The sequence below is a fragment of the Panthera pardus genome, unplaced genomic scaffold, assembly GCF_024362965.1.
Source record: "Panthera pardus isolate Hobbes unplaced genomic scaffold, ASM2436296v1 HiC_scaffold_8, whole genome shotgun sequence".
Lineage (NCBI taxonomy): Eukaryota > Metazoa > Chordata > Mammalia > Carnivora > Felidae > Panthera > Panthera pardus.
In genome coordinates this window covers 40,271,377-40,500,756 of record NW_026527013.1, presented here as the reverse complement: position 1 = coordinate 40,500,756, position 229,380 = coordinate 40,271,377, and the positions used below count along the sequence as shown (strand labels likewise).

General features: G+C 42.4%; 2 protein-coding genes and 1 long non-coding RNA gene across 3 annotated transcripts; 2 read left to right on the top strand and 1 right to left on the bottom strand.

Moving 5' to 3' along the window:
• Positions 1-27,471: 27,471 nt before the first annotated feature.
• Positions 27,472-29,241, top strand: LOC109254518 (RNA-binding protein FXR1-like). Its single transcript, XM_053897578.1, has one exon. The coding sequence runs from the start codon at positions 27,493-27,495 to the stop codon at positions 28,642-28,644; it is 1,152 nt and encodes a 383-aa protein (XP_053753553.1). The 5' UTR covers positions 27,472-27,492; the 3' UTR covers positions 28,645-29,241.
• Positions 29,242-30,283: 1,042 nt separating this feature from the next.
• Positions 30,284-131,145, top strand: SHQ1 (SHQ1, H/ACA ribonucleoprotein assembly factor). The gene is made up of 11 exons (XM_019428446.2): positions 30,284-30,543; positions 35,253-35,317; positions 37,534-37,656; positions 38,875-39,035; positions 47,782-47,894; positions 54,469-54,596; positions 63,719-63,873; positions 65,677-65,730; positions 68,470-68,593; positions 88,171-88,291; positions 129,983-131,145. Exons 1-11 carry the CDS (start codon positions 30,401-30,403, stop codon positions 130,524-130,526), a joined length of 1,731 nt encoding a protein of 576 aa, XP_019283991.2. The 5' UTR covers positions 30,284-30,400; the 3' UTR covers positions 130,527-131,145.
• A 12,678-nt stretch (positions 131,146-143,823) lies between these two features.
• Positions 143,824-204,254, bottom strand: LOC109254495 (uncharacterized). The gene is made up of 5 exons (XR_002074828.2): positions 203,960-204,254; positions 156,556-156,619; positions 149,504-149,678; positions 146,719-146,802; positions 143,824-144,291 (listed from the first exon to the last, which is right to left on the bottom strand). It is a non-coding gene; the product is annotated as an uncharacterized LOC109254495 (long non-coding RNA).
• Between the last annotated feature and the right edge of the window lie 25,126 nt (positions 204,255-229,380).

Below are 229,380 nucleotides of genomic sequence, written 5' to 3'. Positions count from 1 at the left end.
TCTCTCTGACACAGATTTGAGATAGAGTAATAACTTTACCCCCAACGTACAAATAGAGTCTTGTGAGACCTTCACAGCTATAGTCACCAGATTAAGTTTTAGAACTTTCAAACTATTCTTTCAGGGCATCTCCAGTCACAAATCTGAAGCATTAGGACACAAAGTGTTATTCACTATGAACTGCCAGCCAATGTTCTATTAACTCTCTTTTCAGCATGGCCAAAGAAGATCAGTTATAACAATGTCTCTGAGTTTCTACCAGATTCCATGTTGACTTATAGATCATTAATTTTTTTAAAAAAATTTTTAACGTTTATTTATTTTTGAGAGAGAGAGACAGAGACAGAGCCTGAGTCGGGGAGGGACAGAGAGGGGGAGAGACAGAATCTGAATCAGGATCCAGGCTTCGAACTGTCAGCACAGAGCCTTATATGGGGCTCGAGCTCACGAGCTGTGAGATCATGACCCGAGCCGAAGTCGGCCGCCCAACCAACTGAGTCACTCAGGCACCCCATAAATCATTTCAAAGTCAATTATATTCCTGGGTAGCCTGGGTTGCTCAGTTAGTTTAACTCCCCACTTTAGCTCAGGTCATGATCTCACGGTTCGTGGGTTCAAGCCCTGCATCGGACTCTGTGCTGACAACTCAGAGCCTGGAGCCTGCTTCAGATTCTGTGTCTCCTTCTCACTCTCTGCCCCTCCCCCACTCACTCTCTGTCTCTCTCAAAAATAAACATTAAGGGGTGCCTGGGTGGCGCAGTCGGTTAAGCATCCGACTTCAGCCAGGTCACGATCTCGCGGTCCGTGAGTTCGAGCCCCGCGTCAGGCTCTGGGCTGATGGCTCGGAGCCTGGAGCCTGTTTCCGATTCTGTGTCTCCCTCTCTCTCTGCCCCTCCCCCGTTCATGCTCTGTCTCTCTCTGTCCCAAAAATAAAAAAAAAATAAATAAATAAAAATAAAAAATTAAAAAAAAAATAAATAAACATTAAATTTTTTTTCTTAAATTCAATTATATTCTGAATCATTCTTATATTAACATTATATTTTAATTATTTGGGATCCCATTGTATTTAAAATTTTAGGAATGAGAAGTTTTACTAACCTGGAAACTCTTCAAAGCAGGCACCACGGAAATGGCAGAGTGCAAGGTCAAGCGTAGGCTACCATTGGTTCTCAATGAGGGTGAGGTACCATTCCAATAGGAGGCATCTGGAAATGTGAAAAGGATGTTTTGGGTTGTCACAATGATTGGCTGGTTCTACTGTCATATGCTAACCCTCTTACAATGCTCAGGACACAATAGCACAACAAGAATTGTCCTGGGCCAAGTGCCGACATGGACGCCTTGCAGAGAAATGCTGAGCTATGCTAAAGCTTGGTGTATAGGCCTTTCAGATTTAGAAATGGCCACCGTCATGTTGCTATGTGGCCCAGTGAAGCAAAAACTCCCATACTCTGTCTTACCGCCTCTCTTCTTCCTCAAGGAGGACACATACAACAAGGATAAAATTAGGCATAGGGACAATGAAGTAGCACCTGGGGTTTTAGCCTCAAACACCAAAATGGAACTTGGGATAATTATGCTTGACCAAACAGAGGACTTAATTTTCTTAAACTCTACTGACTTACCTCCTTCTTCTAAATCCATACTCAACTTTTGGATTTCACTGCTCTGATTGGCGGAGAAGTACAACTTCTGACATGAAAAAGGGGTTCCAGACTCCATATCTATCTATGGCTCACACAACTTCTCGCTTGGATGTTTAATGCACAAAATGCTTGTTTATTTGACCCCCACCCTCACTCCTGAAATCTGTTTCTCCTCCTGGAGTTTTGATATCTCTAGACACTTAGTTGCTCAAGCCAGAAATTAGGTGGCAGTCATCCTTGATTTCTCTGTTTCCCTCACCTCCTGCATTAGTTACCTATCTATTATTAGTTATTATTATCTGTTGTTCATAACAAACTGCTCCCAAATTTGGTAGCATAAGATAATGCACATACTATCTCATCATTTCTGTGTGTGAAGAATCCAGAACACCTTAGGTAGGTCCTCTGCTTCACAAACTCTCACAGGGCTGCAATAAAGTGTTGGCTCAGAACTGTGGTCTCATCTGAAGGTTCAACTGGGGAAGGATCCACTTCTAAGCTCCCGTACATGGTTGCTGGAAGAATCCAGTTTCTTTCTGGCCAATGAACTGAGAGTCTCTGTTCCTTGCTATCTTTTGGCCAGAAGATGCTCTCTGTTCCTTGTCGGGTGACCCTCTCTATCAGCAAAAGCCTAAGCCTGTAAGAAGAGTCAGAGGAAGGATGCGGCAATACAAAAGTCACAGTCTTTTATAACCTAATTTCAGAAGTGACATTCTGTCACTCTGTCTTGTTCTTCTTGCTAGAAGCAAGTCATTAAATCTCATTCATACTCAAGAGGAGAAGATTACACAAGGGCTTGAATATCAGGCGGCCAGGATTATTGGGAGTCATTTTAGAAGGCTGCCTTTCTCACCTCCCATATCCAGAGAACGAGCAAATTCTGTCAAAGCTACTTCTAAAATATGATTGCCATCTGTCCAGCTCTCTCCTTCTGAATTGCCAATCATGATTGCCTGACAAGACCAAATGTTGATAAATTCTTAATAGCCTCATTCCTACCATATTCCATATAAATTGTGACAACTCCACTCCCCACCCCCCAGTCTCCACCCCTGTTACATGATGTGGCTATTTTACAGCCTACATGCAATAGCAATTACCTTCTAATTATTCTCCTTGTTTCTTCCCATGCCTTCTTCCAAGTTTTAAGACAGGAAGACTTTTTTTAAGAAACATAAATTGAATCTTATCTGTCCCCTGTTTAAAACTCTGCAGTGATTCTTCATGGTTCTTTGAATAAGTCTGAACTCCTTACCATAGCATCTAAATCCAGCATGATCTGGCCCCTGACTGCAGCTCCAACTACATCCATCCTGGGGCTCCTTCCAGCTCCAGTGGCTTTCCATCAGGGCCTCTACCATTCCTGGCTTTTCCTTGCTTCAGTGTCTTTGTGCTTGCAGTTCCTTTTGCTGAATCCAGGCTCTGGAAGGCACTTCAATATTTAGATCTTGGCCTAAAGCCACCTCCTTAGCAAGACTATTGCGGACTTCCTTTTTTAAGGAGATAGTGTTCCTCCTATTACTATTTGCCCATTTTGTTTCCTATACAACACTTACTACCAATTGTATGTGTGTGTATACATACATAGACACACACACATACACATATATGAACACACACAGATACACATTACACATACATATATATATGTTTATATGTTTTCAAGTGATTATTTATGGACAGTAATATATATATATATACACATATATGTGTATATATATATATATATATACATATATATATGTGTATATATATATATATATATATATATACATGCATATATTTTAAGAGAAGGAGAGAGAGAGATTGAGCAGGGGAGGGGGCAGAGGGAGAAAGAGAGAGAGAGAGAGAGAGAGAGAGAGAGAGAATCTTAAGCAGGCTCCACACTCAATGCAGAGACCAACATAAAGCTCAATCCTACTACCCTCACATCATGACTTGAGCTGAAATCAAAAGTTGAACACTCAACCGACTGAGCCACCCAGGCACCCCTAGCATATATAGTTCTTAATTGTATAACTGGATATACCACAAAAACCAAGATATAGAACTTTTCTAACATCTCGGAAGACTCTTTATGCCCTCTCCCAGGGGTTACATTCAAGGATAATAATTACTCTAGCTTCTATAATCCTAGATTAATTTTGTCTTCTCTTTGAAACATTATATAAATAGAACTATATGATATGTATGCTCATTCAACATATTGTCTGTGAGGTCAATTCATTTTTTCCATGTATCAGTTGGTTTGCTTGTATATATGTTGGTTTGTTTGATGGGTAATATTCCATTATATGAATATACCATAACTTATTATTTTTTATTCATTTTATTATTTTTATTTTATTCATTTTTACTATTGAGAAATTATTTCCAGCTATTATGAACATTTTGTACAAATCTACTGCTGGACATAAACACACATCTCTTTTGAGGATGTGTCCTAAAGTGGAATTTCTGGGTCATACGGTGGGCATTTATTTAGTTTTAGATGCTGCCAAATGGTTTCTGAAAATGGTTGTACCAATCTGCCCTCCCAATAGCACTCCAATTTACTCCACATACCCACCTATACTTGATCTTATGTGCTAATCCAGTTTTAGCCATGCTGGTGAGTGTGTAAAATCTTGTGTTACAGTTTGAATTCTCATTTCCCTTGAGCACCTTTTACATATTTGTTGACGATTTGGGTATCTTCTTTTGTGAAGTGCCTCTTTGGGTCTTTTGCTTATTTGGGGGTGGGGGTTAGGGCATTTGTCTCTTTCTTATTAATTTGTGGGAGTCCTTTACATATTATTACTATATTACTATATTACTTTTGTCAGATATACATTTTGCAAATAACTTGTCTCTATGTGGCTTTTCCCTCTTTTAATGGTATCTTTTGATAAAGAGAAGTTCTCAATTTAGTGAAGTCCAATTTTTCAATCTTTTCTTTTATGTTTGGTATACTTGGTGTTTTGTCTAACAAATGTTTGCCTTAGTCACAAAGAAATTATTTTATTTCATTCTAGTATATAGTTATATGATCGTACTTTCTCTGATGATGGAAATGTTTTATGTCTACACTAAATGTTGTATATCTACACTATATTAATATGGTAGCCATTGGCCTCATGTGGCTATTGAACACTTAAAATGTAGCTACTATGATTGGGGAACTGAAATTTTGATAATTTTATATAAATAGTCATATTGGGCTAGTGGCTGGTATATTGCATACTACAGTTCTAGACACTTTATTGTTCTAGTTTCCACAAGTAGGTATACAACTCATTGTGGGTTATTTTTGTGTATGTGTGTTTGTGTAAAGTATAAGGTAAAGATCAGGATTATATTTTTCTATATGGATACTTAATTGGCCCGCTTGTTGAAAAACCCATCTTCTCTCCCAGTGCATTCCCAATAACTTTTCATAAATCAGGTGAACAGACTGTAACAGAAATGAAGAATGCCTTTGATGGGCCCATCAGCAGACTAGATGCAGCTGAGGAAAGCATCTCTGAGCTTACAAACATGTCAATAGAGACTCCTAAAACTGAAAATAAGACTGAAGGAACAGACAACCAAGACATGTGGGATATCTACAAAAGGTGTAACACACATGTAGTGGGAATACCAGAAAGAGAACAAAAGAAAGAAAGAAGCAGAAGAAATTTTATAAGCAAAAATGACTGAGAATTTTCTCCAAATTCATGTCATAAAGCTAACCACAGGTCAAGGAAGCTCGGAGAACACCAAGCAAATAAATGTCTGAAAGACTACACCTAGGAATATCATATTCAAGCTGCATAAAATCAAAGATAAAGAAAAAATTTTGAAAGAGGCCAGATATAAAGAAATGTTCTAACTATAGAAGAGCAAAGATAAGAATTATGTCCAACTTCTCCAAAACCTTGCAGGCAAAAAAAGAGTAAGTGTAATACATAAAGATTTATAAGAAAAATTTACCAACCTAGAATTCTGTATCCTCATAAATTATCTTTCAAAGGTGAAGGAGAAACACTTTCTCAGAAAAACAAAAATTGGTAGAATTTGTTGCCAGATCTGTCATACAAGAAATGTTAAAAGAGTTTCTTCAAAAAGAAGGAAAGTGTGGGCCCCTGGGTAGCTCAGTCAGTTAAGCTTCTCACGTTGACTCAAGTTATGACCTCGTGGTTTGTGAGTTCCAGCCCCGTGTTTGGATCTGTGCTGACAGCTCAGAGCCTGGAGCCTGCTTGGGATTCTGTGTCTTCCTCTCTCTTTGCCCCTCCCCCGTTCACACTCTGTCTCTCAATATAAATAAACGTTAAAAAAAAAATAAAAAAAATAAAGAAGAAAGAAAGAAGGAAAATGATATAGGTAAGAAAAAAAATCAGATCTACATAAAGAAAGGAAGAGCATCTTTGATGCTTAAAGAGGGAATAAGGTAAAATAAAAACTTTTTTTTCTTATTCTTTATTGATCTTAAAAAGGCCAGTTTGTTTAAAATAATAATAGCAATAATGTGTCTGATGCTTAGAGGTATGTATAAGTGACATGAATGGCAGCGATAATAAAAGGAATGGAAGGAGGGCATTAGAAATATTTTTTTACTGTAAGGTACTTACACTACTTGTGAGGCAGTATAGTGCTGTTTAAGAGCAGACTTGGATTAGTTGTAAATGTATATTGCAAATCCTATTTTTAGAAAGAAGTATAATTGATATGCTAAGGGAGGAGGGAAAATTTAATTATGTAATACACTTGACTAAAATCACAAAAAGCAGAAAGGGAAGAGAAAAAAAACAAGAATAAATGAAAAGTGCAATGAATCAAAAACAGTAACAAATAGAATACATTTTAATCAAACTATATCAATAACTGCTCTAAATATCAATTGTCTAAATACACTAAATAAAAGAGATTTTCAGTGTGAATCAAAAAACAAGACCCAACTGTATATTATATGTAAGAAACCCACTTTAAATACAAAGACATATAAAGATTAAAAGTTAAAGGATGGAAAAGCAAAGGGGTGGAGAAAGTTATACCATGCTAACACTCATCAAAAGAAAGCTGGAGTAGCTACATTAATTTCAAAAGAAGCAGATTTCAGAGGAAGAAAATTATCAGGGGTAAAGAAGGAAATTACATATTGATATACGGGTCAATTTTTTAAGAAGACATAACAATCCTTAATGTGTATTCATCTAAGAAAAGAGCATCAAAATACTCGAGGCAAAAACTGATAGCAATGCCACAAGTAGGTGAATCCGCTGCTATAGTTAGAGACTTGACTTTACCAGCAGTCTGTCAGATATGGACACATTCATCAGGCAAGAAATCATTAAAGACATAGCACTTTTGATCCATCTATAATTGACATCTATAAACTACTTCCTCCAACAAAAACAGAATACACACTGTTTTCAAGCTCACATGGAAGATTCACCAAGATAGACCACAGTCTGAGCTATCAAATGCACCTTAACAAAATTAAAAGAATATAAATTATTCAATGCCTGTTCTCAGAACGCAATGGAATTAAGCTAAAAATCAATACAAGAGGTAACTGAAAAACTCTAAAATACATGGAAATTAAACAACACACTTTTCCAAAACACACGGATGAAAGTAGAAATCTCAAGAGAAACTTTAAAATATTTTGAACTAGGGGCATGTAGGTGGCTCAGTCACTTGAACATCTGACTCTTGAGTTTGGCTTAGTCATGATCTCAGTGTCATGGGATTGAGCCCCGCATTCAGTTCTGCACTGAACATGGAGCCTACTTGAGATTCTGTCTCTCTCTCCCCATCTGCCCATCTCCCCTGCTCACAATACTCTCTAAAATTAAAACAAACTATATATATTTATATATATATAAATATATACAGTTCAAATATATATATATTCAAATATATTCAAATATATATATATATATATTTGAACTAAGTGAAAATGGAAATACAACTTATCAAAATTTGTGGGATTCAGGGAAAGCAGGGCTTCGAGGGAAATTTATAGCATTTGATGCATATATTAGAAAAGAGAAAGGTGGAAAACCAATAACCTAAGATTCCACCTTAGGAATCTAAAAAAAGAAGAACAAATTATATCTAAAGTAAGATAAAAGAAATAATAAAAATTGGACCAAAAATCAATGAAATTAAAAGGTGCAAATCAACAGAGAAAATAAAACCAAAAGCTGTATCTTTGAAAAGACCAACAAAATAGATAAACTGCTAGCCAGACTAAGAAAAAGAAAAGACATAGATGACTCATATCAAAAATGAAAGATAAGGTATCACTACAATTTCCATGGATGGTTTAAAAGATAATGAAAGAATACTGTGAACAACTTTATGCCTGCAATTTGATAAACCAATTCCTTGTAAATAACAATCTAACACAACAACCACCAGAAGAAATACATGAACTGAAAAGGCCTATAGCTACTAAAGAAATCGAATCAATAATTAATAAACTTCCCCACTCCTAAACCCGATATTGCACTATAAACTAAGTAAAATATAAATTAAAAAATAATGATAATTAGTAAACTTCCAAAATTGAAAACACAAGGCCCAGGTGGATTCATGGATGAATTCTAACAAACACTGAAGGAAGAAAGTATGCCAGTTGTCTCTAAAATTCTTTCAGAAAATAGAAGCAGAGAGAATGCTTCCTTATTCTATCAGGCTAGCATTACCCTAATACCAGAATCAGAAAAAGACATGCAAGAAAACTATAGTCCAGTATCTCTCATGAACATAGATACAAAAATCCTCAAAAAAATTAGCAAATCGAATCCAACAGTGTATAGGAAGATTTATACACTATGAACAAGTGAGATTTATTCCAGGTATAAAAGGGTGGGTTCAACATTAAAAAATCAATTAATGTAATTCATCATGTCAACAGGATTTAAAGAAAAAAATCACATCAAATGTCAATGGGTGCAGAAAAAATTCGACACCCATTCTTGAGAAAAACTCTCAGAAAACTAGAAATAAAGAGACTTTCCTCAACTTGATAAAGAACATTAACAGTAAACTACAGGTTACATTGTACTTAATGATGAGAACTTTTCCCACTAAGATCAGGAACAAGGCAAAGTTTTTCCCTCTTACCATTCTTTTCAACATCATACTGGAAGTCCTAGCTATTTCAATAAAACAAGAAAAGAAAATACAGGTATGCGGATTTGGAAAGAAGAAATGAAACTACTTTGTTTAAAGATTACATAATTGTCTATGCAGGAAATTCAAACGAATAGACAAAAACTCCTGAAATTAATAAGCAGTTATAGCAGGAATGCGAGATACAAGGTTAACATACAGAAGTCAGTCACTTTCCTACATACTAGCGTTGAACAAGTGGAATTTGAAATCTGTAAACACAATACCATGTATAATAAATAGCACCCTCCAAAGTGAAATACGTAAGTATAAATCTAACAAAATATGTGTCAGATCTGTATAAGGAAAGCTACAGAATTTGATGAAAAAATTCAGAGAACTAAATAAATGGAAAGATTCCATGTTCATGTGTAGGAAGCCTCAATGTTGTCAAGATATCAGATCTTCCCAATTTGATCTATAGATTAAATGCAATTCCAATCAGAATACCAGCAAGTTATTTTGTGGATACTGACAAACTGATTCAAAAGTTTATATGGAGAGGCAAAAGACTTACAATAACTTGTATAACATTGAAGGAGAAGAACCGAATTGGAAGACTGGTGCTACCTGACTTCAAGACTTACTATAAAGCTACAGTAATCAAGACATTGTGGTATTGGTAAAAGAATAGACAATAGACCAGTGGAACAGACTAGAGAGCCCAGAAATAGACCCCCATAAGTATAGTCAACTGATCTTCGACAAAGGAGCAAAGACAATACAATGAAGCAAGGATAGTCCCTTCAACAAATGTGCTGGAACAATAGGACATCCACATACAAAAAAAAAAAAAAAAAAAAAAAAAAAAAATCTATACCTAAACCTTACAGTCTTCACAAAAGTTAACTCAAAATGGATCTTAGACCTAAATGTAAAATGCCAAACTATCAAACTCCTAGAACATAACATAGGAGAAAACCTAGATGACCTTGTATGTGAGAACACCAAAGGCACAATCTATGAAAGAAATAATTGATAAACTAGACTTCATTATAATAAAAAACTTCTGCTCTGCGAAAGACAATCTCAAGAGAACTGGAAGACAAACTACAGACTGGAAGAAAATAATCGCAATAGACAAAATAGATCATGGACTGTTATCCAAAATATACAAAGAACCTTTAAAACTCAACAATTTAAAAAAAAAATCCCATTAAAAAATGTCATCCCAGAGCCTTGCATGGGGCTCAAACTCACAAATCTTGAAATCATGACCTGAGCCAAAACCAAGAGTGGGACACTTGACTGACTGAACCACCCAGGTGCCCCTAGAAGGTATTCTGTTAAGTGAAACAAGTCAGACAGAAAAAGACAAATACCACGTGGTTTCACTTATAGATGGAATCTAAAACTTAAAAGAAACAGACAAATAAACAAAGAAACAAACTGAAAACAGAAATAGACTCATAAATATGGAGAATAAACTAGTGGTTGCCAGAGGGGAGGAGGTGACGGGGATAGATGAAATAGGTGAAGATGATTAAGAGATACAAACTTCCAGTTATAACATAAGTAAGTAATGGTGAGGAAAAGTACAGCATACAGGATATAGTCAATATTGTGATAACTTTGTATGGTGACAGATGGTAACTACACTTATTGTGGTGAACATTGTGTAAAGCACAGAATTGTGAAAACACTATGTTGTACACCTGAAAGTAATATAATATTGTATGTCAACTATACTACAATTAATAAGTAAAATTAAAAAAAAAGAATACCATAAAAATAAACCAAGTCCCCTCAAAGAGTGGCACCCTGATAGAAATCTAGAAAACAATCCATCTCACAGAAGATGGGGAAGATATAGCCTGTGTTGACTGTGTTCCTCAGATGAGGAAAATAATATGAGAATTTTTAACAACCCACTTTCACATAGGCTTCTGTGAGGCAAAATAATAATAATAATAATAATAATAACAACAACAATAATAATAACTAAGAATAAATTTAAAAAAGAAGAAAAAGAAAACATCCAAGGAGAAATTTTAGGTTAAAACAACCAAAAAGTGGTAGATAGTCCAAGTTCCAAAAGCAAAAGCAAACTTTAATTGGCAAAACACACTTAAATCTTAGGTATGGTGGGCTGAAGAGTGATTCCTTAAAATTTATGTCTAGTCATAACCTCAGACTATGACTTATTTGGGAATAGGATCTTTGCAGATGTGATTAAGGATCCCAAGATGAATCACCTTGAATGTAGGGCGGGCCCGCAATCCAATGATTGGCAGACTTATCCTGGTAAGAAGAAGAGATGACACAGGGAAACACAGATACATGAAAGAAGAAGCCATGAAAATATGGAGGCAGAGATTGAAGTCATACTGACACAGCTAAGAGACGCTGTGAGCCACCAGAAATTGGAAGAGGCTAGGAAGGACTCTCCTCTGCACTTCCGAGAGAGCATGGCCCTGGTCACACCTTGATTTCAAATTCTCGACATCCTGAAGCCTCAGACAGTAAATTTCTGTTCCATAAGCCACCCAGTTTGTGGTAATTTGCTATGGTCACCCTAAGAAACGAATACACTAGGTTTCAGAAAATTCACACACATAAAATTCCAAGGAACTTGATTTCATCATCCCAAACTATAAAACACGCATATAAAATAAATTATGATAGGGGCGCCTGGGTGGCTCAGTCAGTTAAGCGTCCGACTTCGGCTCAGGTCATGATCTCATGGCTTGTGAGTTGTGAGTTCGAGCCCTGCTTCGGGCTCTGTGCTGACAGCTCAGAGCCTGGAGCCTCTTCAGATTCTGTGTCTTTCTCTCTTTCTCTGCCCCTCCCCACCTCACACTCTGTCTCTGTCTCTCAAAAATAAATAAACATTAAAAAATTTAAAAAAAATAAATTATGATAGAAAAAAAAGAATCAACATAAAGAACAAAATGTGGAGAACAATCTGTAAAAAGGACAGACATTGGAATGGTCACTGTGCAAAAGAACATAAGTATGTGCAATACCTTTTTTACAAGAGAGGTTATGGAAACTACATGTAGGTATAAGAGACTACCAAAAGGGAGAGGGAAGATTTGAAAATAAAAAAGTATAACTTCTAGTAATACAAAATTTTTAATAATAAAATTAGAAGCCCAACTTAAAAGTTAAATTGCATTTAAAATCTAACTGAAAAGAAAACTCAAAAAAAAGGAAGATGAATAAAAAAAGATAAGGAACTTACGAAAATGTAGTACAAAGAGATAAATAAATATAAAAACTTAAGTGTTTTTAAACTAAAGGAAGATAGATTTTAAAAAATGAAGATAAGGAACTGATGAAAATGTAGTATGAAGAGATAGATAAATATAAAAACTTAATAGGTTAAAAGACAAAAAGGATAGAGTGAGAATATTTACTATCCTTTTTTTTTTTTTTTTTTTTAAGTAGACTTCACACCCAGCGAGAAGCCCGTGGTGGGGCTTGAACTCATGACCCTGAGATCAAGACCTGAGCTGAGATCAGGAGTCAGATGCTTAACTGACTGAACCACCCAGGCACCCCAATTTATACTTCTAATTAAACTTCCAGAAGCTAAGAATGGGGCAAAAGGGGGCAATGTTAAAAATGAAAGTGGCTGAGAATTTTATAGAACTGTAAAAAGGTACAAATCCTTAAATTGATAGAGCATAGTGAGTTGCAAACAGGATAAATGAAAAGAAACACAGGCCTATATATATTTCAACAAATACACAGAACATAAAGGAAAAACAAGGAAACTTCAATTTGCAGAAAGAAAAATCTGTGTACCTGCAAGGGAACGAAAGCCAGATTTCTCATCAGCCATAACATAGACAGAATATAATGACGTGATATTTTCAATGTGCTGAAGAAATATGTATGAACCTGGACTTCTATGCCCTGAAGAATAGTCATTCAACTTAGAGGGCGTAAACGTAAAAAATATTAAAAATATTAAATCAGTTGGGGAATTGGTTAATGGACTGAGGCTGGAAGAATTTTGAGGCACATGATAGAAAAATCTTAGATTTCTTTCAAGAGATTATTGGTAGAAATATGGATGTTTGAAATGTTGCTGGTAAGCGTTCACAAGGAAGTGAAAAGAGAAGGTGTATATCGTCTCAGGGAATACTTAAATCGTCATAAACAGAATGTTGATACAAATAAAAATGCTAAACAAACTGTTGATGAGGGCTCATGGGGAAATGAGAAACACATTACGGAAAAGTGGAGGAAAGGAGATCCTTAGACATAGTGTTAGAAGCTTAGGTGAATTGCGTCCCACAGTGACATGCAAAGTAGAATTTGTACTCGACGAACTCTGATACTTAGTGGAATGTTGAAGGTACGGACTGGTTTCTTCTGGCTGCATTTAGTAAAATGTGAGAGGTAAGAAATAAATTTAGGGAAGAACTGTTTGAAAAAAGGTGGAGGGGAACCAGGACTTTTGGGAAATTCTCAGCCTATCCACTTTGCAAGAAATGGAAAAATTTAGAAGATTCAGTGTAAGGAAACTATACTCGGGAGAGAAAGTCATGGATGTGGCTGGACAACATGTTGCTAGTACCTGGAAAGGAGCATATGTATTTGGATATTCAACCGCACAGAGGGCTCTTCAAAGAGATTAGGTGTGTGACTCATGGATATCCTCAGTTGTCTCTGCAGAAGCCAAACATGGAGATGATATTGTCCAGCAAAGACCTGTGTTTAATAGGATGAATTCTCACAACTCACATGAGAGACCCACATGGTTTTTGAGAACGTATCATCAGTAGAAACACTGCCAGCTCAGGCAGAAAGAGAAGACTAAAGGAAAGAAGGCCATGGGACCCCCAACATTCTACAGGCAGTAAACGGGTTACTAAAATAACTCCACTGCAAACATGTGCTCTCATTTCAGAAAAAGAAAAGGATAACTCAGAAGGCAAAGCTGTGGGCTCAGAAGGCAGAGCCAAGAGCCACAGAGGATTCTTCTCAGGCATCGCAACTAATGGAGTTTGTCTAGCTGGATCAAAATTGCTCGGGACCTAGAATCTCCAGAAGGAACCAGCATTTCTGACACGTTGGCTTTAGCCCACTGAAACAAATTTTAAATTTCTGGCTTCCAGAACTTTAAGTGAGTTCATTTCTGTTGTTTCAAGCCAATAACTTTGTGATAATTTGTTATAGTAGCAATAGCAATCTAATACAGAGGGTACAATGCAGTGCACAAAGTCTGGAAGTGTACCGCCCAGAGAGTATTCAGTGAATGAATAATAAGCATATACTTTGAGACTAAGGAAACTGAACTCAAGAAGGAATAGAATGTAAGAAGCAGAGGTGGGTTAAGAAATATGTAAAACAGGAGTGGCCGGGCGGCTCAGTCGGTTGAGCGTTTGACTTGGGCTCAGGTCATGATCTCACAGTTCATGAGTTCGAGCCCTGCATCAGGTTCTGTACTGACAGCTTGGAGCCTGCTTTGGATTCTGTGTTTCCCTCTCTCTCTCTGCCCCTCCCCACTCATGCTCTGTCTCTATCTCTCAAAAATAAGTAAAAAGTTTAAAAGAAAAGAAATAGGTAAAACATATTGACAAATATTTTAAAAAGTAATATTTTGGAGGAGTTTTATAATCAGGGTGCGACTAACATCTATAAACAAAAACATGAAAGATTGATTGAGATAGTTCAGAAGAAAGTTAAAAGGTTAAGATCCCTGCTCTGCCCAGAAAAAGGATAGAAATACTGATTATATTTTTCCTAATAAAACCTAGATTCTTTATGTTCTTTATGTATAGAATCTAAAGCTAACTTTAAAAATGTACATATTAAAATTGAGGGTACAGGTGAACATAAAATATTCACTGTAACATTTCTTTTGACTCTTTTGTTTGCTTGAAAAATTTTGTAATAAAATATTGAGAGGTGAAAACCCACAGTGAGATTTCTACCAGAATAACTAAAATTAAAAAGTCCGATAATATTGGGGCACCTGGGTGGCTCAGTCGGTTAAGCGTCAGACTCTTGGTTTTGGCTCAGGTCATTATCTCAAGGCTGGGGGTTTGAGCCCCCCTGTTGGGCTCTGCACGGGCATCATGTAGACTGCTTGGGATTCTCTCTCTCCCTGTCTCTCTGTACCTTCCTCACTCTCTCTCTCTCAAAAATAAATTTAAAAAACTTAAAAAAAAAAAGTCTGATACTATCTAGCATTGGTGAGATTGTGAAGCAACCAAAACTCATACCTCAGTGGTAGGAGGATAAATTGGTCCAAATACTTTGGAAAAATTACAGAATCTACTAACAAAACGTGTGCATAATCTATGCCCCAGAAATCCCACTTGCAGGTATAACGTATATTTAGTAGAAATCATATCTATGTGCACCCAAAGCTATGTAAAAGAAAGTTCATGGCGGTTTCATTTATAATTGCTAAAAGCTAGAAATAATCCAAATGCTCAACAAAAGGAGAATGGATACATAGTGGTACATATTCATTTGATGGAATACTATACGGTAATGAGATTAAATAAGCTACTACTACATGCAACTATATGAGTAAATCTGATTAACCTAATATTGAGTGAAAGAAGCCACACACAAAAGAATCTAAACTGATTGTGTTTGTATGAAGTTCAAAAACAAGCCAAACTACTCTTGTTCCACATTAGGATACTGGTTTCCTCTGGGGAGGAGAGAGAGGTAGTGATTGGAAAGGGGATAGAGAGGGAGTTTGGGGGGTGGTGGTCATGTTCTGTTTACTGATCTGGGTGGTAGGCATGGGCATGCTTGCTTTGTGATCATTCATCAAGCTGTGCACCTGATATGCTTTCTAAACTAAAAAAAAAAAAAGTATCGTTTTAAAAATTTCAAGGTAATTGCCGGTGATTTCAAAAGAGACACTAGGATCAATACTCAAGGCAGGATGAAAGATCTTCCAGTTATTTGGAGGGAATTGAGTTGAGAGGACACTGGAAAAGAGCCTTGGGAGTGGCCATGTCATAGGTATTCCCTAGGCTCTGCAGAGTGAGAACACTAAGGAGGAACCCATGGCTGAGATCTTCAGAGCAGACAAGAAGAGGTAAGCTTCCTTGGCCCTGGAGTGGGTCACAGCATGGCTGAAAGTTCTATGTCCTGAGAAGGGCACTAAGTTGAGCAATAGAGACCTATTAGGCCCATCCCCTAGAATTCACAGGGTCTGAGGCAAGAGTATAAATGGAGACCTACCTACCACCTGCTAAAATATTGAGCAGTCATAAGCCAAAGTAACCACTGTCAAATAACATGTGCTCTATGCTCATGCCTGACACATATGCTTTTATAACAACCTAGAAGGTCAGAATGAACTTTAAGAGTTCTATACTTATACATGGAGGTGGTGAGAGCGAATCCCAAGCCTCAGCCTCTGGCCTACCCCCTTCTCCCTCCACCCCTGACACATACAGGGACACCCCACCCACATATCAAAGTTTCGTCCATGGCCCTGCCAACAGCTGACCCTTGGTCACCCTCAGGCGTGAGGCTGTGTACACCAGAGAGAGTTAGACTTTAGAAGGGTCACTTGGAAAAGAAGCCTACATCAACCTTGCAAGTGGACTCGGGAGCATTTAGATAGGGACTTATTGTGTCACAGCTATCCAGAGGGTGTGCTACAAAGGGGAGGGGCTAGAGCTCTGGATGGGCACTGCCTGATGAGGGCCAGAGTAGGGCCTCTAAAACATGCTAAGGTATACAGACAGGACAGGTCCTTGTGCCAATGAGGGGGTGACTCAGCAGAAGTTGACGTGTACTGCATGGCTATGAGATAGAACTTGGATGCCTTCATAGTTTCATGCGTCTGTGCAAGAGCAATGACTCCAAGGGTCAGCAGTCTCCTCAGCTCACCCTGTTCTACTCAATGCCATGATTCTTTGAAAACTTTCTTAGAAATGAGATGAATTAGGGAGGAAGAGAAGAACATTGACCTCTTGAAATGGAGGTCTCTTCCTCCAAAGAGATGGAGGAAAAACTCTCAAGTGACTGGGTTTACCATGAACTGACTGGCAAATTACAGCTGGAAAGAGAAGTTCAGATACAGAAAGTCAAAGTTCCTTTTTTTTGGCACACCAGAATTTTGTGCATTGAAAATTCCTATCTAATACAGATCATAGCAATGCTGTGTAGGGATGCTATGGTTTCAAGATGCATTTATTTTTTAGAACACTATGATTCACAGCTCACACTCATCTCATCACAGGGACAGGGAAGGAAGTTCAGAGCTCAGGTCTGAATAAAAGATGGTGGTCAGGTGGGGGAATGGACAAAGATGGAGAAAGACGGGGTAAGAGGGAACCATGACTGTATGTGTTACAAATAACTTACCCTAAGGTTGCCTTCAACCCAGGAGTTCTCTTGGTGAACTCAGAAGATGATTTTGCTATTAAAATGTGTAAATTGTTTCAAAATTCCCAGGCCATAGATATTAACAAAAATTGGACTTTCCAGGACAACATGAAACAAGACAATGTTCACAAAAGAGGTGTTAACCTCTATGTATCATGATGCATTAGTCAGGTATAATTAAGACAAGCTGGTATGGGCACGTAGAAGTTGCTTGATGAAATAGAATATAGACCTAGAAAAATATTCAGGGTGATATTTACCTGTGCTGTGCAACGAAGAATGTTTTTTAAGTCAACGTGGAAGGATGGCTTTGGAGTACACACCAAACCACATTCAGGATGAAATAAAAAGTTATGTAAACAATAAACCAGAAAAGATCTGAAAGAAAACAGAAGTAAGTAGTGTTATGAATTGAGTCTGTAGATAGCTGTTGTGAGCATAGCAACAATTAATGCTATTTATAATGACAAACAAATGGATAGATCTGAGTTATCTAATCATTGGGATAAATTATTAGCTAGTAATTGGGATCAAATTATGGTATATCAATTCAACAGAATGTTACTGATGTAGAAAAATTATTCACAAAAACATTAATTTTAAAATAAGCACATACTGGGGCACCTGGCTAAGCATCTGACTCTTGATTTTGGTTCAGGTCATGATCCCAGGATTGTGGGATTAAGCCCTGTGTTTAATTCTGTGCTGAGCATGGAGCCTGCTTGGGATTCTCTCTCTCTCTCTCTCTCTCTCTCTCTCTCTCTCTCTCTCTCTTTCTGTCTCTCTCATTCTCCCCCTTTGCCCCTCTCCCCTGCTTGCATGCTCTCTCTTTCAAATAAAAAAATTAATAAAAAATAACAATTTTTAAAAAGTACGTACCATTTAGTATTATAAAGAAAAGAATCATATATATGGTTAGAAAAAAGGTGTAGAATACTAATAGCATAAGTGTATATGAATGAATTTATTTTCCTCTTCATGGTTTTCTGTGTTTTCTTATTTTAGTAAGCAATCCCCTCAAAACCCCCAAAACTTCTGTAAGTAATGTCTCTATACTTAGCAATCCTTACTACGATTAAGACTTAACGGAAGCAGCCTTATTCACAATAGCAAAAAAAGTGGGAACAACTCAAATATCTGTTAACTGATAAATGGATAGATAAGATGGGGTACATCTGTATAGTGGAATACTATTCATCCGTAAAAGGGAATGAAATACGGACGCATGTCACAGCATGGAGGAACCTCCAAAACGTGCTGCACAAAAGAAGACAGACATGAGACAACCTATTGCCTGGTCCCATTGATCGCAAATGTTCACAAAAGACAAATAGTGGGATGAAGTAAATTATTTCTCGTCTGCAGCTCCCGAAGGGAACAAAGATTAACTGCAAATGGGCAGAGAGATTTTACTGGGGCCGTGGAAATATTCTGGAACTGGACAATGGTGAGGCTTGCACCAATCAATACTAAAAAATCACCGAAGAGCATACTGAAAATGGAATGAATTTTATGAAATGTAAATTATACCTCTGTGAAGTTGTTTAAAAAAAACCTAGTGAAGAATGTGGTGAAAGCTCAGAGACTGAAAGGTATTGAGATTCCATTTGGTTTGGTTTCTAGCATGAAGGAAGAGAATGAGGTACGAGTGTTAGAGAAGACACTAACGCCTGGGGGTCAGTCAGTTAAGCATCTGACTTTTGATTTTGGCTCAGGTCATGATCTCATGGTTCACACTGACGGGCACGGAGCTTCCTTGGGATTCTCACTTTCCCTCTCTCTGCCTCTGCCTCGCTCAGTCTCTAAATAAATAAATAAATAAATAAATAAATAAATAAATAAATATTAAAAAAACATGTTCGAGACTTTACAACTACAAATTACAGCAACTGGCTTTATATGTGCAGTGGCTATCCAGATATATTAGGGTGGGTATACTGTGGTACTTTTGATGCCCAGGGAGACAGCTTATCTAGATTTAGATGCAAAAGAGTGATCCCATTTCCCTAACCAACTGTGGGTTCCTAGAGGAAAGAGATCATACTCTAGCCTTGAGTATTAATGTCTGCGCCAAACAGCTATGTGACCTTGCCTAAATCACTTCTTTCCCTAGGTTTAAGTTTCCTCATTTGTTAAGAAAGAAAGAAAGAAAGAAAGAAAAAAAAAAGAAAAGAAAAAAGAAATTGAGTTGTACTAGATTGTTTTCATAGTCCTGTTCAGCTGGAACATTATTTTCCTTGGCATTCACCACCCTCACCACTTTGCCCCAGACTCTTTTCCAACCTGACTTATTGCTTCCATTCTTGCAGTCTTCACATCAGATAAGGTGACCTGGTTCTACACTGTTTATCTGTATTTTGTCTCCCTGGAGCCTTTGCTGGGGCCCCAGACATTCTTATCAGAAATGGGATTTTTCTAATTGTTCCATCCCCAAGCATTTCCCTATCTCTGGATCTCCCTGACTTAATCTGTACACCCTTTGTGGTCTTTCACTGCTGTTCCATTTGTCAATTGCTATATTGCAAACCTCTCCAAAACCTAATGACTTAAGATAACAACCATTTTATTATGCTGACCATTGTGTGAATTAGGAATTATGCACAGCAGGGATGGCTTATCTTTCCTCTCACATGGCTGGGGCGTTAGCTGGAGTTACTCAAAGGATTGGAGGTGGCTGGGATGGGGCCATAAGCCGTGTGCCTTGTTTCTGGCAGATGGCTAGGCTCCTCTCTTCTCTGTGTGGAGTCTGCTGGGGCTTGAATGTCCAAGATGGCATTTTTACTCCTGTGAACGGTGCCTGGTCTAGGACAGCTGAGGTAGCTGGAGCTGGTTATACACCCTCTCCACATGGCTAGGTTGGGCTTCCCCACAGCATGGAGGTCTCAGGGTAGTTGGATTTCTTACACTGTGGCTAGCTTCCATCAGAGCATCTGTTCCAAGAGTGTAAGGTGGATGTGGCAAGGCCTTTTACCACCTGGCCTTCAGAAGTCATGTAGTGTCACCTCTGCTGCATTCTCCTGGCCACAGGGGCTCAACCTCAATTCACTGTGGGAAGGGACCAAACAAAGTGTGATCATTGGGAGTAGTGGCTCATTGTGAGAGGAGGTGTCTTTGGAAATTGGCCACCGCAGTTCCTAATCCTTCTGTGTTTTATTTTCTCAACTGAAGTCCAAATTACTTGAAGTTAAGAGTCACGTCTTTCATCTTTTATTATCTCCATTCACTTCTCCTCTCTTCCCAGAGCATCAAGAACAGAAACATGTGTTTTATAGACAGTGGGGATAGACATAGGATAAGTTTATGGATCCCAATCCTGGCTGTGTCACTTATAAGCCATGGGACTCGGGCGATTGCTCAACCTCTCCAAGTCCAAGTTTCCTCATCTACAAAATAATGTTGGAGGTGATGTAATAGCTTTTTCCTCATAGAGTTTATACAGAGATCAAGTAATGATATTGTTTGAAAGTCACTTGGGAAAATAATAAGCAACCAATAAATACCAGCTATTATTGTTGACTAAATGTATACCAGAAATTTATGATAATTGGGAGCAGTTTTGCCTAGGGGAAAAGTGGAGAACTCAAGCATTATTCTCCAGAATGAAAAAAAAAGTTATATAAACTATGATAATGGAAGTAACTGGCTCTATAGTATCTATTCAAATTCTATCCCATTTGCTGGAAACTTATGAAGACATAGTTGAAGTTTTCTTGTTTCTTTTTGTTTCTTAAAGTCTTGTCTAAAGAGAGGATAAGTCTAATTGGCTATAAATTATGATTTAAAGAGTCACAATAAAGTGGTTGTTAAGTACTGACCTGATCAAGAAAAACAAATATAAATAAACAAAACCCATAAAGGAAAAAAATAGATGTGAAATGAAGAAAATGTCAGTGCAGGAAAAGAATCAATCGAGGGGTGTAGATCAATTGAAGGGTGAAGGAACACTTAACAGAGAATATACACAACCCGAGGGCAGAATGGAGCAAAGCGAAAGGAGAAGATTGGAAGAAGGATCCAAGGCTATGTCTTGATTATGTACAATTGACAATAACATAATTACTACCCACATGTTAAACACTAGGGCATCTTGTTGAAAGGGTTTATCTTTATTCAGGAAAAAAGTGACTAATGTGAACTCTTCTGGGAAAACAATATAAAACAATCCAGTTATGCCATTTTAACTTTATAGAGGAGTGCCTGCAATGAGTTTACAATACATATAATCAACAGAAATTGTTTCAAATTGCAGGGGAAACTATTTTTCTCCTGCTTAGAGCTCATAGTTTTATTGACTATTTTCTTCACAAGATTGGTTTTCTTCTGAGTGGCTGCACTATTCAAAAGGCATTCAGGAAAATAGAGAGCCCTAGCAATAGTTTTTTTTGCAATACAGTCAAAATCATGGCTATAAGACCCCCTTAGTGAGGAAATGTCGGGAAATGACCTTGCAGAAAAATCAAGAAAAAGGTCATAGAGTTAATTTTGGGAATTTCAGTATTGAGAGGAAAGTGGGTCTGTAGCACATACAACATCTTAGATTGGGGCTCTAGGAAACACAGTTTTCAGAAGGACAGTTGAATGCAGATGGTTTTGGGGTGATGCTCTTGGGAACTACACCTGTAAGAAGGGGAGGGTGGGACTGGACAGAGGCCTAAGATGCAATACAACCAAGGCCTCTGCCAATTCTACAGGAAGTTCTGGAGTGGGGATGGCTTTCAAAGTTGTCCCACATGAGATAGGACACCAGGCCTTTGTATATGGCATCCGCTTTCTGGAGAGGGTTAACTCTGTACAGGGCACTTCTCTGCAGTCAAGGGCAATCCCGTGTGAGGGACACAGATGTGAGCTATCTGCTGGTAGCATCCAGGAGTGACCCAAATCTCTGATTGGTTTCTATTCATGCACAGAACCTCATTTTAATTGAGATATTACATACAATAAACGTTCCATACAACATACAATATGTAATAAATACTACATTCAATAAAGTGCACAAATCTCAAATATACAGCTCCATGAATTTTTATCTATGTGTATATTCGTGTAATCCCCACTAAAATCAAGACATTGACTAAATTTTCACCACCCAGCTGGTTTTCTCATCTCTCCTCCCAGTCAATAACCACCTTCACAAAGGTACTCGCTATTCTCACATCTATGACTGTACATTAGTTTTTCCCCTTTTGAACTTCATATAAATAGAAACATAGTATATGAACTCTTTTGGTGTTGTATAGAAGTTCATTCTTTCTTACTGCTTTGTTGCAGTACAGAGTGAATATATTACAATCTGTCTCTTGCACTCTTGATAGGCCCTTGAATCCAGTTTGGGCTATTATGAATGATGCATCTATGAACATTCTCATTCATACCTCTTGATGGGATGATTACCACTCATTTCTGTTATATATCAAAGAGAGAAATTGCAGGATGTTAGGGCATACACATGTCTAACTTTATTAGTATATACTGCCAAACAATTTTTAAAGGTGTTTGTATCAATGTACAATCTACCACAATCTTTGATGCCAGAAGAGGTACATTTAAATAATTTCTGCATAAAGAATGAAAAACATGTTCACTCTGAATCGAAGACAACATTAGTTAGGTTAATGATAACTAGATTATGAGACCTTAAAAAAAAGTAACATAAAATCTCATCAGGTAGTCTCTGTAGATATTGCAGATACTTTTCTCCATTCATTTTGCAGAAGTGTAAAGAATGTGAAGGAAGGAGTTTTTTAAGATGAGCTCATGGGTCAGGTGCCCTAGATCTATTCCCCAGAAGCAGATCCTGAGGCAAGGATTTGGCTGCCTGTGATTTATCCAAGAGGTGTTTGCAGGAGAAACCAGTAAGGGAGAAGTGAAGAAAGACAAAGATAGGGAAAGAACTGAATGAGCATGTGGACTCAGGAAAAATCTACTCTTGGCCACAAGGAACTCTGAAGCATAAGCCACACTGGAGTCATCTGCTCCTTTAAGGCAGTCTCAGGACCCCAGATCAGTTTTCATGGTTGTGGGCCTGATGGCAGAGTGGTAGTGGTGTTGGTGGTAATTATTTCCTGGAGCCTCCAATCAATCTATGGCAGTCATTTTCAACTGTGGGCAATTTTGTCCCCTAAGAAACATTTGGCAAAGTCTGGAGATATTTGTGGTTGTCACAACCGCAGGGCTGGGACTGGTATTGGGAAGCTAGAGGCCAGGATGCTGTTAAACATCTTACAATGCACAGGACAGCCCCCCACAACAAAGACTTGTCTTCCAGAAATACTTGGGGTGGAGAAACACTGGACTAAGGCAATTCTTTGAAGAAGCGGTCAAGGGCAAGCCACTAACAACACTCCTTACTAGTGACGGATGGGTTCCCTGTTTTCCTAAAGGGCACCTGGGCAGGGCATCAAAACCGCACCTTATGTAGATGTCTTTTAGAAATATGATGTTACACAATGAAGGAAGCTTGAGACGCTGTTTGGTTAGCATTCTTATGTGATCTGCGTTTCATCTAATGGGATGAGACTAGCATCTTGAAATATGTGGTGCTAAACCCTTGGCTACACACTGCACAAAAATGTTGCAAAAAGCTTACTGGTGTCAGCTGCAGCCATGTTAGATCTTCTTCAGAACTTTCCTGAGTTTGTATGAAATTTAAATTGCACTAAATCCTACCTGAAATACCCATTACTGTGCTATTGTTATTGCCAGTACTGTGCTCTTTTAACAACGTAACTTGAATTTGCTGAAGGATTGGTGCAAGGATCAGAAAAAGTGCTTAACTACAAAGGGTTTAAAAAACAGTGGAGACTCATGGGCTGCTCTATTTCCTGTTGGGACCATCCCTTAAGCCTCTTTTACGATCCAGTATTTATCTGTAAGTTATCTAAGAATTCATCCAAGCCCTCTGGGAATCGCAAAGCTTAGGATATCTAGTCTTACTGTATTTACTACTGTTATATAGAAGGATAATTTTATTTCATACTTCAAAATGTTTTTATTGAGTTTGTATTCTAACTTTCGTATTTTTTTGACATTTATTTATTTTTGAGGGAGAGAGAGATAAAGAGAGAGCACGTGGGGGAGGTCCAGAAAGAGAAGGAGACACAGAATCAGAAGCAGGTTCCAGGCTCCAAGCTGTCAGCACAGAGCCTGATGCGGGGCTCAAACCCACAAACTGTGAGATCATGACCTGAGCCGAAGTCGGATGCTTAACTAAGCCACCCAAGCGCCTCCTAACTTCTGTATTTTTATCCTAGGGTTATGATCTATGTTTATGATTCTACTGTTGGTTTCATTTTTTTCATCTCTCAAAAACAATCACCACTTTGTTCATTTCTTAAGTCTTATGATACTAACACAGGTAAATAAGGAGTGTATGGTTATGATACAATATTCTTGGCAAAAAAGTGGCCAAATGGAAACATTTCAATGCTATGTTAGGTGGAAAAAATTCAAAATATAGAGTATGATACCATTTTTGTTTAAATGTCTTTCTATACTTCCATGGAGTCTGAAAGGAGGTATGCCAAAATAATAACAATTTAAGGTGTCGTTTGCAAATTCTGAATAAGATCCCACCGCTTCCCAAAATGGCTCAGAGAATCAACTAGAGTTATAAATAGCTTTTAGAGGAAGCTACTTCTAACATAAGTTAAAATTCTGTTCTTTGTAATAACATTGTCTTAATCTACTGTACGAATGCCACCTTCTGGAAACAAGGAGTATTTCACCCTAAAAGACTGCTAGAACAATAGCATTTTGTCATAAGGCTGAAATTGGAAATGTTTATAGAAAAAATATTTTTAAATTTAATACTTAATTTTGAACCTTGAAGATCACAATCAAGTTTTGTTAGAAGAGGGGCTGAATCAAAATAATCAAATATGTAGATTATATACATATGCTCAATAAAGTGGCCAAGCAAAAGATTATTTTTAAAACACTGGAAGGGCATCCAAAAGTAAGCCTTAAGGAGAAGGAAAAATGTAAACAAATACTGTAGCCATTGAATAGCTCAAAAAATGATGAAAAGCTTCATTCCTGTTTGATTTTCCTCTAGAGTTAACACAAAAAAATGAAATATTGTCTTTCTTTTGAAATAATGTCTATATCTAGACATGAACTCAACTGGATCTATGAGTCAATGTAGATATGTCTAAAAAATTACCAAAGTAAAAAATTAAAATAATGTTGTAGATTTACATCTGTAGTGTGATAACATACCTATGCACAGACAAACAAAGTAACACGGTACCTAGAAATGTATACAGAAATGTAGAATGTTTACAAGTGTATCTAGGATGATTAACTTTGGGGAAGTGGGAGAGAGAACCAGTTAGGTGGCAAAGACTTACATGTAAGTTTATATAGGAAACTTATGTGTATGTAATATTCTATTTTTTAAAAAGAGAATGTATTTAACTTGTATAATTTACTGCTAATTGGAAATACAAAATAAAATGAACTCTTGCTTAGAAGTAAAACAACAGAATCCTGTTATATAGGTACAGCTGTCAATATTTTGTGCTATAGCAGATGCAATGTATGTTTCTTACATATATTGTATGTGAACCATACAGTCTAACTGTATTGCAATCCTGTGTGTGTGTGTGTGTGTGTGTGTGTGTGTGTGTGTGGTCAAACACAGAATAAAATATCTAGGAAGTGCACAGCTCTAATTTGTAAGGTGCTTTCACTTACAGTGTCCTCATGGATAACATAGATTCAGTCTCAGTTAATTCTTTGGCATTAATAATTTAAAAATATTAATGCTTGTGACCTATAGAAATGAGGTCCCCTGGTAGAAGTAAAGATTCTAGAGCAGCCAAAGGCCTATCTCAAGGGACCTTTTGAGAGTTTTGCTGATTCCATGTTTGCACCAATTCATTTTCAATATTGAGTGCCTATGATAATACCTGTGGTCTAAATGTGGAACAATTGGGTACATGGTAATATTGGAGGGATTGGTAACATAGAGTCAATTCTATAGTATATGAGAGCTGGGCCCAGGAATCAGACTCATTTGGGTTTCAATTCCCATTGCACCATTCACAGCTGTGAGATACTGTGTCTGCCATGGGAATATAGAATGCCTACTTTAAAGAGCTGTCAAGGGGTGCCTGGGTGGTTCAGTTGGTTAAGCGTCCGACTTCGGCTCAGGTCATGATCTCATGGTTCGTGGGTTCGAGCCCTGCGTCGGGCTCTGTGCTGACAGCTCAGAGACTGGACCCTGCTTTGGATTCTGTGTCTCCCTCTCTCTCTGCTCTGCCCCCCCGCCCCCACTCATGCTTTGTCTCTCTCTCTCTCTGTCAGAAATAAACATTAAAAAATTTAAAAAAAAATAAAGAGCTGTCAGGAGGGAAAAGGGAGATCATTATAAAGGATTTGGCACAGTGCTGGCACATACTAAGTATTCAGTTAATTCAATGAATCCTTCTGCTATCCAGGAAATAGATCAATGTTTAAAGAGTACTGTTTCGGGGGCCTGGATGGCTCAGTTGGTTAAGTGGCCGGGTTTTGATTTTGGCTCAAGTCATGATTTTATGGTTCTTGAGATTAAGCCCCCAGCCCGGATCTGTGCTGACAGCACGGAGCCTGCTTGGGCTTCTCTCTCCCTCTCTCTCTGTCCCTACCCCGCTTGCACTCTCTGTCTCTCAAAATAAATAAAATAAACTTAAAAAAGATAAAAGGTACTCTTTCAAGTGTTTCACACACAACCTCTTATTTTGTGTTTATTAAAACTCCCAGAGTTAGGGCGACTAGGTGGCTCAGTCGGTTGAGCATCCGACTTCGGCTCAGGTCACGATCTCATGGTTGGTGAGTTTGAGCCCTGCATCCAACTCACTGCTGTTAGGTCAGAGCCTGCTTTGGATCCTCTGTCCCCTTCTCTCTGCCCCTCCGCTCCCCTTTCTCTCTCTCAGAAGTAAACTATTTTTTAAAAAAATTCCCAGGGTTATGGGGTGCCTGGGTGGCTCAGTCGGTTAAGCGTCTGACTTTAGCTCAGGTCATGATCTCACGGTCTGTGAGTTCCAGCCCCCTGTCGGCCTGTTTGGCTCTGTTTGGTCAGTTTGGAACCTGGACCCTTCTTCGGATTCTGTCTCCCTCGCTCTCTGCCCCTCCCCCGCTCACACTCTGTCTCTCAAAATATGGATAAACATTAAAAAAAAAAAACAAAAAACAAAACTCCCAGAGTTAAACAGAGTGGTTTTTATTTTGTAATTTTTATTTTATTTGCTCCTACTATTGTTTTCCGGGGTCCTAATTAATTTTTAAGATTCATAAAAATTGGAGGTTGAAAAGTCTTTTGAAGTTATCTGGTCCACTACCACAGGGATGACTCTTACCCCTTTTCCATTGACATTTAAAACCAGGAGGTAGCTTTTGCGGTTCCAACATGGCGGAGCTGACGGTGGAGGTTCGTGGCTCCAACGGGGCTTTCTACAAGGGATTTATCAAAGATGTTCATGAAGACTCCCTCACAGTTGTTTTTGAGAACAACTGGCAGCCAGAACGCCAGGTTCCATTTAATGAAGTTAGATTACCACCACCGCCTGATATAAAAAAAGAAATTAGTGAAGGAGACGAAGTAGAGGTGTATTCAAGAGCAAATGACCAAGAACCATGTGGATGGTGGTTGGCTAAAGTTCGAATGATGAAAGGAGAGTTTTATGTCATTGAATATGCTGCTTGTGATGCCATTTACAATGAAATAGTCACATTTGAACGACTTCGGCCTGTCAATCAAAATAAAACTGTCAAAAAAAATACCATCTTTAAATGCACAGTGGATGTTCCTGAGGATTTGAGAGAGGCGTGTGCTAATGAAAATGCACATAAAGATTTTAAGAAAGCAGTAGGAGCATGCAGAATTTTTTACCATCCAGAAACCACACAGCTAATGATACTGTCTGCCAGTGAAGCAACTGTGAAGAGAGTAAACATTTTAAGTGACATGCATTTGCGAAGTATTCGTACGAAGTTGATGCTTATGTCCAGAAATGAAGAGGCCACTAAGCATTTAGAATGCACAAAACAACTTGCGGCAGCTTTTCATGAGGAATTTGTTGTGAGAGAAGATCTAATGGGCCTGGCAATAGGAACACATGGTAGTAACATACAGCAAGCTAGGAAGGTTCCTGGAGTTACAGCTATTGAGCTAGATGAAGATACTGGCACATTCAGAATCTATGGAGAGAGTGCTGATGCTGTAAAAAAGGCTAGAGGTTTCTTGGAATTTGTGGAGGATTTTATTCAGGTTCCTAGGAATCTTGTTGCAGGGTCAAGGATGGAGTTGCTGCTTGAGCTTCACTGTGTTAACAATGAAGGTTGCTTTTATATACTGCTGCTAGGGCTGCTCAGAGAAGATCTACATCATGTGAATCCCTTGTCCTACTGTATTTTTTTCTTTTTTACCTGTTCAGTTGCTGCTGCTTTTAAATTTAGGGTTATTAATGGGGAAGGAGGGTTGAGAATAGGGATAGAAAAATCCTGTAATGGTGTCTTTGCTGTATTGACCCACTTGCTGTTGTTCCCATTTATTCTTTAATGGAAACTGTTCTCAAGCATGCAATAGGAAAATTTTCTATTTTAACTCTTTTCAACCAAAATGAATTTATTGTAGAAATAGATTGCTTGATTTAGTTAAAAAAAAAAAACTGGGGGGATTTGGACTTAGTAACTTTTATAAGGAGTGTACACATCTGTTTCATACAGGGAAGGTTACCTGGATATTTACTTCTGTTACCAGGTAACACTGTCCAGTATTGCTTTGGCATTTTGACTTTGCTGTCTTTGTAACTAGCAATTTCCTAAGGGGAAGAGAATCTTCCTTCCCCCCTTTTAGTTTCTGTTTTCGTTATTGGATACTCAATAACTGCTGTTTGACACATTACATGTTAAGTGTGGAGAAGGTAAATAATTTGGAATTTGTGTCTGTATACAGTATTTCATACCTAGGAAGATAGCATACCATGTACATGCTATGTGTATTTGTATAGCTGTGAAATACTTAAAAACTTGGTGAAAAATGTTACAGACATTTCATTGAAGAGAATATTCATTTTAAAAGTATGTTCAAATTATAGGCGTGTTTTGGATGAGTAGCAACTTGAATATGAAAGCAAGATTGAATTTGTTAACTTAATATATAATAAACAAATTGTTATGATTAATGCCAAAAAAAAAAAAAAAAATAAAACCAGGAGGTAAATACTATTTCCTGGACTAATCTAGTTTCTGGTGGAATAACAGCAAATACAACAAGCAGCAGCAAGGCCAAGGGACTAAGTAGGGAAAGATGGACATCAGTGGGACGGGTACTGGGAGAGTATGAGGAGCATAGACTAAAGTGTGCAGAGAAAACTGAGAAAAGGAAAGAAGGGATATGGAGGTACAGCAATTTGTCAGTTCAGGCACTAACAGGGTTTACGAGTCAACGTTCTGGGTTCTGGTAATTGTAAGATGCATGATTATAAGACACAGTGCTTAACCTCTCTTGACTCGTGTTCTTTGAAACTCATAGTAGAGATTAAACGAGGTTAGGGAGATGGACGATCTGTATACGAGAAAACTACTCAAGGAAATCGGAAGAGAAAAGAAAGTAACAGATAAAGAGAGGGAGAGGGAAAGGGAGGGGAAGAGAAATGGGCAGTGAAACACGGAGGGGGGCTGGAGAAAGGGGGAATTGCGGACAAGGCAGGTGAGAACTAAGGAAACCACAGTAACGACGCTGCTGTGGCTTCTGCGGTGACTGCTTCCACACAAGGAGCGTTGACAACTTGCCAGGTACCTTGTTAGAGCTTTACTTACATAATTTCATGTTATCTTCACATCTCTGCGGGGTTAGTGTTAGTGCCATTTTATCGAAAAGTTATCCGAAGCATGGGGACGTTTTGTAACTTCCCTAAGGTCTTAAGCTGAGAGGTAGCCGAGAAGGGATTCGAACGCAGGTCTGTATACCTCCAAGGCCAGTGAGGTTAAAATTAATCTCTTAGGATTTCTAAACAGGGTTGGTGGGTCTAAGGAGGATTCTAGTCCCGGTTTTTCCAAGTTTTGACCTTAGTTCCATTTCTGCGGTCAAATCCCCACGCTCCCCGCCCTTTCGCCACTAACAGCGTCCAGTCTCCATGGAGATCGGCGTGGGGCGGGACTTCCTGCCTCACGCGCAAACACTTCCGTCTCGAGCCGGAAGCGCCTTGGCTACGAGACCCAGTCTCCCGCGTGGGTACTTACTGGGTGTTTGAGTGGCGGGACTGCGGCGGCCGTGAGTGTAAGTGGCTGGGACACCTGAGTCCGGCGCGGCCATGCTGACCCCCGCGTTCGACCTCAGCCAGGACCCCGACTTCCTTACCGTCGCCATCCGCGTGCCCTACGCCCGGGTCTCCGAGTTTGACGTCTACTTCGAGGGGGTCGACTTTAAGTTCTACGCCAAGCCGTACTTTCTCAGGCGAGTTCTCTGTGTCTGGCCCTGGAAAGAATGTATGTAGGGGATTGATTCATTGATTGATCTTTCATCTCTCAGTTACTCTTGAGATAACTGTTTACCGAGGAAAGAAGAAAGAGCGAGGGATTTAATGATTGCCTTTTCCCGAGATTTCCGCGGCTTCTTTCCGTGCTGAGGAAATGACCTCGTCAGAAGTGCATTCCACGTGTTGTACAAGCTCATTCCGTTCTTAAACTTTGTTAAATCCCACCGTAAAAAAGATTTCGAGCCATTATAAGACCTGGCGTTTGGGATCTTGTAACGTCTGCAGTTTCTGTCCTATCGCCCTAGTTCTCGTACCTTTTTACTGTGGTTATCGCCCTGCGTTGGTCCTCCTACCCTATCCCCTGCTCCAGGACGGTGCGCGCTGACTTCCCAACTGACCAGTCCTTTTGACTTTTATCAGTCGACCTTCTGCTTAAGAGTTGTGTCGACGCTTGGCGAGCCGCTCCCTACTTCCTGATATTCTCTCCTTTCTTTGCCCCCTTGACACCAAATTAACCTCGTTTTCCTACCTCCTCCTAACTTGTCTGATTTTGCCCTTTAGTTGCGGTTGTCGTCCGTTCGCAGTGAGGGCCCTTCATCACAACCTGTTTGCATTTTTTCCTTACAGAACCATAACAAAAGTAGCAACAGCTCCGTGGGCTCACTTTAACGCATAAAGTAAGGCGTATTATGTGTATTTGTGTGTATTATCCCATTTGACCTGGGCAGCGAGCGCTCCTTGGAAATAGGCCTTGATTGATATTAGCTTCTTTTTACAGAAGACACTGCGGATTTTTCTTCCTAAAACATTGTCAACCCCTTTCCCTTTCCTGCTACATAAAATCCATTCTCCTAATCTTTCTAATTCAAGTGTAGCTGTAGCCTACCTTTTCTGCCCAAGTACTTTCCTAATAAACCTTGCTCTTGAGTCAAACTGGTTCCTTCACTGGGTGGGAAACCGTTTTGCTCAGATTCCCATTAAGCCCTGACTTAACTTGCATATACTGCACTTTTCCTGTTTCTTTATTCATTTGTTCCTTTGATTTATTTATACCAGGCTGGGTTTTAGGTATTGGAGGTGTAGTAGTGTCTCATATAGTTTACATTCTAATGGGGAGAGAACAGCAATAAATGAACAAGTAAAGGTATGACTCCAAATTGTGATAAGTGCTCTGAAGGGAAGTGCACAGAAAGAAAATAAAGGGGATCCTGTTGAAATGTAAAGTGGCCCCGGGAAAGACTTTGAAGAAGTGATATTTAAGGCAGGACATGAAGAATGGGAAGTAGATGGTGATGGTGGTAGCAAACATTTAGTGAATTTTCACTTCAGGTTAATACTTTATGTGGATTATCTCATTTGATTTTAAGACAGTCCTACAACATAGTTTCTGTTGTTAACTCATGTCACAGATGAGGTGTCAGAGGCTCAGAGAAAAGATGTTAAATGTGATAGGAATGTAAAATTAAACAAATATAATAACAGGAGTTTCAAGGTAAAAACCATTTTGCCTAAGTTTGGGAGTCTTGATGAAGCCCAAATAAGAGGTTATTTGTGAAATACTTTAAAGAGTATTCTTTACACCAATTCATCCATTCCTTGAGTAGCAGGGACTGGGGAGTTGGGCACACCTGGGTCTCAGCACGCTTAACAGTTCTGGCCCTTAGGGCAAATTATGCCGTCTCAGTTTCCTAATCTTTACAATGGGACTAATATTAGTGATCGTCCAGAGCTGATGTGAGGATTGAGATAATGGATGCATAGTTTTTATTGCCGTGTCCATATGTTCAGTAAACAGTAGATATTTATTATAAGGGCCTATTGTTCTAGTTATCTTTTGGTGCATAACCAATCAAATAGTGTTTTAAAACAACAGTTATCTAACTCTCTTGCCCTGGTTGTACCTCAGGAATTTGGTAAGAGCCTGGCTGAGCTGTTCTGACTTGAGATCTTTAATTCAGTTGTAGTTATATATTGGCTGGACCTGGAACAGTGAGGGCCAAAGCAGCTGGGGACTGGTGGAGTGGCTGGGGCACAGCCTCTCTCTTTGTGTACTCTCAGGACTCCCTGTGTGGTGTGTTTGCATGGTCTAGTTTGATTCCTTTGTTGGGGGTGGGGGGGTGGAGCTGAAAGTTTCAAAAGCCAAGTATTCCAGGGGACAAGGCAGGTTCATATCATTGATGACCTAACCTCAGAAATCACACTGTCATTTCTGTTCCATTTCATTGGCCCCAAGGCCACTCAGTTTAAACAACAACAACAAAAAAACCTAGTTAGTTAATTTTTATTTTAATTCCAGTATATTTAATATACATTGTTATATTAGTTTCAGGTATACAGTATAGTGATTGAGCAATTTTGCATGTTACTTAGTGCTCATCATGATAAATGTGCTCTTAATCCCTTTCAACTATTTATTTATTTATTTATTTATTTAAAAAAATTTTTTTTAACGTTTATTTATTTTTGAGACAGAGAGAGACAGAGCATGAATGGGGGAAGGTCAGAGAATCCGAAACAGGCTCCAGGCTCCGAGCTGTCAGCACAGAGCCCGACGCGGGGCTTGAACTCACGGACCGTGAGATCATGACCTGAGCCGAAGTTGGCCGCTCAACCGACTGAGCCACCCAGGCGCCCCTATCCCTTTCAACTATTTAATCCAGTCCCCGTCCCCCCCCCCCCCCCCCCCCCGTAACCATCAGTTTGTTCTCTTTGGTTAAGAGTCTGTTTTTTGGTTTGTCTCTTTTTTGTTTTCCCTTTGTTTTGTTTGTTAAATTACACATATGAGTGGAATATGGGATTTGTCTTTCTCTGACTTAGCATTATATTCTAGATGCATCCATGTTGTTGGACATGGCAAGATTTCATTCTTTTCTATGGCTGCGTAATATTCCATTCTAATATGGCTGAGCAAATATATATGTGTGTGTGTGTGTTTTATATATATGTATATACATATGTATATGTGTATACACGTACACACACACGCTGCAACTTATTCATTCATTTATCCATGGACATTTGCAAGCTCACTCAGTTTTAGGGGGAGGGGACATAGACCCCACAGTTGGGAGGAATGATGTGAGATGGGCCATCTTTGAAAATACAGTTGGCTACAGTACAGCATAGGTGAATAAAACCTCCTCGCTCCTCTGCTTGGGAAACCGAGAGTCTATCAGGGGTGGCAGATCTGTGAACAAATAGGATTTCACTCTTATGCAGTAAGAATTTAACTCTATACTTACAAAGAATTTAGGAGAAGAACATTGGTATTAATAACTTACATTTTTGGAATGCTTACCTACTTCAGAGTAATAACCTCTTCTTGCAGTAACTCTGGGGGAGATCTGTTATTTCTCACTTTTACAGATGAAGTGTATGAGCTTCGAAGTTGATTAACTTATACAAAAAAAGTTGGAGAGGTGGCGAATGGCAGAGCTGGAACTCAGTTCAGATTCTGAAAGTGAAGTTAGTGTTTGTAACCATTAAAACAAGGTAGTTTATCCATAAACGGACTTCTTATGTTGGACTTAGAAAGGATTTTGGTTTGGAAACTGCATTGTAGCTCCAGGAAGCGTTAAGATCAAAGTTAACTAGGTTGTGAAGCCCTGGGCCTTTGGGACCTGCCAAGTTTTGTTGTTGTTGTTGTTGTTATTATAATGTTAGAATAGGAAGCATATGAATAGGAGATATGGGAGGAAAGGAGCCTCACATTTTAAGTTTGGAATGGAATGGAGCTGGTCTCATATGTGGTACTCATGAGTGTAAATTATTGAGTTGATGTCAGGCAGCCATGAAAACTTTTTCACTAGAAAAGTGACACTCTGATTTCTGTTTAATTTTTTAAAGTCTGTTTCAATGTTTATTTATTTTTGAGAGAGAGAGAGAGAGAGAGCGCGCGCCCAAGTTGGGGAGTGGCAGAGAGAGGGAGACACAGAATCCGTAGCAGGCTCTGGGCTTTGAGCTGTCAACACAGAATTTGATGCGGAGCTTGAACCCACAAACCCTGAGATCATGACCTGAGCTGAAGTTGGGCACTTAAACCCACTGAGCCACCCAGGCGCCCCTGATTTCTATTTTAGAAAAATTCTTTTGGGACCTCTGTGGAAGACGCGACTGAACCAGAGTAAAACTGGAAACAGGGAAATCAGTTCATTTCCTTTACAGTGAAAGGGGGAAAATCCCTGTATAGTAATAATGAGAGTTGAGAAAAACTTTTGTTTTTTGCTTTTTTTTTTTTTAAAGTATTAATTTGCCCCAAATAAACAATTGGTTTTGTTGTTTCTTTATTGTTTTCCATTTTAAAAATGCTTTTGGGAGGGAGGGGAGCCATTTAGTATACCTTTTGGGAGCCCCTGCTGTATCAGGCACCAGGTATATTAATAACTCCCTTACTCATTAGGAAGACGAAAGTACTGTAGAAATAGTGATGACTAATATTTATTGTGGTTTTTCTTTTCAAGCGTCGCTTTTATTGGTGACTAGGGAGTATTCAGACAGAAAGATGAGGCAGCTGTGATTTCTTTTAGCTAGGGAAGAAATGTAAGTTATTTAGTTTGCAAGATGTTAAAGAAATGCTGAAGAATTGCCTTTTAAAATGGTTGATAGATTTCAGTGGTAAACGTACTATCATTGATGGTCACTTATACTCTGTAATTTAAGGACTTGATGTAACCTATTAAATCTGCAGATTAACCCTTCCTGGAAGAGTTGTAGAAAACGGAAGTGAACAGGGATCCTATGATGCGGATAAAGGTATTGCCTTTGGAATTTTGTTACTTTTTTTCTTTGGATTCTTCATGTTAGAATAAGTACATCATAATCTTTCAAGATACTATGGGGACCTTTAGATGTATTGCAAATGCACACTTTATTGTTTCTTAACGCCGCGTGCCTATTGTTCATGGATTTCTTGACAATTACAATTTCCTCAGTCCTGTAAAGTACTTCACAGTATTCTTTAAAGTTACTTAAATACCCTGTTTCTGTTTCCTAGGTGTTTTATTTTCTACTTCTTCTACTTTGAATAAGAGTTTAAAAGTTAGATTATGTGGGGGGTGCCTGGGGGGCTCAGTTGGTTAAGCGACTGACTCTTGATTTCAGCTCAGATCACGATCTCATGGTTGGAGAGTTTGAGCCTCACGCCGGACTCTGTGCTAACAGAGCAGAGCATGCTTGGCATTCTCTTTTTCTCCCTCTCTCTCTGCCCCTCCCCCGCCCAATAATAAATAAACTTTTTAAAAAAGTTAGATTATATGAGAAAAGATGTGGATGATTTTTGGAAGCTGCAAATCAAATTTTTCTTTTAAACTTTAAAAAAAGTTAAAACTTAATAACAGGTAAGTGAGAAACTGTTCAAAGGTGGCAATTAAAGGCCGACTGCATTTTCTTCTCAAGATTGATAAGCCCTTCAGTTTAGCTAGTGTCGAAACCATTTATTTTCCTTTTGTAGATGCCTCTGGATTTTTCTTTATCAGTGGATCTGGAATAAGAATACCCTGTATAGTCTTGTGTAATTTATTAAGTGAATATTTCTTGACCTCAGTAAACTAGGGTAAGAGAGGAAGGATGGCATGAAAGTTAAATGACAAAGTTATAACCCATAATACAATGTAATTAATGTGATAATGAAATATGAAACTGCCTTTCTAGGTAGTAAATGTGCTTTTAATTGCAGGGAAGCTGCATACTGAAACAAATTTATTAAATTTCAAAAGTACCCAGGGATTTAGGAAGCTGTACCTGTGGGTTTGGATTGAGTTGTTTTTGATGTATACTTGACTTTCATACAGCATGGGTTTGAACTGTGCAGATCCACTTATATGCGGATTTTTTTTGATACGGTATTGTGTTGTAAATGTATTTTCCATACGATTTTTTTAAACAACAATTTCTTTTCTCTTTAGTGTAAGGGCACAGCATTTAATACATACAATCTACAGAATATGTGTTAATCAACAGTTTATGTTATTGATACGGCTTCTAATCAACAGTAGACTATTCATAGTTAGCTTTTGGGGGAGTCAAAAGTTAAACAGATTTTTGACTGGGTGGGGGTTCACATCCCTAAGCTCCATTTTGTTCAAGGGTCAACTGCATTGAAATATGTTTCAGTGCAATGAAAAAGGTAAAAAATATTTTAAATTCACAGTAGTAAATAATGTAAGAAGTCTATGGGGTAGCCTCGATGAAGTGATAAACCTAGTCAGGGAAAGGAAAGAAGTGCATAGGTAGAATTTGAGTCTGTCTTAGACTTTGGGGATATGTCTCTTGAGATCTCAGATAACTTTTTAAGCTATAATTGCTTTAAGATTTTGTGAATTTTTGAAATTGCTGCTATTCATTGGATTAGATATCTTGATTTTTCTTTCCTAGTTCAGAAATAAATCTTATAAGTAGCTATGGGCTAATTCTAAGCTACTGCCTTCTCAGGTCATTGAGTTTTAGAGGTTTTGGCTTGGACTTTTAATATTATCAGTAGGTTAAGGGGATACTGTGTAAGACTAAAGCATTCTGCAGCTTTAGCAGATTAATTTCTGATACAGGTGACAGCTGAATCAGTGATTCTGAAAAACCCTATTTGAGCCTTTTTCTTTTTTTTTCCAAGGTTTTTTTTTTTTAAATATTTATTTTATTTTTGAGTGAGAAACAGAGCGGGAGCAGGGGAGGGGCAGAGAGAGAGGGAGACACAGAACCTGAAGTAGGCTCCAGGTTCTGAACTGTCAGCACAGAGCCAAATGTGGGGCTTGAACTCACGAACCGCGAGATCATGACCTGAGCTGAAGTCAGACACTTAACCTACTGAGCCACCCAGGGGCCCAAGCCTTTTTCTATCCTGATTTTTATTCACTATATAACAAGGGCATAATTTTGGAGCCCTATGAAATAGGAACACATATTTCTTGGATGTATTTGTGTGAAGTCTTTGATTTTTTTAATAGAGCTAAGTATAAAACAAATTTATCTTTAAGGAATTTTTACCATTCGATTGCCGAAAGAAACCCCTGGCCAGCATTTTGAGGGACTGAACATGTTAACTGCTCTTCTGGCACCAAGAAAATCCAGGACTGCCAAACCACTTGTGGAAGAAATAGGTATGTTTATTGTAGTTAAGAAGAAATAAAGATAAACAGAAAATTTGGAGTGCTTTGTGTTTCTGGGGGAAGAGGGATATAGCAAATAGGAAATGGGAGAAAATCCTTCAGGTGACAAGATAAGGACATCACATGAAAATAAAACTAGCTCATTTGGTGACATATAATTTTATTTATTATTTATTTATTAAACATTTATTTATCTTTGAGAGAGAGAGAGAGAGAGAGAACATGAGTGGGGTTCGGGCAGAGAGAGAGAGGGAGACACAGAATTCGAAGCAAGCTCCAGGCTTCAAGTTGTCAGCCAGAGCCCAACACAAAGTTCAAACTTGTGAACTGCAAGATCAATCATGACCTTAGCGGAAGTTGGACGCTTTACCAACTGAGTCACCCAGGTGCCCCGGTGACATATAATTTAAAGACAAAAAACACATTACTGACTCAGTGTGTCGGTCACATTTTTGGACCAGTTAAAACAGCATCTCTGTCTTTTGCAAAGTAATGGCCTCTTGAGCTTTGATCAAAAGTTTATAAATCCAATGAGTTACATAAAATGAATACCGCCTAGGTCAAGAAATGGAATGTTTCCAATACCCTGGAATCCTACCCTGTGCCTCCTCCTGGTCCCTTCTTCCTCCCTCTGCGGTGTTACTGCTACCTTCAGTTTTGCCTGTTTTTGAATTGTGTATATAACTCAGGCAGTATGTGTTCTTTTTTGTATGGCTTCTTTCACTTAATATTTTTCTGAGGTTTTTCCATCTATAGCTGAGGTTTGTTTGCTTTCATTGCATTTACTATTTATACATCTGACCCTTGAGGGCCTTCGGATTGGTTCCTTTTTTGGGGGGGAAGCTATGAAAAATAGTCGGGTTGGGGCACCTAAGTGGCTCATTTGGTTAAACATCTGATGATGGCTCAGGTCATGATCTCATGATTTGTGGGTTGGAGCCCCATGTTGGGTTCTGTGCTGACAACGGGGAGCATGGAGCTTGCTTCAGATTCTGTGTCTCCTCCCTCTCTGCTCCTCCCCCACTTGTTCCCGTGCCCTCTCCCTCTGTCTTTCAAAATTAAACGTTAAAACTTTACAAATAATGAGGTTATGTATATTCTTTTACATACCTTTCAGTGCATGTGGGCAGGCATTTTGTATACTTTTTCCCCTCCAAGTTGTACCTAGGAAACCCCGTACTTGAATAAATTAATATTTAACACATTCAGGTGCTTCTGAAGTTTCTGAGGGAGGAGTAGAAGCTGAGGATGAAGAGTTTGACTGGGAAATTGAACAGGTCCCCTATGAAGAGGTATCAGAAAGTGCTCTGAATCCACAGTACCACTATGGATTTGGAAATTTACGATCCGGAGTGTTTCAGCGGTTACAGGTACGGTTTCTTTCTAAAAGACCTTGTTGTATAGGGTTTTACCATTTTGATATTTTAATTTCAGTTCTGCTCCTACTTGGAGATCTTTAATGAAGATTATAGGAGGTGATGTATTCAGAGCACAAGTCACAGCTGCTTCTCTGTAGTGATTACACACGTTTGTTCCTTTCCATTGCATTGGTGGTTCTGCCCAGTCACACTGTGCTTACAGATGTCAGATGTCCTGTTACTTTCTTTTTTCTCCACTTCATTCAGTATTCTAGACATGAAGTTTCCAAAACACAAAACGGAACTCCTCTTTCCTCATACTTAACTGCAAATCTTTGTGTTACACTTCTGAAAGATGAAAATGATTACACGATGTTTTATAAATATAAATGAGAGAGAATGTTCCCGGTGAGAATGAATTTGTGTCTTTTGCTCGAATTGTTTAGTTCTTGGTGTACAGTAGGCACTTGTGTCTGTTTACTCTTGGTGGGGGTTGAATGTAATCTCTTGTTAGAACCCAATCGTTTGTCACTTAGGCTAAAAAGGAATGACATCAGTCTCTCTTCCTCAAAAAACATAGGGAATTCTGCTTTATTTTAGTTTATGGGGGGAGAATGAAATGGAGAGGAGAGATTTTGAACTATTTTGTACCTGTGTTGTTTTATAGAAAATGCCTCCCTAGATTGTTATATGATGGAAAGTATTTCTGAACCATTAGCTTGGAGTTTTGTTTCGTTTTGTTTTGTTTGAATTTTAAATGAAAGAAATCGTAACAGACAACTTTTTTTTTTTTTTTTTCTTTTCAATCCCTATCTGGGCAGAGGACATGAAATCTCTTTAGACTGTAGTTTATTATAGTAAGACATATTTGAATTTACTAAAGAAGGGTTTACCTATGTTTTAGTCCCACTTCTGCTGCTTAGATTTGGGGTGATAGGCCAGTTATTTGATCATAAACAAGTTTTGTCTCCTCTTTATCAAATAGGGATAAATTTACTCATCTACTTTGTAATAGCATTTAGAAAACTTAGGAGATGCTGCATTATAAAAACTCTTTGAAAAAGAATAGGATGCTAGAAAGACTTCTGCCCATGAAAAATATAAAATGCTCTCCAGACTCTTTGAAGAGAACAAAATTGGGATTTACTTGAGCAAATAATGCTGATTAGATACTCCCTTCAAAACCCTTATATGCTTTTTTCCCTGAATTACGGTCTCTCCATAGTCTCTCTCCCTAACCACATTTTCTGGTCATCTCTGAGGTAGTTAGAGTCCATTTTGTCTACAGCGCTAACTACAGTGAATGGACCTCACCTGTTTAGCTGAGAGCTACTTTGTGGTCCATCACTTGGGGTTTACCTGTGTGAAGCTCTAAATGAATGCTAATACAAGTCAAGCAGGCCAAGTACAGATTGTACATTTAGATGGATCATCATTTCTGAGGCGACGGAACTTGGTTTCTTGCTGCTGCCGTTGAGGGGAGAGCATTTCAAGGGATTTCTGCCAGGTTGGTGAGAAGATGCTGGAATGCCATAATGTAAGCCTAGGCCAAGTCCTTTAGGTCCCAAGTCCTTGTATCTGTTGGAAATGTTCAATAAGTAATTTAGATTTATTTTAAAAAATGTTATGAAATAGTCTCTGTGTCTTTCTGAATGTCTTAACTAAGGCACCAAATCTTTGGGCACCTATCACCCAGCTTTAAAAATAAATGTCAGCATAGTTAGAGCCCCTGATTACATCATTCTGTTTCCCCTCAGAAATGAAACACTGAATTTGATGTTCATGATTCTCGAGCCTTTAGCTTGATGATCTAAAATCATTAAAATGTTCAAATTTTAACTGAATGAGCATTGCTGTTCTAAGCTGTTTGAATGCATATTTTCTTCGACAGAGGAAAAAAAGAGAGCCACGGATGTGAACCAACCCTGAGGGGTGATGTAACTGGTAACTAGTGGTGCAGGCTTATAACCCTTGTCTGTAGTAACGGGGTAACAGAAAGTTCTCAAAGTAAACATTTTTGTGTGTTTAGTATTGTGACAAAACCTGATCTGAATCGATGTCTTTATTATTATTTTTTTTAACATTTATTTTTGAGTGGAGAGGGGGAACAGGAGGGGCAGAAAGAGGGAGACAGAGGATTGGAAGCAGAGTCTGCACCGTAAGCGCAGAGTCTGATGCGGGGGCTTGAACCCACGAGTTGTGAGATGATGAGCTGAGCCAAAGTCAAGTCGGCCCCTTAACCCACTGAGCCACCCAGGAGCCCCACCGATGTGAGTCTTTTATTAGTTTCTTAAATCCCGCTTAGTGTGCATATTGACAGATTTTGCCAGAGAAATAGTAATACATTTGAATACAGGGTGCTGCCCCAGATTTAGAGGGGGTTAAATAAAATATGTAATGGGTGTGTACCAGTTAACTTTTCTAAATTCTTTAAAAAGTCTGAATGCTGAAGTTCACTCCTCTCTAGGGGGACTTGAGTAACAGGTACTGGACTTCCCTGTCTGTGCATCAACAGCCAACAGCTACTGACTATGTCCCTGTGCCAGGCACTGTGCGGGGCTCTCGTGTCTATCTGTTCCATCCTGGCATCGTTGCTGTTACTTGTGCACCTTTTACCAGTGGACAAACCAGTAGATGTAGGTACTGGTTTTTCAAAATGATATACATATATTTTTTTATTGAATGATTTTTTTTTTTTTAAATATAACTTATTGTCAAATTGGCTAACATACACTGCGTAAAGTGTGCTCTTGGTTTTGGGGGTAGATTCCCGTGACTCATCGCTTACGTACGACGCCCATTGCTCATCCCAACAAGTGCCCTCCTCAACGCCCATCACCCATTTTCTCCTCTCCTCCACCCTCCCCTCAAGATTATATGTTCTAATGAATAAAACTAGAAGTTTGTGGTATTCTTCATGACCATTAAGGAATGAAAACTTTCAAAAATCCTCTGTGAACCAAAGGACACCCTCTCTGGGGTATTAACGTAGGTGTGTTTTGTGCGATAGTGGCCCCCAAATCTCACATAATTGGTGTTCCTTGCAGAGTTGTTCTGCATTCATGACTGCTCTGTGTATGACACCACTACCCTGTGCTTAAAAACTGAGTGATCATTTGACTAAGGTTAGTGGTGTGGGTGTCTTTCTGCTAGTGAAGCAATGAGAAGAAGCTGGAATGATTACTGCCTAAATACCTTTGAGAACATCTCTTCTGTTTTCAAGTGATGGACTTAAGAAACATCAGCATTTTCTCAAAGAATGTTTTCTCACAAGTTTAGACTTTCTCTCATTCTGCCTTTGGATGAGAAAATATCCATGAAGTTTTGTTGATGGCTCGTATTTTACTAGTTTTTCCACAGTCTCTTTTTTCCCCCCCTTAAGTGAAAAATAGGTTTATTTTCTTTGATGATAAAAGCGATATATATTCATTATAAAAATATAACAAAGAAAGGAAACATCATTCGTAATTCCAAGACCCAGGTATCTGCTCTTAATCGAATAATTTAATCCTTCATGGGGGGGGGGGGATTTATAGTCGATGTTTTTTTTCCCCTCCAACCATGTACACGGCATATGCTTAGAAACTTCCATATTTCATACTGATAATGAGAAGAAAAAAGAAGTGCTATTTGCTGAAACATTCTTTTTAACGTATCTCTCCCCTCCCCATCCCTTTTTTTTTTTCCTTTTAAAACCGCTGCCAGCCGCCAGGGCGCCTTTGGAAAACTGCCCCGGCTGCTCAAAGTCAGGGCCTCACAACCGGCGTCAGGCAGTGGGGGCTGCCAGGAGCAACCATCCCAGAGTCTCTGGGCACCAACCCAGCAAGCTCCCGGCACCACCGCTGCCAGCAGCCACAGGACGCTGGCTCGCCGGCCCTTTTCCTTCCCGCAGCTGCACCAGGGACCCGAGGCTGTTGTCTCCAGGAGGCCTACTGGCCAGATGTGCACACAGTTCATTTTCTCCCTGGAGGGTCTCTGCCATAGCGATGCCAAAATTTAACATAAGCCTGATTTTCATCCTGCATGACCTTTTCTTGGCAATACCCACTTTAAATGGTTCGACTGACAGTGACCGTAGCAGAATCACCGCTGTTCTGGTATGGCCGAACATTTCCCATCTTCCTATCTTTCTACCTTTGGTTGGTTGATGCCCTAGATGGATTTCTCTTCCCCCACGCTAACTTGGCTTTGTAGTTCCTTTTGGTTCCTCTTGAGAGTCCGGTTTGAACAGGGCCACTGTGTATGACCGTGTGTAGGACGAGCCTGGTGGGACTTGTACTGCTGGGGATGTTCTTGTTCTTTGAGGTACAGACTGCATAGCTACATGTGGAGGCCCTGAGTCTGGAAGCAAGAGGGGAGAGGAGGGAGAGAGGAAGGACAGCTGCATTCTTACTGTCTAATTCTTACTCTCATGAGAGCAGAGACCTGGTGTGTATATTTATTTCTGGATCTCTAGCACCCCAGGCAGCCCCTCATACAGTATTTGCTGAATGAATGATTTAATACTGAAGGCCAGGAACAGTGCCAGGGATACAGTGAGGAAAAATATTGACCGGACTCCTGTCCTCATGGAATCTTCTAGTGGGAAGCTAGTCCGTAATCCTGTAAACAACAAATAAACTAGAGAATTTCAGATAGTGACAAGTGAAGGAACGGTTGGGGTAATGTGGGAGACTGTGGGGTACTCCTTTGGTGAGGATGCCCAGAGAAGGCCCCTTTGAGGAGCGACATTTGCAGTGAGTCTTGAATGGTGAGAAGTGTATTGTAAATGCAAAGTCTCAGGGTTTTAGAAAGGGAAGGAAGCCTGATATGTGGCTTGGGGGATTTGAGCCAGAAGAGGAAGGTAGGAGGTGGGCGTGAAGTATAGGACAGGGGCTAGATTGTGCAGAGCTGTGGGGAAAGTCTGGGTTTATTCTCAGTGCAATTAGTATTTTGAAATGCCTGTGGTTCCCTTAGTCCGTTTATCCTCTGAAATGTAGTTACCTACAGAAATTCCCAGATTCTACCCCATTTGTGACCTTATATCTGGTTCAGGTGAAGTAATGAAGCAGCACATTTTAATCCCTATTTTTCTCTTTTTATTGCTACTGGCAAGTGAGGACGTGGAAGGGGAAGGAGGACAGGTATTCCCAGTAGGAAGTTGGACAGTGAGTGCAGGGAACAGCATGGAATAGGGAGACACAGAGGAAAGAAGCTAATTATTGAATGTATTAAGCCTTGTACTTGATGCTTTACTCGTATTATTTCATTTAATCCTCATAACAGCCTGTGGTAGACAGAATGATGCTCCTTCCCTCCCCATTCCCTGGCATGTCTGTGTGTGCCAGTCCCTGGAACATGTGAACATATTGCATTATGTGGCAGAAGGGACTTTGCACGTACAATTAAGTTAAGGATCTTGTGATGGGGAGATTATCCGGCATTATCCAGGTGAGTCCTATCTAATCACAGGGCCTTTATAAGAAGGAGGTAAGACAGTCAAAGTGAAAAGAGAGAAGGCCACATGATGATGGAAGCCGAGGGAGGAAGGGCATTGTCATGGGACATTTTTTTAATACACCTGCCAAGAAATGAGGAAGCTACCCTCCAAGATGAAAGAGGCAAAGCAACCGATTCTCCCTTAGAACCTTGAGAAGGAACCAGCTTTGCCTTTCCTTCATTTTAGCCCAGTGAGACTGACTCTGGACTTGGGAGCTCCACACCTATAAGAGAATATATTTGTGTTGTGTTAAGGCACTAAGTTTGTAGTAATTTGTTATAGCAGCAAGGGGAAACTAGTCCCCAGCCTCACGGTGGAGGTGTCACTAGACTCGTTCACAGAAGGGAGGGTAAGATTCAGGGAGGATGCACAGTTAGACTGGAGCTGAGGTGTTTATTTTTTTTTTAATTTTTTAATGTTTATTTTTAGTTTTGAGAGAGAGAGACAGAGCGTGAGTGGAGGAGGGGCAGAGAAAGAGGGAGACGCAGAATCTGAAGCAGACTCCGGGGTCTGACCCCGACACAGGGCTCAAACTGAAGAACTGCAAGACCATGACCTCAGCTGAAATTGGACGCTTAACCGACTGAGCCACCCAGGCGCCCCTGGAGCTGGGTTTTAATTTCAGTTTGTCTGACTACAGATTCACATTTTTTCTGCTTCATTGGGCTGCTTTCAGAAGTGAGTGAGTGAGTGAGTGAATGAGTACATGTATGTATGTGCAAGGAACTCCTTGGGGCTAGTAGGGAACCAAATGTGTGACTTAAGGGTGCTGGGAAGAAGGACTTGGGGTCTATGGGCAGGAAACGGCTCTCATGGTAGCCATCTGGCTGACATGAGTCCAGTGGGCCCAGTACAACTCGACCTCTCCTCCCAAGGCCTACGGTCAGCACCTTTTCTGGCTATGTGCCTGGAGGACTTCATTTCAGGCAGGTGAGGAAGAGGGGAAGAGTCCAGATTGTCCTGCTTGGGGGAAGAGATGTTTGTGGTGGGTTGCAATGGAACTCTGAAAGCATTTTTTCATGGAAACATTGCCACAGGGTTGTATGCCCTTTGAATGGAGAGTACTCTATTTAAAGTTTATTATAAGTGGAATAAACTTGTGGGTTACCATGAGCACATAAATACTGGTTTTAATAGTATTTCTATAGGGAAATATATTCTTAATCTCCCAAAAGTGAATTGTAAGGGAACTTTTGGAATGCAAAATTTTATTTGGGGACAGCCAAGAATCTGGTTTTTGCCTGGAATGTTTGTAGTTAGAAGTATTAACGTATTCTGGACGTGACATCCAAAAAGTTTTCTGGGCCCTTTCATTGTATTAGAATGTGCTTAGGTTAAATGTTGTTGATATTACTTGAGCTAAGTGGATTGTGATAGGAATGAGAGAATTTTTTTTTTTTCAATGCAAAAATTTGGATTGTGTGGGGAGTGTTTATCTTAGTGTCTCCTTGGCTCCTTTAGCTTATTGTAGCTCATTTCTTTGTGGTGAGGTTGCCTCACGGCTCTCGACTTTAAGCTCGATTATTAGGCACTAACCTGTCATTCCATTTGCCAGTCTGTTTTCAGTTTCCCTCCATGACTCTCTCGAGTAATTTCCCTGGATTTCTTTTTAGTTAAGGTTCTTTAAGTTTCTATACTTCTCATTTGTGGTCAGTAATTGGAATGAGGAGGTTGAAAAAAAGATGTCGCTATAGGGATATTTTGCATTGTATGAGGTTTTTTGGCTTCATAATTCTAATAATAATAAAAGATTATATGGTTTCCTAGACAGTTTTCCTACTATACCTATTTTCTGTAGGATTTGACCTAAGAAACATGCTCTGTATCAGTGTGTGTATACATCAGTGAAGACTTTTATGGTAAAATTGAATATCAATTAGGATTAGATTTTTAAGTTTGCAGATAGAAAGTCATGTGCATCAAAATTGCCCTTAAAAATTCTTAAATATGCTCATAAAGTAGAACACACACAGTTTTATATGTAAGTTTTATTTGGAAATCCTTATTTGAGACCAGCTGAGTTAGTCCTTAGGAAGAAACAAAAGGAAAGTCTGCATGTAGATGTTCAAAAGTGATTAAAGAAGACAGTTTTCAGTGATACAAACAGACTTTATTTAACGCTTTAGGAAGTGAACAGTCTTCACTGGGAGACTTGGAAAAATGGGTGAAAGGCAGAAAATTTTAATGGGATAAAGAATAACAAGGAAGAAAGATAGGAAATGTCTGATTGGCCAAGGCCACACAGTCAACCCTGTTTGGGGTAAGAGGGAACCAGGAAGTAAGCATAGCACCCAGGGTTGGCCTGGCTTCTGGAGACTGGCTGACTGGGTCTAGTGGATTTCTGGTCGAGCAGAGATTTATGGGCACACAAAAGTTATCTAAGGTTCTGTTTGCTAACATGGCAGGAGCATCTCCATCTTCCAGTCTAGAAATGTATTTAGGGGCGCCTGGGTGGCTCAGTCAGTTAAGGGTGCGACTACAGCTCAGGTCATGATCTCACGGTCTGTGGGTTCGAGCCCTGCTTTGGGCTCTGTGCTGACAGCTCAGAGCCTGGAGCTTGTTTCAGATTCTGTGTCTCCCTCTCTCTCTGCCCCTTTCCCACTCCCGCTCTGTCTCCCTCTGTCTCAAAAATAAATAAACATTAAAAGAAAAATTTAGAAATGTATTTAAACATGCTGTTAATAACTTTAAAATCTCTAGGAGTAAATGGGGAAGAGATGGAGAATTGAATGTTCCTGTTGCTTGCAGGGAGTTATTCTGTTTTTTGCTTTTTGTTTTTTGTTTTTTGTTTTTTTAATGATGAATGTTCAGGGGTGCCTGAGTGGCTCAGTCAGTTAAGTGTCCAACTTCGGCTCAGGTTGTGATCTCATGGTTCGTGCGTTTGAGCCCTACATCGGGCTCTGTGCTGACAGTTCGGAGCCTGGAGCCTCCTGTGGGTTCTGTGTCTCTCTCTCTCTGCCTCTCCTCCGCTCGTGCTCTGTCTCTGTCTCTCTCTCAAGATTAAATATACATTAAAAAAATTCATGATGAACGTTTATGTCTCTGATATATATTGATCACTTGTTGTACGAATTAAATGAGATAACTTATGTGAAAACTTCTAACAGGGAAGCAGTAGGTGTTTAACAAACATTTGCTGGATTTGAATCTACATGTCACAGGTAGTATTACGGCCTGCTGATCAGATTGTTCCTTTGTTTTGGCCTGTCGTGCAAAATTAGATTTTTCGATGACAAAATAGGAGATAGCAATTATTCTTTCTTTTCTGGGTGTTCTTAGGATGAATTGAGTGATGTTATTGATATTAAGGATCCAGATTTCACTCCTGCACCTGAACGAAGGCAGAAACGCCTGGATGCTGAGCTGGCCAAGTTTGATCCTGATCATTATCTGTGAGTATTGAGTTTTTTGAGCGTTTAATTGACCTGACGTTGATTTGAAAATTTTTAGAGTGCCTTTTTAACTATGCTAGGCCTGTGGTTTTGGGATTCTTGAAATTAGTGATGGCTCAGAACCTTAATTGACTTTTGAATTAACCTACAAAGTGTTAAGCCTCTGTGATCTTTCTAAGATATCATTCCAGCATCGGAGAACTCTTAATGTACTTCTTTAAGTTTTTCCTTGCCAGGCTTAAAAGTAGAACACTGCATTCGTGAGAATATTTATAGTTCTTCTCAGTAGACTTTTTGTTGTAATTAATGGTCTATGTAAATGAAAAGATGTTTCAGTTTTTTTTTAAGAATTTGAATCTACATTTACTACATTTCTTGGCTGATCCAGGGTTTTACCAACACTTCATCTCCGAGCACCTGTAATTGAAGATCTGAGTCTAATTAACAAATAATTGTTCATTGCAGTAGGGTATAAATAAGATCTAATTTTAAGTTTTGTTGTATTTCCCATCTGCCTTAATTGTGTCTTTTGCCATAATGTGTCACTTGCAGGCTTGTATTTGCCTAACAAACTTACCTAGTTGATGCATAGGTAAATAATCACTTGAGCATTGTGATGTCTCTCATTGGCCACAAAAGCAGTACTTCTTCCAAGTAAGGGATTGTCACCTGGCTTCTGTGGATACTCAGTTCTCTTAGGATGTGAGTCCTAGGTTGATGTAGGCCTCAATTATTATTCTTCCCAAGCTCTGGGCCAACAATTTCTAAACCGTTATACATGCAGCTGTAATCATCGTATTCCCTTATATTTGTATAGTGCTTTCAGCTTATCAAGTGCTCTCAAGTGATTATTTAAATCCGTTTTCACAACAGTTGGGTAAAGAAGGTTAAGGGACTTGCCCAAGGTCATACCACTACTAAGTGGCTCCGTCAGGACTTGAAAAGAGTCTTTCCATTTGTCATTTTGTATTTCCTTTTCATGTACACTATTTCAGTTTAACTGCTGTTACTCTTGTGATTAACATTCTATCTCCTGTGACACAGTGGGAGACTAATTGGAATGGCAGAAATATATCTTGTGATGTGCAAATGCATTGAGTGATGTGTAGTGATAAATGGTCAGAACTGTTCAACATCCTAGGGGGAACTGGGTAAGAGCAGGGTATGTTATATTTTGGAGGACATCTGAGAGATTCAGCTCCATTTATATTGCCATTTCTAATTACCTTTATCTCTCCAATTGTGGCTTTAAAGGTCCACTGAAGAGTAATTTGAAGAAACCTATTTAAAATCATGCTGAATATTTAAAGTGGGAAATTTCATTGTCAGCAAATTTCTCGGGCCAGCATGAAAACAGAATGAGCTTTACAAGAGTAAAATTTCAAGTGGGAGGGAGCTTAATTAGAAGAACTGCCTATCTCTTCTCTTCTAAAACTGGAAGAATAACGACATGGCCTGAGAGAATTAGGAAATTGGAATTTATAGTTAGCAGTGTGATATTATATGCAGCCCTTATTTTTCTCCATCTTCTGTGTTTCTTTATCCAGAAGCTCATTTTCTTTAATAGTATGCATGAGCTATTCTTTCCATTATTTAAAGAAGAGTTCTTACACGAGTGGTTTAAATTTAGTCATGGGCAGGTCAGAGAGTGGGAGCTGTGCGGTAAAGGTTCTTTGTGACTCCTCCAGTAACAGTAAGACTTTGGCTAATTGTAGTTTTTGTGTTACTTCTTACCCATTATTTATATTGGCTGACTGACTCACCCAGATGTGTTAATGCTAGTGAAGTCCAAGTAAAATTCTTTTAAATTTTCAATTAAAAAAATTTTTTTTTAGCTCAGTGCTTTTTAAATTGTTCTTAATGGTTAATACAGTGGAGGAAAAGGTTTGCTTCAATTTTTACCTACCATGCAGATAATACATTGCGTGTATCATGTTAGACATTTATGTACGTGAATGTAATGTACATGCATAATACATAATATACGTCATTGTGAAGTATATGAGACTTTCAAGTTGTGTGACTTCTTACTGGTCGTGATGTCTCGTCACGGTGTCTGATATTTTACAGGCTTAAGGAAAACTAATTTTAATTCTATCCTAAGCAGAACACAGTGAGGTAAATTCAGTATATAGAAAAATTCATACCTTTCAAAGGCACATATAAATGACTTAGGATAATAATTATTTTTTAGGTCTTGTGTTGTAAAATCTAGAGGCCATTCTGTGATGTTATTCCTTGCTCTGTGTTTTGCAGCCCAGCAGAATACTGGGCATATAACAGATGATCCATAAACATGCATTGTTTTTGATTGTCTATTTTTTGCTATTTGTAACTCCTTTTGGGCATTATTTTTACACTACAGTTTGTTGAAGGTATCTGGAAACATTCTTTAATAGGCCTTCCTGTTTTGCCTATCATAGCCAAGTTTTCATTTTTCTCTTGCCGAGAGTGGTTTTTCTTTCCTTCCCTAGGCATATTGTTTTTTTTAATTGTCAGCATATCTTTTACCTGAACCAATTCATAAATCTGCCTATGTCCTTCTTTGGGAGAAAATAGAAGAATTGAGCATATTTAGCATATTTGAGCATATTTAGCATTCTAAATATCTGTGAGATGAGAAGAGGTACAAAAATGATCCCTAGCATTTGGGGTGCCATTTTAAATTGTAACTTTTCAGTGCTGTAAATTTGTTTAAGAGTTTGATACACTCATGTGGCTTTTGGATTAATTGAGGAATGTCAAGGCTCTGAGTACTAATGATGAGGCTGGGAAGAAGATCACTTGCTTCCAGCATGGCTCTTTATTCAAAATGGCAAGCTTAGGAAAAAGCATTAGAGGAAAATCTCATCGATTTCTTCTTTCACATATGCACTAATTTGTTCAACAAATCCCAGTTTGAATGAACTGCATGCCAGGCAGAGTCACACATACTGAGGATTCGTGTGAATACCACAAGGTCACTGCATTCATGGGGCTTACTTTCTAGTGGGGAAGGAGACAAGATTTGGATTGTGATAAGTGCTCTGAAGAAAAGTCATGTTGTTAAGGGTTTGGAGAGCGACTGGGTATTTGCTGACCTCCTCTGCTGAGTGTCCAAAATTGAACTCATCATTTTTACCTGGAAAGTCTTCCTGCATTTTCTGTTCGGGGGAGTGTACCATTTTTCACCCCAGTCACTCAGGGTAGAAACCTGGGATTTATCTTCGACTCCTTTCTTTCTCCACACTTCTAATCCATCCAGAAGTGGTACCATTTATCTCTTTGCTGTTTCCTTCACTCAGTCTCTTTCTGGTCCTCCTGTATGTCTGGCTTAGTGCAGCAGTCTCATGACTTCGTATTTGGTGTATCCACCTCCAGCCTGGACTCCTGCAAATCTATCAACCATAAAACCACCAGTATCATGTCTTAAGTACTGAAAGTGAACATCTGCTTTAAATCTTCACTGGGTTCTCTATCAATTAAAGTATATAAACTTCTGCCTCCTTAGCATGGTGTAGAAAGTTCTCTGTGATCTGGACTGTGCTTACGTCTGGAGCTTCTCTTTTGCCTGTCCCTGTCTACCCTGTACGCTGCAGCAGTAATGAATTTTAGTTATTTCTCTGCTTGTACCACGCCACTTCTTGCACACTTTGTATTCATGATACTCCTGTGACAGCTGTTTTCTCCCTTGCTCCACCTGGCTTGGATAACTTTTATCTTTTAAGACTGGGCTCCGGTGTCACCCCTGGCACACCCCCTCTCAGACTGGCAGAGGAAGCCCTGATCCTCAGGGCTTCCAAGTGACAGATCATCTTGATGTTACAATATTCTCTCTTTGTATCCATTCCCATTTCATTGTGGAGCCCTGAAGGGTCAGGAGTGTCTTACTGATCCTCATCTCCCTGATGCTGCATTTTCATGGGGCACTCGGTAAATGCTCATTGAGTGAATGACATTTAGAAACTTGAAAATAAATTCATTTTGGAAAGTAGAACATTGGTCAACTTCAGATCTTGTTCACAAAACTCTTGAACCATGGGCAGTGTAAAGGATAAGCCATTACATTTTCAACTATTGGGACTATATCAGTGAGATTTTACTCAAAAGAGTCATTTAAACATTTTGAAATTTTTAGAGGGAGGGCGTGGAAGTGGTAGATTTTACAAGGTCTTGTTTTGTTTTTTTTTCCCATCACTTCTTCTAGGGAGACCCAGAATCATTTTAGATGGGCTCTTCAACTCTTGACTTAAGTGTCGTCAGCCCTCCAGTACGTGGAGTCCTTTTTTCTCATTCTCCCAAGTTCTCTCTGGGTGATTGTGTGTTCTCCCTTGGCCTCCGTCACTGTCTAAATGCCCACGATTCCATGTGTCTCTCCTGAGCATCAGATTTGTGTGGCTAACTGCCTATTGCACCAGTCTCTGTATGTCCTGCAAGGATGTCTCAAACTCAGCCTGTTCCAAGCGGAAGTCTCCAGCTATTCTGTTTCGTGTCCCTGTGTTCCTGTCTCGTCAGAGGGCACTGTTGTCCACTGAACTGTCTCAGCTGGAATGCTGGATATAGACCTTGACTCCTGGCCCCCTTTATGTCTACATCCTAAGGATTCTAGCCTCTGACTGTAGCTCAGATCCACTTTGCTCCATGTCCGTTGCTACTACCCCCTTCCGGGCCTCCATGATTTCTGTGCTCTGGGGCTTGCTCCTAGACCATGTTCCAGACCAGTGAGAGCAGTGGGCCAAAGCACACTGATATGAGACCCATATGTAAAAGGTTTTAAGTGTCTAGCTGGTTTTAGTGACAAAAATCCACTAGATTTTTTGGACACGGCTTACAGTGTTGTTGTCACTACAGCGTATTGTTTTCAGCTATCCTCAACTCCCCTTTGCCCCCTTAAACGTGCCTTCTTGTTTCCTGGCCTTTGCTACCTATTCTTGGAGCCAGAATACTCTCTCCCACCTGTCTTAGTCTAGTTAACTGTTAATTGTCATTCAGCTGTTGGCTTCAGAGACCTTCCCTGTCATCCCAGTTTGACTTTGCCATAGATGCTCGTACTGTTAGGTCATAGTAGTTACACAGCACTTATATTGTGACTGCTGGGCCCTCCTATGACACTGTAAGTTCCGTAAGGACCCTGACTGCATGTCTCTTATCAGCCGTGTAACTCCAGTGCCCAAAATGGAGTCAGTACTACTGTTGGCACAGGGCAGAGTCAGTACTTCCTGTTGACTTTTATTAAAGCATTTTAGCTGTTTACTTGTAGTACTTATCTTTTTGAAATATCTGTCATGTACCTGACAAAAATTGATAATTGACAATTACTATTTCAAGATCATTGCTATTCAGTTTTGTCCCATATGTACTTTTATTTCCTCAAGCATAAAAATGGAATGTTTATATTGGTTAATGGCTTGGATTCTGGAGTAAGACTTAATTGGGTCCAGATCCTGGCCACACTTCTTACTGGTTCTCTGACCTTGGCCACGATATACAAGTTTTCTGACCCTCAGTTTCCACCCATGTAAAATGGGAGTATTAGTAGTACCCCCTGCCTATGGGGATGGTGTGAAGATTTAAGAAAGTGATGGGTGAAAAGTATTTAGTGTAGTGCTTGGCATGTATGAAGAATTCAGTAAGTTATCTGATTTTCTAATCAGAAATTAACTCAGTTAATAACTCAGTTATCTCAGTTTCTAATTTTAGAAAGATTTCATTATCTCAGTTGAAAGAAAAAATATTTCAGGTCATAAAACTATCAGCTAGAAAATCAACCTGTGAAAACAACCAATTCCTTGAGTTTCTAATTAACTGACATATAAATGAATTTTTCACCATGAGTTCTACTTTTTTGTTGTTCTGTTCCCACGAATACCAGTTTTCAGCCTTGAATGCAAGGTGGTAGAATTTCTGAATAAATGTCCTCCAGGAACCTATTTTGAAGGTAGCAGTTATTTTGCAAGTTAAAACCCAGAAAGTGAAGTACACGCAAATTAATTTTCTCTCCTTTACAAATGTTGCTTTGTTCTTTTCCAATAGTTTTAAGCCAAGGGACTATTAGGACTAGCAGAGCTAAGTAAGAGAAATTGCATCTTGGTAGAAAGTATGAGGGCGCATGCTAATAAATGGTGTGTGTGGGGGGGTGGGTGGGTGTGCAGTATCTCGTATTTCCTTTTGATTATTTTTTTTTCCTTTGGTAGAATTAAAAGATTCTTTCCTTTATTGTAACCTTACCAGAACAGGTGGTACTTAAAAACCTAGCCCAAGTTCAGTGCTTCAGTCCATTTTGTGTTCAGATTTGCCTCATTCCATGCCAGTGCAGTACGGGGGTGGGCCTTCAAGGGAAGGACTGGTCCTTTCTCCACTTTGTTTCTGAGGAGAGCAGAAATGTCATATATCCCTTTAGTCTGACCCCAGCTTTCGTTTTATGGTGATTAGTGACCACTCAGAAAGTGAACACAGTGCTCATTTCCTTGATCTGTACTTTGAATTAACAATCTCTGTTTCTAATACCAAACGTAAGGAGTTAAGATAAAATTAAAAGAAAAATGAAACTCAGCTCAATTCTATGTAACAAGCTCGTTGACTGTTTTCTTTCCAGAGCTGACTTTTTTGAAGATGAGGCTGTTGAACAGATTTTGAAGTATAATCCTTGGTGGACTGACATATATTCAAAAATGATGGCCTCTTTGGGAAAGAGTCAGGAGCAAGAAAATCATGCTGCATTAGGTAAGCAACTCAAAATTAGGCTCATTTATTTCCCGTCTTCCCTGTTACTAAGCACACAGTTGTAATTCTTTCATGGAGGGAAGATATTCTTTTGGTTTGCTAATTTTGGAAATGGAGTCTTCACCCCAGACTGGAAAATGCTACTCGATAATTAGACTGGTCTTGGAACAGTGTTTTGAAGTATAGTTGAATCATTGGGATCCTTTTAAAAATTTTTATTTTTTAAGTAAATTTAGGGACATGAACACACAGGACATCTGTAATAGTTGAATAATCTGCTTAAAAGATCTGAACATTCCACTGTAGTAAGGGCATTTGAGTATTAGCAACGGTGGGAAAAGACCTAGTTTTCATTCCCTTTGTCTGTTGATTGAATTGGATATGTCCTCTCCAAGTTTTTCATGATATTACGTCTGTATGTTAGAATTATAACAGTTTCAGATAGATCAAGAGTAGAAGGCCCATGTTTTGCGGTATACTGATTTGGCTTTTATTTCTGTATTAAAAAACAGTAATCACTCTTAACAGTTTTAGGGTTTTTTCAGTGCATATACCAACATCTGAATATTAGCTGTAAGAAATTTATAAACAGACTCACACGCACTCTGTTCTTTCTTGACTTTCTCCAGCGTGTAGCACATGTTGTACCTCTTCCATGTCGGGCACTTAGGGTTCTTCCTGAGCTTTTAATAGCTGCCTGGTATTCTGTTGTATATTTTTATCATGATCAATGGACATTTGGGCTATTTATTACTGATGGGACATTTGGGTTGTCTACAGTTTTTTGCAGTACCTTCTTTGGCCACTCAGTCTGAAGTAGCTGCAAGTCTATTGCCTAACAGTACTTTGATTCTCTACATAGTAACGCGGTCGTCTGTCGTTTGCTGTATTTCTGTTGTCTAGCAGAGTGCCTGTTGTATACTAAGTTCTTGGTAAATATTTATGGAAGAGATAAATACTGTACAAAGTATTTTTGTAGTTCGGTTTTGTTAGAGTTTAGGTGATTTCTACCAGATGGAAAAACTGCTGCTTTAATCTTTTATAATTGACTACTGCAGTAGAGAAACTCATTTATAAATAATGGCTCTTGTTACATTCTTTTCAACAAATCCTTGGTTTTATATTTGATTTGAGTTTAAGAATCTTTCAGAGACCTCCCACATTATATTGACACATTTTCAGGTAGAGGATTGCTAACACAGTTGAGATAGGTAATTGTATATGCCACGTAGGTCTGCTTAAAATGTCTGCTCACTCTGAAATCATCAAGGCTGTCTGCTGGTCTCAATCAGTTTCCCCAAATTTGGTGCAGTGTTTTGATAAGGTGGTGCAGGTGGAAATTGGTGGTTGTGTAGTTAAGTTTTCTGTCCACAAGGGTGAGCTAGTTGCCCTAAAAATCAAGAAAAGGCATTACCTTTCTTTGATTTAAATTCGAACTTGCTTCACTTGGATCCTTTGTAGCTTGCTCTAGGTCCTGTTTTCTGTGAGAGCCAGCCTTTGAGTTAGTTCTCTGTGTGTAATTGTAACAGAAGATTAGACTAGTTCTTCCCTTTAACCACTGCCTCTCCTGTCCCTTCATCTTCATTCCACCTGTGACATGTATCCCGACTGGTGCTTAGAGAACAATTGTAGCCTGCTAAGCTAGTATGGTGATTCATTTTAAAAATCACCTTTAAAAATAGCAAGGACTTGTGATCTAAGGTAGAAGAACTTGAGCTCTGTGTTGTTGTACAGAAAGTACTTTTCGTAATGTGCCAAGTAGGGTTAAGGGTGGAATATAAGCTAAAGATGGGGTTCGGGCTTTAACACCTTGCTCCATCACAGGCTAGTTGTGTGATCTTGCAACTTGGCAGGGTTGCTGTGGAAATCTTATACCTACCACATAGAGTTGTCTTGATGACTGCATGAGATGATGTACTTGAAATCCCTAGCATGTTGTAAATGTTAGAGGTTATTTTTGTAGACTAACATCAATGGTGGGAGTGCCAGAAATTGAATGGCCTCTCTGTGAAATTAAAATTTTTGTACATTTATGAAGCTTTAGGGGGAAGTTTTTTGTTAATGAGATCTTTCTTTCTTTTTTTAAAAAAATGTTTATTTTTTTATTTTTGAGAGAGAGAGAGAGAGAGCACGTGCATGTGAATGGGGGAGGGGCAGAGAGCGAGCCAGAGGGAGAGAGAATCCCAAGCGGGCCCTGTGCTATCAATACAGACCCTGATGGGGGGCTCCATCCCACAAACCATGAGATCATGACTTGAGCCGATACCAAGAGTCAGACATTTAACTGACCGAGCCACCCAGGTGCCCCTGTCTTTCTTTCTTTTTTTCTTGGTCAAGTATTGGAGGTCCCCAGAATTGTGAAAATGTTTTGAAGTGTGTTCACCCAGATGATAATATGGACAAAAAAAAAAAAAATAAACCAAGAAATAAACTTTCAAGTCCTTAGCCTACTCAAGGAGCATGCTCGTGCTGTATTTTCCCTTCCACTTCCTCTTTGTTCTTTGCCTCCCTGGCCTCCTTCCTTTCTGTGTTACTGCAGTGGGGTGTTGCCAGGCAGATACAGCAGTGCGAGTGAGGGCTCTACCTTTGATTCAGTCTCATCATAAAATAGTAAGCTAGATTGTTTAGAATTCCAGATAAGCCTTAGATGGTGAACTTTGCTCCCTGTCTTTGCCTCAGTTATGATTCCTTTGATTTTATGATTCCTATGATTTTCATTCAAGGCCTGAGTTACAACATGGAGACTTTTATTAATGATCCCAGTCTTCCTCCCCAAAGGCTTGTAAATGGAAGTGTTAAATGCTGTGCTCCTGCTGAGTTCTGGTTTCATGAGGATGGACTTACCACATTTCCCATGTTGTCTCTCCGTGGTTAATCTCAGCCCAAGAATCTTGGCACATGGTTGCATGGTGTGACACCACATAACATTTTTAGTCAATGAACTTCCTAGCGGGGACATCCTGTTTGGCACCAGTGAGTTCTCCAGTGTTTGTAGAGCTAACTGTCAGTGTCAGCTTTGAAAGTTGTAGCGCTGCGGGACTACCCATTTAGGCTAAAGGTTTGAATGCAGCACATTTTCTTCTGGTTCCCTTGATCTGTTTCCAGAAAGTATACAATATAATAGACAGATTTGCATTCCTCCGAGAGGAGCCGGATCAGGGATTATTTAATTGTTGCCCCACAGAAGACAGATATTTGGGAGGGGGATTTAGAGAGAAGGGACGATTTCAAAGTAACACAACTAGAGAATGTTCAAAGTGAAGTTAAGAAGGTCACTTTCCATTTTGATGGGAGCCCCTTTGCAGTCTTCACATGTACCGATTGGGTTTTTTTTTTAACATTGGGAGGTGGTCCCGGGCCATTTGCATCATGCTAGTGCACCAGTGTCTTCCCCAAATGAATTGAGCTTTCCGCTGCCTTTGTTTGACTGTAGATTATTTATAGAAGTATAATTAACCGAAATGTTGTGAACTGTATAGCAAGGCTGCTTTGTAGTGTAGCTTAGTCATACAAATGCTTGACAAATGTTACTCATGGTGGCAATCATCCAAGTATTGTTGGCACCGCATCTGTAGTCATTTCCATTGCCGCTGCTTAGTTAGACCTGATTGTGTGCAAACCTCCCCAAGTTCCCCTTTGGGTGATGTGATTTACAGTTCTAATCAAAAAGGCCTTGGGGAGCTCAGACTTTTGGTTTCTCTAGTGATTTCCTACTTTGTTAATATTGTTATTTATCATCTCTGGTTCCTTTGCTTGAATTTCAGAATTTAAATGCATTTGTGTATTATTAATGAGCTATTTAAGCCAAAATGGACTTGAAAACGTTCAGAAAAAGGTGGTGGTGTGTTTTAAGGAAAGGTTGGGGCACCTGGCATCCAAGAATTCGTGAGTACATTCAAGTAGGCTTTTCTTGCATACACGGTCTTGGAAAGTGACTTACGTTATGCAGAAGCCCTTACTTGTGGGTAATGGAACATCAGAACCTATAGTTCCTAGGTCAGTCTTTACAAACGATTAAGTGTATATACAGGTGTGATTACTTGAGAATGAAGGTATAAACATTTAGATGAGTAAATGTATTATTAAATGGTTCTGGGAATGCTTACCTTATGATTTAGAATTATCTGGAAGCAGAAGTCCTTATTAGTCAACTAGGATAAAGGCTTTTCTCAAGTGAGATAATATCATCATGAACACCTGGCACTTTGCTATTAGCTGAAGTAATGAACATCTCAAAACTATACCTATGAGAATACTGTCTCAAACCTTCTTATGAATTACTAGGGGACTAAAATACTTTGTTAGGTATACGTTCTTCATGCAGTGAATATGTGCTTTCTTATATTTTCCTTAAATCTGATTGCTTTAATTGAACTGAGAGCTTCTATTTAAATTAAGGGATCCTCACATTAGCCCTTCAATGAGACATTCTGCACCCAGTTTATCTGTCTTATTAATACTATTTCCAAATCCCAGTCTTTAAAGAATGCTTCACCTGACACCTACCTGCATTAAGTTTAAAAGTATACACATATCTTTATGTTGCTGCCAGCAAATTAAGCAAATGCATTCCCATCGTTGTCATTTATGTAAGCAGCACTTGTGCAAATATATTTCCTGTTTCTTCTCATACTTTTTAAACATAGAATTTCTAACATCATTAAAAAATGGTTACATAAATATATTTCAAGATCTGGTTTTTTGCACTAAGTAAATTTTAATGAGTATAGGGGTATTGCTTCTAGTAATTTCCAATAACTGCGCTTAAGATTTTTTTCCCCCAGAGGATAGAGTGTAAAATGGCTGGAAGGAAGCCTTTAAACAAAAAGAAGCCATGTTAAAGTTAAGGCTCCTAAGAGAGGACAGAAGTGGGTTTGGGAAACTATGTGAAAAGGGCCCAGCATGTGTGAGGAAATCTCTCTCTTCTGGCCTTGTCCAGTTGTGATGAGCAGAAGGGCAGTTTTTTTGTTTTTTTTTTTTAACGTTTATTTATTTTTGACACAGAGGGAGATAGAGCATGAATGGGGGAGGGGCAGAGAGAGAGGGAGACACAGAATCGGAAGCAGGCTCCAGGCTATGAGCCGTCAGCACAGAGCCCGACGCGGGGCTCGAACTCACGGACCGCGAGATTGTGACCTGAGCCAAAGTCGGACGCTCAACCAACTGAGCCACCCAGGCGCCCCGCAAAAGGGCAGTTTTTGTTGAACAGAGATAGAAGGGATGGGGTAACTGGCTAGTAAGAGAGTGATTTGGGAATACTAAAAAGCAACTTAATTTTTGGGCTCCTAAAAGCATCACGGTCACCTGGTGTCTGTTTTAGTCTTCCTCCCCTCAGGGGCTTCCTGAGTTGGAGCTAGACATGTGAGCATGCAGCTAGTGACTGCCCCGTTGACTCCCTTTGCTTTCCTTCTTCGCCCTCAGCGTGGTCCTGTGCCTAAGTCCTGGGTGATGGGAAGTGACGGAAGTGGTGTGTGCCCTGGCCCCGGTGTTTAGAAAGAAGGAGCTTGCCGTCTTAGGCTGCTTGCCCATTGGTTAGGAAATGGTAAAAACCTGGAACAGCTTTCTTAGATGCATAGTTGGAAGTCATATGATGGAGATGCTGATGCCTCACCAGTCCTGGATCATTCACTCAGAATAGTAGTGTGGGAGACAAACTTCTGTTTCAGAGAAGCCACTGTATTTTGGGGTCTCTTGGTTAGCAGTTTAGCCTGTCCTTACCTAAATGTGACAGGCAATTCTAAAACCTGAAGAGAGAGCCTTTTAAAGTTTTGTTTTGTTTTGCTTTGTTTTGAACTACGTTAGTATGAACCGCTGGAACTGGAAGCAAAATATTCCTCTTTATTGAGCCTAACTTTTTAAGTGAATTTGAAACTAATGGTCTGATAGGGCATGGAACGAGAATTAAAGATTACTTTGCAAGGTAAAAGGTTGACAACCTTTTTTTTTAGAGGTAGCTTAAAATATCTAGATGCTTAAGTTTCTTTAGAAATTGCTCTAAGGTCTGAGAACAAACTGAGGGCTGATATGGGGTGGGAGGGAGGGGAGGGTGGTGATGGGTATTGAAGAGGGCATCTTTTGGGATGAGCACTGGGTGTTGTATGGAAACCAATTTGACAATAAATTTCATATATTAAAAAAAAAAGAAATCGCTCTAAGGTAAGTAGCAGGCCATGTTTTACTTACACTAGCTAGGAACTGAGTACACTTATGTTGTTACTTCTTACTCTTTCTGTAAATCTTGCTTTAAGGTAAGATGCATTTTACTTTGTATATATGATAATAACCGATAATGCTCATATTGTTTTAAAAAAAAACTTTTTTTAACGTTTATTCATATTTGAGAGACAGAAGGGAGTGTGAACTGGGGAGGGGCAGAGAGAGAGGGAGACAGAATCCAAAGCAGGTTCCAGGCTCTGAGCTGTCAGCACAGAGCCTGATGCGTGGCTTGAACTTACTGCCTACAAGACCATCACCTGAGCTGAAATTGGATGCTTAACCTACTGAGCCACCCAGGAGCCCCAGAAAATGCTCATGTTTTAAATGTGAGAAAATAGATCCTTGACGATAGCTTGTCTATATTGTAAACATCAGAGGAAAGTTAGAAAGAACTTCAGCCTTATATACTTGCTTACCTTACCAATGTAGACATAAAGGTTTTTTTTTTTTTTTTTTTAACTATTAGCATTCATTAAGTACTTCGCTTTTTTTTAGTCAAGGCAGCCAAATATTGGGTAAGGTGGTTTGTGAAAAGAAATAGCTTTTCTCTGTCCTATCAAAAATTACTGGAAATGGGGGGGGGGGAGAATATTGTATTTACAAGTCACTAAAGCTGAAAATGCTTGGAAGTAATTGTTAGTAAGAAAACAACAGATCTATTTGACAAAGCTAATAGTTCTGTACAGTGGGGAAAAGATGGATTACTGACCAAACTGTGCTGGTGCAATTAACTGTTTACCTGGAATTAACCAGAATCCTTAAACATGAAAAAATTGCTTCCAGATGGATTAAAAACTTAAGATTTTAGAAAGGAAACTGTAAATCTTACAGAAAAGATGAGAGGTTTCATGTACATTTCAGGAGTTGGGGAAACTTATCAGAGACTGTCGATCCAGAATCTGGTTTTGTTTTTTTTTTGTTTTTTTTTTTAAAGATGGACGTATTTGGCTACACGCAAAAAAATAGATAAATCAGTGGCAAAGGATCCCATAAACAAAGTCAGTAGAGATACAGTCGATTTGGAGATATGACTAGGGTTCATATCTATAACAGCAAGTTCTTAAAAATTTGATAAGACAAGCCATCCAATAGAAAAAAGTGGGTGAAACACATTGAATGGTTCATTCAGAGGTTGCCAGCAAACCTATAAAATAATGCTTAAAGTTTAGCAGTTAGAAAAATACTAACCGCAGTAAACAGTGGTATATCATTGTATTAGGTTTCTTTTGCTGTGTAACCAATTACCACAAATTAGAAAGAGTTCAAATTTGACTCATTTTCCATGGCTTAGGACTCGAGTTTGCTAGCTGGGTTCTCTGCTCAGGGTCTTATCAGGGTGTACATAAATATGGCCATCTTCTCTTTTCTTTTTTCATATGTGTTGGTAGCTATGTTCTTTTCTGGACCTCAGGGCTCTTTTCCAGGCTCATTTGATGGTTGGCAGAATTCTGTTCTTGCGTCTGTAGAACTAAGGTCCCAGTGCCCTTACTGGCTGTCAGCTGGAGGCTACTCTCACATCTCACAGCCCCCCACACTCTCCTGCCAAACAGCCTTCTAACAACATGGCATCTTATTTCTTCAAAACCAGCGGTGAGTCTCTGGCTCCAGTCTGTTCTTTAAAGCGACATAATCATGACAGTGACTGTCTGATCACCATTGCCATATTCTTTTGGATAGAAGCAAGTCACAGATTCTGCCCACATTCACTGTGTCTCCTCTTAGAATTCTTCATACTACAGTCACTTCCTATCTGTTAAAATGGAAATGAGTAGGAAAAGCTATGATATTTATCGCTGGGTGGGAGGGATGGGTGTAGAAGGAGAACTTGTATCCAGGGCCATTAAAAAGGAGAGTTGTAGCCTTTAAATAAAGTATTCTTAAAAAACAGATGCACTTTTTAACCCAGTGAATTTACTCTCGGGAATCTCTTTTATAGAAATAAAACCTCCCAGTATCCAAGGATGTGTGGTAAGGACATTTATGCAGTCTTACTAGCAGTGGCAGAAAACTGGAAGCATAGTGGATGCCCATCAGTAGGGGGAGTGGTTGGATAGAGCATACCACACCATGGAATATTCTGCGCCTTTACAAAAATTAGCTAAGTACCAGTTGACTTGGAGAGATTTGCCAGAGTTATTCAGTGAGGTAGGCTAGGTGGAAAAAAAGGATCGAATTCTATGGGTGGGGGAGGGAGGATCATATAAATTCCTTTGTATATGTTTATGTGTCTGTATAGCATTACATGATTATAGAGAAAAATATGAAATGATATATACTAGATTTTTAATGTGGGGGAGGCTGTTGTTGAAGATGTAGACAGGGTGAAAGCCAGAGAAGAAAAGACACACTGTTGAAAAGAACCACTGCCTTCCCACAAGTCAAATATGTGTGATGTGGTCCCATTTGTGTGTTATGTAGGTAATACTTTGTGTCTAAAAGATATTAATAGATACTTTGCCCTTAACATTGCCTATTATATGGGAATATTCCTATTCTTTTGTATAGAACTTTCAAAATGGATAATGAATATTTACAGAGTGCTTTATTTAGCCATTATGTTTTCTGTTCTCAAACTGTGTTATCTGAATTTTAAAGTCAATAGCTCTGGCATTTAGATGCCTTGAATACAGGACAGTGTAGCAAAAAGAGGGGGCATCCCGGAAGTAAGGAATAAATACTGTTTAGACATTTCTCCTTTATTTAGCTCTACTAGGGTTTGAGCAGATGCACAGCCCTTAATAAAACTGTGAAGCCTAGTTTAAAAGTTCCTTCTATATTCAGAGTTAAATTACTCTTATTTCAGTTTCTATAATCGAAGTTCTAATTTTGACAAATCCTCCGCACTGGGTTTTTTTTTTTGCAAAACTGAATGGAGTGTTTCATTTTTAAATGCATTTTTTTCCTAGTGTCTTTTTCTGAAGAAGAGAAATATCAGCTGCGAAAATTTGTCAATAAATCTTACCTACTGGACAAGAGAGCTCTTCGCCAAGTGTACTACAGTTTGATTGATATCCTTCTGGCATATTGCTATGAAACTCGTGTCACTGAAGGAGAGAAGAACGTAAGTGCACACGTGTCTGTGCATGTTGGCATACGTGAGCAGACTAAATCAACTGTAAGGCATCACTCCTGTGGAGAGTAAGCCCTGTTGGGATGATTTATTTGGGGGATGCTCCTGGCAGAGCTGCACGTGCGTGTTAGTGGTGGGTACCGATGTGAGCACATATTGCTGGCTTGTTCTTTTTTCCTTCTCTCTCTGCGCATCAGTGTCTATCACATGGTGGAGTGGGGCAGTCAAGCTGAGGGTAGAGAAAGGATATCCTGAACGCTCATCTCTTTAGGAGAGGACTTGTTCAAAGAGGGCTGTTTCCATGTGACACTTGACATTGGCAAGAGGTGAACTTTACCATACCCGTTTATATTCTCTGGCCAAGCTGTCCATGAGCAGATGTGAGGTATATCTATTTTACAAAAAAGGGAATCTGAGCATTTTTCTGCGGGTGTCCCTCAATTTATATAGTATGTATGCTTCTGAAAAAATTACATGTAAATTACATTTTGAAAAACCTGAATCCTATCTTTTTTGCTATTTAAAGAAATCTTGTAAAAGTAAAACCTTTTGTAAAGAACATTATTTCTTAAATGGTCTTGTTTTAATAATATAAACATTTTTTGTATCTCTTCTTGATCCACATTTGATTGTATAAATGAAGAGTTTAACGTCTTTCTCACCTATTTCAGTGATCATACATTTAAAAAAGGCTGAAGACTGAAAAAGTCTTTCCAGTCCATGTGCCCCTGCAGCTGTTTATATTTGTACTTGCTCAAGAGTTGTTTTCAAGCTGAGCATATGCTCTCCTTTTTTTTAAAATTATGCAGATAATTCCTATCAGTATAAAAGGAAAATATAGGTATGAAAAAAATGATTAAAATTTCCCATAATCTCAGCCATTAGAAATAGCTACTGTTATAAGGAGATACATCTCTTCATTCAGTTTTTCATTGTGTACGTGTGTATGTGTATTTAAATTGGGTCACGATGTATATTACTTAATCTGCTTTTCTCACCATCACAGCATTAGCATAGTATTAAGATCAGAATTTGATATGTGCCAAATTTTCTGTTGTTAGGATTCTGAAAATTTCAAAGGTGACTCTTGGGATTTGCATTTGACTCCCAAATGAATATTAATGAGTATGTCACGGGCCCACTATAGCTGGAAATGGTTTTTGTTTCCGTTCATCGTTTAAGGATACTGTACTTGGAGAAAATATTTTCTTTTACGAAAAAAGTACTTCACATTATTGCTTAAGGAAATGAGTGAGTGTGTTCAGTCATGCCTGATAAAATTGACCATTTTTGATTCTTTTATTTGCATGTTTGATGCCGCGAAGTCTTGCAACTTCAAGACCTTCTCTAGAATGCACTTACTCTCACAAGCCTTCTCTGAAAGGCCGTATTCCGAGCATCTTTTTAAGTGCCACAGTCAGCCCTTCAGCATTATCTTTGAGTCCTTTGGCAGATTACTTACAGAATGTTTGGGTAAGTTAGTTGAGAAGGACAGTAATTGAGCAAACATCACTTTGCTTTAAGTTTTAGTTTCAAAGCCCCTGCTTGTTTGCTCTTATGTTCTGGTACTCTTATCAGTGGAAAAGCTTTACTTTGTGAAATCCCAAGGAAAGTAGGCAGAAACTTGCCTTTGATAGCTTCTGCAAAGCAATTATTTTTCCTCAGCCACAGACGCTTCTTAGTTCTTATGTATGTACTACTGAGACACTGGTTGAGTGAATGGATATATTTACTTTATTTTTGAATGACTTTACCTCGAAAATGACACTGCTCTTTTCTCCAAAACAAATGAAGGTTGAGTCTGCATGGAACATTAGAAAACTGAGTCCCACACTGTGCTGGTTTGAGGTATGATTTTCATTTGCAGTTCTTGCCATTTTGTTTGTTTAGAAAGTTCTTTTTTCTGTCGCCATTAGTTTGTTGTGGGTAATTCAAGCAATTCCTTAACTTTTTTAAAGTGGAAACTTGATTATACAAGTTTTTTCCCCCCATCTTTTTAAATAAAATTTTGATTGCGTTTGTAACTCTTCTAATGAAGCTAGATAGGGTATTGTAGCATTTGGGAGAAGGAGAACAGCGTTTGTAAGTTGGTGAGTATTGGGGCTCAGAGCTCAAAGTTGGGAAGCAAACCTAGGTGATAATTCTACTAGGGGCCATTTCCTGACCATCAAAAGCTGTGCTAATAATAGCCTTTTACATGTATTACCTCTCCTGTTCATTCCAGTCAGTCTGTGAGATAAGTATTACTGCTATGTTACAGATGATGAAGCTTAGATCATAGAGTTTAAATAACTTGTCCAAGGTCCTACAAGTAGTATGGTCAGATCTGATAACTCTTCTAGTATAGTAATCATTGCTTTTATAAATACTTCCCAGTAAATCGTTTTGTAGATCTTATCAAAAATATCAGAGGATGCCATTTTAAAATTTACTGGCTCCGAACAAATTGTTGAATGTAAAAACAGCAGTTCAAAGTAGAAGGGCACCTCATGGCTCAGTCAGTTGAGTGTCCGACTCTTGATTTCAGTTGAGGTCATGATCTCAAAATTCATGAGATCGAGCCCCACGTCGGGCTCTGCGCTGTCAGCGTGCTCCTCCTCACTCACACACACGCTTTCTTTCTCAAAAGAAAGAAACATTTAAAAAAGTTTTTAGGGGTGCCTGTCTGGCTCAGTTGGTAGAGCATGTGACTCTTGAACTTGGGGGGCTGGCATGTAAAATAATAAAAGCTAGCATGTAAAAAAGAAAAAAAGTGTCATTTTACACAACTAACAGTTGCATCATCAATTAAGTCAATTAGTTTTTTGCTTTTCCAGTTTAGGCCCCCTTAGTGGCTCAGTCAGTTGAACATTGGCTCAGGTCTTGATCTCACCATTTGTGGGTTCTAGCCCCAAGTTGGGCTTTGTCCTGACAGTGTGGAGCCCACTTGAGATTCTCTGTCTCCCTTTCTTTCTCTGTTGTTTCCTGCTCTCTCTCAAAAATAAACATTAAAAAAAATCCTAGATACAGTACATTGTAAGTTATAAAATCAAGGTTGTTTCATGGCATCACTTTTTTTACAGTTTATTTGTTTTGAGAGAGAAAAAGCATGGGTGCACGGGGCGGGGTGGTGGGGACGGGCAGAGAGAAGAGAGGGAACATCCCAAGGAGGATCCATTCTGTCAGCTCAGATCCTGACAACGACACGGGGCTCAATCTCACGAACCAAAAGATCATGAGCTGAGCCAAACACTCAACTGACTGAGCCACCCAGGCGCCCTTCATGGCATCACTTTGTTTAAATAATAGATAAGATGGGAACAGGAACTGAAACATTCAGCTTTGTTAGAGAATTTTGCTACTCCAGAGAATGTTCCATGGACTAATGGCTTGACCAGCATCTCAGCTGGGAGCTTGTTAGAGAATCTCAGTCCAGACCCACTGAAGCAGAACCTGTAGCAAGATCCCCAGGGATTCGTATCCATGTTAAAGATGGAGGAGCACTGCTCCCTAGACTTCATTTGAGTTCTACTTATTGCCGTGATCAGCATATAACGGAGAAACTGGATTTGGTAATAATGGCATCGATTACTGATGTTGAAAACAAAGTAGTCAGTAACTGCAGAGTTTCATAGTTCTTTTATTAAAATCTACATGAATAAATTCACCTATATATGATTTCATTTTGAAATTTTTATTGATTTTGAGATAACTTAGAATTGCCAGAGCTATTGAGAGCTATGTGAAATTTTTATTAGTTTTTGGTAGAATTTTTTAAGTTTATAGTTCTTTTTAGGTATAAACTGTTCTTTGTGAGATACTCAATATTCTTAATCAGATCTCTCATTTGTTAAGGATTAATATACATGGAAATTTTTCTGCTCCCTTAGTTTTACTTTTATATTTTAAGTTTTATATATGGGTTACATTTTTCATACAGTTTTAATCAAAATCCAATTAAAAAACAATTTTGTGCAAAATTGCCTTCGTCTAGTGTTTTCAGTAAGTTGAATTGCTGATGGTTTCAGTTTGATACTATTCAAGATAAAATACTTTTTTCAAGAAAGCACTTTTCTCTTTGATAAGTGAAAGCAAATTACTGAAATAAATACCATGTTTTTCTCATGCCCTAAACACTAAAAAAGAAGAAAAAGAAAAAGTAGAAGAGGGAGACTGTGAACACACTTCACTAAAGAGTTCTCCATCTTTCATCTACACCATCTTGAGTGGTCCTAAAGGACAAAAACATGAAACATATATCATTTAACAGTGTCTTTTATGTGCATCTGTATTTTGTTAGTACCATGTGTTTTAGATTCATATTTGTAATTCTTAAAGGACTTTTTGAAACTTTCCTGCTGCATATGTGATTTTTAAGGAGCATTTGTGATACCTTGATGAAGTATGAGAAATTACAAGGACTGCAATTAAATATTTTATTGTAAGGTGTACAAAAAGAATCTCATTTCATGGTTTTATATTTCTCTCTTGCATGGCTTTGTGATGATCCGAACTTATAGTTTTTAATTGAGAGTAGTTTCATATTTCGTTGTGTCCTTTTATTTATGTAATATGGAAATGATTACTTATTTAAACTATACTTCACAGACTTGGACTAATGTTCATGAAATCCTGGTGTCTTTTGGAAGAAGAGTTTTATGCTACCCACTTTATCGCCACTTCAAGCTGGTGATGAAAGCTTACAGAGACACTATAAAGATCTTGCAACTAGGTAAGATACTCCTGTGCTTGCAGATTTGAGAGGGAAAAAGTTATGTTTTTAGTCTGTGAGGATGTAGTCATGATTTTTGCTTCTCTATGCATAAATCAGTAATGAAGATCATCAAATCCAATCACTTCTCCCTGCCAAGTATAAAAAGCAATAGTTCGTCTCTGTAGATACACTCTTTTCTGAGAGCTGCTGGGAGGGGCAGTGGAGAAGGTACACAGGATTCCAGACCAGTTCGTATTAAAGTAGAGTGCATCATTTAGTATTTCTTGGAAGCCTGCAGTTTTCTAGGCACTATGCTAGGATTGTGGGTATAATAATAATAAGATCTGTTCCCTGTTTCTATGCAGTTTACAGTTTTGCCAGGGCGACAGATGACAAGTAAACAATTCCATTATAGAGTGAGAAGTGCTCTGCTGGGGGATGTAGTGATCACGGGGAGGGGGCACAGAACCTGGACTTGGGAGGTCAAGAAAGACTTTCCAAACAACAGCACAGCTACTCTGAGGACCTTTGACTATTGCAAATCTAACCTGAAGAGACAAACATTTCCTGGTTTTAAGGATGTGGAAAATTTTGAGCTCTGAAACAAATTCCGAAGTGACTATAACAGTATCGTTGGATTAAGTATGTAATTTCCAAAGTAATGAATTTGAAGGTGGCAGCATCCGTTTGTATGGATTAGTTCTGGCACATTTATTTAAAAGTCACTGTCCATCCTTTATGGTCATTTCTTCTATTCTTCCCTGGGGAGTCTCGTTGTTCCTTGGTCCTTAGGTAAAATACTTCTAGGTGTAGGTTTTCAGACTTGAGGATAAGAAGGAGAAAGTAAGGAAGCTCTTCCCTTTACAGCCACTTGACGTCATTGGCTTGAAAGGAAGAGTCCCATCTCCAACGTTTGTCCCTCCTAGAGGTATTCCTAGGTTTTTCTTTGACTTCTGTGTGACATATCACCTTCTATCCTGGAAGCAGAAAATCAGTTTTGAAGTAGATTCTTTTAAGGTAGACAATAATTATCAAAATGAATTATGGTTAAATGAAAGATACCTTTTTATTAATCCAGTTGGCTTAGGCCATCTGTATTTTATTTCGAAGGATTGTTGCTTGTAAAATTGCAGAGCTACTACCTTTGAAAAAAATCAGTCTTTCTTAACTCATAGGTAGAAAAGAAGCTGCTTTGTCTTTTATGTTATTTCTTCTTGCCCTTTTTTTTTTTTAGACGTTTATTAATTTATTTTTGAGAGACAGAGACAGGGTGAGAGTGGGGAGGGTAGAAAGAGAGGGAGACACAGAATCCAAAGCAGGCTCCAGGCCCTGAGCTGTCAGCACAGAGCCCGACGTGGGGCTCAGACTCACAAACGGTGAGAACACGACTTGAGCCAAAGTCAGATGCTTAACCAGCTGAGCCACCCAGGCACCCCTCTTCTTGACTTTTAAGAGGTTTCTTGAATTGTAAAAAATTACCTTGAAAGATCAACCTACTATAAGTGACTTGAACTTGAGTTACATGTCACAATTAATTTCTTGTTTGTATTAGATGATCTGTGCGTTATTCATAGATTTAAACAATGAGAGTAAATTTGCGATTATCCTGTTACATCATGGTTTCCAGATGGAAAACTGGCAAAAAAACCCATGTGTGTGTGTGGGCGTGCCCTCAGGCACATAGTTGCTACTCTTTATTCTGGGGAGTAATCTAGTTCTCTGAATTTTTATTTGAAAAGTAATCAGTTCTGTGATTGCATAACCAGAAATAAATTTGCTTGTGTCGACTTACATGGTAATCGATTACTCTAATAGTTTTAGTAGGTGAGAAGTGAAATTTAGACTTAACTTTACATCTTTATCCATCTGACAAGAAATAGTCTTATCAGCTGTGTCTTGATAGCAACAGAAACCTTAGGTAACACTCTTGAGGTCTGTCTGCTGAAAATGAGTGGGAAGCCTCTATAAACTGTACACAACATGTTCTGTGGCTGATTTGGGTTGTGGTTAGTTAGTTAGTTCTGAGACAGAGCTGGGTTGTCTAGAATTCCCACCATAAGCTATGGGGAACACAAGCTCCGGATGAGGGTTGTAACCTGTGTTTATCCAGGTGGATGGCACAGGGACGCCATTATTGCCATTGAAGAGTCTTGTGTGTTTGGATACCCCGTGATTTCAATGGGGATAGCTCTTCTGTGGCATTGAATGTTTTCCAAAAATGAATTTGTGTCTACTTATAATTCAAAATGCAATCACACTTTTTATTAGAAAGGTCTGTTGAGTGCCTCCATAGTTTGAAAGTAATGAATAACTCTCCAAATAACTCTCCCCCAAAGAAATATTGATCTTAACTGGAATGAGCTTTCAAAACCAATGTAGCAAGGCTTCAGAATCTACAGAAAGTTTCATTATAATGGAATGACTACAATCTGAATTTTTATTTTGTTTTTGTAAGATCTGAATCATGAATTTGCCTTGAGTGACTTCATAGTAGCCTTCCAAGGGATTCTTTACTGGGCCTTTGGCTGTTTTCAAGTTTGTGTTCTTTCTCTTACCCCTTCCCCACCTCTGAAAGACTGTGTACGCTGCTCTCTTGCTGTTGCTGTATGTCTAATCCAAATTCCTTTAAGGGCAGAAAACCTATGTTGTCCTTTTAAGTATTGTTTTAGCGCTTAACGCAGGACCTTGCACATGGAGTTTCTTTCCCTGGATCAGTACCCTTTGGGCCACATGATCATCCCCCCTTTTTGTTTCTGTCCTGTTTTAAGCAACTTTTACTTCCTCCTCCCTGTTTCATTCTCTAGGATTAAGTAGGTCGAATCCTTGATGGAAGCATTGCTTGGCTGCTGTTACTCACCAGAATTAAATGAAAAAAGAGATGAAAAGAGAACAGCTTTTCTAATATGCCTTGAAATTTTATTCTGTTTAGAAGTGGTATGGTTTAAGTTGATTATATACTTGTTACTATTTATTATTTGTGCTAATATCTACATTTCATTAATCTGTATGATGGCGCTCATCATCTTCTCTGCTCTTGCTGGGCTTTTGAACATATAATGTAACTATTATATGGAAGATGCTGAACACCATGGGAAACAGCTTAGTTTTTTCTCTCAGTTCCCCCTTTGAACTCATTCTGTCTGTTCTTTTATTGTTTCTGGATGGAATATATAACCTATAAATATCATATCACATACACACCTATCTTATATAATAGGTATTCTTTAAATTTTTATGTCACTTTAAATTACAAGAATCTCTTTTAAGTACCTAAAACGTCCTCTTTGAACTTGATTAAAAAAGTAAATCTTCCCTTCCCCATCCCCGGCCTGCCTCAGGTTGGGAAGCCAGCACTGGGGGTGGAAGGGGTGGGGGTCCTCTTTGCTGTTCCAGAGCAAAGTTCCACACAGCTACCACAGGCTGCTCCTTCCTGCCTCTCGCTGGTGGGCTTTTATCAGGTATGAGTCAGTCACCAGTCTTTGTACCCCACAATTTCTAAGGGTGATAGGTTACACTCTCTAGGGGACTCTCTTAAAATTCCCTTTCTCTTGGTTTATGGTGACCAGAAGGTAGTTCCTCCCCTCCGCCATGGAGAGTGGTTGAAACCCCATAACACTGCAGTTTTATCCAAAGAGATTTTCTGGACTTGTTTTCCTTAAACTCCTGGAGGTCACTGTTGGGCTGAGGGGGGTCATAAATCACCAGTTTTTGTTCGTCCCTCTGTAACTTTAGCATAGAGAGGTTAGTATCTCTTTTTAAAATATGGGAATACTTGCTATTTGTTTTGTCCTTTGTGGGGCTCATTGGAAATGAGTCAGAAAGAGTCCTGCCTTTCTATGCTCGTATAGTAATAAAAACCGCAGCTGCCATATTAACTATTTTCTGTGGGCCAGTGCTAGGCTTCATTCTTCAGGTACCTTATCTCATTTCGTCCATTTTGCAGATAGAAGACAAGCTCAGAGAAGTTCAGTCACTTGCCCAGGGTCACACAGCTATTAGTTGGTAGAGCCTAGACTTGACACCGGGTCTATCTGCCTCAAAGTCTATGGCTTTTGATGTGTTGAAATAGTTATAAATGAAATGGTATGAAGCCTGGGATTTGCTTCAGAATAATCCACAAGGGGTTGGGGGAAAGTGGGCCAGGTGCAGGTGAAACAAGGTTGGCCCTCAGTTGGTAGCTGCTTAAAGTTGAGTGATGTAGTTCACTATCCTGTAGTCTCCATTTGCATGTGATTTTCCTTTATAAAAGATTTTTGTTTTTGTTTTTTAAGTGTGGGTTCTTAACCACTGTGCTTAAATTTATTCACCATTTTATGGAAAACATTGTAATTCTTGATCAGACAGTTGTATACATATTTTTTTTGGCTAATGAAAACATATGTGTGAAATAATCTTTTTTGGTTCTGTGGGTTTTTTTGTTTTTTAAAGACTTTATTTAAAAAAAAAAAATTTTTTTTTTTTTTTGAAAGAGTGCACATATGCAAGTAGGGGAGGGACAGAGAGAGAGGGAGAGAGTACCTTAAGCCGGCTCCATGCTCAGGGTGGAGCCCAACGCCGGGCTCTCTCAGGACAGTGAGATCATGACCTGAGCCCAAATCAAGATTTGGATGCTTAACTGACTGAGCCACCCAGATGCCCCAAAAGATTTTATTTTTAAGTAATCTTTCCACCCAGCGTGGGATTTGAACTCACAGGCCAGAGATCAACAGTCGCATGCTCTACCAACTGAGCCAGCCAGGTGCCCTGGTTCTGTTTTGTTTTTAAGACTATCAGAAACCTACCTTTCTATAAATGTTTGACTTCTGAGGACTCGTAGCCACATGTCAGGCTATAACCCAAGAAACAGCCTTCAGGAGATTAGTTATTGTTGCCACCCAAAAGCTGATTTTGCTTCATATAATCAATAGGCCTATGTATGAGTCATTGTCGGGCTTAATCATCATTTTTTCAGAAATGACTGCCTTGCTTAGCCCTTCTGTAAATAGATATAATAGTACATTCTATGTGAAAGATAAGAAGAACCATAGCACGGGGCTTGGGGCTATTCTTTTTCTTTAAGGAAAGCAATTGTCCAAGAAATTGGGGTATGACAAGTATATTGTGTGAATCCGAGTTCTGATGCAACCTTGAAGATAAATGAGTTTTTAGCATTTGAATTCTCTTTAGCCCAAAGTCTTCTTTTTATTGAGTTGTAACAGTTACCCCCAACTTGAAAACTAAAAGATGAAATCACAAGGATTTTCCCATGTTGACATTTATCTGTATTTAATTTTTATGAGTTCTGTATTACGAAAATTTTATTTTATTACTTTTTTATTTTGAAAGGGAGAGCAAGAGAGTGTGAGTGGGAGAGAGGGGCAGGGGGAGAGAGAGAACGAATTTTAAGCAGACTCCCTGCTCAGCACAGAGTCTGACAGGTGGCTCGATCCCACGACCCTGGGATCATTGCCTGAGCCAAAATCAAGAGTTGGACATTCAACCAACTGAGCCACTCAGGCACCTGTGTTACGGACATTTTAAAGAATTGTTAGACCTTCTAATGTCACTCCTTGAATACCTGATGTAAAACTAGTTTGCAAGTTATTCAACTATTTGTTGAGCCTTCGCTGTGTCAGGGTGCTCAGCTGAGTCTGGAGGTATGCTTGTGAACAGGGGACATGCAAGTCATGAACTCAGGGAGCTTAAGATTCTCATGGGGGGGGGGCGTGGAATTATACAACTATCAGGTTTTTAAAAAATTGCATTTGTAATAAGTAGTTCAGAGGAGAAATACATTAGGTGAAAATAATAAAGCCAGGGAAACAGACTTGCCTTTAAGTTGTCATTTAAGACATGTAACCTCCCGAAGAAGGGAGCCTCTACCTTATTTGACTTTTGATTCTCAGTTCTTACTCCATTTTCCTGTCATTTTTTTTTTTAATTTTTTTTTTAACGTTTATTTATTTTTGAGACAGAGAGAGACAGAGCATGAATGGGGGAGGGTCAGAGAGAGGGAGACACAGAATCTGAAGCAGGCTCCAGGCTCTGAGCTGTCAGCACAGAGCCTGACGCAGGGCTCAAACTCACAGACCGCGAGATCATGACCTGAGCCGAAGTCGGCCGCTTAACCAACTGAGCCACCCAGGCGCCCCTCCTGTCATTTTAAAGCACTTGTTAATTGGTTGATGAGTTCATCTATTAATTTATTCATTCAACAGTTACTTTGTCAGTACCCACTAAAATGCAATTTATTATGTGTAGAGTAGAGTAACCTGTAAATATAAAGAGCTGCAGAAAGATGAATTAGAACCGTGTACTGTATTTGGGGAGTGTATGCACTCATCAGGGAGCTAAGAAGTCCATCACAACCACAATACATAGTAGATGGTGGTAAGTATGTTATGTGAGGCACAGACGAAATAGTTCAAAAAAGGAGAGGTGACGTTTCACTAGGAATCAGAGAAAGATTCACTTAAGGCATGAGATTTGAATTGGGACTTGAAGGGTGAGTGGTACTTAGACATAGCAGGATGGAGGGGAGTGTTCTAAATGCTGTGAGTGAACAGCATCAAGTGTATAGAATAGCGTTTCCTCAGTGACAATTCCGAGTTGATATCTGAGAGTTGGCCTACAGCCTGCGAAATAGTTCCCTTTCCTGGATGAGTTAACTGGCTCACCAGGATGGATTTCTCTAGTTCTTCGTGGTTATCACCTAATTCCCTGCTCCCTATCCAGGAGGAACTTAACTTTTTGTTTTCTTTCTCTCTTGAGTTGTTGTTGAACTTTTCATTTTCTAGCCAGTTCCCCACTGCAGTTAAAATGTTTCTAAGAGTGGAACAGTCCTAGAGCTTTCAGGAAATTTAAATAGCATGGAACTCGAATAAAATATTGAAGTACCATCTGTGCCTGTTTGTGCTGTCCACTTCCATGGCAAAGAAGGAGGGCCTCAGAGCCCTAGGGCACAGGCCCTGCAGCCCGAGTGTGTGAGAGGGAGGACAGGGCTCTGCTGTGCGGTCACGACTCAGCCAGTCCTTGTCCCCTTTCTCTCCTTGGCTTGTCCTGCCATGTGGCAAAGCAGATTCCTTTTCCTCTCTTCCTTAGAGCTGAAATCTGTGTTCCCAGTCTCTTAAATTGGCACATTCTTTCTGTTTATCCTTACTGTTTGTCCTTAGAGTATTTGTGGGTTTATACACACGCTCCTATATAGAAGGATATTGTATGTGTGCATAAACATTAAGGTGAAGAAAATAAAATTCCAGTCATCTCCATCGGATTCCTTTTTCCTCTAATAATCCTGTCACTCATTAAGTATTGGTATCACTAGAATTTTAAAAAGTTGCTCTCATGGTAATTTATGGGTTACATTTATATAAAACATTCTTTGTTCTTATAAAATACTCTGTAGAGGGCAGCATTTCCTGTATGGTTTACAAAGATAATTTGCCTTTTAATTGCCATAGATGATTAAGAGTTTATAGTGATTCTGCTACAAAAAAAAAAAATCACTTGAAATCTTTGTGTCAGGGTTCTTTGGAAATTTGATTTATATAGTAATGCTTGCTGGTAACTATAGCTCACAATCAGCTATCTCTTAAATATTACTCATATCTAGTCAATTGAAATTTGCATTATATTTCCTATACTATTTAAGGTAAGTTTTGTTTATTTCTGCAGTTTTAGAGCTCAACAGTGTCAAGAACTAGGTTAGTTACATGGTTTGATATTATGGCTTAAAATTTTTTTCTATAATTAGTGCCTTTTTAAAATAAATCTAAAGTCAATTTTGAGGGATGCCTGGGTGGCTCAGTTGGTTGAGTGTCCTGATTTTGGTTCAGGTCATGATACCAGCGTTATGGGATCGAGCCCTATGTCGGGCTTCGTGCTGAGCATGGAGACTGGTTGAGATTCTCTCTCTCCCCCACTATGCCTCTCCCCCACTCATGGTCTCTCTCTGTCTCTAAAGTAAAATATAATAAAATAAGTCAGTTTTGAGATTTTTTTATTGATCTGAATTTTTTTTTAATATGACTTTATTGTCAAATTGGTTTCCATACAACACCCAGTTCTCCTCCCAACAGGTGCCCTCCTCAATGCCCATCATCCACTTTCTCCTCCCTCCCACCCCGCCATCAACCCTCAGTTTATTCTCAGTTTTTAAGAGTTTCTTATGGTTTGGCTCCCTCCCTCTCTAACTCTTTTTCCCCTTCCCTCCCCCATGATCTTCTGTTAAGTTTCTCAGGATCCACATAAGAGTGAAAACGTATGGCATCTGTCTTTGTATGACTTATTTCACTTAGCATAACACTCTCCAGTTCCATCCACATTGCTACAGAAGGCCGTATTTCATTCTTTCTCATTGCCAAGTAGTATTCCGTTGTATATATAAACCACAACTTCTTTATCCATTCATCAGTGGATGGACATTTAGGCTCTTTCCATAATTTGGCTATTGTTGAAAGTGCTGCTGTAAACATTGGGGTACAAGTGCCCCTATGCATCAGCACTCCTGTATCCCTTGGGTAAATTCTTAGCAGTGCTATTGCTGGGTCATAGGATAGATATTGATCTGAATTTTTAAGGAGGTAACTTTAATTTCTTTAAGAGGACAAAGGCAGAAAATTGTATATATTTAAAGACAAATTTGGGAGAACAAAGAAGAAACATTTTATTTGATCCTAATGAATCAAGGTCCTGTTGCACAGTAATAGCTACAGGCCTAGATGAGGTTAGTTGAAAAGTACTTCACATGTTGTCTGTAAAACATGGAAGATTTGTATTCTTGCAATTTAGAGTTCTTTAAATAGGAATTAATACTGAAAAATAACGAGCAGGAGACATTTATGCAACATAAATAAATCAAACCCCTTCTCTGTGCAAGGCATCATAACAGAATCAGCTAAGAGTTATAGGAATATATATCACTTGGCCTTAGCTTTTAAGGAGTTTATTATGTAATAGGAATGATAAGACAAAGGTAAGATACAAAATACAAGGATTTACAAGATACAAAAGAGAAAATCCACTAGGAAGATACCTTAAATGAACTCATAGGCCAAATCCAAATCCGTACTGTATATGACCTATGAGCCGAAAATGCTTTTTACATCTTTAGATGTTGAACACAAAATCAAAATAGTGTTTCATGACACACGTAAATTATATGGAATTCAGATTTTAGTGCTCATAAATAAAGCTTTATTGGAATACGTTCGTGCTCATTCACTTTATATTGTTTATGGCTACTTTTGGGATATAATGGCATTGTTGAGCAGTTGAAACATATTATGTGACCTGCTGAGCCAAAATATTTACTCTTCGGCTCTTTACAGAAAAAATGTGCCTACCCTTGCTCTAGATATACATACATACACAGTTGGAGGAGAGCCTTTCTGAGTGAGTGGAAATCTTTGGCTGTCTTCCATCCTAAACAGTGGCCAGTGTTGAAGGCAATCATTTCAGCTTTTTCTTGTCCTCCCCAGAGGGTGAGAAGTAGCTGATCTTGCTTGTTCCCATGAGAGTAAGGCCCTCAACACTAGGAGAAGCGAATTGAGATGCCTACTTGTCCAGACAGGTAAGTGAATGACAATGGTGGAACTTAAGACAGTCTGGAGTAATGAGGCCTGTGTGAGCCTGGGACATACATGCTCCATTTGTAGCCTGTTGTTGCCATGTGGAAAGGTAACATTACCAATTTGGGGACTTGAAAAAAAGAATTGGAAAGCAGTGATCTTTAAGATAAAATTTTTCAAAAGTCTAAGTGTTAGCAATGAAGTAGAGGTTGTCAACAATACTCTAAGAGCCATAGCATGTCTCAGTGCCCAAGTCAGCCTGTGTGGGTCCCAGGTTTTTCATTTGGACTCCCAGGCATTCCAAGTGCCAGCCTGTTTTTCTCACACCCTCCTGCATCTGCCAGTTTCCAGCTGTGTTGAGGGCTTGTGCCAGATCTCTGCTCTTTCAGTCCCAGCTTGAAGCTGAGTCTCATCCCTGTGGGTTCCAGGAGTAGATTGGAGAAGGATGTGGGAGATAATCTTCATTACCTAAATAGCTATGCCCAGAAACCTTAACAAAAACAAAAACAAAAAAGGCAGATCCCTTACCTGTCTTTCCACTTACTTTGTGTTACTCTTGAGAGCCAGAGCCTCATCAGGATGAAGGGGATGGGTCACAGGATTCTAGTACCACACCTCCCTGAGACCCCCATAGGGTGGGTGCTTTTGAGTAGAAGTGAGGGGAGGGCTTGATAAGGAAGAAGCAAACGGCACAGGCCTAATGAGGGAGGCTTAGGTAGTTATTACTTAAAGAATGTGTAGAATTTAGAAAAGAAGTGTGACGACAGGTATTCCCCGAGAAAATAGAAGATAGAGAAAAGCAGGGAGAGGAAGATAAGTTACGTGCAAGAAACGGCCAGCACTCTAGTTTGTCTGGAGGTTTGGGATGTGAAGGGGAATTGTGGGAAAAGGGTACAAACGGTGTGCTGCCAGGAGTGTGGAGGGTCTGCGGTGGCTTGCTGAGGAGACTGGGTCTTACTCACCAAGGGACCGTGGAGAGTGTGGTGTTGGTCTTTGACGGGCTCATAAAGTCAGGTTCATCCAGCAGTCACACAGAGGATAGAGTCATAGAAGGGGGTGAGGTGAGCAGCACAGACGAGAGAGGAGAATACTGTTCTTTCCTGAAGCCAAGTAGTTTAGGGGCAGGGAATACGGTCCGAACTGGAGCGCTGGCTCTGGTGTGGAGAAGGAAGGACGTGGGGCAGATGCTTCATAGGTAGCGGAGTAGATGCAAGGGAAGGGAGTCCTGGGGCACTTGATCCTGGATGACCTGTTGTCTTCCTTCCCTTGTCATCTGTAAAGTATTCACACGGTCATTGTCTCATTTCCTTCCCTTAGCAGTTCTCAAGAATGTCCCCCTCTGTTGACACATGTGGAAACAGATTCAGATTAAGTACCAAACAACTAAGAAATGACACCAGGAGCAAGCAGACCGGGGTCTGCATAACTGTTCCACACGGAACAGGTGAAATTGTTACATCATTTTTACATCAGAGGGAAATTAGCTAAGACTGCACAAAGATTATTTATGTGTAGCTTTTTTTTTTTTTTTTAAGTTTATTTCTATTTGAGAGGGACAGAGACAGCGCAATTGGGGGAGGGGCAGAGAGCTATAGAGAGAGGATCCCAAGCAGGCTCCAAGCTGCCAGTGCATGAGAGAGATCTTGACCTCAGCTGAAGCCAAGAGTGGGACACTTAACCGACTAAGCCACCTAGGTGCCCCTATGTGTAGCTTTTTAGTGATCTTTCTTTAGCCTTTTATAGCTTGGGACCAGAATTCTAAGATCTAAATTTCATTATCAAAGCTCTATGTAACCTTTTAATGTGCATTAAACTTACATGTAGATACAGATACCTAGCCATTTTTACTAAATTATATTTGTTATACTTGATTAAAATGTAAAGAAGTGTAACTCAGTTCTACCAGCGTGCACCTCATTTAGCAGTAAGCATGCTGTCACTGTAGCACATTGCTGTCTTCCTGAGGTTTGGGAATTCCTCTCTTGAGGTACTCCTCCCTAGGTCATATCCCCAGAAGGGACTCAGAAGGCTTTTCAGGCTGGGTTTGTTTTTTCTTCCTATGAGCCATTTGCGGAATCCACTTGTCTTTCGTCCTATATGTTCTTTTTGACTTTATGCACAGTTTTAGCTTTCCCAGTTCTAAACTAAATTAAATCCATAGAATGAGTCAGAACTGTGACTATTAGGTAGTATCTATTGGAAAAATAAAGTCTCATAGTGTGAATAGTCAACAATAAAAATTTATTTGAAATTGAACTAACAGGCATTGAGATACATGCTGTACTCATAAGGTGCAACAGTTGACGTTTTGCCCACAGAATTACAAAATTTTAGATTCTTCTTATTTTTTTTAAAGGTTTAGATTTAAAAGCAACTGTTTCCAGGGGCGCCTGGGTGGCTCAGTCAGTTAAGCGTCCGACTTCAGCTCAGGTCACGATCTCGCGGTCAGTGAGTTCGAGCCCTGCGTCGGGCTCTGGGGTGATGGCTCAGAGCCTGGAGCCTGCTTCCAATTCTGTGTCTCCCTCTCTCTCTGCCCCTCCCCCGTTCATGCTCTGTCTCTCTCTGTCTCAAAAATAAATAAACGTTAAAAAAAAAATTAAAAAAAAAAATAATAAAAGCAACTGTTTCCAGAGCTTTTTTCCACGAATCTTCAGCTTTTTAACCTTTTCTATCTTTGTAGAAAGGTTTTTTTTTTTTTAATGTTCTATCTTAAATTTGGATGCCCAGTTCTTAATTTCAGAAGAAATTAGAAATTAGTCATGCCTCCATTATGCAATTTTGATGACATCCTGCTATGTATTTCTAGACTGAAGCAACCACTACTTTGACAGGTGACTTGAAGGAAAATGGAGTTAATGTCAAGGCTGTCCTTTCAAACCAGCAAACCTTGTAGGAATTGTTAGAGCAGAAAAGGCAAAAGGCAGCCTTGGGTTAAATCTATTACTTGAACTTTTGATGGTACAGTGATACGAGGAAGTTGGCACAGCTGCGTTCTTTCTTGTCAGGGAATAGACGTAATAAGGGAAGGCACAGATAAACTGTGTATCTCACATTTGTTGTGACTTAATGACATAAATCCATAGATCACATACAGGTTTGACAACTAGACACTAACTGAGCAGTTTGGCCAGATGTTTCTAAACTTGGGCTTTATGTACTCCAGACCACATTAACAACTAGCCTTATTGAACAGACTCCTGCAGTTTGTCAGACACTGTGCTAGCCCAGGGAAGAAAGGTGAGGAGGTGCCATGTTTCTTTTGCTGTCCAGGAGTTCACCACACCAGGTGATAAATACTGACACGGTATTTATTGCATATGGTGGCTGGGAGGCAGAAGTACTTATTTTCAACTCCTGCCTTACTTTCAAATCCTACAGTTGCTTCCTAACTGTCATCTTGGCCAGCTCCATGTCCTTGAGCCTCACTTTTCTTTATGAAGTGAGGAAGGAAGTACCTAATTGGAAGGGTTAAATGATGTAATGTGTGGAAAGTACTCGGTGTAGAGCAGGTAGGTAGCTACTAACTCCCATATTAGATGTGCCAGCCATCTGACACCAACCTGAGGGAGTGTTGGAATCCTCTTCCTAGAAGAGGTACTGCCTGATTTGAGACTTGATGGTGAATTGGGGTCGCACTTGGGGTTGTTTTCCCCAGGCAAAAGAAGTATCTACAAAGTGTTTGTTTGCTTTGTGTCAATTTTGTTTGTAGCTATAATAACAATACATGTAATTCTAAGAACTAACAATGTTTAAAAAACTGGCACAGGATTATAAATTGTGCTCAAAATAGTAACTCTTATTGCTTCATACGTGTTTCTTACTACAACTCCCAAATCCAAGAGCCTAAATAGCTATATGCGGAATTTGAGAATAAAAAAAAAACCCCGATAAAATGGATTGAAAAGCTTTCTTAAAGCTGAATTTAATGTATGTTTGTGTTAATTGTTAGGGACTTGACTTTAAGCTACTTCCTAACAGGGCCTGGTATTGAAGCAAATTACCACACTTTGATTCTCTTAATTTTGATTAATTTGACACCATTACCCTATCATCCCTTTTTATGGTTAATAATCTATGAAAATTAATGTTAGAAGTAATTCATAAGTTATCCCTCCTGATAATGTGGTCTCATCAAAATCCCAGCAATCTAACTGATATCTACTAAGTTGTGCATTTTAAGATGATAGCATTGTTGGCTTTTATTTTGAGATGATTTTATAAATAAATACCAAGCAGTGTTTCCCTTCAAGTATTCCCAGTAACTACCTCTTTTTCCTTTACTCTGATTGGCCTCTTGTCTTGTGTAGCTCAAAACTCTAAAGGGTAGAACTAGATACTCAGAAAACAACAGCCATATAGTAGCTGTAATGTATCAGTAGTTGAAAAGAAATTTAGGTCTTACTATATAGAGTTAGCAATTGATAGTTTTTTCTTTTGCTGACTTTTAGCCAGCAAAAAAAAAAAAAAAAAAAAAAAAAAAAAAAAATCCACTATTCTGATAATCTCTTAGTGATGGGAGCCCTGTCTTTTAAGTGCTTACAACCATGAGCTGGTCTGTCAGTAAGACATTATTGCCAAACCTGATCTATTAATAGGGAGATTTCAAGTAGCCAGTGTCTTCTAGTTTAGAATAGCTTAGTCTTGTTTCTCTTTTAAGATCTATAAACCTGAAATGCCACATATGTCAGAACAGGAAAACACTGCTCTTAGTTTACCTACTGTTTAAAGGAAAGCTGGAGAATGAGTAGCCAGAGAATGTGTTAAATACTGTTCACTGCCCACCTGCTTGTTGACTGGCATCCCTGTTTTCTTTATGTTTCTCTTTGTTGCTATTGTGCATTTTTCCTGAGGTAAAACGTTCATGGCCCTTGTCATTTATAATACCAGGATACTGATTTTAAACTGCCTTCACAAATGAACAAGAGATCTTGGTCCCAGAAGCCTTTCTTCCATGGTTACTGTTGGCTTAAGGAAAGACCACGTCTATCTGGAGAATCCCTAACTCTCTGGAGATACAACATCTTGGAGAGGCCTGTTAGGGCATTGCTGTAGTGACAGTAGTTACTGTGGTTACTGTGCAAAGCACCTTCTTTTTTTTTCCTGCTTTGGAACAGGCAGCGAACTAGCTGAAAATGGTCAATTTTCTCCAGTCCCGTTCAGCAGAAAAAATGTTCTCAGACTGAGGCCTGAGAAGTTTTTTCATACCTGTATGCTCTGTGATGAGCCCACAACTGGGTGAAGCCCCTCAAGAGCCAGGTACTTTGAGTCCCCAAAGGCTTCTGGCCACTGGTCCTGTCACAGCTTGGAGCAAGGCCAGTTTTTTTCTTTGCTGATATCTGTTAGATAAGTGGTTGACAACCTGAGAGAAAGAGCAGTCAATACAACAGAGACAGAAAAAACCTGCAAGCTTCCTGAATCTCTTGGCTGTGTGGCTGTAGTCTGTGGTGGTTTAGTGGGAACAAAAGAGATCAAGTATGACCTTGGGGTAACAATACACATTGTTGGGGAGAGGATAATTTAAATGTGCTTATTGTTCTAGATTGTCAACTGCCAGTAGCCCAGTTCTCTTTTACCTTTTTTTGTCACACAGCTTACCGTGAAAATACTTTGAATGAGACCTGCAGTGACAACACGGCTTTTGGGGAACGCACAACTTTTCTTTTCAAAACTGCCTTGCATGTGATTTTCTAAAATTACCTGATCTAAATGTTGCCTCTCTGTGGTTCAAAGCTACAACTTAAAGAAAATTTAAATATGAATTAAAACTTTTTAGCATTCTTGCCACTATTTCAAGGGTTGGCTGTGTGGCTAAGTGTGTCTAACTTTTTGTTAAATAAATGTTTATTGTGGAGAAGCTTGAAAACGGGAGAGTTTAAAGCAGCAGCAACAACTGTAATCCCACATGTAAAACAGTGGTGGGCACACACAGGCACTTAGATATGTTCAGTGAATGTAGAGACAAACTGTAATATGATTCAAGTGTATATATGTTTAAGGTTTTTTTTCTATGTGTATTTGCCTTTGTTTTTTTTAAAGAAAGTAGGGATTAAAACATGCAGGTACAATGTAACTTCTCTTTAAAAAAAAAAAGATTATTGGGGCGCCTGGGTGGCGCAGTCGGTTAAGCGTCCGACTTCAGCCAGGTCACGATCTCGCGGTCCGTGAGTTCGAGCCCTGCGTCAGGCTCTGGGCTGATGGCTCGGAGCCTGGAGCCTGTTTCCGATTCTGTGTCTCCCTCTCTCTGACCCTCCCCCGTTCATGCTCTGTCTCTCTCTGTCCCAAAAATAAATAAAAAACGTTGGAAAAAAAAAAAAAGATTATTTTTGACATTTCTTGTATTATTATTCTTCTGTGATAATGAAGATGTGAATTTGCCCATGGCCCTTAGCAGGGGGGCAACCTTACTTTAGGCATCTCTCCTAACGGAAGCTATAGAATTTCATTAGGGGAGTGGTTGCTATGGATTTTCATTAAATACATGACCTTAGTAAAATCTTAGTAAAAATCCTTGGAGTCAGGCCTCTTATCCTTGCACAGCTGTGTCTAGGCCTGCGCACCTCATCCTTAGGACACCTGTCTCCCCATCCCTGGTTGCACTCTTCTTCCCAACTCACCTGCCTACTCTCCCCATTTCCCATCTGCTCCAGTCTAATGATCTTTTCTTGTTGTTCCCTGAATCTACCCCATTTTATGTCTCCTTTCTGCTCCATTTCACACCGTCCTTCAAGCCAGTGCATCTCCCATTTTTCCCATTTTACTTCACTTGCTGAATTATTTACTGTGAGGTCTTGCTCCAAATCCTGCATTTTTTTTTAAGTTTACTTATTTTCAGAGAGAGAGAACACAAGGGGGGAAGAAACGGGGGAGGGGTGGTAGAGAGAGAATCTCAATAAGGCTCTGCACTGTCAGCACAGAGCCTGATGCGGGGCTCCAACTCCCAAACCATGAGATCATGACTTGAGCCAAAATCAAGAGTTGGTCTCTTAACCTGCTGAGCCACCCAGGCGCTGTCTCCGCCTCCCCCCCCCCCCCCAATCCTGCACTTTCTATTAATCGGCTTGACAGTATTCTGGGGTGTCACACTGTAGAAGGGCTTTTGTAAGTTTAAAGTAAATACTTTTTCGTTTCTGATTTCGGGGTGTGTGTGTGTCTGTTTTTGGTAAAGATACATGGTTAACTTTTTAAAACTTTCAGTTGGTAGTTATAAAAGTAAACTCCTTCTCCCTGGACCCCTGCCCCCCATAAAAGAGAGAGAAAGAAAGTAAGAAATTGGCATATGCTTACCCTGACATTTTCTTCTCTGTGGCAATTAAAACTGTTTGAGAAATCCTTAGACTTTAGGGGCGCCTGGGTGCCTCAGTCATTTTAGCCTCTGACTCTTGATTTCAGCCTAGGTCATGATCTCCTGGTTTGTGGGATCAAGCCCTGCATGGAGCTCTGTACTTAGAGTGGAGCCTGCTTAAGATTCTCTCTCTGCCCTTCCCTCCTCATGTTCTCTCTCTCTCTCTCTCACATAAACATTAAAACACATTCTTACACTTTAGTTAGTTCTCGATTTTTTTTCTTCTTGGGTTAATGTGGCTAACTTGGTTTCATCACTTCTGTGAGTTTTGATTGTATTTCGTGCCTCCTGTCATCAAACTGTGCATACAGCATTACATAGGCATGTAATGAAAATAGGCCTACTGTGGGGGGATTCACATGAGTCATTTGATATAGTTAATCTGGGCCACTCTGATATATCACAGTTCTGGCCGTGACTTAGCCAAATATAGTTTTAGGCCTTCAAAGTATTTGTTTCTCTTACCCACTTGAGCATTGAGGTTTTTATTGGCATTCTTCCCATCTGCACGTGAGGAAGCCACATAGTTAAAATTTTTGAATAAGTGACGGCTCCTGCTTTGAACGTACTATTTAACTCCTGAGTAATAAAAGTGTGCTGTAGATGGAGTGGGCCACGAACGTATGGGTAGTGTAGCACGGTGGCTCACTGCAAGCTGATGAGTTCAGAATTTGGATCCTGTGAATACCTTATCAACCTTGAGCCTCAAGTTCTGCTTCTGTGAAATGAGCAGGGGGGCTGTGGGGAGAATCATCTCTTCTTTTCCACATTCCTTTGCAGGGTTCAGTAAAGAGCTCTGAAGACTGGGAAGTGAGCCGAGGCTCCCTGAAGGGTGAAGTCTTAATGCTAGGCCGTGAAGGCAGGCTGAGATGTTATTCATTGGAGTGGATTAGAAAAGGCATGGCAGGTGTGGGAGCCAGTTGAGCACAGGACTTTGAAAGCATGTACAGAGAGGGGACTTGAGGAAAGCAGTGCATAAAAAAGTGTGTCAGAGGTCTAGAAGGACAGTCTGGAATGCAAGGGAGGAGGAGGAAGATATTATAATCCAGGCATGAGGTGTTGAGAGTACAGGTGAGGATAATTGCCCAGGGAGTTGTGGGGAAAGGGCAGCTACAAGGGCATATCCAGGAAGAATCCTCAGGGCTGGTGTGTGGTGCTGTGGTTGAGAGGAATTGCAAGGGTGTAAGGCACGTGAGAACTGTGTCATTCATTCATTCACTCATTCTTAAGATACTGAAATTGACAGTCTGCTGCTCCAAGGTTCTGTTCTAGGTATTGGGGACTAATCCCTAAATAAAACAGAAGTCCCTGCTCTTTTGAAGTGTATTTTCTGGTGTTAATTGTGTTAAAATTTTAGTGGCAGCAATTTTGGCACCTTGAGATGTCATTATCTAGCTCATGATTCTTTTATCCTGTCTAAAAGTCAACTGGGAAATGTCGATGAAAGCATATCCAATATCTTCAGGAAATCAATAGACAGTATTTTTATGTTTCAGGACTGTAAAGATATGAATGGAACTGTTAAACTGAAAATGCTGTATTTTACTGATCAGAGGAGGTGGGGCTACTATACATTTAGTAATTTGCCTCATAGTTTACACATTTCAGGGAATGTCATGAAGTTGGGACACCTAGGGACTTGTTGTTGAGTTGTCAAAGGTTCCTTTGGTAAGCTTTTGGTGGCGTTAAAACTAGGTTCATTCACTAACCAGGAGGAAGTAATTAGATTGAACAAGACTTTAGTACTTGATGGCTTTTTTCCAAGAGATTTTGTCAGCTTATTTTTGAATGAGTGCTGTGATATTTTAGTTTTCAGCCTCAATTTTCCTCAGTTCTTTAAGGTGAAAAAATTTTAAGCTAATACCAGATAACTCCTTGACAAAAAATGTTGACATAAGAAATAAAGAGGCTTAAAAACCAGAATATAATTTTTCATGGTGTTTTGAAAGCTTGAATTAGAAGAACATTTTATAATTAAAATTATGGTGCCTTTAAATATTCATTTAGTTTGGAGAACTTTCCTTGTACCTAGTTGTATTTCATAGTGTTTTTATGGTAACCACAGTTAATCTGCTATAGAAATAGAGCATAAGAATTACTCATAATTCTTTTTTTTAATGTTTGTTTATTTTTGAGAGAAAAAGACAGAGAGAGAGAGGGTGGGGGGAGAGACAGAGATTGAGAGGAGGATGGGCAGAGAGAGGGAGACACAGAATCCTAAGCAGGCTCCAGGCTCTGAGCTGTCAGCACAGAGCCTGATGTGGGGCTCTTAATCCCTCTTTCTCAGTTTGTAGCATGCACCCTGAAAGAGTACCTACTTTTCAGGAGAGAGGGAGAGAGAGAATCCCAAGCAGGATCTACACTGTCTGCACAGAGCCCCATGTGGAGCTTGAACTCACAAACCGTAAGATCATGACCTGAGCCCAAGTTGGATGCTCGACCAACTGAGCTGAAACCCCCCCCCCCCCCCCGCAGGTGCTCCTACTCATAATTCTTAATGAAGGAAATAAAGAAATAAAGAGCTTTGGGCTTTATAGTACTGATAAGATTTTATGCAATAAAGGAGTGTTAAAAATATTCTAGAAACATGGTTAAGTTTCTTAACTGATATATGTATGTTACCTTGCAGTATCTGATTTTCTCAGTTTAAGATAATCAAATGTTTTTTCTTATGAATGACTTGATTTTTTAAAAATTTCCTTTAGGTAAAAGTGCAGTTTTAAAATGTCTACTGGATGTTCACAAAATTTTTCAGGAAAATGACCCAGCTTACATTCTGAATGATCTCTACATCTCAGACTACTGTGTGTGGATTCAGAAAGCCAAGTAAGTTTTGAGTTATTTATGAATTTTACATGCCCCCATTTCTGGAATACCTCCTGACCCAGGGGGAAGAAAATGAAATAGCTTGGGAGACAAGTTGTAATGAAAAAGAATACCCCATCTAGATGCCAAATGCTTTAAAAAGTGACTAGATCAACATGGGGAGCTTGGCGAATTGGCCTTGGGAAAGGTACAGATGGTAAAAATTTTACTGGAAAACATGGTTATAGCCTAGAAAGTAGATGTGAGAACAGACAGTTCTGATTGGTTGTGGCTATGCTATTGACTGTCCAATATGAAATCTCAAGATTTCGTACGTGGGTGTCCAGACTTGTGTCTTTGGTGTACTCACAGTGGGCTATGAGTGTGTGTGTATGCATGTGGGGGCACCTTGTGCAAACTCCATTAAGACACCAGCCTAATCAGCCGTCATCCTGGTGAGAGTTGTACACTCATTGGCGAACCACTGGCTTACAGAATCTGTTACACAGAGTATAAAAAGTACAACCTTCAATGCTTCATGTGATGATTCTTGGTAACACAGGTATCTACGGGTCTGAACTCTCACAAATAGGCTCCTTGCACATGGTATGTAAGATTTTAAAAAAGCGTTTACCATTTCCTCCCTCAGAGAGGGAGTTTAATAAGTTTATTAAGTTTAAAAGGAGGTGAGCTTTTAGGGTACCTGGGTGGCTCATTTGGTTAGGCATCCAACTCTTGACTTCGGCTCAGGTCATGATCTCACGGTTCATGAGTTTGAGCCCTGCATCTGGCTCACTGCTGTCAGTGCAGAGCCCACTTTGGATCCTCTGTTTCCTGTCTCTCACTGCCCCTCCCCTACTTGCTTCCTGTCTCTGTCTTAAATAAAAATAAACTTAAAAACTGAACTTTTGTGAAGAGGTTCAACAGATGTATGCAAATTAACCATTTTAGTAGCAGGAGACGATTAACTGAGAGCATACAAACAGAGCTGTTGATGAGAACGCTTCTTACGGGTTATGGGGAATGGTGGCACAGTATCACTCGTGACTTAGAAGAAAAACAGCCACGACAGTTGTACTGTTGCTGTGATTGGTAAATGAGTGCTTTAGCATGCCTTTAATGCCTGTTTTGAGTGAGCCATTATATAGAATTCACTTTTGGCCTCTGTTCACGGGGAAGCAGCCCTAATGCCGAGTGAGATGAGAAAACCTTGTGGCCATACCTGTGGTCGGGAAAAGCTGACGATCTGCTCAGCATAACGCCTAATACCATACGGCAGGTGGTGGTGGTGTCTGTGGTGGAAATCTCAATGGCTCCAGATGGAGAATTGCATCTTTGACCCCTGAGGTCATCATGGCGTGTCATCACTCCCGTTTGATCCTCCTGCTAATTGAGCTTGTCAGGTACCCTGCTGCCATTTCCTGTTGTTTTCATAATAAAATTAAATTGAAATAGTCTATTTGTGTGGGTTTAGATTTTTCTTGTTCCCTTCAGGGTGAGGATTTTATAAACATGCAGTGAGCACTGAGGTTTGTTGTGAGGATCCCATTTCTAGGAGTGCCTCCTTTCTCTATGGCATTCCTCATTAACTAGAGAAAAGATTGTGTTCCATTAAAGTAGAAGGGCATGTGCCCCTGTGTGCATGTGGGGATTACCACACCTCCTTGCGCTTAAAAAATCCTTTTTCCCTTGGTTTTAAGTTGCAGGAAATGAAATGAAATTCTTATCTTCCTAATAATTGTTATGATAATACTAATTTTTTCAAAGAGATAATGGATTGGGAAATGAGACAGGAGAGGGATACCAGCAGGAGCTCTTCAAATTACTTTTTTTTTTTTTTTAATGTTTATTTATTTTGAGAGAGGTGGGGAGAGACAGCCAAGCAGACAGAGAATCTCAAGCAGGCCCTGAACTGACAGCATGGAGCCCAACGTGGGGCTTGAACCCATGAACCTTGAGATCATGAACTGAGCCAAAATCAAGAGTCTGATGCTAATTGACTGAGCCACCCAGGTGCCCCTCTTCAGATTACTTTGGAAAAGAATTTTTTTAAATTATTTATTTATTATTTGAGAGATAGAGTGTGAATGGGGGAGGGGCAAAGACAGAGGGAGACACAGAATCCGAAGCAGACTCCAGGCTCTGGGTGGTCAGCACAGAGCCCAATGCAGTGCTCGAACTCACGGATCGTGAGATCGTGACCTGAGCCGAAGTCTGATGTTGAACCGACTGAGCCACCCAGGCACCCTAGAAAAATTTTTTGGACTTGACCAATTTGACCATAATTTTCCTTTCCCTAAACAGGCTGTATTGTTTTCACTTTGTGTGTTACATTTTAACTCTAGTTGAATCTGGCTATTTTTTTCTTTCTCTTGAAATAATACATTTGTTCATTTACCTGATTTTTATTCAGTTTTCTGATTTAATCCTTAATTTTTCAAGCGTAACATAATTGAGGTTCCATGGTCATCTTTACCCTGAACTGTCCTGGCTCTAAATCATTTATACTATAGTGAATGTTCATGATTTCCATAACTAATTTCTTCCTCACCATTCATCTTCTGGTTTCTTTCCCATAGGGTTTATCAGTGAGATCTTGCACCCTATTTTTATGTTTTAAAATAGTTCTGTATTTTCTTTAATTTCTATTCGATGATTTTGATTATAAAGACTGAAATTTTATTTACAATATCAGACAAGTGCTAAATTCTAATGAACACAAAGAACAGCATTTCATTTTTATAGTCTGACATTCACTTTGGCAAAAACTTGTTGGAACTGGGTTGCGAAGTCATTCTTATATTCAATTAATAAAGTTAGGATAACAGTTATCCTGCATTTTGCTTTATACTGTGTAGTTCTTTTTCCCTGTGATGCCTTTGTCTTGTAGAGCATGTTTGCAGATTTTCAAAACTGAAGGTCCTATATTCTTATTCTGCGTTAAAGTCTGCAAATTATCTTTCTGAAAAGGAACACCCCCTGCCATCCTTCACCGTAAGCGTCATTGGAAGTTTCGAGAATGGTGGTCACTGCAGCAAATGCTCCCTGGGTGGCAGCATGAGGAAGTGATTTGCTTGAAGTCATGTAGCATCTCTGAGATAGGTGTGTGATAGTGTCAGAGTTTCTGTATCTGGATTTCATGTTTTCCCAGCTATGCCTTGTAGATAACCAGTTTGTCTTTACCCATGGCATGTGAGGGGAAAATGCCAGAAGACACAAGTTCTCCATTTAGAGAGCTTTTTCTATTGGAAGAGGAGTTAATGACTCACTCATCTTCCTCCTAGATGTTCCCATAGCTTTTGGTTTAAGATCATGTAGGCATATTTCACGCCTGCCTCATTTTGTAGTAATTGTAGTGCTTATCTCTTTCCCCTTCTACAATTTTAAAGTCCATGTGAATGAGCATCTCTCTGGGCCTGTCAAAGTCCTTGGGAGCACAGTAGGTTTTTGTTGAATTGAATGGTACTCAGTACAGCCAGTTAAATGAGTATTTTTCATCGTTTAAAAAAAAAAAAAAAAAGCATAGCACTCTAAAAACTATGCATTGGCTCTTACTTATTTTAATTGACATTTCCAGCTACATTCAGTGGATTTTCCCTTCCTTGATTTCTTTCCTGGTGGGCTTCCTTAGCAGTAGCAGGGATTGTTCTGACCCTCTGAGAGTTTACACCCTTTTATATAAACGTGGATAGAAAAGCATGAGCTGTAGTGTATGTGCCAGTTCTTTCTTTTCATTGGCGGCAATGCTTGAGCAAGTCACTTTCGTCAGTTTATCTAATGTAGCCAATGTTAGTATTTTAGTATTTCCTCTATTTTCCAGTGCATTTTTAAACCATTGGAAGTAATAGTGCACATGTCATTTTGTAACTTGTTTTCTCTTTATAATAGTACCCTATGAGTAATTTTCCTTTACCACATAATATCCATAGCATAGTATGTTTTTTAAACAATTTGTTTCTCATTGTAAAAGGAGTATGCACCCACTGAAGAAAATGTGATAGTGCATGGTTTTAATGCATGGTATATTTTGAAACAGGGGGTCAAGTAGGGTATTATTTTGTTGTTGCTACGTGGAGAAATTTTGGTTGCTTCTTTTTAAAAAACTGAAATTAAAATCTAAAATCTTGGGTGTCTTTCAGTCTCAGTTTGAGCTAGTCATGAGGGTCTTAAATCACGCTTTTTCTAATATAGTTTTTTTAAGGTAGTTGGTTATGGAGAAAAGAACAAAAACGTCTTTGAGGAAATGAACCACTTTGCGTCGAACTGATAGTTTACTCTGCTTTATACACTTGGTCCATTTATCTTTTCACTTCTTTTTAGCATACTTTGCCCGCCAGATCTTACTTTGTGGCCCTTTGGACACTAATATGGAAAGTTTTTAGAGGGAAACTGTTCTACCACTGAATCATTGTATCTTATTTGATAAATCCTGGACCTCAGTTTCCTCAGTTGTAAATGAACATAAGCCATTTCAGCCCTGAAATCTTAAAATTCTAGAAAACTTAGGACCTCATCATTGCTTTATACTGTTTCACCTGCTTCCTCTGTGTATGTGCTTTGGTAGGGGATAGGTTATGCTCCTGAGAATAGCACAGATCTCTTCCTTTTGGCTCTCTCTTGTTCTTGGTTCACCTGTCAAAAGTCATGGGCATGGGGGTAACTCAAATGCCAAGGTTGAACGTTAACATTGAGTGTAAAAGTGGAATTACTTATTTTTTCAGCCACTAATTATTGAGCCTTACTATATGCTAGGTCCTGAGGTGGGCGATGGGGATACTGTGGTGAACGAGAGGCACACCATCTTAAAGCTGATCTTGTAGTGGGGAGTACAGATGTAAGGGGAACACAGTGCTGTAGCCTGATAGTGGCTGTAGTGGGGAAGCAAGGATGCTGTGGAAGCACTTAGGAAGCCACATGTTTAGCCTTGGAATAGAGGAAACAGCTTCTGGAAGGAACAGTTGAAGCTGAGAGCTGAAAGACGAGTAAGAGTTGGTCAGATGCAGCCGGGGAAGCTGGGGCAAAAAGTATTTCAGACAGTAGGGACAGAAGAATATGACTCTTTTAGAGAGCTCAAAAGCTCACTACGGATGGATCACAGTATAGGCATGAGAGGGAAGAAATGAGGCCAAGGAGTTCATGTGGAGCCTTGGCCACTTGAAGATGCTTGGACTTTGTCCTGGGAGAGTACAGGGTGACTGAAGAGGTTAAGCCATACAGTGTCTGATGTGATGAGATTCAGATTCTGGGAAGAGCCATCAGGTCCCCTTCCAGGGAATGAACTGAGTGGGGCAGAGCTCAGACTCAAGACTGAAGTCCTCATCAGGATGTGGGTGATGCTGGCAAAAGGTGTGGACTAAGCCAGGGGAGTGAGCAGGGAAGGAGACTGGTGGTCATATTTGAGAGGTGGATGAGCCAGGACCTAGTAATGATGGGATGTGAGGGGAGAGGGAGAAGCGGAAGCATCAAAGAGAAGATCCAGACTTTGACTTGGCCAGTTAACTGGGCCATTTGAAGTGTATTTGCTGAAATTAAATAATAGTGGAGAGAGGGTGTAGGTTGGAAAGGAAGAGAGAGGGAGGGAACATGTCGATTTGAGGTCTCTAAGGAATATCTGTGAGGAAGTAGTCAGGAACATTTGGATCACAGCTGGAAAATATATATGGAAGAGAGTTTGGACAAAGAAGGGATCTAAATAGCAAAACATAAAAAACGGTATCTAGTTGCATAGTACTATTACACATATGAATATAATAATAATCAGGAATGGATCCGTTCCAAGCTGGGAAAATAACATCATGCAGAGGAGTAGATGAGTAAAACATGTAAGTAACATGATGAACAGATTTCCTGGTTGTAGCTATGGTGTGTTGGAAGGGTGAGAACGGATGTAAGGCTTTTTTGCATTTAGATCAGTTTTATCTGTCCTCGTAGTATCTCTTTATTACTGAATGAGAGAGTTCACAGTTAGCTTGGGGTCGTAGTGTTTTGGTAATAGAACCACATTTGAAATCCTATTTCTCCCATTTGGTTACACAAGAGAAACCCACTCAGACTTTTATAGTAAACATAGCAACTTTGTTAGGAGGCTCTAGGTTATCTTCTGGAACCCAGGTGCAGGGAGTACAGCTGGACTTCATGAGCTCAAGTGATGAAGAAGTAACAGCAGTCAGCTTACTCTCTGGTGACGTGTGGTCTCTCGTGTTGCTTCCTCATGGAGGTCGCTGCCGCCCTTCTCTTTTGATGCATATGGGCGAGAATGGCTGTTTCCGCAGCTGAGTTCATGTGTACCTAGTTTCAGTAAAGGTAAACTACGAGTCCCTTGCTTGTAATTCCAAGGGAGGAGGAATGGTGGGCCCAACCACGAGTCAGTGTCTTCCTGGTCTAATTGCCTTGGTCACAGTGGGCATGGGGTAGGGATGCTCCGTAAGGCGGTACACGCAGGACATTGGGGCCCACTTTGTCACTAGTGGCATTTTGGAGAGGGATGCATGTGGGGCATGCGGACACCTTAAGAGACACTGCTGTAATTCCATGATGCAGTTCTGAGCCATAGCTGAGGAAGAACCCTAACACTTTACCGTCACCCATGTCACCGATAGTCATAATAAAGGTACAGTGTTGAAGGTGATTTCAGGGGTCTGTTAAATTCAGGCATACCACATAATAATCAGACACTCTAGGTGGTTTTACTTTTGTATGGGAAGTTACTTCTGTGATAAATGGTAAAATGTTAAGTGTTACATGAGCTGCTAATGATTAGCATATAGAAATTTCAAGAAACAATTGTGCATAATTTCAAGCAAGTTAAACCTCTCTTGAATTGAAATCATTCTTGGTAAGGTGCTTATTCTGGCATGTCAAGTTGCTCTTTGGTTTTACTGTTTATTTTTAATTAAATCCACAAATTCATCCTGGATGGGAGTGGGTTTTATCTCTATAAGAAAAGATTAGTGCATGCCAATATTCATTCACTTGTATGCCTTCTGTGGGGTTTCATATGGAAAGGATTTACTTAATGGTTCTTTACCTTATCACCAGTAGTTCAGCAGTGCCCACTGGGGACTGTAGCTCTTCATTAGACTTCTCTTACAAGAAATGTGCCAATAAATCATAGGATTATGAATGTTCCTACAGATTTCAGACTAAAATAACTCTTTGTATAGATACCAATGCTCTCTGCAACTATGTGTATTGAGAAAACTAGCAAAAGAATTCTGTACCTGAATGTTAAAGTTTTGTGGCTTTTTTTTATTGTAGTTGTTTTGCTTATTATGTTTTTCTTGCTTGTAAATTTTTTTTTTAATGATTCTTTCTTTTTGAAGGAGAGAGAGACAGAGAGTGAGCGGGGGGGAGGGGGGGGGGCAGAGAGAGCGGGAGACACAGAATCCGAAGCTGGCTCCAGGCTCTTAGCTGTCATCACAGAGCCCGACGCGGGGCTCAAGCTCACAAACCGCGAGATCATGACCTGAGCTGAAGTTGGATGCTTAATTAACCGACTGAGCCAGCCAGGCGCGCCCCTCCTTATTTGTAATTTTTACCCTACTTTTTCTTAAAGGTAAACTTTTTATTTTGGTACGGTTTTATATTTCTAGAAAGTTTGTGAACATGATACAGAGTTCCCAGATAACCTACGCTCTGTTCTCCTATGATTAATGTCTTCTATCAATAATGAACCATTATTGATACATTATTATAAACTGCAGTCCATAGTTTATTTAGGTTTTTCCTAATTTTTACCCAATGGTTTTTCCTATCCCAGAATACCATGTTTTGTTTTGTTTTTACTAAGAACTGGAACTCAAGAATCAGTAATGTTCAGTTTCTTGCACATTTTGATTCTTCAAGAGCTTAAATGCTATTGAAAGGTAGTAAAGTGTTACTGAGATACTAAGATAGCTGATATATACAAATACTCCAACCATCAAGATTCCAGACCTTGAAAACAGTAGTATTAACATATTTTGATAATTTTTAGATATTTGGAATTACATAAGTCGTTTATTATTTTTACTTCTACATGTGCTGCAGGCATCATTATTATGATCTATGAATAAACATTAGAAGTTTGCAAAGATATAGTGGGCAAGACTTTATATTTTCATGTTAACTTTTTTAAGGTAGAGATTAGAGGTGAAAGTGTGCCTGTGAGTTCTTGTAAAAAGTGAATGAGAAGTCCCAGAGGTGAAATAGGTGGCCTCCGAACTGGAAAATGCCCCCATGTTTATGGTACATGGGGGCTTGTGTGCATCAGGCCCATTTTAGAGCTGTGACTGGGTGGCTGTGTTAGGTTTGTGTCTGTCCTTGTTTTTTGGTCTTGGGTACTTGGCCAGACTCCTCAAATCCTTGGTTTTGGCTTGCTGGAGTCAGGGCTTTTTATAGTGTGTAATTAGCGACTGTGTGAACAAATTGGCATTTTCCCTCACCTCCTTGTTCTGAGGCTTGTTCACCCATCAGAGGTCTTTGGAGGATTCTCCGAGGATGCTCACAGGATCAAGTGAGTTCGGGGTGGGCTTGATTTAGTCCGGTTTTGTAAACCAGTATTCCCTACTTGATGTAGAATTGTCACAGTGCTCGGATTGTCTTCACATCTCATTCCGAGAAGAGGCTTACGTTGATTAATGTGGCGTACGTGTGGTTATCGCACTTGGAAAGTGCTCTGTTTAAGGAGAGCTTTGTCAAGAGCGTCCTTTGAATGGAGTCACACGAAACCTTTTTAAAAAAACTGTCAACTTCAAGTACAATTTTCTTTTTCTTCTGCCTATTATGATTGAAACCCAATCCCTGTTATAACATAATTATCTCAACCCAAGGCAGCAGGGAGTTGCTGCCTTAATGTAAGGGGTGTGAAGTCCCCTAAATAAATAGAGGATTAATTACATTCACAGCATGTTGTGAAGGTGATGAGATTGATTGTGATCATTTGACTTGTCCCATTTCCTGCTCTGTCTACTTTTCTGAATAAATACAAGCTGGGAAAATAATAAATAGAGCTACAGAGCATATTTTCGGGACTGGGGTGGGGAACAATGTGGGGAGCGGGCCTGCTTGAAGTAGAGTTCCACATTTTGAGTGATATATGCTATTTATCTTACATAATTTTATCAGTGATGATTCGCTTACTATTCTCAATTTAAACAGCTTTCTGGGAAGTAGTTTTTATCTAAAAAAAAATAGATATTAGCAGAACATTGAAATAATTTGACAGATTGTATTTTCAGTGGGTGGATATCAACAAATTTCTGATTCATTTTTAAATGTTTTCACTTAGTGTGGCTTTTTGAAAGGTTAAACTAAAGAAAATGTTAGCTGTTATACGTTTGTATTGTCTTTTCCTCGTAGAGGCTCTGTGCTTTTCTTAAACTTAAAATGATTAATTGGTACTTTCCTAAAGTAGATCATGTTTTCTGTTTTTATTTTATGTTTGTCTTACCTCCTTTGCCTGGACAGTTTTATAATGTTGTAAATTGTGATTTTGATTTATACATTTATTCTCCAAATTTTTTATAGCAATGGCCTCCAAAGTGAAGTGTATTTACCCCATGGAGCACATTGAACAGTCTTTTTGGAGTGGAGGAAGACTAGAATAGGCATATCTGTTTATTTTTAAATGTTTATTTATTCTTGAGAGAGAGAGAACGAGTGGGGGAGAGGGCAGAGAGAGAGAGGAAGACACAGAATCCGAAGTAGGCTCCATGCTCTGAGCTGCCAGCACAGAGCCCAGACTAAAACACCAGACTCAAACTCACAAATGGTGAGATCATGACCTGGGCCAAAGTCGGACACTTAACCGACTGAGCCACCCAGGCACCCCTTCTGTTTATTTTAAAAGAAAGAAATCAAGGTCATTAATGGATTTCTAGCAAAATGTCATGTTTTGTGAATACCAAACATATTTTTAGCGATAGGATACTTGATCAGAAGTTTCGAGCAACGACCATCTTCATTTCCAAAGAGAATCACATATGTTTATTCTGAGTGATGACAGGGGAGGGTCGTCTTGCCTAAGCCATTGGAGTTCAGGTTCAGGGACTCAAGTTGGTCTCTTCCAGTTGCTTGAACTAAGTTGAAGACATGTAGGATTCTGTGAGGAATGATTTTGTGATTTATTGTTAATTACTGACTCAAGGAGAATGGGTCCAGAGAAACCTGGACTGTGAATGTTCTCAGGGTCAAAGATGTTGCTCAGCTTGGTACCCCAGCACCTTAGTCAAATGCGTGTTGCTTATTAATGATGCTCAGTAAATGCTCATTGAACTGAAAATATCTTTTCTAATTCAGTTAAAAGCTTCAATGAAAAGAAGCAGCTTTACCTTCTTTTTACATGATACTGAACCTACCTCTTGTAGGACCTGTAGTGTGTGTCCTGCTCTTCATATCCTAGCATAAAACAAGGATGCCTGCTTTTATAGAGGTGGTATGTATTGGGATAAATGACAAAGGAAACCTATAACTTCCTGCTTGTTTACTTACGTATGAGGAAGTCAGAATGAGTTTGAGGTATATAAGAGAGAGCCAGAGAATAGTGTATGGGTGTTTGGATTATCAGGTAGATGGATGTTTAGATCTCCTGCATGCCATCTATTTATTGTTGTGCAGAATTGGCTCAGAGTGTGGTGTTGGGAGTGCCATGTACCTTTCCCAAGGAGTCAGGCTCAAGAACTGACCATCTTAGGATCTGTATCCACCTGCTGTCCCTCCCCAAGTCTGGAGACAGAGTGTGTGTATGGCGGTTGGGAAGGAAGAAGAGATTCCAGCCATCACTTCCAGGATGTTCCCCAGACTGTCATCCCCAAATTATGCACATGGCCAGGAGACATACTGAGCGATCTGTGATGTGATTGAGGGATATCAGGTATAGCCATTCGATTTAATCCTGTTTCCTGTCGGGAGATAACCTGTGAAAAGTTTTGTAGATTACACCACATCTATCTGAAATATTTATGTCTTTATTAATTATTAATACCTTATTCTTTATAATTATCAATTATTTAATTATTAAATATGATTATTTATAATGATAAATACCTCTGTTTTCTGTGGCTCATTTGTTTTAAATGAGTTTACAGTGTAATTGAACCTGAAATTTATTGAGCACTTGCTATGGCTGGCATTGAACTCTGTGCTATAGATAAGATCAAGGTCAAAATTTCTGCAGCACGGAGCCCACTGTCTGGGAGGGTTAAGGATACTGTACTGCCATGAAAAATCATAACTGGAAAGCTAAATGGCAAAAACAGTGTATATGAAGCTGTATATGCTGAAGTGTTGCAATCACATTAAACACATATTCACAGGGCAAAAATCCTGGAAGGAAGCTCATTCATGTTCATAAAAAATCATCTTTGGTTTGTGGATTCATGGGCACCTTTTCTATTTCATACTTTTTGGTGAGCATGTATTTTGTTTTTCCCCCAGATATACATCTTACTTTCATCAAGTATAACAGGATATTACACAAGTAAATAAAGTAAAAAGTGTGGTGGTCTACACTCAAGGCTCAACTACATAGATAAAGGCATGAAAAAGGGAAGCCTTATGCCCTGAGTGGAATGAAATAAATGGAATAATTGGATAATCAATGCTTGTTTGAGCTCTCTCAAATATTAACTTGCATTTGAGTCACTGTTTTATTAATTTTAGGAAACCACATAGCAAAAAAGAGACCACCTTTAGGGGTCAACTGTGTGCATGTTCTTAGTCTTACAAGAACACATCAAGCAATAGAAAATATGTCTATTATAGTACTTTTGCCTTTCGTTTAGTTAAATTTTTGTTAGTGTTGTGGTGGATATATTACCTCACAGATTTATAATGTGGTGTGCTTTAAATGACAAGAGTGAAAAGTGATGTCTGTTCTGACCATCTTGCTTTCTCCAGACTCATTCTTGCCTTGCAACCTCAGGCCACCTACATACCCAGAGTTGTTTTGGGGGAATGTTATTTTTTGATGCCTTACTAGAACCCAGAGTTAGTTTTTTGAGCAAAGAATAAAACACCTTTGCACATGTAGTATTAGGTACCTTTGTGCTATTCCAAGTAAGCTTACCAGCCAAGTTAGATGTTATTGCTGTCCTTAGAGCCCCCTAATACTTCAGGAAAACAAGGGTTTAGTTCTTATTGGGAGAAATTGCCTTCATTTTGAACTTGATGGTAAAAATTACAGTTGTCAGCATATGTCCTATATTCTTGTTTTAAATGGACACAGCAGTTAAAAGGGTTTCACTTATGAGCGGTGTAGGCTAAAGCTTTGTGAATAAAATGATTGGCAAAGGCTCTCCACTATATATGGATTTTATAATTAATCCATTAAATACTGGATTAATTATAAAAAGCAAGCTTTAAAAACTCAAGAAGTTGCAATGCTTGTATTCTGAACACAGCAGCACTACACATACTTAGGTTTCAGAGGCTTTATTATAATCCATGATTTCAGGTAAAATTGCAAATCTAAAATGTTCAGAAAGTAAATACTGGGTTTATCTTGCCTTTTTATCAGAAAAATCCAGTCTTGCTCCAGGTTTGTAAGAGAACATTTTGGTTTTGATTTTAAACAAGAGCTATAAGCATGTTCCCATCTTCTTTGTAGGACTGTGTAACATTTTTCCACGCATCCTACTTTTTCAAGGATCGCCTACCAGTCTAAGATGGGCTCTCCCTTTGAGGCCTGGGAATGAGAGGTGATACCATACGTCTGTTTTGTTTCATATCTGTTGGGGTCTTGTTACCCTACTGTGGTGGTTGGGAGTAGGGGTTGTGACTGCTTTAGGCTTGAATATCTGTTCTTCCATCCATCCATCCATCCATCCATCCATCCATCCATCCATCCTTTCATTCAACAGATTGTTACAAGGTTCTACTCTATGTGACATTCCATGCCAAGATTCTGAGCCTAGGATGGTAAGCGAGAACCAGACATGGCCCCCACCCTCCAGGAACTTAAGGTCTAAGGGAAGAGAATTGTTAATCAAATAACCAGTTACACAGAAAGTGGAGTCAAAACCTTGGAAAGGGCTACAGAAGAAGTTTGTTGTCGCTGAGAAAGCACATGATCGCTGACCTAGTCTACTTGGGGGGATGAGGGGTGGGGAGAGCTGTGTCAGGGAAAGGTGTGCTTTGGGTACTCAAGTACAAGTAGGAGTTAAGACAGGTGGACTTCAGGAAGGTGTAGTAGGTCCACCATGTGCAGAAGTCCTGTGGCAGGAGGGACTTTTGTGTGTGTTCAAGAAACTGAAACAAGATAGGGTGTGCAGTGTGGCTGAAACAGACAAATGTGTGCATGTGGAGGAGGTGGGTGCTGAGGGGCCATGATGAGGCTGGTGATTTAACCACGGCCCAGATATTACAGTACCTTCTAAGTTGTGTTCAGAAGTTTAACTTTTATCCTTAGAGCAACGGGAAGCCAGGGAAGGCTTTGGGACATCTGGTGGGAGAAGATCCGTGGCAGGGACAGTAGTGTGAATTGCTTATTAGGCCAGTTTGAAAGGTCCTTGGGAGGCATGAGTGTAGCCTGGCCAGGGCAGTAGCATTAGGAACTAAGGTGGATTTGGGGAGGGTGGGGGAAGGCAACAGGGAGCGTGACGCCTGATGCCTAGGTTTATGGCTTGTGCAGCTGAGTGGGTGAAGAGCCCTAATTAGCATAAAGTAATTCTCAGGCTGTTGGCTTTTCTTAGAGAAATTCTTCTCTGTACAGAGCCCTGCCTCTCTGTGGGTGATCTGTACTTTAGTTCATAATTCTGGGTAAGGGATAGTTGTCTTTCTTTGTTATTGTTCCCTTTATTATTTAAAGGAACTTTTGGACTCAGGTATTTATGGAAGGTTACCTTTTGTGTACCATTTTTGTTTGTAGAGATATTTCTTAAAATATTTTTTCATGAAATACAAAATAATAGAATACATAAAATATATGTGTACATTTTAAAGAATAATAATAAATTGAATATGCCTGTACCCACCATCAACCTGAAGAAATAGATAACCAGGAGCACCTGGCTGGCTCAGTCAGAGGAGCAAATGACTCTTGATCTTAGGGTCGTGAGTTCGAGTCCCACGTTGGGTGTAGAGATGACTAAAAAAATAAATAAGATAAACTTTAAAAAAAAAAAAAAAAGATGACCAGTTTCCCAGAGGCTTCCTGTGGAACCAGCCCCAATCATGTTTCCCCCTCTACCACAACCCTGACTTTTGTGTTAATCATTACCTTACTTTCCCTTAAGGTTTTACCATCTATGGATGTACCCCAGTTTACTTTTAGTTTTGCTCACTTCTCATACTGTGTGTGCTTTTCTGTCACTTGCCTCTTTGGATGTAATGTTTTTTTCTTTTTTCCTTTTTCATTTATCCATGGTGATGTACAGTGGTGTAGTTTATTATTTTTCTTCCTGTGGTGTACTTTGTCATTGTGTGATACATTGCAGTTATCTATTCTCTAGATTGTTTGTTGGTGAATAGTTTCTTTCCAGTTCGGGTTATTAGGCAAACACTGCTCTGAACATCTTTGTGCGTGCTTCATGGTGTGCTTATGTACAGCTTCTCTAGCAAGCTCTGTGCCTGGGAATGGAAGTGCTAGGATTTAGGGGATGGCTGTGGGTGAGACTTTACTGGGTGATGTCCAACTGTCTTCCACAGTGGTGGTACCAATTTATTTCAACTGCTTCACCCACCAGCAAAGTATGAGAATTTCCCTAGTTCAACCATAATGCCAGCACTCGTTTAGATTTTAAGATTTGCCAATTGGTGAGGGTGTTGAAAGAGTTCCTTTTGTCGTTTCCATTTTCATTTTTTTGATAGGTTATGAGACTGAGCATCTTTTCATGTGTTTATGGGCCTTTCGTGTTCGCTCTTCTTTGAGACGTCTGTCTGTGGTATTGCCTATTGGTCATTAGTGCTCTCTTTCTCTTTTTGATTTTTAGGATCCTTCTGGTATTCTGGATATTAGTCCTTTATTAGTTAAACATGTTGCAAACATTTTCTCCCAGTTTGTAGTTTATCTTTTAGGTTCCTTGTAGTGTCTTCATAAGCAGAAGTTTTTAATTTTAATGTTGTAGAATTTATCAATATGTTCCTTTATAGGCATGCTTTTTGTTTCTCATTTAAGAAACTTTGTATGATGTGGATGTCATAAAGATATTCTCATACAGTATCTCCTGAAATTTTTATTCTTTTGCATCTAGCATCTAAGTCTTTAGTCCACCTGGAACTGATTTGGTGCATTTCATGAGAGAGGGGATCCAGTTTCATTTTTTCTCATATGGATCACCTTACCCCAGCTTCATTTATTAAATAGTCCATCCTTGCCTCATGCATCCTGCAGCGCTCACCCTGCCATACATCAAGTTTACATCTATACTTGGATCTGTTTCGGGGTTGTCTTTTCAGTTCCACTGCTTTGCTTGTCTGTCATGTGCGCATACCATACATTCTTAATTACTGTGGCTTTATATCTTAGAATCAGCTTGTCAAGTTCCATGAAAAACATTTTGATTGGAATTGCTTTGAATCTATAAATCCATTTGGGGAGACTAAAACATTTAGTCCCCTTCCATAACATGGTATGACTCTGTATTTAAGTTGTCTTTAATGTCATTCAATAAAATTTTATCATAGTATCCTTAAAAACTTTGTACATCTTTGGTTGGAATTAACTGCTATAGATTTTGTGTGTTGCTATTGTAAATGATAGTTTTTTAAAAAATCACTTTGCAACTGTTTAAGCATCTAGAAATATTAATTTCACATTTTTATATCAATTTCTGTGTCCAGCTACCTCGCTAAACTCTACTATTAACTGTTAGTATAGGTTCTCTCCAGTTTTCTGTATAGGCAATAGCAATGCAAATAGTGATAATTTGGTTTCTTCTTTTCCAATTTTTATATTCTTTCTTTCTTTTTCTTTATTCTTCATCTTACTGTACTACTTACACCCTCTAGCACAATGCCCAATAGGTAATGGTGGTCAGGTATTTCTCTATCTTGTTCTTCATCTTTAAGAAAATGCTTTTGATGTTTGCTGCGGGCTTTTGTAGATCGCCTTTATCAAGTTAAGAAAAGTTCACATTATTCTTAGTTTGTGAAGAGTTTTTGATCTCAAATGGTCCTTGAATTTCATTGCGTATTTTCCCTCATCTTTTGAGATGATCTTAAGGTTTTTCTTTTTTAATATGTTGATATAATGAATGGCATTTATAAAATTTCTAACTTAAGTCAGGCCTTGCATTCCTGGGATAAACCCATCTTGATTGTGATGAATTTTTTAAATGTGATTCTGGATTTGATTTGCTTGACTGTGTTTGTGTATTATACACACCAAGAAACAGAAATGGAGAGAGAAGGAAGGAAAAGGGAGGAAGAAGGAGAAAGGAATTTGGCTCATAATTTTCCAGTCTTGTACTGTCCTTTTTTGTTCTCTGAGGTAATTTCTATAAATTGTAATCTCTTCCTTGATTCTTAAGTAAAATTCACCAAAACCATCTTTCTTCTTTTTGAGATTTCTAACGATTCAGTCACATTTTCCAATTGTTATAAAACTGTTCTGGTTCTCTATTTTTTCTTGAGTTGGTTTTTGGTAGGTTGTGTTTTTCTTGAAATGTGTCCACTTCATCTAAATTTTCAAAAGTATCTGACATTAAGTTATTCTTATTTTCTCTTAACTGTTTTCTTTACAGCATCTATGTGTTGTTTTACTGTAATAATTATATTATTGTGTCCTATTATCTTACTGTAATATTCATGTTTCCTTCTTTTTTAAAAAATTAATCTTTCAAGAGAGTATATTTGACTAGTTTATCAAAGAACCAATATTTGCTCTTTTGATCTTCTAGTTTTGTTTGTCTTGTGTGTCATTACTTTCTGCTTTTTTTTTTTTTTTTTTTATTTGAGAGAGGGAGAGACACTGAGTCTTAAGCAGGCTCCATGGTCAGCAAAAACCCCTATGCAGGGCTTGATCCCATGACCCTGGAATCATGACCTGTGCCAAAATCAAGAGTCTGATGCTTAACTGACCAATGACCCAGGTGCCCCTACATTTTGCTGTTATCTGTATCATTTAATTCCTTCTCTTTTGGGGGGTTTCTTAGGCATCCTCTTCTCCCACTTCTTATCTAGATGTTTAATTCATTAGCTTTGGAGCCTTTATTTAAGCCTATACACTTTCCCACAGGCGTCTGCTTTGTGTGCACTAACAGGGTTTGAAACATACTGAATTTTCATTATTATTCTACTCCAGATATTTTCTGATTTTACTCATGAAATGTAGAGAAGTACGTTTCTCCTTTCCATGTAAATGGGTTTTTTATAATGATATCTTTGTTCCTGATTTCTAATGTCCTTGTATTTGTCAGAGAATTTTACCATTGTTTGAAATTTGTTGAGATTAATTTTATGTCTCGTATGCAGTCACTTTCATAGATTTTAAAGCTTGAGTTCTGTGTCCATTGGGTGAAACTCATCAGTTGAGCTGTTTAAGGTTTTTTATCCTTGTTAGTTTGTTTTGTCTGTTTCATACATCAGTTTTTGCCTTGGAAGAGTTGTGTGAAAATCTTGTACTGTGTTGGTTGTGTTATTATCTTTTTGTAGACAGATAGTCAATTTTTACTTTATATTTTGAGGCATATTTTATTCATTTTTGCTAGTTTAAAATTGTTACATCTCTCGGGCGAATTGCAATGTTTATTATGTAGTGGTCTTCTTTATCACTAATAATGCTTTTTTACCTTTGTTTATTTTGTCCTATATTAATATGGAGATCCCATCTTTCTTTTGGTTAGTGTTTACCTGGCATATCTTCTTTCTGTCCTTGGAGGAATTAATTTTTATAGACATGATTCTATAAGCTTTTGGTGACTGGTTTCACATTCAAAGATAATTACAAAATGTTGTATTTTTTGTATGTGAAAAATGTACTCTGAGCATAGGATGTAAAGCTGTGATGGGATAGTAGTTTGGGACCCAGATGTTTTGGGGGTTATTTTGGTCTTAACTGTTGGGCATGTTGACATATGTGGGTTCCCCGATTCAGGTATATCTGTCTTTGACTCTCCACCCCACACTGAATCATTCACAAAGTCCTTGTAATTCTTCCTAGATGATGTCTTTGATTTAAATTCCTCTTTTTGGTCTTACTGCTTGTCTTTTAATTCAGGCTCTTGTTTTCTCACTGATGCCGGAGCATTCTGTCTGTTCTTCTCGCCACCAGAACCTCGTTCCCCTCTTGTTTTTCCTGCAATAATGCCAGTCTGATCATTCTGAAATGCCCGTTTTGATCATGGCTGTCCACAGAAGTTCTGGGTGATTTCCCCTTCCCAGCAGCACAGAAGCCTGAGTGCCTCAGCTGGGCTCACGGCCTGAGCTCTGTATCCTCCTCCTCCTCTTCTTTTATGCTTCATCCTTCACTCCTGCTGACTGAGCTCCCTGTCCTTCTCCTGCCAGACAGATACTGTCCCCACTTCCCAAGTTTGCCATAAACTTCAGCTTTTCATTGCCTTTGTGTATTCTGTTTTCTCTGTCAGGGATACTACATTTTGTTTGAGGTTTTGTCTCGTCACCCCAGCAAAGTCATCTCCATTGTACGGCTTTTCTTGGCGATGAACATCTTTAATTCAGTCACTCATAGAATTGAAATGCTGCACAGTCTTCTCATTTGGGGATCAGTTCCCCCTGTGCTGTTGTCACTGTGTGATTGCTTAGCCTTGTCACAGATGGCTCCAGTGCCTAGAAACCCTCTCATGAATGAGAGAGCCTATTCTACTCTGAAGCACCTTAGATTGGTTAAAAAAGTTCTCCCTTAAGTTGGACTGAAATCTATTTTCTTCATGTGAGATTGACTGATTGACTGATTGATTTATAAGTAGGCTCCATGCCCTACTTAAGTGTCAAACTCACGACCCTCAAGACCAAGACCTGAGCTGAGATCAAGAGTTGGACACTTAACTTGGCCACCCAGGTGCCCCACATTAGTTTTAATTCTGAACCCATATAGAATAAGTCTGTTCTCTCTTCTAGCATGCCTTCAGCTATCTAGAGGATCGCTACTATATCCCTTTTAAGGGCTCCCGATCTTTTTTTGTCTTGAAGTTATTCTTACAGGTTCGTGCGTCCCAAATCTTCAGCATTCCTGGTCTTCTTTTAGGCAAACTACTTTGTCAGTACTTCCCCTGACAGTATTTCCCGGCATCCTTTTTAAGTATCCTTCAAGCTAAACAAAACATTCCAGGTTTGGCCAGGAAGTAGAGAGGAGCTTTTGAGCTGTTACCTTTCAGGGGTGTGTGTGTGTGTGTGTGTGTGTGTGTGTGTGTGTGTGTGTGTGTTTGTGAACATTACCGTATTCATTTAGTCTGGGAGCTCATCTGCTTATTATTGGGAAACCTCAACACACTATTCTTATAGTTTACAATTAGCCAAAACTCTTAACAATTTAGTCTCAGACATTGGTGTTTAATTGTAATTCTACTTCTCTATAAGTGGTTGAAGAACTTTGTATTTGTCCCTGTTCGTTTGCACCTTTTTGGATTGGGTTTATTCTGTCCACCTGTATTAATAATATTTTCGGAACTGGAATCTGCCATCTGCTGTAACATAGTTTGTAAACTTCCTCTTGAAATCCCTTCAGTGATCATTTTTGAAGTACCTACTGTATGCCAAGCATAAGGCAAGGCCCTGGGGAATTGAAGAGGCGTTAAGTTAGATAAGGCTTCCACCCTTAAGGAATTAGAATGAACATTTTCTGATTTCATCTAAGACAGTGAATGAAATGTGCAATGAGGAAGTCTGTCGTTAACAGCTTTGTGCTCTTCACTAGATACTTTCCTTCAGTTTTTAAATTGCTCTCACCTGTAAAGTCAAATGTGCATCCAGTCGGCTTTATAATCATCCACCCAGTTTTCTGTATTCTGCCCATAAAAAGACACAGAAAATTGTCATATGCCAGCTTAAAACCCGGGCCCTGTCTCTGCGCGAGGCTCCTGAAGGCCACCGTTTCCCCCTCTTAACTGCCTGCCATTCGTGGATTTTGAGTTCACTGTCTTTGATTTCATCATTTTCCTTTTTTACCTTTTTGAAGTGAAGCGGGATATAGATGCCTCTTTTCTGTCTTCTCTGGATGTTGGAGGCTAGAAACATGGTTCTGATTCCGTCCCTAGTTATTTTTTCTGTGATGAGCAAACTGTCTTTTCTGTTAGTGTAACCTGTGTCACAAGTTTTGCCTTCCCTAATACCAGCTATCATGTTATGATTTGGGCATTTTTTCTCTTCTCTTCATTCTCAGTTTATTGAACAAACCGACAGACCTTGGTCACACAGAGCATCAAACTCTGTGAGTCTTCAGAGATATAGTCTGGCCCAAGCCAGGTCCTGATCATTCTGTTGTCTTAAGCCACGGCCCACAAAGCCAAATCCTGCTTTTAATCCTCCTGTTTGCAGGAGCCAAACCCTCCTGCAGAAGGTTGAGGTCAGAATGTGTCCCTTGCCATCAGGAATGTGGAGAGACCATAGAGTATCATGGTTAAGAGTGTGGGAGCCAGCTGGCTGACTTCACATCTCTGCTCTGCCTGTATGGCCTTGGACAACTCATATAAATTCTCTCTGCTTCAGCTGTTCACAAAATGCGGCGAATTAGATGAGGAAACACATGCGGTATGATTAGAGCATGTTAACACAGAGTAAGCAGTCGATAAACGGTTCGTGAATAACAAATTGCCAGCCATGCAGTGCTTGCTTAACAATAACACCGGCTGGGTTAGGCACTGAGTCTGCAATAGTAATAGCTCACTGCATGGCAGGTTTGTACTGTGCACTTTACGTTCATCATCTCTCCTGATTTCACAGGTACTATGTGAATTTGGGGTATGTGTCCATTTTGAGAGCCCCCGGTTAGAAATATGGAAATTGAGGCTCAGAGAGATAAGGTAATACAGGTCTATTTGTCTTCAGATCCTGAGCTTTTAGCCCCCTTGCTGTGGTCCGTCAGTTAGTTCCCTGTCATCTTCCAGAGTGACTGACACCAGCCTGCCCCCCATTAATACTGCACGCGCTGTAGACAAAGTTTCAGCATGGTTTCCCTAATTGAGCATTTAGTCTGGTTGGGGAGAAGATACACAGATGGCAGAATTAGAGCACTGTGGAGTGGGAGCCCCTCCACATCGCCAGTGGTACAAGTCATTAGAAAGATCGGGATTCGAGGAAGGGCGACTCGGTGTGGTCTAGGAGGCTTGGGAAGTAGAGTGTTGAATTGGGAACTTGCGATGGGTGGAGTCTGGCCAGGGACAGAAAGAAAGGAAGGGGAAGTTCTAGGCAAGGGCACAACTGAGGCAGATCCCCAAACTTAGGGTGTGCTGGGTATGGGAACAGAGGTAAACTGGTCACACTAGTGGCAGGTCCTTAAGGGGTGTACACGATGTTAGGGCATAGGAGAGAAGGAGCGAAGTCTGCAGAATGTGGAAGTTGCATGCCAGGGGCCCTTGGGTCACATTTGGCTCTCAATGAGTTTTTAAAAACTTTGAATTGGTTGTCAGCACTTAAAAATTGAAAGATTTTATGTAAAAGTCTGGATTTACAGCTGCTCTTGAAATACCGGAAGTCCTGGCAGTTGCTGGGCCCACATCCCCACATGGTAACAATTGGCTAGAGCTGAGGCCAGCTGTCTCCATTATGCGGGACTGGCGCTGTCTGCTGTGGCACAGACCCCTGCCCCCTCCACTAGACTCCATCTGCACGGCCGGTGAGAGCAGCACAATTGGTGGCCTTGGCCGAGTGGGCAAGGGGTCTGATACCGGATCAGAAGTTCCTGTACTTTCTTCCTGCCAGACTGCAAGCTCCATGCAAGCAGGAGCCATGCTTTGCTTGTGTACCACTTTACCGCTGGGGCTAGTGAAATGCCCAGCAAATCCCAGGCACTCGATAACTGTGGCACCTGTGTGACAGCAGCGACTACGTTATAGTGGAATCCATCTCAGAAGCTGCAGCAGGCCTCTCGAACGCTTAGGAGAAAACAGAGAAAACAGACTCATGACGCACACACCAGTGGGCTGTATGGTTCATGTTGAACCCTGTTTTTAAGGCAAAATGTGGATGACCAGTAAGCAGCAAATAGGCTGCTTATAAAGGAGAGAGTGGTCTGTGTGCTTGTCAGGGCAAAAGCTGGTCAGGAATTGCTGTTCCCAGCACCTCTCCCGCAGGTGGAGAGCTACCCTGTCGGTTTCTTCTTCAGACACACACTAAACAATAGGAATGCGTAAGTAAGGTTTGTGGCATGTACGTACTTCATTGCCTCCCTCAGCAGGACAATAGCACGACGGAGATCACAGCCAGAGCTCGGGCCTCTGTGTGGCTTCACGAAAACCTGTAACACCGATTTGCTTTTAACCAGGAATATGATCTTTCTTCTTGGCTGCTGCTGTTTCCCCTCTCCGCTGTTCAGCCTGTGTTCTTGTTTTGTTTATTTATTTACTCGCCTTTCTTCTGCACTTGGTATTCCTCCGGGCTCCGTCTGAATGCACCTTGCCATCGGGAGCACTAGGAAAGAAGAAAGTCAAACTGTCTCTCCCCTCGGGCTCCAGCTCTGGAAAATCAAAGCCAAGCAGAGGCAGCCCTTCGCCGCCTGCAGCAGGGTCAGCGATTTGTGTAATGTTTTCCCTGTCAGCTCATCTCTGCTGATTTCTTGTGTTTTTGAGCAGGGGAATGAAAAGCTGTAGCGCTGTGGCTGCCTTTTTTGAGCAGGTGGGAACCACAGCTGGGATCAAAGCCCAGCTCCGGTGCTCCTGCCGACAGCAGCCCCTGCTTTTTTGTAAACCGCTCATCGCAGGGGCTGGATTTGTCTCTGCGGAACGAGGTGGCTCCAAGAAAAACCACCGGCACAGATGCCCTGACAAGGAATGAAAGGAGAGAGCATTTCTGCCTCTCACCCCATGCGGGAAGCGTTTGATAACATCATTTGAATCAAACCATAATTAGGCTTCTGCAACCAGTTCGTGTAGGAACATGAAATGCTGTTCAGCCAACAGGTTTGGTTCTCACAACCATCTGACTGGTGGTTTAAGTTGTACTGTGTAGCCCTATATTTAGTCAAATAATATCTTTGAGCCACTTTTTCATTCTTATTTTTAGCCATCAGTAATTTTTGTAGGTAGTAATTTGGGTCTGATTGGGACACTTTGGCAACTCTTCAGTTCTAATTATAGAAGACTTTTTGCTTCTATGTCTTGATGATAAAGCGAACAGGGGATTGTAAGGAGCTGGCCAACAGACTAGTTGAGTCCTAATTTTTGAGAATCGTGGTTACCACCTTAAAATATGGAACACATTACAGTTCCCGTCCAGATAAAACTACCCCGGGAGACTTAATCTGCATACATGTTTTGTCAAGGATTGGATCCCATGACATAGGAAAGATTCTCCAGTGGTTTTCCTGGCAAGTGCCCTCTTCAAGAATCTTGTTTCATGTAGTAAATGACCTCTAATTACCCACATGGTATCACTACCGCACTGTGAGCCAGGACCTAGTGGGTCTGCACATCAGCAGCTCTGACCGTCCTTGGGATTAACCCTTTGCCATTAGGCACATGTTTGCTTCTGAGCACCGATGAAGCATGGACAGGTGTACAGACCTGTTTAGCTCATGTGGCCAAGGAGAGGATCCGACAGCCTCATGCATATGAAAGCCGTTGGAAAACCCTCCAGTCTGATGCCGGTGTGGAATATTAGTACTCAAGGTTGTGGTTAGTCCTGTGGCCTTAGCTATGTCTAGGCCTCATCTTTGTCAAAGAAAATTAGATTGGCATGGTCCAATTTTGTATGCAGAGCCACATGAGGCTCTTTTTTTTTTATTTTTATTTTTTATTTTTTTTTTTATTTTTTTTTTTATTTTTGGGACAGAGAGAGACAGAGCATGAACGGGGGAGGGGCAGAGAGAGAGGGAGACACAGAATCGGAAACAGGCTCCAGGCTCCGAGCCATCAGCCCAGAGCCTGACGCGGGGCTCGAACTCACGGACCGCGAGATCGTGACCTGGCTGAAGTCGGACGCTTAACCGACTGCGCCACCCAGGCGCCCCCACATGAGGCTCTTTTAATGTAATCAATTAAATAAGATTTAAGATTCAGTTCCTCAGTCACATTGGTAACATTTCAAGTTCTCAGTAGCCACATGTAACTAGTGGCCACCTTGCTGGACAGCATAGAGAACTTCTCTGTCATTATGTAAAGCTGTACCGGGCAACCCTGGACTCGGTTATCTCTCAGATATCTTCTGATCTGAGACGGTGTAGACTTCAACAAAGTGCCATGCTTGGTTCTTAAAGGAGAATTGTGCCCTCAATGTCATCCCTGCCACCCGTAACAGGGGCTTGGATAGGCTGAAATCTATACTCCTTGCTGTCCTGGTGGCTGAGCATGAGGCCTTCCTATGGCATCGTCTCCAGTTTTTTACATGAGATAAGTTCGTTGTAGAATGATACATTTTGGGGCCCTCAAATAGTTCTGTCTAGTTTATATTTGTAATACAAAGTAATATAGAATTCTGACTTGGCCACAATTGTTCTTTTTTGCTAAGCTTCTGGGTCTTCCTTTTTAGGAACAAGGTAACCTGTTGCTGTTTCCCCTGAACTTGGGACACTGTAGGGTGGGTCTCAGGACCAGGTGAATAAAAGGTACTAGAAGAAGTAACAGAAGCATGGCAACATGATCTGGAGATTACAAGTAGCCAGGTAGCTGTCAATGCTAGGAGAGGGGGTAGGTGTGAGTAAGCTTAATAGACTAGAGAGGTCAGCCAGGAAGAAATGAAAGAGGTAAAAATCAAGAATAAAGCTAGGTTCCACAGTTCAGGCTATTCAAATATATTGGTCCCTTTCATCACCTTTCAGTCAGTGAGGCCTTCTTGAAGCACTCCTGAAAATTGAACACTCCCCGCCCATAGCCCTCCTGGGCCACCTTTTTACCTGGTTTTTTTTTTCCACAGCACTTATACCATCTGGCACATTCTATATTTTACTTGCTCTGTGTTTATTGTCTGTCTTTTCCTATGAAAGAGTAGAAGCTCCATGAGCACAATGATTCTTGTCTGTTTTGTTCATTGCTTGGGCACGTTAGGAGTTTGAGTGCTGAATGAATAAATGAAAAGAGCAGACGGAGAGAGAACGTTTCTGAGAATGAGCCTCAGATCAAGAGAGGCCAAGTTGGTGACTCTTGAGCCAAAAGGACCTTTAGAATAGGGCTACTTTGCAGTCCCTGTCAAAATAACACCAGCATTCTTCACAGAGCTAGAACAAACAATCCTACAATTCGTGTGGAACCAAAAAAGACCCCACATAGCCAAAGCAATCTTGAATACGAAAACCAAAGCTAGAGGCATCACAGTCCCGGACTTCAAGCTATATTACAAAGCTGTAGTCATCAAGACAGTATGGTCCTGGCACAAAAACAGACACTCAGGTCAATGGAAAAGAATAGAGATGGTGCTGGGAAAACTGGACAGCGACATGCAGAAAAATGAACCTGGACCCCTTTCTTACACCATACACAAAAATAACCTGAAAATGGATGAAAGTCCTAAATGTAAGACAGGAAGCCATCAAAATCCTCGAGGAGAAAGCAGGCAAAAACCTCTTTGACTTCGGCCGCAGCAACTTCTTACTCAACACATCTCCGGAGGCAAGGGAAACAAAAGCAAAAATGAACTATTGGGACCTCCTCCAAATAAAAATCTTCTGCACGGCGAAAGAAACCATCAGCAAAACTAAAAGGCAACTGACAGAATGGGAGAAGATATTTGCAAGTGCCATAGCAGATAAAAGGTTAGTATCCAAAACCTATAAAGAACTTATCAAACTCAGCACCCAAAAAACAAATAACCCAGTGAAGAAATGGGCAAAAGACATGAATAGACACCTCTCCAAAGAAGACATCCAGATGGCCAACCGACACATGAAAAACTGCTCAACATTACTCAGCATCAGGGAAATACAAATCAAAACCACAATGAGATACCACATCACACCTGTCAGAATGTGTGCCTTCTAAAGGCAGTCATTGAATACTCCAAGCCTTAGCAGACTTTTACATTGATTCCCTGCCTGTGAGAGGTGGTTATACCCTGGAGGGGGTGTGTGTATGTGCTAAGCCATGGATCAGAATGACCCTCTAGGGACCTGGATCAAAGTTACAAGTCGGTTTTTATGGTACAGACAAGCTGACAGCACCTGACTCACTCTGAAGGCTCACTGTACCTTTAAAAAAATTAGTGTCCTGGAAGATTTAATGAGAGGCAAAAGGAGCATTCAAAACTATGGACATTTCAGCTTTTGGGTCTGATAGTCAAGGTCCCTTGTAAGTAGATGTTCTTATGTGCACCTCTCTTTCCTGCCCGTTCCAAGATACAGTTGACCTTTGAACAACATTGGGGGGTAGGGCTGCCAAACCTCTCCCCCTCCCCAGTCCCTGTCTCTGTCTCTATGTAGTCAAAAATCTGCATATAACTTTTGACTCTGCCCGAACTTAACTACTAACAGCCTACTATTGGCCAGAAGCCTTACTGATAACATAAGCAACTGACACATATTTTGTGTTACATGTATTACATACTGTATTCTTACAATAAAGTAAGCTAGAAAAAAAAAAAAAAGGCCATGTTACTTAGAAAACTGTAAAAGAAAATACCCTGACAGCACTGTACTGTATGTATTGATAAGAATCTGCATGCCAGTGGGTCTGTGCAGTTGAAAGTCGTGTTGTTCCAGGGTCATACGTATTTAGTTCTTGTGGAATGTTGTCAGTCTGTCCTGTGGTCCAGGGATGTAGCCATGGACCTAACGGTGCTGTTGTTCTTGTGCTGTGATCCTCTGGTTCCCGTGTCCCCAAACCCTTCCCACTTTTCTCACTTGGACTGCTCTCATAGGCCTTAAAAATGTTTCAGTGTAGATTACCACCCCTTTTGTAGGAGACCTTTTCTGCTATTGTCCCTTCCCTTTACCATTCCACCCTAAAGTGGCTGTCCTTCCTCTTTGGTGTCATGGCCAGGACCGAATTACGGTCAGTTCTTATTATTCATAGCAGTTATGTTCCATTAAGTTTCTACAAACCCTGACTTAGCAAACTCAATCATTGCTCCTGGGGAAATACAGGGTTAGTTTCCTGTGAGCCTCTGGTTACGTTTTCATCAGTCATTCAATAGGTATCCTTGTTTTATGTGTGTTTATGTTTAAAGGCACTGTATTAATATGTATTGTTGATTCATTAGCAGTGAACCTCATGGCAAAAGCTTGGGAACTCAAGCCTGGACAAAGCTTATCTAACACAACTATTTTCTTTCATAAGACACATTATAACCTTCAAGCACTTAAGAATACTAGAAAGTAATTTGACACTAAGTATGAGTGCCATTTTAAAGAGCGAAATTATCAACAAAAAGCCCAATGTGGCACTATCCAGACCATGAAAATGACATGTTTTTCACAATATGAGAGCTAAAACAAGAAGTCTGGAAATGTGTTGATTCGTAACTGAAATTTTCATCCCTCTGTGCATGTCCGTGAATGACCATAGAAGTGCTAAGGAGTGTTGACTTTGAAGTTACAGATAAAATTTAGCAAGTAGGCGAATTCACAAATATGGAATCTGCAAATAATGAGAATCTACTATACGTTATAGACTGACTAAGCATTGATATAGGGGTTAGCACACAAGAGACAGAAAAGAATATATGTGTGTTTCCTCAAAGAATTTAATATTTAAAATTTCTTTAAAAATTTTTTTAAGTTTATTTTGGGAGAGAGAAAGCAAGTGGGGGAGGGGCAGAGAGAAAGGGAGACAGAATCCCAAGCCTACTCCATACTTTCGGCATAAAGCCCAATGTTGGGTTCAAACTCAGTAACCATGAGATCATGACCTGAGCTGAGATCAACAATCAGATGCTCAATTGAGCCACCCAGGCGCCCCTTATAGTTGAAATTTCAAGAAAAGCATTGAAGTAGTCAACCTGGGCAGAATTAGGATTTGGGTGGATTTCTTGCCTCCATTTAAAAATACAGAATGGTTTTTGCATAGAACTCTCTGTAGGAGGAGTCTGTCTCCTCTGTGCCCAGGACTCTCAAAGCCCCTGAGCTGGACATTCGCTGGGTACCTTGTGTTAATCATTCTCATAAACTTACTTCACCATGCTCTGATGGCTTGTTTCTTGCCTTCCACAGACTGAGATGATCTGATCTGCAAATCGGAGACTGTGTTTTGTCTTCACCATTATATACACCAAACCTGGCAGATAGCAGGTGCTCGATGAATATTTGTCAAAAGGCTGATCTTGGACCTGGGCACTTGAGCTGAAAAGCTGCAGCTCAGTCTGCTAGCTTCTGGTTCTAGTGCTCAACCCCTTGTGTGCAATTCTGAAACCCAGAAAATTTTGAAAGCACAAGTATCTTCAGGGCAATTGGCAGCAAAACCTGACTGACCTGAACTCACCTGACGTGAGGCTATTTATAATCTTTACTTATTCCACTTAGAGAGACTAGCTGTACATTTTGCTGCAGAAAAATATTAGTATATTTGATTACAGGTTGTTGCTGGGGGTGTTCGGTCATAGATGGTATAGTAGTACATATCCAGGATTACCTTTTGGAAATGCAAAACAAACACATGGAAATTCCTACAGGTCCAAGGGTTTCAGATAAGGCACTCTTGACCTGTAGTAGAATTTAGAGATTTTCTGTAGAAATTTTATTGGAGGAAATTGACAATTTATTTAGAAGCAGATTATCCAGAGGCATAAATGGTTAGTCTCTGGCTGATGAGAGTAGAATTGAGTGATGTAAACTGTGGCATAACTCCTGAGGGGACAGCAGGTAATATAAAGTAAAGCCCTAGGGTTAGTCTGAAGAGTGCTAAATAGTTCTTTTTTGTGAAGAGGTAGCTTAAATAAGGAAAGGGAAGGGAAGGAGTGGATTCCTCTAGAGACTTTATCATCAGTATAAGAAATATTTACTTTGAGTGTTAATCTACACATGAGTGGAGTTTATTAGAAAAAGAACTCCCTTGGGGCACCTGGGTGGCTTAGTGGGTTAAGCAACTGACTCCGTCTCAGGTCATGATCTCATGGTTCGAGAGTTCGAGCCCCACGTCAGGCTCTGTGCTGACAACTTGAAGCCTGGAGCCTGCTTCAGATTCTGTGTCTCCCTGGCTCTCTTCCCCTCCCCATCTTGTGCTCTCTCTCTCTCCAAAATAAATGAACATGAAAAAAAATTAAAAAGGGACAGCTGGGTGGCTCAGTTGGTTAAGTGTCCGACTTCAGCTCAGGTCATGATCTCACAGCTCATGAATTCAAGCCCCACGTCAGGCTCTGTGCTGACAGCTCATAGCCTGGAGCCTGCTTCAGATTCTGTGTCTCCTCCTCTCTCTTCCCCTCCCCTGCTCACACTGTCTTTGTCTCTCTCTCAAAAATAAACATTAAAAAATTAAAAAAAAAAAAAAGAAATCTCTTGAATTAAGGAATTGATTTGAAAAGTCTGACCATAGGTGCACCTTGTTGGCTCAGCCGAGCATCCAACTTCAGCTCAAGTTATGATCTCTCAGTTTGTGGGTTCAAGCCCTGCATAAGCCTTGCTGCTGTCAGCACAGAGCCCACTTTGGATCATCTGTCCTCTTCTCTCTACCCCTCCCCCACTTGCACACCTGTGCTCTCTCTCTTTCTCTGACAAAACTGAATATTAAAAAAAAAAGATAAGTCTGATTATAATATCCAATTCTATTATTTCACAAAGAAATGTGTTGGTGAACATCCTCATGTGGCAAAAAAATAAATGTCAGCATTGAGGCAAAAATCCCTCAGCCAAAAAAATGTGTCCTTGTTCAGTTCCCTAATCATCATCATAATAAGTGAAGCATCTCAAAACTTGGTCTTGTTGTTTTCCGCCCCCCCACCCCAGGTGGGAAGTTTTTTTCTTGTTGCTGTATAAATTTTAATTGGGATTGCCTATACAGAACGTAGTCTTCTAAATCTTTAATGCCCATTAAAAAAAAAAAACAACTATCTATTGTATGGAAGTAAGCTTTATTCTGTAATACACAAATTAGATAAAATCTCTCACTTCAAGTAAAATATTCATACAACTGGTATAAAGACTTTTGGTGGCTCATCTTTAGGTTTTCGATAGATAGGATGCAGTTTTAGAGGCTTAGAAGCAGTACTAGAAGGAAAATTAATAGAAATTATTATTTTATATTTCAGAAAGTACTAGGGTTGGTCTGTAGATCAACTGTCCAGGGGACTAGGGGGCGAATACCTTTAAAAATATCATTTGAAATGCCCCCACAGACAGGTTTTCACCAACACCAGGGGAATAACCTCCATCGCGGTGAGCTGTGTACTTTGCAAAGAACAACTTTCTGTGTCTAGTACACACATTGAAAGAGATGACTAATGGGTCTTTCTCTAGGCACATTTTGAGATTCTCTTTGTATTTGGTAGAACATGCCATGCCTTTTAAAAAGAAGTTTGCAGTGAGGAGTGTTGTATTAGAGGTCCTTCCCAGTTTGCCAGAGGAAACCAGAGCCAGCTCCATGATCCTGTCCCCTCAAATGGACACATTCCTCCTCTCCAACACTCCATCCCCTTTTCCAGAGCAGATTGTCCAAAGCCTGTGACTTCTTTTCCAAGACTCGTGCTTCTTATTGTGATGGTTGTTTTAAGCTAATTTTTGTCGAAGTGCGCACAGATGATAAGTAGACTAAGAATGAATTCTGGTGTGGTGTAGTGCCACCCAAATCAGGAATTGTGCCTGAGAGGTTTCCCAGAAGCCCCTTAGTGCACTGTCATTCCCCAGCCCCCACCCTGTAACCACTGTCCTGACTTCTCTCACCATCTCTTGGTTTTGCCCATTTTCGAACATTGTACAAGTGAAATAATACAATCCGTACTCTTGTGTGTGTGTGGCTTCGTTCCTTCAGCATTATTTTTGTGAATGGTCCAATCCAACACCAATCTTAAAGGTCTCTTTGGGGCACTTAAAAAAAGAAAATCTGGCACAACGAGAGCGTTAAATCTGAAGAAGGTGCACAGCCAGTAACGTAGTAACGTAGCTGTGTGGGGAGTGCGAAATAGGGAGACCAGGGAGTCCCAAGTGCTGACTAGATTATAGGTGGCATATTTTCTGAGCACTCTCCTCTTCGCCTCTGCTGACCAGTTCTAAGACGTGCCAGCAGGACCCCTTCCCTTCCAGGGTGGTCTTCCGGGTGCAACAAGGAACAGACGTGGTGGATCTCCATTTAGGAGGGGGCCGAATGCTGCAGCTCTAGGTCCGGCTTCCCCACAGAGGGAGACAGGTCAACTAGCTGCCCTTGTTATACCAGTGAACTGTACGGATGGGCACGGCACGGAGTGATTTGTGTAAGAGCAGAGGAAGGTATGGCGGGCTGGCCCCGGAGGTGGCCACTTAGCACTGTCACTGCCCCTTGTGAGGAGCTGTCTGTCCCAGAACTGTGTCCTGTCATGTCGTTCCTGTTTTCTCACTAGGAAAGCAAAGGTTCCAAACTTCCCTTAGAGAGCGTATTAACCGTGGTTCACAGCGAGTGGCGAGAGGCAAAGCTTATGTGATACGTCAGACAATTAGTAATTCTGGAAAAGCCAAACCAGCGAGCAGTGTACCACTGTCATTCGTTTCGTAGGAGAGGATTGTCATTAAGAAACCATAGAATGTCTCGGGATTACGTGCTTCGTGCCATTGCGATGTGTGTTTCAGAAGACGTTCCACTGTGTATCATACCAGTGAGTGGATAAATATTTCAGATTTTCAAAGTTTTTGACGCTTGTCCCAATCTGGAGAGCTGCACGCTTCAGCCTGTGCATGTGGTAAACACACCAGCACGTAAGTATTTTCCCGTCTTAGTATTGTGAAAGCAACATAGCGCACTAACTTTATATTTTGTAACCAAGGAAAATTTTAGCATTTAGAGCAAGCGCTCAAAGAAATAAACACATTAAATCACTTAACCCTCTTTTTCAGAGGATGCCAGGAAATTTGGAAGCAGCCATTTTCATTCTGCTTTCAAGAGGGAAGGTGGAGACAAAAAGGACATATTTGAAAAATTCAGCCAGAACTTCCACTTGTGTAGACCTCAAAGCTGCCCTGTTCCACCAAGTTCCTAATAGGAGGTCTGCGTATGAGAAGTTGGAGGGCAAAGGGCAGGGTATACCGGCTGGTGGTCCATAGCACCACAAATGGGTGTCAGGGGAATGAGAACATTGGCCCCTCACCTTCAGGATGGCAAGTAGGGTGCAGGCCCAGTACCATGCCAGGCAAAAACCACTTTCTTTGTGTTCCAGGACATAAAATAGGTCTGGAAGCACTGCTTTTGTAAGACTGAGGTGGTATTTTAGCTGATACTGAATGAGTAAGACCCAGCATGGGAAGACTTAGGGGAAGAATGTTCCAGGGGGGTGTGACAAGGGCAGGGGCCTTGAGGCACAATGCAGCATTAGTGTGTCCTCAGGATAGAGAGAGGGTGGTGAATGGAGCACAGTGACTTGGACACACGTATGGCAGGTGACCTCGTTGAGAGGCAGGCAGGCAGCACCCAGGGGCCAGATCCCTGGGACTTTGTCCTCAGTGGGGAGTTTGGATATTATCCTATTTTGGGGAAGCTGTTGCAGGTTTTTACACAGGGAAACATCATGATGATAGCACAGAACTGTAGAACCAAGGTGTTGAGATTCAGACGGGAATCGAAACAGACCATTCTCTGTTCATCCATTCTCTGCATTTTATGAGTGAAGACAACTTTTCTGTGCCCTGCTGCTGTTGATATTTTTGGTGGTGCCACTCTGTCATCTGTCAAACCAGGAACTTGTATGAGCTTCTTTCTAATTTGTGTTCAGCTCTAAAAATCTTGATCTTTATATACCCCTCTTTGTTAGTTCCCGAGGACCAGTGTAACAGATGACCACGGACTGCATGACTTACAACAACGGAAAGTTAGTCTCTGAAAGTTCTGAAGGCCAGAAGTCCCAACACCAAGGTGTCCTCCACAGGGCTGGTTCCTTCTGAAGGGTTGAGGGGAAAATCTGTTCCATGCCTCTTTCTTCCTTCTGGTGGTAGTGAACAAGCCTTGACATACCCTGACTTGTACATACGTCGCTCCAGTCTCTGTCACTGTTGTCACATGGCCTTCTCTGCATCTCTTTATCTTCACATGGTATTATCAGGGCAGCAATCCCTTTGGAGTCATTGGGTTGAGGGCCTGCCCGAACCCAGTGTGACACCCTCTTGACTTGATTATATCTGGAAAGATCCTGTTTCCAACTGAGGTCATATTGACAGGTTCTGGGGGTTTAGGACTTCAACATACCTTTGTGGGGGACACATTTCCACCTATAACACCTTTCTTCTGACACCACCTTCATAGTAATGCCTTCTCCATCTTTTTGATTGACCTCCACTTGGTTTAATGGAATCCAAGCAGCCATTTCATCTGAACATTTAAGAAGAGGTCAAAATACTGTGCCTCTGTTATTAAACAGCACCATCTGCCCTTTTCGCATAGATGAAATGTAGAAATATTGTCAAAATGGTTCAAGTCTGAAATACCCAAAATGTTGTGCTTCGTGGAATCATTTTGAGAAGAAAATGTATCTGTCTCAGGCTGGAACCCATAATCCTCATTTCCCCATATCCTTTTCTGTCCAACAAAAGTGGGTTTTTTGTTGTTATTGTTGTTTGTTTTGTTTTTGTGTATTTTTTACTTAACCAGCTATTTTATTTCACTCAAATGACTAATTTTTTTTCTTTGCCTTCTACCAGAAATTATTTAAAGCATTTGTGTGTGTGTGTAAAACAACATGGCATTAATTAAAGGTAAGAAAACAAAAGCAACAGAATGAAAAGGAAGGCAGGAGGAGCTCTGGGTACATTCCATTACACCAGGCGGGTCACAGATTTGACTTCCCTAACAGCCAGCAGGGAAAGGGAGCCCTCTGAGTTTGACAGTTCCAAGAGTTTCATGGGGCCGGTTTTGAAATTGACCCTGAACACCCAGTTTTGGAGGATTACAGTGGAGCACATTTCAGCAAAAGCTTTTCTGCTGAGATGTGGGGGAGTAGAGGGAAATGTGGCAAATTTATGGGACTCACATTTCTATCTCTGCTAATCTGATTCGGTCTGACATAAATAAATGCAAAATAGTTTCAAGGAGGAGTTGAGTCCACTTCTTTTGAACAGTTCTTTATGAACTTTGTATCTTTCTTAATCTGTTTATCACCTTCACCCTTCCACTTCTTAGATGGATATCAGTGATGAGGCGAATGATAGCCTTTCTAGATCTCTGGATTTGGATAAACCTTCATCCTTCATTTACCTACCTGAGGCATAGTCTTCAGTATGTGGGATTACTATAGCAATTTATTTATTTATTTATTTTTTTACCTCAAGTCTAAAAATTGTGTGTGTGTGTGTGTGTGTGTGTGTGTGCAGCTGCGTATATATGTCATGCAGGGGGTCCTTATTTCTGAATATTCATTATTTGAGTTTCTGACTTCCAGAGTTAAAGAGAAGTGCTGATAGTCAAAACACAGAAATATTCCCTAATGACCAAATCACTTAATAAATTTAGTCCCACTGTAGCATATCATTTCCTTTCTAGCTTCCTCCCCACCCATCCAGCCAGGCTTTTTGTCATTTGACCTCTTGCTGATTGTTGGTAGTGTTTGGTACAAATAAATTGCACATTGTGTGAAAGATCAAGGACTTCACAAAGGCAGCGAAAGTGATTAAAGGAGCTGTGCTTGAGCCACACAACCACAGACACTGATGCTTTGAAGTGTGGGATTAGTTAAGTGCAGGAGGGGGCCCCTGGGTGGCTCAGTCAGGTAAGGGTCCCAACTTCAGTTCAGGTCATGATCTCGCGGTTCATGACTTCGAGCCGCGCATTGGGCTCTGTGCTGACAGCTCAGAGCCTGGAGCCTGCTTCAGATTCTGTGTCTCCCTCTCTCTCTGCCCCTCCACCACTTTGCTCTGTCTCTCTGTCAAAAATAAATAAACATTAAAAAATAATAATAGTTACTTGCAGAAGAAAACTCTACAATAATAATGGCATTAGTGACAAATATTTAAATACCAAAGGAATCATTTGAGTGTCACATGATTGAAAGACCCTTGAGAAAATGGATGATGCTTTGATGGTTATCTGTTCTCTGATTCGCCCTAGAAGACTGACCTAAAGTGATGAATATCATACAGTGCCATAATATAATTTTGTTAGAACAGATGTAAATACAGTTAATATCTGGTTCATTCTTTGTTCATTTAGAGAAATGGTACATAGTCATAGTTTTAACCTACATATTAAATGATTAAACATTTTATGAACTTGTTTGTGTAGTTTGTTTGAAGGTGAAATCTTAACTTTTTAAAAATTACTATTTACTATTAAATTTTGGCTTTTTGTGTTACTTTACCTTGAGTGACCTTTTTTGGTTTTAATTTATCTTCCATTAATAAGCATCTCCACTGTCTGTTTCAGCTCTAAGGAGTACAGTATGTTGGAGAGTGTCCCCTCAGAATTCCCAGAACCTGAGAATGTGACTTTATCTGGAAATTGGGTTGCTGCATATGTAATTGATTGTTAAGATGAGGTCATGCTGGAGTAGGGTGGTCCCTTAAGCCAATATGGCTGATATCCTTGTAAGGAGAGGAGAAGAGCCAGAGACACTGTCATAGGGAAGACAGCTTGTGAAGAAACAGACACACGCAGAGAGTGCTGTGTGATGACAGAGACCGAATTTGGAATGATGGGTCTATAGGCCAACGAACACCCAGGATTACCAGCAACATGAGAAGTGAAGAGCGAGGCATGGGACCGGTTCTCCCTCAGCCTCAGAAGGGACCAGCTCTGTCAACACCTAGATTGAGGACTTGTAGCCTCTAGAACTGTAAAAGAAGGAATCTCTGTTGTTTTAGCCACCAGTTTGTGGTAGTTTTGTATGGCAGCGCTAGGAAGCCAGTGCAGGGAGTTTTCAGGAAATTATTTGGTGGCATTATTATGGCATTATTATAATTCAGGAAATTATTCGGGTGCATATGTTAATATGCATAGTCCAAGCCCACAGTGGTGGTACGTGAAGTCAGAAATAGGGTGAAAACTGATTTCACTGGCCCAAACTCAATATGGGTTAAGTAACTTGTAGTATTTTCTGTATTAAATTAGTAGCTTCTTATTTAAAGAGATCATTTCTGTTAATGATGGAGCTGGAGGCGGTTTTCAATAGTATGGTATGATGGCACATAATTGTGTGATCATCTGTGCATCAATGTGTGTGTGTTTTTCAAGTCAAGACAAAAGACTGTCATTAGCAACTTCTACTTAAAGCTAATGTACTATCTTTTTTATCAGGCTACATCACTGTGTTTCGGGCAGGGGATTTTGAAGTTTGGAACTGGTACTTTTCAATAGGGAGGAGCTATGATCCTATGCCATTATTATCAGTGTACCCTTTAAAAAGATAGTTGATGTACTATTTGTTCCCACACAGAGCCTGGTGTGTATGTGTCCTTTGAAATTAAAAGGCCAAGTCATTGTGTCCTGTCACCCCGTATGAAATGTTTGTTGCATTGCCTCACTGGCGTCCTGTCTTACGTTATCAGTTGCTGGCTCTAGTGTCAGTATGTCACGCCTGACAGGTTAGTGGCTTTTGGCAGAGGAAATGAAACCTAGTCAGTTACTACGAGATTTATAGTAGATCAGCTATTGCAGGAAGTGGTGAAAAGCTGATTGATAGCTGGAAACAAAACTCTACAACAAGAAACAGGATGTATGCTTTCTATTTATACATCATTTTCCCTTCACTTTAGAGCCCTTTTTGGACTTTGTTTTGGCTATTTCATAAGGCCTTGGATCCCTCCCCCCCTTCTTTTAACTCATTCACCAAAATATAAAATAATTGAGGAAGTTGTCTATTAGCCTAGCCATGGTCAAGGAGTGTACTTCCAGCTGTTGCTTTTAGTCACTGATCGTAGTTGTATTTGCTACAACTTGTCAGAGAGCATTTTTAATTAAAAAAAAAAAATCCTCCAAATAGGAGATTATTTCACATATACAAACAGAATGAAAGCTTTTTAAAAAGCTACATGGTAGGATTACATTTCCAAAAACTGTCTAAGGAAAACCTATTTTGAGTATAGTTGTGTTAAAATATGACATTACCATTATCCAGTTGTCATGGCTCTTAAATAATGAATCTCTTCATTCCTTAACAAATACATTCTTAACAAGTAGGCGCTCTTCATTTCAATATAAAATGTGTACCGTAAGTACAACTAGTAACTCAGTATATTCATTGCTTGGATCAGAATGTACCTGGTTTTTGTAAGCATTCTGGTTAACTAATAATGCCACTCGGCAAAGCTTTCTGACATGACCTAGCTGGTCTGTTTTGACTGTGACGGTGAAAAACCACTAACTACATTAAATGAGGTGCTCTCTGAAATGGAAAGCGCCGTTGCAGAGTTAGGTCCTAGAGTATAAGAGTGGCAGATTTAGAACCAACTCTAATTTTACCCGTGGTTGAAAGAACAAAAAGGCTACTCTTTCTCGGCTTAATTTTTTTTTTCTCTAAACAGATAGTTTCTTTTATTGTAAACAGTGATTGCTAAGTTATCTGCATAAAATAATTTAATAGAAACAAACCCAACTTTAATTCTTTGGACTGTTGGGTCACATTCTCCGTCAATGATGTTTTGAAATTTTTAATTCCTTTTTATTCTCACATTCTTTAAGTGGAGAATTCAGAATGCTTCCTCTATAAACTTAAGGTTTCTCTCAGAACTTTAGTATTAATTTAGGAAAGTAACCAGCTTGAGGTAGTAAAAGTGGGATTAATAAGAAACAGAGATGGGTCAGCACTGTGAAGAAGCAAAAATGAACATAGGATTCATTTTTTACATATTTTATATAAATGGGTCACTTGAAACGAATGCAGTACTTAAAGTGAGAAACAAACTGAAGGGTAAAAATTCACATCACCTGGTAAGAGGCACAAGTCCTGTTGGGGGTCATATGGCTCATCTGGGCCACTTTCCTGCCTCTTAGAGTAGATCCTTGATAGTCTCACAGTGTGTGGGGTTACACTGTGTCTGAAAAGAGCCAGGATTAGGGGTGAGGGGCTTTGAAATTCCAAATTTGTTCTGTTACACATGACACAGATAGTGGACACTAACAAAGATCCAGATGGTTTCAACCTGAGAGTTCACCATATCCTCACAAATAATTCAGATGTTTTGCTTCAATTTTAAACCTCTGTAGTTAAGGCTTAGTTAGATGTATACTTCGTTTAAGACTGCTAAGCTAAAGAGATCACTGTTTGCAGCCTTCTTTGCCTATGCCTGTCAGAACTTGCTCATTTGGAAGACGTTGAATTGAGCTCCACCTGGGGAGAAGGGAAGAATGTGGTCACAGGACGGGAGACTTTTCAGAGCCTGGATAATTTGTGGGAGGCCCGGTAGTGGAGGAGGAAGCCCACTAGAGCTCTGCAGCATGGTTTTCCAGTCTTGACTGCCCCTTTCAGCTGGGGAAACTGCAGCAGGTCTCTTAACCCTCTAGGCTTCTGTTTTTTCATCGGTAATGTGGACAAAAATGCAACTGACCCATGAAGTTGTCACTTGGAATAAGTGTCGGGATGTGTGTGGAACATTGTCTTTCATATACTGTCGATAGTATTTGTCATGGCTAATCAGAGTGTGAAATGTATGGTCACTGAAGGAAGAGCTTTGATTTTAAAATCTTTTTTTTTTAATGTCTATCCTTGAGAGAGAATGTGTGAGCGGGAAAAGCGCAGAGAGGAGGAAAGAGGATCCAAAGCCAGCCCTGCACTCTGGGGATCAAACCCATGAACTGTGAGATCATGACCTAAACTGAAATCAAGAGCCAGACACTCAACCAACTGAGCCACCCAAGTGCCCCTGTTATTTTTTTAAAAGTTGATTGATTCATTGATTGAGCGAGTGAGATAGAAGCAGAGAGAGGTAGGGAGAGAGAATCCCAAGCACGTTCCAGGCTGTCAGCATGGAGCCCAGTGCGGGGTTGAACTCATGAACTGTGAGGTCATGACCTGAGCTGAAGTTGGATGCTCACCGACTGAGCCACCCGGGCACCCCCAAATTTTATTTCTAATATTATAATTTAGTAAGAGGCATTGTCTTCTTTCCTAAGTTCCTTGCTCTTTACCTCTCACAGGTGCACATCACTACCCAGAGAGGGCCCACTTCAGTGAGAAAGATGGCCGTGAACTAGCTTCTAGGCTGACAGGGCCTTGGGGCAAAGATATTGCAAACCGGTCCACGAATTCAGACCAAATTCTTTACTACTTGCAGTCAGGGTTTCAGCATATATGGTTTGTGGATGTCATCTACAACTGTCTTGGACATGGATGTAAATTACATTGCGACCATGTGATTCCATAACTGTGCTTTTAGAGATGTCTTAAAGTGATGAGAATTCATCCAGAGTTTGTAGACCATTGGTGAATCATAAGCTGACTTCAGCTGATCCCATCCTAATTTTCTTCTTTACCCTACCCGCCATTCTTTTTCTAAGCTCTGGGAATCCCAGCACTGAAACTCAGGGGTTTCCTCACATAAGAGGAAGTTGCCCTCAGTGATGGCTGTTGCCCTTGGCCATTCATCTAGCAGTATCTCAGCACCCACCCTGGGACACTGCAGTGGGGCTTCTGGGACCTGACTGCGCTCATGGAGGGCAGCCGGGGCACAGAGCATCCCTGCACAAAGTCATTATTACACTAAATATTCTGAGATCAAAGGGTCTCAGATATACCTGGGCACTTAGGTGAAAAACACCACCTTTGTTCACTAGTTCCCATTGCCCCACCAGTCACTTCTGCTCCAGTGAAACAAAGCCCCATTTTCTTGATATTATGGGATGGACTACACTTTTACAAGTGAATTTATCTTGTGAACTCACCGTCATCCAGTTTGTCTCAAAGCCACTAAATGTTTTGTACACTCATTTCAGCTTCGGAGTTAGAGAAACGTAGAAGCCAAGGTCAGCGTGCTGATCATTTTCACTTGCTCACTGCCACCCTTTTCAGTTGTCACTTCAGATTTTCCTCTAGGGAGGAGTAAAGCCATGAGTTTTGGACACCTGCAGTATGCTTTTTTTTTTGCTTCTTTCAAAACAAAGGAAAAGTACGAATACCTCTAAGTTTAATAAAAAAAAGTTTAGTATAATGTAATGTTACAAATTGAAAATTATCCTCTGAAATAACATGGCATGATTTTCTGATAAAAATATAAAGGGGGTGCCTGGGTGGCTCAGTCAGTTGCACATCGACTTGGGCTCAGGTCATGATCTCACAGTTCATGAGTTTGAGCGCCATAACTCTCCACTGTCAGCACAGAGCCTGCTTCAGATCCTCTGTCCCCCTTCTTTCTGCCCCTTCCCCGCCTATGTGTGCTTTCTAAAAAATAATTAATAAACATTAAAAAAAAGTAAAAAGCACGTCACGCTGCTCTTTATAGTATTGCTTTTTTATCTTTTGTATACTTAAAATTTTTGAATAGGTGTTACGCTTGCAGAGTTTAAAAGTAAACAGTTGCAGTGAAAAGCCTCCCTCTTATCATCATCCTCTACCTTTCCATTCCCCACCAGACCCCCCCACATAAGCTAGTGTTTTCTGCAGCTTTCCAGAGTTTATTGATAAGTATACAAGCAAACAGAAGGGTGTTTTTATTTCTTTCCCCTTGTTTAACATAAAAGGTAGCCTCCACATAACGGTATGCCGTTTGTTGTTGCTGTTACACAGTGTAACCTGGGTTAGCCCATAGAGCGCTTCGTTCCGTACGCAGCCATAGACTCTTCCTTTGCATGGATATTCCATAAGGTAGTTAACCAGTCCTGTGGTCGCGGGCACTTGGTTATTTACCATTTTGGGGTATTGAAAACAATGTCAGTGAATACCTTGGGCCTCTGTCCTGTAGCATGTGCGTTTAATTTCCAGATGTGGTATTGCTCAGCCAAGGGTGTGTATATTTTCAAGTTGGAAAGTTATCGCCACCTTTTCCACAGGGGCCGTACCTGTTTAATTTGTCGCCAGCGGTGTGGGGAGGGGTCTTTCCCCCAAGCCTCTCTCGTCGTGTTATCACGTTTGGATGTTTGCCATTGTGATAAATGAGAAATGTATCTCACTGTGACTTTAGTTTGGGTCTCTTATTTGACTGGAGTTGAACATCTTTTCATATGTTTAAGAGGCATTTATATCTCCTTTTGTGAGAATTGTTGCTTATGTCTTTTGTCCATTTTTCTGATGAATTGTTATGTCCACTTTTAAGAACCGTGTTAGGGGAATTAGGCCTTGCTTTGTGACATGAGTTGCTAGTATTTTTCTCAATTTTGTATTAGCCTATTGACTTTGTTTATGATGTTTTGTTTTTTGGGTTTTGTCCTATAGGTTTTTTTAAATTGAATTTGTCAGTCTTTAGTGGCTTCTGGATTTTGAGTCATAGATAGAAAGGGCTTCCTCATCCTAGGGTTATAAAGGGAATCTCCTGCATTTCCTTGTAATACCTCATCGCTTCATTTTCTTTTACGTTTCTTTGATCTGTTTTGGGATTTATCTTGGTGTGTCACATGAAGTATGGACCCATCTTTATTTTCTTACTTCTTTAAGTTATATATCCTGTTTCGTTCTCAGGCCAATTAATGAATTGTCCTAATATTTCTTCTTCAAATGGCTTTCAAGGTCCAATAAGTTGGCAGCTCTTGCAGAAACCTTAAAGGAAGTGTCCCTGACAAAGGCCCAGCTGGGATTAGAACTGGAAGAACTGGAGGCCGCAGCACTTCTTGTCCAGGAGGAAGACACTGCATCAAGAGCAGGCCGTCCTGTTTCCAGGCAGCAGACACCTGCCTGCCCTCCTGAGGCAGGTGACACGGAGGAGTCAGACAGCACCACCTCATGTGAGACCGAAGGCTCGGACTCCGAACAAGGGGAGCTCTCAGGTAGTGAGTCTGAGACAGTGCATTCCTTGCAGGGTCCCTTTCTCAAGGAACGCGGTGACCTGCTAATCGATGACGGGGTGTGCAGAAACTCAGCCGTCGAGAGATGTGGTGGTAGTCCGAGAAAGCCACCTGCCTCCCCCCGGGCTCCTGGAGGCTCTGGGCCGCTGATAGAGGAGCTTGGAGAGCAACTGAACTCGAGAGTTCAAGTGTCCAGACCTGAGGACTCCGCGGCTGCAAGCCACAGCAGCGTGCAGGGCAGAGGCGACTGGCAGACACCAAGTGATTGACTCTGCGTGGTTTTCCTCACTGCTGAGAATTATGGCGGGTTTGGTTTTCTTTACGGAACGAGAATCCACTTCCACTTGGTCCTTTTTCTTAGTGTATACAACACTTTTCCACAGAGCTTATGTTGATACCTGTTGGTTTCCTTGTCACAACCTTAAAAATAACGTTTTAAAGTATTTTCACCAAAGTATAATTAATATTGAAGATGAAATAACAGTTCTGGCAGAATCTCTAGAATGTAGAGCCCATGAATATATTTTTCTTAAAGATTTTATTTTTAAGTAAGCTCTATAACCAACTTGGGGCTTGAACTCGCAACCCTGAGATCAAGTGTTGCACGCTCTACTTGCTCAGACACTGTACATTAAGTATGCATCTCCTAGGATTTAATATAAATGGAATCGTGTAATATGTACTCTTTTTTAAATTAGGCTTATTTCACTCACTGTAATTATTTTCAGATTCATCAATGTAGCCTGTATTAAGAGGGCTTTTTTGGGTTTTGTTTTTTCCCCGTATCAGAGTAGTAGTTCATTGGATAGATTTTTCCATTCACCTACTGATGGACGTTTGGGTTGTTTCCAGCTTTTGTCTGTTCCAAATAAAGCTGTTACGAACATTTGTGTGCTAGTCTTTGTGCGGACATATGCTTGCATTTCTCTTAGGTAAATATCCAGTAGTGGGATGGCTGAGCCGTATGGTAGGTGGATGTGTAACAGTTCGAGAAACTGCCAAACTGTGTCCCAACATGGCTGTCCCAGTTCACGTTTCCACCAGTTCCAGGTCTTTCACATTCTTGTCATCACCGAGTATGATCTGGCTTTAACATTTTTACCGTTTTATTAGGTGTGAGGTGGTATCTCACTGTGCTTTTAACTTGCATTTTTTAAGGCTTCTATTGCTGTGCGTCTTTTCATATGCTTATTTGTCATCCACAAATCCTTGGTGAAATGTCTTTTCAAATCTCTTGCCTTTTTTTTTCTTTTTAAAGCTGGGTTGCTTGTTTTCTTATTTTTGAGCTTTGAGAGTTCTTTATAAATTCTGGATACAAGTCCTCATTATGAGTCATCTTTGCATGCCTTGTAATCTTCGACTGAGTGCCAAACGTTATAAATTTTACCTGGCTGAATATGTATGTATTCTTACGTTCTGTGGCTTTGTTTGGGGATGCAGTTAAGTTACTTGGAAATAGTGTGATCTTTGTGGGTCTTGCTCATGTAATTTGTTAGGCAGGTCTGGAACAGTGTTCAGCCTAGGACAAACTATTTCCTGGTACTCAGGAAAGATTTTCCCATTGCCCTGTGAATTACAAATTTTCCAGTCTAGCGGGTGGAAATAGGCCCCTGTATGCGTGCTGAGCACGGTTCCCTCTAATACTTTCAGATGCTGCCTTCCCACGGTTCCACACTCTTAGCAGTAGGTACTCGCATGAATATCAGAGGGGCCCCTCTCCAGGTATCTGGGCTTCTCTGCGGCTGTCTCCTCTCTGGTACTCTGTCCTGCAAATGCTGGCTGCCTCAGTGTCCCCTCACCCTCAGCTCTGTCTCCTGAACTCCAGGGTCCCCTGGGGACTGCCTACATTGTCCCTCCCTGTGCAGCCTGGACAGTGTCTCAGGTCAGGTGATGATGCGGCTCACTGTATTCGTTTCCTGTCCCTCAGGATCACAGGCTTTCATTGCCTGCCGTCCAGTGTCTTGAAAACCATGGTTATGTGTATTATCCTGTTTTTCTTTTTTGGTTATGTTGGGTGGGAGAGTAAATCTGGTCTTTATTACTCCATCTTGATTGGAAGCGTAAGTCTCCATTCATATTTTAAATGTGAATTTTCCCACTTGAGGGTAAGCTCCCAGGGAGCAGGTTCTCTGCCGTGTCTGGTTACCACTGAATCATCAGTGCCCGTATTCTCAGCGCTCCATAAATATTGGCTGGATGAATGAATAAATGAAATAAACCAATTTGCTCTAGGGAGGAAATGAAATGAAATCTGATATGTATTAATCTCAGCATTTTTATTTCAAGAAAGGGTATGCTCCCTTTTACTCTGGGTTTATATAGGTTGTGAGTATTTGTATTTCCAATATAAATTTCAGTTTGTATTAACAGGATAGTTGGGGTGACTTTGCCATTCGACACGCATGTTAACTCCTGAACACTATAACAGCTTTGTCAGAATGTGTTCAAGACTTTTTTCAGGCTCCCTGGAGAGCTTCAAAATGCCTATGACCATTGAAAACGCATTTCTTCTCAGTGGCACATTACCTGAAGCCAGTTTGAAGATGCATTATCTGTTACTCCCCTCATTTACTTCTACTAATGTCAAGTTGAGCAGATCCACTCTTGTCAAAAAGTTTAAAGCCATGGAAGTTCTTCCTTCTATCAACTCTGCCCTTAACTTAGGAATCTGCACAGGATCTACTTCTGTGTGAGACTCGCCATGGTTGGAAAAGCCTGTTACACCCCCCAAAAGAATGAGCAAACATGATCCATCCTAGAAATCCTCAGAACAGAGGAGCTCATTAAACAACTCTCATGAGTATCAAAGACCACATGAGTGGGTGCCTTAATTGTCGACTCCAAATCTGTAGTTTCTTTCACCTGCCCTCTCTTTGTTCACAGAGGGTTAAAGCTTTGTTATATCACATTACCCTGTCTTTGTTTAAGATGAGTTAAGAACACTACACCATGTCTGTAACCCAAAACAAGTCCAAAGGTGCTGCCTCTTATTTCATTTTTTTAAACTAGACAACCTGCCAAGCAACTCTAGGGATCTCCTGTAACCGTAGGAGTTTCCCAAGAACCCTGGGTGATGGGAGAAAAAAATATGTTGGGGAAAGAACAGAAGGGGACCTCAGTGACAGTCACGGGCCAGCAGAAGAACTAAGGCTTTGGGGTTGATGAGACAAGGAAGTGAGTTCCAGAGCTAGAGCTCAGGTGTTGACCAGCCCTCAAGGGGGTACCCCAACCTCTGAACCTCCTTTTTCCTTTTGAAAATGGGGATACAATTTTTTTCTTGCTTATCGTAAAGGGTGATGAGACTGTATGTTCAAAACACTTTTATGAACTGGAAAGTATCAAACCAACATCAGGGTTGGTTATTATTCTCGGACTTCCCAGAGCTGAACAGGGCTCTCTGTTCAGCTACCTGACAACAGGTCACTGGGGGAGCCGGCACTGTGAAAATGAGTCAGCCCTGCTAATCGCTTCAGAGGCATGCCAGTGGTAAAAGTCTACACAGTTCAGCAGATTAGATAGAAATATTAATTATGTCAATGAATCACGGCACTGCCTCATCTTCTGGGTTCGCATTATCATTGACCTATTTTTCTATGTTCTGTCTCTCCTCTGCCATTATCCTTGAAGAATAATCCGAGGCCTTGCTGTGGGCATGATGGGTTTTAGGTGCCAGTAACTATGCTGATATCATCTTTCACTGGCACAGGATTAATTTACAAATGAGACAGGGCTGCTCCCTACCACTTTCTGAGTTAGCTGAACAGCTGCGGGGCGGTTTTCACACCTGCTAGTGGAAAATCCACTTTGGTTGTATGGATCAAATTCTATTACGAAGAACTGGGGGAAGGAGAGAGAGGGTTAAGTTTTCTTTGTTGTGAGACTTCATAAAAAACTTTTTATATCAGAGGGGCTCCTAGATATCTATTTTTTTATTGAAATTTTTGTAATGTTTAATTTTTGAGAGAGAGACACAGAGCATGAGTGATGGAGGGGCAAAGAGAGAGGGAGACACTAAATCTGAACCAGGCTCCAGAATCTGAGCTGTCAGCACAGACCCTGATGCGGGGCTCGAACCCACAAATCGCGAGATCGTGACCTGAGCTGAAGTGGGAAGCTTAACCGACTGAGCTACCCAGGCGCCCCCTGGATATGTATTTTAATACAAAGATTTTTATTATTTTACATCTTGTAACTAAAAATTGACCCATGTAGTCAATGGTGAAAAAAAAAAATAGGAGTTAAAGACCATAGAGGGATAAAACCTTACTCAGATGTATACTGAATCTTCATAATGTATATAAAATATTTGAAGATGCAAAAGTCCCCTCGTATAGACTGATCCGTCATGAAATGACATTGCATGTCAGGTACATTGAAGTTAAACTTCATAAACAAATCTCTGTATCTGTTTGGTCAGGCATCTCCATTAAAGTGAATCAAACTCTACAAATGTTTCCTTAACATCTAAATCCCCGACGGAGTTTTTGTTTGTGATCTGTTCCCTTTCCCGGCCGTTTTCTGAGCGTGTTATATATAGTTTCAATCCATACCAAATGAAGGAAGCATTGATTAGACTTGATTTAAGGCAGCAAGTGATAAATGCAGCTGGAAATTGATTCATGCCTCTCAAGTGACTGGGGCACAGCCATCCACAGTTGACACAACTCTTGTGTCAAGGCTGGAGAAAACAAACAGGGAAACACATGTCAGACAGATAAATGACTTCGCTGTTTTGAGCTCTCCGTGGAGGCCATTTGTTTCCTAGATAAGGAAGACTGCTCTCCCAAGTCATGAAAAGATAAGCTAGAGGAAAAGGATGAATGTGGAGCTGGATGCCTAAGCCCTTGGGGAAAAACGAACAGAAAGGATTCACCTCTGGGAAGTCTTGCCACAAGGCTGTACTCGGTGGTACTCTGCTTTTCTCCAGGGGCGCTGCAGGCAGCGATTTTACTGTGCAAGCCTCCTCTGTCCAGCTAGGCCCGTGTGCTGGAGGCTATGTCTCCGGGATTTTAAGGGATGGCAGTGGTATGCCCTTGTCTTGTAAGTTCTTTCCAGGGAGACCTTTCCCACCTTCTCTCCTTGCGCTGAGCATTCAGGGGAAGAAGCACAGGAATGGCCGAGTGACTTGAGAGCCCAGCTCACAGGCCTCCAGCCTGAAGTTCCAGCAGTTTGACAACGGGCCCAGGACCCCTCTGAACACAGTAGCCCTCTTGCAACCGAGGGCCTCGCATCGAGCTTCTTCCACAGTATGTAGTAAATATTTACTGTATTTATGCTTTGTGTTTTCCCACCTTGACATGTTTGCTCATGCATCGCTTTCTCTTCTCCCTGTCAGTTTGCATAGCTTGACATCTCATAGCCTTCAAGGCCCCATTCAAATGCCGCCGCCTCCAGGAGGTCACCCTTCATTCTTCTTGGCTGGAAATTATTTCCCTCTTCTGAACTGCCACTCAATCAGGGCCAGGTCCTGCCAGGAGAGCCTTGAATCCAGGGAAAGCTAAAGGGATCAGCTTGGGGAAGTGGGATTCCTGCGAGGCTGTGCCCCAGGGCAGTGGGTTCCAGGTTCTTATATTCAGACTTCTATAAAATTAAAATTAGGAAAAACAAACCACGGTAGCATGTAGAGGGCTGCTGATGTAGAGCTGCCAACATTTTATTTTGCATATTCATTTGGCCCATGAACAACACAGAGGTCAGGTGTGTTGACCCCTCATGCAGCTGAAAATCCACATAGAACTTTTGACTGCCCCAGACTTAACTATTAGCCTACTGTTGTTCACCAGAAGCCTTACCAATAACGTAGTTAGCTAACACATATTTTCTGTTACATGTATTATCTAATGTATTCTTACGATAAAGTAAGCTAGAGAAAATGTTAAGAAGGTCATAAGGAAGAGAAAATGGATTTATAGTACTGTATTAAGTGAAAAAAATCTGTGTGTATGAGTGGAACTCTGCCTTTCAAACCCGTGTTGTTCATGGATCAACCATACAGTATGCTAGCCCAGCCAGTGCTCCGCTGAAATCATCCTTTTGTGAAAGCAGGTTACCATCAAAAAAGTAAAAGGACATTCCAAAATAAAAGTCTGTCCTCTCAATTGAACATATTTAGCTTCAAGAAAAACTTCTCCCTGAGAACCAGAGTTACTGCTTTGGTGTCTCTATTTCCAGTGTTTTTTCTTACTGTGTATACTTATACAAATATATACTCACATTAAAAAAGAATTAGAATCATGCACTATATAAATTTTATATCTTTTTTTTAAAAAAAAACTTTTTAAATGTTTATTTCTGAGAGAGAGAGAGCAGGGGAGGGGCAGAGAGAAAGGGAGACAAAGAGTCCAAAGCAGGCTCCAGGCTCTGTGCCGTCAACACAGAGCCCGATGCAGGGCTCGAACTCACGGACCGCGAGATCATGACCTGAGCCAAAGTCCGACGCTTAACTGACTGAGTCACCCAGGCGCCCCAGTATCCCTTCTTTTCTCTTAACATCAGGTCGTGAGTATTTCCCCAGGTCACTGAACAGCCTCCCCAAATAGGACTTTTCATAGCTGCATCAATAGGTCTTACTGCAATGGAAGAAATTCCTCTCCAGTGTAAATAGAATTAATCAGAATTTTCCTGTGGTGCAGTGTATTTGCCAAGCATGGATGTCTAGCTGACATAGGTTGCCTCCTCAGCAGCTCTTCCTCAGCTGTGGTACAGCAGCAGCCTAGTGTACTTTAAAGACAGTACACCTTTGGGGCACCTGGGTGGCTCAGTGGGTTAAAGTGTCTGACTTCAGCTCAGGTCATGATCTCAAGATCCCTGAGTTCGAGCCCCGCGTCCAGCTCTGTGCTGACAGCTCAGAGCCTGGAGCCTGCTTCGGATTCTGGGTCTCCCTCTCTCTGCCCCTCCCCCATTCGTGCTCTTACTCTCTCAAAAATAAATAAATGTTAAAAATAAAAGACAGTACACCTTTGAATTAGAGAGGAGACTAGACTTTACTAACCGCTGTCACACGTTGAGTCACTGCCTTGTGCCAAAGTCTGTGTGAGGCTTCTCTTGTTTTAAGCATGTCAAGCAGGACCTGTCTACACTTTAGTTCTGTACCCACAGACCCACCACTGGAGGAGGCTCTGCTCTTAGCTGACTGGATTGAAGTTGAACTTGACCCAAGGACAGGCCGGGCCTTCTGTGGACCTGGAAAACTTGACTGAAGTGACTTTGGCAGCACACTTGAACCATCAGAAATTTTTAAGAAATACTGATACCCAGCCTCCACTATATACAGAATCTCTTTGTTGTGTAATGAGGCAAGAGCCGGGACAATCAGATTTGTGTTCTCAGAGATTTGCAGGGGGAAGTGCAGAGCAGATCAGGACATTGGCAGTAATTGCTGAGGGTGAGAGATTCATTGAGTCACGATGTGGGTCTGGAGTCAGTCCTGCAGACTCCAGAAGGAGAAGTATGAATTAGAAGAATGTGTGTAGTGGAGAAAATACCAAGGAGAGGGTTATGGTCATGGCAAAGAGAGTGGCTGGGCACCCAAGGCTGCAGACACGTGCGGTTAAGTCACATTACTCTCTAACATGAAGATTCAAACATTTCTGCCCTGAGGTCCCAGAGCAGCCTAGAATCCCTGTGCCACCCTTTTCTTGTCTCAGTTCCATTAGACTTGACCCTGTGACTGTTCTTACTTGTGGAGTTCGGATGGCATCCATTTCCCATATTGCTGATCAGATTGGAATCCTTTCTTATAAAACAGGAAAATTGACCAAACTGCTTCCAACAATAATGAGCGTTTATTAGTTCATGAAAGAAGTCCAGCAACAGAATGGATTTCAGGAGACACTTAACCCAGCTGCCCAACCATGTGACCAGAGCCCTGTTTCTTGGAGTTTTCTCTGCTCTCCCATCCTCAAATGGTTGATTTCATCCCAATTTAGATATGTCTCATGTCCCAAGGTGGCTGCCAGGATTCCCTAGAGCTACCTACTTCTTGTTAACGTCCACGAGAAAAGTGATTAGCTGTGTTCCAGCATCCCCAGCAATTGTCCTCGTTTTCAGTCTAATTAGATCGGTTTAGGTAAATTCAGAATCATTCACAGTTGGCCAATAAAGTGGAATGTGCTGGGTGGTTTTGTCTCAGTCATGTGGCCACCCATGGTGCTGGGGTTAGCCATTGCCGTGCACTACTGAGCTCGCTCTACAAGGTGAGAGAGCTCATCCTGAAGAGGATGCAGCGTTCACTTGGAGGCCGCACTCTCCCCAGACTGCTCCTAGCCACCGACAGCCACAGCCAGGTGCTAGAACTGGGCCATTCCTGCCTCATGTGGGACCCTTCCCACAGGCTCTTTGCTCTAGGCTCTCTGCTGTCCTTCCAGACTTTCTGAGGTTGCATGGCTGGTGGTGTGGAGTCTCCCTCCCTCCACAAATGCCAGTCCTCGCTGCCCTGGGCCTTCCTCTTCTACTCCTTTCCTCTCCTCGTCCTTCAGTGAGTTTGCACTTGTAATCCTTTCTTGGCTTCCCATTCCCAGAAGACCCACCTGACACACCCTGATTATTCAAACTACCCTGAACGAGTTTCTGATTTTCACAAAGGAGATCAGCTCAAACATACTTTACCCCACAAGTGCCTGAGAGGTGGAGGTTATTCCCACAAAACAAGAAGAGGAGACCAAGGCCCAGTAACTTGCCAGTCACCCATGTAGCCAAAAGGCAGCCCAGGGTGCAAACCCCATCTTCCCCTTGGAGGCCCGGCTCTTCCCCTCATTAGGTGCAGCCCTTTGTGGAGCCTGGTGAAGTGGCCTGAGTTCATCTGGCTCCCCTGGGGGGGGGGGGGGGGGGCGGATGAATTCCAGCGCGTGTCTGCTCTAGTGGGCTTTTTTCGAAGCATTCACCCCAGGGGGCGGGGTGGGGGGGAGTCAGGGACTAGGGCTGTGCTGCGGGTGGATGAGCTGAAACCGTCGTTGTCTCTCCTACCGCGCCAGCGGCGGGACCCACTGCCACCGTGTCGTGCTTGGACACTTGACAGGTGACACGTCCACAAGAGTCGACTGGACGTCCACAGGAGTGGCATCCTTTGCACAGAAATCAGCCCGGCGCGGTGTTTAACAAGGAAGAGCAAAGGCACACGCCGCTCGAGCGGGCCGGCAGAGCCACGGCGCGGCGGCAGCAGGCGGCCCCCCCACCCGGAGGCGATCGCGGTGCCCCTGCTCCCTCGGGGCCGGGCGTGGGTGGGAGCGCCGGGCGTTTCGGCGCGCCGCAGATCAATGAGGATGCCTGTTCTCCCTTATGCGAGCCCACCCCCTCTAATCCGCCGCATTGTCCACTGACGTGTCTAATTATGTGTCTTACAACCACAGAACTCCCCCCAGAGTAGCGGGGCCCTTCTGGCGGAATGAGGAGCATGATTGCTCCATCTGTTCCTCGGGCGCCGGCCGGAGGCGGCGGCGCGCGCTGGAGCTGACTGCGCGTGCGCACGAGCGGGCCGGGGGGAGGGTGGGGTGGGATGGCCGCCGAGCGCAGGTGCCTGGAGAAAGGGGATCCCAGTGGCAGGTGTGGATGCCAAGCTCGCCGCGGCGGAGTCTCTGTTTAATTACTGTCGACTGAGGGGGCTGTTTTATTTAAGATTTATAGGAGGCAGGTTCAGATGGAGTTCTGAGCCGAGCTCGAGAAGGTAGCAGCCTGGAAGCTGCTGGGGAGAAGAGACACCTGCGTCTTTCATTGAGCATGGCACACTCAGAATTTCCTGATATGTAAAAAGAATCACTTGGAATTTGGGGAGGCTCTAAGGGAGGGGTCAGCACCACCCCGTTCTCCCCCTTTTCCCAAGCTGACTAAACTGTTGTTGTTTGTGATCTTCAAATCACAGGCGTATCATTCGGCTCCCAGTAACACTGTGCGTGCGGAGATCTGGCCCGAAGGGACCATGAAAGTATCACCTGGAGAGGATTACACAGAGAAGACCAAAAATGGGCCAAATATCAGCTTCCACGTGCCTAGCCCTTTACAGTTGGCAAAAGTGCTTCTGCCTTGCCTCGCTTTCAACAGGGACAGGCAGGAGTGGCCCCATTTTGAAGGGAGGAACCCAAGAGGCACTCAGACTTTTGCAGGGTGAGGACACAGGGCAGTGAGATTCCAGGAGTCATGAAAGATCTCTGAAGAAAGGATAAACAGGAGTTGGTCAAGTAGAGGGTGGTTGGGGAGGGGAGAGTGTATCCCAGGTGGAAGGATGTGATGAGTGAAGGAACCAGATTGCTTGGGATGACTGGGATGGAGAGGAGTGTTAACCCAAATAGAATATTGGAAAGTAGCTCAAAGAAAGCCACATAAAGCTGTGGACCCAGACTCAGGTGTGGATCATATAAAGAAAGGGCAGGGAAGACAACCCAGTACCAGTACCACAGTAACCAAAAAGCAATTGAGTATTCACTGGAGTCCTTTGTGAATTTCATCGCAAAGCACAGCAAATATTGTCAAATCTTCTGTTCTCTCTTGCATAACCTCACTCTCTTGCTCTCTGTCACTGTTTTATTGTAGTCACTGCCCCGAAAGAGTCCTCTTTCTCCCTCCAGACTTCCTCAGTCTCTCTCTCAGACTCTACCTACCATCACTGGTTTCCTTCCTCCCCCCCTCCTTCTCTCTTTCTGTGGCTCTGATTTGGATCCTACAGTATCTGTCTTCCCTCCTGCCACTTTAGATGGCTTAGGGCAGGAATGGACCAACTGGCACTCTAAGGTCAAGTCCATCCTGCCACCTGTTTCTGTGCAGCTTTGCAAATGGACTATATATTTTATTTTTTAAATATATTTTAAGCGGTTGAAAAGAACTTGTACAAATTTGTTCTCTCTCTTGTTCTATAAATACCTACAAAATAGCTGTGAGCTGGCCTCTTGGCCTACAAAGGCTAAAATACTTTACAATTGGCTTTTAACAGAAAAAGTTTGCTGACCTCCCAGGTTAGGAGAAGTAGGAAATGGATACCTCTCCAGTAGCATCTTGGACACCAGGCCTAGGGCTTCTGGGATTTTCCAAACTGTCCTGGAGGAGGTTTTGCAGGAATGGCCCTTTTTGCAAAGCCCAGGAAACAATAAACTGAGAGATTTCATATTCCAGAGATGGATAACACAGCAGGTCAAGCCTGTCTCAGTGGGTTATTTTTGACCAAGAGGTAAAAAGCCTACCAGAGATGCCTTTCCAGAACATGTAACACATATAACCATATAACACATTCTTCTCCCACTTTTGGGAGAATACCTTTATTGCCTTTTATCTTGGGAGACCTTTTCTTGTTTTATTTTTTGAGCATTTTAAAAAACTTATCATCCTAAGCATCTTCCCATGATCACCTGAGTCACCTGTCTGGAATCCTCTCAGGGAAGCCATTCCTGACCTTCTCTGTAATAATACTGCTTATTCCCTGCCTATCTTAAGGGCTGATTGTACCCTGTAAATCTGTCATAGGGTTGGATCCAGGGCCCAGGTCTGGCCAATCAAAATTTCTGTACCTCTGGCCGCAATTATTGGTTCAGGGATGGGCAGATGAATGGACAGCCAATGAAAGTCCTCTTCAGAACTTTGACCAAAGCTATTAGAAATGATGCTTTTCTTCTCAACTGGTAAACTGGAAGGAAGCTATTTGTGAGCTGTTGATGTTTATCTTTGCAATCATGTGGGTGAAATCTTCCTGGAAAAGGAATATCCTATACAAGAAAGCAGAAATGGGGAGAAAGAAGGAAGGAGATAGAAAAGAGAGAGAAAGAGAGGGAGAGCGAGAGATCTGATATCATATCAACCTCAGCGTTCAGCCATTCCTGAAGCTAGTTCAACCCTGGATCATTCCATTACCCAAGCCAGTAAATTGCCTTTTTTCTTTTTTTAAGTCAAGCTGACATGGGTAGGGTTCTGTTACTTGTATCCAAATACATCCTGAACAATGCAGGGTTTTACCAGGCTCCTTGGTGTGTTGGATGCCTTCCTTTGGTGCCCACAGCCCTTTTTGTCATGTAATTTTCTGTGCCCTCGGGCTCTGACTCTGGACTTAGAGCAAGCTGCTTGGACCGCCAGGATGTTTGCACATGTGATGCATCAACAGTTTGCAACTCTCGGATCCCTTTTGCCATCGTGTGAACAAGTCCAGCTTAGCTTGTGGGATGATACATAAAGCCCAGATGAGCTGTGCCCACTGAGGCCCCATAGACCAGCCTGCCCAAGCTTCTCTGGAAGCTGACAGTAGCCCTGAGAATGAGGCCTGCCAAAGAACCACCTGGCTGAGCCCAGCCCAGACTGCCAGCCCTAAGAATTGTGAGCTAAATAAATGATAGAGGTTTGAAAACACTTCAGTTTTAACATGGGTTGTTAGGCAGCAAAAGCTGATACACAACAAAAGGTGGAAAAGGTATTTGAAAGGCACTAAAGGAGCATAGCTTATCACCCTGTGACCTTTTGCGTAGATAAGGAAAACAAGAGGCTGTGGTATTAAGCTTAAACCAAGACTGGCTCTAGATCGCCAGTACTTAAACAAGGAGCCCACGGCATTTACTGAATCTGAGCCGAGCCCTGCAGGTTGAGAAATCCGTCTGGCACTGTCACCCATAGCCATTCTGGGCAGTACACTGAGGTCATCATGGCCAGCATAGGACGAGGGATCAGGCTGCACACCTAACAATTCAGAATTCCTCCTGGCCATGTCCTATGGTTATGATAAGAAGAGTCGGAAGGCAGTAGCTTGCTGAACACCTACGATATTCATAATACAGCAACCATTTTTTTCTTCTGTAGGTCTGACTTAGTGTGCTCATAGTAAGTCTCTCTAACTTAGTACACTTTTATTCTTTTATTAAGGTTATTTGCCACCTATAATTTTTCATTTTCTCCTTATGTGTGATTATTCATATCAAATCAAATATTTTTTTTTATTTTTATTTATTTATTTATTTTTAATTTTTTTTTCAACGTTTTTTATTTATTTTTGGGACAGAGAGAGACAGAGCATGAATGGGGGAGGGGCAGAGAGAGAGGGAGACACAGAATCGGAAACAGGCTCCAGGCTCCGAGCCATCAGCCCAGAGCCTGACGCGGGGCTCGAACTCACGGACCGCGAGATCGTGACCTGGCTGAAGTCGGACGCTTAACCCGACTGCGCCACCCAGGCGCCCCTCAAATCAAATATTAAAATACCACCACTACTACTCAGGATGGCTCACATGTATTGAGTACTTATCAGTATCACCCTCTGGACAAAGGGTCTATAGGCCTGGTCACCTCTAATCTTCCCGACAATCTGGGGAGATAGGTGCTGTCAACCCCAGTTTACAGATGAGAAAACTGCATCCCTCGCTCAGGTTCACAAAGTTATTAAACATCGCAATTACAAATGAAGGGAGACTGATTATACGAGCTAGAGAAGGGGGGAGGCTTCCTGATAGACGCACTTCACCTGCTGTGAAGACAGATCAGGATTTCTCACCTACTAGCTCTGTGACCTTGGGCATCTTACTAAGCTTATCTGGGCCTCCATTTCTTCTCCTGTAGAATGGGAGTCATAATCTCATCTTTCCAGGTGGTTGGGGGAAAAAATTACATGAGAAATATAAAGCTCCTAGCACAGCATTAAACCCACAGTTGGACCTCAATCCCTTTTCTTTTTTCTTCCACCAGAGGAGACTAGATCGTACTGATTTATGGTGATTTTGTCCAAAGGAATGTAAATTCCATGAGAATGTGGGTTTTTTGTTATTTTGTTTACACTGTATCCCCTGCCCTACCACAGGGCCTGACGTATCATACACACCTAATGCTTCTTCAGTTGAGTTCTGTACTTCTGTGAGCCTGTGATTCTGTGAGATGTGACCAGCAGTGACTTCCTAAGGGCTGGTTGGGACCAGGAGGTAGAGGAGATCAAGGAGCAAAGCTTTGCAAGGAGGTGGAGAGAGATCGACTCTTGCCTCATTCAACAGCCCTCCGGGAGCCAGGCCGAGTGGCTTGCCGTGTTGATAAGAAGCACTCACCACCCATCCTGGGGAAGTGGCTTGTTTATTGCTGGAGATCCTGGAAGAGGGTCCTAAGCACAATCAGTGGATGCAGCTTCTCCCCTCCCCCCCCACCCCCCCCCCCAAGCTTGTCACGGCCTCTGCCCCGGAGCCCCCACCCATCTGCACAGTGGCCAAGCTTGGAAAGAATTCTTCTTTGATGCCAACTATCAGCAGGGCTCTCAGAGGGTGTGAATTATTCATCGACAAACCCAGCACCCATCTGTCTCCAGTCGCGCTGCCGGCATCTCCCTGGGCCCAGAAGCTGCCCAGGGCACCTCCAACCCAGGCCTGCCTGTGGGTTCCTCATAATGAATTTTCGGCTGCCCTGAGGCTTTTGCCTTAATTGGAGAGATGATGGGGTAAGCAAGAGGCTCTAAAGTGTGCATTTGAAATCAATTTGCTTCTTGAAGTGGCATGAAAACCAAAGTCTAAAGGATGCCCGCTGTGAGGGGATTTCCCTGGTGCCACTCGGCTAAGTCTCTGCTAATGGCCTGTGTTTAATGGCCCCTCGCATCTTTTGCTCTGAAGAGGTTGGCAGAAACTGTGATGGGGTGGAAGTGGCTTTGTGGGGAATGAGGGCCTTTCAGTGGTGGAGGGCCCACAGGGTGCAGCCTCTGAGAATCAAGGTTGGAAGATGGGGTGGCCGCGATAGCTTGCACATGCATGGTGGCTGCTCCAGCGGAGGTGGGGGGGACCTTAAGGGGCTCAGCAGTAAGATTTCAGAGATGTGTAAAAAGAGGTTAAGTTGCCTGTGAACTCAGCCTACTTCCTGAAATCTCTGGAGGAAACAGCCTATCTGTAGGGTAAGAGGCCAGAGGGAGGAAGGCCTATGGGTTGGTGGTCGTGAAGTCTCTTAATTCTAAGGAAGAAGATGTTATTTGTGTACATCTTTAGTGACCAGTGACTGACTTTCAAGTCTGCATATCCAGGGTTAAAAAAATAATAGGGTCCTCACTGGAAGGTGTATACAATAGTAAAGAGTTCCCTGAGAACTAACAATAGTTGTAACTATTGACATATAGCAAGCCATTTCAAGATGTTTATTGGCCCTAGTTACTCTTAGTTTTAGAACCTGACCCTACAGGATATATTAGATCAAACCTTATAATGTACCATTATCACATATATATATAATTTATATATATTATATAATACATACCATACATATACATACATATTGTATATTATATATCATAATGCATCCATATCAATATGGAGATGTATTCATTTATTTATTTAAAGGAGTGCAGTGGCCTGCAACGTTTTTTAATTTTTTTTAAGTTTATTTCTTTTTGACAGAGACAGAGTGCGAGCACGAGCTGGGGAGGTGCAGAGAGAGAGGGAGACACAGAATCCAAAGCAGGCTCCAGGTGCCGAGCTGTCAGCACAGAACCTAATGCAGAGCATGAACTCAGGAACTGTGAGGTCATAACCTGAGCCAAAGTCAGACGCTTAACCGACTGAGCCACCCAGGGATCCCTGCATTTTTTAAAAATAATTTTTAGAATTTGCTTTTGAACTTATTTGGCTATGAACAGTCACTCATTTAATTTACTGTTGGCTATGTTTTGTAAGCAGTCATCATGCCTCCTTAGAAGTTCACGCAAAACAAGGTAACCAAATCATGAATTCCTTTCAGACGTAATAAAATCTTTATGAAAACAAAACTAGATAGTGAACCCAGTGGACCCAGTGTCTGTAGACATTTAATGAAACATTTATTCATCTTGTTTTTTTTTTAATTTTTTAATGTTCATTTATTTTTGAGAGAGAGAGAGAGAGAGACAGAGTGTGTGAGTGGGGTAGGGGCAGAGAGAGAGGGAAATACAGAATTGGAAGCAGGCTCCAGGCTCCGAGCTGTCAGCACAGAGCCAGAGGCGGGGCTTGAACTCACAAACAGTGAGATCAGACCTGAGCTGAAGTTGGACGCTTAACCGACTGAGCTCCCCCAGGTTCCCCACATTTATTCATTTTGATTTTGCATATTTTTCTTTGCATATTTTAGGCCCACACCTTTTATTCTTTCCTGGTCTCTAACATGTTTGTGAGAGCCGGACTCTGTGGCCACGTGTTGTCTGTTGTGCGTGTGTGTGTGTGTGCATATGTGTGTGTGTGTCCTAGTGGACAGAGCATCCTTGTCTGGGTGGCTGTGCATATGGGGAGCCGGAGGAAGTACTTTCAAGGGGTCTCCAGGCTTCCGGAAGTCTTATTTCTCACAGGTCTTACTGGCGGTTTCTCTTGGTCGCGGTACTAAGCCTGGCAGGGTGTGCGCTCAGGTAAGGAGGTCTACTGCTTGTGTTCAAATCAGCACCTCCAGGTGAGGAAGACCTGTTGCTGTGCTAAACCCACTAGGCCCTGCTAAGAAACCCAGGGACAGCTGTGGATGTTACCCTCGGGGGGCACAAGAGTCAAGAAATAAAGAGGGAAGGCTTGGTCCTCTCACCTGGCGTGAGGTCTCTCGGGGCCCTTGGTTCATGCATCACCTCACTCAGCAAAGGAATAGTAAGGAGCTGTTCTCATGCCCAACCTGCAGTGGGAGGAGGTCAAGGACAGATGGGACAGTGAGGTTTGTCATCACCACCTGGTCAGTGGCCTCCTCTCCATTAACATATTTACCTCTTGGCCCTCAACAGCAGTGAGCCTTCAACACTAGTTGGGGGCTGACCTGGCTCTGAATGTCAGGGGGCCCTAGGGACTCATGCCCATGGGTCCCAGTCAGGCTCTGACCGCTTCAGAAGTCTAGCATGAGGAACGAGGAGGGCTAAGTGTGAAAGGACATCTTGTGCCCTCGTGTTTGGTTGTTTGCTTCCTAACCTTATGCCCCAAGCAATCATATCCTCTCTTTCAGTTGCAGAAATGGAAACTGCAGAGAGTTGAAATGGTCGCCCCAAAGTGGCAAAGGCAGGATTTGAACTCAGAGCACTCACGCTCAAGCCCTGTTCTGTTTCTTCCACACCCCGTTTGTTCCTTGAATTCCTAGGAATGTTCAGACTGTCATGAGTATGTGTTGGAATTTCCGATATGCCTCAGAAATAGATTAGTGGTAAATTGTTCCTTCGTGAAGCCAAGCAGAGAGAAGTGGTGAATATGCTAATGGCTGCCAAGGGGCCTCTTTCCCGGGCAGAGATGCACAGCAGGAGTCGGGTGGGGTCTGAAATCCAGCCCACACGTCACCTGCCCATCAGTACCACGATGTGGACTTACTCAGACCAGAGAAGGGTTTCTTGCCAAGCTCTGCACCCCTGAGCTCACATCCACCCATGGATGCCCCTTAATAAGTTTTGCAAAGGCACTGCTTTGGTTTAGGTTTTCCTGGAAGCAGACCTGGAGAGAAATACTGCAGTGTGAGTCTTCTGGGAGGTGATCCCAGGAAGCACCGGTAGGGAGTAGGGAAGACAGGGAAGGGGTGAAACCATCCCGGTGTGCATCAAGATGGTTATCCTTGTAGATACATTTGGGGCACAGTAGGGAGCATCGCCTGAGTCATCCTACTGCCCCGTCAGTCATCATTAGGGCTGCTTCCCGGGGCTCCTCTGCCGGCCCTGCAGGCAGGCTATGTGTTCCAGTTGGCAGAAGGCCTTCCTGGAGGGTCACGGTTGTTTCTGATGGGCTGCTCTGACTGCAGGTGTGTGCACAGGGCATCCGGGCAGGGCGGGGAGAGCATCCTCTCTAGGCACCTTCTAGGTGAGCATAACTTCTGTTCCGCCGGATGTAATCAGCCGAGCTATTGTCTGTGACCTAGTCCCCATCCATCACCTGATACATCCACCTGTTGACGTTGTCCTCCCACAGTATAAACAGGGACCGCTTCCGGAAAAAAACCAAAACACCCACCACTGCTAAAACATAACTGTGACATAAAACTTCCTGACCCTGCAATCAAGTCTGGGATTTGTTCCTGGCTCTGATGTGTGTGCCTAAACCTGTGGCCTGGCTTCATCTCCTGCCCACCTCCCCACCCCCACCCCCCATCTCTTCCTCCCCTCTGCCTCTAGAAGCCCATAAGGAAATCCAGGTTTCCTGGCTTCCTGCCTTCCTGTTTGTATCCTATGGGCCTCCGGAGGGTTGGCAGGGAGCTGGCCCGGCACTGCTCACAGCTCAGGAGGGAGGCTTGCCAGGGGGCCGAGGCTCGGCTGGAGGTCCGGGGGCCTGTCTGGAAGCCCTGTCTGTCACACAGCTGTACATTCCCTTCCATGGTTTATTTACCGAGGGCGGACGGTGGACATTATGGGAGGTTGGAGCCGTGCTTGGCATGGGCCCCAGCAAAGCTGGATTCCTGCCTCTGCTGCCTCCCCAGACCTCAGAGTCACGTCCCTGTCAGCGCTCTCCCCGGGCCATCTGGTTCTGTGGTCTTGGGGCTTTGGCGTGACCTCAGAAAGAACAGAAGGAGGAAGGAGTCTGACAGAAGTGTAAAGAGCTGATTCAGATCAGAAACCCCCAGACGCAGAATTGTGACTATTTTAGTCTCTATTTCGTCCAGCTCTGTTGCCGTTGTTCACTGGAGGTTTTTGATGTTACTCTCCCGTTGCCACTTTCCGTGTTTGCCCCGAACAGAGACTGCTCCTGAGGAGGGGAGGGCTCAACCCTGTTGCTTCCTCTGTCACCGCCGATCTAATGAGGTGTAAATCCCACAGATGCCGCTCGGGGCGGCCGACGTAGTAATTTATATCAATTGGTGTGATTAGAGGAAGCCCTCAATCATCCCGTGGTGTCTCGTCGCAATCTGTCATAGTCGTAATCACATGAGCATCACCCTGAGTTTGTGCCGGGAAGAATACACTGCTTTCCTGGATTCTGCTCAAGAGCCCAAATATAAGATTGAGAGATGGGCCCAAGGAGGTAAGTCACACCCCTCCCATTTGCAGGGGGAGGCCACCTGGCTGAGAGGTCCCATGTGTCCCTGTGACCTGTTAGCCTGCCCTCACATGAACTTCCTAGAACGTCGGTGGCTCAACTGGACATGAAACCCCCAAGTGCAGAGTCTCTGGGTCCTGAGCAGAGAGAGCCCTAGGCTATGACCCAAGGGTGCCACCACCCTCTTTACCCTCTGCCTTAGTCTCTCCGGTTCTAGCTCTGCCCCAGGTATCCAGTGACGAGTCAAGCAGAAGCACCCCTACTCTCAGGAGATTTCTATCCCAGTAAGGGAGCCAGACTTTCAACCACTAGACCTATGGAAGGCTAACCTAGCCTAGGGGAGTTAGGAAGATTCCCTTGAGGAAATGACTTACCTGAGAGACCTCAAGTACCATAGACCTGGGGAAGGGGGAAGTCTGTGATTCCATCCAAGGAAGCAGCTGTGTGGTCCAGAAATGAGAAGGAACTTGCCTCAGGCAGGCAGCAGTACCGACAGGGCTAGGAGCAGAGGAGGAAGCTCATTTTGTCCGCCATGTTGAAGACTTAGAACTGTTAAGAAAAATTGTCCAAAACTTAGAAATATGGTAAAAAGGAAGACTATAGACTCTTTCAGTGTGAGACTAGAGCATTATCTACCAGGCCCACCCAAGAATGACTTAATTGTCTGTGGGATTGTACCTTTGTTTGATTTTGCTATGAACTGACTGGGGCTGATCTCCGGGAGGTTACATGTACGCTTGTCCTCTGCAGAGAAGCCAGTGCTTTCTGTCTCGTAGAAAAGGTAACCCCAGTGATGGTCACTTCATCACCGTGAAGGACGTTAGTCAGTTTTGCCTCCGGCTTGGAAGATGAGCAAGTCAATTAAAACTCACTTCTGTACACTTTTTGTGAGGGACTGTATCAAATGCTGCTGGAACCAGCTCTACAATATCACTAGTTCTGTCATTAATGAGTAAATCAATGTTTGACACATATTTATTCTTCATCAGTGTCAGAGTTGGGTTTTCAGAAATCACTGTCTTGAGGGCACCCCCATATGCATTGTAGCATTATTTACGATAGCCAAGACATAAAACCTTAGTGTCCATTTACCAATGAATGGTTAAAGAGAATGTGGCATATATATATATATATATATATATATATATATATATATATATACACACACACACATATACACAATTGTATACATACATTGTGAGTATCTACATATACACATTGTGTATGTATATATATTACACACACACACAATGGAATATTGTGCAGCCATATAAAAGAAGAAAATTCTCCCATCTGTGACAACATGGAAGGACCTAGAGGGCATCATGTTAAGTGAAATAATCCAGACAGAAAGACAAATACTGTATGATCTCACTTATACGTGGAATTTAAAAGAACCAAGCTTACAGGAACAGTGAACACATTGATGGCTGCCAGAGCAGGAGCTGGGAGGTGGTGAAGTGGGTGAAGGTGATTAGAAGGTACAAACTTTCAGTTACAAGATGCCAAAGTTCTGGATGATGTTACCTAAACTTACTGTGGTGATGGTTTTCTAATATATGTAAATATCATTATGTTGTACACCTTAAACTAATACAATATTGGTGGCTCAAGTTGGTTAAGTGACTGACTCTTGATTTTGGCTCAGGTCATCATCTCATGGTTCATGGGTTTGGGCCCACACCTGGCCCTGTGCTCACAGCTTGCAACCTGCCTGGGGTCCTTTCTCTCTCCCTCTCTCTTTCTGCCCTTCCCCTTCTCTCCCTCAAAATACATAAATAAACTTAAAAAATGAATATAATAATATAATGTTATATGTCGATTATCAATAGAACTGGGAGGAAAAAAAGAGTGGCATTTTCCTCATCAGAACATTATTCTTTGACAGAACTTTCTCCTCAGAGTGATAAGAGACTGTGGTGAGTTTTAAGCAGGCACCTGCCATGATCACAGTTGCCCAGGGACGTAGTGGTAATGTTCTTCTGAGGAAATGAAGAGACCCAACTCCTACTTTTTTTGTCAAAAGGTGGGGTGGCGGGGGGTGGGAGGTGTTGACAATTGAATTTGGCTTTCCCTTTTGGGACAAATAACTGGTTCGGTTGAGGGCCAATATGCTGTTCTTACCATCAAGTGTAGGTTTATTATAGGGTCTTTGTGCAAACAGAGGAGACTCTAATCATTGCGGTGTCCATTTTGTTAAGCTTTAAAGCTGTGGCTAATAATTTATTGTAATGGGATCCAAACTAATGAACTCCACTTACAATTGAAATGTTTTAGAAAGCTTTCTTTCCTCCTGGGTCTCCCCGGGAGGCCGGGCCCCGGCAAAAGTGGAACCACTCCGCCACCGGGCAGATTGCTCATCAGCTGTGTCAAGTGTCAGAAGATTGGGCCGTCTCTTTAAAGTGCTTAAAAAAAAAAAAAAAAAAAAAAAAAAAAAAAAAAAAAAAGAGGGGAAAATACCAGCATTCATTTCCATAAATTATTGAATATGAATTTAAAATCATCTAGTCGGAGAGGTGTTGAAATTACCCATGCTAATTGGCAAGTCGGGGAAGCAGCGGCGGGGCTGCAGAGAACAGCGCAGTAATTGTCGTTCCGGGGCTGCGGTGGCCGGATGAGGAGGATGAGCAAGGTGGGGCAGCCGTGCAGATCCAGAGGGGGCTCAGGAAGAAAGGCCCCGGGAGTCATGCCAGCACTTTCGTCCCCGTGCTGTCTTCCTTGACCCTTCTTGCACTCTTCGGGGACCGTTATCGCTGAGAGGTCAAATGCCAGAGGTCACGTAGCTAGTGGGTAGGTGGCCTAGGTGACTTTTGAATCTGGTTGTTTCGGGTTCAGTGTGCCAACGTGCCTTGCCTGTGATCCGTAACCATTCTTCACTCGTCGCCTTCTCCGTGTTTATGCTCCCGTGTCATCGAACTGGTACAGCAGAAAGAGCGTGACCGCCCCCATCCCCCAACCCAACCCTGTAGAATTAATGCCCATCAGGTTTAGTTTTAGTTGACAAATGATTACATCGGGAAATTATGATTCCTCCTTCCCTGCCTCCCTGCCTGTGTTTTTTCCTTTCCCTCCAAAGTATGTATCCTTCAACTTTTTGCTCAAACATCATCCACTCAGTAAAACCTATGGCTATACTACTTAAAATCGCAGGCTGCATGAGCCCTGACTCAACAGTCTTGTCTGTCACTGTATTCCCTTTTTTCCTTTTTCCCCCACAGCATTTATTATCTTGTAACTTTGTATATAATTTGTTTATTATCTTTATTACTTACTGTTTGTCTTCTCTTAGTAGAATTTAAATATCAAGAAGGCAAGACTCTTCGTTTTGATTACTGATCTATCTCAAGTGCTTAGAACAACACCTAGAATGTAGTAGGTCCTTATTAAATATTTATTGAATGGTTGAACAAAGGGATACTTATTATATGGCCATTTATAATGTAATGAAAACCAAAATCAACAAAGAAAGCAAGCCAATATTCTTGTGCACACCCATGTTCTAAGTGCTTGCATATCTTTTTTTTCATTCTTATGATGTAGCAACTGTCATTATCATCATTTTACAGATGAGGAAACTGAGGCCCAGAAAAGTAGACTAACTTGCCCAAGGTTCCACAGCTAGTACTTTTAGAATCAATTTTGTTGAGAGATAAATTTCATATAATAAAATGCACCCATGTTCAACATACAGTTGACAGGTGGATACACCCATGTATCCATTACCCAAGTAAGGTGTGGAACTTTTCCATCACCCCTTACACTTCTCTTGTGCTACTCTGTAGTCTGTTCACTCCAGCCCCTGGGAACCCCTACTTTTGCTTTTTCTAGAATGTGGTGTAAAATGGAATCATGGCAGGTACTCATTTATGCTTAGCTCTTTTGCTCAGCATAATTATTGGAGATTACTCCACGTTACTGTGTATATCAAGAGTATATTCCTTTTTTTTAGTGCTGAGGAGTATTCTATTAAATGATTAGACCACAGTGTTTTTATCCGTTTGTTTGTTGATGGACACTTGGATCATGTTGGCTATTAGAAATAAAGCTACTGTGAATATTCAGGTACAAGTTTCATGTGGACATACGTTTTCATTTCTCTTGGGTAAATTGCTGCATTGTATGGTCACCGTCTTAATGAGAAATGGCCATATGGTTTCCCAAAGCATCTGGACCACTTGGCATTCCCACCAGCAGTACATGAGATTTTTTGTTCCCCATCCTCACCACCATTTAGTATGGCCAGTATTTTTAACTTGAAATTAAACTCTTTAACTTCAAGCATTGAAGTGGGTGTCTAGCATTGTCTCACCATGGCTTAATTTTTCATTTTCCCAATGACTGATGATAATGAACATTTTTCATGAGCCTCTTGGCCAATAGTACATCCTCTTTGGTGAAGTGTTTGTTCAAATATTTTGCCCATATTTTAAAATTTTTATTTTAGAGAGAGAGAGCATGAATGGGAGAGAGGGGAAGCGGGGGAGAGAGAGAGAGAAAGAGAGAGAGAGAGAGAGAGAGAGAGAGAGAGAGAGAGAGAGAGAATCCTAAGCAAGCTCCACAGTGATCATGGAGCTCCGCATGGGGCTCAGTCTCACTATGCTAGGATCATGACCTGAGCCAAAAATCAAGAGTCAGATGCTCAGCTGACAGCCACCCAGGCTCCCCACACCTTTTGTCCATTTTTAATTGGATTGTCTGTCTTATTATTGACATTAAAGAATTCTTTATATATGCTAATTGTTTTTCTCAGATATATGTAATGTGATTGTTTTTTTTCCCCAGTGTGTAGGTGGTCTATTCATTTCCTAAATGGTGTCAGACCTGTTTTTGAACCAAAGTCTGCCATGCCCTTCATTCCCTTCCATTTTCTCAAGTAAGGTTTATCTCAAAGAATAAGATGGACAAGTTTGACAAAAAGTCTGCCACACTCTTGAGGGGTTAAAAAAAATCATAAAGAATAACCAAAATAGAGGAAAAACAAAATCTTGGCCTGTGTTTGTTCAGAGGGTTCAGAAACAAATTACCCTAATGGGAGTCTGAGGGAGGTGGAGAGAAAGTTAATCACTAACCCAGGCTCAGCGTTGTTTTAATTAAGCATAATAAGAATAATGAAATTATGCACCTCTTAGGATTTATGGCTTAGCTCTATTTGTATGGCACCAAGAGGATTTCAAGAACAAATAGAAATGATGGGATCCCAGGGACTCCTCCCGTCTCTCTGGATTGTCCTTCCATAACTTCCAAGGTGCTGGAATGAGGTGGGAGCAGCAGCCAGGGTAGGGGGTCAGGAGCCCCGGGTATGTGACTTGGGGCAGACATTCCACTCCCTGGTCCCCAGTCGCCTCAAATAGGGAGGATTTAATACAGCAGTGTGCAACTGAATGTTTAATAATAAGTGCCTGGGGTGCCTGGGTGGCTCAGTCGATTAAGCATCAGACTTCAGCTCAGGTCATGATCTCACAGTTCGTGGGTTTGAGCCCCGAGCCAGGCTTTGTGCTGACAGCTCAGAGCCTGGAGCTTGCTTCAGATTCTGTGTCTCCTGTCTCTGCCTCACCCCTGCTTGTGCTCTGTCTCTCAAAAATGAATAAATGTTAAAAAAAAAAAATTAAAAAATTACGTGCCTAATAAATGCCTCTCCTCCCCCACCAAAAGTACATAGATATCTATATATGTACTTGCACATGTACATATATATGTGTACTTGCAAATATTATATATTTAGTGTACATGTAACTAATATTAGTAACGTATAGTATGAAATTTTGCATAAATAAATGTAACATACTATGCAATTGGAGTATATAAATACACTACACAATTTAGTATAAGTTAAGCAAACAATATTGTACATCCACATAGGCAAATGATTTTCACAAAATGCTTTTGTTGATTTCTGCCCACCTCCTCTATCAGTATCTGGCCAACGATTTCAACTGACAAATGGATGCAACTCCAGCAGGCGGACTGGTTGATGATTTTGTTTATGTTGCAGAGTAAGATGGAAGTGAAACAGTGAAGACGTGTTTTCATCAGTGGCATGAGTGACTTCTTTGCTGAACTGGATAGCAGTGTTTGATTACCTCAAGAATATTTCCTTGATTTTTGTGCTACTTGCAACTTAACAACTATATACTTGATGCACCTGATTATTGACATTTTATCAATCACTTTCTTAAGTCGAGACAATCAACAAAACAATAGATGAAGCTCTGAGTTAAAGTGTTTGCCAATGTCTGTGGTGCAAATACACCTACACCTGCAAATTGACCTCTTTTATGCCACCAACGCCATGTACCTGAATGGGGATCTAGGAAGAGATGTGCGGTTGTATGGTTTACCCACTGTGTAGATACACGACAGTAAAATGTAGTAAAATACTTAGGAAGGGGTGGTTTTGAGTATTTATTGTCTTTATGTTTAATATAATTTATTTAATAAATGTTTATGTAATTTACTTTTTAATAATGACCGTGTTTGTTGAAAATTTTACAGTCACCTCTCGGGTATCTGTGAACCAGTGGCAGCACAGCACTGGTTTGACAAGACCTGCTGTCTGGTGGGATTTCCAAGAAGGGCCCATGTTGCAGACCTTTACTCTCCAGGGTCACCGTGTCTCCCAGCCAGGGCCAGGCCTGCTTCCACTCTGAGAGGAGCAGGTATGTCATGATGTATTAGTCTATTTGGGCTTCCATAACAAAATACCACAGACTGGGGGACTTAAAATGACAGAAATTTATTTTTCAGTTCTGGAGGCTGGAAATCTAAGATCGAGGTGCTGGCAGCGCTGGTTTCTGGTGAGGCCTCTCTTTCTGGCTTGCGGACGGCTGCCTTCTTGCTCTGTCTTCACATGGCCTTTTCCCTGTGTCTCTCCCTCTTCTAATAAGGACACCAGTCCTATTAGATCAGGAACCTCCCCTCCATAACCTCATTTAACCTTAATTAGCTCTTCAAAGTTCCTATCTCCAAACCTAGTGTCTTTGGAAGTTAGGACTTCAACATATGAATTTGTGGAGCACCCAATTCAGTCCATAACAAGCGGTTTCTGTTCTGTTAAGAGAGAGGAATAGAAACAGAGAGGGAATGAGGCAGTACTTGATGTCAGAGGTAGGTCTGGGAGGCGGGGCCCCTTCTTCAGTGTGCAGTGTGTGGTCGGGGCCAGAGGCTGACCAGGTGGGGAGGAAGGGGGGGGAAGGGAGAAAGTGTAAAGGCTGATGCAGGGCTGAGAGCCCAAGCCCAAGGGGAGACATGACAGTGCCCTCAGCTCTCACACTGTGCCATGGCTGGGACCTTTGCCCTTGGAGCACTGTCACCCTGAATTGACAGTGGAGCACAGTGGTCAAGGGCCATGGATACAGAGCCAGTCTTCCTGGACTTCAAGTCCAGAAGCATCATTTACTAACTGGGTAACCATGGGCAAATTACTCACCCTCTCTGTATCAGTGTTCCCATCTGAAGAGTGCAAGTAATGCTAGTACCTTCCTCCAAGATTGCTGTGAAGATTAAGTAAAAAAAAAAAAAAAAAAAAAAAAAAAAAAAAATATATATATATATATATATATATATATATATATATATACATTTACAATCAGAATATAGAATATATAAGTGAATGCAGCATTGCAAGTGATGTATCATTGTTAGCTACTGCAGCTGCAATTAGTCTGTTTCCGCCTCTCGAGTGTGTGTCTTTGTCTCCTCTGTCTTTGAACCCTCTGCCCCTAGCACCATATCTGGCACTTAATAGATGTCCAGTACCTGTGCTGAATTACAAATAAATACCAAAGGGTATTGGAGTGATTAAACAGTCAGGAAACAAGAGTCCTCATTCATACATGGAATCGTCCAATTATTTCATCCTTTATTCATTTAACCAATAATTTTTAACAGTTTTATTGAAATAGAATTCACACAGCATAGCTTGGCTATTTAAAGTGTACAATTCAGTGATTTTTGGCATATTCAGAGTTGTGCAACCATCACCAACATCAATTTTAGAGCAAAGCTTATGAGCAAGCATTCTCCATTTTCCCCCAGTCTCCCAGCCCTAGGCAATTACCCATCTACTTTCTGTCTCTATCCATTTGCCTATTCTCAACATTCCATATAAGTAGGATCATGTCATGTCTGGCTTTTATGTTGTAGCAGGTATTGGTACAAATGATTTTTAAACATTTAAACATCTTCTGAACACTGTGAAATAAACCAGACAACCTGCCATAAAAATCTTATAGTCTAGAAAACATATGTTCACATAAAGAACTGCACACGATTGCTCTTAGCATCTGGTTCACAATAATCAAAAACTAGAAAGAGTCCCATCAATTACGAATAGTTAAAAAAACAGCGGTCTATCCATGCACTAGAATACTACACAGCAATATAAAGGAACAAAGTATTAATACACAATAACAACATGAATGGATTTCAACATCATTATGCTAAGTGCAAGAAGTCCAACACGAAAGACAGAAAACTGCTCTGTGATTCCATTTAGATGAAATTCTAAAAAAAGGCGTAACTGTAGTGACTTAAAGCAGGTTAGTGGTTGCCTGGGGCTGGGGGTCACAGGAGAGGCCCAAATGCAAAGGTCCTGGAAGGTGCTTCTGTGGTGAAGGCGCTCTCTACATCCTGATTGTGATGGTGGTTACACCGACACATAGAATTACTGAAATTCATCAAGTGCTATATTTAAAATAGGTGAATTTGGGGGCACCTGGATGGCTCAGTTGGTTGAGCGTCCAGCTCTTGATTTCAGCTCGGGTCACGATCCCTGGGTCTTGGGATCAAGCTCCACATCAGGCTCCGCACTGAGCGTGGAGCCTGCTTACGAGTCTCTCTCCTCTCGCTCTCTGCCCCTCCCCCACTTGTGCTCACTCTCTCTCTTAAATAAATAAATTAACTGATTAAATAAAATAGATGAATTTCATTGTACATAATTAAAACAAAAAATGTATAATCTATAAGCTACAGTTTATTAACTGGCACTTAATAAGGGCCAAATGCTATAAGAAACTTTACGGTATTATCTTTTAATTCTTACATTAACTGAACAGGGTAAATGCTAACAGCTATGGACTGAATTGTATCCCCTCACCCCGAATTCGTATGTTGACATAACCCCCAATAGTGTTTGGAGATGGGGCCTGTGGGAGGAAACTAGGTTCAATGAGGTCATGAGAGTGGGGTGCCCATGATGAGATTAGTGTCCTTACAAGAAGAGGAAGAAACATGGACTCTTTCCCTCCATGTGTGTGCATGGAGGAAAGGCCAGGTGAAGACACAGTGAGAAGGTAGCTGCCTTTGAGCCAGGAAGGGAGCTCTCATCAGAACCTAACCACACTAACACCCTCATCTTGGACTTCCAGCCTCCAGAACTAGGAGGAGGTAAATTTCTATTGTTTAAGCCACCCAGGTTGTGATATTTTGTTACAACACCCTGAGCTAAGACACTACAGTAATTCCCATTTTACAGAAGGGGAAATTGAGGCATGGAGAAGTTGCTCTTTTGTCAAGCATGTCTGAAATCTATTCAGACTTGTGCTAACTATTCCCTAATTTCCTGGAAGAACCACCCCTTTCCCCACTGTCAGCAAATGTGCTTGGGAGGCGGTTCTATCCCCGATTCAGACTTAAAGCTCATGACTCGGCCCAAGCCAGTCAGTTCATGACGATCCTCTGACCCCACAGATTGGCTCAGGATTCACCAGAGACCCCATTAGAACCACTGAAACATAACATACCTTTCCTGGGACTGCTAGGGATGAGGCGCTTTCCTAATGAACAGGAACCTGGGAAGATGTGGGGCAAAAAAATGTGGCAGCCATGTTGCCTGTGTGAAGGGAAATCCCATCTAGAATCGATCCAAAAGTCTGGAAGCATAGCCATAAGACATGGAGAGGGAGAAAACAGATCTGAGCCTCTGGATTAGACCAAACTGAAAGCTGGTATATTCCTGGGTTCTTCAGTTATACCACCAGTAAATTCCCTGTTTTGCTTAATTCAAGGGTGTATACTCAAGGTCACAGCTCATATGTGCCCAAGGAGTGTGGGTTCCAGTCCAGGCCGGATTCCAGTGGGCCCACTCTTTTGGCCATTGAATTCTAGAGGAGGAGAGAAGAAAGAGGAGTGTGGTACAGGAGGATGGCAACTTTGGAAGATTCTACAGCTTTGGGAAACTAGAACGGGGACTGGGCGTCAGCTCCACCTGAAGCCTTGCTGTGCCACTGTGAACTGTGTGTGTGACAAGGTACCCCATCCCTTGGAGCCTCAGTTTCCCCTCTGTAAAATGAGCATAACAAAACATCCACCCCTGAGAAAGATTGATCCAATCATGAGATCTACATAAGATAACAAAGAAAAAATATTTGGCACAGCATTTAGGAAACCCTCCCCCCAACCCAGTAACTACTGTTATTGACTGTGAACCCCTGGAGCACCCATTAGTGTCTGATCCTGTGAATGTTTTGCCTTGTTTTTACTGAAGCAGATTGAAAATTTTGAATTATTATGATTTTAGCAAAAGCAGCCTCCTTTCTGGAAGCTCAGAATTAAAAGGCTGTAAGGATCAAAGGGTAATATTGTCCGTGCCCCTATCACCTCCCCAAATTTTAGTTCCTTTTTTTTTTTTTTTAAGTTTATTTATTTAGAGAGAGAGAGTGCAGGGGAGGGGCAGAGAGAGAGAGGGAGAGAGAGAATCCCAAGCAGGCTCTGCATTGTAAGCGCACAGCACACGGCGCCTGAACAGGATTCCATCCCCAGAACCATGAGATCATGACCTGAGCAGAAATCTAGTCAGTGCTTACCCAACTGAGCCGCCCAGGTCCCCCCTCCTACAACACTCTTAATGGATCTGTCCTGTCCTGAAATACCTGAGCTGTTCGGCTTCCTGAGCCAGAGAGAAGCAGGAAAACAATCCCAGGTTCGGAGCATCCTGCTCCCAAACACCACCCGCAGGGAGAGCCCTGGGGAAGGAGCAGTGCCCTAGACGGGGCGGGCAGTATGGACAGAGCTGGTTTTCTTCAGCTCTGCTTGCCTGCACCACAGCTCTCAGGAACCTGAAAGTCGGTGTGAGACTGTGCTATGGAGTGCCAGGAGGCCGAGACGCATGTCGTGGTCCTCCTTTCCTGTGGCTGGCTCCTTGGGACTCTTGGGGGAGGCTCTCCGTTCATCCCGGACCTGGCTTTGCATCCTGCCTCTCCCACTGCAAAGCTTTGTGGCAAGCAAATTCACTGCTCTAAGGCCTGATTTCCTTTCTTGCCCAATGGATGGGGAGAACACTATCCCAGACCTCACGGGTTGGGGTCACTAGGAAATAAGACCTCTGGCCTTGCCGTCTTGTCTCCCTGAGCCATTTCTAACTTGGTCCCCTTCTTTGCTTCCTCCCCTCAAAGTGTGCTCCCCAGACCAGCTGGAGAAGGGGCAGGGAGCTTGGTGGGGGCAGAGGGAGAGATGCCAGTGTAGAGACCCCACCCCAGCTCTCCTGTGGGGCTGGGTTCAACGAGCCTCCAGGGGGATTCTGATGCCATCCGTGTGGAAGCCCCATCCTAGCCACATCTCTGTATTCTCCTCCCGGCTTGGCGAGTTATGCAACCAAAAAGCTATTTCCTGGCTCCACAGGCCATCTTCAGGTCTCTTTGTTCTGCCCATAGGACATCCAGCACTTAAATTTATAAACAGTATTCAGCCCACTTTTAGTTATTTCTTATTTTAATATTTGCTGAACAGATAAATAAATCTGTGGTAATTTATGAAAATAAATTACCTTCCTGTTATAGTTAAGACTACACACGCTGAGACCAGACCCCGGGATGCAAATCCTGGCTCTCCCCTCTGCTTGCTGTGTGACTTTCCTCACCTCCCTGTGTCTTCCTTTTCTTGGTGGTACAATGAGGCTAATGGTCATCCATATGCAAAGGGTGTTGGGAGGATTAAATCAGTTAATCCAAGGAAAAGTGCTTAGCTCAGGGCAGGGCACAGTGTAGCAACTAAGTGCAACCCTGCCCTAAACAGTTCACATACCCTTTGTGAATTCCTCTTATCAGTGAGGTCGGCAATACTGTTTGCTCATTTCACAGATAAGAAAACCAAGGCTCAGAGAGTTAAGTAGCTTGCTCAAAGTCCTCAGTTACAAAACGTGGCTATGCGGTCTCCCTTCTAGCAGGCAAAACGCGCACAAGAATATTCCCCATATTCATGTAAGAACGTGCTCATCGAATCTACACTGTTGCCTGTGTTCTCAGATTGATCCGTGGGCCGAGAGTGAAAAATATAAAAAAAAGGAAGACTCAGGCTCTGTCAGCTGTTCTAGCCCACCTGTGGGAATGGAGCCTGGGTGGACAGAATTAGCTTGATTTGTGTCTCATTTCGCAAGATCAATATTTGGCAGTATCTTCCCGTCTTCGTGTGTCTGGCCGGGAATTAAAAACGAACGTATGTGCTGCAGTGAGTCTAACGGCAGACCCCGGGATGCCTTCTGGAGCCCCTTAACACTGTGATCCAATGCCTGGGAAGTGAGTGTCAGGGTTTACGTTTTAAAGAGTGATTTTTTTTAAGTTTTTGTTGTTGTTGTTGTTGTTTCATATTTTTATTTAAATTCTAATTAGTTAATATAGAGCATAGCATTGGTTTCAGGAGAATTCAGTGATTCATCACTTACACACAACATCCAGTACCCATCACAACGGGTGCCCTCCTTAGTGCCCATCACCCATCTAGCCCATCCCCCACCAACCGCCCTCCATCAACCCTCAATCTGTTCTCTATGGTTAAGAGTCTTTTTTTTTTTTAATATGAAATTTATTGTCAAATTGGTTTCCTGTTGTTGTTGTTTTTAATGATTACTTATTTCTGAGACAGAGAGTGTGAGCAGGGGAGGGACAGAGAGAGTGGGGGACAAAGGATCCAATGCGGGCTCTGCGCTGACAGCAGTGAGCCCAATGGGGGCTTGAAATCAGGAACTGTGAGATCATAACCTGAGCCGAAATCAGATGCTCAACAGGCTGAGCCACCCAGATGCCCCTGAAAGAGTGACTTTTTTCTTTTTAATCAGGGACAAAGTGCCTGCCTTTAAACGCTCAGCACTGTGGACCCTGTAATACCAAACCAACAGTGATTTATTTCAGTGTGCAGACACTGGAAAGGAGGGTATCTCAAGGTCAGGTCATCCCTAGGAAAGGATGGCAAGCAGCCTGACAGGGTCCTGACCAGACGATGTTTACCTTGTGATTCAGTTATCACAGGCCCCAGGGGCTCAGAGACTCAGTCCTGCCTGTTGCAGGGTTCCCGGAAGGCTGACAACCGCTAACAAAGCAAACCAGCGAGGGTGACGTAGAGAGCTTTCACTTCTTGGACGCCTGCTGCACTCCCAGCTGTTTGTGGACCATGCCTCTGATGCTCACAAGTCATCTACCCAGGCTTCCACTTTGCAGATGAGGAAACTGAGGCACAAGAGGTGATGTGATCTGCTCGAGCTCCTGCAGCTAGTGACTGGCAGACTTGGGATTTCTAACCCGGTTAATCAGACTCCTGGGTCAATGCCAAGTGATTCATTGACAACAAGACAGAAATGTCCAGTGGATGGGCACTCTGTGGCTCCCTGCGAGAAAGAAATACAGCCTGAAGTTGCAAACTGTGGGTGCTAGTGCAATCTGCCTGCAGAGTTGTTTTGTTTGGCCTCCAGAGTGTTTTTTTTTTTTTTTTTTTTAATGTTTGAATTCATTACCAACTTTGAGAAATAGGGAGTTTTCATACAGAATGCAGATTTCTGGCTTCTCTGGGTAAAGCAGATGTGGGAACAGTCAGCTGGCACTGAGGATGGCTGCTCTCTTTAGAAGGAACGTGAGCCTGGGCTGCTTGCGTGGCTCTGTCCGCTAAGCCTCCGGCTCTTGATTTCAGCTCAGGTCACAATCTCACAGTTCGTGGGTTCAACTCCCATATCGCGCTCTGTGCTGATGGTGTGGAGCCTGCTTGGGCTCTCTCTCTGCCCCTCCCCTGCTCGCTCTCTCTCTTAAAAAAAAAAAAGAAGAAGAAGAAGGAACATGAGTCTTCCAGAGTGCGGTGGCCTCCACCCTGCTTGGGGCCTGCTCTGTAGGAAGTTAAATAACCCCAAGGCCACAGAGGAAGGCCAGATCCAGTGAAGGGAGGTTCTTCGATACCAGTGTGTGCCAATCATATCTCAATAACTCATATTAGTTTGCTCAGGCTGCTGTAATAAAGTATCATAGGCTGGATGACTGAAATAATAGAAATCTATTTCCTTTCAGTTTTGGGGGCCTAGAAGTCCAAAGTCAGGGTGTTGGCAAGGGTTGGTTTCTTCTGAGGTCTCTGCTTGGCTTGCAGATGGCCGCATTCTCTCCGTGTCTTCATGTGGCCTTTCCTCTGTGTATGTCTGTGTGCTCATCTCTTCTTAGAAGGACGCCAGTCATTGGATTAAGACCCATCCTAATGGCCTGATTACCTTTTAGAGACCCTCTCTCCACACACAGTCGCATTCTGAGGTACTGCCGGCTAGGTCGTCAGTATTCAAATCTGTGTGTGGACGAAGTTCTGCCCATAACAATCAGATATTGGTTGATTGTCTCCCACAGAGACAGACGCACTTTTGTAGAGCCCAGAGTCTTTACAGTGTTGGAGGCCTTCTTGACAAAAAAGAACGTACAGTTATAAGTGTAGAATTAGGTGCAGGGAGCAGGGTTATTGGTGTCCGGCCCATGCCCCCCCCTCCAAGGTCCTGGCACTTGAGTATGTTCCAGCTGGTTCAGCTGCCAGGACCTCCTTCTTTCTCCAAAGCTTCTTGCCCCCCAAGAGTGCTAGGGAAACAATTCCCCCCACCATCCCCAGAAGCCCTCAGGCAGTGACTGCCTTGCCCACAAAGTGGGCCTGATCCGTGGTTGGCTGCTGTGATTGGTTTCTACCGGGCACATTCACCCATGTCTTTATTTTCTGTATTGTGGCAACATCTGGGAGCTTGCTGCCCCTCCCATGGCCAGCCAAAGAGGAAAAACTCACCCTGGAGTGTATCTTTCAAATGCAAACCAACCAGTCCAGAGCGCATTCCCCTCAACCACCTCCTTCATTGGGTTCTGCCACTGCAGGCTGCACTATCCCCTTGCCCTAATCACCTGAAGGCCACGCACCAGACAGCTAGGGACAGCCCTGTGTCCCAGAGCCCACCGAGATGATTCAAACAGTGTAGTCATAAGCCTGCTTATCCCGCCTCATCCTTTCTATTTCGCAGTAAAGGCTCTCCGTAGTTCCCCCATGCTCTGTGTCCCGACCGAAGCTGGTGCCTCGTGTGGCCCATCGTGGCGTGGCCTGCCCTGTCTTCTTGGGAACTGTGAGTAACAAGCTAACCAGTCCCAGTCGTCTGCTGATCTGTTGGCCCTTCCACACCTAAATAATATTAAAACCTATATTTTAAAACAGCCTGTTCCCCAAAGGCCCGCATGGGATTAAGCTCTAGGTGTTCACACAGGGAGCTGGGCTGATAACGCAGCCTTTGCGGGCCCACTGCCCTTCCTGGTCTTGGTCCCCACTTGCCTGCCAGGGCTTCCTGTACCTCCCAGGTAACCCAAGTGTACTCTTCTTGTCCTTGTCCCGGGGGTTGCTTCCTGGAGAACCAAATTAAGTGAACACAAAAGTGAATATTTATTTTAAATACAGACAGGAAAGACAAGTGGAGACAGTGGGCCTAACTGATAGCTGTTGAAGTGTCTCACACTGGCAAATTTCACAAAATCACATGGCCACACAAACGCTCTATAAGGCCTCTTGGAATAGGCCCAGGCAGGTGAGGGCCCCCCTGCTCAGACTTCATTAGTTCACAGTAAACCTGCCTCCTGACTAGGACATCAGGTCCGTGAGTGCCAGGACAGTGCTCAGCACAGCCGCTGGCACATAGCAGGTGCAGTATAAATAGAATTTAGTGAATGAGTAGCCTAACAGGGTATGCCACTGGTCAGAGCAAACTTGGAGTACCCGCCTCTCCCCCCAGGTGGTGCTTGGGGGGGCATACTTTAAATCTTTTTTTTTTAAATCCTCTTTTTGAGGGCTTCCACTAGTGGTAGTTAAGCTTCCTTCAAAGGGACACAATTTTTTTTTTCTTTAAATATGCAAATGCCTTCATTCCTACAGACGTAGATGCCATGGTATCCTTGAGAACCACCTTGCAGTTTGCTGATCTGATCTCTTAGGGGCCGACTGTATGGTTTAACTCCCAGATGGTGACTTTTATCTTCCTTATTTCTAAGTTCTTTGCTATGCTGGGATGGATAGGTGGGATGTTTCGTCACTCCCCCAGCCCTACCACATGCCCAGGGAGCAGTATATTTATTGAGAAATTTATGGTGTGGAGCTGCACAGACCTGGCTGGAGGCCCCCTCCACTCCACAGCAGAGAGATTGGGGGTGAGTTACCTAGACTCCTGAGCCTCAGTTTTCTCATCTTCAAAGTGGGGATAATGGTGGTAACCACCTTCCAGACTGATGAGAAGAGTCAAGAAGATAACGCGTTCAGACCTTTAGCACAATGTCTGATCCAGAGCTAGAGCTCAGTAAGGGGATCTGTTTATGGGAAATGTAATACTGTGCCCATACACTGTTAACCTTGTCAGGCTCTGTTTGAGCTCTGTCTATAGGGTTCCACACTATTCAAGTGTGGAATCACTTGATTCTACAAGTGACATGTTACCAGTCTCTGGGAGCTTGTGAAGCAGTCCGGCAATGCTTTAACGTGAATAAAGCGCCATAAATGATATGCTTTGTTTCCTGTGAGGTGACTTCCTGTTGCCTCTCTCTGGGCACCGGGCCCCTCCTTCCTAAATAGTGGGCTTCCTGAGGGAAACAGCTCCTCCTGTGGTCCTTCCATCAGGAATGTATTGTTGGCCTGGGGGGTGCTGTTTACCCCCAACAGCTGCTGGTAAAACAGAGAGGTAAACTTAGTGGATGATCTGTAGGAACAGAGAGGCAGAGAAATAAAGAGAAAACAAGTGAGTGAGCGAGAGCACAACAGAGTGCTCTCCTGGCAAGCTAAGTGCAACAAGGATGTCGTCCTACAGGGGGTGACGAATGTATATGAAGTATGGAAACAAAGGAAGAGAAAGTGAGTCAGGGAGAGTGTGAAAAAGAAAGGAGCAAGGGAGAGCAGAAGTACGGGAAAATGGCACATGAATCCAGCAGGATCTGACTTGAGGGCAGCCGATGCCTGGAGAGAGAGTAAATAACAGCATCGATAGGTGTACGTACCGGTTTTCTGTGTTCCTGTGTCTGTGGCAGACATCACTAATCGACCACACCATTCTTTTAAATGATCTCAAACTTAGCCTCAGAGTCCTCAGTCAGAGAGCCAGGTTATCACTACTAAACCGCTAGAGTCAGCGTTTGCATTGAAACCCTCTTGTCTGGGTAGAAGCTCTTGCCACACATTTAGAGAGAAAGCTTAGACCAGAAGAGCAGACCAAGGCATAGAGGACACAATAGCAGTTAGATAAGGGGTGTTAGAACTGGCACCTTCTTGGGGTGCCTGGGTGGCTCAGTTGGTTAAGTGTCCAACTTTCGCTCAGGTCACCATCTCACAGTTTATGGGTTCAAGCCCTGCATCGGGCTCTGTGCTGACAGCTCAGAGCCTGGAGCCTGCTTCTGTTTCTGTGTCTCCCTCTCTCTGTGCCCCTCCCACACTCACACTCTGTCTTTCTCTCTCTCTCTCTCTCTCTCTCTCTCTCTCTCAAAAATAAACAAACATTAAAAAAAATTAAAAAAAAAAAAAAGAACTAGCCTATTCCCAGCTGAAGGACAAAAGAATGGGCTCTTCACAATCCAGACACTGAAGCTCTGTCTCCGACCCTGTTCCACCTACCAGACAGTCCCATTTCTCTGACAGTCAAGTAGAGAGATAAAGGGGCCACTCTGAAACCCCATCCTCAGAGTTGAGTATATGAAATCTTTGAAGATGGAGCATAGAGAGAAAAGGACTTGTTCTAGTCATTTTCAGCAGTGTTTGGAAAACTGTAAGTGCTCAATAAACGATTGTTGAAAGAAATGAGCAAGGTGTGCTCAGGGGTGATAAAGAGAGGAGAAAGAAATACTCATTCACCACTGGGGGGAGTGATGCATCCTTTCTGAAGGATGCAGTGGTGCCGCCTAGAACCTTAAAAATGTGCAGAACTTTTGACCTAGAAATTCTATTTCTAGGAGTTTATCCGAAGGAAATAGACCATGGAAGTGCACAATATCTTATTTCCAAGAATGGTCATTTCAGGGTTGTTTTTAACATTGCAAAAATAACGAAGGCAACCTACATGTCCAACAGTAGGGGATTAATTAAATGAATAGCAAAACATTCAGGGGACAGAAGACTACATAGATGTTTCCTGTGATGCTGTCTAGGAATGACATGTGACTCTACTTATGATGTGCCACCAGTGAGTAGAGCAAGTTATAAAAAAGCAAGTACTTGATGAAAAAAAATATATATTCATGCACACTGAAAAGCTCTGGAAGTATATAGGCCAAAGTATTGAAAAATGTTTTTCTGTAGATGATAGATGATACATGGTGGTGATTTTTTTCTTTCTACTCTTCTATGTTAAAAGTTTTTCTAGAATAAACAAGTTATTTTTATAATAATCCAAATGTTTAAGAATGATTGACAGGGGCATGTATACCTGGTCATTTTACACTGAGACATGCACATATCCACATCATGTATGTAGCTCTTTAGATGTTTGAACTCTCTGGGCTACTTAATAATAACGATACAGAAATATCTAATATTTAGTTAACATGAACACTAAGTATGTAAGGTACTATATTAAGCTCTTTTCATATTTGCCTCTTATAACTTCGTAGCAACTCTGGGAGAGAGAGGTTCTACATCTCTCTCCATTTCCCACCTGAGGAAACTGAGGCACGGGCATGAGTGACCCAGGGCCTTCCAGCTGCTGAGGGGTGGGGGCAGGACTCGAAGGCAGGCAGGATGTCTGTAGAATCCCCACTTTCAACCTCCTTGCTACACTGCTTTCAGCAAAAGAAAATCCTAGCCAGATTGTGAAATTCTAAGATTGAACCACAAGGTATTAAGAAATCACATTAATAATAATTTTGAGAGCCCCAAATTAAACTAGATTCACATTTTTATGTGAGTATGTGTGTGAGTTCTTGTCAGGACAAAAAAAAAAAAAAAAAAACAATGAGGGAATTAAAGTGTCTTGAAAAGATTCCTTTTTATAATTAAGCCTTCCTTGCCTGCTCTCTGTTACCCACGCTGACACATTACAGCAATAAACAGCGAGCAACACAGCAGCTCCTGTATTATGTCAGGGTGTGAACGATGAGAGATGGCGCCCCGACAGCTCTGAGGACGCCTCAGTGTTTTTCTGGGTCCCGCTTGCACATCTTAAAGTTGCCCACTGCATTGGAGAGCCACTCGGATAAATATATTCTTTGTCGCTGAGTGACATCTATAGTTTCAGTATCTCCCTGAAGCAATTCGGAGGAAATTGGGCCTTAAGGGTGGACAGATGGAGGAAAATCTTCTCTGCCATCCCTGCTGATCCCTGCTATGAGTCATCTCCCTTTGATCAAACCGGAGCTGCCACTGAGAAGAGGCAGCTCTTCGAGCACCTTATTTGGGGCAGCCTCGTCTGGAAAGCGGGCTTTCTGTAACCAGAAGTAAAGGGTCAAAGGCTGTGTTTGGGAACGGGGAAAAGTATGGCTGTGGACTTGCCAGGGGGAAGCATTCATGGGCCCAGAGGAAGAAAGTGTGAAGGAAGCAGACAAGGAGGGCTTCAAATCCTGACGTTCATCCTCACTGGCCACCCTCGTTGGACAAGGTACTCTTCTCTCTGACCTTCAGTTTCTTCGTCTACAGAATGCGAGAAATGCTTGTCTCCTAGCTTCCCTTCCCTTCTGTACTCACCTCTCCCCTCCTTTCCTTTCTGTCTCCTCCTCCTCCTTCCCCCCTTCCCCTCCCCCCTCCTCCCCCTCCTCCTTCTCATCTGCCTTCTTCTCTCTCTCTCTTTTTCTTCTAATTCAAGTAAAAGAATCTGTGGAGGTGTGTAAAATGCCACGTACGATGAAGACAGTGTCGGGCAGTATTTGTTCATGCTTATGGCTCAGGGCTCTGGAATCCAGCAAAGACAAAAGCATGGTAGACTGAAGGAACTCTGTGATACTCTTCTCACTGAGAGGTCATGTCTATGTCCCTGCCCTGGGTCTGGCCGGGCTCTCTGACAGGCTTGAAGCGATGCTGTGCCAGCTGCGGGCCCAGGCCTCAGGCAGCTTCCACCTGCTCCCTCAGCACACTCTGAGCCCCAGGCTGTCATGGGAAAGTGCTGTTACCCTGAGATGACCGCACGGGAGCGATCACATCTCTTCCCTCCGGGTGACCGTCCCAGCTGAGCCACCCAGCCTCCCAGCCAAGGCACCGGTCATGAGACAGTAGCTGTCCCAGACCCTCCAGATGAACTCCCCCACCAGCTACATACTCAGAGTGACCCCAGTCCACATTGCATGGAGCTGACCCCTGCCCAGATGGTTGTTGTTTTAAGCTGTTAGGTTTTGGGGGTAATTTGTTACACAGCGTGGATAAAGCACCAGGGTTCAAGTCCCTCCTTTACCACATACTAACCGGCAGTTTGATCTTCAGATATTACCTCTCCAAGCTTCAGTCCCCTCAACTTTAAATGGGGACAGGAACAGTCCCTGCCTTATAGGAGCTTAGCAAAGGTTAAATGGGACAACTCCAGCAAGGTGCTTGAAGCAGAGCCTAGTGTATAGTTAGTGTTCCGAAATGCTAACTATCACTGTGACTATTCTTTCCCCCAGACGTCGCCATCAGGGTAACAAAGAAGCAATAAAGGAAAACTCAGCCCAGGTGCATTGTAGGGCAGTGGGCCCTGGGCAGCCGTCTATTTTCCCCAATAAATAGAATTGTCTTAATCATACTTAATCCTGTTCTCAGGAAGGTATTTAAAATTGGAACAGTCATTTGTTCGATTTCCTCTGAAACAGTTGCCCTAATGAACCCATATGATTTGCAAGGGAATTAAGAGACTCTTCTCTGTCCTTAGCTCACAGAATGCCCCACCTCCTCCCTCCTGTAGGATGTGTTAGTGCACGTGTGTGGGGCTGTTGGCACAGCTTCCTTCTTGTTTTTCTTCCTCCCTGTGCTCCAGGGACTGTTCTTTGAGGGGAACCGTGTCTTCCGACTTCTAGCTGCAGGTGGGCACCTGGGACCCCACCTCCCGTGGTAGTGCCTGCTTCCTCCTGAGTCAACTCACAGCCAGCCGTAGCCTCCTTTTACTACTGATTGTAAGTCTTAGAAACCGAGGGCGTTACATCAGGCTGTTTCGCTGGGTAGTTTTGGAGAAGGGGGGGCCTGTGCTATTCAGGAGTCTGGGACTAAGGGAGAGGCAACAGCAAAACACTGTTGAAAAATCAAACACCGTGAGCATTGGGGTCATTAATCAATTAAACAGATATCCCTCGAGCACTCTCCAAGTGCCCAGCACCGGGCTCGGCCTGGCTCTAGAAATGTTTGCATCTGATGCTGTGTGCCTGTGCCTAAAAGTGATCTGACATCCACCCAGCAGAATGTGCAGAATGTGTAGAGCAAAAGCAAAAGAGACTCAAGTCTCAATGAGTCCGTAAAGCAACTGGAACTCTCCTCCACTGTGGTGGGAGTATAAATAGGTGTAGCCACTTTGGAAAGCAGGGCTTGTGCTCACCCAGAGTGGGGCTCGAGCTCACCCAAGGCAGGACTCGAAGTCACGAACCGTGAACCAAAGTCAGATGCTTAACTGACTGAGCCATCCAGGCGCCCCATGGCCACACCATTTTTAAAAGCCACCGACCGGCAGCAACCCAGACGTTCAGCTGCAGAACAGACGTCCATCCCATGGAGTTCATGCTGCATCCAGAGTAAACAAACTAGTGCACACGCGACCGCGCGGTGCATCTGACAGACACGGTACTGGAGGAAGCAGATTATGGGCAGAGGAGTAAATACCACACGATTCCGTTTATGTGCATCTTAGCACAGGCAAGATGAGTTTATGGTCTAAGTCAGGGCAGTGCTCGCCCTTGGGAGTTAGTGGGTGGGAAGAACAGGAGACGGGCTCTTGGGGGGGCTGATAATGATGTTCTGTGTCTTGGAATCTGCAGCTGAGCTACTGGTTACATGGATGTGTGTGGTTATATGGATGGTGAAATCTATCCAGCTGGTAATGTGTACCCTAATAATGTATCCTTTTTTTTTTTTTTTAAGTTTCTTTATTTATTTTGAGAGAGAGAGAGAGCATACGAGTAGAGGAGGGGCAGGGAGAGAGAGAGAGAGAGAGAGAGAGAGACAGAATCCCAAGCAGGCTCCACACTGTCATTGCAGAGCCCATTGTGGGGCTCAGACTCATGAACCATGAGATCATGACCTGAGCCAAAGTCAAGAGCCAGATGCTTAACTGACTGAGCCACCCAGGCGCCCCTCTATACTTTTTTTTAATGTACATCTTAATGAAAGGTTAGAAACACATTAGCCAACTTTGATCAAATTGTTTTGCCTCTTTAAGCTCAGTTTCCTTACCTATAAAATAAGGATAATATAGGCTGCGTCTTAGGGCTATTGCTCTACAGAGTTTGTTTTTTTTTTTAATTTTTTTTTTAATGTTTATTTATTTTTGAGACAGAGAGAGACAGAGCATGAGCGGGGGAGGGTCAGAGAGAGGGAGACACAGAATCCGACACAGGCTCCAGGCTCTGAGCTGTCAGCACAGAGCCCGACGCGGGGCTCAAACTCACGGACTGCGAGATCATGACCTGAGCTGAAATCGGCCGCTTAACCGACTGAGCCACCCAGGCGCCCCTGCTCTACAGAGTTTTAATGAAGGTGAACACTATAATGAATGACCTAAACATGTTAGGTGCTTCGTAAATTATGGCTATTGTTATTGTTAGTATTTTTGCTACAAATACTTCCTTTTTCTTAGTGTTAGATTCCTCTGAGTGCCCTTTTTAAAAGCAATCTAGGGAAAATGTCATTATTCCTCAGCTGAGAAAGAAATTTATAAAACCAGCCCTAAAAAAGGTCTTTCTGCGGGCTGAAGTTGTTTCATGATAGGTGTCACGTCGCCACAGAAAATGAAAAATAGCCTCCTCCTTTGAGAATGAGTGCGCATTTTCTTTCTATGCTCTTCAAATCCCCTTTCCTAAATGTACTCTGAGGGTAAAACTTTGGGGAGAGAATGTCATAGCACCTGGAAGAAATTTCCACCCCCTGTCCTTTCTCCACACATTTAGAGAACGTGACCGAGAGCAGATTCTTCAATTCCTCAGGAACCAAGAACATGTTGTAATGAAGTTCATACCTCTTGGCCAGAATTTTCCCTCACTTTCACGGGGCCGTGTGTCGTGAAAGGGTTCAGCAGGGCAGGCCATGCTCTACCATGGTCTAAACTCGATCTTCAGCCCCTGGAGAAATGTGCCCCATGCTTCACTGCTGGGAGCAAGTCTAAAGCTTTTACACTGTGGATATTACATTTCATCAACTTAGAAAGTGTAATCCCGGAATTAGCCATTGGCGGCTGAAAAGCAGACCAGCTGGTCACAGCTGAGAGAGGAGAAAGACCGTGTTGGGGGCATGGGCTCTGCATCGCTGAGAGACCCAAGGAAGCATCACTGCAGGCCTCAGTCCTCGCTGGGAAGGGATGGCTGGTTCCAGAAACTCTGAGAGTTGAACCGGGCTGAAGGCAGGGGTGGCCTCGGCAGGATCTGAGATAGAGATGCCTGAATATTCTGCTGATATACTTTGACAGACGTGACTCCGGTGTCCAGGCAAGGTTAATGTGGTTTAGTCACAGAGTGAGAGAGGGAGGATGCTTCTCGACCCCTCTGGGACACCAGCCATCTCACTCTTCCTTACAGAGTTGTGACTTGAGGGGCCTCACCTTTGTGGCCTCAAGGAATCGCTCTGACAGTTCCAGGCTCTTACCGCCAACACAGGAGCAGGACAGATGAGCTCAGAAAGTGCCTAACTGTGTTTGTGAGGGCAAAGAGAGACCAGAATTCTTATGTTTTGTGGGTGGTATGGTGTTACCGGAGGCCAGTTTGATAGTATGAATTAAGTCTTTAAAAAGTGTGGCCCCGGGAGTTGCCGAGTGGCTCAGCTTGTTAAGCGTCCAACTTTTATTTTGTTTTTAATGTTTTTTTCTGAAAGAGAGAGAGAGAGAGAGAGAGAGAGAGAGAGAGAGAGAGAGTATGTGTGTGTGCAAGCAGGGAGAGGCAAAGAGAGAAAGGGAGACACAGAATCTGAAACAATCTCCAGGCTCTGAGCTGTCAGCACAGAGCCCAACACAGGGCTTGAACTCACAAACCGTGAGATCATGACCTGAGCCAAAGTTGGAAACTTAACCAACTGAGCCATCCAGGTGCCCCTCCCACAGAAGTCTCTTCTTTAGAGAACTTAACGTAAGAGCAAATGCTTCCATTTATCTCTTATTTTGTATTTGATATTTTGTCATTATTATTATTACTTTTTTAAAAAGTATTTATTGAGAGGAGGGAGAGAAAAAGGGAGAAAAAAAACATGTGAGTGGGGGGTGGGCAGAGACAGAGGGAGGGGAGAGAGAATCCCAAGGAGGCACCACACAGCCAGTGCAGAGCCCAATGTGGGGCTTGAACCCATGAACTGTGAGATCATGACCTGAGCCAAAGTTGGACACTCAAGCCACTGAGCCACCCAGGTACCCCAAGCCACCCAGGTACTCCAACTCCTGCTTAGGTCATGATTTCAAAGTCGTGAGATTGAGCCCCGAGTGGAGATCTTAGCTGAGCATGTAGACTGCTTCAGACTCTCTCTCTCTCTCTCTCTCTCTCTCTCTCTCTCTCTCTCTCTCTCTCTCTCCCTCTCCCTCTCCCTCTCCCTCTCCCCTACTTGCTCTCTCTCACTCTCTCTCAAAAAAAAAATTTAATAAAAAATAAAATAAAATAAAAATGTAGTCCTTGTGACCTTAGGAACTTATCCTAAGTTTTGACTAATGAGCAGTGATATTTAGTGACATTTCAGTTCACTTAATATTTGGTAAGTGCCTGGTAAGTGACTGAGCCTTTGTAGGTGCCAGTCACCCTGCTGAGACTTCCCCAGGGTCCCCATTTTACAGACGGGAAACTGAGGTCCTTAGCAGTTAATCAACCGCCCAAAGTTACAGAACTAATTAGTGGAGCTGGGTTTGAAGCCAGTGGACCTGACGTGACGGCGTAAACTGGGGACCATTTGGTCTCAGAACTTTCTGCACTGCAAGTGAGGCCGACACAGCAAAATCTATCCGCGCCCGTCGTTACTGAGGGAAAAGCACAGGGCACCACAGGACCGGTCAATGTGAGTGTTCCCACAATCGTTGGTCATCAGCCGGCCAGAAAGGAAGTAACCTGAATGTCTGACAGGATTTGGCTAAAGAACATTATGTCCATCCTTTGGAATACTGACTGACAGGAAAATGAATGTCACGGGGCTATGTTTATTGACATGGTGAGATGTTCCTGTCACATTATTAAAGGGAAAATGGTGACTTTGGTATAAGAAAAAGAAATCTGTGTGTGTGTGCCCATGCGCCCATGTGTGTAGGCTTAGAAACAACACATTACCAGTTATTTTCTCCGGGTTTGGGGATTATTTATAGTTTTTTTTTTTTTCTTTCCATCTCTGACCTTTCTGATTTGGGGGGGTAATTAGCATGTTTTACACATCTAATTGGAATAACAAGCTATTTCCATTTGAGGAAAAAATAGCTGCTGCCTCTTCAGACACACAGATGGCTCGGTGGCACACGAGTGTCTTATTCCTTGTTTCTTACCCCAGGGCAAGGAGCTGCCTGCAGGTGATGGAGGCTGCTCTGTGTGCTTGTCCATCCAAGGTGCTCCAAGGATCACCTGCATCTTCCGCATCCGAATCATCCAGGCTGCTTGTCAAATCGCCCAGGGCTTCCTGGACTCCACCCTCATATTAGTAAGAAGTCACATTTATTGAACACGTATTATGTGCTGGACACTGTTCTAAGGGCTTTACACTTAATCATTTTATCTTCCCGAACCTTAAGGTACGGCTACGATTGTACTCATTTCCCTGACGAGAAGGCTGAGGCACAGAGGGTTGACTGGTGTGGTCCAAGTTCCAGAGCTGCAGGTGGCAGAGGGGACGCCAGGCCCTGCTCTTGGCCCCAGGCCCCAACTCGAAGTCACTACCCTTGGAGCGTAGGGGCTCAGGAATTGGGACTTTTAGTAAGTTGCCAAGGGATCTGTGTGGACACCAAAGTGAAGTAACTGCTGCTCTGAAGAGCCTTTCACCTCAGAACCACCTGCATTGTTTTGGGTTAAGAAACAGCTGACCCATTTACCCCACTTCAGCCATGAAAGGACTTTCTCTCTTTGGAATCTTTAGAACAAAATTGTCAGTTGGAGGTTCTTGGCTATGGCCAAGTCATCAGATGTAAAAAGGAGATAAGATTTGACAACCCAGTAGCCTAATCGTCTGTGCTGCTTCCTCCCTTCTTCATTCCTTTCAAATACATTCTTCTTCAGAGCCCCATTTCTAAAATGTTGAGGACGTGGGGCGTCTGGATGGCTCAATTGGTTGAACGTCTGCCTCTTGATTTTTGCCCAGGTCATGATCCCAGGATCGTGGGATTGAGCCCTGCGCTGGGCTCCTCACTGAGTGTGGAGCCTGCTTGGGATTCTCTCTGCCTCTCCCTCTGCCCCTTTCCTCTTCTCCCTCTCTTTCTCTAAAATAAAATAAAATAAAGTAAAATAAAATAAAATAAAATAAAATAAAATAATAGTATAAAATGTTGAGGTCTTGGGCTACTCTCCCTGAAGTTAGGATGTGGAGGGGCTGTGTATGCAGAGCCCGTCTGGATGCTTTTTCTGTCTCCAGGGATGCTTGGAAATACTGTTTGGAAAGCCAGGGATGTCTAAAGAGTGGAGACCAGCATTGCCCATGGACATTCAGACTTGGTTTCCTAACTCCTACTTCGAAAAAAAAAATTTTTTTTTTAAATCTTTTGAGGGAGAGAGAGCAAGAGGGTATGTGCATGTGTGTAGGCAGGGGAGGGGAAGAGAAAGAGGGAGGGAGAGAATCAGTCAGGCTCCATGCTCAGCACAGAACCTGACCTCAGGACCCCTCACCATCATGAGATCATGGCTTGAGCCGAAATCAAGAGTCAGACGCTCAACCAACTGAGCCATCCAGGCGCCCCTCCTGACTCCTACTCCAAGCTGGTGTTGCTCCTTGAGGTTGTCCTGATGTGTTAAGACCCCCACTGGCTCAAATGGCGATTGCATATCTTGGCAGAGTAGCTGTGTTCAAGTATCAACCCTAAACTGAATGGCACAATTTCACGGGCCCCATTCACATCGGGTGAATGGAGTTGGCCTCTGGAGGCGGTTCACATGCATTACAAAGTGGATGGTGAAACGCCGAGGACCTACCCAACCTCCTCCATTTTGGAATCAAGGTGAAGGTCCTGGTGGCTGAATTGCTCCCAAAGGAGCCCGTCAGCCTCAAGCAGTGGAAATGCTGGCCCTCAAACGCAAGCCTTCCCCACCTGAGGTGGCAAACCATAGCAATGACCCTTCCTCTTAGCCATGTTCACCTAGTGCTTGCTACAGAAGTTGCAAGTCTTGTGCTGGACACAAGACCAGGGCACCGGCAGTGTGGTCAGCGAGGACGGATGAGAGACTCGGTCCCTTTGCTTGGGGCTGGAGAACAGGGCCTGAGGACCCCTGATGAGCAAAAGTGTGCCATCACAGATCATGTCTGGATGATAGACCGTGCCTGTCGGCATATTCACTATGTGTATCACCTTTGGTGTTCCCCTGGGCCCTCTGAGGTAGCTCTCGCAGATTTTTATTAAAATCTGCTAATAAAGTCTGTCAGATTTTATTATTCTCACTTCAAAGATGAGGAAACTGAGGCTCAGAGCCTTGTTTGAGACCACGTAGCTAGGAAGAGACAGTGGCACTAGGGTTTTCTCCGTTCTGAGTTTGTGAATGATGCCAGAGAACAAACATCCCTGGGCCAGATTAGGAGACAGCAGAGGATGGTTTCTCTATCCAAGGATGTGTAAGTTCCACGTTTCCTGGAGGGTTTCTTCCATGTACGGCTCCTCTCAGCTGCACCAATGACTTGCATGGGGCTGAGAGTTCTTTTTAACTGCCACCACCTCAAGGCCTGACTTGTCCACTCCAATTCATGCAGGCAATGAAGGAAATAAGAAGAAAAGAAAACACTCCTGCACAGGAAAGAAATCACAGTCTTTCTCCAGAACTAAAGGCTTTTGCAGGAGTGCAAGAAAAACACAAAAACAAAAAAACAACAACTCTGATCATTCTTGGTAGCTTCTGACCAAATTAGTATACTGAAAGAATGGATGAAAGAGTAAGGGGTGTGTCAGAGAGAAAGGAAATCCGTGGGCTCCCCTAGTGAGTGGCTGCTCCCTGCTATGTCTGGGAAGTCAAGGGGTAATGGAGGAGTCTAGTTGGAAAACATAGCCATTTTCTTTCCAGTGTTAGCTTGAACCACACCACCCCAAGGAGACTTCTTAGACTCTAGACCAGACTGGCCCCTCTATCTCATGTGTTCTGCCCGTCCTCTGCATTTGACCTTTGTAACTCAGATTATACTTGTAACTTGTAACTTGTTCAGCACCTGCCTCCCCGATTTGACTTTGAACTCCATAAGTGCAGAAGCTGGGTCTGTATTGTTCCACACTTGTATCACTTGGGAATCTTTTGTTTGCAAAGAACAGAAAACCCACCCAAGCTGGGTTAAGCAAGAAGGGACATTTTTTTTTTTTTTTCCTGCCCAAGTCTAGAGTTGGCTCTGGGAAGGCCCGGATTCAGGGTTTCTGAATATATAGATTTGTTCTCTCAACCACTCTTTATTCCATTTGATTTTCCTTCTTGTGATGGTTTTATTTTCAGGCTCCTCATGATGCCAAGATAGCTGTCACAACTCTTGCCTAGGACACTTTCAGTAAGTAAGTACCTCTTCCTAGCAACTAACGCAATATTCTCAGGACTAATTCTGATTGGCTTGGCTTGAGTAGTATGCTTATCCCTGAACCAATCACTGTAGTCCAAAGGGCTTGGTGTTTTCTGATTGGCTAGTGTCACACACATAGCACATTGTCCGCCCCAAAGCCATTCCCTCCTCTTCCTTGCTAAGAAAAACCCATCAGGTATAAAGCAGGTGGGCAAGATGCTCAGGCAAAGTCACCTCCTCAATCCAAGAAACCGTTTACAGTAATCCTGTCTTCTTGGCGATGATTTGTTTAAAAGCGTGCACTGACCCACTTTGGCAAAGAGGACGTGATGCAAAGTGTATTGGAGGCCTCCAGGAGAAATCTTCCTTGCTCTGAAGTTAGATCTGTAGGTGGTACTACCTTCTTTCCATCCCTTCTTGCCTTTGGATATTGTGAGAGGGTGGGAAGTTTGGAGCTGCTGCAGCCTTATTGCAACCATGAGGTGAGATATTGCTGAAATATTGGGGATGGAAGAGTGGAAAATGTCTGCTCTTGGCTTCTGTGGTGTTTCATTTCTACTGGCCTGCACCTGTGATTTTTTTTTGAAGGACTGTCCACAGGTTTTTGGAGCTACTTTGCCTGCTCTTGTAGAGCACCAGGTTGCCTGGGATTTGTGTTCCTAGGAGGGCAGACCATACCAATAACTGATGCAGAGGTGTGAAAGCCTGGCTCCCCTGCTTTGACTTGGGACAAATCCTGAGGCGTACTTTTCACTGCGGAGCTCCCTTCAGGACCAAGCTGAGGCTGGGACTTGCTTGAAATCAACCTTCGCTTGGCAACTTCTTCTTCCCTGTCCTACCCTCCCTCCATATCTCCCCACCAGATGCCCCCTGGGAGCATTTTCTTAATCAATCGCATGCACACAAATCGTTAGCTCCTTCTGGGGGACCTGTCGTATCACCAGGGCTTACACATCACAGCTGCTCTGTAAATATTTGTTGCCTGAGTGAATGAATACATGAATGGATGAACAAGCTGGGGAAATCACAGGCAGGTGGAATCCGAACAGGTTATTATACTAATTACAGGCTGTCTACTTTTTTTCCCTTTGCTCTGTGAAACAGGTTGGCCCCTTGGGGAATTTCCCCAAAGCTTTTGAAGCGGACAGGGTGTCTTCTCAACAGGCTCATATGCTTCCTAATTGGGCAGTCCATTAGAAGGTGAGGTCATCTCCCCAGGGAAGGAGGAGAGGCCTTATCACTCAGGATGGGGGTGGGGGGGACCTGGGGCGGGGACAAAACCTTCGTCAACATCTGCAGTGTCTGTCGTTACTGGAGCAGCCGGAGGGAATGACCATTCTGGAATGAATCAACTAAACCTTTGACCTGAACTCCAGTTTAATTCACTCTTTCCCCACCATTAGCTGGTGTAAGGGATGAGGGAGGCAGAAGGGGAAGGATAACATATTTTATTTTTATGGCATTTTTATTCCAAATGACCCACTGGGTCAAACCCACTCTTCTTTCATGAATTATACATTAGAGGAATCCTTTTGTTTTTCTAATGGCTTTAGCTGAGTTCACCCTCTAGAAAGATATTTAAACAAAATCAGGAATTTCAATTAAAGAGTTCACCTCTTGCCATATCAACTGACATGGTTTTGATTGGGGCATCCCATAAACGAATCTCCATTAATAGAATTTTCAAGCTTCCTAGGGTGTTAGAAATCATCCACCCCCATCACCTTATTTTATACATGGGAAGACTAAGAACCCAGAGATGGGAAATGACATGCCCAAGTTTGCACAGCCAGTGCATATCAACAGCTATTAAAAGACAGAAATGGAGGTATATTTTACTCTCTATTTCTCAGCTAGTATTCTTTTCTGCAAGTAAGCCTAGAGAAGTAATATAGTTGCCATGGCTGCAGAAAAAATTGCTCCAAAACCTCGTGGCATAAAGCAGTCACTTGTTATGCTCATAGATTCTGTGGATTGGGCACTTGACAGAGCACAATGAGGATGGCTTCTTCCTGCTCCATGGTGTCAAGGAACTCAGCTGGAAGAGCCAAGGGCTTGAGTTCATCTAAAGACTCATTCATTCACATGAGTAGAAGTTGATGCTGTCTGTCAGTTGAGACCTGTTATAGGTTGGAACGTCCATACGTGGCCTCTCCATGTGGTCAGGACTTCCTTACAAACATGGTGGGTGGGGTTCTAAAGGAAGAGTTGAGAGATGAGGCAATGGGGGGAGAGATACATATATTGATTAATTGGTGGAAATTGTGTTGCCTTTGATGGACAAGAAAGTCACTCTGTGTTACTTCTACAACATTCTATTGGTCAAAGCAGTTCCAAAGTCCACCTAGTTTTAAGAGGAGAAGGTAGACCCCACATCTCAATAGAGGAGTGTCAGTTACATTGTGAGAGAGTATACTGAAGGCGGTATATATTGGTGCAGCCATGTTTGGAAAATTTGCTTTGCTACAAGAGGGTTAGGGCTAGTACACATTACCTGTTGCTGAACTGTTTATTTAGGATCTGTTTTGTCTGCTAGATTATAATTTCTAAGGGGCAAGATGTGTGTCTGTTTTGTTTGCTACTATAGCTCAGTGACCACCACGGCTGTAGCTGACTCAAGGTAAGAACTTAATACATTTTTGTTTGGAAAGTGAGTGTCAAAAAGAAAGTGTTTAGTGGCTAAAAATAGACACATAGATTTCCCTTCTCCTCTTGTGAACTTTCCTTTTCATCAAGAACTTGAGTACCACCACCATCTTCTCTAAAGAGTTGATTGATTGGTTGATTGATTCATTCATTCGTTCATTCATTCGTGTTTGGGGACATGCGGAAAAGGTACGTAACTAAGTCTTGGACCACTCTACTGGTCTAGAAGTGGTCCTGGAGGGAGTGATGGCTGGCAGAGGCGACCTGGACGATGAGCGAGAGGAAGCTGAGTGAAGAGGCAGGAGGAAGGGTGCTCCAGGCAGAGGGAACAGCCTATGCAAATTGGAGGTAGGTCATTCAGTGTGGCCAGCGTGTTGAATTTGAGAGAAGAGTGGAAAAAGGTAAGTGAGCCTAGAGGAACAAGCAGGGCCTGGGTTCAAATTTGTGTTTAGAAGGACATGTCAGAGTGCAGAGTGGATGATGGACTGGAGTGGGACAAGGTGGGAGGCTAGTTGGGACACTGTTGGCAGAAATTCTGATATGAGATGATGGGGGCCAGACTCTCAGTGGGGATGGTGAGAAGTGGGTGGATATTTCCAAGGAGTTCCAACCGATTAAATGGATGTGAGCGTGAGAGAGGCGTTGGTCTAGTTCGTGGTCTCTGGGTTAGGCAAGTGGGTGGGTGGTGGTACTAGACCCCAAGTCAAGGCACACTAGGCAAGGAGTAGCCTTGGGGGATGGCTGTGAGGAGTATTTTGGACATGATGAGTCTAAGATGCTAGGGGGGGTCACCTGGTGAAGTTTCCAGGAGGCACTTGAATTCACAAAACCAAGACTCAGAAGAGTGGTCTGAGCCGCGACTCTGGACTGGGGTGGATAAGGGGATGGAAACAGAAGCCGCAACAGTGCGTGTGTTCTCAGTGGGCGAATGAGCAAACAGAGGAGCAAAGAGCCATGGAGAAAGCAGTTGTCAAGAGGGTGGCAGTCAGTGGTACCCAGTCATCACGGAAGGAAAGGAGGACATTGGTCACAGGACTGAACAAAAGAAAAGTCATTGGCAACTTTCACAAGGACAGTCCCCCCTGAGAGAGACAGGAAGAAACCAGATGACAGAGTTGTGGGAGAAAGAGAGGGTGAGAGTGATGAATAAATGAATGCATGAATGGATAGCTTTCTAGTAAAGCCTTTACTTTCCTCCTTCCAGGCCTGGTAATTCTGGAAACACTGGGTTGGATTTGTCAAATGAATTCCTATAGGAGAGCCAGGAAGGATCTTTTCCATTCAGCTCTCTCTGTCCCAGAAAATAACCTATGTGTGGGTTGTCCTTGGCTTGCCTCCCTAGCAACCAGCATTTGTATTTAAATTTTTGGGGGAGGGGTGCTCTCATTTTCCAGCTATCAACACAGTTCTGTGGTCACATCTGTTGTTTTTGTCTGCACAATAGCCATTTACCATCATTTGGCTAATAGCATCCCAATCTGGGGAGGGCTGACCCCTTATCCTTGGTTCCACGGGTGGCACATGTCCTAAGCCCAATCGATAAGACTCAGACCTGAGATTTTTTGGAAACTCTTGGGAAAGAGAAGCACTCTTTAGACAGGGGTGGTTTCCACTGGAGAGAGCTTGCCAGCACAGAGGAAAGCAAATCCAGGGCCACAGAGAGAAAAAACAATCTTGATGACAATTCTTGGATTCCTGGATCCAGCCGTGCCTGAAAACATTGAATCCCTGGATTTTTCAGTTACCTGAGCCAGTAAATTCTCCCCCTCTTTTTTTTTTTCTTTTTTTTTCTTTTTCTTTCTTTCTTTTTTTTTTTTTTTTGGTCAGAATGGCCTGTATAAGTTCTAATGCTGAATGAGTGGTCCCAATAGGAGTAAACTGCCAAGACATAGACGCCTCAGGGTGGGTTGGTGGAAGAGGGTTTACTTGATTTCCTCTCAGGCATTTCACTGGACATTTCAATCACCAAGTTGCTCCTGCCGGAGGAATGTCCCCTTCATTTTTGCAATCATCCCTTTCACTGTCTCGACGTGTATTCCTACCTTTTTGCTAACCCATCCATGCTCAAAGACGTTTACCTGAAATGCACAGATCCTGTGCTGGAGACCCTCTTTCACCCCCAGAGGCAACACACATGCTTATTATTTGTAACAGGAAATGCTCCCAAGAGCCCAAGTTGGGAGATGGGGCATTTGTGGGGACCCCATCAGTGTGCACTGCACTTGCTGACAGCCAGTGCCAGATTCCATGTCCCCCGCCCTCTGGCCCCACCACCCCATGTGTACAACAAGCACTGCAACGGTACAAACTTGTGTTCATTTGTTCAGAACATGAATTAATCATGCCAGGGAGATTCCCGGCCGCTGGACCACATTTTGCTGTGTTAGCAATAAACATCCCTTCATCCTGTCAACACAACCAGAAGGGAAAACAGAGGTCCAGAAGCCTCCGAGGTGATGAGGGTACCCAGTGGGTCACCCATGGCAGAGGGAGGGAGTGACACATTCCTTATTTTTTCCACCTCCCTCCCTATATCAGCTGTTATCTTGGTTTCCTTCTTTTTGTTTCTGAGTATACTTCCCACCTGAAGTCTTCAGTTCCATGGATCTCGTATTTTCTGTCCAGCCTCCAGGCTGACAGCTTGCCATTGGCAGAGACCCATAGCATGACATCTCCTGGAGAGGGTGGGGCTTGCATGTTTCGGTGCTGGGCTTGCCAGAATCGCCCTGCGTTATTTCCTATCCCTGCTTATTTGGAATTAGCAGACTTAGATGGGTTCCTCCCTCTTCCTCCCTCTTTTCTTTCCTTCCTCCCTCTGACTCACTGTACTTACCTCCTCCTGTCCCCTTTCTTCCCTTCTCCTCCTCCTCTCCCTTCCTCCATCTCCTTCCCTCCTCCTCTTATGCCTTCATCTCTTCCTCTCTCTCTTCCTCCCCCCTTAACCTTCCCTCTTTCCCTGACCTGTATATACTCTTCCTACCTGTTCATCTTCCCTACTCTCTTTCCTTCTTTTCTTGCTTCTTGTTCCTTTTCCTCCCCTTCCTCCCTCTCCCCATGACTTTCACCCTGTGGTTCCAATGCAATGAGAACGAAGGGAATAATACTGAAAAGCAGCCAGGCTCAGCCAATAAATCCTCTAATGCTTGTAATAGTTTCATGTTCTTCACATTCATCCTAGTTTAAGAGTTTAATCAACATCTTGGAATACTTGTGATTTACTCCGTGAGCTTTAATTTGAGGCATGGCAATCCCTCCCTGCCCCCCCCCCATCCTCCCTGCTTCCTTTCCTTCCTCCTTCTCTCTCTCCCTCCTCCCTTCCTTCTTTCCTTCCTTCCTCCCTTCCCCCTCCCTCTTTCCCTCCCTCTCTTCTTTCCCTTCCTCCCTCTCTCTTCCTTCTCCCTTCCTTTCCCTCTCCCTTCCTCCCTCCCTCCCTTCCTTCCTCCCTCCCTTCCTCCCTTCCTTCCCCACTCTCTTTTTTCCTTCCCTCCTCCCTCCCTTTCTTCCTCCCTCCCTTCCTTCCCACTCTCTTTTTTCCTTCCTTCCTTCCTTCCTTCCATCCTTCCTTCCTTTCATTTATTCAATAAATGCTTTCTAAGGGTCTATTTTGGGTCAAGCCCTGGGCTAAGTGCTAGACATAATGAATAGAAACAGGGACATTATCCTTGCTCTAATGAGTTTACAGTCTGGTGTGAGAGGCAGATTTTCACTATAGATCCCACATGAATGTATTCTCATGACTTCAATGAAAGCTCTGGACTCCCATGGGGACCTAGGCAGAGGAAGTGACCCCAGCAATGGAGGTGTGGAGGCTTCCTTGAGGAGCTGATGTGAAGGATGAGTTTTCTAGGCAGAGAGAAGAGGAATGAACACACCAAGTAGAGGGAACAGAATATGCAAAGGTCTTGGGGTGGGAGGAAGAAGGGTACTTTCACCGAATTTGACAGGAATAGTGTGGCTGAGACAGGGAGTGGAAAAAATGAGCCAGAGGTTGACAGGGGTCAGATGTTCAGAGCTCTTATCTGAGGTGAGAGTTTGGATCTTTACTCCAAAAGCAAGGGGATATTATAGAATAGTTTCATCTGGAGGCGGAGATGGTCATAGTCAGTTTGGCTGTTGATGCAGTCAAGGTCAGGACAGGAGATACTTTGGGTGAGCCTTCTCTAGCCCCAGGTGAACTAGGTAGGCTGGGAAAAAGAAGATTGTGTCAGATGGACCTGGATTGGCATCAGGTAACTGCTCTGGCTTCCGCAAGGGAGATCATCTTGTCTGCAGATCTCCTGTATGGGTCAGAGGACCCTGTGGGATGAGGAAGGTGGAAGGAGCATGGCTAAGAACTTTGGCCTTGGAGTCAGCCAGATATGCCTTTGCTGTTTACCAGCTATGAGACCCCAGGCAGGGGTTTGCAGCTGTTCTGAGCCTGTTTCCTCATCTGTAAAGTGATGATGATGATGATGATCATAAATGTGTTTTTTGTCTGCCTATCATCCCTTTTTCAAGCTAAGTAGGAAATTGCCATTGCATGTGGTTCTGGTGGGACTGGCAATTACTGTGCCCCATCTACCCATTGGACACGTGTTCCAGGCCTAACTAATCATTGTGCCCCATGGCCCTGTCCCCAGGGATTGGCATAAAGAAGTGGCCTAAGTAGGGCCAATCAGAGACCTGCCATGGGATCTGATATGGGGCTGTTGGCAAAGAGAGCCTCTCTTGGTTTTAGATTATTAGAGCATAGGCTTGAGCTACTGGTGTCCAAGTTTCCTGGGGGAACAAAAATCAGGGAGATGACTAGGGGAGGAAGAGAAGGAGAGAGAATAAGGGGTAGAAGGGGAGAATAAGAGAAAGAAAGAACTCCATACCCTAGAAACAACAGTCCCTGAAGCCTAGGACACCCCTTGCACTTCTCAGTTAACGAATCCATCAATGCCCATTCTGGCTTATGCCAGTTTGAGTTGGGTTTTGTCACTCACGATGGATGTGTTGTGCCCAATGCATGATGTTACTAGGTTATTGTGAGTGCTAATTTAGCTGAAGCGCTAAAAGCAAATGTAAAGTGCTCAGCATGCAAAGTGCTCAGTAATCACTCACTGGGATTTTTGTTCTTGTAACAATTCATAGCTGTAAGATACATTACTAGAGTATATACTGCTTCTTACCTGTGTGTGGGGGGGTGGCCTCATGTGGCTCCACAGAGGGCCATGTGCCACCTTAGCAATCCTGTGTAGAAGCCTCAGATAGTGACCTGAGTCCCCCTTCCCTACCTCTCCTTCTCCTTCCGAAATTTGTGACTGCTGTGTCCCTTGGGGCTTTCTTGAAGTGATGGTGGCAGCAATAAGAGAACAAATGACCTGAAGGATGTGACTATGTTTATATCCAACTCAAGAAATTCGTTACCCTTCTACTTCAGAGCAGCTGATTTCCCATGATCTTTTTAATGAAATGTATCAGTTATCTATTGCTGCGTAACAAAGCCCAAACTTAGCAGCTGGAAGCAACCAGAGATGTATTATCTTGTGGCTTCTGTGGGTCAGGGATGCAGGGATAGCTTTGCTGGGCAGTTCTAACTCAAGGGTGCTCTGTGAAGCAGAAGTCAAACCAGTGGCCAGGGCTGCTGTCATCTGAAGGCTTGAGCGGTGCTGGAGGATCCACTTACAAGATGGCCCTACTCTACTCACGTGGCTGTTGGAAGAAGACTTTAGGTCCTCCCCACAGAGCTGCTTGAGTGTCCTCATGATATGGCAGCTGGCTTCCCCCAGATTGAGTGATCCAAGAGAGAGGAAGATGGAAGCAATAGTTTTAGGGCCTCATCTTTGAAGTCACAAATGTCATTTCTGCAATATTCTTCTGATTATACAGTTCATCCCTGTTCAGGGTGGGAGAGGGTGCCCAAAGTTGTGAATACTGGGAGGCAGGGGACATTGGGGGCCATCTTGAAGGCTGGCTGCCACACCTGTGATGTGGTGTTTTTTAAAAAAAATTTTTTTAAGCTTTATTTATTTTTGAGAGAGAGAAAGACAGAGCACGAGTGGGGGAGGAACAGAGAGAGGGAGACACAGAATCTGAAGCAGGCTCCAGGCTCCGAGCTGTCAGCACAGAGCCCGATGCAGGGCTTGAACTCATGAACCACGAGATCGTGGCCTGAGCCGAAGTCAGACACCAACTGACTGAGCCACCCAGGTGCCCCTGTGGTGTGGTATTTTTCAAGGTCATTAAAGTTTCTTCTTAGTCTGATGGGAATTCTCTTCCTCAAGGAGGTCTTTGGATGCCCAAGATAACATGGTGTCTTTAAGGCACGAAAACACCCCTTCTAACAACTTGTTCTTGAAAAAGCTTTTTACAGAGCTTGCGAAGAGCTCCTTCAACTAGTGAAATGACTAAACTAATTTGCTGGTCTGTAATTTCCTGGCATGCCTGGAGATTTCCTAATAAATACTAGCTTCAGGATGGCAACCTGCCAGCATTACGGCCTTCTCCTGAGCGACAAACAGGGGATGTGAAAAGCATCTTGGAGGGTTGGGAAGGCTGGTGCATTGCAGGGAGAGAGCACAGGACCTGGAGGCTGGATGTTTGGTTTTGAGAGCTGACCCTGCCTCTTACCTACTGTAACACCTACCATACCTACCAATACCTATCATATTTCAAGAGAAACACTTGCCTCTCTGTGCCTCAGTTTCTCCCTCTCGGAAGAATGGTGACAACCCTGATTTTCCCTGACCCACGTGGCTATTACAAGGTTTGAGTGAAGTGATGTAGCACTTTAAGAGGGAGGTCCATGAACACTAGCACTAAGGGCCGTTAACCTCAAAGGGGATTCTGTGCCGAAGTGAGTGTGGAGGACTGTATTGGAACAGTCCAACTGTTTTCCATTTCCCATGACTCCAGGCAGGGCCAGAGCATGGCTGTGCTGCCAGAGCAGCCACACAGGCTTCTTACATTTGGGGTTTCATGCCCTGCAGCTGCGGTCTTGAAATTCTTCATAATTTTATCTTTGAAGTTGTGTTTTGTAAGTGAAGTTTGAGGGGACAATAGAGCATGTGCCGGAGGATTGGCATCTCAACTTTCAAGAGTGTGCCTCTTACTGTCTCCTAAACGGTGAGCTCGTAGCTGCCGTCTTCCCTCCTCTGGCTCCCCGTTCTCTGCCCTGCCCAGTAACCATGTCATCAGGGTACCCAGATCATGGAGCTCAGGACCGTGACTGGTTGGCATTGGCAGGGGGCAAGGGAGGGAGACCCGATTCTGCTGCCACCCTCTGCCCCCCGCAGAGGCCTGGGCACGTGTGAAGGGAGGGCTAGGGTCAGTGCCCATCTCGTGATGTCACAGGGCAGGGAAAGGAGGCAGCTATCCCAGTGCTGGGCTGGAAGCACCATGGCACATTTAGCAGGAAACCTGGTGGGGGCCTACTTCTGACCCAGGTACCAAGGAGGTTGTAATTCCTTGGGGATCACCCAACTACTCTGTGTTGGGACGCCATGGGAAGAGGAGATTAGCTTCCCCACCACCAACTAGGGCTCTGCATTATCACATTATGTAGCTGATCCTCCAGCGGAACTTGTCAGATCCTTTAATATAGGAGAGACTAAACTGTAGTGGGTCAGAGTGCAGACTTGAGAGCTGGACTGTCTGGTTCTGGGTTCTGGCTCTACTCCTTACCAGTGTTGTCACCTTGGCCCATTTTCCTAACCTTTCTGTGTTTATGTTTCCTCATCTCTGAAATAATGATTATGTGGTTCCTACCTGCTAGGTTTCTGTGAACGTTAAATGAGGAGACAAAGCGTCTAGACCATCCCTCCCCGTGTAATGAATATTAGCCCAAGAATTTGATGCTTCCTTCTCCTGAAGGACTGCAAAGTTCCTGGGGCAGGAATGCCATCCGTAACAGGCTGCAGCACCACACATCAACAGACTCAATGAATACTTGTTGAATGAACGGATCTCCAAGAGGGGCTTCCCATAGAGTACCCACCCCGTCCCCTTTTATTCCAGAGAATCTTACGCGATCAGTGGTCCAGTCTCAAAGGACATGGAGACACAGCATCTTGTCCCTGTTCATTCACGGTCTCCTGACAGTGGGGAAGGAGCACGCAGACACCCCAGAGGCTCTCACCAGCCTCCTGTCTGGGCCCATCTATCCTGCTGGGAATAGCTTTTCTAGACCCCCCAGAGGCCACGCGATAACTCACTCCTTCTCCCCAGCCTCTCTGCCCTTAATTGGGCCAATCTGTCTGCCTGACACCCTGCTCTGGTTCGTTTTCTTCACAAAGCCGTCTCTTGTCAGTTGACAGATTCTCAACTGTCTTGAGCACATTTTTCAATTTGTGCTCTTCCAGTAATTTCCCAACCAGGTTTCTCTTTTTAAAGCTACTTAATTTTATAATTTCTAAATGATTTTCCTCACCTGCCATGATTCTTCTCCACCCCCACTCCTTGGCTTTTTTCCGGTGACTTGCATTTCCTCAGCCCTGAAGCCATGCAGGTGTGTGGGGGACCCTTTAAGGAAGCCTGATTTTTTTTCAGCTATAGGGAGGATTACTGTCTTACGCTTTTTGGGTTCCTCCAAAAGCTGGCCGTGAGCTAAGGGCATGGGTACAGCAGTTTGTTTGGGAAGTGATCCAGGAAGCAGGAATGAGGGGGCAATGAGAGAGAGAAGGGAGAAGAGCTGAGAACATGCCTTATTTTCTGGTTACCCACTGGGTAATGTGCAGGGAACCGTAGACATGGAATGTACTTTGCATTGTCCCACCGGAGGGAGAGGAGACTGACTGCCACTCCCCGCCCCCACTGGAGGGTTGTCCCTGGGAAAATTAACTTCCTTGAACTTCTGTTGGTGCCTAGGCACCTAAGCAGCCTCTCCTGGCTTTGGAGAAAAGTGTGGTTAGTGCTAGACCTTAGAAACAGCCATTGAACGTTCCATCAGAGCTCATGTGCCACAGAAGTTTTCTACAGACAGTTACACACTCAAGACTCCTCGGAGCTGGAATTGTCTCCTTGAAGGAGTGGACTCCTTCATTTTCCCTTTTTTTTTTTTACTTTTTTTTTTTTTAATGTTTATGTATTTTTGAGAGAGAGAGAGAGAGCATGAGCAGGGTAGGGGCAGAGAGAGAAGGAGACATAGAATCCAAAGCAGGCTCCAGACTCTGAGCTGTCAGCAAAGAGCCCAACAGGGGGCTTGAACCCACAAACCATGAGATCATGACCTGAGAAGAAGTCAGACGCTTAACCGACTGAGCCACCCAGGTGCTCCTTTTTGTCTTCTTTTTAAGCCTCTGATTATGAAGGTGTTTTGCTGCCTTCAGGGAAGGCCCAAGCCAGTTGGGGCCCCTATGGGAGGGACTGTTGAGTCCCCAGTAAGAAAGGAACATTCAGCCAGGCAGTTCTACAGTGTGTTTCCATCTCTGGGGATCAGTCTACTGAGAGGAGGGTGTTGATGTCTTCAGATAAGAAAGGAATGCAACTCCCTGTGACTCCCAGGGCCCATGACTGCATTTGGGTGGTGTCTGAATTGCAAAATTAATGAAAGGCACACTACTCCATGTATTGACACGTCTGAAGATGATGAGGCACGAACGTGAATTGCATCTGTCTCCTCCCCACGTCCCCTGATGACATGCTGAGTGGATCCCATAGGTTGCTGCTCTATTTGGATATAGAAAGGTCCAGTTTTATCCCTAGTTTCATTTCCTCCCTCTGCCCTGCACAGGTTTGACTCGGCCCGAGGGGTTTTGAAGTGAAGAGAGAGCTTGGTCTGTCTGAAGGATCCCTTCTCCTCCTCCCCCTTCTTTCTCCCCTCCTCTCTCCTCAGGCAACCCCGGGAACATCACTGACACTGTGGCACAGCCCTGGGATGGCCTGCACACAGAAGATGACGTGAGGGTGTTCCATGGAGTATGCGGCAGCCCTGTGTGCTGGGACAGAAAAAAGGGACTGGAGAAAAGGAACACGTTTGTTTTTACTCAACCAGAACTGTGCAAGTCCTCTCTCAGCGAATACTGGTTCGTCTGCACGCATGGTGAGCTCCAAATGACTCCATTTGTGACTTTTTTGAAGTGCATTTGGGGGTGTGTGGGCAGAGAGGGATGTGAGGGGCTTCTCCTCAATGTGCAGGGCCCCAACACTGGAGAACCATCTTTGCTTGACCTCCTCCTCCTTCCCCTTCATCAGGAACACCCCCCTCTGCCCCCAGCCACTAGCTTCTGGGGTCTTCTTGCCTGGGGGCCACCTTCCTGGTTGAGACTCAAGTCTGTGGGGTCCTCTTCACCAGAGGAGGTTCCCTGCCTCATCACCCTTAGTGGTAGGAGGGTTGACTGCACCCTTTCTCCACCTCACTCTCTCCAGTTATCTCCCGGCCCTTCTTGAATAGGTCTGAAATGGCTGTTGTTCATGGGTCTCCAACCAGGAAATGAGGCCCCTGGCTCCCCTTGAGAGCACCCTCAATCTCTATAAGCTACTCTGTTGGAGTGTTCTTCCCTTGGCTTGATGAAGGAGACACACTCCCCTCCTCCAGCAGTCACAGTCCTTCTTGGATTCCCCATGTCTGTTTGTACAAGGTGGAGAGAAGGAAGAAAGGAAGGGACGGAGGAAGGGAGGATGGAAGGAAGGAAGGGAGGGAGGAAGGGAGGATGGAAGGAAGGAAGGGAGGGAGGAAGGGAGGGAGGATGGAAGGAAGGAAGGGAGGGAGGAAGGGAGGATGGAAGGAAGGAAGGAAGGGAGGAAGGAAGGGAGGAAGGAAGGGAGGAAGGCAGGAAGGATGGAAGGAAGGAAGGATGGAAGGAAGGGAGGATGGAAGGAAGGAAGGATGGGAGGAAGGAAGGAAGGAAGGAAGGAAGGAAGGAAGGAAGGAAGGGAGGGAGGAAGGATGGATGGAAGGGAGGGAGGATGGAAGGAAGGAAGGGAGGGAGGATGGAAGGAAGGAAGGAATATTAGCCAATTTGGGCATCTTTTGATATGCCTGGATGCACTTCTGGGCTCTTTCTGGCTCTCCTTAGGAAAGAGGTTCCTCTTGTATTGGGAAAAGCTTTATTTTTTACATTTGCTAATCTGGAAATGAAGGTTGGCATTTCTTTCTGTTCACAATTATATTAGTAGTGCCTATGACTTTGTCATTACATTGAAATACATTGATATGTGAAAATGACATTTTGTGCTCATCTCTATTTAAAAATTACAGTAGTAATTAGACCCACTGCTGGATCTTATTTTCTAATGTGTTAGTAACAGAGTACGGCTAATACTATATTATAAATTTGTTTAGTATTTTGATAGCCATATAACTGACTTTCTCTGTAATCCTATGTATTTTATTTTGTGCATTTACAAACGATTATTCCGGGGTGCCTGGGTGGCTCAGTTGGTTAAGCGTCTGACTTCAGCTCAGGTCATGATCTCACGGATCGTGGGTTTGAGCCCTGTGTCAGGCTCTGCGCTGACATCTGGGAGTCTAGAGCCTGCTTCAGATTCTATGTCTCCCTCTCTCTCTGCCCCTCCGCATCTCACGCTCTGTCTCTCTCTCAAAAATGAATAAACATTAGAGTGAATGAATGAATGAATGAATGAATAAATACAAACCATTATTCTGAAAAGGGAGCATCACTTGAATAGATGCCAACACAGGAAAGGTCAGAAGCCCTGCTCTGGAACATGTGGCTTCTTTGTGCCTAATGTCTAGCTTTAGGGCTTTGCTAGAACTAGCATATTCCTCTAGATAATTTTCTACTCTGGCTTTCTTTTTAGCCAGGATCCTGTTGTCTCCAATCAGAGCCAATTATAGCTAACATATTTTAAGTGCTTCCTCTGTGCAGGCACAGTCCAAAGCACTCTACATGCATTAGCTCATTTAATTTCCATTTTTTATGGAGGCACAGAGAAATTGAGTGACTTGCCCACAGTCACACAGCTAATAAGTAAGTAGGGGAACTGGGATTTGAACCTGGACAGTCTGACTCTCCACGTTCTTAATCCTGTTGATTGCAAACTAGGTAAGAGATATCTAGTTTTCCAAAAAGCCCATGTTCCTGGGTTTAAATAGTGTGGGCCTAGCTAGTTCAGTCTTTATCACTACAGAGCAGCCAAAAAACCTTTTCAGCTCTCCAACAGAGAAATGCACATTGAATCACAGTGCCCCCTGGCTTACATAGCACTTCTGACCACTCAATCTAGGGTCAAGCTGGTTCACAGAAATTTAAGACAAACCTTTATTAGGTGCCCATAGTATGGCGAGCCCTCTGTCAGGTGCTGGGAAAAACGAGTAGAATAGGTATAGCTACCACCCATCTGGAACTCGTGCAAAATCAGGAGACACACCCAGAAGTTGTGTTGGAGGGGCACCTGGGTGGCTCAGTTGGGTGAACATCCAACTCTTGATTTCGGTTCAGGTCATGATCCCAGGGTTGTGAGATCAAGCCTTGCATCGGGCTCCATGCTGAGCATGGAGCCTGCTTGGAATTCTCCCTCTACTCCCCTCCCCCACTTGCACTCTTTCTCTCAAAAAAAAAAAAAAAAAGTTGTTTTGTAATAAAGAGAGCCAAGCTCTGGTGGAGGGTGTGGATACAGCCTCTTGGATGCTGTGGGGGAAGGGATTTTTCACAGGCTCAGGAAAGACTTCGGCTCTCTTCAGGCTCCCTACCCTGATGCCACATTGAGCCCACCTTGCCTGGCTGAAGTGCCAGGGTTTCCTTTGGCCCTTCCTCTAAACTTCAGTCCTTGAAACTTAGATATCTCCCTCCCTCTTCCCTCAATATACTCCCACACGGCCACTTAGCTAATCTCAGAGCCCCATTCAAAGTCAGGGGTTAATGACTCCTGAATTTTAACAAGAGTTTTCAGGGCTGTAAAGCAGGGATCACAAACATGACCGTCTGAGGGTCAGGCAGATAACGTCAGTGAAGGAAGCAGGCCAGTATTTGCATGTTAAACATGCAGGAATATTCTTTACTTCCACAGAGATAGACTCTCACCTATTCTTTTCTGAAAAACATTGGCTTCTGGAACCATCTTTCCCTTTTCTTTTCACTTTTAATAAAGATCAAACACAGATAAATATTTCTTCACCAGGAGAAAAATCACAGAGCAGCATGGTGCTAAATGCTAACTATCACATGGAAACTAAGGGCACTGGTGACTCAGGCTGCCCCAGAAAGCAGATTCTGAGAGTAGGATTTGAGTGCAAGCTGTTTATTTGGAAGGTGATTCTGGGAAGTGTTGGGAGAGACCTGGGAACTGGGATAGGGAAGGGAAGGCAGCCAGTCAATAAAAGGTGCATTATGGAGTGACTTACCACTCTGGAACGCTGGGACTCAAACTCTAGCGGCCAATGGAAAGGTGCCCTCCAGCTATCCCATCTGAGGAATGGGGAGCTGGGATATTTATACATCAACTCCCATCAGTGGTTGATTGGAGTCTTTTGGGGGTGGTAGTACCTTCAGTCTCTAGCCCCTCTGGCTAGGCGGGCTCCAGGAGGCCAGAGAAAGCACTTAGGCAAAGGGACATAGGTTTTGGGTGTTAGAAGTCAGGTATCGGGCCCCAAACCGTCAAGATTCTGACAGGCATTGACCATGATGAACTGAAGCAAGCTAGCGCCTGAATTTTTCTAAGCAAGAATGTGGCCCAGGGTTGCCAGACCTTCTGATTTCTCAAGAAAAGCTGAACATTTAGGGTTTTTGGTGAAAGTTCTCAATTTAATAAATGCTGACAATAAATCTAAAATTTTTAATTATTAAAAGTGTTTATTTATTTTGAGAGAGAGAGAGGGACCGTGAGCAGGGAAGGGACAGAATTAGAGAATCCCAAGCAGGCAGACATGGGGCTCAGTCTCACAAACCATGAGATCATGACCTGAGCCGAAATCAAGAGTTTGATGCTTAACCAACTGAGCCACCCAGATGCTGCAACGACAGATCTAAAATTTTAAAATACATCGTAAGAATCAACCAAAGCATGTCTGTGGGATGGATCTGGTTTACAAGTAGCCAGATTATGAAGTCTGATCTACCCTAAAGTGTAGGTGAGATCTTGGCTCCAGACCATTCTTGCTCAAGGCAAGCTCAAAGATGAATTCCAATCAGGTAAGGTGGATTTTTAGTTAGGGAGTAGATTGTGAATTAGGGAGTGGAGTGAATTGATGTAATAAGAGACCACTCCCCCAAGAGAGTGTTTGTAACCAAACAGAAGTATGTTTCTTTCTCATGCAACAGACTGGAGGTAGGTAGATGGTCCCAGACAGCTCTGTTGCATGGGGCTGTCCAGAGACCCAGGTTCCTTCTATCTTGTTGCTCAGAGGGTTGTCTTCATCTATGTGGCCAAGGTCAGTTGACCAGCTCCTTATTCACATTCTAGCTAGTAGGGAAGGGAAAAGAGAAGCTCAGTTAGGCTCAGTAATTGCAAACTTCACTTCCTCTCACATCCCATTGGTGAAAACTTTGTCATATGGTCATCTGCAAGGGATACTCAGAAATGTAGTCTCTCTCTCTCTCTCTCTCTCTCTTTCTCTCTCTCATTGGCTGTATGTTCAACTTAAACTTCGTGTGTCTGTGGGAAATGTATTATTACAGAATTAAGGGAGTGTAATGTTAGGGGACAGTGAGTAACTTCTGCCACATGAATAGAAGGGTCTGGATGGGGGATGAAATTCAAGCCTGAGGTAGGATCTACCTGAGAGAGACTTTTTTTTCTCACAAGAATGATTTAAGTCTGGCTTTCCCCCCTTCTCTCTCTTTCTCTTTTTTTTAACGTTTATTCATTTTTGAGGTGGGGGGGAGGGGCAGAGAGAGAGAGGGAGACACAGAATCCGAAGGAGGCTCCAGGCTCTGTCAGCACAGTGCCCAATGCGGGGCTCCAACTCACAAACTGAAATCATGACCTGAGCTGAAGTCGGATGTTCAACTGACTGAGCCACCCAGGGGCCCCATCCCCATTAGCTCTCTTTGTTCTGTCTTGGTCAGTCATGAAACCTTAATAGAGGATTAGCTCAAACCTGGAAGAAGTCTGTTATAATGCGAAAGAAGCAAACATAATAAGTACCTAGTAGATACAAGGGGCTTTCACATATGTGATCCTATGTAAGCTTCACAATCACCCTATGAAGTCAATATTATCATTCCCCCATTTTGTAGAAGCAAAACTGAGGACAAAAGAAGCAGGTTGCCATTCAAGCTCTCTCACTAGGGTCAGGGTATGGGAACTGACCAATCAGAGTTGCCATCCAGGTTTGCCCCATCCCAGAAGTGAAGGGCCTTGGCCAGGATGTGAAATGAGGCGCATGTGACTGCAGAGCTCACATTCTTTGCTCTGCAATCTGATTTCCTTACACCAGCTGCTTCCCCAGAGACAGCCACAGCAAATCTACTGGGTTGTTGAGAGGGTAAACAAACCGTGATGAATGAATCTCCTCTCCTAATATGAATGCCTTATTGTTGTTATTCTTCATGCCCTGACAGAGTATTTACAGCCTCTCCCGTTGCTCTACTTCTATCGAGTGGATTAAGCAAAGTCAGAACTCCGGGCCCTAGCAGAAAGTTACAACTGGGATTTGAGTTAATGAAGAGTTAAAGGCTCAGCAAGTGGCACTTGGCTTTACTACTAACCCGGACAAGGCCATTAACTCTGCTGTAATTAAGTGGCTTCTTCCACGATGCCCTCTTGCCACAGAAATATCCATGTGGGTGTACCCCACATTCAACAAGCCCACCTATGAAAACTGAGACTTGTTGAAAAGAAAAAAATGGGAGATAATCATTCAACTAACCACAAGAGATTGTGTTTTGCAGGATGGGATTTCTGGATATCTAGTTTCGAAATAACACCAAAAATTTGGTTCTGGAAGAAAGAGAGGATACAAAGATGCATTCCCTTCTAGCCCATCTGGAAATGTTCTGGAACGGGTTAGATTTCAAGAACTCCATAATGATGTATCAGAATTGATGAAATCTAAATTAGGTTGGGGCTATTTGTGGTGGCTACATTTGGGGTACTTGCCACACCCTGTCTCCCTTCTGAGTATCTAGTCACCCACAACCCCACTGGAAGAGAGAGTCAGCCGTGCCTATACCATGTGACCCCCATACTCTACCCCTCACCACTAACTGGATCCAAGGCAAACCGAACCGATATCAATCCATAGGCTCAAACCAGCTTCTGCCTTTCAAACATGTGAACTAAGAGACATACAACTCTAGTTAGATAGTTCTCAGCGCTTGAACCAAGAGATCACGTAGACCAAGGTTGAGGCAGGGACTCCAATGCCACGTGCACTTTCTTAAGCTGGCAGAGAGAGAGAACATGCCAGTCTGTAAAGGGACAAGGGGAATGAGCTGACAACCAGGCAGTGGCAGGGACTGGCTTCCTTGATTTCCTCTTGTTGGGTGTCTGTCCACAGGGTGTGTGTCATGCCTCAGAATGAGCATGTTCAAAATTGTCACTCAGGGGGGAACTAGTTCCAGCTTATCCACTTTGGTCAGGGGTGAGGCCTTATTTTTATGCCGCTGTCTGTTCTCAGTGGACTTAGAGGTCTCTGTGAGCCCCTCTGTCCTGGGAAGCTTTAGTCCTGGCTGTTGGATGGGGAAAGGTGTTGTCCCTGGGACACATCCCTGCAAACTGGATGATTGATAGGGTTTGGTGGTCTTTGTCAGATAAGAGAAATGCCTCGATGTCAACTCAAGGAACTCTCAGTGTTTTGGAGCAAAGCTGGCAGAGGCTGTGATCTTCATTTTCCCACTGTGCTGCCCTGAGTAAAGGCCTTTGCTTGGTTCCTTATGGAATAACCCACTCAATTCTGGCTGAGTTGGATTGGGCTGGAGGTAGGAAATGAAGTCCTCAGGATGCAGCAAGGAAATCTAGTGCATACAGAAGTGTAGGGTAAAGCCACAGTTGATGCCTCATATATGTCACCCCACCCCCCTAAGCTCGCGTGGACGTCTGTTACTTGCAATCAAATGTGGCGTGCAACATACCAACATAGTAGTCTGCCCCTTGCTTGTCCCTCTCTTCCCTCCTGAATTTCTACAGGAAGTAGGAGCCCTATCTGGCTACTTAGGAGCCTTGGAAACATCATATCCAGATTTACTGTGTGGCTCAATCAAAATCCATCATGCCTTGGGGTGTACCAGCTGTCCTTTGTATATTCATAAGTCTTTATAGAAACAACTAACTTGCATTCCAATATTATGAAACTTTCTTATCAAAGGGGTTAGCTGTCCCCTTGACCTCTTTATCTGATCCCTTCCTCCTTTTAATCCCTTCTCGTTGGACAGCCTCCATCTGCCATTCCTTTCCCCTTTGTTAATAGTATTTTTTGTGTGGGCTTTTGTCAGTACTTCCTATATGCCAACCACTGTGGTCAATGATTTACAGATACCATGCTGTTTAATTGTCACAAGCCCCTTTGTGGAAGCTACTAGCAACTATCCCCATTTTACGGATGGTGCAATTGTGAGACGAGGTCACTGATTGGATTCCACTGCCTGAGAGCTTTACCACCCTGCTTTATTATGGCTCTGGCTTCCCTGGAGTGATAGTGAAATTTCTTGCCATCATTCTCAGGGGCCGAGGGGGAAAAGGTCCAGGTGTCCTGCCTGGCAGCAACGCCCCCAGAACTTGGCTTTTCTCTTTTCCTCCTTCCCAGCCAGCACAGCTGCCAACCTGGAACATAGCCCTTTCCAAGAAAGCCCAGGAGAGCAGCCAACTGTTGACTCACCTGCCAGACACGGGGATACTGAAGCCAAGATGCCTCGGGGCCCTTGCAGGAGGATTGGCAGGGCAGGCCCATGGTGGGGCACACACACACGGCTCTGTGGGGCGCTTCAAAGGGCCAGGCCTTCTTTCCTGAGTGCTTCAAGTTCCAGAGGTTAAAGACATCCAGATGGGCTTGTCCCCTCCCCCTTCCCCTCTGTTCCTCAGCCCTGGAAGTTTCTGCAGGAGACGGTCTTCCTCTGCATTTCCATTTGGGTGGCAGGCAGGATTCTAAGAAAGTCCCCATGATTTTCTGCCCCCACTCCTGCCCTGGTGTGCACTCTCCATCGGGACTGAGAATGTAATGGACGGCACTGCCCTGGTTAGATTGTATTATACGATGCAGCTGACCTTAAAGAAAGGCGATGTTCCTGGTGGTCTGGTCCAATCACAAGATCCCTTTAAAGGCAGAGTTTTTGTCTGGCTGGTGACAGAAGAGCATGTGAGAGGTTCAAAGCTGGAGGGTTTGACCCACCCTTTCTGGCTCGAAGATGGAGGAAGCCTCATGGCAAGACATGCAGGCAGCTTCTAGAAGCTGAGTAGCCATCAACTCACGTCCAGCAAAGAACCAGGGGCTTCAGACCCACAATAGCAAGGAGTTGAAGTCTCTCATCGATGAACATGAACTTGCACATGGCTTCTTCCTTAGAGCCTCAGACAAGAACTGGGTCCAGTGAGCACCTTGACTTCAAATTTCTGATACCCTGAGCAGCAAAAACATCTGAGTTTACCCGGACTGTGACCTATGGAATGGTGAGTTGATGGTGTCATTTCTAACTGCTAAATTTGTGGTAACTTGTTACAATACAATAGAAAACTAATACACCTGGGATACTTCATAGGCCTCTCAAACCTCACAGGTCCTGCTGTTTCTCCATGAATCTGCTCTTCAGTCTTCCCCATCTTGTTAGTGACAACTAGCTTCTTCTGCGCTCAGGCTCCAAGTCTTAAAAGTCTCTTCTTGTAGACTCTATGTTGATCCATCAGCAAATTCTTTCGACTCTCCTATTGTAAAGTATCGAGATTTTGATGGTGCCTCACCAGCCCCAGCGCACTCCCTCTCCTCTCTGCCCTGGCAACTCTGAAGTTTATGATAGTTATTGAGAGGGAGGGAGGGTGCTTTGGGCTGTGACTGGCTGCCCTTCTCCCCAGTGCTTTGCGGCACCTGATGTGCTCAAACACAGACACTAAGCTGAGGGGTGCAGAAGAGGAGGCTTCCATGCTGAGGCTTAACAGGGAAGGTGGCAGGGAGCGGCGATTCAAATTGTGGCCACCCTTGGCCTTGGAAACTGAGAGCCAGCTGCGCTGCATGTTTCTGGGTAGAATACAGTTATCACCCCCAGAGGAGTTCCCAAGCCCGCTTCAGAACCAACTATGCTCAGAAGTCATGCAGTAGAATATTTCCCAGGGATTGGGATTTTATTTATTGTTGAAAGTTTTGAGCCAAGAATGAAAAATTATTGGTGATGATGACTGAGGGATTCCCAGGAGGCCTCGAAGAACTTACGGGCAACCAGTCTCTTGGAGCGGTTAAGATTTATAGCTGTCAAGTCCGCCAGAGTATGAGTCTAGCTCATCCTTTCTAGCTGGGTTTCCTGGGGCCTCAGTTTCCTCAGTGGCAATGAAACGAGATCAGTTTTCTTCCTGGTCAGACATTCAGCACAGTACTTGGCATACAGGGAGTTCTTATTAAATGGTGGCTATTATGCTGATATATGTTGTCTGTAATTCACTTCTAAAGCTAAAGCATAGATAACATGTTATGTGTGCATGAGTGCGTGCGTGCGCACATGCATTAGCCTTCATTTACACTGTAGGGCCACTTAGCTAACATTTGAAAGATCACAGTCCCACACCCCAGAGGAAGTTACTATAAGCGCTTCAACAATCTGTCTTAGCTTGGCACCCACGGGTGTGTTCATTAGCATAATGGATTTCTAAAATGGTTTTTCATTGATGAAAATAAGGGTGTTCAGGAAAGGTAGATGGCTAGAAATGTTTCGTGGTGCATCTGCTTTGCCTGAACTTTGCGAATGAATCTAGAGAGACCAGTGACGTGTTCTCTTGGAAAGGCACTGAGCTTGGATGTCCACCCGGTCCAGTATCTGGACGTGAAAAGGTTGATTTTTATCACCTGCCCGAGTAGGTTAGCTAAGTACTGCACTGACAGTACTGTCACACCTGCCTCAAATGAACTTCTCATCTAAGAGTCTGTTGACGTGTCTTACAGGACAGCGGACTGAGACGTCCCCAGGCTTACAGAATGGGTCGGAGGTCTGCGTATGTGCCTACTTGCTAACAACTGTCACCTTTTTGGTGGAATTTGGTCTAAGATGGGTCTGTTTGCATCACACTATCTGGTGAGGAGGTCAGGGGAGGAAACCTGTAGCCTCTGAGGCCTTGTGACTAGTGGAGGATAAGGACCCACCATCAAATGCCTTGTAATTTGAACAGGCAAATTGCTTAGGATGGTTTACAACAACTGCTTTCAAATAATTGGAGAATTAAAATGGAATCAAGGAACAACTGGTTTCCTGTAGCTTAGGAAAGACATGTTTAACAAGAACTGAGAAAATTGTGAGAATAAACCTCTGTATAAAATGTCCTGGGGGTAGGATTCTGGTGCTGTTTTCGATGCAGGTAAAACTTAAAAGAGGGTGTGCATGTGTGCGGGTGTGTAAACCAGTGAAGGAGCAGGTAGAGGATAGGAGATGAGGAAGGTGAGTGGAGAATTCTGGTTCCATTTTTCTCCCAGGAAAAGGAAGGAAAAGCCATGGAACTTTCTAGAAGTGTGTTAGCTGAATGAGATGAGCTAGCATTTGGGCCACAGACCAGGATTCCAGTGGTGCCTTTCTTTCTTTCTAGGTGATACTGGGCAAGTTTCTTAACCCCTCTGAATCTGCTTTATCTTTGACAAAATGGATAGAAGCGTACTTTGAGTTATAATTAAGGTGAATGGACTTGAAACTACTTAGCAAAATGTCAGGCACAGAGTGAACTTTCCATAAATAGTTGCCTCCCTGAATATTTAGAGCACCAGGAGTTGTGCACACAGTATCTAGGTCACAGCAGCAAACAGGCATATAAGTTTCCTAGAACTTACAAACTAGCCGTGATGATGAACTTCACGAAGTTGTCCCATAAGTATCCCCATTGCCCTTGCCATATCTGTTTAGAATGCAGGTCCTAAGTCCTCTTCAGGAGGTATCAGGTGATCCGAGGGTGGGGCCAGGAATCCAATTGTAAGAATCTCCCTAGGTGACTCTGATGGGCAGCTAGTTGGGGAAATACAGATTTAAACACTAATTCTCTACTATAGCCTCAGGTTTGGCAAAGCTTCGAGTCTCCTTTCAAATGCTCCTTGGCCATGTGGCTGACCTGACCATGCCCACAGTCACAGAAGGCACCGCCTACTTTGCTGGCTGAACCACTGCATGGCAATGGGGGCAGGAGAGTTATCCCCTGCTTTGCTTATTTTATGGGCAGTGTTCATATATCATTATCAGAAGCTTCAAAAACCTTGCTGGGCATGGAATTGACAGGCTATAATCTGTGTTATGCAGTCTTCAGTGGCTAAACCCTCTCAAACTGAAAAAGGCCCTGCTCTTCAGATCGGTATCTAGGAATAATGAAAATCTAGTCTGATGCTGCTGTTGTCTGCATGTGACTTTGGAATATATTTCCTCCTCTCCTCCCTTCTTTAAAATCATGTGTTGGGATTTCGTTCGCCTGAAAAATAATTCCTACCCACTGTGGAAAATGGAGGTAATAGATCACTGGCACAGAATAGAAAGTGAAAAGGTCATGGGGATCCAGTCCCCCAGAGATGACCACCATGAACATCTTTGGTGTATTTCTTTCCAGCCTTTTCTCAATGTGTATGAATACAGGTGTTATTTTTTTCCCCCACAAACTCAAGACAGAATGTGTGTGCTCTTTTTTGACCTGCCCTTCTCATGTTCTAACATGTTTTAAAGTAAAAAGTTAGTGATATTTTTTCATGCCATTCAGTAATCCCCTATGTTAGTGGTTTGCATGCTGAGGTCCAACAAAAACCTCAGGCTTCCTAGGAAGTGCTTAGTGGTTACCTGAGGTAGGGAAGAGGGTTGGGGGACTGATGGGGTGGCGGGGCAACTGCAAGGGTGGGGCTCCAGCCCCAGAACCCTGTGTTAGTGCCAGAAGCTCCACTTGTAACTGGTTGTAACTGGAGGACCCATGTAGCATTGCCTCACAAGATTTGTAGGCTTAAAAGATTTGAAAACCGCTGCCCTGAGTCATCATAAAAAACTTTTTTTTTTTAATATCTGGTTTCTTTCCTTTCTTTAAAAAAACTTAAATGAAGATGACTCGTGAAAAGTTATAAAACAAATATTTGCCAATTGCTTATAAAACCCCAAGTTTTTATTATGTACTTTTGAAAGAGTAGACAAATGATGTTCTTCGTAAAAACGTCAAATACAGATTTGGTGAGAAACCATTCTCATAGATTCCCACACCCAAATACCTACGGAGCCCAACACTGCCCCACTGCCCCACTGCCCAACTCCAGTGGGCTCTATTCATAATGAATACCCAGGTAAGAGGTGCATCTCAACCACGGGAATCTACCCCCCAAAACCAAGAGCACACCGTACACACTATATGTTAGCCAATTTGACAATAAATTATATTAAAAAAGAAAAAAGAGGTGCATCTCATTCCAGACTCTTCTGCCTGTAGGGATTGTCTTAGGTTCAGATACTCCAGAAGCCAACCCTGGAACTAGAATTTGAGTATAAGTGATTTATTTATTTATTTATTTATTTGGAAGATAAGGTATTCACCTGTCCTGGTTTATCTGGGACTAGGGGATTTCCCAGGATGAACTGGTCACCCTACAGTGGGAGGTAATGGTAGGAAGCACTAATGGAGGATGGGGGAAATGAGATGGTCCAGGGAGGGCTGCTGATAATGAATCGGCTAGTTCTGTGGACAGTGGGGGTTCAGGCCTGTCTGGAACCTCTGGGAAGCGCTGTAGAACACCCCTCAGAGTTATCCCACCTGGGGCTTTTATCCACCAACATGGGCCCCTCATTGGTTGATACTGGGGGTGCTAACTCTCCGACTCCAGGCCTTCCTACCTCCCGCAGCCCTGGGAGAGCCGAAGCAGAAAGACCCAGAAGCAGGAAAGCTAAGGAACAGAGGCAGAGCACCGGAGCAACTGTTAGCAGACTATTTTTGTGCATGTATTTTTTTAAAGTAATAACAGGATCACTTCATTCTTGATTTACCAGCACCTTGATTTATGTAAGGTGTCTAAAGGAAAGCCATTGTAGGCCACAAATCTAAGAATGCAGTCACTTCAAGGGACTAGGCTTGGAACTGCCCTTAGGTTAATATCACAAGGCTCGTCATGTAAATAACCAGCATTGGAACCGGATGAAACATAATATAAATAATAATAATACCTCAGATAAGTTCTCTGCTGGATTCATATCAAACTGCTGCTGAACCATTAGAAGAAACTAACAAGGACAGTCTGGAGATTCCGATTCTTCCAGCGCTGCGGTCAGCTGGACTCCCCCAGGAGGGCACGCTAATCCCCGGCCCTGACACTGACAGCAGCTGGATGAGTCCTTGCGGGCTCAGGCGGAGCTGACCAGGAGCACACCGTCAGGTGTGTGCAGCCCCAGGCAGCGCCTGCCTCCTCCATCAGTGCTCAGCAGCTAAACAAGGGAGCAAGGAATAAGTGTTCCTTTTGTAACCGCGTCTCCATGGTTATTTGACACGTGATTGTCTTTTTTGGAGTTCTTGGCAAAACCCACTGTGGGTTTGGCTATGACGTTCCTGTCTGTGAAGAAAACGGAGGGATGGAATCATTCACCGGGACAGCCTCCGGCTGTTTCCTAAAACAATTTGCAAGGTGCAAATCCCAACCCTGATGTATCAGACTGGATGCTGCTAAAAAAAAAAAATTGAACACTGATTGGCTTTTTGATGATATGAAGGAATCATCATTATTTTTTACCAGAGTTGCGATCCCGGTACCATGTTGTAAAAGAGCATTCTCAGTCTTTAGAAGCGCAGCGACATTTGCAGATGAAATGATACCATCTCTGAGGTTTGCTTCAAAATATATGGCTAGGGATGGACGAAGTGGGATTGGCTATGAGTTGAGGATAATGAGTGCCTGAACATTGGTGGCTCTTTGACTTTTGTATATGTTTGAAGTTTTCCATAATGCAAAAAAAGATTTATTTTAGCAGATTTGATTTTGGGGGTAATATGTTTACATGTTGAACATGTGGCTAAGAGCTACGCATGGCAGACCTCTAGTCTAATCTCTACACACAAGTCTGTAGAATGGAAAACTCAAGTGTCACAATTATGAACCAATTTGTGAGTATACACAATTTTTGTTAAAAGAGAAAAGGGTGGTAGCTGAGAGCAGATTCTGGTTTTCTTTCCCCAAAGACCATAATAAAGATCCAATGAATGGATATGACTCCAAAGATAAACTGTGTGAGTTGTAGGGGAATTATACGCCAGAGAATTCTACCCTCTAGACAGCAGCAGTGGAGATAGTGATGGGTGTGTGTGTGTGTGTGTGTTGTGGCGGGACGGTAGTGGGAATTGGAGGGTCACTGCAGGACAACTCAGAGGGTGTCAAACAGAACTGTCCACCTATGACTGGGTAGGGTGGGATTTTGAGATATTAAACCACACCCCACACCCAAAGTCCCAAATTTGTGGAGCCAGATAATTTGCTTTTTTTTTTTTTTTAAGTTTATTTATTTAACTTTTGAAGGAGCCAGCAGGGGAGGGCAGAGAGAGACGGAGAGAGAGAATCCCAAGCAGGCTCTGCACTATAAGCCTGGAGCCCGATGTGGGGCTCAAACTCACCAATGGTAAGACCGTGACCTGAGCTGAAATTGGATACTTAACCGACTGAGCCACCCAGGCACCCCATAGACAATTTGCTTTTGGTGTCCAGGGAAAGAAAGGATGCTACAGAATCGAGGGAATAAAAGGGTTAAAGTGCCAGCATTTTGGATTTTAAAGCTACAGTCCAAGCATAAGACAAAAACTTGGTCAGTGAGAGTCATTGTTTTCTTCCCACCCACCCCCAATGACAGTTAACTTTAGTGAAGCATTTGTCATGTGCCAACCACTGTCCTAAGCATTTTATGAATATTTTCTTTTCTAACTCTCTAACATCCCTTTAAGACCATTGATGTTACAGATAGGGATACTGAGGCACAAAGCAGTTAAATAACTTGCCCAGAGTCACATAACTAACGCGACTCCATTCCCTGGATAGTCGAGGGGAGCCCCCAGGGTTCCCATGGCCAGCTTAGTGTGGAATCGGTTAGGTAGAGATGGCCCATCGGGGAGTTTAGGCAGAAAGAACCCGAGAAAGACTCAGGGTGCCAGGGGGAGCACAGAAGGGGACATGGAAGCTTCACATGCCTTGGCATTCCCGAGGCCCTCCAGAACTGGGAGGTCAGCCTGGGGGAGAGTCAGAGAAATTCCTAAATGGGACTGATTTTGTTTCTGCCGCCCCAAGGATTGGGGACCCGACAAAGAAGTTAATTTTAGTTGTCAAAAAAAAAATGGAGAAATATCCTTCCAACTGCAGCCTGTAATTCTCCATGCATGACAGCGTGCCCTGGTTTCTTCTGTTGTGATTAAAGAAGGCATTCTGAAGGAAGCAGGGTTAAAATATTAGATTTTCAAGTCACATTAGCCGGGGTTTGAACCTGAACTCTGTCATTTAGTTGCCCTGGGGCCTTGGCGCGAGCCTTAGTTTCTCATCAACAAAACAGAGATAAGAGCACTAATGGTGCTCACGGGGTGTGTGTGTGTGTGTGCGTGCGCGTGTGAGGAGGTCAGCTCCGTGCCTGACCCCGGGCCGCTCCCCCCTACTGCACAACCTGTTTCTTCAAGTGTCTCCACGAAGTGACGGGATAAATAGGAATGACTTTATTGTTCCTAATCGTTGCCTGGCTCTCCTGCCCTTACCTCCCTTCCCCAGGATATTTTTGAGCCATGTATCGAAGATGCATATCAAATTTAACTTACTTTGTATTTTTGTCCCGCATTCCTAGAACTCATTTCTATATACTCCCTTTTGAGCCTTCGTTCTTCCTGATGGCATCTGTGGGAAAACGTTCTCTTTAAAAGTTTAAAATCAGTCAATTCAGCATACTTATAGCCTCTTCTCCACCCCTGTATTGACCAAAGACTTGGGGCTTTAGCTACTATCATGGCATTGATTAGGGAGGTGTGAGAACAAATTTCTGTTCTGTACCACTCTGATGAAATGTATAATCCTTCTAGACGGTTCCTTCGTGCGTTAGCAATGACTCAGTGGCTCACCAGTGACTTCCCTTGGTTCCATGAACCAATGGTCCTATCTGTCCTTATCAATATTGACTTCATTTGATTTGTCCTCCTCCTTTAACAACTGTATTCCCCTAGCTTCTGGGAACCGTTAGAGTTTCTGGGTTTCTTCCCACCTCACTGGCTGCTCCTTCATTGCCTCTGGCTGAATCTCCTTTCCTCTCATCACCAGACGTCAGAGCACCCGAGAGTATGCTTGGAGAACTGTATGATATCAGCTGAGTTCCTCAAACCTAAAATCAGGGAGTTATCCTCAGCCAGCCGGTCCCAAGACACTCCATCTAGCAACACGTACTCTTGACTCTATCTCCAGAACACGCCATAAATCATTTCACTGAATTTCTACCGCCACCACCTTGGTTCAGTTTGCAAGCATTCCTACAGTAGCCGCCTATCCAATGTCTTCTCGCTTCTTCTCTTGCTCTTCCGACCCCACTATTCCCTCACCACACAACAGCCAGAATACGTTTTAAAAATATATAAATCATCAGATCCTGTCATGCCCCTTGAACCTTCTGGTGGCTCTCAACCACATGAATGACATCTCAACTGCTTACTCTGACTCATAGGTCCTACCAGATCCAGCTCTTGGTGGAGAGTGAAGTCTCGCTTCACCCTCTACCACCCCCCTTTGCTCTGTTTAACCCTAGTCACACTAGCTGCTTTAATCATCTGTTGCTACAAAACAAACCATCCTGAAGCTTGGTGGCTTGTAGCAGCAACCGTGGGTTCTTTCTCACAGTTCTGTGGCTTAGCTGCGCTCAGCTGGGAGGCTCATATCTGTCCCCCTGAGGTGTCAGTGGGGTTGCTCACGGAGCTGCATTTGGCTGGGAACTTTACTGGGGCTGGAGACCCTCTCTCACATGATTGGCTCCTTAGCTTAGGGCCGGCCTCGTGTGTATTTCTCTCTGTATGGCCTCGCCAGCATTGTAGCTGGATCCCTCTACATGTTGGGTCAGGGCTCCAAGAGGGTGAAATAGGAAATTGCCAGAATACTAGGCTCACCCACCAAAACACTGTCACTGTACCGCGTTCTACTGGTGAAAGTAAGTCACGAGACACATACAGATTCAAGGGGAGAGAAAACAGATGAAGAGAGGAGGCAGGTGCCGAGGTCCTATTAATTCCTTGGGGCTTCTGCACCTGTCTCCCCACTTGGAACAGAGTGTCTGTCTCCTTAAACTCAGGATAGCTGTCACCTTCTTGTCATTCATACCTCAGCTCATATGCCCTCTCTTAAGAGGTGACCACCCAGTGAAAGATGCCACCAGTCACTATCACGGTACCCTTTGAACACTCTCTGCAGAGCATTATCACTCTGACTTTATCAGGTTGTTTATTTACTTTTCACTCCACTCTGCCCTAGAATGAAAGCCCCCTGTGAGGGCAAGAACCTGCCTGTTTGGTTCGCCCTGATCTTTAGCCCGGAAACACCTGGTACAGAGGAGGCAGAGGCCCTCAGTCGGTATGTGTTGAATAAATGCATGCAAGCGGCCTCTCCACCCTGCAGAGGTGAAGAACTCATCTTTCCGAATCACACACGCCCAGGTTCTGCCCCTTCCTTGCTGTGTGACTGTGGGATAAGTTACCTAAATTTTCTGTGCTTCAGTGTCTAAAACAGGGTGAGAAGTAAGAGAACCCCTCTCATCCTCACGGGAGTTGTAAAGATAAATGAAAATGATCAACCTTATCAAGGGGCCTGGAAGTCCTCATTATTTTAATGTAAACTTGAATTCACTCCTTCCTCTTTACTTGCTTCCTCTGAGCTCCAAAACCAGGAGAGAAAAAGTCCAAGTAACTCTAGAAGGGAAGAATCACATTACATTGTGATCCTTAAAATGCTTTCACGTGGCTGCCTGCTGGCTCCAGCCAAGAGTAGGTCCTTATGATGCGTCCGGTGGTGTAGGGCAGCCTGACCAAGGTTAGGGGAGAGCCAGAAGGTGTTGAGCCCACTCTCTGCTTTTCCTGGGAACTCTTGTGTGTTCCTCCTGCAAGGACCACCAGACCACGGAGGAGTTCTTTTCAGGTCCACATTCTGCAAAGGCTGCACCTGACCCTGGCTTCCTTGTTGTTATTAAACTGTTTGGTCCATCCCAATTAGAGCCTTTGGAAACCGCTGTACTCAATTTACCACCTAATTACTCTTACCTTGTTTGTTTAATGAAGCTTACATAATGATTTGGTGATTTTTATGAAACGTTAGGTGGAGATTTTACTTTTCACTTTACAATTTGTGATTTTTATATTAATGTTTTATAACCTTGGGTTCTTAATCATAAAGTCATGAGGAGCTTAATTGATTTGAAACTAACCATGCCCTGAAGTGTGTACATGTCAAATTGATTCAGATTGATCCAGTGAGTTTAAATAAAGCTTAGGCCAGAGAACATGATGGCACCTGATGGAAATTTTCCTGAAGTGCTTAACTTGGGTGACTCAATTACATTGCCATCTCAGCACAGTAAATTATTGGAGAGGTATTTTTTTTGGCATTTACCACAGACTGAAAAGATAGGACAGTTAAAAAAAATCTCAGGAAAAGTTAGACACGTGTAAAATGTTCTATTCATAGTTCCTCCTTCTGGAAGCTCACATTTTGAGGGCATGATGATTTGAAATAAATTTAAAATATATGTATATATTTACATCTTTTGTTTCAAAGCCTGATAGTCAACATCACCATGTTAAATTGAAAAGGGTTGGAAATTAAGGGCTAATACTAGAAGCACTCGCTAAACACAGAAGTCATTTGGAATGAGTTTGCTTTTTTGAAACTGTTCCTTAAGGAATGATCAATACCAGCGCTTTTCCGCAGAAAACTTTCTGTGAGCAATGAACTCGCAGGAGACATCCTCAGTTTTCCAGAACAAGGTGAGTTCCATTTTGCATCTCCTCCAAATGATAGGTCAGTTTCGTTCTAAGAGGCCCTGAATGACACCCCTTCTGTCCAGAGACTACATTCTTTTACCTGCCTCCCAGCACTCCTCACGAACGTGTGAAACCCCTTCTGGGCTTTGGAAAATATCAAGTGTAATTTCCCAGTAGGATCCTGTAAACCAAAGGAAACTGATTCGTGAGCACAGAGGAGAGGAGCTTGACTTCAGGAAAGATGTGGTTCCCAGGGCTCAGGGCTCCCTGATGTCCCAGCAGTGAACAGTCACACTGAATTTTTCCGTAACTGATTTCTCCAAAAGCAGTTTCCTTTGCAAGTTGTTCTGATGGTTCCTGACTTGGTTTCCTATATCTCCTTCTACTTCTTGCAAAGCCTGTCATTTGGTTTTACTCTGTCTTTTCAAGAGTCTTTGATGAAATGCTTCTTGGACTTGACCATCTGTAGACAGTATCTTATGCCCCAGGCTCACTGCCAGTATTCTCCTCAGCAGGGACCCTGCTGGCTCACATGCTGGACCACGCTTCCTGCTTCCTGCCCCTTGGGGGACAGAATCCGTGTCTGCTCTAGTCACCCCTGGGTGCCCAGGGCTGAGCATGGTATTTGATAGTGCTTGCTCAGTATGAACTTCTTATTTTTTCCTGCAAAGTGCCCAACCCTAGGTGGTGCCTTGAAAGATGTTTACTCCACAGTCACCATCCCTAATCAAGACAGTGAACACTTCCAGTCACCATAGATGGCTTCCCCATGCCGTTTCTCTCATAGTCCCAACCCTACTTATTCTAGAAGTAACCAGCATTCTTTTATCATTGAACACTGATGTTGCCTGTTCTTACCTTCATCTATGGAAGTGTATGATGCTGTGGCCATGAAAATGCATCTCGTAGATCTTTGACTGTGGAGCCTGACCTACAGCTGATTCTGCTGGGCTCTGAAATATGTCATCTCATATCTGGGAGAACACTCTTCCCACTGGCTGCTGCTACCCTTAACTGGATGTGGCAGGAACTCTCATGCAGGGTATTTCCTGGGAGATAGTGAACCCTCTGACTGGCAGTTTTGGCTCAAGGACCCCCCATTAGCCTTGCCGAGCTTCCTTGGAAATATACACTGTGGTCTAGGGAACTACACAGTCCCTTCCTTCCCTTCTTCCTTCCCTCCCTCCTTGCCCTCATAGGGAGCAGACCTGCACCACAGTCTGCTGGTTCCCAGTCTTTCCCAGTGACCTCCATTTTCCCTCAGAGATGTTTGCCTTAATCACCTCTTAGACACTGAATCTTGGCATATCCTTGAAGGGCACAGACTAACACAACTGTCCATCTCCTCTGCAGGCCTCTTTTGCTCACCAGTAGGCCTCTGATCCTTCATGCTGTTGCCTGTGGCAACAGTTCGTTTTTTTCTTACTCTGTAGTACTCCATCGCACAAGGATGCCAGCAAATCATTTGGCTGTCCTAGCCGTGGTGGGCATTTGGGTTGCCACCTGCTTTGGGCTATTATGAGTAAAGCTGTTATAAACATACTTGGAGTTATCCTTTGGTGGACATGTGCATTCATTTCTCTTTGATGTGTACTTAGTTGTGGGATTACTGGGGCGTCAGATACCTGAGAAGAGTTTTCCAAAGTGGTTCTACCAATTTACTTTTCCATGCTCACAAAGTGTTTTCTGAATGAATGAGGTCAGGCCAGAAGGGTCTTTTTAGAATGTGACGTTATCTCAACTGCTGACACACACACAGAGCTTTCCACGGTGCCCCATTTTTAGAGATAATGTCCAAATTCTAAACTTACGAGCTGTAAAATGCCCTGCATGTGTAGCCCTCACCCTTGTGTGATTCTCCAGTGTCATTCTCACCACAGCCAGCACCCAAAACTCAGCACCCAGCACCAATAACATATACTTCACTTACATGGTATCTGTTATCTTCAGATATGCCCTAGTCTTTCTCTCCGCCAGGTTTTTGCACATGCTGGACTCTCTGCCTTGAACACCTCATCTTTTTTTGTCATTATTTTCCCACTTTGCCTAGGGGATGCATTAGAAATGCTTTTGAGGGGCGCCTGGGTGGCTCGGTCGGTTAAGCGTCCGACTTCGGCTCAGGTCATGATCTCACGGTCCGTGAGTTCGAGTGCCGCATCGGGCTCTGTGCTGACCTCTCAGAGCCTGGAGCCTGCTTCCGATTCTGTGTCTCCCTCTCTCTCTGCCCCTCCCCTGTTCATGCTCTGTCTCTCTCTGTCTCAAAAATAAATAAATGTTAAAAAAAATAAAAAATAAAAAAAGAAATGCTTTGATTGCAAGTCATGAAAAAAAATAGGACTTAGAGGGGTTCAAATAGTGTTTTGTTTTTTTTTTTTTCACATAACAGGAAATGTAGAGGTAGGCAGAATTGCTTCAGCAGCACAATGATGACAGGGCTGGTTCTGTGCCATTTTCTTGCCTTTTGTCTGCACCCTGATGCCTCATGGTCATAAGGTGGCTACTGCAGCTCCAGCCATTATACCAGCATTCAAGGCAGGAAGAATAGGAAAGGGCTAAGCCTGCCCTTTCTGTCTCGGTCACGAGGAAAGTAAAACTTTTTTCCAGGAAATCCTCCCACAGACTTCTGTTGAAATTATAATGGCTGAAATTGGTCATGTGGACCCCTCTGACTTCAAGGGAGGCTAGGAAACTATTAGCTCTTCAAGCTTCCATCAAGGAACACAAAAGGAGAAAGGGTTTGGAAATGGCTACTGAGTGAACCTACCTACGGTGTGTTCCTCACTAAGCCAGCTGGTCTCAACCCAGTCGTCCCTTGGAAGCCTTCCTTGACACTCCCCACCACCACCTTCTTAGGACTAATTTAGATATTTCCCCCAACATATTGATCTCTTGCGTTTTCTCCAATCTTAGAATTTATTTACCTCACCTCACCTTGAGGTATGTGTTAAATCAAGTCCTTCAAGAAAAAAAAACATGAAATGACATACAAGCATGATAAAATATATTCATGGATCCCACCTGAACCATCACCTCAGCCAGAGTTTTGTCTGTTTTATCAAGAGTGTGTGCACAAAACCCACATGGCTTCTTGGGGGGAAACCCCCAGTGCTTTCTTCCCACTAGATAAACTCCGGGCAAAGTGTTGGTGAACTTGTGGCCCAACATTTCTACCCATTAAATACCCATCAATCCAGACCGGATACTTCCAGCCTTTTTGTTTATTGCTATTTGAAAGCTTTAAAATCCCCCTTTTTAGGGGCAGTCTAGATTAGCAGGTTAAGACCTTGGACTCTGGACTCAGAGTGTGGAGTTCAGATCCTGACTCTGTGTTACCAAATATATGGCCATGGGCAGGTCACTCAACCCCCTGGGCCTCAGTCGCTTCATCTATAAAATGAGGGTAATAACAGCACTTACCTCCCAGGGCTGCCGGGAGGATTGGATGTGCTAATCCTGGAACCTCTGTCCCGTGACAAGCACTCGGTCTGGAGGGGCTGCCCTTATTCCCTCTGAGCTGTCTTTCCATCTCCTTTCCCCACCCGCCCCTCTCTCCTCTCTCCTTTAAACCCAGTTAGTGAAATGCCTAATGCAATCACTGCCTAAATCAGTGACTATTACATTTCCTTGGAGGAATTTACAGTCAGGTGGGAGAGCTCAAACAGGCGGCCAAGGAACTAGAACACAGTAGCCGACATGAATTGCATGCTTGCTGTGTGCCCTGCATATATTAGCTCGTGGCTTGCTCACACCGGGTCATTTTATTTTTCCTCTGATGAGGAAGCTGAGTCTCTCGGAGTGGTTTGTAAATTAGAGTGTCCCGGCAGGGGAATAAATGCAGGCGTGTCTCATCATTTAAAAGCAAGGTACCTAATCATCATGCTAGGCTGAGTTTATGACGCAGAATGGGCTGGGCAGCCCCAGGGAGGCACCAGGTTTCCTGGAGTTCAGAGGTGGGAGAGGTCCCAACCAATTTGGGAGCTTCCAGAAGGATCCATGGACACATGGGGCATAGCACAGAGGGCGGGGGATTTATTTTTGGCAGGTTGCTGGGAGGAAAGGTGGGAACAGCAAGAAAGGTTTTTTTAGATGAATGGAAAAACAAAAGCAAAGAACAGATTCCAAAAGTGCAGGCTATTTGGAGGGAAATAATGGTTAGGAGTACAGGCTCTGGCATTGGCAGAACCTTGGTTCAAATCCCACCTCTGCCAGTTACCTGCTGTGTGACCTTAGTTAAGCTGCTTCACCTCTCTGCCTCAGTCTCCTCTGTAAAATGAAAACAGTGAGAGCACGTCCCTTGAAGTGGGTGGGGAGGATGAAATGAGTACTATGTAAATGGTCAGTCAGTGTTCCCTGTGACCCGTGCATCATACAGGCTGGTCGTCAGCCGTGTCACCTGCTTTCAGGAGATTAGGATAAGCACAGAGGAAACTGCTTTTGAGGTTTCTCTGTGATTTAAGTCAAAATGTTGGAAGCGCTTGTTCCTCGTGACTTCCTCTCCCAGCAAATGACAGTGTGAATCATGCTGTATGCAGTCTCTTAGTCTGTCCTCTGCAACTTGCCCAGATCAGCAAAATGCAGATAGAAATACAACCATTAAAAAAAAAAAAAAATGAATGGCATTCCTCTAAGTACCCGATTACAAATATTTGGCTTCAGCAGATTATTTTAGACTCCTTCCTCTGAGAAAGAGGTAGAGGCTGCTTTCTGGGAGAAATTGTACAAACTTAACGTCTAGCCACTACTCTTTGCCAGTCACTGACAAGACCCCAAAGTCAGCCCCTGTGGGGGAGGGAATATCAGAAGAAAAGAAACAGGAGTGTTTAAAAAAAAAACTTTTATATTTCCTTCTCTTTTGAGTCAGCTGGCATGTGGTCAACAAACTGCTTTGAACGACCTGCTACATCTCAGACCATCCTTCATGAACTAGCTTTGTGTTCATAAAAATCAATGCTGAATCTTGCAGTCATCCTACCCTTCCCCTGCTCCCGCCCCCCTTTCCCCCTAGGAGATCTAAGGAGAATCTAATCCATATGGTTTTGATTCCCTCACTCATCAAAACGCAGTTTTCCAAGAGCCATTTGATCTCCAAGATGTTATGTGAGTGTCTTTTTGTATTTTATTTTTTTCCCTTAGAAAAGAAAAGGCGACGGATTGCCAAAAGAAAATGAACTCCAAACCCCCGGGGTCTGAACTAGGTTCAAGCATTAGTTCCAGGGGAGCCAGTGGGGATGTTGCTTTGTCAGAGGATTCGAATATTCTCTTCAGACGCCAGGTGAATCCGGGCAAAGTGTTTTCGTGTGTGTGTGCATGTGTGCACACGCACACTGCCCACTCTTCTAATAAATGAATAATTACACTATGTATTAAGTAGTTCCCGAGTGCCAGGTACTGTGCTAAGTGGCTTATGAGAATTTTCTAATGGAGTCTTGATAGTCTTGATAGCTCCCTCTCTGCCTCCTGCCCCCTCTCCTTTCCTTTCTTCTTTTATTTATCAAATACTTATTGAGCACTTATTATGTGCCAGGCTCTATTATAGGGCCCAGAGACACAGTAGTGAATAAGACAAAGGATATCCCTGCGTTTGTGGAGTATACGTTCTAGTTCCTGCGCCGTTAAGCAAACACATAGTTTCAAGTAGTATCAGCGTTATGGAGAAAATAAAACAGACGGAGGTGGCAGAGTGACTCTAGGCCTGTTTTATTTGCATGGGTGGTCAGGGAAGCCCTCACTGAGCTGAGAGCTGAAGGACACCAAGGATCAGGCTGCAAAGACACAGAGGGAAGAACGAGGGCTAAGTCCCAAAGTGGGAACATACCTGGCACATCCAGGGAGACTGAGGGCCAGTACACTGGAGCTCTAGAAGGCACAAGGCGGAAAGTGGAGTTGAGTGGAAGCTGGGCCAGGCACAGAGGGCTTCACGGGCCGCAGTGGAAGCAGAGGCCAGGCCTTGATCCTGCGTTACACCATCGCTCTGAAGAGGGTGACGAGGTTGGAAGGGCTAAGACAAGGCAAAGGAAGCGGGGAAGCTATGGCAGACCTCAGGGTATGGGTCTCCAAATGCAGGAACCAACACACAACTGTTTGCCGTAGGGCCCGCTGTACTGCCTCCACTGGTCACTGCTGGTGCCTCAGGAATTGGATACCGAGAGTCCTTGTCACAGTTAATGGTGGCTCAGACCTACGTGCCAGGGGGGAAGTGGGAGAGATGTGGTTGGATTCTGGAAGTATTTCACTGTGGAGCTTGCCGGTGGATTGCACATGCAGGAGAATGAGGGAGGAATCAGGGACAGCAGGGAGGTTAAGTCTTGAGTCACCTGGGAAGCTCAGGGGGTAGTCCTCCCCATTTTACAGGTGAGAAAATGGAGGCCCAGAGTAGTCAAATCACCTGACAGCTCCCTGTGTAAGGGGCAGAGTTAAGAGTCAAGGCCAAGGCTTTCTATCTCTTTGAATTGATCTCTCAGTTGCCCCCTCACATCTCATTGGTATACCCTTGGACCATGCTGGGCATTTGCATTCAAGGGAACAAACTTAGCACAAATTTCTCGAGACATCACTGTGGCTTCTTAGCTCTTTGGGGTGTGCTTTTCCCTAGCTGATGATAATACTTTCTCACGAGAATCCATAAACAATGCACGTTGTCTTTATTTCAGGAGTTTTCTATTTTAAAATGAGCAGAATAAGCATATGATTGCTTTATTCTTTACTGATTTAATTTTATTTTCAACAATTTGTTTGTCCCTGCTGTATACTCGATAGGAGTTTACTAAATGCTATTAATTGACTAAATGCCCAAATGAGTGCTGCTACTTTATTTAATGGTCAAGGCTATAGCAACCTTCCATTCATTCATTCACCCATCCATCCATCCATCCATTCACCCACCTATCTATCCATGTATCCATCCATCCATCCTTCCATCCATTCATCCATCCACATATCCCTCCATCCATCCACCTGTCCATCTGTCCATCCATCCATCCAACATTTCTGAATACCATTCTACATGTTATATAGCATTTTAGGGACTCAGAATGAATAAAACAAATCTCTGCTTTCAAACAGCTTCTAATCTGGTTAGGTGTGAGTGTGTGTATGTGTATGAATGTAAAATATGAGGGACTGGGGTGTAAATAAATAATCTTGATACATGAAAAAACACTGTAATGAAGATAATGTATGTATGAAGTACTGTGAGTTCATAGAAGAGGAAAATTTGGGGGGAAGGCCACTGGGGAGGTTGAAATTTCATTAGAGATGGCTGAACTTCATGGAGAAGGCAACATTCTAATGCAGACTGAGGACAAGGAAAGGAATTCTCCAGGAATTGAGTGGAACACTCAAGGTGATTGTATTGGGCATATATTTTACTTTTGCAGCCCTTCCCCAAGTTAGGAAAAAGCCTGGGGTAGGAGGGAACTGCCAGGGAGGTGGAGAGAGCAGTTTACATACATGTTACCCAATCCCTTTGTTCATCTTTCTGGCAATGGTATTGATGAGTGTGGTAGACAGGGGCTGTTTTCCCCTATGTTCTTCCCCATTCTTTGAGCAGCAGCCCTGATACTTCTATGGGATCTTCCTTTGCCAAGCTCCAGTTCACGTATTGTAGGAGGCTGATTGGAATACTACATTCTTTTGGTCATAGTGACCATACAATCCTTGTCATGCCAGTTAGAACCCGAGAGACTCAATTCTAGGATTTTCATTAGAATTACTGATCAGGTGGAATTGTGCTTTTCTGCTGGATTTGATACTGGAAGGGTGTGGTCCAACTTGCTGCTGGCAGTTACTTTGCAACCACATGAAGCTTAGAATGGGGCCTACCCCAAGGAGCAGAGTCAGGACAGAGAGGGTAGCTGGTTCCTCATGACATCCTCTGGGCCCCAAATCAATCGATACCTGAAGCCAGCCTTATCATAGGTCATGAACTAATATATTTTCTTTTTAGCTTTAGCCACTTTGAGTTGGATTTCTTCTAGTTTGTACCAACAGAATTCCAACTAATCCCATGGCCAGTAGTACTTGGAGAGCCATGGCTCCAGGGAAGGCTTTTGTCTTTCCCACCAAAAAGTTTTGGGATGCAAAGAAGGGATGAAAAAAGGAATTTTAGGCATGATGGCTGGGAGTGCATTCAGAAGGGCAGAATATGGTCGCCCCAGATTTTAGATTATCTGTGCTATTCTCGCTAATGTCAACCACTTCAGTGTCCCTGAATGGAAGGATTTACTGCAGTGGTACATTTCAGTAGAAAGAGTTTTTGAATTTCAGCACACATTTTTGTTGCTGATGGTGGGGACTTTTATATGTGTATACACACACACACACACATATACACACACATACATATATTTATACACACACACACATATATATAAAACTATAGTACAATGTCAATACCAGGAAACTGACAAGAGAACAATGTGTGTGTCTAGTTCTAAGCCATTTTATCATGTGCAGATTCTTGTAACTGCCACTGCAATCAACATAGAAAACTGTTCCAATAGAATACTCTCCCTGGGATGCCTGGGTGTCTCAGTCAGTTAAACGTATGACTCTTGATTTCAGCTCAGGTCATGATCTCACGGTTCATGAGTTCGAGCCCCACATTGGGCTCCACACTAAGAGCAGTGTGGAGCCTGCTTGGTATTCTGTCTCTCTCCTTCTCTGTCTGCCCCTCCTGCATGCTGTCTGTCTCAAAAGAAAGTAACTAAAAAATAAAGAGAATGATTTCCCTTGTGCTCCGTTTTTAGCCACACACTCGCCCTTTGTGCCATCCCTAAACTCTAGCAACCCTTAATCTATCCTCATCTCTATAATTTCATCATTTCAATAATGTTATATAAGTAAGAGTATATAGTATATGCCCTTTGGAGACTGTCTCTTCTCACTTAGCACAGTGCCCTTGAGGTCCATCCAAATTGTTCATGTGTCAATAGTTTGTTCTGTTTTGTTGCTGAATAGTATTCCAAAGTATGGATATAACACAATTTGTTTTACCACTCGCCTACCAAGGGTGATTTTAGTTGTTTCCAGTTTTGGGCTATTAGAATTAAAGCTGCTATGATTATGAATGGAGCTGCTACAGGCTTTTCTGTGGACATTATTTTTATTTCTCTGAGATCAATCACCAAGGGTACAATGGCTGGGTTGTATGGTAGTTGCACATTTAATTTTGGAAGAAACTGCCAAACTTTTCCAGAGTGTCTCTGCTATTTTATATTCCCACCAACTCTGTATACATGTTCCAGTTTCTCTGCATCCTTGCCAACAACTGGTGTCATCACTCTTTTCTGTTTTAGCCATTCTGATAGGTGTGTAGTGATGTCTTATTGTGTTCTTAATTTTCATTTCCCTAATGGCTAGTTATATTGAACATCCTTTCATGTGTTTATTTGCCATCCATATATCCTCTTCAGTGAAACGTCTCTTCATGTCCTTGGCCCATTTTTTTAATTGACTTGTTTATTCTTTTACTGTTGACTTTTGAAAATTCTTTAATATATTCCAGATAGGAGTTTTTGTCTGAAATGCGGCTTATATTTCCCTGTAGGCTGTGGTTTGTCTTTTTCATCCTCTTCATGAGGTCTTTCCCAGACTGAAAGTTTTAAATTTCGCAAAGCCCAATGTATTGATTTTTTTTTTCTTTTATGAATTCTGCTTTTCATCTCAAGTCTACAATCTCTTCACCAAGCCCTTGGTCCTGAAGATTTTCTTCTGTGTTTTCTCCTGATAGATTTAGAGTTTTATGTTTCACGTGATGCATTTGAGTTCATTTTTATATAAAGTGTGAGGTACAGATCAAGGTAAAAAAATTTTTTTTCTTTTGCCTGTTGATATGCAGTTACCCCAGCACCATTTGTAAGGACTTTTTTCTTCACTGAATTGCATTGGTACCTGTGTAAAAAATCTGTTGGCCATACCTGTAATGGTCTATTTCTGGATTCTCTATTTTGTTCCATTGATCTATGGGTCTATCCCTCCAACAAAGCACATAGTATTGATTGCTATGGCTATATAATGAGCCATAAAAGCAGAGTGATTCCTCCCACTGTAGTCTTTGTACAAATTGATTTAGCTTTGCTGTTTCTTTACCTTTCCATATCAATTTTAAAATAAGCTTGCCTTTATCTATAAAAAGTCTTACTATGATTTTGATAGGGTTGCCTTAACCCTGTGTATTATTTTGGAAAGAATTGATATTTCTGCTATGCTGAGTCTTCCCATCTATGAACATGGTATTTCTCTCCATTTAGATGTTCTTCTATTTCTTTCCTTAGTGTTTCATAGTTTTCAGGATAAAAGTTCTGTTAGGTTAAATTTATACCTAAGTATGCAATTGTTTTTTTTTTTTTTTGAGTGGTTTAAAATTATATTGCATTAAAAAAATTTTTTTAATGTTTATTTATTTTTGAGACAGAGGGAGACAGAGCATGAATGGAGGAGGGTCAGAGAGAGAGGGAGACACAGAATCTGAAGCAGGCTCCAGGCTCTGAGCTGTCAGCACAGTGCCCGACGCGGGGCTCGAAATCACGGACCGTGAGATCATGACCTGAGCCGAAGTCGGACGCTTAACCGACTGAGCCACCCAGGCACCCCAAAATTATATTGCATTTTAAATTTTGGTTTACATGTGTTCATTGCTAGTATATAGAAATACATTTAATTTTGTATGTGTATCTTCTATCCTGCAAATTTGTTGAACTCCTTTACTAGTTGTAGGAGATTTTTGTAGATTCCTTAGGATTTTCTACATAGACCATCATATCATCTGAAAATAAGGACAGTTTTATTTCTTCCTTTTTGATCTGAAAGTGGAGGCTTTTGTAGTTTTCTTTTATAAGTCAAAAGTAATGGTTTAAGTAATCAGTGGATTAAATACTGTTTTGATTTCAGAAGATCCTAGAGGTCACCTGATTTAATTAACTTCATTAAGCCTCTGCTTCTTCAAAGTAAAAGATAGGTAATCAGAGTATACATCTCATAGGGGTGTGGGATGTTAAGCTCTGATGTGGACCTATGTACATTTCAATAGAAATATCTTATTTGGAGTAGCTTCAGTAATAGGAGGTTGCTGTCTCATTCTAAAGAATCTGAGTTGTACATCTTTACAAAATTATATGTTTTCAAATGTATAAATTGTTAAATATCTCCCTCTCTCTCTCGGTCTCTGTTTCCTCATCTGTAAAATGGAGGCAATAATCGTGTCTACCTCATATAGTAATTGCTGAAGATGAAAAGAATAAGGCCATGGTCCCTCAAGATTCACATTCCACCCTTCTCCATCCTGCTATATCTGGGAGGGTGACCTGAATGGTCAGGGTGACCCTGATTTCAGGTTTCTGAAAGGTTTCAGCCTATGAGAAATTTGAGGTTGGAGCAGCAGGGGAGTGAGGTCAGATTCACTTCTGTAGGGTCACTGTGAGCTGGGTATGTCCTCACATCAAAGACCCTGATTTTGCCTGGTTGCCTTCTCTGTGGCATCTGGTACCTGCTCTGTGTCCTTATGGCTTTAGGCTGGGGGAGGGGGGTTGACAGCCCCAATGTTACTGACCCACAGGTGCTACACTCTCTCTGTGGTTTCTCTACATCTAGCCCACACCTTTGCAAATGGTCTCTCTATTGAGTTCTCAAAATTCCCAGTTTGAGCATACACTCTGCTTCTGCTGGCCCTAACTGACCTCAATCCAAGGCAAGACCAAGGATAGAGCCCGGCACGCACCAAGTACTCCATATGGTCTCCTGCTGTAGTTTTGGTCATCTATGAAGCAAAGAAGGCAACACAAGATGGATGTGTGATTTGACCATTGATTTCATTATTTGAGTTCTTCTTTCCTTAATCGGATGATGTGGTTTTACTTTCATGAATTAGTAGTGGCTTTGATGAATGACAGGCCCTCCCATCTAAGTGCTGCTAGGAAACATGGTTATGGACACAATCTCCAATCCCCCATCATCACACTGAACTTTCAGTTATCCAGGATCCTGACTTCCCTTTATTATAACCTCGGAACTCTTATCTATAATCCAGGAAGTTTCCTACTCATACTAATCTAGCTTAAAAAAAACAACAACTGTAATTAAAGTTTCTGATAGGACCCACGTGCGTTATGAATTGATGTCTATGTATGTTATGAAGTGATGTCCAAGAAATTCATAACTCCCAATGTGGTGGTATTGGACATGAGGTCTTTGGAAGGTAATTAGTTTTAGATGAAGTCATGAGAGTGGGGACCTCATGAGGGGACTGGTGTCCTCATAAGAAGAGGAATAGCGACCAGAACTCTCTCCTTCTCTCTACCGTGTGAGGCAATAGCAGGAACGGAGCCATCTGCAAGCCAGGAAGAGGGCTTTCCCCAGAAATCAAATTGGTGAGCACCTTGACCTTGAAATTTCCAGGCACCAGCACTGTAAGAAATTAATGCCTGTTGTATAAACCACCCAATCCAGTATCTTATTATAGCAGCCTGCACTGACCAAGACGATGTAAGCATTTCCTATGTGGAATCACAGTGTGAACTCTTCTGCTCTGAGAGTTCACTGTGGGCGAGGCACTGGGCTCACTCCTCTACGTGAATGGCTTCATTCAGTTCGCACAGTAACACAGCTACTTGTATTAGGGATTGCCTTCAGTTTGCAGTGAGAGACCAGAAATAGCAGTTATTTTAAAAGATACAAATTTTTCTCACAAAAGAAGCCTGTAGCTTGGCAGCCATGGAATTAATAGTACTCCATGATCATCAGAGTCTCAAGCTTCTTCAGTTTTTCTTCAGGGGTTTCATCTTCATACCTCATGGTCCAGTATGGCTGCTGTAGCTACTGCCATTATGTCTATATTCCTGACAATGAGGAAAAGGAGGAAAGCCAGCAGATTTCTTAAAGTGCCATCTTGCTATGTGAACATGCTTACGGCCAGTACGTTCCCAGAAATTCTACTCAACAACTTCCCTTTACATTTCTGGGGCCAGAACTAGCTACATGGTCATACCCAGCTATAAGGGAAGCTGGTCAAAGTAGTCTTTTAGCTGGACTCACTCTGGCCTTCAGTAATGCTAAGACTCTGTTACTAAGAAAGAAAGGGAGAATGAATATGAGATAGGCAGTCTCTGCTTTGGTATTGCCAAATTGCTGTCATTTTACCAAAGAGAAACCTGAGGTCTGAGAGGCAGGCATCTTGCCCAAGACTACACCAATGATAAGACAGAGCCAGAACTTAGGCAGAGGTCTGCTGGCTCCACTGCCCATGTTCTTTACCTCTACATGCTAATGGTAAAGTTTGCCTGAGGAGAAAGGCTGGAGCCTAAGTAGGCCGCCCTGTGTGTGCTCAGATGTCTCCACTTCTGCTGTATGGACACCTGCTGAATGGGTCCAGAGTTATAAATGATTCTGGCTTATGTCCAAAACTGACTCACAGAAGGTTTCCCAAAGGGAGCCCTTATGTAAATGGAGAACTGTCTTAACTTGTTTGCCTGTCTCTCCTTCCTGGTAGACTGTAGGCTTTGAGGGGGCCTATCTTATTCACAGTTGTATGTCCAGTAGCCAAAACAGTGCCTCGCACGCCTCAGGGACCCAATAAGCATGTGCTGAATAAATGAAGAGAGCGAGTGAGTGAACTAATGAACTTGTATATAGCTAACAAGCTTGAAAGCAAGTCAACTTGTTTTTCCTGTATGGTATTTACCACCAGCTGACCAATTGTGTTGAATCCACCCCTGTAAAAGGTAAAATCTCCTCAAGAAAACCACCCATTGTCAACTGTCAGGCCCAAGAGTGTCGATCTGTGAGGATTAGCATGTGTGGCCCCCATGAGACCTTTTTTTTTTCTGGCAGATTTCTGAATATCTTTTTTTTTTTTTTTCCTGATTGGCCTATAAAGTTCACTAAGGAATTATGCTAATGCTGGTATCTCTCCAACCACATCCTACTGAGGATTGAATCTATTTTTCAAAGACAAAACTGAGTTTTAATTTAGTGTCCCCATGACATTTTCCCTTTTAAGCACATGAAGGATGCTTTGCAAAGGGAGAGGTCTTGGGAAATCTTTCACGGATGGCTACACTTCACGCCTGGGTGGAGTAACCCTCAGCACGCCAGCTTTCAATTAGAAGTAAATAAATGGAGACAGCTTTGCAGTGTGCCCGGCAGTCTGAAAGATCAACCCGGGGCCTTGGGCCTGGATTTCTCCTACTGTGGCTGAAAATTTTCATTTACATTTCTTTGGCGTTTTCTGAGCAACTTTAATTTGCTAGGTTTAACCTTTAAGACTTTCTCTCCCTCTCTTTGCCACTTATTCCCCCGCCCCAGGCTTTGAGAATGCCACGAGCCTGGAGGCACCTGTGGTGAACAGGGACAGTCCCTTTCTCCACACAGGTGGGTTCTGAACAGAATTCTCTAGATGGAAGTTTAGCCCCTTGGAGCCAAGTAATAGAGTCTTCTTTCTTCCCCCTCTGTAATTGTAACTCTGTTTGAAGTTAGGGCAGATGGGTCTCCTGTGCCTACCACATTCTGAAGTGTAAGTGGATTGCTAAATGTAGGGCCTGCTCTGGGGAGGGACTCCTTGCTGTGCATTTCCCCGCATTTTGAGACCTGAGAGGAAGGTCATGGCATCATGTTGAGATTTTTCTAAAGGGAACTGTATCAGTTAGTTGTTGCTGCATAACAAATCACTCCAAAATTTAGTAGCTTAAAATAAGACCATTTACTTAGCTCACAATTTTGTAGGTCAGCATTTTGGGCTACCCTCAGCTGGTCAGTCCTCTGGTCTGGGCTGGTCTTGGCTGATCTCAGGCGGGAATGATCAGCTGGTGAGTTGGCTGTTGATGGCCTTGCCTGGGATGACAGAGGCCATGTGGGCTCTCTCATTCAGCAGGCCAGTCTGAACTTGCTCACATGGTGGTAGAAGGATACCAAGAGCAAGTACAGCAGAGTGTGAAATCTCCTGAGGCCTCGACTCAGAATTGGCATGACGTTACCCCCACAGAATTCTATGGCTGAAACCAAGTCTGGCTCCAACGCTAGGAGTGGAGAAATGGACTCTACCTCTTTTTTTTTTTTTAATTTTTTTAAATGTTTTATTCATTTTTGAGACAGAGAGAGACAGTGCATGAACGGGGGAGGGTCAGAGAGAGAGGGAGACACAGAATCTGAAACAGGCTCCAGGCTCTGAGCTGTCAGCACAGAGCCTGACATGGGGCTCGAACTCACGGACCGTGAGATCATGACCTGAGCCGAAATCGGACGCTCAACCGACTGAGCCACCCAGGCGCCCCTGGACTCTACCTCTTGATGGAAAGAGCTGCAAAGAATTTTGGCTGCTATTGCAATCTATGACAGTGAGTGGTTTTCAAAATGTGCTTTTCAGCGTTGGTGGTATAGTGGTTAGTATAGCCTTCCAAAATGTGCTTTTCGGGTTGTAGGCTTTCACGGAAGAGCCTCAGGACCCAACATAAGGTCACGATTCAAGTTTGGGCTGCCCCTCCCACCTTCAACCAGGGTAACTCACTTTTATCTGCCAGTCATATTGGACTTCCAAGTAACATTTCACTTGAACAAAAGTTGTCATGGTGAAAAAGACATTTAAATACCAACTAGGTAGAAGTAACTGTCAGGATCTCTGCTGCATCCTTCTGCCCTCTATGACTCATAGAATTGCACGTCCTGCTTTCTGGTGAAAGAGAAGTCGTGCTGAGAAAGAGGAAGACTCTACCCTTGGCCATCCACTCATCATCCTTCCCACCTCCAGTCCTATGCCATCTCGGTTTAAAGAGTAGGTAGAAGACAGTAATACATAATACAAGAGTCTAGACCCTGAGGCCAGACTTTCAGGGTTCAAACCATAGCTTTCTTAGTTGCCCTGTAACCTTAGGAAAATTACTTACCCTCTCTAAGCAGTCACCACTTTCTTCATCTGTCAAACAGGAATGAGAAGCACAGCACCTACATCATTAAATTGTTGTATGGGTTGAATCAGATAACATAATTTATATAGCAGAAAAATTATTCAATACGTGATTATTATTACTATTATTTTTTATTATTATTTAGTCTCCAAACTCCCTTAAATTTCCAAAAGATTATATGTCTGTGAGATTCTGGTTGGCAGTGTTTGTTTTTACTCTAATTGAGGATCCCAGTTCCCCATTGCTAGGTAATTTGGATTGGGATATTTTTTTCTAGGAAGGCATTACACAAAACAAAACAAACTTCTGCCTACTGACCTGCTACCAAATGGTAAAATTTAGCTGTTAGAGATTCACTCCTTTAGCTCAATAAATTAGGTGTTCTTATTCATTAATACTTAGTATGAATTGGTTGATTAGGTATTTTTCTTCTACAAATATCAAGCTGAAAATAGGCACTGAGAAAATGTGCACTTTGATGGTAAGTTTTCAAGAGGAGGGAAATAAAATGCATATGTGTGAGAAGGAGAAGGGGATAGGTGGGACTGGCCACTTTGGGAGTATAGGGGAATCAAGGAGCAAGGAGGTTGGTGCCTGGATGAAGGAAGAGACCCTTTAGACTGATGGGAGAAGAGCGAAGAGGCACTGGGCCTGCTTTCCTGCTACGTGTGGAGCTGAGGGTCTTTGCACGTGGAAGGATAATACATCCCCCAACCTCACCTCACCATGATCCTCAGATAATTCAAGCCCCACTAGGCTATGCAAGAATATTCAAAACCACCATGGCCACCATCCAAAAGGAAGGAACTCTATGCCCCTGGATGATGGAGAACCTGGGATGTTCCCACACTCCTATGGGGCACGTGACACTGAACAGGTTGGCCTTGCCCGACAGGATCTGTCACAGTCACTTGGCTAGACCTTGGTAAACAGGCTCCAGCTTGCCAGGTTGGGCCCCAGACTGCAGGCCTGCTGAGAAATGTAGGGCAAGACGGGCCCCAGACTGAGTCTTCAGATTCTACACATAGACTGGGGGTACACAGAGTGGTGGTGCCTCATCTTGAGATGACAAGAAGTGGCCAGAAAAACAACTTGGACTAAGGGGTTGTGTGCCTGTCGAATCCAGAATTATCTGGCTTTCTTAGGTAACAGGTAGAAGTCTACCTGGCTATAAGCCAGCTTATTGGAGGGGCCTTTTGTTTTTCAGAAAGATATGCCTTAGAATTCCTCTGCCTGGTAAATTCTCCTATGACTTTTAACAGTTGCACTTTTTCCTTTTCTGGGAACGTCTATCATTTTTGTTAAACAAGCAATCTGTGTATCTTATGGAAAAAATCTGAGGAAGAGCAGATAAGTAAAAGTTTGATTTGCTGTGAAAAATTACCTGTAAATAATTACTATTACTTTCTCTCTGTCTCTTTCTCCATGGCTTTTTCTTGAGAGTGGCCTATTATTTGTTGACATAATCCCCTCTTGTTGGGCAGTTAGGAGTATGGTTTTTGCAGCCTTCCAGCACCTGCAAAAATCCCTATGGAATTAAGCTTCAGTGGCCTACAGTGCTTGCTGACTGATAACTCACCATTATTGTAGGCACTGCCTACCCTGCCCATCTCATTTCTCCACTTCCCTGCTCTTTTCACTTTTACCTCTCAATAAACTACTCACACTTAAATCCTTGTGTCAGGGGCTGCTTCTCAGGGAACCCTCACCAGTGCCATGATTCACTTGCTTTGGGTTTATAATATGCCTCCCTTTTTGAATGTTGGACTCGCATACTACTTTTCAAGAACAGGTCTCTTGTCTGACGTGGGCTAGCCAGTGTTCAGGCTCTGCGGATTCTCTGGGGCCAGTTCGGCTATGCCTCCTGGGTTTGCCAGCTCACCTTTTGGCCTCCAAGTTTCTCATTATTTTGCTGCTCAATTTATGTGAGACTTCCGCCATGGCCAACTTGCCACTTTATTTTTCCTCTTGTCATTTTGTCCCTGAGTTAATCCTGTCTTACAATTCTTCAGTCTCCTCTCTGGGCTTCTCTCACCAGTAAATTTTTACCAGCCTGTGCTCCTCAGCCTTAGCCTGGAAGGAGGAGGCCCTGTCTGAGCCATGATGTAGGTGAAGAATTTGGGGATTCTCCTTACCCTGCTCCGAGAGCCCTTCCTTTTCTTGTCATTCTCCCTGGAAAGAATGTTTTGTTACTGTGCTGTCCTCTAAGATGATATCTCATCGAAGCAGAGAGTTTGGGGTTCTTTTTTTTTTTTTTTCTCAAAGCATTGCTCATATTCTTTAATTTTGGTCAAAGGATGGATGCTTTCCCTTCCATCTCCTCATACTTGCCATTTTGATGGTCCAGAGTCTCACAACCCTGCCCAACTGTGCGAAGTAGAACATAGCAACACATGCGAGTGCTTGCCATGGTCTTGATGCTGTCCTTGTTGAAGGATATTTATAATCTGAGGACCTTAATACAAAGACATGAATGTAAAGATGGGAATTTCAGGCACTATGGTAGGAAAAGTTTTTAATGACACTCCAAATAGCAACATTCGCGTTTTGGCAGGGATAAATGCCTTAGCCTGGGATAAAAATTATAATGCATTTCCTTCCTTCTTCCTTCCTTCCTTCCTTCCTTCCTTCCTTCCTTCCTTCCTTCCTTCCCCCTCCCTTCTGCCCTCTCACCCTTCTTCCCTCCCTCCTTCCTTCCTTACCTTTTATCAAGAACGGTAGTTTGGTTGACTCTACCAGTCACTAGCTCTGTGATTTGGGACAAGTTATTCTTTATGTCTAGTTTTCCATCTATAAAGTGGAGATTACTATTATCCTGCTTCATAGAGTTTTTGTGAGGATTAAATGAGCCAATACCTGTAAAGCATTTAAGACAGTACCTGGCACAGAGCAAGCCCTCAAAACATGTTTGCTCTTATTATCAATTCACTCAAAATAAATAAAGCACCCACTTCATGGCAGGTCCTGAGGGAACAAAGTGAGTCAGTGAGACTCACAGGGGCTAGTGTGGAAAGTAATGTAGGATACATTTATTCAACTCACCCTCGGGAAGCCACAACTTATGTTTTTCTTTATTGCTTTGGAAGAATTTTAGGTAGGAAGGCAAGCCCTCCTCCAGGAAGCCACTCATGACTGAGTGCAGGCAAGTATGTCACCCCAATACAAGAGTGGTGGAAGGAAGGAAGGCAGGGACATCTTTCTGATAACAAATGAATTTGGCACTGTTTTAATGGTTCCCAAGGTCTATTGGAAACAAAACAAAACAAAACAAACAGGATTAGGACGTGGATAAAAGGTGCTAGAATGGACCTGAGTGAGCTTGGTGCCCTGGGCTGGATGTCCATAAAGGGGTTTTGGGAAGAGTTCGGTGGATAAGAGATGGAGTCCTGCATGGGGCACTGGCCCCATACTCAGTGTCCTGTTAGCCTGCAGGCCTCTCCAGCCAACTGCTCCCCGCCTTCACTGGGGAAAGTGCAGCTGGTTGGTTAAGAACATGAACTCCAGAGGGGAGCCCGGGTGGCTCAGTTGGTTAAGCAGCCAACTCTTGATTTTGGCTCAGGTCATGAACTCACAGTTTGTGAGTTCAAGGCCCACATCAGGTTCTGCGCTCACAGAGCGGAGCCTGCTTGAGATCCTCTGTCTCTCTCTCTCTCTCTCTCTCTGCCCCTCACCCACTAGTGTTTTCTCTCTCTCTCTCTCTTTCTGTCTCTCTCAAAAATAAATAA

Excerpts from the sequence above, each read along its gene's own strand:
- LOC109254518 (XM_053897578.1), top strand. The coding sequence starts at position 27,493 with ATGGCGGAGCTGACGGTGGAGGTTCGTGGCTCCAACGGGGCTTTCTAC.
- SHQ1 (XM_019428446.2), top strand. The coding sequence starts at position 30,401 with ATGCTGACCCCCGCGTTCGACCTCAGCCAGGACCCCGACTTCCTTACC. Across the intron at positions 35,318-37,533 it reads ATCCTATGATGCGGATAAAG|GAATTTTTACCATTCGATTG; the intron begins GTATTGCCTTTG and ends TTTATCTTTAAG. Across the intron at positions 54,597-63,718 it reads AGAAAATCATGCTGCATTAG|TGTCTTTTTCTGAAGAAGAG; the intron begins GTAAGCAACTCA and ends TTTTTTTCCTAG.